Below are 283,073 nucleotides of genomic sequence, written 5' to 3'. Positions count from 1 at the left end.
AGACGCACGGCGATACGTGCACCAGAGACCAACGAGGAGGTGCAAACCGAGCTCTCCAAACCGAGCGAGGCAGACGGCGCAGGTGGCGCGGCCACTTGGGGGCGGGGCACAGGAAACGAGAGTACCCGAACCACATCCCAACCAAGTCACCTTCGCCCCCAAGCTACTCTCACAGATATTTTCTCCTGCTCATCCACATTTAGAAAGAGGAAAAGGTTCTGACCGCGCTCGCCCCACGAGACCCCACGGCCAGAGACGGCGGAGTGCGCCATAGAGAGAACACCTACCTCGTGCCGGCCGGGGACGCCTGGGCTCTCACCTCCAGCTGGCCTAGAGCGAACGGATCCAGCCGAGGCCGGCCTCCTGCCCCGCTCCCCAAAGCTGGGAGCATGGAAAAATTAATTTTCCTTCTTCCCTTCTACGTTCTTCAGTCTGGACTGAATGACCAAATTTATGACGTATGAACACACGGGGTCCTCTTAAGAATGAGACCTGAGGACAGAACGGGCAGTTAAGGCCTCGACGCCATCCTGGCGCTAAGGAGAAGGGGTGGGGGATGGGTCTGGGACTTCAAAGGGCGGCGAGGAAATTCGTGGGGAGCTGTTTGGTAAATAAATTTCAGGGGGACACAGAGAGTACTGACTAAGTCTCACGAGGTTCGTCCCCATCACACCTAGTTCACGTTAAACTAGTCGTGTGTGATAACGGCTCCTTCCTGGAGCAGGTCCTCTGGTTAAATTCTTGTAGGCAGTTGGGGGAGGGTCAAAGGTTTTTCTTGAGTCTTTTGTTTCTTAAAAATAACCAGCTAAAATAATCGACATCTAAAAAAGGGCAGACTTTGGGTGGCATGCTCCTCAAAGCCTCGGGGCCGAGGCAGAGGTCCCAATTTTCTCTGAGAAATGAGTAACAGTGTCCCGTGAGTTTAATGCTGCATACCGTTTCCTTCTCTCGGTTTTCCTTGGGATAAATGTCATGGTAACCACGGCGTGAGGACTTAAAGGCTGGCTGCCCAGCATGCCCCCCTGCAGAGCCTCGGGATTTCGGCCAGGTCTGGCTCCCCACCTCCCGTGCAGTCCCGAGTGGCCATGTGGCTGCTTCCTAAGCGTAAGATGCCAACGGAAGCAGCGTCTCCCTCTGGCCCGTGCCCTAAAGCGAAGCGGCCTGTCCCCGCTCCCCACCCCAGGGTGAAATGCAGCTGGGGTGGCAGGAGAGGCCACGGGGTGGGGGAGGCGCAATCCGGGAGCCCAGCCACCAGCACGGAGGAGCCACCACGCCAGCCGGGGCCGGCCTGCGTGGGCCTGCGTGCGGAGAAACGTCCCCCGCGACGCGGGGAGGCTCGGCTCCGCCGCAGTGGCCTAGCCTGCATCCTCACTGCGGCTTGAGACCCTCACGGTCTAGCGTCACTCTTCTGACCGAAGCCGGAGCAGCAACACATGCAGAATGCACTCCACGTGGCCTCACCCAAGTTCCTCCCGGTCAGGTGCGTGGCCCCGTGAAGTCCTTTTCCCAACGAGACCAGGCGGCTGCATTGTCACTAGTGGCCGGCTTCCCGCTGTGGTTACTAACAGTAAAGCACCAGGGGCACACACTGGACTTCGGCCCTTCCAGAGCCTCCCCTGTGCGCAGCTCTCCTGGGACGTTTGGTGACAAACGCCCTCCTCGTAGCACGTAGGGCTTCCCTCCCCTCACTGGAAGCCAGCGTGCACACCCCGGACGGGTGGCTCAGAGGGTGGGCCCCACGAGAGTGCAGTCACTGAGCCCGCTTTCCCAGGGTCCGCTGACCTGAGAACTGGAATGGCTGGCTAGGAAGAACACCGCGTGGGGGGCTCCGGGGGCAGGTGTCAGGGAGGGACCATGCGGGCTAACAGGACGACTTCCAGTGCCACCGCCCTGTGCTATTAAGTGTCGCTATGAGGGCCCAACAGCCAGCACCCTTTTCCCGTTCAAGTGCTGAGCCACGCGTCCAGATGGCCAGCGAAGTGGCCGTGGCGCAGACTTTACAAGTAAAGGCCCGCTTCCCTGAGTGTCGTTTGCTCTGGTCTTTTTATCAGCTGGGCCAATGAAGTCTCCACTTTGTTTAAACCAGTTTAATTTGATGTTTGGTGACTTGGCGGTGTAAAGAGTGGGGGGCACTCTCCCAACACGTGGGGACTTGGGAGGGGGACATGCCGCCACCCCGCCACGTGCAGTGTGCTCCCCGAGTAGGTCGGATGGGCGGTGATGCTCCCAGAGGCTTCACTGGCACTTTTTATTCATCAACACAGACAGACCAAACAAGCCCCCGTTAGGTTCAGGTGTGAGGGCCAACGAGACAGCGTGAGGTGTCAGCAATGGCTGGTCTTCGGGGCGGACAGCAGCCTGCGACAGCGAGTAGCCAGAGGGCAGCCCCTGGAGGCATCTGCTGTCCAACCCCGAATCGGGAGGCAGACATGGGACCAGGATGCGCCCAGGCTTCTGTTTAGCCCAAGTGGACGGCGACCAGAACTTTATATGGAATAACTCACGCTGTTAGGCGGTGCCTATTCTGGGGACACAGCCATTTAGGGTCACCTGTAAGCCCCCGGGGCTGAGCGTGTGCGACTGCCTGCTGGACACAGCCCCCCGGGGACAGGTGGGTGTCCCCGAGTCCACTCTGGAAAGTCTGTGCGTGGCCTGACGGGAGGGGACGGGGCAGCCGCTGCCTTCCTGAGCGACCGGAAGAGGGCGGGGGAGGGCGGGGCTCCTCGGTGGCGCCCCCGGACACGGGGCCCTCAGTCCTTCAGCTGAGACACTTCGTACAGGTACGCAGCCAGCATTTTCGTTCCTTCTACGTAGTTATGCCTAATGGAGAGAGACAAGTCATCGTGCTGCCTGGTGTCCGAGGTCCAGGCACACGCATGGCATTCTGGGAGCACCCCACCATCCCAGCTGGCTGGTCCTGAACTCTGCTGGCTGTTAGAATCCGGGCACCTGGTTCCCAAGTGCAGGTCAGTCCGACTGCCCCACAAGGACCGGCCCCAGTCCCCATCCAACAGAATAGATGCTCTCGGCCAGTGCCTGGTTACGAAAAGCCCTCCCATCATTCGGATCTGAAGCCTCCACCTCATGCCCTAGGATGCAAGTCTCCGTCCTGTCCCTCGGCCCCCCACACGGCGTCCCTGCCTCTATCTTAGGCCCTGACTGGCCCACCCATGACCCTGGGGTGGCCCCTGCTTCCTGTCCTCCACAGCTCTGCATCAACTGCCTCTGGTCCTCCCTGCCTGCGTGGGCCTCTCTCCACTGCTGCCAACTCAGAGGTCCCCACCACGTCTGCACAAACCAGGGACGCATAAAGGTGACTTGAGAAGCCAGCGATGATGCTGTAATTTTTCGAGCAGGGAGGTGCAGAGGCCCTTACGGGAGTCATGGGCGGAACGCAGAGCTAAACACGGCCCGCCGTTTGGACCTGGTTTTGAAGAGCTGCCACCGCCCCCAGGCCCCATCTCCTGCCTCTAATCAGTTGTCACCACACCAAGGACAGACGGTGGAGAGCACTGGGGAAGGGGGGTGCGGGCGGAAGCCGCCCCTCCTGCTCTCCTCTCTTCCCAGCCGGACAGGCTGCGGTGTGGAGAAGGGACTCAAGGGAACTTGGGGACACCCTGGGCTGTCACGGGGTTTCTCACTGGCCCCTACAAGGAAACTGGCCCGGATTCAGGACCAAGGGCCCGGAGCCTCACCTGTTGAGCTTTTCATTCTGGGAGTGGGCGCCGTCATCAGCTGACCCTACAGGCAACAGCATGACATTCTTGCCTGTGGCCTCCTGAAAGGTCAGAGTCACAGGAATACTGCCACCTTCCCTGGTTAAGTCCGGCTCCACACCAAACACTGGGGCGGAAACGAAGTAAGAGTAACGGTGAGCCCTGGGCTGTGAGGCTGGGCTCCGTCGCGGACCCCCCGCCCTGTAGGCCTGGGGACGACCACCTGCGAGGTCGGCTGGGGGTGCCGCCTAGCCTGCAAGCCGACTCTGCTCTGAGTGTCACCCCGTAGCCACATGCCCGTACGACAAGGCAGAGCCCCGGCAGACACGCCAAGGGCCCTGGCACCCGTCCCCAAGGAGGACGGCTACCTGTTTTCAGGGCTTTCCTCCCGGCCATGTAGTGGGGGTGGTTGAAGTCAGACACCCAGGGCTTCCCGCCGTGGCCCATGTACACCCGGAACTTGTTGGGGCTACACAGCTCGGCGAACTTCTTCGTCAGGTAGTTTGTAACCTGAACCACACACAGAGGAGACAGTGTCATAAGGCCCGGCACCTGATCCAGTGCTGGGGATCTGTTCCATGAGGGTCTACAGGGAGCCCACGACTCATCTACACCTACCACGGGTCTATGACAGGCCTACAGCGAACGCAGACTGAGTCTGCAGCGCACCTACAACGGGCCTATCGTGGGCCTACAGCCAGTCTACGAACCTACAGGGGCTCTCATTCTCTGCTGCTAAACACTGAACTGCATACTGTGATAACAGCAAAAGGGATTTTAAGAAACAAAATCCAGTCATTTCGAAGAAAAAGGTCATGTTTTCATCTCAAGCAATTCACCCTTAACAGAGATGTTCCCAAATGATGATAATATTTGAACCAAGTTTTAAAAATTTTCTTCGACTAGCTTTATAAAAACGATCACATCCAAACCTAAAATTGAGCCTGGTACCAACCCAGCGACACGTCCTGATGACAGAATCCTGGTCCTCGGCTTCTCTGCAACAGGCGAGGCCTTGACCCCCCTGCCCCAGGAAACCTGCCCATCCAGGTGGCTGCTCCCCGAAAGCCTTGCTGACCTGTGGCCTCAGGATGAGGTCAGGTCAGGATACGGCACGCCTCAACAGTGACAAAGGTCACTTATATGTGACACTTTTTATATGGCCTTTATCTTTAATCAGTTTCTGAACTGCTTACTCTAGTCCTTATCTAAACTAGCTGGCCAGGGCCAGGAAGTGGGGATGGGTGGGTTTGGGGCTGGCATCTCTGCAGCTGTATGCAGCCCTAGGAGAAGTCTTCTGCACCCCGAGCCTCTGCTGGTTCCCCATGCCCCTGCCCACACCCCCGCGCCCCACGTGCCTGCTCGTTGACGGCCTCCGGAGTCATGTTCGGCACGAGCCTGATGGAGAACTTGCCCACCACCTTCCTCGGAATGACGGTCTTGGCTCCCGCCCCGGAGAAGGCGCCTTCGATCCCGTGGAGGGACAGGGACGGGTACCGCCACCTGTGCATCAGGATGTCCTTCTGCAGGAAATGGCAGAGTGGGTCAGGGGACAAGAGCATCTGCTGCTGGAGAGGATGGGAGTGCCATCTGGGAGGTCCCTCCATGTCACCAGCCATCACCAGGTGGCCAGGGGCCACACGAGCATGGGAGGAGAACAGAGCCTGCAGCGCTGGCAGAGGAGCCAGCCACCCCCCCCCCCACCCCACAAAGGGGGCTCCGCACTCTGGTCGGCCCCTTGGGTGGCACGTCTGTGCCCTACCGCAGCTCCCTACTGCGGGTGATTCCTGCCAGCTCTGTGGAGCTGGGGGCGGCGGGCCACAGACATGGCGCTCCTGTGCGGCCAGAGGCACCAGGAGGAAGAGGCAGGTGCAGTAGGCCATCTGTGAACCCCTTGCTAGGCCCACAGGGCCCGGGACAGGGGGAGTTCCCATGCAGCAAGGAGAGCGAGGGGAGCCCCCTGCGTCCTGGGCCCAGTGGCCATGGATAAGCAACATCACCTTCTACCGAGGGGCCTGGCACAGAGCGGCCTTCTGTCTCCTGAGCACATAAACGATACTACTGCCTCTTGTGCCGTGTGCCCCAGCAGCGGCACAAGACGCGTCAGGAGAGGACTCACGGCCACCTGAACAGCTGGCCAGCACAGAGAAACTGACGGGGCTCCCGGGGCTGCTCAGTGACATGGCCACTTGATTCGTGGACTTGGTGCTTGTGGACCAGACAGCTCAGTAATACCTGGAAGGGCACACGTGGCCCCAACACGACACCTTACGTAACAGCAAATGTCACTCTGAACGCAGTAGCGCAGAAGGTGACAGACGCTGGTTCGGACCCTCCTTTCCCAGACTAGTCCCTCCCACACTGCCCTCCTGGTCTGCGGCTTCAGGACCCACCGACCGCCACAGGCCAGGAGCGTCTCCCCGCTCCACCCACAAAGCTCCCACGCCACTCGGTTGCCCAAGGCGACCCTCTCCCACCTGCTCATCCCCATGCCAGCCCAGCGTCCCCTCCCTTGACGGCCTAACGGTGAGGCCCTGGCAGGCCTGCCGGCCTCGGCCCCCACCCGAACCCCACCGCTGTCCTGGGGTCTGGGAGCCTCACAGCTGGCCACACCACCTCCTGGGAGGGCACAGAGCGCCTCGGCGTATCTCGGCCTTTACCGGGCATCTTCAACCCTCACGCATGTCCTCCCCCTGCTCCCAGCTTGGCCACCTGTCTCCCGCAGGCCTTGCCGTCCCCTGCGGGCCTCGCTGCCCCTATAGGCACACAGCTCCGGACCACCCGTGCGGCCTCCACACACCCTCTCGAGGTCTTTGCCCACCCGTCTCTCGGAGAGACGAAAGCCAAGAGCCGAGCCGGCTGGCTGTGTTCCCCTCGGCCCCCCAGAGCCTGTCACTGGAGTTCGAGCAATGCTGGCTATGCAGAGTGCGCTTCCGTCCAGACCTGGAGACCAGGAACTGGAGACGGTCCAGATCCAACTTCCCCCCAGCAGGGAGGCAAACATTCGTGCCAACAGGTGCCACTCCAGCGCCGGCTCCGTCAGGCAGGAAGTCGCCGCCAGCCCAGTGCTGAGCACAGTGTCCTCCCCACGCGAACGGGCCGGCGCCGCCTCCAGCGGACTTCTCGGCCCGCGTCCTCCAGTCCCATGTCATCGAAACCAACTCTGGACATTCCCGAAAAGCCACCAGCTCCGGCCCGGGAGCGTCCCGCACCAGCTGACGGCCAGGCACACGACACACCCGTGTCTCCGCCAGCCCCTCCGGCTCCCGCCCACGGGCGTCCCCACACAGGGCACCTTGCAGCTGTGCAGCAGGGTCTCCGCCCCCACATCCTTGGCGTACTCCTCCAGGTCGAAGTCGATGTCGTCATACAGCTGCAGCTCCTCCGCCGTCACGGGCGCCACGGCCTCGCTGAGGCCGGGGACGAGGATCTTCCCCGTCCTGTCCAGCAAGGAACCTGGGGAGAGCGGGCGAGTGCGCTCGGCACGCAGGCGGCAGGGTGAGCGGTGCCCACCGCAGGACCAGGGCCCACAGGGCCAGCCGTCCTGGCAAGGCCCCGCGGCGGCCTCTCCTGGGCACACGTATTTCTTACGGCATTTAACTGCCACAAGGCCCCAGCGAGGCAAGCAGCACCCCCACTTTTGAGGCAACCCCACTTTTGAGGTACGGAGACTGAGACACGGAAGGGCAGGCAGACTGTCCCTTGTCACAGACCAGGGCACGCTGAGCAGAGTGGCTCCAGGCTTCCTCTGAAAACCACAACACTATCCGAAAGTTCCTTTTCAGTGCATTTCCCACAAGAAACCAGCTGCTCCCAGCTAAGGAGGGGACGCTGAGCGGGCAGAGCAGCCTCCTGACTCCACACACGCGGCAGTCGTCGTCTGCCCGGGGAGGGAAACGGCGCCAAATCACGGCGTGCCCAGCCTCACGTGGGAGGGCGCCAGGGACGGTGAGCTGGGCCCCCCCTCAGAGAGCAGGCCACACAGGAGGCCTCCCTGTGGCCAGTCACCACATACTGCAGACCGGAGCAGATGTGCTCTGAGGAACAGGACACACACTGTGTCCAGAGCTCAGACAGTCATGTGTTCCAGGGGACACGCCCTGTCTGGGGGGAGGAGCCAGGGGCGCCAAGCTGGTCTTGGAGGCGGGGCAGGGTTTGGGGACACAGGGAAGGGAGGGTGTGAGGAAGATGGAGGCAGAAGTGACGTGTCAGCATCTAGTCTTTACAGGGAGCAGTGACCGGGGAAGGAGAAAGACAGTGACAAAAAGTGGCTCATAAAAAATGCTTAGATGCCCCAGTGCTGACGGCAGCCTGGAAAAAGGCCCACTCCAACCTCGCCCCCAAACCGCCTGCACCCACTGAACCCCGGCTCACCCATCAGCGCAATGAGGTCTGTCATGGCCTCGTGCACCGAGCCCCCGTACACGCCAGAGTGCAGGTCTCTGTCACTGCATTCCACCTGGACGGAAACAAAGGCCACTCCGTTTGGCTGCTTAGCGGGAGCTTATTATCATCATGTGACAGTAAATTGAACAAAGAACATACACAAGACCTGACAGGCAACTATTAAAATCAAGATTTGCCCTGAATAATCAAAGCGAAGTATTCCCTAAATTACAAAGCTTTGGAGCAACTCCCTTGCAAACGCCAACCACGGGAAAACTAGGAGCGCTGCCCGCAGGAGGCGCGCTGTGGGGGACTCGTCAAGCTCTCAGGTCCTTCCTGGAGGTTTTGTGAAGACCCTGCACCCAGGGCTCGAAGGATGAAAGAGACTATGAGAAAGAGCCAGCAGGGGCCTGGAGCCCGGCAGGGGCTGGGACCTGGCCGCCACTGACTGGCTGTGTGACCGGCTCCTCCCCGCGACATGGCACGGCAGGGGGCTCCCTCCAGCTGCTGAGTCCTGGGGTTGTGTGCAGCAGGCAGAAGGGTGTCTGGCCCAGAGTGAGCGCTGAGTGCAGCAACTGCGATCATTTCGAGCACTTTCAGGTCTGTAAGCCGCCTTCGCGCACCGGAGCTAATGCGCTCACGGTCACCCGCGTGGCAGGTACCCCCACTCTCCTCTAAAGACGAGAGCCCGAGGCCCGGCTGACCCGACAGTGAGTGCAGGCCTGTCCTCCTCGGCTTCTGTGCCGAGGGCAACGTCCCCACGTCCTCCGATAGTCAGTCAGGGGACAAAGCTCACGGGCGGAGGTACCAGCATTCTAACTTTTAAAAGGAAGTCCTAAAAGCGCGCTGCACGCGTTGCGTTCTCTCCTCTAAATGGACTCGCATCTTGTCTTTTCTCCAGCGCTCCAAGACAAGACTGTGAAGAGCGCCCTAGCTGGAAGCTGGCGACGCTGCCTCCTGCCGGCCTCCGGACCTGCAGGGTCACGAGGGCTTACGCCACGGGAGGGGGCTAGGACTGTGTTCCTCCCTCACGCCTGTGGAGCGTCCTGGTACCCACCCACACGCGAGGCAGCGGGGAACAAGCTGACTATGGCGTGGGGACTCCCCCGCCGAGCGCGGCGGCACGGTACCTCGATGAAGAAGTAGCAAATGCCCCTGAGGCCGTACGTGATGCACGGCTTCTTCTTCCCCAGCCAGTAATTGTCAGAGATGCAGATGTAGTCCACGTCTTTAAAGAATGTGTCTTTTCGGGCAAAGATCAGGTCATCCAGGCCTTCGGAGCCCGACTCCTCCATGCCTTCCAGACAGAAGCGAATGTTGACAGGAACTTCCTGCGAAAGGAAGAGCGTTGGCAGGCGCTTAGCGCTCACAAACCTTTACTTCTTAGAAACAACACACAGGAAGTCACCGAGGACTCTGAAATCACGTTTCAAAACCACGACTTCCTCCAGACGAGCCACTGCAGCTGTGTGCGTACTACGGTGACCTAGTCCCCAGGCGCTGGGCTGTCAGGGGACAAGCCTCGTTCCAGCCACAGTGACATCCGGAGAACTCCTTCCAAGGAGTTCCTGTGTCACCAGGCCTCCTAGTCACGGGTCTCTGCATGCACCCAGCATGCCTGTGTGGCTGTAACATGGGCCGTGACACAAAGAAAGCCGCCCTGGTCCCCGCTCCGCCCTGAGGGAGGGAGAGCCTCTTCCTAGCTCAGCAGGTGCTTCTGCACGATGGCCTCCACCCTCTCGCACCAAGGCCCGAGGTCCTGAAGCGCCGACAACTCTGATACACCACTGTCCACCTGCCCCTGCTCTGCGGTGTCCCGGGCTGCACGGCGTGGCACAGGCCTCGCTCGGACCCCAGCCTGCAGAGCCCTGGCCAGCACTGGCCCAGGCGGCACCACTCCCGGCACGGCCTGCCTTCCTCCCTCGGGCCCACGACGGAATCCTTCTCGGGACCTCGGTGTGCGGGACAGATGTAAGTGGAGCCACTCTGGGCAGCTCTGCCCTGCACACAGCCGCCCCTCCCCTCGACTGCCCCAGGCCCTGAGGGCCCTGAAGGATGGGGAGCCATCCCAGCTCCTGTGTCCAGCACATGGTAGCCACGTGAGCCCCGCCGCCCAGAGACACTGGGCCTTGGCTCCCTCCTGTGCAGAATGGACGCCTGGACCAGAGGTTCCACAGCCCTGTTCGAATCTGCCACTTCATACTGACAAAAATGTTTGTCTTATAACTGATCTTGTCACAATATAAGATAAAAGATGCAAAAACCATCTATATACTATCACAATTGGGTTAAAAACAGTTGAAAAGATTGGCAAGTAACAAAATACTGATATTCTAGGCAACTTTTTCCTTTCTGCTTCTCTTTAATTTATAGGCAACTTTCAACAAGGAATGGATACTAAATATTTTTTAAATGTCTTTTTAAAATAAAGTGTGTATTTAGGAAGCTGATAACTGTGCAGAGCAAGAGGCCAGTCCACTATCACAGAGCCCACGGGAGGGGGCGAGGACGCTCCCTGGCGGGCCACTCGTGTGTGGCCTGGGTCCCCACTGCACCATCAGCAGTGCAGCCGCTGAACACCAACACCTGCAGCGTTTCTGAAGCCAGACCGCGACTCATAACCGTGACTCCGCTGACAGCACGGGCCAGGGCGCTGTCTCACAGTCCGGCGACCTCTGAGCTTCTCGCGCTGTCTTGGGGCCAGCAGGGCCAGCTTGGTGGCACTCGGAGGGAATCGGGTGACTCGGGCACAGCTCGCCGTGGGGGACATACCTGACTTGTTTTCTGGAAGGCCTCCAGGGCGTTCATCCAGCCAGCCACTGGCCCCTTATCATCTGTTGCGCCTCTCCCGTACAACTTGCCTGGAACAGCGATGAGCAAATTCATGAAGTTATGACGACAACGACGGTGAATATCTGCTAACACCTTAGAAAACCACACACGGCTGTCCTAACGGTTCCTCCAGAATCAGAAGTCCCCTTTGCACCCCACCAGGAGCCCCAATTCTCCATCCACCGCCCTGCCAGAACTGCCGGCGCCCAAGAGCAAGCTGCGTGGTGTGCCCGGCCCCTCCTGCCCGCTGGCACTGTGGGCAGGCCGTCCACGCGTCCTGCGGACCCCGGGCATGGACGCCAGACACAGCTCCAGGACGCAACTCAGCGAGTGAGAGGAGTGGTGGCTGAGGGAGAAGGTGAGACAGGCTGAGGCCTGGGGGAGCTGCTGGGGCGTGCGGAGGGAGGCCTGGCAGAGCTGGAGGCGGGCCTAGGGGAGCTGGGGGACCTGGAGGGGCGCCTGGGGGACTGAGAGAAGCTACCGGCCTCAGTTCTGACTATGTTCTGAGACCTGCCAGCAGCGGAGGGAAGCGTAGCTGACCCAGGGCCACGAGACCTCGTTTCCTCAAGCACAGGGGTCTTTGTGACGTTTCCAGGACCGGAGCACCTGCCAGAACCTGTGGAAACCGGACTTCTACATCACGTAAAGGCCATCTGTTGTGGGAAGCGGGCGCCCAGGAGACCACCGCAAGCGACGTGGCGTCAGCAAAGCCGCAGGGGTGCTCCTGAGAAGGGGCCTCACCGTCTCGCTCCACCAGGGTGAAGGGCTCGCTGTCCCAGCCGTCCTCCAGGGCTGCCGGCTGCACGTCCAGATGTCCATACACGCACACCGTCTTCTTCTGGGGGTTGGAGCCCAGTTTGCCCAGCAAAATGGGAGGGAGCGGTATCTCTGAGCCATCGGGGAGCTAGGAGGCGAGAGGGGAAGTGAGGGTGGTCTTTCTTCAAACACTCTGGCGTTCGCTGCAGGCGCAGTTAAAATACCGGGAGCGTTATCTGTTCTCGTTAATCACCCCCTATTATACAGTTTAAGGTCACATTCTTCAACTGAGTCATGGATTAACAAGAATTTACTTTCCTACAATTCAGAGCATATACACTGAATTATGTTTACCAATTGCAGGCGATTTGTTAAATTTTTAAAGTCAGATAAGGTACGTTTTTGAAATTCTGCACTTAGATCACTATCAGGCACAGAAAGGGCCTTCGGCCAGGACACGGTGAACGTAAGTCACTGGGAGCCGCGCCCAGTCAGGCAGTGGGAGCTGGTCCTCCCTCCCTGCTCTCTCCCACCGCCCTGTATCTTAACCAAGGCAGCCTCTCTGCCTAGACTAGAAACCCGGGTACATGGAGGCAAATCAATGTCAACCCCCACATCGAAGTGGCTTCCGCCACTTCGGCATCAGCTAGACCCCTCCGCCTTTCACCTAGACCAGAGGTTCCCAACCTCCAGGCCATGAACCAGTACCGGCTATGACCTGTTAGGAACCAGGCTGCACTGCAGGAGGTGAGCGGCAGCAAGCAAGAGAGGCTTCGTCTGTATTTGCAGCCGCTCCCCAGCACCAGCATCACCGACTCAGCTCCACCTCGGGTCATCATAAGAGCATTGGTTCCTGGTGCCAGAAAGGTTGGGGACCACTGCCCTAGACCACTGCCGTCTCAGGCTGTGGGGCAACCCCGTACCCATACTTGCTCTTCCAGCTCCCACAGCCTAACAGGAAAAGACCATCACCATCACGAAATGCCACGAGCCCACAGCTGGGCAGGGCAACTCTGAAAACAGATGGCATGAAACGTGTAACTCACATGGGGCTGAGTCAGCTAGGAGAGGGACCAGCTCGATGTAAAACAAGATTACTCACGTAATTTAGGAGGGAAACGACCAACAGCATCTGTTAGAACCCTGCCTTACAATAGCCTCCAGCCCCACACTCAAAGCTCTTTTTCCTGCCCGGTGGGATGCTGAGGGACACTGCAGGGCAGGGGGGTGGGGGAGTTCCCAGCCTTTTTCTAAGAATGGCCATGATGCTAAAACTATTAGTAAGTAATGCTCCACAGTTCTCCTTCCTGGAGAAAAATACTGAGCATGACAAAACTTCTGGCCCAGCCCAACAGGCAGAATTCACGCAGAGATGAGCATCTAAATCAGGTGTTTGTTTTAACCAGCAGGTGATCTCGGGTGCCCAACGGTTTGAGAGCTCAGAGTCCTCTCAGCTCCTCCGGGCCACCTGCGCACTGCGGCTCTGCCTTGCCAAGAACCGCACTCTACCTTCTGTTTCCCAATATCCACCAGTTCCACAGAGCCGCCCAGCTGCTTGATGTCCCCAGCGGCGACCTCCATCATCCTTCTGATCTCCCCTCTCTTCTCGGGCCATGCAGACACACTCTGGATGGCCACCCAGTCCGCAAGTTTCTGTGTGTGGATGGAAAGCACAAAGGGGTTCTCACGAGGGGCTCCTTCAGGAGGAAAGGCAGCCACTCCGCCGTGTCTCGGGCATCCAAAGCTGACGCCATGGGAACATGCTGACTAGGTGCAGAAGAAGAGATCTAGCTCATGTGCTTTTTGCTGAAGACTTAAAAACACCCAACATTTTCACAGTCCAACTTAGCTTAGTCATCATCCCGACAATGGCCAAGTTCTCTTAAGTTTTAGAATGAGACCGACAATTTCATCTAAAATGCGTCTAAAGAAAAACTTTAAAGTATAATTCTTTATGTTAATCTCAAGAAACGTATTAACATGTAACATTACCAAATTATTAAAACCTGCTAAGTGCATCACAGTTCTTTATGTCTGCCACAAAAAAATTATAGGTGGAGATTAATCAAAAACCTGGGATTACCTCTGCTATTTCTAGAAACATATATTAAGACTTTCTGTCAAAAGCCAAAAGTGTAACTTCTGTAATGTATGTATTATACACATACATATATGTATTTTTTTGTTAATTTGTGTGTGTGTGGCGAGGACACTTAAGATCTACTCTCTTGGCAAAGTTCAAATACACAGCACGGTACATTGATGTCAGCCACCATGCTACACGGTAGGTCCCCAGGACTCGTTCATTTTATAACTGGAAGTCTGTGCCCTTTGACCATGTCCACCTGTTCCCCCTCCAGGCCCTGGCAACCGCCCTTCCACTCTGCTGCTCTGAGTTCACCTTCTTTAGACTGCACACATAAGAGAGGTCACGTAGTGTTTGTCTACTTTTAATACTGGATTTAAACAGCATAATTCATACTAGTTTCTCTGAGCCCCATAGAATTAAAGAGAATTTTAAGTTTACTAAAATAAATGTTCCCTTACCTTAATGTAGCGATCCTGATTTTCATCAACATACTTAAACAGGGTAGTGAGGGCCGACATCTTTCAACCAGACCGCAGACCTTGGAATCTTAGAAGGAAGAACAAGTTGTCGATACTGCCTCTACCCAGGGCCCGACTGGCGAAGGGTCAGGAAGGCAGTTCAGGGCCATAAACTCCTACCCCACCCTCCCAGCCATTACGAGGACATTGGGTGACCACAGAGGCAGAAATGAAAGCTCTGGGAGCAGTCAGAGGCTCAGGTTGATCTCCCATTCTTTTTCAGAAGGAGATGGTACCCTAAAATGTGTCAAAATGGCAGCTAACTGAAGAAAGGGTCTGAGCTGAAGACAATCTGATGAAAATTAGAGGTAGGTAGCACTGATTTATTGGCACTTAATTTCTTTTCAATTTTACTCTCTAAAGCACAGAGAAGTCTCCACTTCCTATGACTACAGAGGAAATAATCACTTCAAAGATCCCAACAAAAGTGTCACAGTCTGTCTCTGATAGCTACCAACCCAGGACACAGCAAAAAAGTGCAAGGAGAGGCAGATACTCTTTAAGGTTGATAATCTGAACCCTGAAACTGCCGAGGGCAACAAGTGAACCTCCATAAAGGCCCAATTAAGACAGAGCCGCACCTATCCAACTCACAGCTTCCCTCCTAAGGGCATTTCCTAACACCTAGTTTCTCCTGTGAGAAATGCAGCACACTTGGCTCCACCTCACAAATGCAGAGGAAAAGAAATCATTTAACGTGATCGTCTTTAAAATTTGGAATGTACGTGAAACAAAAATCGACTCCGGTATTGGGACTTTCAAAATTGGTTCTGTCCCCTTCCTTCAATTGACAAGTCGGATTCCATCAAGTGGCAAGACTCAGACTTAAGTGGTGGTTGAACAGAGCTCAGCTGTGGCTCAGTGACATGACGTATGTCAGAGCTGCAGCTGAAGTCACAAGATCTCATCACGTCTAGAAGTTCTGATGCCTGCGTACCCACGCACTGCAGTCAAAGAGCATTTTTTCTTGGTATAGGATTCCAAAGCCATTTCTAAACAGAGGGGTGACTGTTCCCACTGTGACATGAAGCGTGGCAGCTGCTCAGCAGATTAAAGCAGTTACCTGAGCTGTGCAGTGAGTTGAGTAAGGGCAGGAGGTCAAACTACTTATTCTCAGTGCCTCCTTCCTCTGCAAACACCAGCGACCAAGCATAAACATTTACAAACTTCCTAGCCAACTCAGACTGTTTCCGCTGAGGGGCTCATCTGAAAAAGCCCAGTAAGACAGTCTGTGAATGCTGTAGAGAAACTTCCTGGGTGTTACTAGCCAAATTTTCACCCATCACTGAAAATGCAAACGGGGATGTTACCTATGACATGCTATACTGGGCACTTTTATTTGGGTTATCGGTCACTAAATACCATGGATCCCAAGCTCACTGTGGTATAGTCTCATTAACATCATGTTCTTTGCAGCCAAATGAACCAATGGTCCTCCAGGAGGATCACTCAAAGATGTAACCACTCTGCAGAGTCAACAGACCGGACTGGGAAAGTGCTCCGTGCCAACTTCCCAGGGCTGGACAAAAAGCAACATCTCTGAACTACTGATCCGGTCAAGGCTTAGAGCTAAGGACAAGCTAAGCCAAGTCCATTTCCTCCCTCCCACTCACAGTTTTGGGTTATTCTTTGCCTCTCCCCTACCCCCAATTAAATGGGACCACTTCTATATGCCCCTTCGAACCCAATTTGTTAAGGTAAAAGCACTGTGTTGCAGTGAATATCCTTTCAAAGGAAGTACCATCTTGACTCTCCTCTTAAAATCTAATTTCCTGGGGAATAACGAAACTCAAATAGTGAAACTATTGGGAGGGGAAGGAGAAACGAAACTGGTAGCACCGAGAACCACCAAGTAATGTCCACAAACGATTCTTCGAGTTCTCAGTTTCCCAATCTTGTCCCCCATTTACTCAAGGTATATACGAAATACATGCCTGAATTATGGGTTGGAATCTCTGTAAAAAGCCATAAAACTGGGGCAAGAACCTCTATTTTGCCCAATTTAGAGCTTTATTGTTAGCGCCAGACGACCCTGAACCAAGGGCCATTTCCATTTTACACACGATGGGACGGCTGCCCGGGCCCGGACCGGCGAGGGAAGGTTTGTCTCCTGCAGGCCTCGCCAGACGGAGGGCGCGACCGGCCGGAGCTCCGGGCGCTCCTCCCGCCGCCCGCAACGCCCCTGGTCCCCGTGCCCGTTCCATTTTAACGAGACAGCCGCTCTTCCTGTCACTGCCGGCGACGCGGACCGGGGGGTGGGCGCCGCCCCTCCGGAGCCGGGCTCCCGGGCGCGACCCCCCTCAGGGCCTGCGACCGCGGCCCGCTGCGCACGCCCGGCCTCCGCCGCCCGCCCCTCGGCCTCCGCCCCACTTCCACCCGCCGAGGCGGGACTCCTACCGCCCGCGGGCCTTCCCCGCGGAAACCACCACTCACCCGGCCGCCACCGACGCCACCGCCGCCACCGCGCGGGTTCCGCATCACGCGGTCGTCAAGGGGCCCCGCCCACCAACCCCGCCGCGTCGGACGGCGTGCGTCGCCCCGCCCCTCCCACCTTCCCAACAGGCGTCGCCCCGCCCCTCCGTCCCGCCCACCAATGCCCGCCCTCGTCCGGGGAGCTGCGCCCCGCCCCTCCGTCCCGCCCACCAATTCCCGCCCTCGTCCGGGGAGCTGCGCCCCGCCCCTCCGTCCCGCCCACCAATGCCCGCCCTCGTCAGGGGAGCTGCGCCCCGCCCCTCCGTCCCGCCCACCAATGCCCGCCCTAGTCCGGGAGCTGGCGTCGCCCCGCCCGCCCCGCGGGGAGAGACGCCACACTGAGAACCCGGAGAGGCTCGGTCCTCTGAGCCTTCGCCCTGGGGAGCTGATCTTCCTCCGTGCCTCTCGCTAGTTTTGACCTGGTGCCATCTGCCTAGTGTCTCAACGTTGGGGTGATTGATGGCCATTAATGAGGCCCTGAGATCCAAAGTGCGGACGGAGCCCGTACCCTCTGGTTTCGGGTGTGGGTCCCGTGACCCCCATTGAGAGTCCCTGTTTTCCTGGGCACAGTTTGCCCGTCACACACATTTCCATTGCACAGAGCTTTGACACTTCATTCCCAAAGCCTTCATCGGTAGCATTATTGATAGAGGAATTATTTTAGAACTTAAATTCAGTAATCCTAGGATTACTGAAGAAGGCAGCTGGTCAACCGATGGGCATTGGCACAAGTCAATGCCAACAGGAATCTACAACTTGCGGTGCAGTGAAGGAAACTTTATTTAGTAAAAACAACTCAATTGTGATTCAGCTCAATTATGGAGCAGCTATGAGGTGACCCTAGGGCCACGTACCGTGGGGCAGCACTCTCTGGCTAGACAGCCTGCTCTTCTCCACTGTGAGCCTTCCAGACTGGGAAACTAAGGCAATCTTCAGTCTCCCATGGACAAGAAAAGGGGGTCTCTTCTCTAGCCATCCATTAAGAGGGGAGCTGACGTATAACCAGAAGTCCTCACTCCTGGTTCCTGATTGGTCCATCTTCATGCATATGAGGACTCCAAATTCTCACTGTCCGATTGGTCCCAAAAAGCGTTTTCTCGATTGGTGTGAATGGAACTGCTCTGATACATTGAAGATGCTACTGGTGGTATATCACTGCACAGCTCCTATTAGATTGGGAGGTCTCAGCCTCTTGGTTACAATAGGATTCCAGGGACTCCTTTATAAGGGCTGGCTCTGATGGCAGAAGGACAGTCAGGCTGGCAGGTCAGAGCAAGAGGCAGGCAGTTCCTGTAGGGTTCCCCTTGAAGCATGGCTTGAGTGAGAGGTCCCTGTTTAGAAATGCCTGCTAGACTTTGTTTTTTAAAATCTGAGCCCAGTTAGCCACCAGGACCCCTTCTTGGTAGGTGTCTTCTTTCTCAGGGTCCACAAGACTCACCACGTATTTATTGAGCATTTACTACTTATCTTTTTAATCCTTACAATTTGGGGGCTTAACAGCTATCTCCATTAGCATAGTCCCAAAAAGAATTTGGCAAAACTTGTACGCCTCCCACATTCTTTAATTTTTAAAAAAAATAAAAGTTTAACAGTTGCAACAGATGTAATTTTCCACATCCTGTAAATATTTTAAACTAAAATTACCTCCCCATTTAAATTTTACATGGTTCATTTTCCTTTTGAAATTCTATTTCCATTTATATCCCTTGCAGAATTTTGTCATATTGTGACATTTTTATACATTTGATAGTTTTTTTTATTGATTAGCCTACCATACTTCTTTGCAATAAACCACACATACATATAAGTTTAAATTAATATTTACTTTCTTACAGCTAGAAAGTTCTAAGTGTTAAAATTTTCTTACGGATTAAATTATCATTACAATTATTAGTAGTACACGATTGATAAAAACCACCTAAATACAGTATATATTTTGGTAAAGACTTTTAGATATTAAAAGTAATTCATTGAAAACATATTTTTAAATCATATCTATTGTGCTTTTTAAAAAATTAGTTCAGGTATCTCTAAATGTAATTCTTACTGGAATGAGATAGGGTTCAGTTAAAACCACAGCAAAAAAAAAAAAAAAGTGATTTTGAGTAGAATTCATAACATATTACCCATTAAGTTTATGAAAATTTTATAAGTTTTTGGTGGTAATAAATAAATTAGCAACGAAGCTGTTGAAACACAAGAGTAAGGAGAAGGCTAGGGTTCAGGTAAAAAGTGAATATGCATTTACAATACCTGCATTCATTTGACCAAAGGTAGTGATAATGTTTCTCCTAAAAATCTGAATAAAAGATAAGAGACTACAAAATTTTCTCTTGATACAGAATTCATTGACTTGGAATTATAATGTTAATTGTCACGAGGTAGAACTTTCTACCTGCTACCCCTTGAAATAATGCAAAATATGTAACTGACATGTCCTTGATTAAGGAGGCATTCTCCAATAATATACTGTTTGGAGCATTTGAGGCTTTTAAAGAGTAAGTAGCTTATAAACAACAGAATTTTATTCCTCCTGGTTCTGGAGCTGAAAGTCCGTGATCAAGGTTCAAAGACAGTCAGCTGTCTTCTCCCTGCGTCCCACGGGGTGGAAGGGATCAGGGAGCTCCCTGAGGCCACCCTCAGGACCCAATCACCTCTCGAAGGCCACCTCTCCAAATACCATCACCTCGGGGGTCAGTTCTCGACCTATGAATTCTGGGGACACAGACGTTCAGTCTGGAGCACTGAGCATGCTGGCCAGGAGAGCAGGAAGGCCTGAGGGAGGACAGCAGGTAGCTCCACTGCCCGCCTGTCCCCAGGCCTAGTCGCTCTGGAGAGAGTACACAGGGAATTTGAGCAGCCAGGAACCGGTGCCCTTAGAACTGTCTGAGCCCTCCTTTAAGTCTTCTCCTACCCCCAGTCATCTCAGTCCTATGACCGCACTGCCTGACACCACTACTAAGTCAATGGGCAAATGCTTAAACCTAAGTGTGCACTACTCAGCATCTCCAGCAGGTGGCCCTGCAATCCGTTTCTTTTCGAGTAAAGGATGTTTTGAGTAGGGACAATCCTAATTTTAGCCTTAGGAGCTAAATAAATAGGTTTGTTTCTCTTCTTCTCTGCTGAATTTTCAAGGAACAGGGACACCGTGAGAGAAAACGAGGAAAGAACAATAAACATGGCTGACCAGAGAGAGGTTGGTTGCTTCAGAAGAAGTGATGTGATCTATTCTGAGAATTTAGGGAATATAAGCACTATGAAAGTTACTACTGATTACAGGTCCACTCATAAAACATTAGATCATGCTTCCAAATACCACGACTTCCAGCTTGGTCTCCAGCATCTGAGGCAGCTCGGTCTAACTAAGCAGCTTCCTCACGGAACCCACGCCTCCTTTGTTCCGTCTGCTCATCAGCCCTTCGCCCGGCCCACCTCACTCCAGGCGAGGTTCTAGGAGGGTCCCCCGCTTCCAGCGCCTGGGGGGCCCCGGGTGTCCCCCGCCAGCGGCCACTCCAGCCTCAGGCTCCGTCTTCCCACGGCCTCTTCCTCATGTGTGTCTCTGTGTGTCCTCGTCTCTTCTCAAACACGCTCTGGTCGTTGGGTTCGGGGTTCCCCCTAATTCAGTACAGCCTCGTCCTAATTAATTACCTCTGAAAATACTCTTTTCAAGTAAGTCTCTACTTGGAGAATCCAGGTGGACACGAATTTGGGGCGGCACTACTCAACCCCGTGAACAGGTGTTTCACAAAGACCTACTGTGTGCACAGCACAAAAACGCATGACATGTGTGCCTGCCTTTGAGGGAGTCACGGTTAGCACTGAAAGGGACTGACCTCTGAGAACTGCCATGGGTGTCAGGAGCCAGGACCACTGAAAACACTACGTGTTGGGGCGTGTGTGTGTGTGTGTGTGTGTGTGTGTGTGTGCGTGAGAAAACCAGAAATCTGTTCCCTGATTGCACCCCGACCAGACAGGCTAACTCGCCATGCTGACGGGATGCTCGCCTTCTGAGAAGACAGCAGCAGCCAGCCTGGGCGAGGGCACGGCCTGCCGCGGACCACCGCTCAGCCTGGGTCCTCCATCACATTCACAGGTCCTCCCAAGCTTAGGAGACACAGGCAGGTCCCTAACTCCAGGCCAGGGAAGCCAGGACCTCCCTGCCCTCTGGGCATTTGCAGCCTGAAGACAGCAGTGAGTAGAGGCTCCCTGCTGTGTCAGACAACTGAGCGACTCTTTCCATTAAAAGTGCAATGCGTAAAAGAAAAGGGGTGAGTGCTTTTGGCAGGAGCGCGTGAATAAGGGGAAAAATTACACAGTGGAGTGAGAACTTGGCAGGAGGCTGGAGAGGGCGCGCAGGGCTGCGGGAGGCCGGCAGTGAGGCCTTTAGGCGCAGACGGCCCTCGGGTAATTGGTCTGCACAGATGTACGGCGACTTCTTTTTTGGCTCCCGTTACTTGGTTGCTGGTGTTGACTGGCATTTATGGTATAAGATCTTCTTCCTGAGTAATCCTGCACCTTGGCCAACATGTAAAATAATAATTTTCATAACTTTTTAACACAGACATTGCCGGTGCGTGTTAGTTGCGATCAGAGAAGCCACACTCTGTGTTTTCTAGAGAACCCGCTTTCCGAGTTCACAGAGGTGACCTTGCTTTATCGAAAGACTCTCTTCCATTATTGCTTCATCACCCACGCTAGCAGGGACCCACCCACGTTCACAGCGGCATTCTTCATAGTCACCAAAAGACGGACTCAGTCCAGGTGCCCACCCACGGGTGAACGTGTGTGTGGTCTATACATGCAACAGAATATGACTCGGCCTCGAAAAGGATGGACATTCCGACACTTCCAACAACAGGGGTGACGGGTGGGGACATTATGCTGACTGAAATAAGCCAGTCTCAAAAGGACATGTGCTGTGTGGTTCCAGTTATGAGGTACCAGGAGTAGCCAAGCTTGCAGAGACAGGAAGTGGGACGGTGGGCGCCGGGGGCTGGGGGCGGAGGGTGCTCAGCACGGACAGAGTTTCAGTTGGGAAGATAAATAGTTCTGAAGACGATGGTGGTGATGGTTATACAACAATGCAAATGTAAATGCCATGAAAATGGTTAACATGGTAAATTTTATGATATGTATTTTACCACAATAAAACAAATCATGTTTTCTAGTGGAGAAGTATATCTTTCGAGCGCTTGTTTTATTATTAAAACTAATATCATCAACGAAAAATATATAGTAGCATCTATCTACTTAGGCACCACTTTCGTAGCTTATACTGAACTATTTTTCTTTTTGGCTCATTGTTTCAGTGCTGAAATTATCTAGAAAACTTATTAAAGTGCATCTCGATTTCGGAAGTTGCCTCGTAGCTCCCTTTACTGCCCTCTGTCACGTTCCATTTAGTTCTGTAAAAATCGTAACCAGGGCGGGATGTGAAGAGGAGGCCGCAAGAAAGAGAATGTTCCTTGTTTCTGCGTCATGTTTGCAGCAGAAGTATCCATGGAAACATTACAGGAACAATGTTGTAAGTCTTTGGCCAACTTTTCCTGAAACTGCTTCCCTTCCCTTATTGTCTTTTGGGGTGCCGTCTGCCACAGGTTTATTTTCTGCATTCTTCGGAAGGACTGTTTACTGATTCTGAATCTCGAGTCTGGGGTGAGTGAGGGGAGCTGGTGGGACCCTCTTCCCGCTGATGGCTGAGGAATGGCTCAGAGCAGTAGCTGATGGTACAGAATCCAGGTTGAACAGGACACTGCTTTTCCCGCAGGAAGTCCCCGGTTTTGCGACAGAGCCGGGTCCATAGAACATGCACACAACCAGATACGTGCTGCCGCGGGCAGGGGAGGAGAGGGGAGTCAGGTGAGACCCCCGAGGAGTTGGTGTTGCAGGTGGGGCTCGAGGCGTGAGCCAGGGGTTCCACGCAACATCGGGGTGCACGTGGGGAGGATGGGGAGTGGCTTGTGCAGGAGATGGTGGGGCTGGCGCCAGCAGGGAGCACGTCGCAGATCGATCCAATGGCCCTTGGGCTGGAGCCTGCCGTCGGCTTCCTCGTCCCAGAAAATAACTCATAGCTCAGTAGAGGTGGGACTGGAGCCACCTTTTGGGGAGAGGAAGAGACATCGTCGTGGAGGCTTACACAGGCCTCGCTAACTGGACATGAGAACTGAGTCAGGACCTTTGGTGGCCCAAAACACTGAAAGGATGGTGGTGCCCCGCCAAAACTAAGTCGCCATTTATAGAATCCTCAACCATAAGTCAATTGCATGGAAGGCTAACGAAAGTAGCTTTCCGCATGATGATTATTTCCTTGCTTTTCATGAAATAGCCAAAATAAAATTATTTTAAGTACTTCCAAGAAATAGTTCGCGTTTTCGTGCCACCCATGTGCCCTTAGCATGGCTTACGATGCCCATCGAAAAATCCACGCAACATCGTATGCCAGTCATCATGGAAATGCAAATTGAAGCCACAACGAGATGTCACTATACACCTATCGGAATGGCCAGAATCCAGAACGCCAAGACCACCACACGCTGGCGAGGCTGTGGAGGAATGAGGACTCTCCACGGCTGGTGGGAACGCAACACGGCGTAGCCACTTCGGAAGACAGTTTGTCGCTTTCTTATGAAACTAAGCATACTCTAACCATACGCTCCAACAATCACATTTCTTGGGATTTACTCAAAGGAGTTATGTCCACCCAAAAAACCGCACGTGGATATTTACAGCAGCTTTATTCATGATCACCAACACTTGGGAGCCACCAAGGTGTCCTTCAGTAGGCGACTGAATAAATAAACTGTGGTAGATCTGGACGGTGGAATAGTGTGCAGTGCTGAGAAGAATTGAGCTATCAAGCCGTAGAAAGACATGGAGGAATTATAAATGCGTCATAGTAAGTAAAAGGAGTCAATATGAAAAAGCTACGGTCTGCATAATCCCAACCGTATGACATTCTGGAAAAGGCAAACCTACATAGACGCCGGCAAGGCCAGTGGTCGCCAGGGTGTGGGGACGGGAAGGATGAGCCAGCGCAGCAGGGAGGACGTTCGGGGCAGTGGAACTGCTCCACAGGCTGTTACAATGCTGGGCACACGTATTTGTCCAAACCCACGGAATGTGCCACACCAAATGGGAATCCTAATGAAAACTATGGACGTTGGGTGACGATGATGTAGAGTCATCCGTTATGACAAACGTGCCTCTCTGGTGGGGGATGCGGGCGACAGGGGAGGCTTTGCGCACGCCGGCAGGGGGGGCTCATGGGTAATCCCTGAACCTTCCTCTCAGTTTTGCTTTGAGTAGAAAACGCCTCTAAAACCTACGGTTTGGTTTCAAAAACCCCAGCGTGGGGCGTGAGAGGGGTCGGAGCACGCCGCGCTCTGGGTTCTGGGCCTGGGAGCTGTGACGGAGGGCTCCCACGGGAGAGTCGGGTGCAGAGGTGAGAGCCATCGGAGCCTGGAGGAGGTCACGTGACGCTCTCTGGGGAGCAGGGCTCAGGTGGCACAGCCTTTTGTGTGTAATTATGCGATCTCTTCCCTCACAAAGCCACCGCTATATTTCGGCCGCACTCAGAGAGCAAGATTAATGGGGACGGGGCACATGGGGGTGACCCGACTCTGTGGCTTCTCATCCGTTGACGGTTAACACGCCCTCGGTAAGGAGAGTCTCATTCCAGAGCTATCAGTGTTTTCAGGGCGTTTATTTGGCAGAGCAGCTGCAGCCGAGCCTTTGAGGCTTTTGGGTTTTAACAGCCTACACCCGCCGGGGGGCTGAAGACACCCCTCGGTGGCAGCCAGCTCCAGGTGCCGGGAGCTGTCGGGCTGCGGGCGGCGGAGGGCTGCTCTCTGCAGAGCTGCGTGTCCCGGGCCACAGCGGAGATACCGGGTTCCGGAATGTCACCTTTCCCGAGGGCCCTCGTGTGAGGGTTTCGGGGCCGAATAACGTGATGCATTCTCCCCGGTGAGGCGCCTTCGCGGGAACGGGGTGGCCGTGCTGGGACGGGGCGGTGTCGCTGCGTGGGCGTGTGGCCTGGGGAAGGAGGGTGCAGGGCCCGCGACAGGGCGGTCCGCGTCCGCGCGCGTGGCCTTCGAGAACGCATAATTCTCCTACATCGGGGTAAAACGGTGGCTGAGCTTTATAAGCTCAGTGCTCTGGGGACTCGGAGCAAAACTGCCGAGGAAGCCGGGGGTTCTGCCGTTCCAGGCTCCTGTCTCCTGGCCTCTCGGCACCCTGGCCTCCGGTTATGAAGACCTCCCAGAGGGACGCACCCCCGGGCGCCCGACCAGGCCGGCCCCGGGCTATGAGGGAACCACCCCCTCCTCTCCGAACAAAACTCTCTTTGTAAAAATAGGGCCGACCTCACTAAGACAAAAGTAAGGTAAGCACCTGGCTAAGGTAAACCCGGACGACGGCGCGGCTCAGCTTCCTGAAGTGTGGGCCACGCCTGAGAAGACACGTGTTTTGGATGCGGAGGGCAGCTTGGCTTTTCCTCAGTTTCTTCCAGCTTACCCTCCCGCATAATGGGGCATCGGACACGTGCCTCTCTCCGCAAGGTGGCCGCCCCTTTCCCGAACCTTCGCCAAGGCCCGGATATGGCCGCAGAGCCCTGTGGCCCGAAGGCGCAGCGAGCGTTAACATCTCGTTCTCGGCCACGTTTGCAAACGACGGGCAAAGCAAAGCCCAGAACTTTTGAAACCGTCTTGGCCTGTGGCCGAGTATTTCAATAAACGATTGTGACGTGTAGAGAACACGTCACGCCCTCTCTTCTAGAGCGGGCAATTCCAACATCGAAACAGAAATTAGGAAGCGGCTGCGTGGGCCCTGCCACCGCCGCCGACATCACATAAGGGCCATGTCCTTTCCTTTGAAGTGTTAGACAGCGACATGCACGCAATGCACCTGGCCGGGAAGCTGGGAGAACGAGGCGCGCTGACGCATGCGCACATGTCGGGTACTGCGCACGCACGGCTTTGCGCGTCGTTGTCAAAGTCCTTTTAGGAAGAAAAATATTGTTATGAGCTCAATGTGTGTAGAGATGTGGCAGAATCAAGCACTGAAAAACCTATTTGTAAAGTATAATCAGTCGGAAAACTAGAATTGTACTTTTTCTTCCAATAATGGTCTATAAGCAAAATATTCATGTTCTGTTCTCAGTGACAAGTTCAACTGTCACTAGATGCGTTCAGAACCCAAAGGATATGTTCAAACATATCCCTACCCCAGCGATGTGTCTGCATGTTCCGTTTAGCCTCAGGAAATCAGAAATATTTGCGTTAGAGCGCTCTCTCAAGAGAGACTCCGCGGGGCGCTCGAAGTTCTGCCTCTCAGCATAATGCCTAGAACTCATATTCCTTTCCTTTCTTCGGTAGATATTTAAGAACGTCCTTTGGATCAGGAACCTGATTAGGGATCACAACACGAAATAAGACAGAGTCTGTAACCTCTAGTCTGAAGCAAGACATAAATGAATAAACACCGCCTAGGCTGCCCGCTTAACTGACACAGACAAACCCGACTGCACATCTCCTTCGCTCTGCCTGAGACCTGGGCATGGGGCATAGTCCTGACTCTAGAACACAGGGTGTCTTTTATGTGCTCACAGGACGTTTGCCCCATGTGGTCCTACAGAGCCAAGTTCCCATCTCCTTCAGGACAAAGGAAAACGGCCTTATGAAGTTCTGCGTGAATGAAGCATGATCGAAGAGATCGTTGGACGCAGCCATTTCCGGGATCATGACTGCAGTTTTCATAGTTTGGGTAAGGGAGCAGGGAAAGTCGTTCTTGGATTTCAGACAGTGTTTTTTTTTAAGGATTCGAAGCCTGTTCAGATCAACTTAATGGGAAACCAGCAAGGGGTCAGGCCACCCTTCCAGCTCTGCCCGCACCCTGAGTCCCAAGCTGCAGACCCACTACCCAGCCCCAGGAAGGCTGCCGGCCACGAGGAGTTACCCAGAGCATCCTGGGGGTGGCATCGACCTGTGGCAAGCAGGGCTCCGCAAGATGAACCCGAACTTCTGTCTCCTCGTTCCTTAAGGCAAAGCTTTGCATGTCGTTGTTAATGCAATGATTTTTTAATTTTATATTTTGCTCCTCTAGGGAAATATCTTTCATGTCGTGGGTACAGCTAGCCTATAAGACACCTTCGTGTGAATACCCCTTTGGACTGGTGACTAAAAGAGGTATCCCCCTGATGGGGCCGGGCCCCCTAGGACAAGGGCTTGGTGAGCGGAGCTATGGTGGGCTTCTGCTTCAGTTGTCGAGCATGGAAACTCACAATAGGAGGGCTCCCCGCACGCATCCCGCCTTCTCAGGATTTTATTTTGGCTCTAGAGAGAGCTGTAGCTTCTGGACTAAGACCGCACTGAGTAGTCAAAGGATCTCTCTGTTGTGGGATCACGATTTTATTTTTTTCTGTGTCCTTTTCTCTATAAAATGCCTAAAGTGGTGTGATTCCTACAAAAGTACGGGTTACCTTGCAAATCCTGACGCCGACTTTGATTTTAAGTCCTGCTTTTCCCCCTCTGCAGTTTCATTCCTAGGTCTGCGAGGATAACTGCTCACTCTTCTGTCCTCCCTTTTCCCATTCCTGCCCTTCCCCCCAGGAACATGTTTGGGAAAGGGCACGGACTTCACACCATCAAGTCAGGCTTTCAGAGCAGTGTCCTAGATGCCTTCTGTGCCCCACGACTATTTTGAAATGAGAGGACCAACTGCCCATACAGCCGGACTACGAAAATACTCGCGGGCCCTGCTGGGGGTCGGGGCTGAGTGTGCCTGGAGGTGGGCGAGCAGCTCACAGTGAAGGAACAGGCGTTCCTGCGGTTAACTGACTGACTGACTCCCAAATCCCAAATGTCATCTCCTTGGGGCTGGGCGTTTGGTTCATTTGCTGATTCACAGGTCCTGGAGTCTTCTACCACTGAGCCATGGCACCTGAGGCCAAACCGGTGAGTTGCAGAAGAGACTGGATAGGAAGCCAGGTCCGAGAGGGAATTAGAGGGTGCTGCACCAGGGAGAGTCGCCCTGCTGCCCCCACACTCCGAGATGGGAGTGGGAGATTCTGCACGGCACAGCGAGAAGGGCTGGCAGGCAACAGGCGTCCAGCGAGCTTTTGCAGAGTGAACGCAGGAGCCCCGGGGCGGGGCGCGCTCAGAGGCCTCAGCTGCGACAGCTCCCCCTCTGGCGCGCCGCCCAGCAAGGACTCTGCTTGGGAGAAAGGGTTGGGGGGCGTGGGGCAGCTCGGGTGGGGAAGGGAGGGGAGGGCTGGCAGGAACCAGGGACAGCCCTGCTGGCAGTGGCGCCCGCCTGTTCCGTGCGACTGGGACTGGACACTGCAGCACGCTCCCGCAGCCGACGACGTTAGGGACGGACTTGAGTGCGGATTCGGACACGTTAGGGGGCGCTTTCTCCCCGCAGCGGGGAAGCGGACGCGGTTCACCAGCGGCGCTTTTTGCCCAGGAGAGGACGCCCTGGAGTTTGGGGCAGCCAGAGCGGGCGGCTGGGTTCAGCAGGCCGCCTGGAAAAAGGGGGAGGGGTGGCCACGACGTTTCCAGACCGTCCCGGACCCCGGACTCACCTGGGGAGGGCCTCCCAAGTCAGGGCAGACGCGGAGGAGGCAGGAATCTCGGCGAATGGGGGTGGGGACAGAGGGCTACCCGGGGCCTGGGGTGTCTGTGCAGAGATAAGGTTTGGGGCCCTGGGCCGCCGCCCCGAGAAGGCGGGAGGCTCCTGTCTGCAGATGCGTTGACAGGAGAGCCTGGGGTCTAGCCCGGGGGAGTTTGAATTAGAGCGGATTCTGTTTAAAGGGGGAGCTGGTCTTCGGGGGGAAAAGGTGCATAGAAAGTGGAAAGCGTGTCGGGGTGCGGTGGAGCAGGGCGTCCAGCGCGGACCCGGGAGTGGCCAGCGCACGGCCCGTCCCCTGGGAGCTCGGGCGGGTGCGCGGGCTGTGGCCGCGGGACACCGCGCCCACCCCGGGCGGGCGGTCCGGCCGTGGGGCCGCCCCTCCCTCCCCTCCCCTCGCGCGGCCTCTCCCCGCGCCCCCTCCCCCGCCGGGACGCCAGGGACGCGGGCGCGGCGCGGGCGCGGGCGGCGGAGCCGGCGGCGGCCGGGCTGACCATGGCGCGGGGCCGGCTCGGGCGCTGCGGGCGGCGCGGGCGGTGCGCGCGGGGCGCGCTGCTCGCCTGCGCCGCCTGGGCCGCGGGCTGGGCGCTGGCGGCCGCGCTGCTGCTCCGCGCGCACCCGGGCGCCGTCCCCGAGCGCTGCACCGACGAGGGGAGCCGGCGCATCCTGGCCGCGCTGGTAGGTCCCGCCGCAGCGCTGCCCGCGGACGCGCGCCCGGGGACGGGGTGGGACAGCGGCGCGCAGTGCCCGGCGCGCACGACCGGGGCCCGGGACGGGGCGCGTGCTGGGGAGTCCTCCGTGGGTGCGCGGGGTGTCTCTCCCGCTCCTGCCCAAATTGGTTCTTTGTCCCACGAGCCTCCCCGCCGGACCGCTCCCCCTGCGCCCGCGCTCCTCGGGAAAGTTGGCGGGTCTGCTCCAGGCTCCCGCAGCCCCCGTGCCCGCGGCCTCCGGGGTCCCCGCTCGCTCGCTCAGCCTCCGTCCCGGGCTGCACCGCGCCGAGCCCGAGGCGGACCGACGGCCGCTAAGGCCCTGCCCAGCGCCCCGAAGCCAAGCTCGCCGCGTTAGGTCGGCGGCAGCCAAGGCAGAGCGCGCTCGGGGAGGGGAGCGCACCGAGGCGGCGGCTCGGACCCGCGGGAGCCCTGTCCTGGGGACGCGACAAGTCTCCTCTCCAGCGCGGGAGGGCTGCGTGCTCCGCGGCTGGGCGCCGCGGACGCCGGGCTGCTGCGCCCCGGGGCCCAGACGCTCCTCGGGCCCTTCCACGATGATGCGCGTGGAGACCCCCCAACAAAGGTGGGGCGTCCCAAGAGGAAAGCCAAGAAAGGTGAAGGTAGAAGCTACTGCGGTGGCATCATTACCCCGCGCAGTGGCCGTGTCTGCGCTTGGCGTGAAAAGTACCGTTTTTAAAGAAATCTTCAAGAAAGACTTCGTGAGGAGTTTTCGATCTGATCGCTTACAGATGGGCGGGCTTTTGAGACTGTAGGGGTTCAAAACGTGGTAGAGTAAAGGTTTTCAAGTAAATTATTATTACTTATAAAAAGTGAGATGGGAAAATTTAAGAAATGAGTGAAATGTACAAGGTAAAACAAAGCATATACCCTAATCGAGTCTGACGTGTCTCATCATGAATTGATCAGCAATGCAAGCGAGACACTCATCGCTGATTCCTTCCATCCATCCATCATGATACTGAAGTCCCATCAAATTTTAAGTTGCAGTTCATTGATTTTCTCAGTAACCCATCTAAAAATTCCTTTCACTTTATTATTATTATTATTATTATATTATTTGCTCTGTTTTGGGAGGACTGATTGACAAATCACAGTAAACCCAGATTAAAAGTTTGGCCAGGATGGAATACCTGTTTACGAAAATAACATATTTTAAGTGAAAATAAAAAAAACGAATGTCATTTTTCATGTATTAACCTTTGGCTAAATGGGAAAAGGCCTAACAGAAATGAAATAACCTAATATAATTAAGTAAGTACTAATCATAACTTTTCCAGCATTGCAGCTCATAAATTAAAACCATTTCTGATTAGAGGATCCCCAATGGCAGCCATATGGGGGTGTTTTTTGGCCGACTTAAAGCTGAAGGGGTTGGGTCTGCCTTTGAAGTCTCCCAGCCTTTCCCGTTCGTTACCCAGAGGATGGTCTGAAACCCCAGCTTTGCCGTTTGGGCCGTCATTTCTCACACTCGGAGCTTGGCTTTCTCTCCCTCGCTTCCCGCTGTCTGCTCTCCTCCCGTCTCCATCCTGGACTCGCTGGTGCAAGCCCCACACAGCACGCAGCACCCTGGCTCGCTTTTATCCAGGACACTCTGCGCTAGAACGAGGTTTGAATCTGACCCCAGTGTCCGCAGCCCATTGTGCTGGGCCCTGGCTGTGAAGCAGGGGCTGGCGCTGGGGCCTCCCAGGCCTCCAGCTGAATCGAGGCACTGTCCTCGGGCTCCCCAAGCACTTTCAATTCATTCTGCCTGGCTTTTATCCTTAATAATAAAACTGGCTGTTATTTTTTGACTGGCCTCCAGATTCTCATTAGCTTTCCCTGTGAATACCAGAGCACAGAAGGAGTAACTGAGCTGAGCCAAAGGAAGCCCTCTCTCTCTCTCTGGCAGCAGCAAGGGACTTGGGGACAGCCCCTGCTGAGTTCCCAGGGCCCTCAGCTCGGGCAGGGGCTCCGCTGGCCTGTGAGGGAGTCTGTCTGTAAAGCTGAGGAGCGGGTTAGGAGGGGGCAGTCGGGTCTGCTGCACCCCAAGCCCGCCCCACCTGCTGTGGGAGCCAGCCACACTCCACGGCCCTGCAGGAGGGAGGGTGGGAGAGCCAACTGGAGCGGCTCCCCAGCGGGTGCAGCCCTGCGGGGACTTGGCGTTCCTCGTGAGCCCGCAGTGCCCCTCTGCTGTGGCCTGCCGGCCCTTCCCATGACCGGGGCGTGGTGCGCCCGCCCCGACTCCTGGGGGCGGCTTCTAGGGCGCTGCCACCCCAGGAAACCACGCAGGAGGCGATGCCCAGCCGACGAGCTGACGCCCGATCATTTCCAAGCCTGGCTGCTGTGGTGCAGGCTGAGCGCGTCCCACGGTGGCCGAGAGGGCCTTCCCGTGAGTTTGCGCTGGCCGGCGCCATGCCAAGCAGTTCCACGGGTATTATGTCCTTGCGTCCCCTCAGCAACCTGTGGGAGGCCTGAGCCCTTAGTCTCCCGCCTCACGGGTGGCCCCCGAGAAGCAGAGTGGCTGGCCCTGCGTCACGCGGCCAGTGTGTGTGGAGCTCGGATGTGACCCTGTGCAGTCTCAGGAAGAGAGACCACGTGACAGTAAGCGGCTTCTCCAGTAATGAAAACCCTCAGCAAAAACTGGGCACACTTACCCTCCACGGCATCACTTTCAGAGCACCCCGAAAGCACTGTTGCTCAGAGGCGGGACTCCCCATAGGCCGGTTATGCTCGATGTTGTTGAATTTAGTTGCCTACAGTCGGGGTTCCTTTTCAATGGGGCAGGCTTGTCTTTGTGCGATAGAGGACCAGGGCCCCAGTGGGACGGGGGCACCCAGGGCGCACACCCAGGAAGACCTAGCAGAGAATGACCATTCTGAGTGCTGTCGCCACATTCGGGAGGTGCTCCTTCCGGGCCCTCCGGGCCCTGAGAGGCTGCGATGCAGAGCGGTCCTGGGCGGGAGGCACTCCCTCGTGCGACAGGCACATGGCTGACCGCGTGGGAACTTAACGCTCCCCAAAAAATAAAGAACACCCAGCCATTAGGCGTGACCTCTGAGACCTTGCCCACAGTTCCCCAAGCTGGAGGGACAGGCTGTTTCTGCCTGAGAACCATGATACAGGCTGGAGGGCCTCTTAGCAGAGAGGCTAAGAAGGGTTCGTTCCTACAAGAGCTGGGAGGGACTGCAATGTCTCTTCGCGGACGCACAGTCTGTGAGAGACACAAACTCCCTGTGAGTTTAATTAATTTAGAAATGCCAGTTAACTACAATGAGACTTTATTAACTTGGGGTTGTTTGTTTGTTTGTTGTTAGTTTAGTTTGAAACCTGTAGCCTGGATTCTGCACACACATTTGGGGACAGAAATGTAGCCGTCTCTAAGCTGACGGTTAGGACTATCTCATGTTCAGAGAAAACTATTTACAAATTTTATTTAAGGCAAATAAACCACCTTTGTCAAGTTAAAAAAAAAAAGCTACTTCAATAGGACATGCTGCTAAGAACATTTCACGATTGTCTCTAACACGGTGACAAGTACTAGTTTGTGAACTAGTAATTTGTGCTTTAAGTTCACCGCGTTGTAAATGCCGAAGTAGGTCTCTCCCTGTGTTCAGGAGGCACAGGTTTGGGGGAGACCCTGGGGGCTCGCAGAGCAGCCAGGGCAGGCGCAGCGCACACCGCACCTGAGAGAAGCAGAAACCGAAGGCAGAAACACTGCGCCGTACAGGAGGGTGACAAAGAACAGCCATCATGGCTGCACCTGTGCATACTTTGCACTAATGTGAACTGTCTCCTGTGACACACGTGTCACCGAGCACTGAAACTCCGGTCACAGACCTGAGACCAGCCTGCGGCAGCCGGCGGCCAAGGCTCTGGGCACCTCATGCCGATTCCCGTCCATGCCCACGCCCAACGCTGCGTCCCTCAAACCGCGAGGTGCCGACCTTCAGAACACAGCCAACGTGCCTGTCCCCTTCCACAAGCGACAGGCCGCGTGCCACATCCAACGACTGTACCATTGTTCAAATAACTTGCAACTCCTGTTCGGAATTGCCTCCCAGATCTGCAGGGGCGAATCTCGTATGGATTCCAATTTGATTTGAATTTGATTTCAGCGCTGCAGTGCCGTTTTGTAGGACATGCTGTGCTGTGGGGAGCCGGCAGGAGGTGGGGGGGGGGGTGGCACAAGCGACTCAGGAGGAAGGCGTGGTGACAGCAGGGGACAGGCATTCTCACCAGCAGGTGGGCTGCCTCAGGGGAGGGCCCATCTGACCCTTGCAGGGCAGCACGCTTTTCTGTCAGGTGGAGACAGAGGAATGGCAGTTTCGGTGGGACTCCCTGGCCCGTCGCACGCAGGTGCGCGGCTTTGCTCTGCTTCCCCGAGCCACGTCTGGTCACGCGTGGCTTTGCATGCTGGGTCTCCGCGGGGGCCCTCGCCTCCTTCCTGCCAGGCAGACGTGCAGTTCCTCTTTCAAAACTGAGCTCAGACGCGGCTCTCTGGGAAGAAGCGTCCCTGGCTCCCCGCTCCCGAGGCCCAGGGCTGGCGAGGGCGGCGGGAGGGAGCTAGTGCTCCCCGAGACGCGGTCCCCTGCACACGCGACCTGGGTTGACCTTCACGGGTCTCCCCTGACACGGTGCCGTCATCTCGTGTTAGACTCGGGGACAAGCCACGCACCTGGTGAGGGGCAGAGCCCAGAGGCAGACCCAGGTGCCCCCGAAGCCAGCCGTGTCCCCGTCTCACCCCGTCACACGCTGCTGTCACTAGGGGTCTCGAAGGGCAGCCGCCACTGTCGTGTGAACTCGTGAGCCCGGTGCCCGCAGCCGGACTGTGGCTCGCTGAGCTGAGCGCGGCGGGTGACACCGTCCGTGGCCGGGGGTGGCGGAGGCAGGCAGGCCTGGCTGCCCTGGCGGCACTGGTCACGCAGTGCAGCGGGACTGCAGAGTGATGTTGGTGGCGTCACCAGGTGCCCGTGTGTAGGTCCGTCAAAAACGCCCCTGACGTTTAGGAGAAGCGCCCCATCCGAGGGGTCCCGAGCGGGGCCCCCTCCTGGAGGGCGTCCCGGGTGCCTTCTCCCCTCTAGTCCTGTGACACCCCCAGCCCAGGGGCCTGTTCTAACTCCCGTTTCCGGCACGCAGTTCCCCGAACCCCTGCTGGCCTTCAGGCCACAGCGGTTCACGTGGGAAGCGGTGGGCTCAGGGCACAGTCCTGCAGGAAGGGCCGTGACTGTGGTCTGGGGCCCCGCCTCCCGAGAGCTGGCTCCGCTGTCCTTGGGCGGGGCTTCAAAGCTCTCGGGTGACTCTAACGGCCTGCCGCGCATGCTCAGTGACAGGTGACAACTGAAACCCAGAAGGCGAAGCGGCTTTTGCCGGCATCACGCAGATGGGTGGTGGGGCCCTGCTCCTCACGTCCCGGGTCCTGACTCCGCGGACCGAGCCCCACGCCTGCCACCCGAGATGCCCGTAGGGTCCGGCGTCAGGACTCGCCGGCGTGAGCGGCCGGGGCTCGCGGCCCCCGGGGGTCTCTCGGTGCTGGTGGGAAGCGTCCCGGGTGCGGCCCCGGCCCCTGGCTGCCCGCGTGACCGCCTGTCCCTCCCCCCCAGTGCCAGGACTACCGGGGCGGCGTGCTGGCGGGCGACCTGTGCGAGGACCTGTGCGAGGCGCGGAGGCTGCTGTACCGGCGCTGCCTGCACTACGAGGGGGGCAAGAAGGTGCTGCAGGCGGACTGGCGCGGCCGGCCCGTCGTTCTCAAGTCCAAGGCCGAGGCCTTCGCCAGCTTCCGGCCGCCCGGCCTGCCGGGGGACGCGGACGGGGACCAGGACGTCCCGGAGGCGGAGCTGCTCCTGCTGGTGGCCGGGGAGGTCAGGAGCGCCCTGGGCCTGGAGCTGTCCAACAGCAGCCTGGGGCCGCTGTGGCCGGGGCCGCGGGGCCGGGGCCGGCTGGCCAGCCTGTGGTCCCTGCTGCAGCAGGAGGAGTTCGTGCTGCTCAGCCTGCTGCAGGGCCTGAGCCGGCACGCGCTGCCCGTGCTGGGCTCCTGCGGCCACTTCTACGCCGTGGAGTCCCTGGCGGCCGGCAGCCCGCGCCACCGCGCCCTCTTCCCGCTGCACGGGGCGCCCCGCAGCCAGGCCCAGGCCGTCAGCGCCGTGGCGCTCAGCTTCCTGGACCTGGTGAGCCACTTCGACAACGACTTCTCCCACCGCCTCCACCTCTGCGACGTCAAGCCCGAGAACTTCGCCATCAGAAGGGACTTCACGGTGAGTGGCCCCGGGAGGGGGGCGTTTACCCCGCGGGCCCGCGAGGCGGTGGGCGAGACGGCCTCCGAGGTCCCGGGAAGCACGGCGCCCGCCTGCCGGCCTGGACCACTCCGCGGGCCCGGCCCCGCTTCACGAGAGACAATTCGAGAACACAGGTGCCTCGCCGCACCCCAGGAAGGGGACTGTGACGCAAGGCCCGCGGGGCGAGGCGTGTGCTCCCCGAGGGCTGTTCTGGATCCTTCTGCGCGCAGCCCCGGGGGACGAGGAGGAGTGGCCTTGGGGGCTTCGTCCGGCAGCCCAGCTGGGGGAGGCGCCAGGCCCGGTGATGATGCGCAGCTTCTCCTACCCCTTCCTCGCCGCAGAGGTTTAGTCAACGTCCCTTCCCAGATGAGACCTCTCGAGGGCTGGCGGGAGTCGGGTGCCTTCCCAGGGGAAATGCCCGCCTGGTGGGAACGTCTCCCGCAGGGCTCTGTACCTGGCAGGTGCACATTGGCTCTGACCCAGGAATGAAACCAGGGGGAGCAGGAGCCGGAGCATCTTCCACGTCTCATTACGAGATGACCCCTCCCCCCACTATGTGACAGTGATCCGGGTGCCCTAACACAGTGTCATCGACCAGGCCCCCCCCACCCCAACAGTGTTTAGCTCGTACACTGCAGGCGCTGGCAGGTGACGGGCCAGGCCAGCCTAACTCTGGCCACCTCGGCGGGCCGGTCGTGGTGGAACAATGCTCTTTGTCCCAGTTAAACACACAGGGACAGAGAGAAGGTACCATTACTGACAGCCAAGGGCTTGCATGGCAGATGGCATAGGAAGGCCTCCTTAAAACAGCCTAAAATTGGTGTAAATCCCTTCTCATTCAAGTCTGTCACTGCGAAGGGCGTAGTAGCCTCTTGCCCAAACTGCTTTGTCCTAATGCCCTGTCCCTGGCTGCCGCGGGAGGGGGTGGTGTGACAAGCGGCGGTGGCTCCAAGTGCGGAAGGGAAGGAGCTGGGATGGGAGGTTCTGAGAGGTTCCAGAAGGTTCTGGGAAGTTCCAGGAGGAGACGAACCCTATGTGCAATAATTTGAGCTCCAAGAGACTCTTCCAGATGAGTTGTCAAGGCAGGTACACCCTAGACTCATCGTCTTATTTCTCAGAACGGGGATCCTGGCCAAGGAGCCTCTAGTTCTGAGCAGGATGATTATGTAATGGGTACAAGGGCCACTGTCCTCAGAGAAGTCGGAGGGAAGCAGCCACTCCGAGGCCTTTGGAGAGGAGGCCTCCACAGGACCCCTGGCTTTGGGCAGTTATGGGGCCGGCTCTTCTCGTCATGAGGTCCTCAGTTATTCACCTGGCAAGCATTATGGGGTGTCGATGAGGGGAGCTCAGCGGGTGAGACAGACGAGGAGGGGCCTGAGACGCTGTCTGGGCTGGGTTCCCAGGACGGGTGTCAGAAGGGGGTGGGGCTGGGGGTCCTCCCGAGAGGGTGGGCAAGGCGGGGTGTTACTGGCCTTCAGTTGTGCCGTCCAGCAGTTCACGCGTAATGGGCACAGAATCGTTGCCCAGTGAACTAACGGCCGCACTCGCTACCTGCCCGGACTTGCCGTGTGGGCCGGTGCCGGAGCCCTGGGCCCTTGCCCTTGTCCGAGCACCTGCTGGAACCCTGGCATTACTGACACTCCTTATGAGGCTGAGGTTCGAGAAGTTGATTTTCCCTATGATTTGACAGCTTTTGAGTGGAAACCAGCAGTATCAGCAGTACCAGTGAACTCATTAGAACCGCAGATTCTCTGAACGTTACCACAGACCTACGGAGTCTGAAATTCTGGGGGGGAGGGTGGCAACCCGTGTTACACAAACAAGCCCCCGGGCGATTCTGATGCGCTGGGGTTTGAGAACCAGCCCGCTTAGTGACCTGCAGGTGGGTCCTCCCTTTGGCGCAGCTGGAAGGGGGCGGTGTCCTTCAGATGATGTGGAGGAAGTGTCCACTCGCGGTCATGCAGCTTCTCCAGGTCCCCAGCACAGGACTTGGGAGCTTATCTGCTGGTCGGAAGCGCAGGGTGGGGGACGTCGTCAATCCTGCTCCCACACCGCTGCCAGCAGGAGCTATCTGCAAACCCCTGGCGACCCCGGACACCCCCCCCGGCCCCGCCCAGAGCCACACTCTTCCAGTGAAGGAAGTGGTGCTCATCCGTCCTCTCTAGTCTGACGCCGGCATGAAGTCTGAAGAAGATGGTGCGGCTTAGGTCACTCCATGTGCGAAGAATTTTACAATTGAGTTTTCCTGGTTCCGGTCGGCACTGTGCTTGTTTTAGGTGCATAGTTATGCTCACAATAGCTGTGATCCGTTCTACGCCATAGACTAAAAATTGAAAAATAAATCTGGCTTTCCAGGGAGGTGAGAAGAAACCATCGGAAATGGTAGAGAGACAAGTTGTAAGGAGCCAAAATTCCAGCTAGAGGCCCAGGGGAAGCTGGGGGATTGCCAGAAACTATAGGAAAAAAGAAAGTTATTGTAGCCGCAGTATAAACTATAAAGGCAATAGATTCATTAGCAGAGCCTAATACATTTTTAGTCTATTAACTAGTGTAAATGATGAAATGACCTATTTCTTTTGGCTAAATAATGAGATAGGAAAAAACTGATTAAAATGATAATTTCTGTTTGCTGTGCCTGAATTAGTAATTAGGCGAAGCTCTTAAAGAGGGAAACATTCCCTGTTATTTATTTTAATTATTCTCCACATATTTTGAAGTACATTGTTTTCCCTCCTCTGTTTCCCTGAATAATCCCCAAACAACTTTATTGTCTTCCGGCATTAATCCTGAACGAGCAACAGAAACGGAAGCAGCCTCCGGAGATGCTGGGGAGGCGGCGGGCCGATCCCGTGCTGTTTACCTGTGAAGGCTTGCGAAATGCCACAGACTCCGAGCTCCTCAAGTCTTCTAATAGCTTTTTAATTCCTTGAAGCTATAAACTGCTTTATTTGGGTAGACTCCAGGTTTTCTCAGGTTTGAGTTTTTTTTTTTTTTTTTTTTTTTTTAAATTCAGGTGGTGGAGAGAAATCTGCTTAATTTCAATGTTATTCTTTCTCTGGCTTTGAAGCCTACTTGGTTTGAAGCCAAGAAGATAAATCTGAAGTTCCAAGGGTGTCTTCACGTTCTCGTGCTGATAAGATTTAGTGTCTGGTGCTGTTGGACGAGTCCACAAGCACCAGCCCTAATCTGAGCACTCCCACGCTCTCGTTTCCCCCACTCGTCCACCCGACCAATTACAAGCCGGCAGGGTAGCAGCGAAGCCATAAATAACGCGGGCACCGCCCACCGCGTTTTCACCGTCTCACCCGCGGACCTGCCTCTTGAATGTCGTTTCCTTTTATTGCTCATATTTCTGGGGGTCGATTTTCTGTATCTCACTGCTTCTCTAACCTGGCCCTTGAAGGTCAGAGCCCAGAGTGATAAAGCAACAGAGGGGAGGGGGGGTGTCTACTCCTTCTTAAGATATCTCAGATATTGTTTCTAAAGCTGAGGGACGTTTGAAACGAGAAGTGGTCCTTCCAGTCGTGGCTCCAAATCCCAGGCTTTCACTAGTGACGCAAAGGTCCTTTTTGCAGGTGAAGCCTTGCAGTATAACCGACGCCAGTCGCTCGTGAAAGTGCAGCCAGCAGCCCCCGGGCACGCCTGGCCCATCCTGCTGGCTGGCAGGGCCGTGGTCCCTGCCGGCTGCGACGCCTGCACCCGCGAAGCGGAAACAGGCGCTCACAGGTGCCCCTTCTGATGACCCGCTGCTGTTTTGGTTACAGGTGGTGGCTATTGATGTGGACATGGCCTTCTTTGAACCTAAAATGAGGGAAATTCTCGGGCAGAATTGCACGGGAGATGAAGACTGCAATTTTTTTGACTGTTTTTCAAAGTGTGATTTGCGAGTCAACAAGTGTGGAGCCCAGCGAGTCAACAGCAACCTGCAGGTAGCAATGGGGAGACCGTGCCCACCGGCCGCCTCTGCCCACGAGTGCCGTGCTGCCCCGCCAGTGCAGAAGGCCGCCCCTTCTGTGCCGGCGGGCCCCCACGTGTCCTATAAAGCCTGGGACGGTGGTTAGCAGGGGGAAGAACGCGTGTCGCGGGTCTAGCAGTCAGCGGTAAGGGAGACTCACTCGGTCCTAGGTCCCACCCCCAGGTGGGGTCTCACGTCTGGGAGGCGCCAGTTCAGGCCTCACTTCCCCTTCTGTGGGGACGCGGCTTCAGGCAGAAGCTGTCTGTTCCCGGCCCTCACCTGACGCTCTCGAGTGGGATGAGCTTGCGCCCACAGGTGATGACTACAACCGGGAGGGGGTCGTGGCGGAGAGGTCAGGCTCGCCTCCCCCACCGCCTGGTGCCCGCGACCTCGCGCCTATGCGCGTACCCCGACTTTCCTGCTTTGTCACCGTCCCGTCCAACCCACCCCAGGGTCTCAGCTTTCTGTAGCCTGTCCCTCCCCAGAGTCCTCCAGTCCCAAAGGCCAGTGTGACCACGATACAGACCTGGTGATGTGGCCCCGGATCGGAGGAGACCGGAGCTCGGTGCTGTGTCACGCCAGAAGGGAGGCGGGTCCAGGGGGACCGGGACAGGCCTGACCGGGCTGCAGGTCGGAAGGCCGGCAGTGGCGGGGCCTTCGGAGGCCTCTCCATCCCATGTGGGCTCACATTATTGGTGGGTCTGCGACGAAATCATTCTGCTTCAGCTGCGGGAACAAGATGCCTTTCGCTGGAGCACCAGCCACCTGTGACCTCATCCCACAAAGCGGAAACACGAACACCTGCCCCTTGCGGAATGAGACAGTTTCCTATCCTGAATATAAGAAGGGCTCTTACAGATCTATTGACAAGCAAGGTGGGGCCCTTTCCTCCAGCCTCTGGGGCTCCAGGAGGGTCCCCAGGATTGTCCTTGGCCCACCAGAGCTGCTTTGCCACTGTTGCCCCAGATGCCTGGGGCGGTGTCTCATGATTGGCTGGTGGGGGCGGAGCATATGCTGAGCTTGGCCCCACTCCCCCTCAGTGCGAGGACTCTGCAGGGCCATGCCTGCGAGTTTACCTTCTCTCTCACTTCCATGGAGGTGTGGCTCCCAAGAACGCCCCTCAATAAATCCCTACATGTAAACCTGCATCTTAGGGTCTGCTCCTGAGGAAAGCAAGCTACGCAAGAGGCTGATGTCCTTAAGATATAAAGAGCATCTACAAATTAATATGAAAATGGCCAACGTCAGATAGAAATGTGGGCAGAGGAAAACAACTCAGCCATTTACTGGAAAGGAAGCACGACTAGCTTACAACCTAACTGAAAGAACAATGTAAATTAACCATTTCCCCCATCAGCTGGTAACCATGAAAGCGTGTGCCGGCAAGGGCATGGGGAAACAAGCGTCCATCCTCATTGCACACTGCTGTGGGCGTGCAACTCAGTGCAGCTTTTAGGAGGGCGATTTGGCAGTAGCGATCAAAACAAAAATCGCACATACCCCTTGGCCCGGGAGGCCCATTTCTAGAAGTTTGGTCACACGTGCAAAAGGAAAATGACACGTAAGCAAGCTGCCTATTGCAGCATTGTTCGTAATAGCGGAAGTTCGCAAATAACCTGAATTTCCATCGATAGGGAGCTAGTTGAATAATTTATGATACACCCGCACCGTTGAGGTGCAGCCATTAACGCAAATGGAAGGGCCTCAGACAGTCTGATTCAGAAGGCTCTCCCCGGCGTTCGGGTGAACGGGGATGGCAGCTGCAGAGCAGCGTGTGTGACGCGCTGCCCTTTGTGGAAGTGGAAGAGGCTTGTGTTTGTCTAGACTCGAGAAGGGCGTCGGAGGACGCGTTGCCTCAGAGCCGCAGCGAGCCTGAGTGTCAGGAGCAGGATGGAGACTAAGACGGCTTTGGGGACATTTTTTTGCACATGAAAATGTTTTATCAAATTCAAAAAAGAAGATGATTTGTTTCTACAAAGAACCTTTGCCCCGTGCAGGCACAGGGGAGCAAAAGTTATTTTTCTGTCCTCTCTAACGGTAGCTCTATAAAGCTGAAGCGTTTGTTACATGGGGCTAATACAAAGCGTGATGTAGGAAAAATAAAGCGCCAATTAATGATGCGGCCCCGGGGCCAGTTCTCCGGGGGCGGGGCATAGGGTGTAAAACAAACCGTTCAGGAGGGGCATTAAAGGCCCTGGAGCATCAGGGACCCTCACCCCGATAGGGCCAGGGCTGCGGGAGGGGCTGGGTTTTTACCTTGGCTCCTGAAAGCCAGCATTGTGAAGCTCCTTCCTTATGTTGGCCTTTCCCTTCCAAAGGACCTTTTCTGCGAGCCTCAAAGTGCTGTCACATGTGCACATCACTTCTCATGTCCCCTAACACGCTGCCACCTGACCATCGGGACGATCCGTCCCATATTATCACTGTCACCAGGCCTGATTTATGGCCCAGAGTGCCCAGCCTTGGCTTGGCACTGTGGCCGCAGCCAGGTGGCTGTCTCAGGGGTGCTGTGGCTTTCTGTGCAGAATGTGCCCGGCCCTGTCGGAAGTGTCACCCAGACTGTTCCCATCTGCTCTGAGGCTGGAAGTGGGATTTTCTAGTCCTGGGCGGTAGCCTTCTCTCTGCCACGAAGTTTGTCCCCAGCTGAGCAATTGACAGTCCGGAGGGGAAGGCCCTGGTCAGCCTGGCGGCCTGCTGGGGACCCCGAGGGACCCCGGGCGGTGGCGGCCAGCGTGGAACCGGCTGCAGGCTCGAGGGTTTCCACTGCTGTGTCGCCCTGCACTAACGCCCCCTCTCCTGTCCCTCAGGTCGTCTGTGACAAAATATTCCGCCACTGGTTTTCCTCGGCTCGCACGAGCCCGGCCATCTCCCCGCGGCTCCGGCGGCAGCTCCGGCGGGCGGTGCAGGAATGCGCGGACCCCGGCCCCGCCGGGAGCCCCCCGCGAGCCACGCCCGCGTTCTGGAAGCTTCGGAGCCTGCTCCAGGCCACGCTGCGGGAGCTGCGGGCGGCGAACTAGCACGCGCTGCCTGGGACGTGCTGCCGCCCCGCCACTGCGTCCTCGGAACTGAAGTCCCCCGGTGCTGTCCCGCGTCCCCGCTCTTGTCCGAAGACCCCGTCCTCACCCTGACCGTTCGCCACTTTTCAAATGACTTGGGATGGGGGGGACGCGCAGAGCGTTTGCCTTTTGGCGGGTCCTCGGTGGGAAACAGCACAAATCCCAACGTGCAGTTAGTTACACACTCGAAGTGCTGGCGCCGGCGGTCAGGACGGGACGGGGGCGTGCGCGAGCAGCGTGCGTGGCGGGGCGCAGGCGCGCGCACGTGGGCACGCACGCCGACGTGGGCACGCACTCCGACGTGGGCACGCACGCCGACGTGCGCACGAGGGGCGCGCGGGTGCATGTGCGCGGCGCGTGAGGCTCTGCGGTGTCCTCTGGGACCGCCAGCTGAGAAGAGTCGCCTTTCTTTTGCAATTAAACACAATAAACAAACAAAAGGCCGCTTGTGGGACATGAAAATGTGCGGGAGAGGACGTGCGGGGACAGTGTGGGAGCCGGCGGGCTGCGGGGTACACCACGTCCGGGGAGCGTGTTTCAGGGCGCCTGTGCCCCCCCCCCCCGGGCAGCGCGCCTCCTCGGTGGCAGGGCGCAGGCGTGGTGACGAGCGCCGGGCCGGGCCGTCGTGCCCCGGGCAGAGCGATACCCGGGCTGGCGCCTTCGCCTCGGTTGAAGGAAGACGCAGTCACAGGCCTTGGTCACACTTTGGCATAAGTACTTGCCATGGACTTCTCAACAGAGCTCTTCAGCAGAGAGGAACACAAAAGAAACCACATTGTGGACGCTGCCCCCAGGGCAGGCAGATGGGGGTCCGGGGTACCCAGCCAGGCGTCCTCTTGGAGGGAATCATTGCTACTGCACTTCCCGCCCCAGGGAAATTCAATAGATACTCAGCTGCTAACGCTGCAGGTAAATCAGGATGCTGAGGTCAAGGGGATTCTGCTGATGGTTTACAAATCAGAGAAGACAAATCAGGATGCAGCTTTAAAAAGTTGCACATTGACAACTTCCAAGCTATTTCTCTTTTCCTTGCCCACTGCTTTCTGATGCACACGGAGGGGACTTGCCTATGGTCACCTCCCCAGGCCACACGCTGGGTCTGCCCATCGGCTCACCCAGCTCACCCGGTGGCCTGACGTGTGAGGATGAGAGCCACCTAGCACCCACCAGTCCTAAATTCTACAACTCCCAGACACGTGCTTGAAGGTCCATGGTTACCGCTACGCCCACCCCTCATCCACCACCACTGCAGTTTTTCGAATGACTGAGCTTCATGAAGGCTCCTCTCTTGTCATAATATGAACGGCTCCCTCTGCATTTATACTCTTTGGCAGGCAGCAGAAAACCATGCCAGTCACTTTTGTGGCAAAAATAAATTAAAACTGAAGTCTGACGCACGGGCCTTGGGCTAGTAGAGTCTAAGGAAAAGCGCATGGGCTTTGGTGTGCTGAGCAGCGTTCCCCCAGAGCTGCGCATGGGGCGGTGGTCTGAGGTGCCTCGACTCTCGCCAGCCCGTTGACCAGATTCCCAGGTGTGAGTTCCAATTGATCTTGCTCTCCCTCCTGGGCCAGGGGTGTGGGAACCGACAGGTGGTCCGGGAGCGTTGTTCTGCCTGAGCCTTCCGCTGCCTGTCCTAGCGGAGAAGGAGCCGTTTTGTCCCCATTTCGTTGGGGAGCCGCCCCTCCAACAGCTCCTTGCTCCTTCCCTCTCGCAGTCCAAAGAGAACGCCCTTAGCTCAGGCGAGGGCAGAGCACAGGCAGTCACCCACTAAGTGTGTGACTTAACTGGGAAAGGTCCCCGGCAGCTCCATGAAGATAATCGAACTCATTTACTCTCCCCGCACCGGCAGTGCCGAAGCTCCGTGTACCCCACAGGGAGTCTCCGGTGTGGGCCGGCGGATTTTGAGGACATGGACCAGCTGTCACATATAAAAACAAACACAGCTCAACAAAACTGCACGACGTTTTCAGGAGCGACGGAGGAGTTTTCCCCCGGACCCTATCGCTCCCCTTTCCGTGAGCACGACCACCTGTCTGCCCTCGTTTTTGGTGACTCTTGGTTTGGTCTGGCTTCCAGCTGGTGGTGATGAGAAGCTCAAGCCACCCAGGTCCTCTTGTCTGGTTCTGCCTCTGAGCAGGGCACACCCATTGGTGCTCAAGAAATGTCTGCACCTCTGGAGAGAGGCCCCGGCCGGCCCTCATGCCGGGATCCAGGCCATGCCCTCACCCTCCTGGAAACCACGTGGTCCAAGCAGCATGCTCCGGGGCCGAGGGGCGGGAAGGGCCCGCGGCCCCGCGCAGCACCAGCGTCCCGGAGGCGGCGTATCAGCCCCAGGCCTCCCGTCCCCCGGCTGCCTCAGCTTTTCAACCCTTCATTCTTTGCTCTGATTTCCCTTCTCTTTAGTCGCGTTTCCGTTTCTGCTCTGCAGCCCCCCGCGAGCCTTCGAAGGCAGGGAGATGAAACGGGGGACTCTGGTCTCATGAGAAGCTGTGTAATTCGGAGGCGGCCACGGAGCTCTCCACATCAGCGCTCTGAGCCAACGCCTCTGCTTAGTGTAAAAATTCCTGCTGAACTTCTTCTCCTGCCGCATTTGCAATCTTGCCACTTCCTCTGAAAATATCTGGCTGACGCCCTTGCCAGCCGATCCTTCTCCAGACCCCGCCGCAGTCCTGATGCGATGCACTCCGCCCGGCTGCACGTGCTCTCGGGGGCGGTGGGCGTGCGGGGACCGTGGAGGCCACCACCAGGTGCAGCCCCTCTGTGTGAGCGGGGTGGTGGCCGTGTGTGTCCTCGGGTGGACAGCGGCTCTCTCACGTGCTCAGTGTTCCTCACAGAATCACCGCCGGAATCGCCATGCCCCCGACGGCTGAGGGCTTGACGGTCCTCCGGAGCCTCTCCTGTCCTCGAGTGCGTCAATGTCATCGGCGTTCGGTGCGAGGAAAGCAAACTGTGAAGCTCTTAAAGGCAATTCTGACTTGTCGTGTTTCTTTAACGGTCGTTTTATGGTGCTCTGTGCCCCTGGGACCAGCCTCACACCCACGTGGTTCTCTCAAAAAGTCTAATTTCTACAGCAACGGTTGAGAACAAGAAAGACGCAAAGCACAGAAAGAGATGTCGTAGTTTGTTCTTGAAGAGTAAAGTCAATGCACTCCATCTTTTAATTCTTGTGGTAAAATACATGCAGCATAAACGTCACCGTTTTGAGCGAACAATGCGGCGCGTTACGTACATTCACCGCGTCGTGGGCATCACCGCTGTCCTTTCCCAGAGGCTTCATCTTCCTAAACCGAATCTCTGGCCACATTAAACAACAACGCCCCAGCCCCCGGCACCCACCCTCCTGCTTCCTGTCTCAGTGGATTTGATGACTCCAGGGACCTTGCATAAGTGGAATCCTACAGTGCGAGGACTTCCCGCCAGGTGGACCCGCCATACATCTCCACGTGGGGTCCTCTAGGGCCCCTCCAGAACCCAAACCCAGTATCTGTCCTGGTTCCCCTCACTGTCCTCAGCCTTGGGTGGAATGAGGAGATGTGGGTAAAGCTCGTTTTAAGCAACAATTCCCACGTGTTAGGACACTCAATGAGTCACCTTCCTCCCTGGTGTTCTCGGCAAGTCCAGCAAGGCTGGTGGGGCTACAGGAGGAGCCGACCTTGGGCCTGGGGGCCTGAAGGGATGAGGACCCTCCGACCCACGTGAGGAAGGACCAGAGAGGATGTCGGACACAGGCGACTTCTGAGGGCCTGGACCTGGTGGTGGCCTTGCAGGTAGAGAAGGTGCTTACACTGGGCACGGCAGGGCTGGGGCTGGACTCTCCCAGAAGCGTCCCATTAGGCGCTTCCTCAGGCCCCTGCCTGCTCCGACTCTGCCACCTGGAGAGATGACCTGGATCCATCGGTAAGTGACAACTGTACGCTGCAGAACAGTTGGTGTATTACAATTCAACGTCTTTTTTTACATTTTTAAGAACTGGAACGTAATCGGCACACGGCACTGCGAGTTTAAGCGTACAGCATGGTGCTGTGATAATTTATATATTGCAATATAATTACCACCACGGAGTTAGCTAGCTAACACCGTTACCATGTTTTATAATGATAACTTCTGCAGTGGGAATGATTAAGATCTAGTCTCTTAACACACAATTCAATTTTTGTTAAAAAAACACGTTTGCTTATGTGCGCACACACACAGGTAAATGTAAGTATTTAAACTACTGATTGGGACACCTCTGAAGAGGGTGGGGAGGATGGGTATTTTCTTCCGCAGTGTATGTTTCTGACTTTTTTGTAACAATCGTTTTCGGTAATTGAAAATTAATGACAACATATATTTTAAAAGTTACAATGTTTTCAAGGTTTTCCAAGAGTCAGTTTTCAAAGTTTCCCAGGGAAACTTATTTTGAACGATTACATTTAATAAGATTACGGGCCAGGGCCTTGGGAAGAAAAACACGAGTCTATAAAAATCAAGGTTATTTTTGCTCGAATCCTCAGTACAGAACTGCTCTGTGAGTTGGTAGGCAAAGCGACTCTGCTCTCACACTCAAAATACGCGCCACCTACATTCGTGTAGCTCTGGAGGTTCAACTGGGACTGGTTGTCAGGTAACAGGCTTGATGTCATGTTTTCTGAAACTGAGGATTTATACTGGTGAACATGACCCTACATAAAAACAGCTCCGAGTTAGGCTATGTTCATTTTGAGAGAAAAACAACATTATCTGAACCTACTGCTCGTTCTTGAAATGCTTTAAAATTCAAAGCACTATTTACTTAAATATCTTGACTGGATGGAATTTGACTTTACTACTGATATCGCCTTTTTTTGTTGTTGTTTTGCAGTTTGCTGAAGTCATCTATTTATTTATTTTTTTAATAAGTAGGCTATATACCTAAACATGGAGACAAATGACGTGTCTTTAAGATCCCCCTTTCTCTGCACGAAGACGGGCAAGTTGCTGGTTGCCGTCACGGCAGAACCAATCAGGGACCCTGGAACCTGGAAGCCTTTTCTCACAGGCGGAACACGCAGGGCCCGCAAAGCGAGCAGGCTGTCGATGGGATGGTAACTCGCCAGAGGTCTCTGTGGGGTCTTTGATACTGTGTCTTGCTTTAGTTTGGTGTTTTACTTTCCTGCTGGGGGATACTTGAGAAAACGCTTCCTCCCGAAGCGTGAGCAGAGGCGGCGGCCCCAGCGACCTCTCTGAGCGCCCTGGCGGGAGGCGAGGGGCGCGAAGCCCGTGAGCCTTAGCTGGTGCGCAGCAGCCTGCCGGGCACACGCACATCTGCGTCCTGGCCGCGCTTCGCTCCTCATCCGTCTTCGCAGCTCTGTTCCCAGAGCTTCCTGGGACGGTAACCAACCCACAGAGGGGCCCTGACGGGAGGGCTCACAGGAGGACAGGAAGCGCCAGATGGTGACTTGGAAAGTCCGGGGCAGTTTGGTGAAGAGCTTTGTACTTGAGGCCAAAGGTGCAGTGGATTTTCAGGTCCGTTGGCCAGGGGCGCAGGAGGCAGCTGCTCCTTCTCCTCCCCGGGTCCGCGCGGGCTCATCATAAATTCTAACGTGGTTGTCCTTGGAACACGCAGGCCTGAGATCCCTGGAGAAGTCCTCCGTGCAGCCCTTCCCGCCCCAGCTGGAGTCCGAAGATTAGAACAGGGGGCCCATTTTTAACTACTAAACAGCCAGAAGGTTTAGGTGCCTGCTCTGAAGAAATAGCTGGAATATGTTAGCTTCGGAGAGAAAAGCTGTTCTCTTGGCTACTCACCAATCCCCAGCCATCCATCCATAGATCGACCTATCATTATCACCATCGTCTATATCTATTTACCTATCATGATATTTTCTTAAAAAAGAAATGGATTGCACAGAAGTTAGAAAGAGAATGTTCAATGAGATGTTACTATTTTGGGGAAATCACACCCACAGAGATGTTGAAAGTATAAACGACACAGACTGGCATGGGAATCTGACACCTTTCGCACTTCGGGTGCCGAGTTTTAATCAACGCGCTGGTGGAGCCGGTCAGGCCCAAAGCATGCAGGACACTCTGTTTCTGGGAGACAGACTGAGGAGATGGGAGGAGGGGAGAGATGTCTTCTCCGCCACAGACGGTTCCTTTTAAAATGCAAGCCCTCATGAGTGAGTGCAATACTGGATCACGCTTCCCCCTAATTTGCCACCTCCCTCCCCCCGCCCCCAGCGGAAGAGGTCCCGGCCTCCCGGGCCTTTGCATGCAGGTGTTGTAAAGCTCCACACGGGTCTCTATGAGGTCGAGGCAGCTGTCCTTAAGAGAAGGGCCCATTCCTCATTCTCAGCAGGCCCACGGAAACACGGTGTGAAAGGTCTGGGTGGTGGGGGGGAGCGGGGCCCAAGGCGCGGTGCTGACGAGCTCACTGTCGCACGCACCGTGGCCGTGCAGAGCTGTGCGCTTTCTAGGAAAACGTTTGCGTTCCTCCGTAGGGTTCTGCCTTTTCTGCTCCTCCCTGAGGTGGACGGTGTGTGTGTGCATGCACGTGTGCATGTGTGTGCTTGTGTGTGTGTATGCGTGTACTTGAGTGTGCATGCATGTGTGCTGCACCAGTTGGCACCGGCTCATTGTTTGGAAGGACAAGATAAGACCTCACAGGGGCCTATACTGTTCTTCCTGTGCCCTCAGGGTGTCTTCTGAAGGCAGACTCTAGCGGGGGACAGGGACCTGGGGTAAGGACCGAAGTCTGCTGCAGCTGGCTGGGCGAGAGAAGGCGGGGAGACCTCTTTTGGCACCTGTCCCCTTGGGCCAGTGCGGGTGGCGCTGTCTCGTACTGTTGAAAAATCTTCCTCTTCAGCCTTGCAGTTCCCCTTGGTTGTGTTTTAAACCCTTTGGGAGAGTTTTCTTCACCTTCTTGTGGTGGCGACATGGAGAATGGGGGGCTGAGGTGGGAAGGTGGGGGAGGAGGCCAGTGTCGCCCTCTGCTGAGCCTGGGAAAGGAGCACATTGTGTCCCCAAGGCTGGGGCTGGCATTCTGGGGAGGAAACCTGCGAGGAGGGGTCCCCACAGAGGAGCGCCTGCAGAGGGCCCGTGGCAGCCTCTGGAGCAGTCACTGAATTTCACATTTAAAGCAGCATTGCCCAAAAACCTTTTTATTGACTGCGAATAACTTACAATGCCGAGTAAATTGCTGAATTGGCTGGCAAAGTCCTCCATTTGAAATCACAGGGAGGAAACTGTTGGCAGAACAAGTCACCGAAGGGCTTTGCCAAATGGACCCAGTTCCTGGTGATGTGACAATCAGCTTAGCGGATATGGGGATGCGGGGATCTTCCTCCTCCTCAGGGCGCCTGCGGCCCGCCATGGGCCCTTCCCAGAGAGAACCGGTGGGCGGACATCTGCGTGCTGTAATCCTACACGGCGCGGCTGCTAAGAGCTCGGCGTCCAGTCCGGAGGGAGAATGGATCGGAAGAAGGTACCTGCCCCCACTGCCGCCAGCTTTGGAAGTGGACGCTGACGTTGCGCCCCCGAGGCCTCGGAGGAGATAAGTGGGAATCGATGAAAGAAGGCCGGGGCCGAGACGAAGGCGCTGGCTGGGAAAGCAAAGCCGAACCACGCGGAGAGGCGCCGGGCAGGCCGGACTGACAGGTGCCCGGCGTGCGGCAGCGGGGTCTTCGGGGTGGGGGCAGAGTCCCCGTCGCGAGGGGGCTGCTGCCGGCCCAAAGCCTCCAGGGGCAGGTTCCCCTCGCCCGCGGGCTCGTCCCCGTGGACAGCCCAGCCCTGGCAGCCACCTCCTCCACTGTCACGGCGCCTGGCGGGATGGTCAGGGGAAGGCGCGTCTAGGTGCAGCTCCGTGCGTGACTGTGTGGCTCCGAGGGAGGACGGCCGTGACCGCTTCTGGAACAGAGACACTCGGCCACAGCGGGTTACTGTACTCCAGGACCGGTTCCGGAATGAGCTCTTAGGCTCTGAAAAGAACATGCTCGATTGCGCTCTGTTTATTTTGTCCTTTTAACCTAAAGCCACGGTGTCCTGAGAAACCTCATTCTTCTGCAAAGCAGGAGTTCACCGCAGCAGATGGCTGGCAAGCGCTTCGGAGCGTCACCGCCGCGGAGCTTAGACGGAGACGAGCAGATTTCGAATCACCGGGAGCCTTTCCACGAGGCCTTTCTGGAGAGGCTGAAAAGCCGGGAATGTTTTTAAAAACCAACTCAAGATTATGAATAGAAAGTCGCGGAATTCAAATAAGTGTTTTTTTTTTTTTTTATGAGACATTCTTTTCCTTAAAGCAATAAGTGAATAATAATGTTTTTGTCTTTGACACCAAAAAAAAAAAAAAAGCCACTTAAGATGAAAAACTCCTTTGAGCTGCTAATGCTTGGACCGGATGTAAACTCGAATGTCTGCCCCCTGATGAGTGTGTGGGAACATGTTCTTTGGTGAGCTCTCCAAAGAGAAATGAGCTGTGGGACCCGCTAGGAGCCGAGACCCGAACCCCAGGGGGTCATGGCCATTGGGGCCCCAGGAGACCTCAACAAAGGAAAAGGCCCTAATGACGTGGTTAAGCGCGTCCCTGGAAAGCCCCTGACGGGTCCTCCACCTCTCCGCGTCCGTCCTGGCTCGGTCTCGTCCTGGGTGCCTTCACCCAGCCTTTCCTGGGGCCCTGGGTTCCGTCCCTCCCCGGCCCCCAGCACCTGCCCTCACCAGCACCACCCTGGGCCCCGTGGAACAGGTTCAGGGAGGGCCACACCGGCTTGCGGGTGGGCCGGGTGCCGTGTGCTGGAAGACCCACAGGCTGCCTGTGCCTTTTTCTTTAGGAAAACCTGTGGCTAAGAAATGATTTCTGTGGAGATCATGCACCGCGCCCCCGCCCCCTGCTCCCACCCCCAGAGCGGACAGACGCCTTTGGTTCTGAGATTGAAGAATACTGAAGAATGCTGTTTCGCTCTCTCCCCGCAAAGCCACCGGAGTCAGTGTCCAATTCGTGCCAGCCGCTCCCATCTCCGGAGCTGTGTGGGCCACCGCACCCACGGGTCACTTCTTCCCAGGCCGTGCCAGCCTTGTGGGCCCCGGGGCAAGGAGATAACTGCGCTTGGGCTGGGGGTCAACGGGCACTGACTGGCAGCTGAGCCCGAGTCCGCGCATGTGCCACGAGCTTCTGCAGTGCTGGAGTGGAAGGGAACCAAAATCGATTGCTGAAATAAAGCTCGCTCTCAGTCGCGTCCCCAGCCCAGCCCCTCACCCCTCCTCTCTTTTCTTCTCCTCCTCGGGTCCACTCCTCTCGGCTCCCTGGCGAGGTCCCGAGGCTGTCCTGTGGGAACAGACTGGGGCCCTACCAGCCGAATATCTCCTTTGTCCTGAGCCTGGGGCCTTTTGTCCTGAGCCTGGGGCCTCCAAGCAGGGCCGGAGAGAAAACACACCGCCTGCCCAGCCTGCCCAGCCACATAGCAGCTCCAGGACCTGGATTCTTTGCACAATAGATGGGCCACCCGCTGAGAGCTACTTAAAGCTATTTGGGTCATCAATTAGATCAAAGGAGGCATTTTAGTCCAGCCGGTGGCAGGCCCTGAATAGATGTGAAAACAGCTTTTGCTAGAGTCCCAGACCCCAGGGGTGGGGAGGACCTAAAGCCACCCAGTCCCCCGGGCTCAGCTCATGGAATTGCTGGCATTCTTTCCCTCTGGCGACTTCCCAGCCAGGTTATCCAGGCACTGGGGGACCACGACCAGCCAAGGAGGCCGCTCAGATGTTTTAATGGGTATAAAAAGCCCTCATCAGTCAAAATCAGTCTCCACTTAGCTTCTACCCATTAATCTTATTTGACCACCAAGGCTGAGCAGACACAGTCTCCTTCCTTCTAAACTGACTTGTTCAGCGAGTGTTTGGGAGGCTCCAGAGTGCAGCTGGGGTCAAAAAAGGTGGACACGGGACTCAACGGCCCTCAGGGAGAATTCCCAGCTTGGCCAGTTTCTAGCCAAGTGACCCTGGCTGGGCAAATGACTTAATCTCACTGTATTTTTAAGTGGGGGTTAAAAACATACTTACTTTTAGAAGTTCTGAGAATTCGAAGAGATATCTGTGAAGCATAAACAAAGAGCAACGGCCTATGATCTGGGCACTCAGGCTGGCAAGGCACGGGGCTGGACGCCAAAACACAGGGACACAGAAGCTGCCCTTCCTCGTGGCCCAGGGGAGCCCTGGCAGTGTCCGGGCTTGAGGAGGGACCGGCTGGCCCTAGGACAGGAGCCTGTGGTGTGTATTGAGCTGAACTGATCGTTGTACTAACTGCGCATTCTGCTTCTGCCGCATGATCTCACATTTCTGGTCAGCATGGCGTGGTGGACGGATGGCGCTGATATGGGAGACCTCGGCCCTGCTCCAAACATAAAAAAAGCTCGTAAAATAACAAGGCATTTGGAAATTCAGATCCAGGTTGAAAATCGCCCAGTGCTAGAGCTAGACGAGATCAAAGCCATGGCTGAGAACCAGGATGGAAATGCAGTGGCCTGTGGGGCTCTCAGAACTCTGCCTCTACCTGCAAGAAGAAGGGAACTGAGACCACAGGTGACCTCCCTCCCCCTCCCCACGCCCACACTCAGTGGAGAACTGGAATTCGACATTTTTCAGGGAGCTAGGGAGGGCTGCCCCATCTGTGATCAGGGGTAAGAAATTCTGCCCATCTGACTGTGGGGGGTGGGGCACGGGTCGCAAGCACGCCCCTCCCTCTAAGCCATGGTTGGAAAAAGAGTCAGCAGACTTCTCAGTCACTTGCAGATGTAGGATGTGAGTCACATCACCTATGAGGTGCAGAAACCCTGAACTGAGAAATTAACATGTGAACCTGGCTCCAGAAATGGTAAAACCCAGGGAGCCCTGGGGGATGCCCCCACATCCCAGGGCAGGGCCGGGACGACACGTGGAGACAGCCGACTTCGTCCCCAACTGCATGCATCATGCGAAGAAACAGACGACCTCATGCGGGTGATCAGGTGTGGCAGCTGGGATTTAAAAGCTCCCCGGGAAGCACGAGCGACGGAGCATTCTGGAAGGGTCGTCGACGTAAATGTGCTCGAAATCTCGAGAGAGAGGGGGACGATGAAACAAGGGCAGAAAGGTTCAGAAAGAGGTGAGTAGAAATCCTAGGAATCAGAAGTACGGCTGGTATAACGAAGAACTCTACAGATGGTAACACAATAAGCCGGACGCCACTGACGAGGTCACTAATGGATTGGGAGGCAGATCCGAAGAAGTCACCTTACAGCACAGAGAGCTGAAGAGAAGGAAAGCACGCAAGAGAGCCTAAGCGACATGGAAGACAGAATGAAAACTCGCAACACGTGTCTACGGGACACGACAACTGGCTCAGAAACCATAGAATCCACAAAGTTTCCCTGAGAGAGAAGAAAAGCAGAGAATGGGGAAGGTGAGCTATTTGAAGAAATAAAGGCTGAGAATTTTTAGAATTTAAGGCAGACATAATCTTCGAGTTGAAGAAGCAGTCTCCAGAATAGGAAGAATAAAAACAATTCCTTGCGTAGACTCATCGTAATGAAACTATGGTATATTGAAAATAAAGAAAAATAAACTTCAGAGAAAAATAATATATCCTTTACAAAGGAATGAATTAGACTAAAGACATATTTCTCATCAGCAATAACAAGTACTGAGGAATAATCTTGAGAGAAAATAACTGTCAGCCTAGAATTCTATATGCAGTGACCTTATCATTGAAGAAAGAGGGTTAGATAACATTTGTAGTCTAAGACATTTGTCAGGCCAAGCCCTCTCTGAAAGAATCACTAACAGGTGCATCCAATGAGAAGTGAATGGAACCCCTGAAAGAGTGGGTGATGTAAGACCCAATTCATTAAAACTGACGAACTTGGAGAAACTTAAAAATAGGGTGGAACTAAAATAATAGAAAAAAAAATGTGGAAAATGGGAGAGAATTGGAAATGAAGATATGCTAAGAGCGTTATTTTGTTACAGAAAATGATAAAAATTGTAATGAAATTTAATTTTGAGTGGGAAGAACGAATCACAAAAAGATTTGATGGAGAAACCTACTGTGTGCAGGGAGAGAAAGGCATTTAGCATAGCTACCAAAATTTAAAGGCATTAAATTAGAAAATACAAGTCAACCAGACCTTGTGGGGAGGAAAGCCAAACTGTCGCTGTTACTAGAATCAGAAATCTAGTCTTCTGTCTCCACGATAAACATGCGAACGGATTCCGACCACTTGGATGAGACTCTAGGAACATGCGAGCTGTGTTTCTTCAGTTTAACTAAGGAGAATGTCAACATTCGTGTTCGCGCTCCCCAGCAGTTTAGTGGGGGATTAGGGGGGTGCATCACAGACTCTCTGTGAGGACATCTGGAACTGGGAGTTCAGGGCGACTCACCAGAGGCCAAGCCCTGCCACCGCTTTTCTTTGGGTATCGTGACCATTAAGCAGTAACTGGAGAGGCAGCTGCCAGATACTGATCAGTGCTTTCAAAAGAATCTGCTTTTTAAGGACACATGCTAAACAGAATAGAAATAGAAACTATAGCTTTCCAATCAGGAGTGGAAAAAAGAGGGAAACTATAGAAAATCTGATAGATCCAGTAGAAAATGGACATGAAGAAGAAAGGAGGCAAATGAAAAGGCAAACTGAAAACAAAATGACATGGCAGAAAGGAATCTACACTGTGAGCCAACATGGTAATATAAAAAAGAAAGAAAGAAAAAAAAGTTATAAAAAATAGAAAGAAATAAAGCTGTTATTATTTTTTAGATTATATAGTTGCACATGTAGAAAACTGGAAAGAACTTATCATACAGAAAACTCAAAAGAATTAAAGAATAAAAAGTATCAATTAAGAACTAATGATAAGGAATTTACCCATTTTTTTTATGAGCAACAAATGGTTAGAAAATATAATCAGTAGATACTAGTTCCAACAGCAAAACCAGCAATGAATAAAGTATTCAGAAATAAATCTAACACCTTTATGAAGAAAATCACATAATTTTAAGGAAGGACATAAAGGGACCCACCCAAGTGCAGAGACCTACAAAGTTCACGTGTGTGAGCACATAAACACAGTAGTTTTTCCTCACAATTGCTGCTACTGCTGTGTAAAAGTTACCCTGAACTCAGTGGCATAAAAATCAGCCTTCTTTTTTTTATGCTCACAGATCCTGCGGGTTAGGATTCGGACGGCCCTCCTACGAGGCAGGAAGGTCCATTTCCGAGATGGCTCCCTCGCTTACCGGCTGGCCCCTGGGCTGAGTGTGTTCTCGCCCGGTGCTTGGTCTTCTCAGCATGGTGCTGAGCAGGACTGTGCAGATGGTATTTGGCTCGAGGTAGAAAGTTCTTGGTCTTCATGGTGCGAGAACTATCTTGTTACCAGTTCTGCATCTGTATTGTTCAAAGAGAATGAAGCGGTCCTAGGAAGCAAAAGAGAAGGTCTTAGTACAGCGCTCAGTGTACTCGGGGGGTGGCGGGGGAGGCGCTGGTTCACTGGTGGTCGGGAACATGCAGTGCCTGACCTGGTTTTCGCTTCTCTCTCTCCCTCTGCCCGCATGAATAGACGCCTGTGCATTGTAAACCTAGGTAGCACGGTATGTTTCTGATTCGCTCAATTATTTCAGCTGAAATGGTATATTTATTGCCTTCTGTGGGAAGCAGAGGATGTGCATGGCGTGAGCGGCTGGAGAGAAGATGACACTGGGGTTCTAGGGTGACGGTGCTGAACGCCCTGCACGCTGGTGACGGCTGTACGGGCACCCTGGCCGCCTCCCTCGGAGGGGCGGCGCCACGCAGAGCCAGGCTGGGGCGCATGCAGCCGGGAGTGGGCTGCTCGGGGGCCAGCTGCACACACCCATGTCCTCTGAGCCGTCGTTAGTTTGCGTTTTTTCATGTGCAGCCACGCTGAATGTTAACGATACACGTGCACATCCCTGCATCCCAAAGCCACCCCCGCTGGCCAGCGAACTCCAGAAGCACGGACCAGGAATGTTGATCCTGTGAATGGTGGAGAAGGATGTTCTAGACAAATCGCATGAATTCCTAAATCCCCTTAAAAATAGTTCTGTTGTTTCTCCAAGATTCTTTTCCCAGTGGCAGCTGTTTCATCCCCAATCTTTCCCTGCCAGCCCCTCCAAACCTCCTCTGAAGCTTAACCAACACTCTCTTCCCCGACCCACCCTCAAGGTTTTGTGGGCCTGCGCACGGCAGCCCGGCCTTTCCACTGAGCAAGACCAGACCAGCGGCCGCTCAAGTGCTGGACTGCGTTTCATTATCGACACCTTCCCGGCCACCCCATCTCCTCCCCCCGCCCCCCATGCTGGGGTTCAGGAGCGCACAGAACTGCCGCGTGCACCTGTGCATCCCCGCCGCCAGCACGGCGCCCGGCGCACGTGCGGAACGGGTCCCACAGCACCCGGCCCTGTTGCCACACTGCCGCTGCAGCCTCCGAAGCGGATGATGGGTGGCAGCTCTTTGGCACATGGAGACTCTGGCGGAACCGAAGCCACGTTCAGAGCCGCTGGGGGTTCTTCACTCCTCTTGACCTGCACTTGGGGGCTGCACATCACCTCCTTTCTGGGATTCTTTCTAAACAGGGTGCAGGATGGGGAGGACCAACTTCGACTGGTCTGTAAGCTGCAGAGCTGAAAGCAAGTGCACATGCGGGCTGCCCGTGTTCCTTGCGGGCTGTGCTCTGTGCTTGCGTTGGCTTTATGCCAAGCCTCTGGGGCAATTATTTTTGGCTTATCCGGTGAGTGGCTTTAAATCAATTTCTTCTGTTCTGAATGCTTAATATAGGGCTTGTGTTCCCGCAGTATTCACAGCGTTATTGGAAAGTGTCTCTTGTTCATAAATCTCTCTGTCCCTAACCCAGGTCCCTGCTGTACACAGCCTGTTCGCCTTGCCCCTTGGGGGTTCTAGGCGGTTCTCCACTGGAGCGGCTCTCCCTCAGATCCCATGTCCATAGAGGGGGAAGGGTCTGAAAAACACCGCACTAGAATTTCCTCAATATAAACCTACCCGGATTGGCATGAGGCTTTCACAGCCCCTAGAGATTTGTGGTCACACCAGTGGTGAAGGTACCGACTATAATTTTAGAAGAACCCTTGGGCAGGGCTGCAAATGGAAGCCCGGTCCCCTGCTGCAGGGCGGGACAGACTACTGTGCCCAAGTCCTGCTCCGGGGCTGGGTGTGGGGGACTCAGGCAGTTTTGTGTTTTCTCTCTAATTCCCTTTCCCTCCGTATCAATTTCCAATTGCCGCAGCAGCAAATTACCACAAACGTAATGACTTGAAACAACACAGATTAATTATCTTACGGTTCTGGAAGAGTCTGAAATGGGCCCTACATGCCAAAGTCAAGGTGTTGGGAGGACGGTGTTCCTCCCGGAGGCCGAGGGGAGGCCCTGTTCCTGTGCTGTCTCCAGCACCCGGGGCACCCACGTTTCCTGGCCCGCGGCTCTCCGCTCCGCCTCAAAGCCAGCAGCATCCAATCTCCCTTCTCGCTCACCTCTGCTCCAAACTCACGCCCGACTCTCCTGCCTTTCTCTCTCCCTTAAAAGGACACTTGTGATCACCCAGATAGTCCAAGGTAATGCTCCCTTCTCGAGACCCTTAATCACACCTGCGAAGGACCTTATGCCATACAGGGTAACGTATTCGTCGTTTCTGGGGATTAGGATTGGCATCTGTGTGAGGCCACCTCTCCCTGTGTCCTTCGGAACCCTGAAGGCAAGGCCTGTGCTGACCCTTCTAGTTCCTGCCCCTCCCGCCCCCGAGTCCAGAGCAGGCCCTGCTTCCAATGACTGGCTGGCTGGCCAGGCGTTAACGGGCCGAGGTGATGAGAAGCTTCTCTTCCCCACTGATTCTCCCCGCACAGCCATGGCTGCCGGTCCTCAGAGAGCCCACCTCCCCTCGGCGCCTTCGTGGTCGACCCTGATGTCTCTGTTATCAACCGCCACCTTGTATTTGCATTGCTTTGACTGCACGAGAACACTTCCAGCACTTTCGAGAGGAAAGGGAGGGGAGACCCAGTCCCAAGCGGAAGTGTTTCTCCTGCCCCTGTTCCCCCAAAGGCCGCTGTGGCAGAGGCAGGTGGGGCCGTCTGGAACCGGCTTATTTTAAGCGCAGAAATGTGCCAGAAGGCCACATGGCCCTGCGCCTGCACTTTCCTTTTTTAGGCTGAATCCTCACACCTTCCTCTACTCGTCTCGTAAAAAGCAACAGCCCTCACGTACCTCTGTGGCTGCAAAGACAAGATGAACTCGGCGGCTGTCTGGGAAGTGTGACTTTAGACAGTAGGAAGCAGAAAAAGAACACGCGGCTTGGGCAGCTCGAGACCGTCCGCAGGAATGTATGGGTGCCACTCCGTCTTAAAGGCAGAAGTTCCAAAGCCTAGGAATTCTCTTTCAAAGCAAAACCCAAAGCAGTTCTTAGTCTCTCTTTTTACCCTGTAGGTTTCTTTTGTCCCTTAAATGATTTCGCTTAAGCACCTTACAGACAGCGCGCAGAAACCCTGGGGGTGGGGTGGGCACTGCCGCTCGTGCCTGCCGGGCGGGCGGCCCAGTGAGCAGAGAGAAGCGGTGTAGATGCTGCGGTGGCCCCTGGAGGTCACCTGGGACAGGTGCGCCCACCCCGCGAGTCCCAGGCAGGCGGGCGAGCTTGACACACACCCTGCTGCAGGGCAACCAGGAGTCTGCGGGAGCCGGCCTCGTCTTGGGGTCAACTTCCAGGCTGAGACAGTCCGGAACAGGGGCTCTCTTTCCACCTCCCCCCACCCCTGCGGGTACAAGAAATCCCACAATTAGCAAGGCATTCCTTTAAGTTACGCATTAGCCCCCCTTTAAAGTGTGTGGGGGGTGCTGAGAAACACTACGCCTCTAAGAGCTCTTTCTGGGCCACCAGGGCACCCCACGCTCACAGCCATCTTCCCTGCACAGCAGAGGAGGGTCACAGCCCTGTGACGGACGCTCTCAACCACTTAGCAGAACACGGCCCTCTACGCGGCACCACGTGGCGGCTGTGGAGCGAGACGAAAAAGCGCGAGGAAGCTGGGACGCGCCACGCCGCACGGAAACGACACGAGCGCTTCGCACATTCCACTCGCGACGTCCGCCAGGGCCCGGGGGCCCCTCGGGTCGCTAACGGAGTGCAAAGCGGCAGAGGGCAACCCCGACACTGGCTTACACCCCACATTGTGCCGAGGATGTGCCCTCCTCAGTTCTGCACAAGGACCACAGAGGAATCCGGACCGAAAACCGAGCAAGTTCCCACCCCCATTACATGATCTGTGCAGCGTGACCGCGGCAGTCTCCCAGGGGACGCTCCTGGAGCAGGGCCACCGTCTGGGGGAGAGCGGCTAAAAATAAAATACCTTCGCAGCATTTCTAAGTGCTTTTCCCATTGCTGGGCGCCCTAAGGCCCACGTGCCTGCTAATCGTTACTCGCCCCGGGCTCCTCGCTTCTCCAAGTGCTGGAGAAATAAAGGTGAGAGCCAATGAAACGTTAGCGAACACCTTGGCCGCGGCGCTGGGGCCGTTGCCACCTTAGCTGTGGTGTTTCGCGTTGGGGAGCACGAGGCCGCCACTCATAAACAGGAATCCCGAGTACCCCACGGCTCCCTGGACGCTCCCACAAGAGACGCGAGCAGCAGGGCACCTGGGAAGGTGCCCAGAGAACAAGGAACTGGGCAAACGTTTGGCGAGTCTAAAAAAGAAGAAAATACCGTGTTGGAGTCTTGAAGCCTTTCTCTTTCCTTCTTTTTTCTCCCGGGTCGGCCCTGTCCCTCATCATTTCCCAGCACGTCTGGAGCCCCAGCTGGTCTAGAGGGAGTGCACGGTGCTCCTAGAATTCAGCTGGGTCTGGGCGGCTGACGGGGTGGGGGCACCCCAGGACCCACAGCTGGGAGAACTATTTTCTAGTTTGCTTTCCCAGGGCCTCCCAGACTGGTCTTGGGCAGGTCCCTGCTTGTGATGTGGCCCTCGAGACCTCTGCGCACTGAGGACTGGACATGACATCTCGGGCCTCAGCTGTACCATCCCTGCCCCCAGTCTCTGGTGGCCCCCAGGTGCAAGGTCCCCACCTCCTTAAGGGGCGATGCAAGCTGCACACAGGCCAGGGGCTGCCAGACCACTGGCTCCGCGGGGAAGACCCACATGGGCCTTCCTGTCACTGTGTACCAGAGCTTGTCACATGACAAGATGCCCAACCAACATGTCCGGGATGTGTGACTAGCCTCCCCGAGCTGCGCCTCTCACCTGTGTTAGGTTCAGGAAGGCAGATGGACTGCCAGGTTAGGTGACACCTTGGTTGGCAGCGTCCCTGCAGAAATTCTCTTGGCAGCTGTTTCTGGCAAGCACTGCTCCCTTCCTGCCCTTTTCCGCGACAGTCCGAATCCTGGAAGGGAATGACAGACGTAGGATTTTCACAATTCTCAGGATTAACTGGTGTCACCGTCTGTTTTCACAGTAAAACAGGGTCTTCTTTTCAAGCAGTGTTTGCTCAGCCTCTTTCAGGAAACTCAGTTCGCGTTAAGCCTCTCTTGGCAGCTGCTTCTGATGAACATGGCCTTGGGACCTCATTCAAGAAGTCGTCCCTGCCCGAAACGGCCCTGAGGAAGGGGACTCGCACTTGCACCTGCTGCCAAGATAAACGGACTCTCAGTCAGGGGTGACACGCGGTCTGTTTTGATTTCTCCTGTGCTGATCGCTCTCCAATCAAAAGCAATTGTCATGGACCTACAGGGATGCAGACGGGCTGGGCTGAGGCTCAGGTGTGGAATTACCTGTCTCCAGTGATGGAACGAACACCATCAGTACCGCCGAGTGCTGTTTCTGGGGACTGAGAACCTGGAGGAAACCGACCACGCTGGATAGCGACCATCTTCCCTCCCCAGTAACCCCGGCACGGGCACACACCTTTAACGTGCTCCCCAGTGGCCCAGAGCCCCTGTCCACTGGTTTGTTTCCCAGCTACAGGAAGAAAAATTTACCTTTTCTTCTTGTGGTTCTGGGAGCTCACTCACGTCATAGGTTTATTTGTTCTCGGGATTACTGAGGGCCTTTAAGGCCCTGGATTCCATTCCATCTTAATTTTCACCTACGATCATGATTCCATAATGACCCAATGTTCAAAGGCCCTTGTACACACAGGCCTTCAGTGAACATTTGTTGAATGAGTGAATATAGACTATTATGGATACACGATTCTCTTTTTTATTTAAAATATTTGCCAAATGCTCACTAATTATCATAGAATCGTGATGTATAAAGTCCAAAGCCCCTTTAAGGGCCTAATTAGACCGCACCCCCCTCTGCAACCTTGACTCCTACGACTTCACCAGCCCTCACCTGGACAGCCTGGCCTGCTCACAAACACACCTGTAACTTTCCAACCTCGGTTTTGCAAACGTCCTTCTTTACTCCTCACAGCCACTTCCCAAGGCTCTTCAGTCTCGAGTCCACAGAGGAGCATTCTCTAATTGCCGCAGACAGAAGCAGGTCACAGGAGGGAGGCCCGGTGCAGTGACTGTTTGCAGCACTCGTTAGCCATTATTAGGTGCGCTGCGTGTGGAAGATGTCTTTGTCCCATGAAAATATTTCCTGTGGAAGACGCCTCATTTTTCTGTAACTCTGGGTGGGAGGAAATGTCATTTTTGCAATGTTGTAGCCCCTGGGCGATGAGGGCAGAAAGGACGCCTTCGTGTCCTCAGCTCGAAGTCCTTTGACCTCGGCCCCATTGGCATTTTGGGCGGATGACTGTTGTCACGGCTGAGGATGCACCCTCAGTGGCCTGCCTTGCTGGATCCCCGTGTCTAGCCAGTCATTTCCACCACTGCTTTCTTGAAAACATGTTCTCTTCTGGATTTCTGCTACAAAATCATCTTAGACTAGACCGTCCAGTTCCTACAGCATCTCACCTTGTACCAACAGAAACTCCCGAACCCACCTGGAGAGTAAACGGGATGGCTCAGCAGAAAGGGAGTAGAAACTTTAAGGTACCAATGCAGACCAAAATGGAGAATGCTGAACTGTGAGCGTGGCTGACAGTGACCTTTAGATAATGATCTACTGTTAGAAAACTTGAGTATCAGTGCTCGGTGATTGCAGCTGGGGCCATGGCGACTGTTGGCTGCTGGTGACTGCTGGGTGACATTACATGAACTGGCCGGTCATCTGAGGAGAGGGACAGGGGGTCGTCTGGAGAGAAGCCAGGTCATTGCCCTGGCTTGGCAGCTACTCTGCACATGGAGGTTCCCAGGGCTCATCAGAGAGACTGGAGCATGGAGGACATCGCCCCACCGGGCTGTGGTTGATCAGAACTTGTGGCATCCAAAACTGCAGCCTGATGAAGAAACGGAATCAACGGAGAGGACGAGGGCCGGAACTTCTCAAGATGTCGACAGTGGCCCAAACGCGAGCTTCTCAGATGTGAGGCAGATGAGGCCGAGATGTCTGGCGTAGGAGTGTGGGCAGACACTGTGGTTTCACCTAGTCAAAGGAAAAACCACCTTTGAAAGAGAACAAAAGGTCCCCTCAGGCTGCTTTGTAACAAAGTTGCTGCAGGTGACCATGTGACTTCTTAACCCATTTTACAGTGCTTTCTTTAGCCCACTTCCTCTTTCAAAGTACAAAATTGTGAATGACAGGAAAACATGATTCTTTGCTTGTTTTCTTTCCTTTAGATACTACCCAGAATTTGTGACCTTAAGGACGTACAGGAATTCAGACTACCAACTCCAGAATCTCCTCTCGTTTTTATCAACTGCTCCTTCCATCGTCAGTTCTCAGGGACTCGTACCATGTCTCCCACAGGAATCTATGATCTGACTAACGGTCCAATGCTCTGTAACAAGAGAAAGGACAAGGGTCTCAAAACCCACCAGAATTCCAATGCTGTAAGAACTTGAACCACTTTCCAGACGCCATTATAATTAGAAAAGGGGCAGAGGTTACAGGGAGGAGGAGCTGGCATTAGAATGAGCCCGCATCCACAGGGATTCAGAGGTTATTTTTATGCCCTAACTTATGGAAAGCGAGTGGAATCCACGATTCCCAGCTCAGGACATGTTTCCCTACCTCACCGAACAACAGCAATAACACACAACGACTCTCGGTAAGACCAGACACCAAGATTTTACATATATAAATTATGTAAATTATACGGGTATGTATATCCTTAATGAAGGGAAAAAAGTTGTAATTTTCAAGTTCCTGCACTTTCCTCCTCTTAATTGACAAGAGGTTAAATTTGCCTTTGAGGTCGAATGTCTTTTTTTTTCCTGGGAAGCCACCCAATGGGGAAAGACCCTCTTCTGGGAAGGAGATATTTGAAACCATGTGGCTCTGGCTCCAAGGAGCTAAACTCCTTTCTGTAACAACATAAAGGTTGTGATTATTATGGCTGGAGTCACATATCTGAAGATCATGATTCTTTAGAGTAATTTCCTTTTCCAAATATGGATTTAGAGCTCACCATGCCAATATTTTATAGCTTATTTTTCTAAGCGGGTGCAGAGTTCCCCACAAGCAGTGTTGAGAACAGATCCCCAGACAGAAACCTATGTAGGCCTGACTTTCTCTTCACTTCTTTGCACTGGAGGAGAATGCACTGAGAAAGAAAAGAGAAAGAAGAAGGAGATAGATAAAGGAAGGTAAGGTCAGACAGGAAAGGGAAACCAGTCAACTGGGCTGAGGATGGCCCAAGCATTAAACCGTATACTGCGTTAGCAAACAAGCCTCAGTGAGTTTAAAATGAATGACCAAGTAGAATTAAACTAGAAAGTGATCACAGAAAGATATCTGGAAAAGCCACAAATATTTGGAAATTAAACAAGCTTCTAAATAGAAATATGAAAGTATTTTAAACTGAATGAAGATAAAAACATGTCAAAATGTGAGATACGGCTAAAGCAGTATTTTGAGGGACATTTATAGCACTACGCGCTTAGAAAAGAGAATGAGCTGACGTCAGTGATCTAAGCTTCTATCAGTTCTCCTTCCTACATATTTCTTACTCTACTTCTCTCCCTCACTATCACAGCCTAACTAAACCTGCCTCCACCCAGTCTTGCCTTCTTCCAATACCTCCACGTCTAGCCACGTTGCTCACTACTTTCTCCTTGCATTCCAGCCCTACTGACGTCTCTCATTCCTTAGAGTTATCACGCCTTCCTCTGGCGCTGCTCACGGTTTCCTCTGCCCAGACCACTCTTCTCCCTCTAGCCTACACTGCTCAGTCCCGCCCACAGAAATATCTCAGCTTACACGTCTCTCCTTTCCGTCAGCTCTGCTTCTGCTATAGCTTCATTTCTCATTGTACTTCCTTTGTTGTAGCAGTTAACATCTTGTCACAATTTGCTTAACAGTCCCACTGGATAGGAGGAGCATGACTGGGCCTTTAAAACTGGTCAAGTCTATCTAGGTCCTGGCACAGTTCCTGGCACATAGTAGGTGCTAAATGAACATTTGACAAATGAATGAAACCCCATTTTAGTGGAAATATGGCCACTGGGTTAGTGGTTATAGGTCGATGAGGTCAGGAGCTTTGGATTACAGTTTGTGGTCAGCACTGGCTATTTCCTGGCATTCGCTTGCTCTTCCAACTTAGCAACGGCCCCGCATTCTATCTGGGGACCCACGTGGTTCCTGCGAAGCCTATACTTACCCTGGCTCCAGGAGTTACTTAAATACTCACCATCGAGTAAGCTGATCTGCTGTGGCTTCATCTGCTTGAAACTGCAATTTCACAATTAAATGAGTGCCCGGGATTCCCTATAAGGCTCCAGGGCCTCCCATGTCATCATCTTCCTCCCAAGGAAGGTCCAGGGTGAAGTACTCCGGCAGTGTTCCTGCTACGTTTTTTAGCGAGACTATTTAAAAGCATCTGTGTGATCGCCCAGCGCCCTACAAAGAGCATCAGCAATAACTTGGCACATGTCCGAGTGAAACATACCTGACGTCATAAAGGAGATAAAACAGGTAAGAATTAAAAAAAAAAAAATGGAATTAATCTAAATCTAAATGGTGTCACTCCTGTGATGGTTCTGCCTACATCAAGCAAAAGGAAAGGCTGTCTGATTGAGATGATGTTGTTCTGTTCCACCTATTTAAAAAAAATAACATTATTTGCCTTTTTTCTGATAATACAAATAATTCATGTTCACTGTGGGAAATTTAGAGATTTAAAAAGAGTATACAGAAGGAAGGGATCACCCCCAACCACACGGCAAGTAACCGTCAGTAAGGCTCTAACACATTTCCTTTCAGAAGTTTCTGAACATGTAAAACATGTATGTTTTCTTTTTCAAAATTCAAACATGTGCTTTGTTCTAGCCAGCCACTCGGGCCTTCTTGCCTTTTTTCCTGGTCCGCCAAGGTCCCTCACCCCACAGCCTCTGTGTTTGCTGTTCCTTTTCTTTGGAACATTCTGCTCCCAATCTTCACACGACCGCCTCCGCCTCACTTGGCTCAAACGTTCCGTTTCCAATTTAAAGCTGGCTCTCTCTTCACGTATCAACTCTACAGTCTGAGAAACCTGCACATGTGCAAAATCACATGCAAAACAAGTCAAAACGAATAAACAAAAATGCCAACTGTAAATGATCCAAAGTCCATCTACGGTAGAAAAACTAAATCATGGTATATTCGCACAATGGGGTAGTATCTGGAAAGAAAAATGAATCGGCTACAACTAGGGAATCAACGTAGTCAAACCTCAAAACGTGTTGGCTGAAAGCAAAAAGTCAAAGGAGAATCCATATGAGTTTGAGTCACTATACAATGTACGAATCTACTGTATAAGGATATATGTGTATGTGTGTACATACACACATGGTAAAACTATAAAGAAAAGCATGAGAATGGTTAATAAAACATTCAAGAGAGTGGCGCTTCCGTGGGGGCCAAAAGGGAACGGGCTCAGGACGAGGCGCCCCGGGAGCTCCGAGGTGCTGGTGGAGCTGCCCCTCCCTCCACCCGGACGCCTGCGGGAGGTCTCTGCCTCACTGCTGTTCTTTGCAGTGCATGCAGATACTTTATAACTCGTTTGTAGTCATGATATGTTTTTAAGAACAAGATGGGACTAAAAGCAATATAATTATTTTTTCCCTCTTAATTGTAATACGAGTGTGAACTGAGTTTATTCCACGTACCTCAGTTTCTTCCTAAGTGAAGGAACCGGACTCGCTGGCCAAGATCTCTTTCCATTCCTACATTCTGTCATTCAGCAAGGAGCAGCCAGGTCTGAAGGAACCTTGACAGAACATCTGGTCTATTTCCATACTCTCCAGCAGAATTGGTGGTTAATTAAAACCAGTCCAGGCAAAATGGACCAATTCGATTTGGAAATTCTATTCTCCCTCGCCCCAGGAAGAAATTACACAGCCTTGTTAGATAATCAACTTTAAATGTATGAAATTTTCTCTTCTGACTTACCTAGATGCTCCACATTCTGGAGGCTCTTTCCAAACAATGAGGCAGTACATCCAAAGCTTAAGTTTGGGGAGGCTCAGTCTAAATGAAGCTGCCTGTCAGAAGCATCGTGGCACCCAACATCCAGGTGGAACTGTATTTCCTTCCCTCGAGTGCGACAGGCAGAGATGCTGCAGGTCGCCTGTGACTGTGGACAGGGGAGCAGCAGGGGGTGCTGGGCTAATGCTCCCATGGGCCAGAGAAAACCTTTGTCAAGTTGATAGAACACACAGCATCCAGGGATCTGTCAAAGGGGAATCTGCCTGTTGTGGGTTTACGTCCCCACATGGCAGGGAAACTCAAAACCATATGTTTCAATATAAATATTTTCTGATAATGCAGAACAAGCATGCTGTCTCTCAGAGGCCCCTGAGCTTGAAATCAGGTTAACTAGAGCTAAATTCAATCACTGTGTGACCCGACCGCTCCGTGCAACCTGCAGTATTGAATGTCCCACTGTGTGTTGTTTTAATTCTCCACTTCATCTCATTGTTTCCTTAGAGACCACAGAGCAATAGTGGGCAGCGAAGTAATGAAAGGCGGTAAACCTGCTTAGAGAGAAACAGGACGAAAAGCCCTTTCCTTTGCTTCATCTCAGCAGCCCCACACAGAGTGGCCCACTCCAGCTTCCAGAGGACCGAACCTAGCTCTTCGGAGCCTCTGCTCTGGGAGACACCGGGCTTGCTCGGTTCTACGCCGTTAAAGAGGTGCTTGGCTTTACCGCTGCGCTGGAGGGTCTTGGCCATGACCACTAACTGCCTCTAGACTGGGCGCCGAAGCAGCAAGCGTGCTGGGCCTCGTGGGAGTCTTGTGAGGGGGGAGACCACGTGGGCTGAGCGGGGGCGGGGGGCGGCCCAGAGGGCTCTGCCGGCCTGTGGCTTTGTCTGCAAAGCACTGCATGGCCTGGGTGCTGTTAGCAGGGGCCATGAGCGCCAGGCTCTGGAACACTTGGTCATGACCTCTGTCTGAGAGGGCAGGCCTTGCTGCTGGCAGCTGAGAGACTTGACACTGGTTTCCCGGCTAGTTCTCGGCGCTGTGAGCCCCGGAGAGCTGCAGGCACGTGCCGGCCCACACGGATGAGGAGCGATGCTCAAGGGAAAGAGGACGGAGAGGACCCCCCTGCCACACACCTTCGTTCTCGACGGGCGTTTCCTAACGTGTAAGCTCCGCGTACCACCACCACTCCCTTGCTCTCTACCCCAAGATTCCCTGAGCGAAATGGGAACATAAGGGAAAGACTCCTAGTCCGAAGTGGTTGTACACATCCGCAGACTCCTGATACCCGTGAAAATCATCACGCAGATGTGTCCTGAAAAGCCTTCTTTCACGGCACACATTAAAGAGTCCTTGAAAACACGAAGCGATGTACTTTAGCAGAAAGAATGCTGCACTAAGTGTCACGAGACCTAAGGCTTCGTCCTGTCTGTGTGTCTCTTCACGCCTCTGCTCATGTTCTTTCTTCTCTTTGGACGCCCTGCTGCCCACTCCTCCTGTGACCCAAATGTGTCTGCCATGGCTACTGTTTAGCTTTCAAAATCTCTGGCGTACTCAGTGCCAACCGGCAAGGGAAACAGAAATGAGTCCGGAGAAGGACGAGAACAGCGTTTCAAGAAGGGGGCGGTCAAAGGACGATGCCGTTAGGGGTGAATGCGAAGTCCACCGACGGCCCTCCTCAAAGGAGCTGTCTCCGCTCGTGACCTCCGCCCCTCCCTTGACCCGGCAGGCTTTGGCTTCACAGCTCCAAGGGACCTGCTCCTCTGGCCAAATCCACTGGCGCCACCAGCCCTCCCCTAAGCCTGATCCTTTCCACCCCGCTGAAACAACTCTGCTAAGCCGAACACCGGAGTCCCGTCGACACCTCTCTTTCTCTCAGTTCCCTAACTGGGGGCTCTGCCCTTCACAACATATCCCGAATCAGCTACTTCTCATTGCCTTGAATACATCTATTTGAAATACCTTTATTTCTTTTATTTAAAATAAGACACTACGTAGGATACAACATGAACAACTGAAGCATCAGTATATAGTGATCATGACATCGTTGAACATTTATAAATACTGACCCTTCTTAAATATCAATAGCCACCCAATATATTGTCAATTATCGAGCAATGCCAGATGATGACCGATTTGAAAAACAGCAAAATCTGGTTAGTGAACTGATTAGACAAACTCAAAATTTTTAAACTTATTTTTATAGTAACAAATACAGATAATATATGTCTAATATAATTATTATAATGTATAATATAAAAATACAAATATAGTAAGTAACAAATACTGTGAAATTTGAAACGTGAGTAGTACATGACTGGCATTTTTACATTCCTATGAAGATGATTTGTAGCATTAATTTTGGCTTATTGCCACAGGTTTTTAAATGCAGTGGCTGATCTGAGATTCTGGATAACATAAAATCATTTATTTATGGTTTTAAAATTATAATGGTTATAAAAACTAACATAATTGGAATGTGAATGATTTTGGGGCAGGGCAGCAGGGTGCCCACAATGCATATAAATCGTCAAAAATTTAAACAAGGAACTACAATTTGTTTTCCTTGATTGGACTCGGAATTATTGTGGCTTTCAAAAATATAATCTTTAAAATGAACCAAAATCTTCCTGAATTTCTCCAGTGAATCTGACCACAGTAATTTGGTCTAGAATCTTTTCTCTGAGCATGGATAGGAAATAAACCACCAATCAATCTGTCCATGTGTCTCTATAATTAATTACACATATATACATATGTATGTGTGTATATATGTATATATGTATGTGTGTGTTTCCTGGGGGATTAACTTTCATTAGGATAAATATTATAAGATGGAAAATAAACCTTCTTTTACACTGGAAAACAGACTGCTCCTAACATGAGCAGGCTTTGCCACGTAGGTGAATGTTTATCTAAATGATATACTACATTGTAAATTCAGTTTTAGACACTCACGAAGTGGAGGAGGAGCTATCGAGATTACTTATATAGAGAACTGGGAGACACTCCACACCACTCAAGCAGTGGACTCACCTTTTAACCACTGTGCCTAGTGTAACAATGTAAGTCTTCATGACCTAAGACATGATGCCTGGTGAGTGGCAGGAAGGCAGCCTCGGGATACATGGAGCGGAGGACGAGCACCTGCTGTGGGTGACTGAGTGACCAAACACATATACTTATCAACTGTTCTTTCACAAACAAATGTTTGCACCACCGCTTCAGAAACAAACACCTTCCGTTCTTTACTGCATGCTACTGATTATCACAGCGGTTTTAGAATGTCAAAGGCACACTCAAAATGGGCTTTAAATGATGTATTTCCCTGTGAAAATGGTAAAATAATCATAAAATAAGAGATAATTCTGGAAAACAGAAATGCTTACAGGAAGGTATAAAGTAAATTAACTAACCAGGCATAATTTCAAGAGCAAGAATTATATTTACAGTTTTGAAGTTGAGTTCATGTTCATTTTTGCCTTTAATTGCAATGGTTTAGTGAAAGAGCAAAACAGGAAATCACATTAAAAAATCAAAGTTCAACTATTACATGGCTCTCTGGTGTGTGTTTTTTTAAGTTAATGAAGGATTATTTCAGTGGAATATTAATGAGGATTTTCGGTTTCTTTTAAATATCTTACCACAAAAATTACATCACAGTTTGCAAATTAAACATCCAAAATGTTTGAAAGCCGGAATAATACTAGTGAGAAGCTCTATTTCTGGTTCTTTCTTCTTCTACGTTAGATAATTTATTTGTAATATGGACGAAAAGGCCATTCTCGATGTTTGCTTCAATACATATATGTTCCTACACCTTTGCCAGGAACCCAGAATGGGTTTGCTGGAGAGCACACTACACGGCCAAAGGCAGTCTTATTATTTCAGTAACCCAAAGTTTCAACCACTGCCTGGCGCATGGCATATGCTTAATGAAGATGTCTAAACAAATAAATCTCCATGTCAACATGTTAGTTATGTGACTTAAGGCTCTAGTTCTTCTGTGAAATAGGTTGTTGTTTACTGAGGGCTTCCTGTTAGTTTGTTAAACTAAAGCAATATTTAGTGAGTCAATAAAGACCTGGTAGATACCCTCTAAATGTAACGTATATACATATATATACATTCTTTTTTTCCTTTCCTTTATGTGCTAAAGATACACACGCACACACACTCTCTCTCTCTCTCTCTAAAGCATTTGCAGGTAAAATTGAATTTACTTTAAAATAGTGAGAGGTAGATGGAACAGAGTGGCAAAATGTTAATGATGGTTGAAGCTGGATGACAGGTACTCAGAGGTTTTCTTTACGTTATTATCAGTACTTTGCATGGTTTGAAAATTTCAATAATAAAAATAATAAATTCAAATAAATTTCAATAAAAATATCAAGGGCAAAATGAAGATATTTTCAACAAAACTATTACATAATTGGATACTTTGCAAACATCTCTACAAGACTATATAACATTATTACCAAAGTGAAAAGTTAGGAAGAACTTAAGTGTCAATCAGTAGTTAAATATTCTCATGCGACGAACTATGTAACCATGGAGAAGAAAAAGGCAGTCCCACGGCAGCTTGTGGAGCCTAATCCCACTTCACGGGAGTGTGTGGGAGTGTCCGGCCACTGTTCAGAGTGGCTATCTCTGCAAAGAGGAATTATAGGTAGTTTTTAAAATGTTTTTTCTTAAAACTGTTTTGCATCTCTCAAATTTTTTACAGGGCTTTATATTAATTTATATTTAAGGGAAATTAGTTTCTACAATATCTTATAATTTTTCCCATGTCATTTGGTGATGGGAATGCCTTTTATTTTTAGGTCTTAAGTAATTCGAAGCAGGAAAGTGCTATACATCTAAAAATTATAAAATCTGGAATAATTTTAAAAATGAAGATGAAAAGTTTTAAGGCATTCTAGTATACAGATTTTCCTTAACCTACTGAGTACATTAAAATGTAAGATTGAAAAACTGCGTGAAACACAACACTATAAAATATATAGAAATAGACTTAAGTAACTTTTGGTTAAATCAAATCAAATTCTATCAATTATAGAAAGAAATAGTATTTGGAAGAGAAAAGAAGACAATGTTTTCTAGTTTTCTAATTTGAATTCTAAGTGTTTCCATAGTTCTATGCAAAAAGTGTTTGTGGATATTTTAGTGATATGTTTGTTCTTAGAACAGATGACAGAATGGAATAAAATGTAATTTCCAGATATATGGTTTTATGTATTTAGTACCATGGACTCAGCATTATCAGCTAAATCTTAACTTTAGCCAGCACTGCAACATTCTGGAGTAAATTTTTTAACTTAATGATTACATTAAGTTAAACATCTTTAAAGTTAATTATCTTGAGTGAGATTCCCCAAAGGTGCGTGTCCCAGTGGATGTGGACTCTTTTAGCTTTCGGCATCTGCTGCTGCTCCCGTGCCCTCTTGAGTCTGCAAAGACCCCGGAACACAGTGGGAGGGAGCCGGCAGTGGGACCTCTCCCCACCTTCGCCCCTCTGTGGGGTCTCTGCTGCATGCAACAGCTGCTGCAGGCAGTCCTTATACAGGGCTGTGCTGTTCCCAACATTTCCTACTTCCTTGCTGAGTTTAGGTTTCAAGGAATTTAAGTGTAACTCCTTCTTATCAAGAGGTTGGAGGTCCCTAAGCTGGGAAATTTCGATTCAGATATGTAATTAAAAATAAAAGACATCACCTAAGTTACCTGATGGGCATTGCCTTCTTTCGTGTCCACGTTGTAAACTTTAGGAATGATGGGAGATTTTTTTAGGTTTTGATTTGGCCAAGTCATATATCTATAATCAGATTAAAAATAACATTTTTTAATAAAGAATAATATACTTGCACTATATACTTGCAGTTGCATTAAGGCAAACTCTGTTTCTTAATGTGTTCCTAGAGATCTTGGGTGAATCTTTTCGATCTTTATTTAGGGGGTTTTAAAGGTCTATTATCTGATAAATATCCTCAGATTAAAATCGTTTTCTCTTTACCTGGTTCCTAGAAGAGGTGGACTGCCCACAACAGGTATTACTGGAATGAGGCTTCTTTGAAGATTTTGAAGTGTCCCGACATAATTTTCTGTTAGACCTGTGAGCCGTTCTGCTTACAATCAGTCTGTGGTAACTGACATCAGCTTCTTCTGTCTGATTTACTGGCTGCTGCTGTAGCAGTGGGGCATTTTCCATTTCTGTGTCTGATTCAAAAATGTATGGTTGTCTTTCCACTTTTAGTGACTCGTGTCTGTTCCCTAACATTTGTGTTATATATTTGCTTGTTAAATTTTCTTTTCCATTCACTTGGAAGTCAATGGCACTTTTAATTACGCCTAAATTATTATTTGATATCTGAAATCCTAAACTATCAGACAGCTGTTTACTTTCATTTATATTCACAGTTGATGATTTTCCATTAAGAGGAGGAGATTTCGTCATATTTTCACAGGATTCAGTGTTTTTCTCTTGCTGACGTCTAGAAGGTTTCTGGTTTAAATTTCTAGCATTCATCTGAGTGTTACGATTAGATCTTTTTTTTTTAGCGGGATTTAAATTCAGTTTGTCATTCTGGATCACACTGGTTTTAAGTGAAAACAATTTAGATTCTGTAACATATTGTTTTCTTTTCAGGTTGCCAGTTTCCAAGGTATTTTTGTTCATCTGTAAAGACTGATTTTTGAAAACCGGGATGAACTTAGGGGCAACACTACTTTGGGAGCTGAAATTCGCGTCTTGGCCTTGAGGATCTCCTCTGTGAGGCGTGGGCACTTCCGAGTGCGCTTGTGGTGCCCTGTGACACAGGGACTCAGTTCTGCTCTGAGTGGACGGCAGCTGGAGGGTCAGAGCTGAGGACACGCTGGGCTTCTGCTGGCTGCCCGAAAGCTCCACCTGGCGGTACACGGCCACTGAGCTCGGCAGATGTTGAGCCAGGGAAGGTCGTGTGGAAGGGGCCTGGGTCAGACAGGACCTGAGCATTTGTTTAGAGGTCAGATTGGGTGCCTTTACTTTGTTTTCCTGAAAGGACAGAGATGAAAATCTTTAAAAAATGTAATAATGACAAGGGAATAGAAATGATTTAAAATAGCATCAAAATAAGAACATAAAGTAACACTACCATACATAAAAAAAGAAAAAACAAACAAGCCTTCTTGAGGACATGTGTGTAGTTCTTCTGGGTTGTATCCTTCTTTAGATATCATCTTTCCATGATAATAGTTTAAGATGAAGAAATATTCTAAGTTTTATATAAATCAACTACAGAAACTACAATGAGCTACCCGCTGTCCTCCAAACGTGCTCATGCTGCTGTCTTGCTCAGAACCCCGTTCCCTCTACTCCCATCGCCTCCACGATGCAGCTGTGACTGTGATGGACATGGTGAACTGGTGTTCAACACCCATCCCGCCCTCCTACTAATGTTCCTTGTAGAGTCTGGAAATCCCCTTTGCAGCCAGGGTTCAGGATGAGACTTAGGATCAAGCAGCCAGATGTACTCACACAATATTCGGAAGAACTAAGGCAAAGCCGCACTTCTGTGGTTTCTGCTGAAAAGTTTAATCATGAATACCTCTGGTTTTTAGGTGCAGAGTCAGCAGAAACCCGAGTGTCTACACACCAGCTTTGTAGGCGCCCACAAACGGAGCTCGGGCCTTCATTCCCAACGCGGACCACGTTAAGCAAGCGCACCAAACACGCTTCATTCAGCACACACCACGGCCCCCGCCCTCCACACACTCCCCCTGCAGATGCTGTTGCGGGGAGGAAAGCAGTTCTGAACTCTGCATGAAATTCCACCTCAAAGAAATGTTTTGTCAGAAGTGACTGAGTCATCTTAAAGTGTCTAACTGGAATTTTTTTCCATTAGATAAGAAAAAGGTTTAAGAACTAAGCTGAAATCAATCATAGAAAACCAAAGAACAGCCATCTTTTTGGACTCTGGGGTTTCATAAATCATAATAACTTTTAAACAACATACCTACTACTTGAGATACCAAAAAAGAAAACCCCACCTCATTCTATGCAGATTTATATAATAGATTACTTGTATTATGACATAAAACTTATCTAGAATATGTACCCCAAATATGCTTATATTCATACCCTGTTTCACCTTCATTATCCTATACCTGATGGAAATAATCTCCAGGAGCCTGCTCTGGCCCCTAGCCTATCGATGTATTATTTACTCATTCTTTCAATTTCTAAAATACAGTAAATAGCCCAAAGGAGGAACCTCTATGGTTATATTCAAATTTATAAGACTACAAAAAGAGCCCTGGTAAACAGCAGATGAGATCATAAATAATTTACAGAACTTAAAATACCTAAATGGCCAATGAATTAAAGTTTTGTGAAGTCATAACCCAACAACAAAAAACATGCCTTACCACATTATTACCATTATTCTGCCAGGTGTTACTGGCAAATGTGGCTTAGTTGATTTTTAATTTCTAGAACTTTATATACAATTTATATAACTTTGTACATTAACACAAACTTATAGAGGGAAACCTATATTTAGATCTGAATGGATATCTAATGGAGGACTAGAATTAAGGTAATGATTAAATGAAACTTGAGGATTGACCAAAATGACCAATCGGATATGTTTTATCTATTACAATCTGGTCCTGTATGTTGCATAACCCGAGTGTTTCTTTATGAAAATTAAACCAGAATTCAATTAAACTTGATCTCACCACAGGTTTGTAGGAAATATGGGGTTTAGAAGAATATATTAACTTTAAATGACATGATATGAAGAAGCAATCAATCAAATCTGTAATATAGGACATTTTCCAGGGCGAATGATCCAATTTTCCCAGCAAATAACTGACATAAATAAAGGGATGTGGGTTTGGAATGTTGTAGAATAAAAGAGACTCAAGAGGTACAACCACCAACAAAATGAAGTGGCCCTTGCTTGGATTCTGATTTACACAAAACCTCTACAAAAAATCTCTCAAACAATGGGGAATTTGGGTATGATATGGTATCAGATATCAAGTAATTATTGTTAAATACATTTTTAAAAAGCTCTAAGGCAGAAACACATACTAAAGTCTTTACAGATGAAATATCTGGGATTTGTTTAAAATACTCATTACCTCCACTCAAAAATATGTCAAGGAGGAACTAGACGATAGGCATGAGTTCATTATACTAATTATACTAATTTAAGTCTTTGAGAACTTCCCTAAAAAAAAAAACTAATTTGGCTAAGTTCATCTGCTAATTTTTTTTAAGTAAGCTGAGTTTTTATCAAGCAAGCTTGTCAATTTGTTTTTCACTTTTTAAACTTAGGGTTTTTAATACTGCATGCATCTGAGAGCTCACATGGTGTGGCGACCATGGGAACCGACAGTTACTGAGTGCTAAGCGTAGGGCCTGTCTCCTTACACAAATAAAATCCCCATGAAGGACATGGTGGCATGCTGCCCGATCCCCTTCAAGGAAGGGCTGCTGCCCAGTGCCCAGAGTGCTGGCAGCAGACACCTGAGGCACCTTTCGCATTGTCCCCTACAAGGACTCCCTCAGTTGAAGACATCCTTCGTCCCAGGACACGCCTGTCTCAGGGTGGCCCAAATCTAATGACAGACGGAAGAGCGGGTATAAGGCCTGGCTACTTCAGCCGATGCAGACGCACCATGAAGGGGTGTTTTAGCCTCGGAAATCCTTAGAAGGTCGGCCAAGGCTATCTGGCACCTGCTTTGCGTTTAACTTCTCCCTTCACCCGATCTCTTTTCCTTCCTTCCCCTCTGCAGGTATTAATTCTAAGGGCACTCCCCAATACCACATGCACTTGACTCCATTTCAGAGTCAGTCCTCAGAGAGCCTAATTGGTGACAAGTGCCATTGTTACCCCCACTACCCCACTCCATTAACAACTGGAATAACCAAGGCACAGGGAGCTCGAACACCCTGCCCACGATTACACAAGCAGGAAAGGGTTCCAATCCAGACAGCCTGTCGCTGGAGTCTGGGGTCTCAACCACACACCTACGCTTTTTTCCAGCTTCAGACTAAGAGTCTGACTCTGGGTTTCAGTCCTCGTTCTGCAATGTATTTAACAGTGTGGCCACAGTTCAATTATTTGGATCTTCTTCTGCAAAATTGAGAAAACAATTCTTTGTTTCAAGAGTTTATTTTGATGATTAAATGAGTTAATACACATAAAAGCAGCTGGCACAGAGAAGACACTCGATAAAACTGAGTGGAAGAAATTCTTACTGTCAGGGTTCCAACTGTCAGGAGCAATGTAAAGACAAGAATCTCTAAGTGTTATTTTAGATTTAAGGAGCAAATTTTCACAAGTACTTGTCTGGATTCACTATTTCTGAAATAGACATAGGCTGGAAATATTTAGTAGTCAATAAATATGTTCGATAAAAATGCATGATGTAATGACACATCTTCTAAATTCCTCAGGCTTGGACTTGGCCAGCAATTAAACGTTTAAAAATGATATTTCTGGGCAAAATTTTAAGATTCATTACCATAAAGATATAGTTGGGATTCGTTCACCTGCACTCCCTTCTAAAGAAATGGCCTTGCCCGTAGTCTCTGACATCGAGGCTTTCGTATTTTTACGAAACATATACATGGTGCTGGTGCCCCACCCAAGAATACCAAATCTACACCGTGACTAGTGGCAGATGACATGGCCTGGCCTGAGGAGATGAACACGGTCTATCACGCTGGCTCTGGTGGGTTATAGCTGGGGATTGCAGAGAGTGAAACAATTAGCACGGCAGCGAAAGCTAAAAGAGTGCCAGGAGGCACAGTGTTTGAGCCACGGCTAGTCAACACCATGTGAAAGCTGACATGGCTGGAGCAGTGGAAACGACAACCAACACCAGACACTGATACGTCAAAGACAGGAGAGCGAGCGGACGCAGAGACAGTCTCTTAATTCGATTGTATCTCAAACTGTACGAATTGTTCAAACTTTTGACTTTGATTAAAACACAATTATCTGTCATTTCAAAGCTATAATATTGTTGAAAATTTTACATTTTAAATTTCCTTAGATTTGTTCTTCAAAAATTTTCTTTTAAATCATTTTCTTTTGACAAAGAAATCTTATTTGAGTGTGAAGATAGGATGTCTTATTTTCTTTATCAGTATTGCTTAATTGTTACTTGTTTTTCATAAATAAGATTTCACTTAGCACATCGTCTTACAATAAAAATGTTACTGAGTTAATAATGTCTATAAATGGAACTATTCAAAGCCTTTTTCAATCAATGAGGCTCAAACGAAGTGGCAGAAGTTCAGTCAATCTGGATTTATATGAGGTGATGTTTCTAAACTATCTTTCACTGAAAAGATATTTAACGAACACCTATTATGTACCAGGCACTTGGGATAAGACGACGAACATGATCTCTAGCCTCCGGGAGCACACATTAAATTAGAAGAAACAGACTAGTAACAATTACTACAAAAGCACTTTGGACACAAGTCTCTTACCTGTACACGTGGTTTAGTCAGCTCTTGAGTGTAGTAGCAGGGTTTCGTTGTCATTTTTATGGGAAATCCACATACGTGGGGCAGTTTAGATTTTAAATCTGAAAGAAAACTTTTCAACACGCCTTCCAAATCTACCCTTGGAAAGAACTGTATGGGCTGGCTTCTGATGCAGCTGAGAGGGTATGTGAGTGGCGTTAAAGGACAATGGAGCACTTTTGTACTCAAGAGTCAGCAATCTTTGTGAAAGGAACAAGCACTATGACATAACTGTTAAAAAGGCACACATAACTAAATCCTGTTTGATTTGTTGCTTATTTATCCCAAACCGAATCACTCCGAGATTATACTGCAAAGCTAAAGAGCACGTTTTCCCACAGGGATCATGATTCTAGTTTAATACACGCAACCAAGAGGACTCATTGTTTCCCTATTATACTGCTTTCTATATAAACAGACAAATTCGGGCATCCCCAAAATTATTTTTAAGAAAGATGCTATGACCTTTATAGTTTATTAAAAAATGTGTGTAGTAAATAGAGACTTTGCACCTCCAGAAAGCAGTAAAAACTCAGTATAGAGAAATAATACATATAGCTTTTATTTACACTCCAAAAACAGTTCTTTGAAGAAAGTCATTACTTTTTGATGAAAAATATTCTGAAGATTGGGAATAATGACTAGACATCTAATGAAAGGGAATAACTGATATCTGTCAACTTCGGTTTCATATTAAGGTCTGGGTTAGGAAACGCGGACTACTATGTGGAAACTCCAGCTGGTCATGAGAGAGACAGGAAAGGTGAAAACGGCAGGAAGACCGAAGAGTTTCGCCTGAGCATCTGTGCTCTTTTCATGTGTAGATTTTAAAAATAACCTTAAGATATTTTCTTAAATCAATGGGGTGCATTAGGTGCAAGCCAAATCCTCAAAATGTTGCCTATAAAATAAAATAACCTTCTAAAAAGAAAAATCTTTGTTAAACAACAAATTCTTTTACTTCTTCCCTAAGTGCCACTGGAGGGAGCCCTTGGCTAAGGAGAGTCCTAAGATTATTTTCTCCCTTCTAGGAATCACGAACTTTTTTTCTCATTTATTGTACAGGTTTTTGTTTTTTTGTTTTTTTGGCCATCTAAGTTGTTACAGTAGTGTTAAGGAGCGGAATATCACTATTAGACTTACCCTCAAATAAAAACAGGAAAATTCTAAGGGAAACAAAAACACACAGGTAAAAAGAAGTAGAAAGGAAAGTAGTTTCATTTAGACACAGAGAGGATCCAACATGGCAACATCAGGGTCAAGAGAAAAACTGATCAGAAGGTAGGCAGAGCGTGCCTGCCGCAAACGGTGCGTAAAGGATATGTAAAGCTCCGTCCTTCTATCATTTTGAAGTAGATGCTGCAGTATATTTTAATATTTCCACAATCTTCTGGAAGTTTATAGCCATACTAAAAATTAAGAACAAAGTTAAAATTCTCTTGAGGAAAAGCTAAACTTAGGTTAAATTATATGAAACAAAATCAAATAACTTCTAACAGAATATGTTTCTCTTTCTTACCAGGTTGTCCCAGTGCATCTGGAAATCTCCATATGAGCGAAAAGGGCAGTCAGGGGGTGCCGTATGAAGAATACTTAGTATCTTACCCATTTTCATACTATGAAAAAGAAGAGTGGTAAAATATTGTGAGCAGATGCTTAGACATAGTTTAACTCTGTGATTTAGAAAGTAGTCAAAAAGATTCAGCAACTATCTACACATAATAAAATAATCATTTGCTCCTAGTTCCAAATACATTTGTATTAAATTTTAAGCACCAGAATTGTTATGAAAACTAAACTGAATTGATGCAAACAATATGCCAGTTACAAACATAAAATAATGACTAATAAAATGTTACTACACAGAAGGATGCCTGGTAATTGCTAAACTAGGGAAAAGTTTGAGTTGAATGATTCAGAGTCAAATCTATGTTTCCCAACTACCTCTTTCCTGCTTCAATGATTAAATTATTGTGTGCATGCTTACTAGTTAAAGTTCTTTTTTGTAAAGCAAGTTAAAATTTCATCCCAATAGTCCTACTTCTATTAATAATAAGCCATTTTCCCCTGAAGATAGCACCTACTTAAAACTTAGCTCATATCAAATGATGATTCATTAATTAAATCTAAAAGTTTACAAGGTTTTACTGAGAATATTATATTTAGCTGTAATTTCATAAGATATCCAGAAATTTTACTTTTTAAAAACTAGATCTAATAAAAATATAAATGTAAATAAAGTTATTTTAGTAATCTGATAAAGGAAATTGACGGCTTCTATGACAATATTGTTTCGATCCTTTTGTAAGCTGCAATTCAGTTTCAAAAATTCACAAAAATGGTTTGCAGTTTTGCACAAATCCATGTTGAAGGAACGTAAGAGAAAACTAGTATACTTTGGACCTCCCCTAGACACTACACATTGAAATCTCACCTTGGCAAAACGTAGCACCAGTTGTTTAAAATTGAATGTCCCTCAATGACAGCATTCTTGTGAGTATCAAAATCCTTTATGATACTCTGAGAAATATCAAATTCTCTTAGCTTTTAATAGAAATAAGATTTTGATGCATAAATCAAGGGAACTTGGCAAACAAAAAGAAACATTAAAAAACACAGTTTTTGTTGCACACGCACAATTATAAAGTAATTTTCAAGTCTTAGGTTACGTGAGATCATGAATGGCCACTGACGTAACGCACTCACTGCTTCGGCTCACCCTGTTTCTCCTCCATGCAGTGTATGAAGTATTTCATACTTTCCTTATCTTCCAAATGAAGACTCCTATTTTGTAGTTTCATAGACGCGCATCGACTAATTTTTATAGCAGTCACAATGGATGTGAAAAATGTCATAGCAAAAATGTTAAGTAAAGTGAGGTTTAGAGGCGCTGATGACAATCTGTAACTTAGGGAATCAATTTCAGTGAACTGAACGAGTACGTATTCAGTGCATCATGGTGAGTAGAAAAGAGAAGTGCATCTTCCTCATTCCTGGTGTTTGTGTCCATGTTGCAAAAAGCTCTAATGTCATGATGCTGCTGTGCTCTCATTCATTCCTCCCTAGGACAGACGAGGTGACTTATCTCATTGGTAAAATTGGGACAAACCCTCCTCTTTCTCTTGGGAGCCTGCTGGCAAAAAATGGTATTCTGCATTTTCTCTGCCACACTGGGAATGGTCCCTGATCTCTTGGAAGGAGCCTGTGGGTTCCATTACAGTCATATGTGGGTCAATCTACCTGATTCTAGGGTTCAGATAGCCACATTCTCCAACAGCTGTTTATCTTTTTCTGTAATAAATAGTGTGACTACGTATCTATTAAAATAAACAAAATGGAGATCAAATTTGAAAATTCTTTAAGCACACAAAACCAGTTAAACCATGTAAGTGAAGCCTAATCTAGCTTATTTTGCAATGCAAGCAAAATTTAGATTATTTTTTATAAATGCCTCTATGAAATCATAAGTAAACAAGCTGTTTTCCAAAATGGTATAAGATAATCACTTTTAATCAATCCTCTGTCATTTGGAAAACCCCATTGCTATAACCAATCATTATAAAGCTAAATCGCTTCTGCATTTCCCTATATAAACAAAACAAACCTGTAACAACAACACAACTCTAAGCTTCACTGCACTATTGGTTTGAAGACTCCTGGTTCACGAACATTTTTTATGTACAATAGACTCAATGATTTTAATTGATCTGATTTTATTTTTAACATATCTTGGTTCATACATGCTAGACCAGTGTTCCATTAAGTTAGTGTCCCTTTCCCGCTCAAAAGTGTCCATTCTGGGTGATAGATTATATTTTCATCCTATTAATAACGGTGGCATTCTGATCTCCATATGTCTTACTCTTCTTAATCTCTAATTGGTTCTAAGCTCAGTTATGTAAAACAGAACTACCTGTAAAAAAATCAAAGGGCAGTAAGGTACATTAATTAGTCTTTAAGAAGCGTCATGTAAACTGGGGATATAAAAACGAGGTGTCTAACTCTAAAAATACTGGTAAGTATGTGAGCATGGTGCAGGGGAGCGTGAAGGTTTAAAAGCGGTTGGGCACTGCACTGGGTTTGGAGCCCTGGGGAGGCAGGTACCTCATCAGGATGAGGTTTTCACGTCATGCCACCCGCTCCAGTTATCTACAAGCAGCTCAGCTTCCCTACTGGCTAGAAAGTAGATCTGATTCATCTTTGATTCGTCTATGGCTTCAACATAACATGTCATCAAAAAATTAAAGTTAAGAGAAAAATGAATGGAGTAGCATTGGAGCTGGCTCTTTAAAGATGACAGGATGAATGGCCAGTCAGGGGTGCTCCAAGCAAAGGCAGAGTCATCTGTCCTATGCCTGGACTTTCTCAGTCTAGAGGCTGTTAACACTCTGGGCGGGATGACTCTTTGTTGGGGTGGGGATGGGGCTAGGGTGGTGTCCTGGGAGTCTAGTGTATGCAGCCGCATCCCCGGCCTCTATTCACTCAATGCCAGCAGCAACACACCCCTCCCCCTCTGTGCTAACCAACATTTTCTCCAGACAATACAAAATGTCTCATGGGGAGAAAAAGCACCCATCTTCCCTTACCCGACTCTGTTGAGAACCACTGGCATAGGAGAAGAAAAATAACACTTATTGAGTTATCATTGAAGTGTAAGGTTCTATGCTGGCTGCTATGAGAATTAGCACAATAGAAGATATAAATCCTTCTACTACATAGACAGAAAGTGTTAAACATAAAAAGCAGATGCAAAAAAAAAAAAAAAAAATCCAACCAGAATGCCAATGGGCTGAGATTGTGCTTTAATATTTACAAGTGAAAGAAGAGGCAAGAAGTGGGTGCTGAGGTAGGAAAGGGTTGTGGAGAGTATTGAATGCCACTTAAAAAGATTTTTGAGGAAGAGGATAATATGATTAGATATGTGTGAAATCTGTGTTAGAATATTTTCTCTGGGTAAATAGGTTCAGAACAATATGAACGTGCCAATAATTTAATATGGATTTTGAAAATAAAAAAATCTTATCACTCTTCTTGTTAAAAATTAAAACCTACTAGCATGTTTGTAATAATAATAAATACATTACAGTAAATACAGTAAAGTTAATTACAGAAATCAAAATATGTGGTACCTCAGGTGGTGGCAGTCTGATCGTATAAGCTTCTATACTTAGACAAACTTGCGTTTCTGTTACATTGATGTTTAATACTGAAAATACAATAATTAATTATTACTCGATCCTATCAAATTAAGCATTTTAGTAACAAAAGAATTAATTTATTCAAATTCGAAACTCAGTTAAGAATGGATATTTTTTCCACACATGGTCAAATTCAATCACCATATAATATCTGACAGCCTTCAGATGAGACATCTAAAAGACAAAGGCATGAAATGACATGGATATGTAAGTGTGTGTTTTGGGAGGAATGTCATAGGACAGGGTTACAACAAGAAAAAAGAGACATCCTACAGTTGAGAGGAAAACTCAGCAAGTTTCTTTTATAAGCCTGACATCTGCTACATGTGAAAAATGGAGACCATCTTCTTAACTCAGGAGAGGTACCATGCCATGATTCTGACTTAGGCAGTCACTAACAATGCCCTCAAATATACTTGCAGACATACTCTGGATCCTGAAGACCCTGAAGAAGGGATAATACCTGGAAGAAAGCAGGAAGGGGCTCTTCAGGCATTGGTAATGTTGTGTCTTCATCTGAGAACTGGTTTTAAGGATATGTTTAGTTTGTGAAAATCCAATGAGCTATACACTTTCAATTTCTCGGTTTTGCTGTAGCATATACATACAGTGAAATGAAAAGAAAAAAATACATAACACAGAAGTGAGGAATTTTGCTCTCAACTGTCATCTATAGTCTCTGACAGCTGTAGTCTCCTGACAGTGTCTGGACAAAGCTAATTTAGGTAATGAAGTCATTCATTCAGAGCTAAGTTACAGTGACTGCCACCATCCAACTACACGTAAGACAGTGCAAAGAGGGCAATTCAGGTCGAAGAGTCGTGGGTCACAGAGGCTAGCCTGGAATTTAAGGCTATGCCCTGGTGGTGGGACAAGCCGCCATGACTAGTGACGTGTACTTGTGTTTAGGATTCCCACCTATCTGCTATCTCTGAACTACTGCGTTAAGAACTTCACCTGCAACACAGTCATGCACAACACTGAAAGACAAATCAAATCACATCATAAACTGTGTATTTTAGATCATCTGTGTTGCTTTAGGTTTTTTAAGGAGAAAAAGAATGATGTTCTCATAAGAAATAAAGCTTTTACTTACAATAGTACTAAAGAATTTTTGATGATAAACTATACATTATAAATGTGTATAAACTACACATTATAAATGACTAAAGAATTAAACTCCTTCATAGTCAAAATTTTCTTTAAGTGGAAAAACAAAAAAATAGAGCTTTTATTACAATTAACAGAAATGAATTTTTCTCATACGGGTAGAATATATATTTTGAACCAGATATAATCTCTGTGGTGAAACTGTGATTATAATAATTAAATAAATACTTAAAAAATAATTAAATTCTGATATAACCTTATCAAGATTATAATAATCCAACAATGTGTAACGGTTTTTTAAACAACTGTTGATTATACTAATGTTTTATCTATTGACTTACACATTTTTACTTACCAACAGCACTTTGCTTTCCCATCTCAGAAAGAAACTCTCTTCCTTAAAAAATTGATAGGACATGGGATATTATTATAACTCATACATTATACTTAATAAATATAACCTTTTCTGTGAAATTATCAGTTAAGGAAAATGCTTTAAATGAGGTTTTACACAAAGGAATATCTGAAGATAGCTCAGAGAAAAAATATAATCACTCGAAAAGTCTCTCGCCAATTAAAAAGACAGAAATACCCAATCATTCTTTCAATTATTTACTTCCTGGTATAATTAGAAAATGGTCAGACCTCAAAACAAAACTCAGAATAGCCTTTTGATTCCAAAAATATTGGTGATTTGTGTTTGTTTTATTATAATGCTCCATAACATATTCATTTCTAAATGTCAAGTATTACATAATAAACAAATTTTCTTTAAAAAAACATCAGCAGGTCTCTGGATATCATCCCAAAGTAAGGAGACGACACTTATGTTGTTCTGGACTTGAGAAGGTTTGATTGGGGCTGTGCTTTAAAAACTATCCCCTAAAAATAACATCTTGAAATTAAAAACGGATGTGCATTAATAGAAATAATCTAGTTCAGAAAGCCACAATAACTGAAAGAGAGAGTCACCTTGAACCAAGAGATGGCCAGTTTTATTCCAGGCTGGAGCGAGTCTAGCTGTGAGTGAATATAAAAGGCAGTTTTGAAGAATCACAGGAATTACTCTTTGTGGTGCCTCCACCTAAAAATATTAAGGGACAAAATATGGGCAAATTTACAGTAATCAGTATGGCCCTATAAACTCACAGAAAATGTCTGTATGGTCAGATCACCACTCAACAAATGGGGCTATTCTACATATAAGTTTCCATCATCAATACAGCTAACCCTATCTGGTTCCAAAACTAAAGAAGTGTTAAAATACAGTCACTGTGAAACCATGACTACGGTCATGCAGCCAAATTCCTCCTGCTCCTCCTGGCCAATAAACCTAAACTGTTTGAGCCCCTGTGCCAGAACCTTAAACTTTACTTTGTATTCTGATCTACACAGAGGAAACCAGACCAGAACTATATTGTAATACTTTTCATTATTGTTTTCTCTAGTTCAATGTCAGAAAACAATGGAAATACTTACATGGGAATACATGCAACCAGCAAACTACTTGTAGGGAATTTGTAAAATTAGGATTTTTGCTTCTGACCAATGAGAGTGATAAGATGCAGATTTATTCTCCCACTTGAAACAACTGAAAGACGGGGCGAGTTACATGAAACGATGGTTCACAAGACACTGGACATTAAGTAACAAAGGAGAGCAATCCCTAAGAGACGGGAACCTATGATTACCCCAGCATGCTGACTGAAGAAGGTTTCTGGGCTGTAGTGCAGGATGGGGGGTCCTGGAAGAGCCTGATTTTTATACCATTCTGGCTTATGGTAAATTTTTCCAGGATGCAAGTAATTAATCTGTTGGCAGGGGACAGATCAAATCTGTTCAATTTGTCTCACAGATATTTAATTAAGGCTACTATCGACAGAGCTCTTAAGCAGCAGGATGAAGCCAGCCTACAATGTGGACCTCAAACATGCCCCAACACAAGCAGCTGAATAAATTCCATAATCTCTCGAGATCTACCTTAGAAAGCCAAGTGGCTTTCGCCTTGATTCTGTACTTACTTTCCTCTTGGCCCGAGGTAGTAACCAGACACAGTAGGATATCAAAGTCCACACTCAGCCTTGGTACGCAAGGAGGAAGTCGGGGGCAATTCTATAACTCATTAACAGGGGTCATAAACATGACTGGTAACCTGTATGCCTTCCAGAAAAAAGATGGCATCACTGATCGCTTCAGCTAAAATTGGGGGAAAATTCTGTACCAGATTTCCTCAATAATTGATACAATAGGTAAACAAGATAAACTGAGAATATAGTAGCTTAACACCACCACCAACCAATGTGACCCAAGTAACATTTGTAGACTTCTTGACAAAACGGTAGCAGAATGCACATTCTTCTCAAGCAGACAAGAAACATTTACTAAGATAGATCATATTCTAGGCCACAAAACAAGCCTCAATAAATTTTAAAAGATTTAAGTTATACAAAACATGTTCTCTAGCCACAATTAAATTAGAAAGCAGTAACAGAAAGGCCCCTGGAAAATCCTCACATATGTGGAAACAACATAACACACTTCTAACCCACAGATTACAGCAAAAATCGAAGGGGAATTTGAAAGTATTTTAAGCTGAAGAAAACCAAAACAAAACATAGGCTTGGGAGGAAATTTATAGCACTAAAAACATCTATATTGGGAAAGAAGAAAGTTCTCAAATCAATGACCCCAGCTTCCACCTTAAGAAACTAGAAAGAAAGTAACCTAAATCCCAAATAAGCATATGGAAGGAAATAATAAAAACAAAAATGAAAATCAAGGAAATACAAAACAGTAAAACAACAGAGAAAATCAAGGAAATCAAAAGCTTTTTCTTTGAGATCAATAAGATTGTTAAGCTTCTAGCAGGACTCATCAGAGAGAGAGAAAAAAAAGACACACATGACCAATATCTGAAATGAGAGAAGCAACATTACTACAGATTCTATAGCAAAGGAAAATAAGGGACTATTACAGGTAACTTTATGCCAATAAATTAGACAACTTAGATGAAATGGCCATTTCTTTGAAAAAGATAACTTTATCTATTAAAGAAATTGAAATTTTAGATAAAAATCTTACGTTAAGGAAAACTTCAGGCCCAGATAACTTTATGGGTAAATTTTACCAAACACTTATAGAAGAAATAATAAAAATTCTACACAAAGACTCCAAAAACTTGAGAAAATTTTTTCCTAGTATAAGATTCCTGAGGACAGGGAGTTTATCTGGTTCACAGCTTTAACTCCAGAATCAAGAGAATGCTCAGCATATTATAAATGTTCAGTACATATCTGCTGACTATGGTGGCTATTATGTAGGAAGTATCCCTGAAAAGAAAGACTGAGCATCATCGTGAAGGCTCCTTAAGGGAAGAAAGTCAGGCTGGAAGAAAGCTCATGAACAATATGACATTTGAGATCTGGAAGACTAGTGAGGGTACAAAGCAAGTTTACTTATAAAAATGAGGAACTGGGTAAGTGCAAAAAGTATAAGAGCATAAACAAAAAGATATTAAATATTTTGGACATGAGATAACTTGCCATGATAAAGTCAAAGGTGTAAATTAAAAGACTGGAAGTAAATAGATCACAAATTGTGTTTTTGTTAGTGTATAAGTACTATGGGATATATGTTTCTTAATTTTTCTTTTTTTCTTATAATTTTAAGAGATATTAAAATGATGGTACTTGGCATAAACTTTGATTAACTTGATACTGAAATGCTATTTATTTTTATGCTTAAAAGACATTTTGATTTTTAGAATTCAACTTCAAAATTATATCTATTTTTTGTAACACATTTGTCAAAAAAACAATACAATTTTGACATTTAAGTCAATATATTAACAAGAAGATTAAATTTTCCAAGAGCCAACCAGTAAGACAGTACAAGGGTCTCCACTAAACCAGGAAACACTTTTCACAATAAAGAACATAATTTTGTAGGTATTTCTAGGAGACCTAGTTTCTAGTTCTAGGTGAATGATATACTGTAAACTGGGTTCTCATAGTTCATACATTGTTATACACTGTTATACATTGTTCTTAGCTGTCCCAAAGATTGTGACTAACGGCTGAAACCAGCTTTCGGGTTATTAAGAGATTTCTCAGGAAACTGAAAAAGCACCTCTGGGTATTGTTGGAGATGACCAGAAACCTCATTAGCCCAAACCCCACTAGATCTAGGAATAGAGGCCAGCAGTGATGCCTAGACAGCATATTATAAATGTTCAGTACATAGCTGCTGACTATGGTGACTATTATGTAGGAGTATCCCTGAAAAGAAAGACTGAGCATCAATCCTTTGGAATAACAAAGGATGCGTTGCCTCAGAGAAACATGCAGAGCCAAGTCTCCATGGCCTAAGTAACAGAGACACTAGAGGTGCTCAACTCAGGTACTCATATTTTCCTTGTGAAGATCCAGAAACTCATCACCATGTAGAACAGAACCTATACTGTTTTGCTCCTATACTATATTGTTACAGACAATATTTTTATCTCTCTGGGTTTTATTTTCTTCATTTGTAAAAATGAAAATATTCACCTCTTGGAAGGTAAATAACCCTATGGTATGTAAAATTACTGTAAGAAAGTACCCCCCAAAATTAAGCCTCTTCTCCTTTGTCTTCGCTAAATGTGCACAAAATAACTGCTTGGGCAAAAATTGTTGGGTTCTTTCGCATGCGTAGCAACAACTTATGAGAAAGATGCTCCAATTTCTGTTTGCTGACAAAAGCTGAATACAAAAATCAATATAAACAGCATCTGGAATTATTATCTTTTAAAAAACTTACCTTAGCTTCATGTTTTTCAATATATGCACTAAGTTTTCCAGCTTTATAAAATGGTATCTATAACAAAAATCCACATTTATAAAAATTACTTAACATGAATATATTAAATAAATCAATACCTAAAAGATGTTAATCATACAGCAGAGGGCACAGAATCAGGCTATAATCCTAACAGCTTCTAAGGCTTGGAGAAGCAAGTGATGATTATTCTCTCCCTGACATAGAATCTGTGGGTATATCCTCACAGTGAGGAAAGCCTTTCTGAATTGAAAAGCCATATGAAGGAAGAGACTAATAACTTTCATTTAATAAATATTTAACACCTTTAACACCTTTCTTAATATACAATAAGTTCATAAAGAAGGAAAATGGACATAAGTGGAAGATCAAAAGAAAATTCAAAAGGCCAAGATGCTCCAACTCACCAATGAAAGAAATAAAAGACACCATTTTCAACCTAAAGGATTGGCAGATATGTAAAGACTGTGAATATCCAGTGTGAGAATGTGGAAATATATGTTCTTTCATACACTATTTGTTAAAATGTAACCTAGTACAGCTTTTCAAAGAGCAATTTCGCAGTATCTATAGTTAGAATGTGCTGCAATACCACTTCTACGAATTTAATCCACACAAACTACCACATAAATGAAATTGTGCTTTTACAAATGTAATAGCACAAAATAAGAAAATCAGATATGCATCAGACAGTGATAATTAAATTATTTTATATCCATACAATGAAATATTTCACAGCCTTTAAAACAAGGAAGTACATGTACTGACACAGAAAAATATCCAGGACAGACTGTTAAAGGTGAAATGAAAGGCAAGTTCAAACAGTATTTATAATAATCCCAATTTCCTACTTTAAATATTTTTGTAATTTTCTTACAGCAGGTAATATCTTTGTAAACAACCAAAACATATTTTTAGATGACTATTCTCCTCTTATTGTTCTTGCTAAGATTAGGATGCTTGAATTTCTAGGACTCTAAAACAATCTCCTTCTTGTTCTACAAATTTTTCAGGTAGAAAAGAACACAAAAAAGAGGTATGAGTATCTACTTGTTCACCAACAGCTTGTCTTTCTTAGAAACTATATTAAGGATAAGAAAAAAAAGTTGGACAGGTAACCATATAACCTAGAAGAAAAATAAAAGACCTGAAGATTTTGAAGGCTTATCAGCACTGTTCATAAATACTGATTTTACTGGATTCCAGGGTATTAAAATCTCAGAGTAGGAGGTTTTTCAGAAAGCTTTTTGACAAAAAGAAAAAAAAAAAGGAAAAAAAGAAAAAGAAAAAAGAAAAAAAAAGAAAGAAAAGAAAAAAATCTCAGGATAGTATTTTTATGAAGATTTTTGACAATTCATTATCATTCTCAGTTACAGCACTGGAAAACATGTTTCTTGTTCTAATTTCACTAGTGTAAAAATTTTTTTAAATAAAATTTCCAGGTTAAAAAAAAATTGATCTATGTTCTTTAAAAACAATTGGAGATTTGCTGGAATGAGAAACTTCTTCCTTTACATTAAGTGTAAATCTTAAGAATAAAATATGAGAAAAGAATTAATCCTTGCATCTTAAAATGCAATGCTGTAACATTTATTTACTAGTAGCCTTTATCTTAACATTTACGATAGAGAAAATTAATAAGAAATTAAAACTACAAAAATGGATTTTAAGTATCAAGCATATCAAAGTTAAAGTCTGTTAATGGTTCAATCGCACTACAACACAGTGTAATCTGTCTTCGTAAACCATCTTCAATTTGAGCTATAATTAATACCTGAATTACTGTTTATCAATACTGTCCCAAATAATTAGTAATACTTTATAAAATGTTAAAATACTAACCGCCATTACCACCCAAATTTGGTTAAATATTCCAGGCACAGGTGATGTAAGGATATCTTGGTGCAAAAACAGCAATTGTCTGTGAAGATGAAATGTATTAATTTTAAGTGGATTTGCCTACTTTGTTTTTACTTTATTGGGACATTTAAAAATCTCTTAGTTCCAATCAAAAGTTTAAGTTTCTCCCAGGCAAAGACTGTGTTATAGATTTCTGTATCTCTCCCCATACTTAGCATGGTACTTTGAACACTGTAGACACTCAGGCAAGGTATGAATGAATAGAATTATTAAGTTTTAGATACTGATATTTATATGAAAACTTGTCCTTGCATCTAAGTTTCCTAACCTCTTTCATCTGTGAACCTAAATTCCTCTATTAAAACTCCATTTCTGTTCTCCTTATAGAAGTCATGGAAGAACCCAGATCTTTTAACTCCTGTTTCTTCCATTTTCTTTTTCTTTTTTTTTTTTTTTTTTTTAAGTGGTGGTCAGGGGGAATTGGAGGCAACAGCCTAATGTTCAACTACAGTGGAGTTATCACCAGCTTCAATGTTAGAACTAATGACTAGGTTTTTTCTTTCAAAAATGAATTTTTTCCAAGCCAGAATGAGTAGTGATTTTAATTTAGTACTCAAGAGCTAAAAGAACTAAAACAAAAATCATCACAATTCAAATTACCATCAATAATTTTATGTTAAAGGTCGAGGAAAAGGTGGGAAAAACACAGAAGATAACAAAGTTGGAAATATAAAAATTTTCAGTTACTAATCATCAAGGAAACAAATCTAAAAAAACCGTGTGTGTGTGTGTGTATGTGTGTGTGTGTGTGTGACCTCAAAAAAGTGAGGTGAGATTACCTGTTTCCGGTGGCCCTATCTTTGTCAGAACCCTGGTGTAGCAGGTGCTTGCTTTTGCAAGACCTGCCTTTGTCTGACATTGCCAGTTCTCTGCTCTCTCTGTTCCAGCCTCTGTGCCAATTACTGGGACAATGAGTCAAAACATCCCACTCTGTGGGCATGGATGGCCCCATTCAATTTGAGGGCAAACGGCAGAAAATCTCGCATACAGTTTTCTACCTATTTATTTCACAAAGGATCACAGGTAAATGCTCAGTAAGTATCAAATTATACCTAAGCAGGAAGCATAGAGGTTCCTGGATGCACTTAGGTGGGAAAATATATAGCAGAGAAAAGGAAAGTTTTGTGAATAAGCACAAAATGGAGGACATCCCAGGAGTGTCTTTCTTATTTCTGGCTCCTAGCTATCTTCTAAGTGTTTGCATCTCTCCAAAATATTTCAGTTACAGATATAATCTTGCCCTGTATTTTTAGAGTCTTTATTTGAGTGCCTCAAACTATTTAAGTGACTAATGCATGTTGAGTCCTTAGTAGTCATACTTTAGGGTTCAACAAAACTGTTTTTCAGACTATCTTGGGTCAGATATTTAAAGATAATTGTTGGAAAAATACTCTTCAGAAATATTCTTATATTGATGTGAAAATTAAGAAATTTTATTAATCCAAAATGTTTATATATCTGTTAAAGTGCCTCATAAACAACAGGTACTCAGTAAATATTTGTTAATGCCTATCTTTAAGTTTTGGGGAACCTGATTTATTTCATCAATGACTACACAAAATTTAAATTAAAAAGATCACTCAAGAAGTCACAAATAGATAAAAACTCAACAGTGAGATATTCTATCTCAAGTATTTTAAATCCTTCCCTAAATGCAATCTTATATACCTGGTCAGAACAAAATTGAATTTATTTAGAAATTATATATACAGATTAAGTCAATGAGTTTTATGCTTTAAAGGAGATACTTCTGAAACAGCTCTTACAGGTCTCAAGAAGTATAGAAAGCATTATTTATAAAATGTTTCTTTTACCTGCACATCTTCATTTGTGTACTCCTAACCTCGGTATCTGCCATCCCATTGCTCAATACTATCCTGACAGCACAGAGTTTGTGTAAATCCGGAAGGGTGATGAAAAAAAGTGACGGCTGCCTAGAATCATTCATATTTTCCTGTTGACTGGATGTCTCAACAATCAGGCCTTTAAAAACAAACAAACAAACAAACAAACAGCCATAAAAAGGCAGTCGACTATCTTACCAATAGGATTTTAGTATTAACTCATCACAAAAATTTAAGTGTTGACATAATAAAAAAAATTAGCAAATCTCAGCAAATACCACTGACATTTTCTTTTTTCAGATTTTTCTAATGATAATCTAGAATTATTTTGATACGTGTTTTATTAAGCTATGATTCACATAACATACAATTCATTCTTTTAAAGTGTACAATTCAATGGTTTTTACTATAGTCACAATTATGCGACCATCATAATACACTTCGGAACACTTCTGTCACCCCTCTCCCCAAATAATTTAGAACTTCAGACCTGCAGTTTTATATCATGAAAAGAATGATTTGAGTTTCATTAATACAAAAACCCAAGCACTGTTTTTTGAAATGCCTACTCTGCTCTAGGTCCTAGTACATTTCTACCATATTGTCTTTATTTAACAAATTCCTTCTAAAGTCCTGGCTGTTCTTAAGTTTGATTTTGGTTTTAGGAAAACAAAAGCTTTCCTATGACAATAATTTTTTAAAAGCCAAAATATATAGCAAAATTTTCTGTTTCAGGTTATCTCTATAAAGTAATTAAAGGTTAAGGAATATATTTTTCGTCATTTTACACAATAGAAAATGCTTACTGAGATATCTAAATTGGTATCTAGCTTCCTTTTCCACTAATTATATGGCTTTAACACTTCTATTTGAGACACATTTTACAGCTGATACTTACAGAGCATACCTTTGAAGTCTGTTTTATCTATTACTTAAAAAAAAACTAGAATGTAAAAGTAAAACAACCGATTTAAGCTCAACTTGTCTAAAGTGCACAAATACACCAGGGGAATGAAACAGATTCTAGTATTTTAAACTTTTTAACATCAACATATTTTCAGGAAGTAATCACACGACAGCCCAGGAATCTGGAGTATGACCAATCTTAAGTCTGATCTCGGTAACCAAAAGCCTTTATGGTGCCATTTGTGGAATGCTGACCATGCCCTTTCGGCCTCCATGCCTTTACCTCACTTAAGAACCACATTGTTTAAAATTTTCATCTTTAGAACACACTTGGTTCTTTCAAAAGTGGAAGTACTCTTAGAATGGTTAACGAATTCACACAAGGTGTTAATGACCTAATCAGGATGATTTCTGATATTGTTAAAGATAAAGATATTCCTTCCCTCTCTAGCTGCGTTTTCACTCCCTCTCCTATGTGACTGCTTACTGTTGTGAAAGTTAAAAAAATATGAGGTACAAAGGAATGTTTCCAAGGCAAACACAACTGACTTCACGATTTCGTCTAAAGTTCACTTTTCTGAAGCATTTTAGTAAAGGGTATCAATAATGAATGCGATAAAATTTACAGCACAGAACTGATTATGGTTGTGTCCAGAAGTAATATTGTGTGTATTTTAAAGAAAACAGGTCAAAGACATGGGCGAAGATTTGTGAGGCTACTTTCATTTCTAAAACACATTTCTCACTAAAATTACTTTCTCACTTTTCCTTTAAATATCTTGTAACAGACTTACTTAGAAATTCCTATAAGCAGTTCCCACCCCCTCCTTCTTTAGTTAATCTTCAAAGACTGATGAGAAAAGTATGAAAACACCACTGATCTGTTCAGGAAAAGGCAAGAATTTGGTTTACTTTTATTACTTTATTATTCACATTTGAATTTTTTTAGGTTCCTAATTAGCAAAGCTTGCAGATTAAGCTTCCCCCCCCCCCAGGTTACACAAAATATTATAAAGCTCAAAACATGGCAAAAGCCTAATTAATAAATATGGAGGACTGTTAACACTTTGTTCTGGGAACAGCTCCACCACACTTCTGTCCTGGTGGCGGTACCAACAAACCACAGGCATCTACCAGATTCTACATTTGAGGACTCGAAGAACCCACAGAGACCCCAACTGTGAGCCCCCGGGCCCCGGAGTCACGAAGTCCACGCAACTGTCAGCCCATCTGGCGCGGCCTTTATTCCCGCCTCCGCGAGGGCCCTGGGTCAGAAAAGCAGCGGCCGGAGGTCGCGGCTCGCGCTGGCTCCGCAGGGGCTGCCGCGGGCAGCGGGCCAGCCTTCGCCCTCTCTCCCAGCCTTTTTTCTCCCCTGCAGTGCTGGAATCAGGCGGAAACATCCCCGAGGGCTAGATTTAGCTTCCGTAGTGTTCAGAGGGCGATTCTGTCAATCGCTGATACAGTAAGATGCCCCGACACTGGAACCTCCCGAATGTCCCCGTTCGGACGGCTCGGGGCAGCTCTCATCGCACAGACGCCTCCATGCCCCGCCCCTGGCCACCCCGCACGTCTCTCACAGACACAGGCCCGAGCTGTCGGCGTGCGGGCAAGGGGGCCTGCTGCCTCCTTCCCTACACAAACCACCTCCCAATGGTGGTGAAAGGACCCGTAAGATGTTCTGTAAAACTCCAAAGCCTTCGGAGCTGTCGCTCCTGAGGCGGAAGCGCGGGCTTTCTCCCTCGTGGGGGGGAGGATGCGGGACGGGCGGCAGGGCCTGTAGCGGCCCTCCTCGCTCCTTTCCTGGCTCCCTCAAGCCCATGACACCAGGCCCGCCTGACCTCTGTGGGACTGTCGCCCGCTGGTTTTCGCTCCTGAGCCACCTCTTCACCACCACCCGGCAGTCCCAGCAGGAACAGCACACCACGTTCCCGGCATGCCCTGCAATCCCAGCAGAACTCCGAAGCTCCCAGCATGCCCCGCGCATGCCACGTTCTCCCGGCATGCCTTGCTATCCTGGCCGACTCCGAACACTCCCAGCAGTCTCTGCGTGCCAGTTTTCTTTGCAGACACTGCTGACGCTGCAGTTCCCTGAGAGGAATTGGGGTTCACGCCAGTGGGGCCAGGCCAGGAGGCTTTGTGGTCTCCGAGGGTGAGGGAAACTGCATCTGCGCAGTACAGCCCCTGCAGAGCTGCGGTCACCAAAATCCTGCACCGACATTGTTGGCCTCAGGTGCGGAAGTCCACTTTTTGTGTTCCCCTGAAAACTCTGCCAAGTTGTCCATGACTGGAACGTGCAGCAGCGTGGCACGGAAGGAAAGCCTGATGCAAGTGGGTACAGGCGCCGTGCTTTCGTTTGTCAAATATTTATTGGGCGCCTATTGCGTGCCGGGAGCTTGTCCAGGATTTAGTCATGAAGTGCGAAGCAAACGACCTTCCCTGCTCTCGTGGGGCTTACAGTTTACTGGGGAGGAGGGGAGGCAAATGATAAGATAAATGAGCAAAGTATTAGTTGATGGAGTCTTGGGAGAGGTTATTACAAGGTCGGGAGGCAGCATGGAGCAGGTGACATGGTGATGGGAGTAAGACATGGAGGAGGCGGGAGGGGGCGACCATGCGGATATAGAGGGAGAACATTGCAAGGAGGAATAGAGGGCATAAAGGCCCGAGGCAGAAGGGTGATCAGCTGGCTGCAGTGCAGCAGAGCAGAGAAGTAGCAATCACTTAAGGAGATTTCAGAATCAGACAGACAGGGGGCCAGATAGGTTAAAGCAGACTGGGCAGTGTTAGGCCTGATAAGTCGTGTTATGTTGTAACAGGTACACCCAGGCTGCTATGCTGCGAATGGTCTGAAGGGGACAGGACAGGAAGGAGAGCAGTTAGGCCGCAATGGCAATTATTCAGGGGAGAGGCGATGTGGGATAGATCAGGGTAGTGACATGGAGGCCTAAGGCGGAATGAGATTATTGAGATATTTTGAAATTAGATTTAGTAGGCTTTGAATGTGGCTTAATGTGGGGTCAGAGAGGAGTCAAGTGTAAAGGTTTTTGTACTAAGGACTTGGAAGGATGGAGTTGCTCCTAACCGAGAATAACCGAGAAGGAGAAGACTGTGGGAGGGGTGTGCTTGGGAATGAAGATCAGAAGGATTCAGTTTTGGACATGTCGACACTGAGTTGTTCTGGGGAAAGATCTGTATGTCATAGTTGATGTTTAAAACCATGAGACCAGGTCAGATTTCCAAGAGAGTGAGTAGAAAGAAAAGAGTCCTTACTCAGAATCCTGGGAGACTCCCGTACAGGTTTGGGTGCCGGAGCCAGCCGGCTGAGATCGAACAGCACCTGAAAGAGGGGGGTGAAGCCTAAGAGAAAAAAGAGAAGACAGAAAAGATCTTTCCGGGAGGGCATACAGTCAGAGCTGCAGCCCCGAGTTTATTTAGCATAGCCTTTTTATGTGATTTTGAATACCATAATCAATCACATTACCATAGCAAAGCACACTGTACATATCTAAAACAATGCTTGTCAATTACATAAGATCATACACATTCTTGTTTCCATGGTAGTATAACATTCCATTACCTTAAAAGGTGGTTTTCTGAGGCTTACCAAGGTAACTCAACATCCTGTTTCCTAGAACCATTGTTTTAAACTCATCAGCCATACTAGGACTTTTAGCTACGAGACTTCTTCAGTGCCTCATGACGGTTTCTCAAAATGGCTCCTGATGTTTGGGAAGGTGAGGATGAACCGCTAGGTGAACTGTCAAGAAATTCCTATTAAGAGATTTGCCACTTTCCAACTTTACAGCTATCCAGGTTCCGGAAGTTATGTGTTGAAAGTATGAGATTTCATAGTGTGTTTAATGTTTCATTTACAGTATTCAAGTAATTATTTGCAAAGTTTTGGCAAAGAGAAGTGTTTTTAGATAGCCCCCTAACTCAGTAAGAAAGTGCTAGATACTTACATGTAGTTTGGTTACTTAGAACCACAGCTGTGAAATCATAATAAGTGATTAATTGTCACAAGGTTGGTGAGCAAAATCAGCCTCCTATGACAAAAATAATTTCCAACTTAAGGAACAAAATGCTATCTTCTGAAACTACCATTCTAACAAATATGACATCCCGAACTTAACATTCATAGTCTGAAGGTTTTGTCAGTAGTCATTGGAATTATTAAAACAAACTCTGAAAGTTATAGAAAAGCTCTTTATCCCACTTTGTATATACACATAGGGAAAAGCCGTATGAAGACAGGATACAAATATAGATTCAATTTAAATTTTTTAACTGCAGATATTTGCTAGTCTTTTTTTTTTTTTTTAAATCTATTCAGATAAGGGTAACGCCAGCTGCCTTTCATTCTGAAAAGCACCTGTGTCATTACCTCATGTTCTTAATATCTGTGGTGTTGAGCTGATGGCCTCTGGCTTCAACAGTAATTTTAACAAGGCAGAATTAAAAATATTTGAAGTTTTTAATTATACCACAGCACCAAACACCCAAGTATTAAATAGTTCAGTTCTAGTCACATGCAAGGTAAAACATATGGACCTTATTTTGATCTTTTCTTGAATAAACAAACAATAAAAGAACTGAAAGATTTGCATATTAACTGTATACTTAATTGTACTAATAAGTTATTTTTTAGATGGGAATATTACTTTGATAATATAAAATTCTTATAGACATTGAAATAGTTACTGGTAAAATAATATATCTGAGATTTGCTTTAGAGTAATATGTGAGACGAGGAAGGTGATAAAGAAGAAATAAAATTGGCCATATTTTGAGAAATATTGACAGTGAAGAGTCATATTTTTATTTGTGCTTTTATGCATTGTATCCACTCTACTTTCATATGTGTTTGAATTTTTCTATAAGAAAAAGTGTTTTGAAAAAACTTGTATTTCAAAAGTAAAGAAAGTGAAGATACAGGCTATAAATTGGAGAATATATTTTCACATATATAATCTACAAATGTTTAGTTTCCAGATTATATAAAGAACTTTTACAAGTCAATTAGAGTAAGACAGTCACAGAAAAAGCACAAAAGGCCTCTTCCAGCCAGTTAACAACTTGCTCCAAGGTAGCTAATTGCTAACACGTTAATTTTGCTTATTTTGAAAATTCATATTAATGGAGTCATACATACATTGTGAACTCTTTTGTGTCTAGCTTTTTTGTAAATATTATGTTTATGAGATTCATCCCGTTGTTGAGGGAGGCAGTGTTTTCATTACCAGAAGTATTCTATTGTGTGTATATACTTCAATTTACTTATCTTTTGTAAGGTTGATGGGCAATTAGATTGCTTCCAGTTTGGGATAATTAGGAAGAATGCTGCTAAGAGTATCCTTGTTCATTTATTTTGCATTTCCTTTTATTCAACATGGATGAATTTTAAAAACATAATTTTGAATTTTTGGAGAGACTACATACACTATATCTCTTTTTTATAACACTCAGTCATTTTCCATGAAAAGCCGAACAAGAAATTGTTGATATAGTCACATGTGCAAAATAATTTTTTCACAGACAAGGAAATGATAAGCATTTCAGAATAATGATTTTGGGGAGGCAGAGGGATGGCAGATGAGACGAGTCCATAGTCTCTGGGTCAAGTAAAGAATTCATTGACGTTCACTTATATTATACTTTAAAACATGTGCATTCATGTATGTGTATATTACATCATAATTTTTAGTTAACAAAAAAACTCACTCTGTGTTCTTCCAGGGAAACTCTTTCCACACAGGTTACATTTTGCTGATGAGCTTGTGGGTGGTCTTATTCAGTCACCAGGTCTTTGAGTTATTTGCATTTCCCTTTCACTCAAGGGCATTCAAGATTCAAAGAATCTTCTTAAGGATTCCACCCACCAGTTTGACTCTGTATATCCCTTTTATGAAGAATAGGATTGTTGCATTGTGTTAAATCATATTTAAACTGTTGAGACATGCAAAGGTTAGGCCATATTCTGTGTTTAGGCAAGAACCATACGAAAATGAAGGTTCTTTTTGAGAAAGATGACCTAAGGAAGAGTCAGATCTTTAGATAGGAAATTGGAACAATGATGACAAGACTTCAGTGGGGGTTGTGGCTGGCTTCAGCCTGCATCTTGGCCTAGAAGTTGAAGAGTTTAGATGTCTAAGGTTGTATGTATAAGTGGAGCATGATCAGCTGTCCTCAACTGTGCAAAGGGAGCCTGGGACTTAGAGGGACAGTCCCTCGCTGAGTGTGCACCTCACAATCACTTAAGGAGATTTGAGAATCAGACTTATTGAATTGGATGGTATCGCTGCTTCATTTATGAAAGGTGAATAAACTATGTCAGGCTCTAGAATAATTACTTGGTGGAAATTTTATTTTATTTTTTGCTATTCTTCAGCAAAGTCCATTTGAATTTTCTGGTTCTGCTGTAAGAAAACAAAGTGGTATTTATCCACACTTCTGCCGGAGTGTTGAAGGAGAGCAGGGTGATGGTGGGTGGTGGGAGTGAGATCAGTGATCAGGGAAAGAAGGATGTGGGGGGTGAAGTCGTAGCCCAGAAACTAAAGTTATTTCCTTCTAGTGTCAACGTTAGAGGTCCTTGATGGTATTTTGTATAGATGTAGATGTGAACAAAACTTGACTTCCATCGCTGTGTCTCAGATTTCATTTTCCGACCTTTTACCAACGTCATTGTCCTTAGCAAGCATACCAAAGCCTTTTGGTTGATGATTATCAGGGTCCCTTAAAATGTAGCCAGAAATATTTCTGTAAGTATATGCTGGAATAGCATGACAACTGAAATAAATACCAAACTGGTTATAATTATACTATAAGCAATCATCTATCACAAGACCCAGGAGGTATGGCCCCTGGTGCTACGGTATTCTTTGTCCCTTTGTCTTGTCAATCATTAGTACCTGAATTATGCTAATAAAAAACTATGGCCACAGCAGTCTGTAGCTGAGAATAATTTTCACAGAACTGCTGGGTCATGTGTCTACTCCTACATCCCTGTTAAGTATGTTATCCTACATAAATTCTATTATATTTGTTGGAGTTCCAGGCTTTGTTTTTCTTCTGAAGCTATCTTCTCACTGTGGTGACCTTCCGATTACACCTTTGGCCCTCCATCAGACGTAGATTTATTCAAGTAGGTAGCTGTGTTTCCTACATAGGTCTTTGAGCTCCCCAGCTTGCAAGAACTCTACTGTCTGCACCATCATCTGGGTCACTTGTACTCATATGTGCATGCATTGAGCATCTTGGATTGGGCCTAGATCTACACACTTGTTCATTTTAAACAATTTTCATGCCACTGCTGCATTTATCTTGTTACTTCCCTCTGATTCCTAGAGTGGGAAAGAAAAGTTTAGCCATTAGTAGATATCTCTGGAAAAGTTAAAAAAACTTGTCTAGTACTTTTGCTAGTGACAAATGAATAAAATCCACATTGCTAGGTATGGTTATAGTATAATTATGATCTTCCATGCCATCTTCTATATCACATACTCTTACTTGGTTAAAGCATTTATTAAGCATGCACTGAGTGCCAGGCACTGTGACTGGCTATCCCAGCCCTTAAGGAATTTTAGGCCCAGGGAGAAAGATCAAGCACGTGGACCAAAGATGTAGGAGTGTGTGACAGTGAGGGTCAGGGAAGCAAGGACTACTGAGAGGGCACTGGTGGGAGGGGAAAGGTGTGGTGAGCATGTGCTTCTTCCAGAGTTGACTCCTGGGTCAGAAAGGTCCTGAATCCTTGGCCAGGGCAAAGGAAGTGGGAGAGAGGAGGTAAGGAAGTCCTCTGACAGAGGAGAGCGCTTGAGCGAGGGTGTGGAAGTGAGGGAAGGCAGCTCGGTCTCCAGAGATCTAAAATTAGGCTATAAGGTTTGCTGTGTTAATGACAAAGTGTGAAAGTAGAAGGAGGGGCAGATTTTGAATAATATGGTATGCTCTGGTGAGGAATTTGAACTTTAGTTATTGGAAGACATTGGATGGTCTTAGGCAAGTAGCGATGCGATCAGATGTTAATTTTAGATCCATTTCTCTATGGAAGATGGGTCTGAGAGGTTCGAGAACAGAGGCAAGAAGAACCCTCTGGGAAGTTACTGTGAGCAGGCAGATGGTCAGGAAAGCACACCTGGGGCAGTAGTGGTAGGGATGAGAGGAAAGCACTGCTCAGAGATTTAGGAGGAAAAATCCGTAGGACTCGGTGATGGATTCAATTTTGAGGGTGACCTGGTTGGTTCCCAAACTTCTGACTTGAGCAACCTAATGACGATAACATCATCGACTATGTTTCATGGAACTGTCTTTAACCTCGACCCTTAACAGAGTTAAGTAGGGTATCTGGAATTTTCTTTATCTACACCATTTCAATCTTGTTCTATTTACTTGTGCTAGAGACAAAATGAGGTTTTAAAAACTAAATTTAATATTGCAACCATGTCCAATAATCAAACATCTACTCTCTTTATTTGCCTGTTCCTACTTAAAGAAGGACATAAAAGGAAAATGTCCCTAAGAATGTATTTACAATAAGATGTCCTACATATAATTAACTTATTAGAAGTTAACTGAGGAAAATTACCCTACTTCAGCAATGAACTTAAGACATTCGTTTTAGCTTTGTGACCAGATAATATCCATTGCTCTGTGTCCCTCATTTCTTCCTCTGCAATACAATTGATCAGAGATTCTCAACTGACATTCTGGTGTATTGTAAATATGCATGGGTAAAAGCAACTTTGTCATACTTGATTTACTTGATTTATTTTTATTTTTTCCAAAGGACAATCCTTTATTATTCAATTTAGGTAAGTCCAGAATCAGTCAGTGTAGACAGGTAAAAAACTAAACTAAAACAGCAAAAAATGCAGTTTCATTTGGCAAAGACCCAAACATAACACCAGTCTGGCACCTCATCAAGGGATCTGCCAACAACACGGTTGGAGACCCCCATCCCACCCTCAGATCTGCCAGCTCACTTTTAAAAAATCAAACATGAATTCTTCAGTGAAAAAGTAAAATATTTATTCTCTTTCACAAGCAATAAAATCACCAAATCAGCTAAGATTTGGAAGTTACGGCCAGCTAGTACAATTTCCTGCTTTTAATGTGTACATATTTTAGATTTAGTAATCTTTTCCACACATAGACAGGCTTGAGAAAAATTTCAAAAATCAAAGAAGCTGTTAATTCATGCATTTTATGACTTTGGTTAGTTCTTCAAGTGTTTAGACTTCAGAGCTGCTAATGACACTAAATTCAATGCCACATTGGTTGAGTCAATCAGCTTGTTTCTGGAGAAAGAGGCTCCAGATGTGAAGACCCTACCCACCTTAGGAAGGTCAGAGGCATTCAGAAGGGTCATGGCTGCTGGGACCATGGCTATGGGGATGGCTAAGTAGCCAGCCTCTGGTCCTTTCACTCGAGTACAAATTCTGTTCTTGTCAGTATCAAAGCCTTGATTGTATCTTTGACCTCAGAATGTCATCGTAAATGATGAGGCATCAGTCTGTTTTTGTGTTAGACCTTGTTTTGAAAAATAACCAAAGGAGAAGAGCCACTGGAATTTTATGAGAAGTTACCTTCCAATGCCAAACATCACAAAGAATAAAGTGTCACGAACATCAGCTCGATAATAGTGGTAGTGCCTCCCGCAGTCCTGTCAGCAGCATATTGAACAGGTGATTACTCTTAACTTTTTGTGCAGTTAATGCTGAGCCTGCTTCACAACAGACAGATCCACCCCCAAGAAAGGACTGGAATAATTGCCGAGTTCTCTGCAGTAAGAAAGTGGTCGCCCTCTTTTCAATTTTGGAACAATAATTGGGACAGGTTTCAGGTTTGACTCATTTCGTAGTTATTTCAAATTACTGTGACCTCCAAAACCATAAACTGCTGACTTCCAGGTACCTTCAGGAGTGCACAATCCCTCGGGTCCTGAATGTACAGTCATGAAACTCTGCATAGCCAAGGGGCACTCATTTTATTTCTGGCATGTGTTACTCCCAGATCTGCTGGAATGGAGTCAAAGCCACCACTTGCAGTGATATAAACCTCCTTTTCTGCAGCTCTCTCATGATACTTTCAACACGTTAGTTCCAGAAACTGAGGTTCTCCAGAGGTGTCAATACAGGTCATTTCATTTTCAGTACGTGCTTTTACTGTACATTCTCCATGGAATCGATATGGCCCTACACGACTGAGGACGACTGTTGCCTGTTTAGCCATTTCGTGAAGTGAGGCTGCAGTGGTGATACCACGAATCATCATTCCTACTTCAGGTGCGAGTGTCCATCTTTCCTGCCTCAGGCAGCCCTCTGCGGCACTCGCTACAGCTTCTCCCAGGACCAGCCTGCACCACCCAGAGCAGGTGAGAGTTCCCCTCCACCTGCTCCCAGGCCACTTCCTCAATCACAGACTGGCCAGCGAAGCCAGAGGTGCTGAACAGTACCAGCTGGAAAGGCCTTGGCGCGGTCTCCAGGACAAGCCCACAGTGAGCAGAGGCTCAGGAAGGCTGAGGCCTGGGGTGGCTCATGCGTGATTTATTTTAAAATGAATTAACATTTTAAGAAATTAGAAAAATTTGGAAATTATTGCTAATAGATGGACTTGTTTAGAAATTAACTAGGTTATATATGCTGGAAGTATAGGTATTTTTGGAAGGGAAAAGATAACCTATGGTAACATATTTAGAAGGCATTGATATGCAAATTATCCATGTAGATATTTGAATTTTAGTCCATCTTTGAGAAATACTCATTTGTTGAGGGAACCAGCTCTGTGGTTATAACTATATAATGGAAAATACAACTATCAGTGGGCAGGAAAGAGCTGCTCAAGTGAGTCTTTGGCACAAGTGGCAGAAGGAATTAGAAAAGAAATTGAAAAACCTAATGTTTGCTTCTTTCTGTCTTATAATGGAAGAGAAGACCAAATTCTTTTTATGGTGTGTTTTTACCTGAGGAACTTTAGGAGTAGAGTTGGTTTTCTAAATCAGGAGTCCCCAACCCCTGGGCCTGGGACCAGTATTGGTCCATGGCCTGTTAGGAGCCAGGCCACACAGCAGGAGATGAGCAACAGTGAGCAGCAAAACATCTGTATTTGCAGCTGCTCTCCAGTGCTAACATCAGTGCCTCAGCACCACCTCAGATCATCAGGTGTTAGATTCTCAAAGGAGCCACTGTTCCTTTGAGACTACTGTTCTGAATGTTGATAAAAATTTTTTGCTGGAGGAGAAGTCAGGAGGAGTTTGCGTTTGTGTTCCTTTCTCAGGTTTGTTTGTTTCTAAATTTACCTACGTTTACTTTGCTTTGGAGCATCTGCCAAATAGGGTATTTCCTTATACCAGTGTTTTAGAACAAGGAAATCTTGTTAAATAATCATCATCATAACACGAGCTAAAATCTGTTGTTTGCTTTCTATGTGCCAGCCCCTTTGCTAATAAGCATTTTCTAAGCAGTGGCTTAGAACAGTTAACTGACTAGCTCATAGTCATACATCTGATACCTCACACCTGATAGGATTTAGGAACTGGCACCGAAGTTTTGTTTTTAACCACTTCTAGAGTTATTTGGAACTGAGAGCAACATCTGAGGGAGAGACATCTGAAATAGTCTTGACACTGGATTATAGAGGTAGCTGTCTGTTCAAGAAGAGTCTAATCGCTCTGCCAGAGGTCACGTCGGGAGAGTCAGCAGTCCTGAAACCATTAGGGAAATGGTACAATTTGGTTTAACATTTTTAAGATGTATAGGAAAATTATAACACTGAATGCATATATCTGAAAAGAGGGAAAGTCTCAGATCAATAAACCCCCCCCCTCAAGAAACTAGGGGAAAAAAAGCAAAAAATAAACCAAGACAAGTAAAAAGAGGGAACTAATAGAGAGCGGGAATCAATAACATTGAATAAAAGAAAAACAAAAGAGAAAAGCTTGTTCTTTGAAAAGATCAATATAACTGACAAACCTCTAGCAAGGCTGACAACAAAATATGAGAGAACTCACAAATTATAAGTATCAGGCATTAAACAGGATATCACTACAGACCCTGCATACATCAAAAGGACAGTAATGTGCTACTGTGAACAACTATATACACATAGATTTGACAATTTACATGAAATTTCAAAATGCAATTTCGAAAAATGCAAAATTCTACAACTCAGTATCAAACATAATTTGAGTAGTCCTATAACTGTTATGGAAGTTAAATTAATAATTTAAAAACTCTTGAAAAAGAAATCTGCTGGCCCAGATCGTTTCACTGGAGAATTCTCCAAACTTTCAAAGAATAAAGCTAATTCTACATGATCCCTTCCAGAAACAGAAGATAAGGGAATACTTCCCAACTCATTCTATGAAGCAGTGTTACTCTGATACACAAACCAGACCAATAAATGCATAAACAGAAATCTACACATCAATCTCTCATAGAAAAGCTCAACATATTTATGAATGTGTAAAAAATATTATGTACAACTGAGTTTATTCCAGAGATGCAGGGCTGGTTCAATATTTGACTGTCCATGTATTCCATCATATGAAAAGGCTAAAGAATATTTGGAATGCTTGGGAAAATGTTTTCTTCTCATCGGCCATTCCTACAGAGGACAGAGGGAGGAGAGGGAATGTTGGTGACTAACATTCACTACGTTAAAATGGAAGAACCGTGCTCAGCTTGTGGGAGGATGACCCACACGCGCAGCATGTCCTGTAGCTCTTTTTGGAATTGACTAGCGTTGCTGAAAAAGGCCTTACTACATATCAGATGACTTTTTAATATGCTGGAATTTTTCCATTTTTTCCCCTCGAATAATTGTAAACCTTCGCATGAGTACCCACTGGGGAGGTACTCTTCTAGATTGTTCCGAGTGCTACCAAACATTTAGGATTTACCTTAATGATATACACAAGACAGAAGACACTAATACAAGTACTCGTTTAGACAGTGGTCAACAGCGAAGACAGCGAAGTACACCAGTTACAAAAATAATTAGAACGTTTATTTCTTTATAAAGAAATAATTCCCCTGGGTTGGTTTTTCCTGAGAAATGGGCTGTCCTGGGGATTGTGCGGGGGCGGGGGCAGTCAAGCAAAGTTAGAGTGACAGTTTGTTCTGGGCAGCACTTTTGTTTCACCGAGGCTACTTGATAGCATTGCGTGTTTTAACGTCCACGAAGCTCATTTCTGTCTCATGTCACGCTAACAGTTTACTCCTGAGATTTGCAGCGGAAAGGGCTCGTTACAAATTAATGTCCAGGTCTGGCTGATCTGACTTGATTGTAAATAGTGGTAATTTTGATGTGAGGTCGCTGCTCCGCACAGAGTGGGCGCTGCACTGGCCCCTTCGAATCCCTTTGACAGCCACGCCGCCGCGTTCCGGCTTTGCGCTGCGGGGTCTCCCAGATCGCCCCGCCCCACCTTCTGCGCAGGTGCAAGGGAAGCCCCGCCTCGCCCCCTCCCCGCGCGCTCCAAAAGTCAGAATCGTGGAGGGCATCTTCCACAGCCAATCAACAGCCGCTTTGGGCGGGGCGCTTTAGGAGTAGGTCGGTGAGGGCGGGCCGGTTGAGTGACACGGATTCTGACCAATCATCGGAGGCTGTGCGCTGGCCTTCCCCCTCTGTGGCTCCGGCCGCCCTGCCCCTGGCGCCGGTCCCGGGAGCGGGGACTGTGCCCGGCCTGGCTCATTTTAAGCGCCCGCTCTCCTCCGTCCGGTTCCGCTGGTGTCTGCAGGGCCTGAGGCTCGCCGCTTTCCGAAATGGCCATGGCGTCGGACAAGACTGTCAAGTACTACACCCTGGAGGAGATCCGGAAACACAACCACAGCAAGAGTACCTGGTTGATCCTGCACCATAAAGTGTATGATTTGACCAAATTTATGGAGGAGGTGAGTTGGCGAGGCGCGACGCGGACCCAGGCTTGGAGGTATCCTGCAGCGATGTTTCGCATCGCTGTGAGATTGACGTGCGCGGCTCTGTGTGCGCGCCCGACGCTGCTCACCCAGCTCTGCACACCTGGGCTTGGTCCCCGTGCTGGCACCCCTGTGTGTGCGCCCCCAAGTCTCCACATTTCTCTGTGCATACCTGTCTCAGCACATCGGGGTCAATCCCAGTTTCTTAGCCCCGTTTCCGCACACCTGGGAGTTCTCTCCGCGTCTGCGCCTCTGGAGTCCGCACACCTGTGCGAGTCCACCTGGGAGCCACCGGAGGCGCCTAGGCCAGCACCACTCAGCCCTTGGTGGGAAGCAAAATCGCGGCTGGAGCAGCTTGTCTAGCTACGCGGACGGGTTTTGAACGATCCCTTTTATCCTTGAGTTTGCGTAGATTGCGGCCTCCATGTGGGTGGGACAGGGGTCATTCCACTTCAGTTATGCCCGGAGTGGATTCCTAACAGCCGGTTGGAGACTAGCCACCTCGCAAGCTGTGGGATCCCGCAGGAGGGGACCCTGAGTCCCTTCTGCGGTGGGAGTATGTGGGCGGCACGCGCTCTCTCCCAGCCCCCAGAGGCCCACCCCACCACCCACCTGCTTTCATCTAGAAGGCAATCAATGATTGTTAACGAATCTGATGGGGACTTTACAGCGAGGTGAATAAAGTGCAGAGCTCCTGGGGCTGTGGGAGTGGGTGTGTGGCTGGCCTTGAAGATGGAAGAGCGACAGAGTAGTAAAAACGCTGACAGTGGGGCTCCATCCTTCCTTAAGCAACTTTGGAAGTTGTAAAACAACTTCTGCTTAACTTAAAGGAAAACATTCGTTTTATAAGATCCTATGCTGTAGGGTAGGACTTTTGCAGTAAATTCCAAGGGGATTTTCTTTGCCACCTCTGGATGTATTTTATCACTATGGGGGAGTCTCAGTCATAAATCTTAATACTTAAACTTTCCCTCAGACAATAAAGGAGAATGTTATGGGAATTCTTTACATAATTTGCCAGGATAACTAAGATAAAGAGGCCTAAGCTTAGCTGAATCAATTGAGACTTTTGTTTTGCAGAGATTTTTTTTTTTTTGAACTGCTTTTAAAAATGTCGAAGTTTATTACCAAGATATTTTATTATAAACTTGTTACTTGGTGGAGTGCCAGAAGATAAAATAGTGTCCCAGTTCAGTTAGGAGTGGTTTCTGGCTGGGAGTCACATTTGAACTGTCCCTTCTTCTGAACTTCAGTTTATTTGCCATTAGAGTTTCTTGAACTAAAGACCCTGACTGTAATGTCGGATGTGATTGACTCTAAATGTCTGCTTGCGGCTGTCCCTTGCGCCCTGCCCCGTGTGAGTCATTCTGGGTTTCTGAGATCCCGTGTACACTTTCTTTCTTTATGTCTATTGAAAAGAGTAGCGTTTATAAAGAATGATAGGCTATTATTCTGTCCTAAACATTGTGCTGTACAGGAGGACTTCCAGACCTCCTTCCACCAGATGTCAGTAGTACCCCCCTGCCACTTGTGACAACCAAAAATGTCTCCAGTTTTTGCCAAAAGTTCCCTTGGGGACAAAAATCATTCCTAATCTGGACTCCCCACCTTAAAATTCGTTTTATATAACTTTTAAGGGTAAATTTCTCAGAAGGAGATAGAGAAGATCATTAAACCCCACCATAAACCCTTTACCTTTCCTTCTTCTGAGGCAGGAAAGGGGCAAGAGATGCAGACAGGTCATTCAGTGGCTAAGTTAGCTGACAACGGATTCCTTTGTTCTTTCTCACTCAGTTTTCAGTACTGTTTTTGAAAGTAGCTTGGGGAGAATGCCTCTCAAGTAAAATGTGATGAAATGAGTTTATCACTAATATTTGATAACTAATACTTACAGTGTGGTAGCAAAAAACTGCCGTTTATAATGAGATAGATGAAAACCAGTTTGCAGCAGTTCCTAGACGCTTTGCTTTTCTCAGTTGGTACTGGGCACAGCCCCCCTTGCAGTCACCCCACTGGGCCTGGAATTCGGCTCACACGCCCTCTCTGTTCCTCACGCCCTTCCTTTTGATTAGTTGATGGGGTATCTGCTGAGCTCTGAGAGCCTCCCTCTCCCTCGCCAGACTGGAAGCTTCCAATCCAGGAAGAGGAATGACAAAGCAGTGCTGCGGACCGGAACAGCGACACAGAAAGCCGGCCAGCAGTCCCAGAGGGCAGGGGGAGCCTCAGGCTGGGCTCCGTAGTGAGTAGGGCCTCCAGTCAGCAGGGGCAGGAGTGGAGAGGACGAGGCTGGTGCACAGCCTGGTGTGGACTAAGGCAGAAGAGGAAGGCGGCTGGCGCCAGGGCTGTGGACCAGCGAGGGTGACGGCGTGCTTGCCACCTGCTCCAGCCGGCCACCGTAGGTGCCAGCCTTCCCACAGTACCCTGTTTCCACTTGTGGGGACACATGTTCAGCGTGCTGTCTCTACTGTCTGTTCTCACTTTCTGTGACCATCTCTGCGTAATGCAGTGTCCTAGGCTTCGGCTTCCCGCCCCAGCATGGCCGTCCTGGGACCCCTGCCCCTGCCTTCTTGCATCTTAAACCTCAACACTCCTCCTTCAGAGACCTACAGGATGCTCTGCCAGGAATCTTCCTTCTTCCGGGGACTTCCTGTTCCGTAACTTTATGAGGCGGGTGCTGTGTGTCTCATCCCTACTTATGAAGCAGAGGAAGGCACCCCGAAGACCCGTCTCTTCCACCAACCACCCCCGCCCTCTTTCTTTCATCGTTTAAAAGCTCCAGAAATGTATGAAGCCTTTGTATGTTGACTAAAGAATATTGTTTTCTCTAATTTACCTAAATATGAAAGGTTTTTTTTTTTTTTGGGGGGGGGGTTGGGCCTCTAAAGTGAACTCTCAGTCATGGGCTAGTCCTCCTCATCCTATGAACTCACCCATTGGTACGGACAACATGACTTTTTGTGACTTCTTTCAGACGTCTGCATTCATGTCAAGAAGATATGGAATAGGGTGGGAGGAAGGGGTCCTGTTTTTCCCGTCTCCGGTCCGTGCACACAGTAGGCCAAATGCTTTACGTGCATGAGACCCTCCTTTGCATTTGTCCCGTAATCCTCAAAGCAGTCCCCTCAGGTCGGAGCAGTGGTGGCCTCCTCGTCACAGGTAAGGCACCTGTGGCTCAGGGGGTTCCGTGACCTGCTCAAGGAGCGCGGCCAGGAGGAGCGCGGCCGGGACGCGGAGTCCCCGCCTGAGCTGCCTGCTGACCCTGTGCCTCGGCAGCCCAGAGCCCTTGGGCGGTGTGAAGAGGAGCGGAGCTTTCACGGACAGCGGCCACCCCGTCGCTCGCTGCGCGCTTCCCCGTGTCTGGGATTCCCCGCAGGACCCGGGGAGGGAGCCCGGGAAGCTGTGGACGGAAAGGTGCAGCGAGCGGAGAACCCTCGGGAGGGAAGAGGGCAGAACCGCCGTTCTCCCCGCCCGTCCTCATGTCCCTGTGCCACCGCCCAGGAGGTGGAGGAGGCAGCCGGTCCGGTTCTCCACGGCGGAGCCTTCAGGGACTGTTCCTGACGCACAGGGCCTCCAGGGGCCTCGAGAGTCAGTGTCGTGTTGTTTAAGATCATTTGCCCGTGTGTGAGGCGTGTGTGAGGGGGTTAAATGTTGTTTTCAGAAGACTGCTGAAGAGGCTGGCCTGGGAGGGATTGTTTTGAATGGAAATCTGATGTGGTCGCTGCTCTGACAAAACTCACCCCCGGGTCCAGCCAGTGCCCTGCCCGACCTTCCCCGCCCCTGGCTGGGCCCGTGGGTCCTTGTCCTCTGCGGGTTCAGCCGATGTCTTGTCCGACCCTGCCTGCCCCTCGCTGGACCTGTGGGTCCTTGTCCTCTGCGGGTTCAGCCGATGTCTTGCCCAACCCTGCCTGCCCCTCGCTGGACCTGTGGGTTCTTGTCCTCTGCGGGTTCGGTCACTGCCCTGCCCGCCTCCCTGCTGACCATGGGTTCTTGTCCTCCGCGAGTGACACCTTCTTTCCTTGTCTGCCAGCGTCCCCATCCCACTTAAACATCGCGCCCTGGGGACCATCGTGGGAAGAGCCTTCCCTCTGGCCACTGTGTCTCTGCGTGGTCCTTCCCCGTGGTCCTTCCCTCCGGCCACCGTCCCTCTGCGTGGTCCTTCCCCGTGGTCCTTCCCTCCGGCCACCGTCCCTCTGCGTGGTCCTTCCCCGTTGTACGTGTCGCACACCTGAACACCAGCGGTGGTGAGGTTATGACCTCTGTCCCGCGCCCTTCGGAGCACGTGTCCTGACAGGGCCTTCAAGGTTTCTTCGCTTCCAGCAGACCGAGGGTCGGTTGCTCAGAGTTTTTAGTTTGAGTAATGTTTGTTGTTATTCCATTAAAAATGTAATTTCTGGAAAAAAATCAAAAAACTTCATCTCGTGGAAAGTCGTTTCTCTGCTCGTTCCTCCACACGGCCTCCCTTGGCACATGGAGTAAAGTCTCAGCCCCTCCGGGCTTAAGGCACCCGCACTACCTGTCCCGCACCTCCCCGCCTGTGCGGTCTCCGCCCAGCGCCTGGGCCCCCTGCTTCTCAAACCAGTCTGGCTGGTTTCTGCCCTACCGCCTCTGTGTTTCCGCCCTCTTCGAGTCACAGCTCAGTGTCTTTTCCTGGAAATAGGACTTTTCTGTCACATCGCCCTGGTTCTCGTCCCCGCACTTACTTACTTCCGTGGGCAGCAGGTCTTTCCCCACCTGACGGCGGGCCCGCGCCCTCCCCCCCCCGCGCCTGCCTGCCTGCCTGGGCGCGCGGTGGTCCTGAGCATCCCTTCGGCGGGCGGCCGGAGGGCACGGGCACGGCCGTCCTCTGTCACTGTCTTCGCTCTTCACGCACGGCACACGCTTGTATTAGTACGACGCGAAGTAGTCTTGGTCCATAGCCGTTTGCCTGGAATTCTGTCCTGGGTGGTCGACCGCTGAGAAGTGAGTAGGACTTTATTGTGACAGCTCACCTGGTGACGTAGCCTCAGCATGGAACTCGAATGACACAGGAAGTGAGTAGGAAGGAAGCGAGGAGGTAGGCGTGAGGGCGGGGTCTCGCGTGCCTTTCCCGCCGGGGACCCCGGGAGCCCCCGCGGGTTGCTATGTGTGCCGTGTGCGTTTGAGTCCTGGGGCTGTGGCACTGCAGGACCTTCCGCCGGCACAAGGGCGACCCGCCTCTCCCCACCCCTGTCAGCGCTTACCCGCCGTTCAGCTCTAGAGTCTTGTCATTTGAGGTTGTCTTTTCTCAGCGAGCACGGCGCCCTGGAGACCCGTTCAGGCTGCTCGTTCCTCTTCCCACGCGTGCGCCCGCCCCGGAGGAGCGCCGAGGCCTCTCCAGCCGGGGCCGCTGCGCATGGGCTGCAGCCCAGTCACCCTTCTGTAGCGACTGACCTCTCGTTGACACTCACAAGCTTAGCCATTCCGTCACTACCGAGTCCCCTCCGGGGGCTGCCGGGCTCGCGTGCAGGCTTTCATGTGGACGGCAGCCCTTATTCCCTGGGACCAGGACTCACGAGGGCGACCGCCGGACCATCTTGTGAGTGGATGTTTCCCTTTTTAGGACAGACGAGGTGCTTCCCCGAGTGCCTGTACGTCGTGCACCCCACCAGCTGTGTGTAGCGGGGTCAGCGTTCCACGCTTTCACCAGCTTTCACCAGCGTTTGAGCGTTCACCGGTCGTTCTTAGTGATTTTTTTTTTTCCCAATTATAGTTGGTATACAAGCTGCAGTCTGTGTGTGTGTGTGTGTGTGTGTGTGGTGTTAATCATAGCCATTCTAATGGGCGTGCGGTGCTATTTCCCCGTGGTTTTAATTCACGTTTCCTTACTGGCTAGTGCGGTCGGACTTTTTTTTCATATGTTTCTTTGCCATCCATACATCTTTTGGGAAGAACCGCCCGCTCAAGTCTTCTGCCCATTCATTATCTGTGTGGATCGTTTGATTCCTTGTTGAGTGTAGAGAGTGCTTTCTGTATTCTGGATATAAGTCCTTTGTCAGGTATATTAGCAAAAATTTTCTCGCAGTCTGTGGCTTGTCTTTTCGCTCTCTTAAGAAAGCGAGGAACAAAAGTTCTTAATTTTTAGGAAGTCCAGTTTATCCATTTATTCCTGTGCGTGTCATGCTTTTGCTATCATGTCTCTGAACTCTTCGCCTAATCCTAAGTCTCTTCGAAAAATTTTGCATTTTATATTTCGATCCGTGATGTATTTTGGGTTAATTTTTGTATAAAGCGTGAGGTTCAGGTCAAGATCCAGGCAGTGGCTGAAGGACTGCCTGGCTGGCTAGTTGTGTTCCAGTTAAGTGACTCGCTGTGTGCCAGCCAGCGAGACGTGTTCAGGCATGGCAGAATGAATCGTGTCGGTGGCCAATCGTTTATTATCTCACCTCTAAAAGTAGCCAAGAATTCTGCTTCTCTTTTCAGAGAGGGAATCGTCACAGCATCCTGGAGGCGAACTGCCAGCCCGTGCTCACAGCTGCTTACCTGCCGGTTCTCGTCCCAGCGACGTCTGGGACCCTTTCCCCTAGACGTTCATTGTCGTTACGCTATCTTGTTTCTGTTGACGCCTGTAACTTGGTTCTGCTGTGGCTTAGAGTCAGGCTACTTGATTTAATCCGGGGAAATCAGTTGAAGATGAAGTTGGAGGTCGGAGAAAGGCAGTCCCTTGGGGTTTGGTGCCGGACGCAGCCTTCAGCGGTTTAAAGGGTTATATTGCCTGAATGCGTAGGATAGGCCAGGCATTCTCTGGTGATATCACTCACTCTTCTCCGCAGTTTAAGATGGTGGGGTATTCGATGGAAGCTCAGGACGTCCAGCACCTTCCTGGGTCGCCTGCTAAGGCATGACAGGCCGGACCTTGATTCAGGCTCCGGCATGTCCAGGCCTGTGCCTTTCCCACCGCTCAGTGCCGCCTAGACACAGAAGCTGTGCCAACCGGAGGACACTCCGTAAGTTCTAGAACGTGACGTGGCCACCTGGGGAGTGTGAGAAGGGAGCCGTCAGAGCCCGCGAAGGGGTCAGGTGGGCGTCTCAGAGGCAGAGGGGCTCCAGTGAGCAAGGGCCAAACGTGCGACTCACGGGGGTTCAATTTGGCATTTAGATAAATGACATGGGAAAGGGCTGTTTACAGAGCAGTCGGGAAGCGATCCACGCTTAATGCTCCCTTTGAATCGCTTCCGCACAATCCAGTAACAAACGAAAAATCAAACAGGGCACTCCTGTACCCGTAAAACCGGGTTATGTGCACGGCCTGCCGCTGCTCTGGGCCTGTGTGATGGCCCTCGTCCTTAGCTTGGAACCGCCCGCTTGCTCGCCTCGTGAGCAACTGCTGAACCCTTCCCACCAGCGTCCCCAGGGTCCCCGCCCTGGCCCCTCTCAGCTTCGGCTCTCGCAGGCGGCCCGTCCATCCGTCGTGCTGCCTCCTGGACCTGGGCTGCCGGTGCTTAGCCGTCACCCGTCTGCAGGTCCGTTTGCTCCCGAGACGGGAACTCCCTGAGGCCAGGGCCGCGGCTGCCCGTCATGGCAACGAATGAGCTGAGCGTGGCACTTGGCAGATGTGAGAGGGGCAAACGGGTCTCGTCAGCGGGCTGGCCAGCGCATGGACAGGCCTCATAGTGAGCCTCATCATGTGCTCTTCAAAGTGAAACAGGAAGAAGCAATGCAGAGGATGCTCGTCAGCCTGTCCTGGCCTCCAGGATCCGGTGGGGGCACGTGCAGCCCAGGGCAGTGCAGGTGCAGAGGTGGCTCCTCCACGGTGCCCACGGGGGCCATGCGAAAGGGAGGCTGAGGAACCCCACCAGCCCCCGGGCTGTCACGCGCTGCCTCCTCAGAAAACTGGCATCTGGAAGTGAGAGAGAACATGGGGCGGGCGCCCCTGTGGTTCTACTTTGAATCCTGTGCAGATCGTTTGGCGTGCAAGCTTCTCTGAGTTCTCATCTTTCATGTGACTATTGCAGATAATCCCTTTTTTTTTTTTGTTGCTTAATCATTGTTTACAGACACCCTTCACTCCACCTTTTTTGGCAGTGTTGAATGTTTAGATTAAAAGATTGTGTTTAAAACTCTAAAACCTGTGGACTTTGGGTCCCACTCATCACATTGAAGTGGAAAGCGTTTTTTTTTGTTGTTTTTGTTTTTCGCTTGGTTTAAGTGAACACTCAGAGGGACTGGACTTTGGTGCATATTTTGACATCGTAGTACAGTGAGTTTCTTTACAGGGACAACTTTCTAGCCACATAGATCTCTGAGATAGCAAGGGGGGAGGGGGGAGGGGGAGAGAATGTGTGTGTCTGTGTCTGTCTGTCCTTTGAGTCTTTCTTAGTGGGGCGAAGAAGGTCGGGCCATGACAGTTTCTTAGGGTCTAGAAGAAGTGAGAGAGACCTCCTCTAAATCTCAAAAGGGAAATAAGTCTATGAAAAAACTTTATTTTTAAGGGATCTTCTCTAAAGTCATTTTGTTCAGAAACAGAAAAATAGTCATTTCATTTGTGTGTTCTAAAAAAAGGAGAGGCTGGACTAAGTCAGACACTGGGGTTCTGGTCCTATTTCCTTCATGAAATGTCAGTGTGACTTCGGGCTTAATTTCTCTGAGTCCCTGTTTCTCCATCTGTGGATTTAAGGGTGCTGGGTCTCAGAAGGTGCTTTTAAACCCTGAACTTCGGGGGTTTTCACCTTCGGGCTGCCCTCCTGAGTCTAGATCTCCAACCGAGTTTGAGGGTTTCGATGCCAGGCCCAGAGAACAGGTGGAGGGCGGCAGAACTTTGGGGAATTGGAAAGTGCCTTATTAGTAAGGTCGCAATCTGTGCCGGATGTGGGTGGCGGGGCAGTGAGGGGCTGGCGAGGTTCTGTGCGGCCCACGCGGAGCAGGTGGCTGCAGGCCTGTGGCGTGCGCCGCCTGTTCAGACTTGTTGCCCATCGGCACTCTGGTGGCCGGCCCCTCGGGAGCTCCTTCCTGCCTGCCATTCCACCCCGGCTCCCAAGCCCTTCCATCCGTCATCCGGTCCATGCTCGCCGTCCGGCCGTGTCAGTCAGTGCTCCCCAGAGAAACAGTCCCAGCCGGGGACGTTGCACGTCACCCCACGTGGAGATGGGGAGAGGTTTGTTCTGAGGAGGGCCCAGGAGTCCGCAGGCGTGCATCCACAGGCTGACCCCGGGGAGCTGGCGGTGTAATTCAGTTCGAGTCTGCAGGCCTGAGCGCAGGGGGCCCGCGGTGGAAGTCCGAGTTCCAGGGCAGGAGGAAAAGAGGTAGCCGGTCACAGCACGTCAGTGAGGTGACAACGAGGCGTCAGGCTGAGAAAGGCCAACTCTCCTTCCTCTGCCCTGTGTTCTCTCCAGGCCCTTCCTGGGTGGGGCCGCCCACTCCAGGAGCCCCTCTCCTCTCCCAGGCCGCCCGACTCGTGGGGAAGCTGTCCCCCGGATGCACCCAGGGTCCGTCCGGTGGGCACGCACGACGAGCCCTCGCACGCCGCACGGGGTTCGCGGCGTCTGTGTCCTCTCTGACCTCCCGCTCCCCGGCACGTTCCGGCCGGCCGGCCGCCTCCGTGCCCCGGGCCTCGAGCGCGCCGTCCTCATCCGCTCTGCGGGTCCAGTTTCTAGCCTAATGGGGCCCGATTGTTGTTTAAGATGTTTATTAAAATGGCCCAATTGTTTAAACATAAGATAAATGAAGATGATCCCTTAACGCTTCTCTAACTGTTTGATGTCTCTGGAGACCATGATCCCGTTGATGATGAGGGGAAGATCCGAGCTTTTCCTGTTTGTTAGCATTGTCCAAAGGACTGTCGATATTGTGTAATTCATTATGGCTGCTTGGTGTCCAGTCAAGAAAAATCGATCAGGTTTGTAATATTTTTTTCCTTTTTCGACCTCTCACTCTTTTTTTTTTTTGAACACAGAGTATACCTTTAGATCGCTGAGCGCCAGAGGCTCAGTGCGTGCCATTCGTTGGAATGACCAATGGCCGAGGCGGGCGGCCTCAGCTCCCTCGGGACCAGGCGGGCGCATGTCAGTGAACACAGGCCATCTTCCTCAGTCACCTTCCTGTGGAAGGGCCGAGCCTGTCGCTGAGTTCATCGATACCCATTTAACACTGTTTTCTGACTTACCTACATTTCCCTCCTTTCCGTATGTATTTGGCAGATGCTTGACTTCGGTAAATCCTCAAATTCTCAAGTACGTTTACGACTATAATTCTCTCACTGATGGTGTAACTGACAGCCGATGAGACCGCTTCAGACCTTTCGTGGCTGTAAAAGGAGGACTAAGCCGTGCAACGATTCATTTATGTCGTTCGCATAAGCAGACGTGGGAGCTACTGGCCCGGCACGCGACGCGCTCCGGCGGCCGCCTCCCCCACCCCGGTCCCACCCCGGACCCGGTTCCCAGCCTTTGGCACCGCCGTCCATTCGATTGTGCACGCCAGATGCTGAGTCAGCATGAGGCATCTCGTCGCACACCCACCATCTTCCCTTGGCGAGAAGCGTCCTCTGCCGCGTGCTCTGTCGCCCTCTTCGTCCGCGGCTGCTCCCGTCCTCCTTAGGCCACTGACACCTCTGGCCTGGATGGGAGGAGCCTCATGGCCTCAGCAGTGGGCTTTTAAACTAGATCTGATTTTGTCGCCCTTTCTTTAGAGCCTCTTGGTGGCCTCTCATTGCTCACAGGATAGAGATCGGTGTCACCGAAGAGGCCCTGGGCCCCGTGTGGCTGCCCCTCCTCCCTGGTCTCGCACGCCCCCTCCTCTGCAGGCCGTTCCGACGTTCGGTCCCGCCCTGGGCTACTCCGACTCCCGCTCTGCCCCTCAGCCCAGCGAAGCCACTCGTGAGCCGTCAGGGCCATGTTCTTCATGGCCCTGCTCTGCCATTTCGGAGCCCTGGGGCTCCCTCGGGCTGTGCAGTCGTGAGCTTTTCCTGCGGGGTCCCTGCGGGACTGTGAGAGCCCTGACCTTGGCTCGCCGGAGGCTTGCCCTTCGCCGCGTGGCACCTGGCAGCACACGGGGCATGTTTGCCAAGCGAGTCGACTTGGGCACATAGTAACCCAAGCGGAAAAGCAGGTCTTCCTCTGGGAAGGTGGGAGCCTTTGTGCGAGGAGGACGACGCCCGGAGACACACGCGTTTCCTCGCCGCCCTCCCTCCCCCCCAGCACGCCCTCCCGTCCTTCCGGCTGCTACAGCTGCTGCCTGTGCGCGGGCCCGAGGGACACCCCAGGGCAGGTTCCTGGCCCAGACGCCCACGTTTGGCTCAGAGTCCTCAGAGGGGTTCAACTCTTGTGTTTCTTCCAGTCGCGCCCCCACGCGACCAGGCGTCTCGGGCTTTTCCTAATCCGTCCGCAGACCCTCAGATGATTGAGCTCACCTGCTGCTCCACCACTTTTCGAAGACTTGCCTTTTCCTTGGCCCACCCGCAAGGCCGTAACCTGCCTGGGAGAGAGAGTCGTACGTTCTCTGAGCGTTTCTGGACAGAAGCCACAGGCAAGCCGTGGTCCCTCTCTGGCAACAGCCAAGATGGCACCGGCACCAGCATTCCCACTTTTTCTTTGTCACTCGCTAGCGCTGACAGGTAAGGAGGAACACGCCCTTTAGTCGTAAGCAAAGCAGCAGGAGAAGAGACAGATGAGTTGCCAGGTTTCACGCCGTGGCGATCTCGACTTGCTGTACCCGGCAGCGTGTCTCTCTCGGGCTCTCCCCTCACGGCATGAGCGTCTCTCAGGGATGACATCAGGAGCTGCAACGAGCCGTTCCCATTCCTTATGGAATCAGGACTTGAGTTACTGTGTTCCAAAAATCAACTTTTAGGCTTCGTTGTCCTAACTAATTATTTTAAAAATCCCAGAGGTAGGGCAAAAGTATCTTAGCATCAGTTCATTTAGTCTATACTATATTTTTTCTCAAATAGTGGTCAGTGAAACCAACATAGGGCAAAATATTCGTCTCTTTCATTCTCTTTTCCTTAGGACACCACCTCACAAATGGCTTAGGCAGGTTTTAAGTCATAGATAGATAGGTAGATATTTACTTTCTCCATTTTAGCACTCGAAAGATCAAATGCTATATTTTTAAAACTTGCCTAATTTTATGATTTTTTTTTTTTAAATAAAAGGCCAACCTATGTTTCTAATCTCATTTGAAATATTCCTTTGAAGATAGGCTGTAACTGGAAAACAGCGATGTACTTTGGGGGTTTTGTCTGTACTCACGTATCCTTGACAGGAACTCAAAGTTAAGGATGTGAGTTAGGCCGCCACATGGAAGGAACAGTCTGTGCTTTTACGCGGTGTGCGGCCAAGTGAGGCATTTCACATCTCCCACGTGGGCTGTGTGCACCTCAGTTCATGGCCAGCCGTAAACCGCCCGTTCCTTGCCGCGGCCTTGCGGGGCGTCAGGAAGCTCTCCCTAGCTTTGCAGGTCAGTCTGCCGCCTGCCGAGGCCACCAGGTGCCTCCCAGGCGTGTTTAAGTGGACTTCCACTGTTCTGAAGGCCCCCAGAAAAGACATTTAAATATGTTTGGAAACGCCTACAGGGCATAACATTTTATACCCCTGTAAAAAGCCATATTGAGGAGTAATGATTTTGGAAAATATTTAATAAAAATGCGGGATAATATTTACCGGTCGTGTGTCATGTGGCGTACATATGTCAACACATGTAACTCTCAGAAACTATGTGATAAGCATCGTTATTTTCCCAGTTTCTTGTGGTAGTACCCCCTAGCCATACTGTCTGAACCGTGTATTGTCTTCTGCTTTTCAGCGAACAAATGTTTTTTTTTTCGAAAATCATTCACACATACACATACGTCTATTCAGGTTTCTCTGGATGGCAAGATTATGGGTGATTTTTATTTTCTTTTTTGTGCTTTTCAATTTTTTTATAATGTAGACAGATGACTTTTACAAATAGCAGAAAAAATAAATAAGTAAATCTTTTAGCGCTAGATAGGTTTAAACAAAGGAGGAAGAGAAACAGCTTTCAAGAAAACCGTCGTCCGCCTTTCTAAAATGCGACGTGCCTGTACGTCTTCTGTTATTGGGAGGAAGTAAGAAGAGGCTGCAGAGGGAATGGTTGGCTCAGGCGTGGGACACTTGTAGGTCGCTCGCTCAAGGGCGGGGTGACTTTGATCTAAGGTGACACTGCAAGCTCAACTTAAGAAGGTTTGTTTTCGTCCTCCCCCTACAAAAGCATTTGGGGCGATGTAACCAAGCACTTTTTAAATCGACTGAGAACCCCTTCCTTTCCTGCAAATGTCTACACTCCTTCACCCACATCCGCGACCGGGCCTCACTTGTCACCCTCCTCCGTCTGCATTGTGGCCCGCCCTGGTTTTGCCAGTTACAGCAGCCAAGAGCACCCAGATCCCTTGGTTGCCCGAAAAGCTCTTCGCACCCCTCCCCTCATGTGCAAGTGAACGCTTTCCTTCTTGGCTATCAGCGAAGTGCCCTTGGGTGGCATTTTGATTTAGTCACTACCGCACCTGCTCTTTTCCTCCTTGCCAGAAGGTGAGTTTTGCAAGGTGCAGGGGACTTGCTTACCCGCCCGCAGGCTGCCGTCTTCTTGTGCAGGCAGGCTCAGAGTGCTTGCCAAAGGTGGATTCCCATCTAAGGGGTGATGGCGCTTGTCCCCACTCAGCCCCGAGAAGTCAAAGAGATGAGACGCAAGAAAAAACAGATCGGGTAAAGATGAAGGAGAGCAGTTTTGAGAGCTTTATGAAAAAGCAAACGATTAAAAAGGTCTGCCCCGTGAGTGATCTGGAGAAGCAGACGCCTTGCTCTTGGGAAGAGTTCCGTCGTACGTTCTAGAAGGAGTTTGAGTACACAGGAGTATGCCGTCGTTACCTCCATCGTGGATGAGTTCTGCGCACGTTGTCACCCCTGACTCCTGGAGCATCCTGTTCGGTTAACCAAACTCGCCACTTCCTTTGCCTCATTTGCTTGGGAAAAAAAGTTTTTTTTTATGTCTGTCTGTCTTTTGAACAGCATCCCGGTGGGGAAGAGGTCTTAAGGGAACATGCTGGGGATGACGCTACTGAGAACTTCGAGGACATCGGGCATTCTTCAGACGCGAGAGAGCTGTCCAAAACGTTTGTCATTGGGGAGGTTCACCCAGTGAGTACCTTGGGGGAGCGGGGGGAGCCTTTAGCTATTTCTTTTTAAGGCTACAGCTTGGCCTTACCCAGGTCTGTAGACATGCAAATTTAATATAAAGGAAAAACAATTCCTCCTGATTTCAGAACACCGTTTTTGCCCAGAAATTTCTTTGCATTTGCCTGATCGCATTTTTCACTGGCATTTAGAGTCAGATTCCTCTAACCCCAAAGCCACGTCCCATGGACAGTGTTTCAAACTCTTAAGTGTCACGGCGTAGCAAATTTTAGATAATTTAGTAGCAAATCTTAAACCCAGCATAATTTTCTTTTTTCTCTTTTTGACCAAAATATTTTTCTCAAATAAACTAACTTTTGTTAGTTTGAAACTCTTTTATTCTGAAAAAATGATTTTAATTTTGTAAGAAAGGCCGGCTCCATTAAATAAGTAAACTCTCCCTTCTGTAAAACCCACATGTCCGGTTCTTCCCGCATCAGCCCAGACCTTAGTGGACGTCGCCGTCGGTGCCAGCTCGTGGACTGACTTTAGGAGGACATGGACCTCACTTAGCTTCGATAAGAGCCGGGATCCGAGCCTGATGCTTGCACGTGCTCTGGCCCGTGTCCATGTGGCGGTCCTGGGTGCTGTGCCCGGGCTGCAACTCCACTTCGAAATCCCACTCAGCACTTAATCTGTCACTAATATTGCAGTCAAGCCCAATGGATCCAACGTTGTGCCTAACAACCCGGATGGTTGAACCTAAAATGCTAATTACTGAACAGTAATGTTTTTTTAAAACTCTCAGTAAAAGTGACTACTGCCATAGATGTTTTTTCATTCCACAATGTGCCTTATTTTTTATTGTAGGACGACAGAGCAAAGATGAGCAAGCCTTCGGTAAGTGTGACCATCTCGGGTGTCTCGGTGGCTGTGGTTTTTGTCACTGCATGTCATACTTGCAAACTGGACGGCGAGGTCCTTTACCGGCCCCATGAGGCCAGCATGGCCATTTCCAGGTTAGGTGGCTATGTGACCTGGTGGCTCAGCAAGTTTTATTCATATGGACTGGTCACTGTGTTTCTCTAGGTAGTCGCGTGTTCTCGATACTTAACGTTTGCATCCTATTTGGCAAAGGATACCTGGTAAAGAGCTCCTTTTTGTAACAAACCGAAAGATTTGACACACCACTTATTTTCAGAGAACTCAAAACCTGATTGAGCAGAGGTCTTACCACGTAAAGCTGCAAGGACACCGCCCTCATCTCTGGGGATGTGCTAGACGTCCAGTAAATAACCTGCTGGATGAATCTAATGCTACTTCATAACTTTTCGATGCATTTCTCCTTAGGAGAGGAAAATACTTCCAGTCATACTAATCGCATGCCCTGGTTCTCTGGCCCTTCTCTCTGAGCCGATCATCTCACTTGCACTTGCCGATAGGTCTAGAGTCAGAATGGGTGACAAAGTTCCTGAAACGCACAGTAGGCAGAGTAGTTCCCGGCCAGTATTAAAGGACTGCTCGAGAAGTTTCTCTGTTTGCTTCGAGAACCCATGTGACTTGTCACGTCAGAGCAGAATGTGGGACAAGAACTTGCTCTTTTTCTTAGAGGTCATAAGCAACTACAGTAAAAGAGAAAACACATGGCCACTTTTCTAGGTCTCTTTTACCCCCGTGGACCGTGGGGGAAGCAGAGACAGTGGTGCTGGGGCCTTGTTCGGGGTCACGCGCGGCCGCGCCACGGCTGGCTCGCATTTCGGGCTCGGTGGTGGCGGCGCGAAAGCTCATGTAGGTGCACGGAAGACGTCACGCTGGCCGCGGTATTTCTGGGTAAGCCCTTCAACTCAGGAGTGAGCCGAGTTAGGGGAACTTATGAATAAGGTGACTCTGATATGCAAAAGCTTGATGGACTTTGTGGACTTTTATAGGGCTTATCACGTACTGAGTTAATGGTTATCCTACTTGAACTCGAACCAGGTGGCAAAGCCTGTAACGAGGACCTCGTCTCTGCCCTGCTCCTTGCTGACATGTTGTTTAGTTACATGCCAAAGCCTAGGTCAGGCCCCGCAGAGCATCGAACAGGGGACAGCATTTCCTTTTTCGTCCCGGTGCCAAGTGGTATTTAAAACAAGCATCCCTGGGTTAAACGCCTCACAGATAACAAGTGGTCAGACACATATACGATCTCTTAAGTCCAGCTCCTTGGAAGATCACCGTCAGCACGCAGGAGGCGTGGCGGGGGGAGGAAGGACAGGCCCGCTGAGCATCCATGCTCGGTGAAATGCACGCGCACGTGCTCAGCATAACCAAACAACCAGTGCAGTTGCCTGCTGGGCACTATTTCAGGCTTAACTTTCCAGCGTGACAATAAGAGTTTACCTCGAACGGTTGTGTTTCAGTTTATGTCTAACAGCTAAATGATATGTTTGCATTTTCCGGTTGCTTCTAAGAATTGTTGTTCATTTTATTTATAAGATACAAAATTTGAAAAATCATCTTGCAGTAGCTGTGAATACGTTGTGCAGTCTCTGAGAATTCATGTTGCTTTAGAAGATGACAACTGTGAAGTTCGCTTTTTAAATGACTGTTTTTCCCCCCTACTGTGTCAGGAATCGTAAAGGCCTGTCTGCAGGTTGGTGGGTCTCAGGACCGCTCCGCTTGCTCTGCCCTCAGAGGCTCCGGCCTTGGTGGGGCTGCTTCAATGCCTCGCCGTGTGGAGCTTTGCCTCTCTGCAGGCCCTGACGCGCTGCTTGTCGCGCTAACGATTTGTTATCCTGTGCTTTGGGAGACGGCAGAGATAAAGCTCAGATCCCGCTGGCTTATTCCTGGCTAGCTTCCTTTGAGGCACTAATACTTCTGCTGGTGTGGAATTTCAAAGACTGCTTCTTAACACATCTTCAAGCCTGGGAAAGTTAATATTTCACGAGGCCTCAGTTATTGAGCCGCTCGGGGAAGTGCGCCTGTTTCCAGAGCCATCGTTGCTTCCTGGCACTGGAGGACGAGCAGGTCTCAGGAGTTCCCGGGAGGTGGAGCAGCCGTAGCTGCGAGAGACCCTAGCGCAGGGCGGGCATCCTCGTTGGAGCTTTCTTGGCCGAGACAATATGAAGCCAGTCTCCGAGGCCCCCACCGTCTTTCCAGAACCATCTGGTCATAGTTCAAGTCCAGGACAGGTCGTCCAGAGTGCTGTGTCATTTAAATGGCAGGGCTTGATTTTTCCTCTTTAGTTGAAATATCTTTTAATATAATCCGGGTAGACGTTTACTTCATATAAGATTTGAATGAAATAACCTGATGTCTTGATTGAACGTTTCATTCAGTCTTGAAGTAAACAGCTCTTCCTAAAGGTAGTGCTGGGGTCGTGTATATGATAAGTCACACCTGTTCTTACTCTCTATGCTGAAGTATTTAGGTGCCTGCCGTGTGCAGGGTATTTTAGGTAGCCTATTCGGTTTTAGCATTTTCTTTCAAATTATCTAGATTATGTTCGAAAAGTTTCAGTGTTTTTTCGAAGCCTGCGTTGAATAGACTGTCGTGGTCGCCTTTCAAAGCAGGCTTTTGCTCAGGTGCTCCCTTCACCTCACCTCCTCTCTTGTGTTGCAGGAATCTCTGCTCACTACCGTTGACTCGAACCCCAGGTAGGTGGTAGTTTTCATTCACAGCGTTGTTGTGGGTGGAAGGCTGATAGGGTCAGGGTTGGACAAGGGGCCTGACCCGAGGGCCCCTCGCAGTGACATCCAGGGTCATCGCCACGGGGCGCCCAGACTGCTCAGGGCATTCCCTCCTCAGCTGTCAGGCAGCTAAGAGGTGGCCAGCTCAGGCGACGCTGGATCTCGCCCTTCAGCCGCATCTGTCCTGGGGAGCAGAAGAAGGCGTCCCCGTCCTCGGTCCTCAGAGCAGCAGGGCAGGCAGATGCCCTGCCCGACCTTCCAGTCTCCAAGCAAACACTTCACTTGTTCCCTTGTGTCATACACGGTCCGTTTTCCGGGGGAAGAGATTGTGTCCGCAAGCCTAGCTTGTCTTTCCTCGGCCCTGAAATGGAGCCCAGTAATCCAGGGGTAGCGTGAACCACCTGTTCTAGGAATTTATTTATTTTTTTAGTCCAAGACCGTATGCACGTGTTTGGCTGTATCACAGGGCAAAATACCTTGCCGTGTGACTCGTATAATTGCCGTCGTATGTACCTGTGTTTTGGACTCACGCTCCGCACCACGCAGGTCCGCCTGTTTCGTTTCTCCCTGGCAGGTGGAGCCGTGCGTCTGTCAGCGTTCTGGTTCGTTCCACCTCACTGTTCACTGTCATGTCAGTTTTCTGAACGGGAACTGAAAACCCACCGAGAGAGCATTACAGCGAGAGAGAATTACCATTTAAATCTCTGCATTAAACTTGATTTCAAGTGGGTCGGTGTGTGCAGAGTGTAAAGGATGGAAAGTTTATGACAGGAAATGGATACGTGTGTATAGGTGTCGTCTGGCTTTATTCAGAGTCTAAAAACCTATAATTTTTTTTTTTTAAAGAAATTAGAGGTTCAGATCTAAATTGAAGACCTACCTAGCTCTGTCCTCAATTCGACCCATGATCTATCATTGATAGTAGATCAAAAATTCTGTGCCTCAGCACAGAACAACATGTCACTTAGGGATTTTTGTGAATTGACCCCAATGGGCCGGAGCTCAGGTGGTTTGGACATGCTGTTTCTTCACGTGGCAAATCTACCACGCACACGTGAAGCTTCGATTTTTCAGAGCGGAATCACAGTACGTCGAGCTGTGCTGCTGGTAGCAATGTTTGTCACTGCAGCGCTCCACGTTCAGGGGACGGGATTCAGCCTCGGCTGGGGAGCTTGTCCGTAGCTCTCCCCAGACAGAAGGGAAGGCCCGAGGTCTTTCGTGCTGTCGTAAATTCTTAACGGACGTGTGGAGCTGGAATAAAACCTGTGAGGAATGCTCTTTTTTGTGAACTTGTGACATGTAACCCAGAGTTGGCGTCCTTTCGCTAAGTCACTAGTCTGAGGTGGCATCTTCTGGGGTTGATTCATAGCTCTTCATGTAAGTTTAGAGAAGTAGGTTCGAGCGGGACAGGAAGGGGCATCAGTTTTCTCACGAGGCCGGAAGGATAGAGCAGTGGCCAGCAGGCCAGCTCAGCTTGCCCTCAGCCACGCGGAGTTGTCTTTCCATCCGAAGGGGTTAGAGAGGTGATTGACACGTGCCGTGGCGATTCTCGCGGGCGTTAGGAGGAGCAGAGACTTGGAGGCCCCTCATCGAACCCTGTGCGAGCATCATTGCTGTTCCTTTCCAGCTGGTGGACCAACTGGGTGATCCCGGCCATCTCGGTGCTGGTCGTAGCCCTGATGTACCACATCTACATGGCGGACAACTAGCTACGTCCTCAGAAGCCAACGAGAGAAAAGACTGCTTCAGACCGGGGAGAATGAAGCCCGTGTCAACCGTTTTAACTGACAGAAACCTTCACCTGCAAAGTAATCGTCAATCACCTCTTTTCCTTTCCTCCTGCGTTAGAAACAAACCAAAAAGAACTGTTTTGTTCTCTCTGCTCGTGCACTTTTGCAGTGTGCCTTTTTATTCATCAACTTCATTTTGATGATCCATGACTACGTAATTTACTTGCTGTTAGCACGGTCTTTTAAAAATATATCTGACTTTTAAAAGATACTACTATGTGTGCCTGTCTTATTTGGTATATAACTGTCTTTAACATTTAAAATCTCAGATTGTTCAGCGGTGTTTCAAAATGCTGATCATTCAGGCCCATGTGGTCTGAATGACGTGAGGAAGGGGAGACCCAGCTGGACGGCCCATATTGCATGTTTCCAGTGCAATCTCTTTTTCAAGGAAATTAAGAAAGGCCCAGAAATTAATAGTGTGAAGATTTGTAATCAGTGTTCTATCCGAAGTGCATGGTAAGAGGAGAATGTGGCCTATCGCACGTAGAAAAGAGACCCCTCTCTCCTTTGATTAAAAAGCACCAGCAACAAAAAAAGCCAGCCCGCGAGCCAGGAGAGGACCCTACCGCTGTCCCATCTCTTGGCTTAAAACCATCATTCCAAAGCAGTTCTCAGGCACATAGGTTCGAAAATTTTAAAAATTCCTCCTTCAGAAGCGAAGACTGTTTCTGCATTGTCATAAGGAAATGTCGATTTCCTAACCTGTCAAAACACAAACTTGAAAGCAATTGTGAGACACTTGGGGTCTAACTTTTGAAGAGATGGAGCCGTTGGTGAGGAGCCGTGAGGGATTCTGGCGAGGCTCTCTGGCCAGCCGGTTCGCTCACCTCGGCTTATTTTCTGTGCCCCGCGCTTTCTGTCTTTCAGACGTGGGAGCCTGGGGTGTGGGGCGGTGAGGGCAGAGCCACCAAGCGCTCGGCGGGTAGCTACTTCCGTGCAAGTTCCCGCTGGCATGCTAGGCGACAGACGAGCAGAGAAGTTCTTCAGAAATAAGCAAGACACATCGGAGAGGAATTGTTTTGTTTTTACAGAGTGTACATTTTTATAACCATTGACAGGTATCACCATTTGCCTTTTTTTTTTTTTTGTCATGGAAAAGTCAAGTTAGGGTGGATGTCGGGGGTGGGTAAGGGCGGCTGTATCACATGGCAAAATATCTTGTGCAGGAATACTACTTAAATTTTAATAAACATGTTTCTGGAACAAAATTGTGCCTGCTGTGAGGGATTCGAGTGCTCAGAAACATACACCTCTGAGTTCTGGTTCATTCAGCGATGTCACATGCCAGCAGGCTCTGATCCGCACCTGCGCTCATGTCTGTTTAATCCCGAAGAGCTCAGAAGCGAACTCAAAACGACTTCGAAGACCTTCATTCTGCTTTTTGATGCTTTTGTGTCCAGGATTTCCATGCCAAGTTCCTCAGTTTTCTTTCTGGGGTGGGAGAGCAGTCGGGGAACTGCTCAGGAGGCGTTCCTCAGGTGTGTCTGGGAAAGGTGGTAGAACCAGAGGCATCAAAGCAAGAACTCTGCTTTAGTTCCGTCACCTAAAGCATTGCTCACGGAGACCATGTGACATTGCACAGTTGAGACGCAAAACAGGCCGGGTGCTTGAAAAAGTGTTCTTGGGCATATTCAAGGTTTAACATTATGCCAGGTGAGACAGTTTTTCTTTTGGTTAGTTTACCATTTTATTTAAATCTAGACAAAGTTTAGTTGTGAAGTTGGATTAGTTCGCTGAAGTGTATACTTCATTAATACTAGAGAATATAATGGTCATTTTGTCATGAATCTTATATTACTCTTACTGGCAATTTAGATGACAATGAGTTTCTGTAATTACCACTTACATGGCGATTGTGTTTATACGTAATATTGCTGTCACGTGAATGAACATTTTGGAGCACTCACTGGGTCCCAGACACCGACCGTCTCTAGTAATTTCCGTGAGTCACGTTGATACGTAGTCAGGGAGCCGTGAGTGACAGGGGCGAAGGCCCAGTGCTGTGACCACAGAAATGACGGCACCGACAGGCCACGCCATGGACCTCCCACAAGGAAGCTCACTCTTCAAGGGGCAGGACCCCTGCCTGCACGAGGGGTCCCCCACCTCCGGCCACGGACTGCGTGGCTCCCCATTTCCTTTGGTCATAAGAACCGCGGTGGGTTTGCACACACGTCACTGACCTGCGAGGGCAGGTCCTGTGCCCGGAGCTCCCATGCCATCGCGGATGAAGCGTGTGCCTGAGTCACTCGGGCGGTATAACGGGGCAGCCACAAACCGGGTCCGTGCACACTGCAGTCCCAGAGGAGGGGTCCCCGCTGCCAGGTCCCACCAGGCCCGCAGGCAGGGACGGCCTGTCTGAGGGAGCCGGGTGACGGCAGGACTTCCTGCGCCCTCGACTGCCCGTCCACCTCGCTGCTCCCCCTTCCCTCGCTGCTCTGGGCCTGCAGCTAGAGTGACGCGTCCAAGACCGAAGAGCGAAGAGCTGTAACCTGGAGTTGCTAAGGCAGTTCGTATTTCACAATTAATTATAATACTTATTAGGGGTCCTGCGTAAGGGCTTCCATTTTTAGGGTGGTGATCTTCAGTGCTAAAGCTTGCCATTTTAGTGCCTTTCAAAACGTTGCTCCTAAATCGGCTTTGAAATGAAGTGGATGTATCCTATCCTATCCTACTGACAATTGAAAGGGTTGATTTGTAACTGTTTTTTAAGGCTTGGGCTGATTACGTCTGTTTGATTTTAAGAACCATAAACAGCTGTGCTTTGACACTTTTATCGCTGATTCCGTACTTTGCTGCTTTGTCAATTTTTCTTCATTTGCTGGGGAACAGTGTGGTATAAAGGAGAAAGGCATGGTTCATGGCCTATCTTGAACTGATTTTGTGCGGCCAGAATCCAAAGGAAAGGTTTGATGCTACTGCTTTCCATTAGGAGAGGTTAAAGACTGCACAAAGCCGAAGCCGTCATTTCGGAGAGTCGGCCAGAAGCGTGAGCCACCGTGTTCCTGGGACCAAGTCCTTTGCCTGAGCGGATGCAGCAGGTGGCCACATCCCCTCCCTGCATGCGTCCGTGGTAGCGGCTGTCCTGGGGGCAGTGACCAGCTGCCTTCCCTCGGTGGCTAGGCAACGCCTGGCGGGGGGCCCGCCAGCCGACTCTCTCAAGGCGGGTGGACTTCGGACGCGGTCTGTGGACTTGGCTGCCGTCAGCGGGTGGAATCGACTTCCGCACCCTCGGTTCCGACTCGGAGTTCTGGTACCACCGGAACAAAGCACCAGAGTGAGTGGCTTCAGACGGACAGTTTTATGTCACAGTTCCGGAGCCAGGAGTCCAAACTCAAGGTGTGCACAGGGCCGCACTCCCTCTGAGGCCCTGGATGGGCTCCTCCCTTGCCGCCTCTTCCGGGGGTGCCTGTCGGCCCCTGGAGTCCCTCGGCGTGCAGCTGCGTCACTCCGTCCTCCGCCTCTGTTGTCACATCACGGTTTTCTCCCTGTGGACACCAGTCGTCCTGGGTTAGGGGTCCGCTCCAGTGTGACCTCATCCTAGGTAATGGCGTGTTCAGCGATGTGTCTCCAAATGCGGCCACGTTCCAAGGTGCTGAAGGTCGAGACTGCATATCCTTTTGGGGAGCTTAACTCTAGCACGTTCTTTCCTAAAGTCAGCCTGAAGGACAGTGGGCCCGGGGCCGTGCGGGCCCTCCTCAACTCCCCTTTTAACTCACAACTGCGCTTCTTTTCAGAAAAAAAAAAAGGCATTTATCTCTCCTCCTGTAGTTTAACATGGCGCATTGCCCCAGGGCGTGAAAACTTCTTTCAGAATCTGGCTGGACTCTTTGGTTCTGTGAGGTGTCCTTTGGTTGAGAGGCGTCCCCTGGTCACCAGGCTTAGTGCCTGCCTCTTCTGACCTGTGTCTCAGTGACAGCCAGGCGTGGCCGAGGAGCTGGGCGCCGAGGAGCCTGGGTCCTGCCTTCCAAGCCAGCCCAGGCACCCTGCCTGCGAGCAGCCCGCACAGTGGACCAGCCCGTGGTCTTCAGGGACGTAGACAGCCGAGGCGAGCAGGCTGAGGCCGCGGGCGGTGTCCACGTGCACGCGGGCTCCTCGGCAGCGCAGGGTGGAGCCAGCACCATGCAGGGCAGGCGGGCCTGGGGCCGGCTCTCCCCGTATCCACTTCTGCCGCAGGACTTCGAGGAATCGAGAAGTCCGAAATTCACACCTGGCCTTTCAGGCCATTTGTTGAGATAGGAGGATGACACATTCTATTCGGCAGACTCGTTAGCGGATATATGTCCTTAAAACATGCAGACCCACAGTGTGCGCTCCCTCATTCATGGCCGCCCCTGCCCCACAGCGGTGAGGGGCCGCGGCCCTCAGGGACTGCGACAGAACGACCAGCATGCGCGCCCTCCTCTGTCCGCCTGGCCCACACGTGGGGTGCGCGTCCCCACCTGGCTCTGGTAGAGACGAGGCTGCTTTAAATCAGGATGAGCTTTTCGGGGTGACGTGTGGCCAAAAGGAACGGCGTTTGCAGTCTTTACAGCTAAGCCGCGCCGTGTCCAGGCACCGGTCTGCGAGGCGGGGCCGCCCCGTCTCCCAGCTCCCCTCTGCCTGCATGTGTCCCTGCCCCGCCACCTTATCCGGAGGCGCCGCAGGGTTTGGCCCCTATCAGGGCGGGGAGCTGGGCTGCTCGGGAGAGCAGTCAGGGGCCACCTCTGTGTTCCTGGGGCAGTGGGCAGGGAAGTAGTCAGGGGCCACCTCTGTGTTCCTGGGGCAGTGGGCAGGGAAGTCTGGACACATGGCCTCCACGGGTAGCTGGACTTCCGTATGTGCCGTGTCCGCTGCTCAGAGGCCAGAACAGACTGTGGGCGGGGCGACAGGCCAGGGAGGTGTTTTGTGCCCGGAGCCCGCATGCCAATCTCAGAAGCAAGGGCGAAGCGTACATGGTGTCCTGTAGTGATGGGTGAGGAGGGCCCTGTCAGGAGCCGAGCTTGGCAACCGATCAACAAATGTTCTGAGGACTTGAGAGATTGCAACATCGTTATGTAAATTCTAAAACATGAATCGCAGTCTTATTTGTTTTTGATGGTCCAAGGTGAGTGTTTCCATCAAAACAGAAAGCCAGCCGCAGGCAGGCCGTTGGCTGATCGATGCACCTGTCGGGGAAAGTCCTAAAAGGTGGAGAGAGGGGTATCACTTCTTTTCTTGCTTCTCTCCGCTCTCCTCGCAGGCTAGGGGGTCTTCCCGGTCGCTCCTCCTTCCTGCCGAGGCTGACGACAAAGGATGCGATACGTCATGGCAGTCAGTGTGAACAGCAGCCCGCGTGAGGCTTGGACGCGGGTGCGCTGACGTCACGGGCAGCCGTGCTGAGGGCAGTGGGCAGCCGGGCTCCTGGGATCTGGTGGTGGTGGAGTCTCCGGGGCCAGGCTGAACTTGGCTCAAGGGCTGGGCTAGAAACAGCCACATCCCGAGGGACGGGGCCGTGGTGTACCCCAGTCCCTCTAAAGAAGAAAGAAGCGAAGCAAGTTGCTCTGTCGACAGCTTAGGTCCTCCAGAAGTCCAGTGCAAAATGTGCGATGGCAGAAATGCCACCTCCAGGCCAGGTCACTCAAGAGGCTATTCATTAAAACGGCGTGCTGTCATTTTTAGATAAGAACATTTGATTTGTTTTAATATTCTTGGAGCCCTGAGGGTACTCCGGAAATAACCATATTCTTGGAGCGTTTTTTAATCCGTGTGACATAGCAGGTGTTTGTTGACTGAGTAACTAGACTGAAACGTGCCCAAAGGCCCTCGTTTGGTCTCCCACCTCCCATCTCTCTTTCTAATCTCTCATCAGCAACATCATTATCAGGTGGTTTTCACTAAGATTCGGCTTTGACCTCGCTCGAGGCACGAAGTCCGAGGCCGTGCTGAGGGCACGCAGCGAGCATCTCCTCGGGCCTTTCGGATGGAGTTTCAAGAGCTGCAGCCAGGAGGCCGACGTGCGTTTCATACACTGGAGCCCAGGTCTGCGGGGACTCCTGTGGTTTCTCGGCCCGGCTGGAGGCCGAGCGAGATCCTCGCTGACGAAGCCTTGATCGTCACTCTGGCCCTGTTGGCTGCGAGGCCCTGTGGGAGCCTGTCCAAGAGCCGGGGTGAGGGCGGGCAGAGGTTATCAGGAGCACACAGATGGAAGGGCAGGGCGGCCCCGTGCCCGAAGGCCAGGGCAGTTCTGTGCTCTTGGACCCGAGTTTGATGGATTTCTGCTGAGTTACTCTTTATCTCCACCGCACTGCTCAGGTCTGAGCCTGAACCCCCTCCCTGCCGGTGAAGCTCACTCGGCAGCCAGCCCAGCCCCCACAAGCCTGTGTTGTAACTTACACGCGTTGATTGGGGTGGGGTCGGGCGGCAAGTGACACTTTTTTTTCTCCTGGGAAAATGGTGATCATTTCAGCTTTCAAGGCTAGCCACGGAGACCTGGCCAAAACTAGAGAAAGCATTTCCCCTTTTCCTCTCTGTGTGAGCTGGGTTGCTTGTTTACCACTAGACACTGAGAAACTCACCCAATTCCCAGCAGATATGATTTAGAGCAGCGTTTTTGGTTGACGTTTTCATCCATTAGAGAAAATTGTGCTTTTAGGGAAGTCACAGAGTAGAGTTACTTTTCGGACTCATCACTACGGAGTGTCACCTCCTTTCTGGGCTGCTTCCCCGTGCGTTTCAGGTTCAGACCGGACCCCACACCCTTTCGCCCCTCCCCTCCCCCAGCTCTCCCCGCGGCCCTCCCCCACGCCCCTCCCCCACGTCCCTCCCCCGCTGGGGCGGGGGGGGGGGCGGGGCTGGTGCACCACGTCATCTTGAAAATGGGTTCCGCAAGGCTTGATGCTTATGGGGCTTCCCTTACCCTTGAGACTTCAGGTGGGCTCTCGCCTCTCTCCCTGTTTTCAGAAGGTACTAGAAGCCCTCTTAACAGTATGGTTGAATGGTTGATTACTTAAAGTAGGTGAGACAGAAAAATCATCATTTTCTTTAAACTTATTTTGTTCATTCAATGTTCATTCGTCAAGAGCCTTTCTTTGTAAGTCAACAAGGCGTCATTTAAAATGCCTTTCTCTTGCTTCGAGGTGGAATGTGAACCTGGAGAAGCTTCTAGCATCCCTAGGGTTTCAGAACTTTCCGCCTGGTCTCGTATGGCTGTCTCGTCCACCCCTAAGCGGTCCTTCTGACCACCCCTTTATCTGAGCTTTCGGAGGCATCCAGCCAGTCCTTTACCATCGTTCCGGGGACATCTCAACCTTTTGCACGATGTATTTTTTTCAAGTTATGTAATATTCAATTAAATAGTGCAAATGCAATGACAGGTAAAGGTAAAACCAACAGGCTGGGAACAAACACGTGTTGAACACCCACGCGTTTGCGCAGGGGCGTGCGGGCACCCGAGGGGGCGATCCTGACGTATTTCGGAGGACGCGAGAGAGGCGTGTAGTCCGGTGACTGGGTTGGGCAGAGATGGGGTGACAGGTCCCCCGGGATGATTTGTACTGTCGGGTCCAGCCTGCCGGCTCGTTCTCGCCCATCCCCCGCTCAGCTTGGGGGTCTCCGTTCACAGTCCGAGTTGGGGTCACGTGCATTCTCTCCTCAACGCGTGTCAGGGAGCCGCCGGGTCTCTGGATGAGAGGGGCCCAGAGGAAGGCTCTTCCTGGTGACTCCCGGCCCTGCGGAAGTGGGGCCCAGGTCAGCAGTGGGAGCGGGTTAACGCTGGGGGACCCCTTTGCGGGGAGAAGGTCGGCGTGCACAGGGAGCTGGGGGGCGGAGAGTTGGCCGTCTCTGCCGAGGATGCTCTTCCATGGTCACCGTGGTCATGGCCAACGACCGCCTTTCCACAGACGCGTTGAGAAAGGGGACCTCACGATCCACGCAGCTGCGTGCGATTTTTCCTTTAAGCGACTATTCGGGACTCGCCAGAGGGATTTCGGCGGGGCGACGAAGTCAGACCGTGCGGTGTTGCGGGCTGGAGGAGGGTCCCAGGGTGGAGCTCGCCGGTCGCGAGTGCCCAGTCCTCCTGCTCACGTCGCCCGGGGGCGCAGAGCAAACCGGGGCTGCGGCTGCGGGCTGAGCCCGCCCCGTGTCATCAGGGGTCTCCTGGGGCATTTGCTCGTCCAGGGAAGAGAAATCATCCGGTTCCGTGCACAGGCTGTTTGTTTCCTCATCCGTCCCCGGGGGGAGTTCGTGGGCGGGTGGGAGAGCAGGCCCGGGAGAGCAGGCCCCCCGCCCCCCTGCTCCCCCCACCCGCGCCCGCCCCCCACCGCCCCCCCCCACAGTCCCCCCGCAGCCGCCCGCCATGCCGGGGTGGGGGCGGCCCCAGGGGGGGCGCGCGAAGGAGGCGCAGCCGGGCTCGCCCCGGCCCCCGAGGGTGGCGCCCCGCTCCGGTGCTTCCCCCGCCCCAGGCGACTCTCGCGGGACCGCGCGCTGCGGCTCGGCTTCGGAGCGCGGACCCCGCATGTCCGTCAGGCGGGGGCTTCGACGGGACGCCGCGTGTCCGCGACACGTGGTCGCCTTTCTGTCGCCCTCACTGGCCTCTGTTTCTAAACTCTGCCCCCCCCCCCCCGAAAGTTCCCGCGCTCCGCGCCGAGCTCGGACCCGCGGGGGCGGCCCGCCGGCTGGCACGGGCCCGCGAAGCAGCCGCCGCGCGCCGGGCCGGAGCTCGGGTCGTCTGGGGTCGTCTCGGGTCGTCCTCCTCCTGCGGGCGCGCGGCCAGGGTCGCGTATCAGGATTTTGGCAGTGGGCGTCGGCTTCCGGCTTCCGGGGCATGCGCCTTGAGTTTGGGGGTTCGGGGCCTCGGGATGTGGGGCGTGGTAACGTTTGCTGTGCAGGTGAGAAAAACGTTCTCGCTGCAGCCGCTTCCCCGTGGAGGCTGCAGGCTGCATGGCCGACGCCGCGCCTCACCTGCCCGAGGCCCCTAGGGTGACATGTGGGCAGGAGAAAAGGAAGACGATGCTTTGAGTGCCAGGTGCGCCTGCTTTTGAGAGTTGGTTCTAATAACAGCCAAACCCTTAGATTATACACGAGATTCACATTGTAATTTTCTGCATAACGCCCTCAAAATGGTATTATAATTTCCTATGATGTAAACACCTCACCTGTTGCTGGCTGGACGTAATTGCCTGGAATCTTTTTCGAGAAAATGTGCTAGAAAGCGCTTTTGGAAAACCTTCTCTGCAACCACGCAAGCTGGAATGGCAACCTGAAAACTTCTTATCCAATAGCCATGAGTCTGCAGTATAACAAAGCACGCAATAATCGCATAACTAATGGGTTATGAAATCTGTGTTGCAAGCCCAAAGCGTTCGGAGTGAGACGCTTTGGGGCTGTTGCGAGGTTGACCCGTGTCCCAGTCAACTTTTTCGGAAAAGTCTGAGGACAGAGGACGAGCGAGAGCGAGGCCCCTGACGTGCTGGTGGCCTCGGGCGCAAGGAGGCATCGGGGGTTGTACTGGGCCGGGGCGGGCGGGTATTTCCCGCAGCTGGACCGCGTCCCCCCCTCTGCTGGGGGCGTGCCTGGGCAAGCCAGGTGAGCCGAGGGCAGGGCAGGTGGGAAGTGCGGAAGGGGAAACGACGCTCGGCCGTGGCAGAACATAGGCGCCAGGCACGAGCAAGGGGGGCCCAGCGCGGAACCCGCCCCTCTGCGTCGCGGGCCCCTTCCTGGGCGGTTCAGGCGCCGGCGCCGGGCACTTCCTCAGGCTTTGCTGTCCCTTCCCAGTGGAAACCCTCTCTTACCTGCTTGGCAGTCCCATGCAGGTGGCTCAGCACCGAGCTGGGAGCAGAGCTTTGCCAAGAGGCAGCATCGAGGCCGTCCTACCCAGTGCGCCTGCTGCACAGAGGTGTGTGTCAGGCGGCTCCTCCCCTACGGTTACCACCGGTTAGCTGGGATCGGATTGCCAGCCTCGAGTGGGAAGGAGCGGCCTTGGAATGCACGCAGTCTTAAACATTTTGCCCAAAGCCCAGCTTTGAGTTTTCATGACTGACGACAACCTGACAGCGACAGCCCCTCGCGGCTGGTGCCCACCTCTGCGGTTGGCTTTGCTTCTCACGCCGGCCGCAGAGGGGGCTTTCTGGTCGCCTTCAGAAAACCTCAACACTTCCTGTGGCTGCAGATTTCGAACCATGCTGATTTCTGAGCACAGGCGATGAGCCAGGATGTCGTGAAGCAAAGGTAGGAGAGTGTCTGGCGGCTCGGGTGGAGCTGGACCTGGAGACCAGCCGGACCAGAGTCACCTCCAGGGACGACTGTGTCCCCGTTTCTCCCTTGCGACGCCGCCCGCCCAGCGAGTTTGCTCTCTGGCTCCTCCCTGTGCGTCTGGCTGGCCAGTGCGGGTGCCGGAGGCGCTGGCCCTCTTGGCTTGGCTAACTGTTGGCTGGAGTTTCTGCAGCTAACATTCGCCTGTCAGGAAGGCTCCATGGACCTGAGTTTCTGTAGGTGCTCCGGGGTGCCCAGGTCTGCCTGGGGCAGAGCAGACACAGAGGCGTCCTCCCAGCAAATGCAGGAAGTCACTTTGGGTCAGTTCTGGTTGGAGCTGCTGGCTCCTTGCGTCTCTGCCTGGAGGCCTTGTCCTGCTCTGCCCGGGGACCATGGCTGGCTCGCTAGTGGGTGGGGCGGAGGCGTCCTAGGAGCAGGCGTGAGTGGCTTCCTCCCTCTCTGGGGACTGTGCCGAGGCACGCTCTGCAGTCCCCGGCTCCCGCTGAGCCCCAGCCGCCCGCGACCATGTCCCCGCCTCACGATCACAGACTTCACGGCCCCTCCTCCTTTCCCGGCCTCTTTTCCCCACTCCAGGTCACCTCCCGCATAACTGTTCACACTCGGAGCCTTGCCCCAGGGTCGACTGCGGAAGACCCCGGTCTGTGGCTTCTCTAGCAGCCGCTCAGCTCATGGACTTGGGCTCCGTCAGGTCATGTGAGTGCTGATGCTCACAGGGTTCATCTTTTCATTTTCCCACTTGGAAATAATATTCTCAATAAGCAACTCTTAATAAAATCTTAAACTGAAAACAAGATATCGAAGGGTATATTAACCCACTTAAGAAAATTTCTGCATTAAAAACAAGTGTTCGTATTAGCACTTTATATAGTGCTAATGTATAATAGTACACTTAATTATATAATCCATCTATAAAGATTCTTCCAACAGATATTTTAGGAATTATACTTGTCAGCTCTTCATTTATTATAATTCTGCATTAAGGACTGTTGATCCAATTTGTTACTGATGAACAGATATTGCCTATTCGATGGGTAATATCAGCAAAGTGTGTCCGTCACATGACACACCATCTTTAAAGCTAGAGAAACTGTCAATCTCTACAAAGTGGTAATTGGTCATTATTTTTCACTCACTCATGCTTTCATTTACGAAGCAAACATGTTTCAGGCGCTGCCGTGTGTTGGGACCGTTGGTCACTGGAGAGACAGAGCTACCGGCACCTGGCACAGGTGGGGGCCGTGCAGGGCGCAAGGCGACGGCGTGGGGTGTGCGCGTTGACAGTGGCGTGCCCATGTCCCGGGGGAGCCCGCACAGAGAGGCGGACGGAAGATCCACATGCCCGACGTGTAGAACCCGAACGTCGCATGCCTTTTCCCCGAAATGAGAGCTAAAGGGATCCAAAGTCTGGCCTTCTCTCAAACGCCATTTTCATCTGAAGTCCAGTGTGTTGCAATTTTAATCGCTATTTCAAGACGTCTTGTGACACAGGCTGGACCGGTGCAGTGATTGGCAGGACTGACCGCCCCCCGGGGACGGCGTGGAAGGGGGGTGCTGTTGCTCCACTCACGGTCGCCTCCGGGCTGCCCGGGGCGGGGAGCACATCGGCCCTTCTTGGCAGGTGCCGCTGGTTGAAACGGAGCCCTGGATTAGATGCCGGGAGAAGCAGGTTATTAATTTGGCTTTCGCCTTAAACCGACTGTGTGACCTTGGGCAACAAGTCATGTCACATCTTTGGGTCGAAATTTCTTCGATCGTAAAATAGTGGACCAGTGATGAGCAACATTTTGTTGTGCAAAAGCCAGTTTAAGAAAAACATGGTTGACAAGCGTCCTCTAGGAAAGGGAAGAAGTGGTAAATTTATAATCAGGAATGGCAATACCACCTCTGCCTTAGAATGTCATATTCGCGAATTCATTACCCTGAAATTAGCTGGTGTGTTGCATGGAGGCAGCTCATTGGACCAGTTGGTTCCTCTTAAGACCTCTTGAGCTTCCTAAGTTTGGCCACCACCATTCCAGCCTCAGGGAGTAGCTAGGGTTTAATGTGACGTCTTTTGAAATACTCGATCTGTCTTGAAATGATACACATAGGTTACAGAAGAGGCATTTTACGACCTGTGCTGCGACCTGTGCTGACCTTCGTATCGTTCTGAGTCTACCCATGAACTCGGAGGCCTGTGGGGCGGGCGGGGCGCACGCAAGGGTGGGGATGGCCCCTGCCTGCTCCAGCCCCACCCAGAGTGAGTCCATGCTCAGCTCCCTGCGTCGCGCTGGGGTTCACGGACACCGCGCCTGACGTCCGCTTGTTCGATGGTTCCTGCGACATTCCGAAGAGCTACACACGAGTCTCACGAGCCCGTGCGAAGCCGTCGCCCAAGTGCTGAGCTCTGCGCGCACCCGAGCCGAGCTTCCGAGCACAGCCTGTGCTGCCCGCGCGGATTCTGGCGCCAGGGGGCTGGTCCGTGGCAGTTTTTCCTATTGGGTCTGTTCCTTACCTGTTCCCTGTCTGGCTCTGTATCACTCGAGGGTGACTCTTGCAGGCTCCATACTGGCTGTGCTGCTCTGGCCAAGTTCAGTTAGCAGGAAGCACTGGGCAGGAGAGCAGGGGACAAGCAGGGGACAAGCAGGGTGGGCGGCTGTGACAGCCCCAGAAGGTATCACTGTGGCCCTAACTCCCCTCCTCCCCCTGAGGCCTGCGGGGAGTCCAGTTGGGCCTCTAGTTCCACCCACCGCCCTTCCTTCTCCCCCCGTCCTTCCCTCTGTCTCCTTGCAGGCTCTGGCTGGCCTCCTGGACCCCCGCGTGGCTTCTGAGTTTATCCCCTGCTTGGCAAAACCCCTCGCTTTGAATTCCCTCTCTCCAGCACTCCGCGTGGCCTCTGTTCTCCTGATCGGACCTTGGCTGACACTCGGTCTCATGGCTCTCTCCCATAGTTAGGAAGTGGAGGTAGAGGCCACGGTGCTAATTCCAGGTGTGAGGAGGGCCCAGGTCTTCAGACCCTCGCGCCAGAGACATCCATAAACCAGTTCACCTCGAGTCCAGTAGATTGAAAGCCGGACAAGACCCATTCAAGGCTCACCTTGTCCCCATAACACTGAAATTCCAAATGTATTGGTTGGGACACAGAGCACGATCTTTTGAAAAATCAAGTTGAGAGGAATGTAGAAAGCGAATTGTTTTAGCTAGATTTTCAAACCCACCGTTCTTTATCGGTCAAGGCCAACTTTGATGCCTGTTTCTGAAAGGGTGGAAAGGCTCCGTGACGTGACTCTGCGCCGTGAGACGTGATAACTTCCTGGTGAGGGAATTTAGCCTCTGAACATTTCATCCCATCCCATTTTCCATTCCTGGGGCAAGGCCGTTCTTGCCCCAACCCCACGCCCCAACAGCCACTTGTCCAGGGCTGTCCCACCATCTGGTGGCCAGTGCGAGGACAGTCCCCTCCCGGCCACCTTCCCTGGGGAAGCCCCGTGGCCTTGACCTCACACCAGCGTTTCCTGGCTGGACTTCAGATGCTCCCTCCGTCCCTCTCTCCACCAACCCTGGTAGGAAAACTGCTCACGCGCTAGATTTTCATCTCTCGTTTCTTTTGAGAGAGAACACTGTCACGCTTGTGAGAAGGCTGCAATCTCTTTATCGAGGACGCGGTGTGGCCGCGAGTCAAGGGGCCTTGAGGATGCCCGCGGTCCCCTGCCCTCTTCCAAGTCTGCAGCTTCCTCATCAGGGAAATCTGGCTCTCCTCAAAATCCGCTTTCAAGAATCTTTATAAAAAAAATTCTATTTTATTATTCACCGATTCTGTAACCACGCTAAAGTAGCTTCCCAATTAGAATTAGGTGGTTTTCACCTACAGTGACTTGGAAAACTTTTGTTGAATTATCTCCCAAGTCTAACTTGCAAGTATCATCTTGTTGGCTTGTAAAAATATATTTTCAGCTCAAAAAAAGTTTTTTGTGTGTGCTTTATGAATCTTACATATACGAGTATTTAGTGTTCAAGGTTATTAGTAGTACTTTTGACCTGTCAAGAATGTTTTGTGACAAAACAAAAACAATCTACAGTTTTTAGATTCAGCAAGTGAAAATACAGCATTCCCAGTTAATTGAAACTGCAGGTAATTAATGAATAAATTATTTTAGTACGAGTACTTCTCAGGCAATATTTGTATAGTATACAATATTTGAGACTTTTACTAAAATGTTCCCTGTTGTCTATCTGAAATTCAAATTAAGCAGGGCATCTTGTGTTTTATTCCGACTTCGATCAAACCAAAATCATCCCAAACTACGTGTTTTTAAAAATTATTATTTCTTCACTGAACAGATTTCACATCAATGTCACTGATAAGAATGGCCATAGTCCTTGGAAATTTATCTTTTTCTGTTTGGTGAAGATACTGGAGACTTTAATGGCCAAAGAGTATTTGCAAGTTAAATATTTACAGCTGCATCACTATGGATGTAAGTGAAAGGGCTTTGTACTAAATTAAAGTTCAGAGCAAGAGGTGCGGGGTCTATCCAGGAGGAGAGAGGGCGTGTGCGTGTGTGGTGTGTGCGCGCGTGCGTGGTGTGTGTGCATGCATGTGTGTGTGGTGCGTGTGTGCATGTGCGTGCGTGTGCGTGTGTGCATGTGCGTGCATGTGCGTGCGTGTGTATGGTGTGTGTGCATGCATGTGCGCGTGTGTGTGGTGTGTGTTTTAAACACACTCCGTAGACGTGGCAGATGACGTGCACCTCGTTCACGTCCGCCGGCCTGAGAGCCCGCCTTGCCCCGGTCCTTGCGGCAGGCGCAGCCTGCGGCGGCGGCGATGACGTGGCTTCCGTGTGGGGACAAGGTGACAGGCGCAGCGCAGGTGCCGGAGCCCCGGCTGTGGAAGTTTGTTCACCGCTCACCGTACCTTTCTCAGAGCGCGGTGTTTCACACTTCGCTTACTGACCTCAGCAACCAGGAAGCTTGGGGGGTGCTGCCATGTTTGCCCACCTGGGGGGGCATCGAAGTTGGGTAAACTGTTAATAAATCATCGCCCGAGGAGGGTCGGATGGGAATGGGGAAGCAGCAGCCAGGCCGGGCAGCCGGGCATTCAGCGCGGAGCGGGAAGGAGCAGGTGGTTTATGCGGTTTGACGTTACAATTTTGAAGGAGGGTCAGGGCTGGTTAGGGCTCTTTCCCACTAAACATTGGTCTATCTTTCGGGGTCCAGGCGAGTGACCTCTCTAGGGAAAGCTTTCACCCACCACAGCGCCGGGCAGCAGGACTGTGTGGATCACTCGGGTTGTTGGGGAGGAGGAGAGTGCAGAGATGCTTCTTGAATTCGCTCTCTGGGGTCCAGGAAGGGGAGGAGACAGGCCCTGCCTCCATCCACCGGGCCCCAGGGGAGTGTCTGGCGTGGGCGGTAAGGATTCAGCCTGTGGAGGGGCCAGTCCAGCACCAGGCCACCTGCCCGTCGGGCCGTCCTGCCTTGCAGCACGTTGCCTCCAGGGTCCCCGGTCCGGCTGCAGACCTGGGGGGAAGGGAGTCCGCGGAGTCCCCAGGGCCGGAGGGGCCTGCGGTGGTGGCGCTGCGAGGTGTCCCTGCCGGCCAGTGCCGGTGTCTCACGGTGACTTTCTTCCAGGGCCCCTCACTCTGACCTCAGTTCAGCACCTTTCCACGGCATCTGTATGTGGACATTTGAAAGGACGCGCAGGTGTGTAGGAATGTGGTCACAGGTCCCCCGAGGGGCCTCCCGGTGGGCTCCGATCGGGCAGTAGCAAGCTCAGGCATGTGATATCTGGCCCTCGGGGCTGTCCTAACCTAGACTGGCACCAGGCACACGCACTTGCAGCCACACGGCCTGAGCTCAGATGCTGGCTCTGTCCCTCGACTGCTGGCTGACCTTGGGCAATCTGTACGAGCTCCTGCGTCTTGGTCTCCTCTTTCGTAAGATAGAGAACGAATGGCATCTGCTCCTTAAAGTCATCGTGAGCATTCGGTGAGTCACCCAGTGTACAAGGTTTGAAGCATTCCATGGTGTTCAATGAGCGTTCAGTAAATGTCCGCTATTCCCAGGGTTTTGGCAGTAAGGTGATGTTTATCTAGGTACGTATTCTGTGCTGGAGTTTTAGCATGTTTCGACCGATGAGACCTAAATAATGAGCCATGGTTTAGGGAACACTTCTTGAAGGTGCGTCTGCTTTATCTGCAATTGTCAATGCCCTGTTTAGTTTTCTGACAGCCCTGTTGAGATGTAGTTCACACAGCAATACATGCTCTATTTTGAGAGTGGAAAGTATTCTAAATCTGGATTACTGACCAAGATTGAAATAATAAGACCATTACTGGACATTCAAATCTAAAAATAACATCATTTCCCACAGTTAGAGCTATGTCTGGTTATTTTGATGCACAATTGCCTTTTCAAAAGTAACGTGAATTACGCAGAAGGCACTAGCTCAAATTAAACATTTTGGCAATGATTCTATTCTTTTACTTATGTGTCCTGTAAAGATCTTTAATTCCGAACGCATGCAGCATAATACAGTTCAGTCGCCTTGCTGATGAATGCTTGTAAGGAACTAGGTAACGTCATTGTTGAATACTCAGCATTTTTATCGTCGAATGTAGGTATTTGTTTTCCTATGCCGCCTTCGCTTCCAGCACTGGGATGAACTGAGCGAAACGAACAAGACCAATCTCACTATCCACTATTTACCGAACCGAACACTCGCGCCTTTTCTGGGCTTTTTCGTGTCTACCATTAGAATGACATGGTACACCCCCTTTCGATTATGTGTCCTGGGCTTAGAAGTAATATTCCTATGTCACGCAAATAGTATAGTTTTTTTTCTGGTAAAACGCCATTTCTCATTCTTCCATACTGGCTTATTTTTGGTCGACAGCACTCAAGATCGTAGAACATTTGGTCCTTGGAAAGAAAAACTAAATGTCCCACAGCTTGGTCCCTGCCGGTGGTGTACTGGGTCTAAACGTCTGCAGGAAACCCTACTATCCACTGCCTCCGACTCCCATCCCCCATCACCGCCATCTTTCTTGATACAGTAGAATTTTCTAGAAGCGGTTCCTGGGTGCTCAGTCTTAGCCCATGAACAACAAAATTCCTACTAATCTCCTGGCTCTGACAGAAAATGAGTCGCTTACTCTCGGGTGACTTAACTAGTGCAGATTTTTAATTCCCGGGAAGTTCAAAAGTGCTCTTAAAACACGAAGACCATGACCAATCATTTCTTACTAAGTTTTGACCAAAAAAATACAATATCAACAAGGTCAAAATCTGCCCCGTTGCACCTCGCATAGAGTTCGGTATACTGAGTGACCTTGTTCACATGAAAAAACTTGAAAATATTTTAAACCGCTCCTTTTTTAACACTTCTGTTCCAAAGGCTTAATTGTTCTGGTCCCGCTATTATTACTCTAAACCTCTATTCAGAATAACTGAGGCATGATATCGCTGGTTAACTATTAACTAATTCAACGAGATAAACTGTCCCAACTGTCAGTCACATTTAAAATATTATTTGAGTTTATAACAATTATTACAAATTTAAGATTGTGGAAAACTGCAGGTAAACAAGATTTACCATAATTGAACTTCCAAAACAAAAATAAATCAGAGCGATCACATATTTAACATACAAAAGTTAATCGAATTGAACCAAGCTTGGATGTTTTCAAGAGTGGTGGGAAGTAGGCTAGATGTCTCATTACGGCAGGGAAGGTGAGTGTTAATTATCTCGATTATTCCAATGAGGAAGCCGAGGTTGTGAGAGGCTACCTCACACAGCGACTGAGCCTCCCTAAGAAGGACCTGGCCTCTCTGGTCCCTGGGTCCTCAGCACTTGTCGTGACAGCTGACGATGCTGGATGTGCCTTTGGTAACCGTTGAGGGGATGCTGATTCTGGGTAGCGGGTCTCAGCATCCAGCATTCTTGATTGAAAAGGGAGAGAAGACTGAGCTATGTTTGTTCTGACCCCAGGAAGTTGTCTTAAAAAACAAAACAAAACAAAACAAAACAAAACAAAACAAAACAAAACAAAACAAAACCTTCTAGGGGAGCTTACTTATCATGCGGATACCAAACAAAAAACGAGCTTCTCATGTTTTGGTGCGGAGGTGAAACTGGTCCAGTCTGGTTGAAACTTGACAAGATGCAAAGCTGCTTCAGACGGGCTTCGTGGTACGAGTCCCTGTCGGTTTCATGCTTCTCTGGGGTCTGCGTTTTTGGTCCTTAAGACCGGTGGCCTCACTAATCGGCTTCTTGGGAAGCGACTGGCCTTGGGGAGTGATGGGTGCCGCTCCGCCAGCCACCCGCGCCATGGAGGGGGTGATGGGCGTCCGGGTGTTGCCTGCCACTCTTTTGGGGTCCCCTCCCCCGCCACTCCTGGTGCCAACCACGTGGTTCTGCTGGAATTGTCCGGCCCCTACTAAGAGCACAGTTGGTGGTCTGTCCGGGTGCTGGCGTCCTAGACCCTTCTGCAGTGGGGCCGAGGAGGGGCCAGGCCCCAGCAGGAGCCTGGAGGGGGCCGTGCAGCTGTTCTCAGGCAGCCGAGGAAGCCAGCCGCACTCAGGGAGAGCAGGGCCGACCTTCAGGGACGCTTCCTGCCGGTGTCAAGGCCTGGCCCAGGTGTCCTTGAGGCCCAGGTGTGTCTGTGACCGCCCAGCCCTGGGCTGTTCAAGCCTGTTTCGGGTCCCAGGGCCTCTTGAATTTCGTCTACACGTAAATTTGCTAGAGCTGGTTTCCAACACTTAAGGTGAAAAAGCCTCTTTACACAAGATTTGTTAGGTGCTGCGTTGAGTTATTGCTGATCAGCACACAGACACGCGTATCTGCTGTGTGTGACTCGAAACTGGAGGAGCAATGAGAAGGTGAGCAGGTGTCGGTGTGAAGGGGCCTGGGCGCTCCGAGGGCACGGCCGTGCGTGCCCCTGAGGCACTTCTAGTCACTGCGACACTCGCGTTTGGCCAAACAATTTCAGAGCTTAAAGGGATCTAAAGCTTCAACTTATTTGGGTGTATTCTTTATTTTCTTTTATTCTTTTTAATAAAAACTCAACACGAAAACTCTTTCCCTTCGGCAGTCGGATCTGTAAGGGACGTGCCCTCTGCCTAAATTTCAGCCACTTAACTGTGTGCATCGTGCTCATGACTCTTGTTCATGAGACACTTTCTTCCTGGGAGACTTTCACTGCTGTAAGTTAAACTGCTCAATCATAAGAAACTATAATTACTCACTGATACATTCATTTGCTTTCACTAGTGCCTTTTATGTTTGGATATGTTTGCATTTTAAAATAAGTTAGACATTTTTGTCTTAAAACCCGGAGGACAACACAGACGACTCTTAAATGGTTTCGAGCTGTTCTTGTCAGAATTGTGTGACTTGTAAGGTGCCACCATCTTGCGGCTGGCCTTTGGGGTTCCTGGGTCCCCAAATCTTGGACTCATACTGCCTCGGAAGCCAGAGATGGGAGGAGACTTGGGGATCATCTGGCCAGCGTCTCTCACAGACCTATTACTGGAGGCAGGAGGCGACTGGCTGCAGGTCCCTCTGCCATCCCAGATCCAGACATTTAGCTTGGTAGCTTTTCTCTACTCATCACCAAACTTCCCGTGCCACCCTGGCCAGGACGTGGGCCGATGGAAGCCGCCAGGGACCAGCTCAGACCACGAACTCGTCCTGGGTGGCCGGATGTCAGGAGAAGCAGGCCGCAGCTGTGTGGACTGTGAGCATTTTAAATCAGATTAATCAAAGCCGGGAGCTCTCATGCTTGAGTTCTTAGGTGATGGCAGGGCTGTCAGAGGCCCTGCTCCTCAAATCCACTTATGTGCTCAGTCCCTGGGGAAGAGGAAAGAAAGGGAAGCTATCTAATACTTCATAAGCCTTTCCTTACATAATCTCACTGAATCCTCACGAGCTGCCTGTGAACTACGATTATTACTGAGTGTGTTTCTCGGGCTAACGCACAAGGCCACAAGGCGGGGTGGCTAAAAATAAACAGAGCTTCCTGGCTGCTGGTTCTGGAGGCCAGAGGTCCCAGGTCGGCCCCGTGGGGTCATGGGAGGGCCCTCAGAGGGCAGACACACCCCTCCAGTCCCTCCCTGAGTTTCCTCTTATAAGGACCCAGGTTATTGGATTTAAGGCCCACCCTAGTCCAGTAGACCTACCTTAATTTACGTGTTGATTACATCTGCAAACACTCCTTCTGCACCCAAATCCCCAAATCCCATCCCAGGAACGGGGGCGGGTGTGGGGGTATAGCCCCGTGGGGCACGCCCCCTCAGCCCTCTGGCTTTGACTGCTGACAGCAAGAATGGGATGGGTGTCAGGTGTTTCTTTACTGGCTTGGTTTCTACATCCTGCTGACTTGCACCTCCAGTTTCCTGCCCCCGGGGCTTCTGGGCACAGAGGTGGCTGGATTGCTTCCAAGGACTCCAGGAGGCCCTTGACTGCTCTCTGATCTGAGCTGGCTTGAAACCTGAGCCAGAGGAAAGTGGGGACAAAGGGCAGACCTTTGGACTGGCAGGGATTTCAGGGCTCATGCTCTGATCCCATTGTTTATACAAAGCAGAAGAGAAGACACACCCCGCTTTGCCAGGTGGGCACACGGTGACAACCAGGCATGTTTCGAGGCGGGAAGGGAGGGATGGTCCCTGACCAGGGGACATGGCATGACTTTTGGAGAAAATGCATTTTGTTTTTAGCATTCCTAAAATTAAAAAGTGTCTTCTCTGACCCTCAGCATCCAGTATTGCCGTGAACTAGTTATGCTTCTAATTCACCGATTCTCGGAGACGAGGATCCGGTCTTTCTCCGTCCTGTGGCCCTGCCGTCCAGCTCAGACGCGTGCAGAATGCAGAAGGCAGCTCATACCTGTTTGCGGACCACGGGGAGGCTGTGGAAGTGACTTCTGAGTTTACCTGCACTTACTGGGGGATCTTAGAATTTAAATGAACACTGTTTAATATGAATACTAAAGAAATGAGTATCTTTAAAAGACTATGCTAAAGAAATGACCGTCTTAAAACAATACCTTTATGGAGTAAATAATTACTGGTTTACTAAATTCCATGAATCTGAAATTCATGGCAGTGAGTGACAAGGGCCCTCTGTGGCCCTGACGGGGTAAAGCTCCCAGGCTCAGGAGGCGGAGCGCCTTCAGGGGGCTGCTAAAGGGGCCTGCCCTCCGCATGGAGACCGGCAGAACCAGGCGGCAGACAAAGGCTGCAGGCGGCGCCCGTGGCGTCAGCTTGCCCGGGAACGCGGCCTGGCAGCCGGGAGTCCTGAGTACGGCTCCTCTGGCTCCTCTGCTCGCGCAGATCGGAACGAAGGCCCCCGACCTGCACCTGCGACGGCCGAAGCGCAGGCCAGAGCACCCGCGTCCGACGGGCCACTCCGCGGCGTCGGAACCTCGGGGGCGGCGCGGGGCTCAGGCCTCGGTTTCTGTCCGGCGGGGTCGCGTTATGACTCGGAGCCGCACAGAAGCCCGGACCTGGGCAGGTCGTTTGTGTGCCTGGCCTGAGGGGCGCAAGGCCCTCGCCTCAGGCACACGCTCTGATCGCTGCGCCCAAAACACAAAAACACGGCAGCTCTGTCAGAAACAGTAATCGAGATAAAGAAAATATTTTAGACATATTTTAAAAAATAAGAATTAGTGCGGAATATCCATGACAAACAAAATGCCAACATTTTAGGTAAGCGGGAGCAGCAGTGCCGAGTCTCGCCCGCCGCCAGCGGCTCCGCAAGGCGGAGTTTCCTGTCGCCCGGATGCAGGTCCTTCCCTAGGGAAGCGGTGCCCCGGGGTGGCTGCAGGCGCAGCCTCGGAGGCCCGAGTGCCTGGGTTTCAAACCAGAAGCCGCTACTTCCCGGACACTGGGCGGAGGTCACCACGTGACCCCTTCGCGGGAGACCCACTCCTGACTGGGTCCGAGAGAGGAGAACGGGTTCCGGGTGTGCGAGGACTGCACCCACCCACCCACACACCCACCCACTGTTGTGAGCTGTGCAGATGGAGGGAGGGGGCCCTAGCGTGGGAGTGGCCCCCACGTGACAGCTGGCAAGAGAACGGTGACCTTGTCCTGCAGCTGCAGCCGAGACGGACAAGGAAACCGACCTTCCCTGCAGGGACGGCGTTCCCGCCCACGCCGCGGCCTTAGCCTGGTGGCCGTTCGTGTCCTTTTCGGCCGTCGAGTTGATAGCAGTTTGTCACGGCAGCCGTAGGAAATGGACCCCGCTTCCCAGTGGCAGAAGCCGGGACCACGCTCGGCACCCGCAGGTGCCAGCAGCCGGCACCAGGTGACGGTGCCGAAGGCGCGACCACGCGGGCTTGTGGGTGGGCCCCAGCATGTCAGCCACGGTTTTCAGCGACCAGAATGGAAGCACACACGCACGCACGCGCGCACACACACACGCGCGCACACACGGAGTGGGGAGGGACCTGGCAGCAGCCGTCAGGCATTCTTCATTTTGGGGACCAACTAGGGATGAGTGCGACATTTGCAGGTGGATCCCAGCGGATGAAGTTATTGTCCACACCCCGGGACGTGTTATGAGGGCTGTTTCTGTGGACCCAGCCCTGCGTCTTTGCTTGACGGGACCAGATTTCGAAGAGTCGCTTTGCGAGAACATGTGTGGAGAGGGTGAGGAAGTTCACGCCGATTTCTTCCGTGCCGTCTTGAGGCGCGGAGTGGAGTGACAGGGCCGAGGTAGAGGTGAGAGCGGGCCGCGACCAGAACTCTGGGACAGGCGGGGCCCGACCGCCTTCTTGGGAAGAGGCCCTCCGATGGCCCTCGGGCGGCCCAGGCAGGTGTTCCCTGAGCCCGGAAGCTGCAGGTGAGGGAGCGCCTCATGCCAGGTACGTGCCGTGCCTCCTCCGCCCTGTCTTTTTGACCTTTTTTCCTCTTTTCATTTCTCTCAGCCGCTCCTACGCTGCTAATATTTACGTGCCGTTTCGAAATCATTTTGGAAGAAAAGATTTCCCAAATCTTTATTCAATCTAAATATTATTCTCTTCCCTATTTATTCAGCTTGGCGACTTGAAGCACTAGATCTTCATTCGCTCTCGGCCCTGGACTCCAGGCGTCCCGTGGCCCTTTCTCGCTGCGAGTCCGTGTGTCCTTGCCTCCTCTTACAAGGACACCGGTCGTATTTGGTGCAAGGCCCACCCTGGTCCCGTATGATCTCCTCGTAACTAATCACATCTGCAGGGACCTTAGTTGTGAATAAGATCGGATGCTGAGGTTCCGGGGGGACGTGCGTTTTTAGAGGGCACCAACCCTCCCCCAGCACCACATCAAGCTTTGCGTGGTCGCCAACGTCCTTTTCCTCTGGCCGGCACAGGCAGGACCAAAGCCTACGGTCCTGCATGCCACGTGTGTTCGGGGGGAAGATAGCTGGATGGGAAACTTGGCAAACTGTGCTCGCCTCCCTGAGACCCCCTTTCCCCTCCCTACGACGTAGCGACCATGCTGTTTGAGTTCACGTAGGCTCAATCCCAGCTCTAGTTGTGGGCAGAATGACAGTCGTTGGTCCAGGGGTCGACGAGAATCTCCTTCTGAACCGTTCGGCCCCAGGTTTTCCCGGGGCTCAGTGAGCACACGCGAGGATGGTCCCAGCAGGTGCGGAGAGAGCGAAGGTCTAGTCGCTGGGGAAGGTGTTCCTTGTCCTCCCATCTGCACACGGGAGGCCGGCATCTCCGGTGCTGTTGGCAGGTGTCTTTCGGGCCGGGAAAGACCAGACCTGGGGTCAAGCCGACCTCTCGGCAGGCCCAGTGGAGGGACTGGAGAAACGCGGTCTCTGCTGAGGCTGGACTCTTGGATTTCACCCCACCCAAAGCCCGACTCACTCCTGGGCTTCTCGGTTAAGTCAGCCAAGAATCTCCCTTTATTAAGGCAGTTTGATTCAAACTTTAAGTTACATTAAAAAGCATCCTAGCGGACACACTGTGCAAGCAAATTTGGGGGAACATTCTGGATATATCTGCTTCAGCAATTAGGGCCCCACGGCAGGGGACTTGGGGAAACTGGGCTCTCGTCCTTTGGTTTGAGGTGCGAGTTCCGCAAACGCAGGTTTGGTAGGTTTCGTGACAGGCGCTGCCAATGAGCTGACTGCAGAGCGGTCGCTGCCAAGTCGCGTAGGGCGGGTTAAGGCGGGGGGGGGGGGGCATGACTGTAGGTTTGGAAAAAGGCTTGCAATGAAAATACGTAGGTTGTAGAGGAAATAGAAGCTCAGAAAAGGTTCTGAAAATTTAAAAATAATCATTTAAACAATTTCAATTTTAATGAAGTGAAATTTAATTTAATGTAATCTAAAATTATGACCTCGACAACAAATATTTTCTTCAGTTTTATTTTGAAAAGTGGCCCAATAAGGGCAGCAGGTGCATCACTTCTGCTCACTCGACTTCCGTGTGCCCACTCGGTGCCCAGGTGAGTGTCTCTGGCGTGATCCCCCCCGGCCAGTGCTCCGGGCCAGGTGACGTGTTCTGTGTTTGGAGTTCTCAGTGGGATCGGGACAAAGGGCCCAGCACGAAGGGCTTTCTGCTAATCTAATTACAACAGTTTTCGGCATCGAAAAGGCCACGATGCTCTTAATCCAAATGAGATCGGTGTTTGAAGGTCCGCAGGTTCGTAACGATGCTCAGGAAGGAGACGTTTCGATCAAAATCACCAAAAAGCAGTGCGAATGCAGGCGGGCACGCTTGATTTTTGCTGGCCTTAGGACGCCGGGCGCAGCTGGCGGACGTGTGCCCGCGTGCGGTGATTCTTTTAGGGCCGTGTCCGTTTACGAAGCCCGGATGCGTTCTCGGTGCACAGTCTTGCCGAGGTGCACGGATCGACGAAGGCCCACGCGTAGCTCAGAACGTGACGGTGGAACTCCGACGGCAGGTTCCAAGTACGATGACAGTGTCCCGGTGGCCTCCGGTGGGCCCGACGGAAGTGAGAGGGCATCGGTCGCAGTGTGGGGGCTGCCGGCAATTTCCAGAAGAACGAAGCTGAGCGAAGAAGGCGACTGCCTTTTGGACGGATCGTTCGTAACGGGGATGCACATATGGTCCCTTCATTAGAGTCGGCTGTCCTGCGGGGGGGAGCGGGGTCGCGGTGCCTCAGTGGAACGATAACGTTCATGCGCCCTCAGACACCTTCCCTGGGTAAGAACTCACCTTTTAGGGGACGGGGGTGGGGGTGGGGCGAGATTTATATAAAATTAAGAGGAATAACGGACAGAGTCTGATGGACTAAAACTGCAATTCCAGGTCATGCTCTTTATCTCAAGAGCGTAAAGGCACTTGCTCCCCATGAAAAATGGCTTCTCTCTGCTGGGCATCGTGCTCGATTCCTGCCTCTAATTTTTCTGTCTTTTTATTAGTCTCCACCATCTGTTCCCAAACGCTGAGGAGCAGGTGTGTACAGAGTTCTCCTCGAGTGAGGCAGCGGGCTATAAATATTTTATACTTTCCAGGATCATTTTCTTTCAGAATATTAAGAATTCATGCCAACATTTGATAATGGGGTATCTGAAGGATGTTTCGCTGAGTGCGACATTTTTCTTGGTGAAGGATAGGAAGAAAGAGCTGGAATAAATTCAGAGCTGAGATTTCAAAGTGCCGTGGCATCGTGTAGCTCATTCGGGTAGACCCACCAAGTATTAACAAAGTTTTAAATGCCCCTCACTCACTATTTTTCTTCACCAATTTTTTTGAAAAAATCTCCAACTGACAGAAAAGTTGCAAATAAGTGCAGTACAGAGAATGAATGTTTTTCTGACGTCGTCTGAGAATAAGCAGCTGACGCAATGTCACATTATTTCCAAATCCTTTAGTGTTATCTTTCCTACAAACGAGGATATTCTCCTACTTTTAGGGGCTGGACTGTAGCCCCTCGAAATTCCTCTGTTGAAGTCCTGACCCCCAGGACGTCAGTCCTCAGAACGAGGTTGTGTTTGGAGACAGGGTCTTGAAAGACATAGCTGAGTTAAAACGAAGTCGCAGTGGGCGCTGGGGACTGGGCCCCTCAGCCTGGTGTTCGTGCAAGACGAGGGGGTCAGGGCAAGGACCCGCACGAGGCAGACCACGCGAAGGCGGCAACTACGAGCCCAGGAGAGAGGCCTCGGAAGACCCCGGCCCTGGTGGCCCCTCGACCGCGGGCTGCCGGGCCCAGGGACGATGAGAAGTTACGGTTTTGTCTTCTAGGCCACGCGGTCCGCGGAGCTTTGTCCTGGCGGCCCCGGCAAGCTGTGCCCCGCCACGCCCGCGACGCACAGCCACCACGTCCACGCCGGGTGGCCCCGACTCGCTCCCGCCGCTGGCCCTCAGCCCCCCTCGCCTTCCGCCGGGGCCCCAGCGCCACCTGGCGTGACGGACCGACCGTCAGGGTCGCGTGGTGCGTCTGGCCGTCACAGTCTGGCACGGCTTCTCAGGGTTTTATTTTTCCTGACTCTTATGGGTTCGGTGCTTTCGAATGTCGCAGGCCAGTTCTTTAGTGTCCCTGAATCTGGGCGTGTCCAACGCCCGCCACCTGCGGCAGGAGCGTCACAGGAGTGGTGCCGTGACCTCGCGGCCGTCCATTCGTGCCCTCGCTGACACTGTCCCCTGCAGCGCTTGACGAAGGTGGGGTCTGCCGGCTTCTCCCCTGCAAGGTCACTCCTGCCCCCCGTGCCGCTGGGAAACCCTGGCTTTTTGGGCGGGTCGTTCAGACTTTACAAACCCCGCTTCCCACGACGCCGTCGGCGTCTCCGCTGCCTCAGCGCGGCTTCCCGTCCAATCCGGCAGGCGGCGCGCCACTGCCGCGCACAGCCGTGCAGGTTCGGGGTGCAGGGGGAGCCCCTGCGGGCTGCCTTCCGCGCTCTTCCGATGCGTCGCCATCCTTCCTGGCGCACTTCCCTGTGTTTGGGCAGAAGGCGCTTCAGGCTCATCCCGCATCCCGCCTGCCCCAGGCCTGGGATTCCCGTTCCGGGAGCTGGCCTAGGGCCTCCTGGCTGCTTGTAGTGGCACTTGGTGGTTAGAGGCCATTTTCACACTGCATTCTTGGGTACGTGTGTTAGACTGGCCCTGGAAAACAAAGTCGAGTTTCCATGGTTATGCATTTCCACTGTATAGGAAAGCTTGGCATCAAGTTCCGAAACGTCTAGTCTTAGTTGGCGTGAACAGCTGTTTTCAAGCAAAGGCAAGTGGATGTTAGCGGTAGTTTTGGATGACGTCGTGAGCTGCCTGTACCCCTGACTCACGCCCAGCTGGAAATGCATGTTCGCCTCTGACCCTCACACTTCTTGGTCCCCATGCCACCTGGGGAGAAACCGAGACTCAGAGAGGCAACGTGAAATTGCCCTCGTCACTCAGCCAAGTCAGTGGCAGAATGCGGATTTCAGTCCTGGGTTCACCCAGCTCTAAAGCTGTACCCGTAACTACCGGGCCATAAGAAATTTAATAATTTTACAATTACAGTTTAATACTCTTGATTTTTACTGTACTGTCCAGAGTTTTCAGAAGATTTCTCTCCCTTAAGAATGGAAAGGCATGTTATCTGATAATTTCTAATTTCTACAACGTGTGCGCAGCCCCACGTGGAAGGGAAGCCTCGCCGAGGAGCCAGCCGACGGCCTCGGCCTCGTCCAGAACGCTGAGTGGGCGCGCGCCACGGGACGTCGCCTCCCGGGGGACGTGGAGCTCACCCCCCTCCTCCTGGAGCTTCTGTGATTGGGCGGCTGACATCCTTCCTCCCCAGAAAATAATCCCAAGGCAGGACAAAACGGGACTCCCGCAGCCGAATCGTGACAACGAGCATGGGCGCTGGGAGGAGGCAGCGATGATGAGGGAGACGGCTCTGTGCCGAGTGGCGCGCGGGAGACGGGGTCTCTTGGCGCGAAGAAGTCACTGCTCCTTTCCAGGGGTAATTCCAGACCGTAGTTTCACACTGTAGTCAAACTCTGTGACAAGGTTTTAAAACACACGTAAAATCGCTTTTATAGTTTTCCCAAACGGTTCTGCTCGGTATAATTTCAAATAAGGTTGTTCGAATGGCAGATTAAAAATGCTTCTGAGCGAAGGGTTTATTTCCTTTTTTGCTTTGTAAGTTTTTGACCCAAAGATAGAATTTGATGAAGCTAAACCCTTTAAGCATGTTTTACAGTTCAATCTCCTTTTGCAAATATGCTCGGATCGGAAGGCTGGTCTCCCGTGAATTGTAACATGCTGTTGGTTTCTATGAAAACGACTTCGTAATGTCATAATTTCCATAAAAGGCCAATGAGTACTTGTACAGTCTGTCACAGGTAAGCAGAAGAATCGTGCGTGATCTTCCCCTCCGGCAGTCATGCCACAAGGACTTCATGGGGACGTCTGTAAAAAGACCTGAATTACTTTTTTGAACTCCAGAAATGACTGCAGTTTTACCCTTGAACAGATGGGTGACTGTGGTGTTTTATAACCAAGGCCCTTAACCTCTGATTGGCCATATTACACAGCATCTGTGTTTTTATGTTTTTTTTTTTTTTTTGGGGGGGGGGAGGCGGGGAAGAGCACTATCACAGTCGAGATTTGTTGTAGTGCTTTGTTAGGTGTAGCTGACTGTCTTTTACTTCCTGACACTCGGCCCCGAACGGCTTTTTCTCCGCCTGGAGCACCAGGAAGTCTCAGGCGGGGGACAGGTGGCGTGGAGACCGTGCCAGACCCTCCGCTTCCCGCTTCCCTGTGGGCACCTGGGCAGCCCGATGGAAGCTGCCTCCAGGGCCACGTTCTCCGCTCTCCCCAGGCATAGTCACATGACTAACCGGTGCAGCGCATTAAATCACCTTCAGAGAGGGAGTCACCTTCTGGGTGCCGGGTTTTATTAAATTTCCAGAGCTGTCACGTGAGCAGATGGGCGCAGGCCCCTGAGAGGCAGAGCCGAGGAACAGAATGGCCATGCCTGGGTCCTGGGGACAACGGTCAGAGGACAGCCCTATGCGACTTCACGATTGTACGTTGCCGGATCCTCGCTACAGCTCCTGGCCCCAGGAGCAAGGACAGCCTGATGAGAGAGGCCACGGGAACTTACTCGGGAAACTCGGAGGAGGAGGAGTTTGCTAAGTAGTTAGAGCCGTGCGTGGGTAGCTCCCAATGCATCCGTATGACTTCGGGAATCCATTTACAAATTATAGATTCTTGGGCCCCATTGTGGATTGAACGGTGCCCGTCCCCTGAAAGATATGTCCGCATCCTAATATCTGCGCCCTGTGAATGTGGCCTCATTTGGAAAGAGTCACTTGCAGATGTAGATAAATTAAGGATCTCGAGATAGGACTGTCCTGGATTATAAGGTGGGTTCTAAATCTGATGACAGGGTCCAGAGCAGAGGAGGGGAGGGGAGGGAAGGGGGGAGACAGAGCAGGAGGCCGCGTGACGAGGGAGGCGGAGATCGGCGTGATGTGGCCACGAGCCAAGGAGCACCGAGGGCCCCGTGGGGCAGGGCCCGCTCGCCCCTCGACCTCGGACTTCTGGTCCCCTTTCCCGGTGTCGTAAGCCAGGCGGCGGCCATTCGTTTCAGCAGCCGCAGGAGAGGGGCCTGCGGGCAGAGGCTGTGCTGTGGCGAGGTCCGGTTTCACAGAGCCGCAGAGCGAGTCTGGTGAGCGCACGGGTCTGAGAAGTGCCGCCTGGGTCATTGGTCATTGGTTCTTGGCACCCCGTGTGCATCGAATTGCACAGAGAGCTTCCAAACACAGAGGCCCGGGCCACGTCCCCGGGTGCTGATTCGGGTCACCGGCGGCGGAGCCGAGCCCCTGAAGATTCTCGTGTGGCCTCCCGCCAGTTCTCCTTCCACCGGCTGCTCGGCAGCCGCGTCCCTCACAGTGCCCGGTCGGGCGTCGTCCAGGCTCTGACCGCTCTGCTCGGCTTGAGGACGTGTAGCTCACAGGCTTGTTTGCTGGCGGCCTGCCTTCTTTTCCGGTACTTTGTGTTTTTGTTTCTACCTGCTGGAGCTTGCGGCCGGCGTAGCTGGAACTCCGACTCTCCCATGCGAAGAGCTCGCTCTTGTTCCCCATATTTCTCTCACTTATCGAGTGTTTCGTGTCCGAAGGAACAGGAAGGTGATCTCTATAAGAAACTAAGCTATCTCCCCAAGAACGGAGTATGCCTTTTCCTTTATTCAAGTCTTTTTTGGGTCTCCCTCTGTAGGACGTTGAGTTGTCCTTTATGACGTTCTTACATGCTTCTTTATAATTTATTTCCTGGTCGTTCTATCTCCTAAGCACTTTACATGCAATTAAATCTCAGGAAAAAATGCCGAGGTTGGTACTATTATGATCCCATTTTACAGGAAGTGGAGTAAATCACTTATCCTGGTGGCAGGCAGGGTCGGACTTTAATTCCGCTAAGGCCGTCTGAGTCCTGAGTGAACATGCTTGATTCGAAAGCTGTATTCCTTCTTAAGAAAAACAGATCGCGTCCCCGGACCTCTTCATGGCAAAAAAAGAAGCCGAACGTTTGAGGAGCTGGCCTAAGAACGAGGGGTGGGGGCGGGGGCGGGGGGGTCCTGGTGTGAGCAGCGGCGAGGTCGGCGGGCTTCCCTGCGTCTTCAGCTGACTTGCTGGGATGGCTCGTTTCCAAGTCTATGGGGCTCATCGCTTCTGACCCACAGGGTTTATCCTGTCCGACTGAACTCGAGGAGGAGGAGCATGAAGGGGCATCGAGACGGCCTGTCGGTAGGCGTGAACCTTCTCACAGTCTGCGAAGGAGGGAAGAGGGAGATGAGGAGGCGGAGGAGGCGGGAAGGAGGCTGGAGAGAGCAGAGGCAGGAGCTGGGACGCAGCAGAGGAGAAACGCGCCAGGGCGGGGACCCGAGGGTCGGGGGATTTGAACCGAGAGGCAGAGATGGCGCCCTACCATTTGGGGGGGACGTGGCATGAGCTTCGGTGTGAGGCCGTCTGGACACCGAAGCGTTTGTCCCCTGTGCGCCTACTGTGCGGAGCTCCCCACACCCTGGAATCCCAAGTCTCTGTCAGACTCGAGGGGGCAGGTCCCTGTCGCGTAGGAGGAATGCCCGCGGCCCGCGTGGGAATGCCATCGGGGCTGCAGCCGCAGGCCCGCCTCGGCCCCACACAGGCACCCACAGAGCCCCGGGTGCCAGGGGGCGCCGGCGGCGAGAGCTTCCTCCAGCGCCCCGGCGCTCCTGGATTACATAAATCAGAAACGAGACCAATCGACATTAACAATCACACAAATAATGATGCGGTCACACTTGATAAGGACAAAAATGAGTATTTTTCCAACTCTGACACGAAAAATAATGAACCTATTACAATCCGATTATATTATTTGAAACCAGTTATTTTTATGCATTATGTCCATTTTATGTATCTATAGGCTAAATGCAAATTGATATCAATGACTGTGACATTTAGCTTAATAAGTTTATGGTTTTTGTCTAAATTGCCCCTAAACAAAATTGGCAGCATTTACCAGCGGTCTATCACACACAGCAGCCGGCAGCGTCCAGCAAAAACGTAGCTGACTTTCATCATCTGTGCCAAAGACAAGGTGTCCTGTTTGGTTCACTGAGAAATCAATACATATCCCTTTGGCGTCTCCTCTGTGGGCAGAGAGCCACACGGCTCACTCAGCATTTATTTGTTGATAGCATTTACTTCTCTCCAAAACAGTATTGGCAACTTTGCCTAAATAAATGAGCACCTCACTGCTGACCGCGCGTGCGGCGGGAGCAGTGGGCGGGTACGAGCCGCGGGGCCTCAGAGGTGAGACTCCCCTGTGGCCTCGCGCATGGTCATGGGCAGAGCCTTCTCGGCCCTTCTCTTCACTCATTGCCCTGCGGCCCCTCCCGCGAGTGAGGCAGTTGCTGCTGGGAGCCGCACACGCGGCTGCTGGTGCCGACTGCGGGGGTGACCCAGGATTCTCCACTCCATGGCTCTGGCCTTTTGGGTGAAGCGGTCACTCTGTGTGCTTTCTTTTACCATCTTTTTAATTCCTCGGACCCAGAGTAACCAATGGCGTCGATACACGTTCAACACCGAATAAGGTTTTAGCATTTCCGTTCGCTGTTTTTAACAGAAGTTCATCACGAAGTCCAGTACAAAGGGGAGAGAACAGAAGGAGAGGGCGAGGTGTTTACATTTCGTCAGAGATCTTTGTATGCCGAGAACCAGAGCAGCACTGATGAACCTTTCTCTGGGTTGGGCGGGGAATCCGGCGGGAAATGGGGCCGAGCACCTTACGCAGGTTGGCTCTTGGGGGAATTTGGGGAGTAAGTTTCTTACTGGCTACACATAAGTAACCGACTGCCAGGAGTGTCACATGTCACACGGTGAAAAGCTAGATGTGGTCAAGATGCCACTCCGGGTAGTCAATGAGTAATCGCAGAATGTCCATCGCATCTGATTACCGTGCATGGCCGCTCTGAGCTGCTAAGGCGAGAGGTTCCATGGCAACGGTCGCATTACATTTTCCTTGCATTTTTGTTTTGTCAGATGACGAAGTGGGACGTACAAGTTGGTTGTTCCGTAAACCGTTTTTGGTTCCCGACAAGCATATCCTGAGGACAGTGTATGTTTTCTTTCCACCAACCCTGCTCCCGGGGTCGTTTCGACCTTCTGCAGGCATCGGGTTTCTGTCGTTTGGCTGTTATTTTGGCTTGCTCATGTGGGACCGCTTTGGGATGCCACAGGACCGCGCCTATTATTTCGGCAGGCTTCTATTATCGCTGGCACACCAGGAACTTGGCAGCGTTTTAAGTCACTTTCTGCACAATGTGTTGCCTCTGTATTAGAACTGGAGATGTTTCGAAGGCTCAGTTTTAATAAACTTTTTTGAGAACTTGCTATCTTCCAAATACTCTAAGAACTGGAGGCCCAAAAATGAAACCGATACCTTCGCTAGCGACAGCCTAAACGGAAGGAAGAGATGCGCTGATGGTTGGACTATGGCTCGGTGCCCCTGTGGTCGAAAGGCGTTCACACTTCGTGTGAGCCTTCTAAAAACCGAGATGCAGAAACCGAGCTCTAGAGAGAGAGAGGAAGGCTGGAGGCAGCGTTAGGGATGGTTAAACACCGAGCATGTGAGGATCTGACAGGCCTGGGGTTGAATCCCTGGGTCCGAGGTCACGCGACGGGGACGACCTCGAGCCAGTCACTGCCCTAGCACACGCCCTTGTTTGCCTCCTGAATGGTGGGTTCTAGAAGGTATGTCCACGCTCTCATGCCCAGGCCCTGTGGCGTGACCTCCGAGGGCTACAATGTGAGTGAGTCGACGACCTTGAGAGGGCGAGTCCACCTGGGCTTCCGGTTCGGCCTGGCGCTGGCACCGCGGAGGACTCGGTTTCGGGAGAGGGACACCGTTCCGCGGCGGCCGTGTGCTCATGCTGCGACTTCGTCGCGCCTACGCTGTGGCTTTGTCGTGACGAGCCCAGCGCCCGCCAGCGCCGTGCCGCCCGAGCCGGAAGCAGCGGTGAGTGACTTCCCGAGGGGCCCCCCGCCGTCGGTCTCTCGTTTGACGTGCCGTGTCTGTACCATGACGGGGCGTGGTGGGAGGCGAGCCCGAGCGGGCGTCGGCAGGGCCTCCGGTGCCCTCGCGGGTGGCGGCCCCGTGCTCCTGGTCCTCACCAGGTGGACCCGGGAGGCGCTGAAAGGTGCCAAAGGGCAGAGCGGGGTGCGAGCCATCCCGTTTCCGGGTCCCAAGGACCGGGAAGTGCCACGTCCCCCGTCGGCAGTGCGGGAGCCCGGGGGCCGAGCGAGCATGTCCCGTGCGCTTTCGGTTTCGCAAGGACGAGGCCTGGGCTGCGGGTGAGTGGCGTCTCTCTTTTTATGCGCTGTGACTGTGCTGGGCCGTGGAAGATGTCTTGTGGCCCCAGTTTTTATGTGGGATTTTATGGAATTCTGTAGCTGGCTTTTGAAAATGCCGCTGAGAGAAGAAACCTTACACGGGAAAACTGTAGCTTCCACGACTGACTTGATGGGAAAGGAAGGTGCGCACGTGGCCTGACGTTAAGTATTAAGACCATGCCAAGTGGCTGAGAATGTTCCGGCAAAACATGCACGAGAGTTAACAACCCATCAGGGTAACTTTTTAACATGACGGGACGGAGGCCCAAGCCCTCGGTGTCAGAGCTTGCCCGGGTTGGCTGGGCTATGGTTGGGGAGGGGGAAACTGAGGCAGGACACGGGGATTTGACTCCGCAATCGGCGCTCTCCTGAGGGCGTTGAACCTTTTCAGGGCAGCGGGGAGCCACTGAAGGCCGCGGCAGGGTCAGATCTGCGTTTCGGAAGGGGCTCTGTGCTGGGCGGGACGAAGATGCAGAGAGACCGGGGGCAGAGACGTGGCTTAGGAGATGATTCTGACCTCCTAGGGACAGCCGCTGGGAGCAGCCGACACAGCGGGGGGCACTGGGGACCCGGGGTAGGACATGGCTTAACAACTAACTTAAAGAGAAAGGAGGACAAAAGTGTCGCCAAAACTGCAAAATTAGATGTAATTGAGGATACAGAAAAAACATCATCAGTAAGAGAAACACGTAACATAAGGATGTTACAGTGGAGAACAAAACCCAGGGTTTTCGTGTAGTATCCGCGGATGCAGAGTTTGGGGTGATGCGCGTGCAGCATTACCAAGGGGCTGAGGGATACACTCAGGCCTGGAACACAGCCGGGTAGGGTAAGTGGCCAGATTTTTCTCATTTTAAGATTGAGAGTACTTGGTGCATTTTAAAATTATCGCTGAATGCAAGGGGTGGGGATCCGAGATTTGAGGACCCCGAGGCTTCAGGGTTTGGGGTCTTCTGTAAGAAAGGGCATAGAAGATGATGAATACGAAATTAGGTGCTGGGCTTTGGGGCGTGGGGACGGGAGGAGCCCTGAACCATAGCTGCGTTACCTTCTGGGTCATCGGTCGCCCGTGAGTGGGTAGGATGGACAGCCACGGACCCTGCCGTCCAGCCGAGAACTTGCCCGTGATGAGCCCCGGGAAGCTCGCCCCCCACCAGTGTCACTCGCCAGGACGTGGGCTTCGCTTTCGCTGCGTCTTCGTGTTCGGTCACATTTGTACGCGTCTTCAAATGATACACGCGTGTGTACATGTGTATTTACTTTGGCACATTTCTGGACTCCATACAAATGTCGAAACGCACGTTTCGCCTTTTTTGCTCTAAGCATTTGAGGTTCCTCTGCACCGAAGGCTGCAGCTGGCGCCGGCCCCTTCCCTCCCATCGTCTCATTAGCGGAGGTCCCCGCTTTGCCCAGGACCGTGACGTGCATGCATGTGGGAACATTTCCTGCTGCTGGAACAGTCCTCTGGTACCTTAACCTGCTCTGGCTGCTGTCACGGGAGTTTTAGCACACACTGGGTGGCTTATGAACACCGGACCTTCGTCTCTCAGTTCTGGACACAGGCGTCTGAGATCAGGCCGCCAGCTCGGTCGGCGAGGGCCCTTTCGGGCTGCGGACTTCCTGCTGTGGTTGTGGCAGAAGGGGCAGGCAGCGTCTTTTCTAAGGACACTGGTCCCACTGAGTGCCACTCCCTTACAGCCCTGTCACCTCCCAGAGGGCCCACCTCCCAACCCTGTCACCGGGGGGGCCGGACTGCAGCATGCCGACCGAAGCTGTGCACTACCGAGTTTTGTATCAATCTCTCCCCCAGGTTTTTGTTCTCACGTACCTGGTACTTGGCTCCAGGTGCGTGTGCCAGGGAGACGCCTACGGGAGAAGTCCTGATTATGCAGGATCTGCGTTCTCCGCTTTTCCGAATGGGGCCAGGGTGGGTCCCCAGCAGGTTCCACGGCACCGCCAGTGCTGAGCGCGGGCTGCCCGGTGACGGCCTGTCCACAGTGGCTCACCACTGGGCCTTCAGCACCGTCCCGTGCTCCACGCCGGTAACCTGGTGCTTGGAGGGGCTTCTGGGCCTCAGCACCAGCTCTTCCTTTGGCGATGGAGACTGTCCCCTCCTCACACAGTGGCCTGGTAAACACCTACCACCCGCCGACCGCACCTCTAATGGCGCCCCCTCTCTGAAGCCACCGACTGCCGAGCGCCACGCTCCTCTGGGTCAGACCTAGAGTCACCGTGCTGTTCTACTTTGCCCCCCTGACATCCTGCTTTTTGTCTTAGGGTTCTGTGCACCTAGCACAGGGTCTGACATACTGCGTGTCCTCGAATGTTTGCTGAATGAATGAAATCTAACAGGTGGAACATGTCAATACTGTACTAAGTACATTAAACAGTAGTATATTACGTGTGACCCAAAGTGGAAAGCCAGGAAATAGGAGCTGTGGCCCCACATTTGGATGAGGAGAAACAGAAGAAATGTCACCCTACGTTTCTAAGCGGACGACGGTCACTGGCACGCCGCTGCGGGGCGGGGCACGCGGGCTGGGCGCCCGCTTTGCTAAAGGCAGGGCCTCTGACAAACCCTTGTCTTACCAACCATTTCTTCATTAAGGAGCTAGAGCCGAGATGCTGCTCTAGACTTACTCCCGACAGAAGAGACCACTGGGGATGATGAAGTGACATAAGCCTCGGAAGAAAATGACTATTATTTTCAAATTCACGTAAATGACAGACGGGGATACGGCACAGTTACGTGTGGACCCTGGACGGTGGAAAGGATTTCGAAGATGGGAGTAAACTCGTGAACAGGGGCCAGAACCAGAGGCGCCGAAGTTGACTGAAGCAGCTCGTTTTAGAAAAGGAATTCTAGCGTGCAGTATCAAGTGACATCAGAGGGAGGGAGAACGGAGCTCTCCAGAACACCGCACCGTTCCGTGTCCTCATGGTCGCGCAGAAGACCCTCGGGGACTGTTTTTCCTTTTGGAAAAAAATGATTGTTTGATTTCTGACTATAAAAGTGTCTTAATGATAAGCTCATATTTTAAAGCTGCATGGATATATTATAAAATGGGAAGTACGTAAAGATGAATATAAAAAAAGAAAACGGCCTTAACCCACAAAAACAGGGTCAGGAGGAAGGCTAAATGCCCCAGCAGCTTGGAGGCTGCACTGGGTCTGAGCGGGTCCTGAGCGTGACTGCTCTGAGCAGAGGGCAGCAGGCCGTCTCAGGCTGTCGGACGCTACGCTTCAGGCAAGGACGACCACACCGACATGGGGCAGCCTGCTGGACAGGGCAGGAAGTGACGGATGGGGACAGAGCCCAAGCAGAGCGTCCGCCTGGCCACGTGGAATGTGCTCGGCAGGGAGACAAGGGCGTCCGCTGCAGTATTTTTTCTACTCCCTAAATGTTTGAGGTTTTTGTAATTAAAATAAAAAACATTTAAAATAAGCAGGTAGACTAAAGCAGGAGCCAAACGCGCAGGGAGATGGACTGAAAAGGGGAGACAGCTCGCCCGGGGGTCCATCTCCCCCAAATATGCTAAGAAGTCAAGTACATATCAGAAAGTGCTCCGTAGAATGTTCTGGGGGAGAAGGAAATGTTTTCTGGGGGACACCGCCGAAGCTGCCACCGATAAGGGCGTTTCCAGAACTTTCCTGGCACGTACAGCACTTCAGACAGATAGGACAAAGCCATCACACTTTGTAACTTAAGGTCACTTTTCTCCAAATGCCCTGTAAATACTTCAGATATAACAGGGGGTCCAGAGCCAAAGGCGGCATCACGTACGCGCACGACTCATTCACGTCCACGCTGCGTGTGGGAGGAGGAGGGGCTGGGACCGGCCACGGGTGCCCCCGGGGTCCAGGCACTTGCGCCCGCACCTCATTCACCCGTCCTAACGAAGCCACAGCAGTAAGGCTGGATGGGGCTCCGGGGCCCCCGGCGCTAGCGCGTTCCCCTTCCCGCTGCGCACGACACCCCCGATTCGCCGGCAACAGGAGGAAAGCGAGGCCGTGGGCGCTCGCGCGACCGGCGCCCCCGGGGCCCTGCGGTTCCCCAGAGTTTTCACGCGATCGTCTCGCGTCAGATCCCAAGGTGTACGGAAGGGAGCTGCTTCTCACACCTTTCCGTTAGTTTTATTTCACTGATTTTGTACAGCTGTACAACATAAAAGGCGCAAAATACTGAACTCTACTTTCTTATTTGCACGGTGTAAAATTTTGAACGAAACTCCCGTGATGAAAGATGATGCTAAGTAGCGCAGAAATACTGCCAAGAGGGACGATTCCGTAAGATAACAAAACATGCTCTAGCTCCTGATTCTTCACACTGCAAGTCTGTAACCTGTCTGTCTCTGCGCAGCAGCCGCCAGGCTCGTTCGCTTTCACGAGCTTTCCCGTCTCACTCGGAATCGACCAGAAGAGCTGTGAGGCGCCGCGTGGAGGGCCGACCCCACGCGACAGCCTCAGGAGACGGCGTGCTTGCCGGCGAGTTCATTCCCTCAGGATCGATTATCTTCAATGACAATAGTTCTTCCAGGATAGGCGTCAAGTTCTACGAATATATAGCGAAATTCATATTCGCCACTTTCTGGGTTCTGGAAAAAAGAAAGTATTGCGCGGTGTCATCTTTCTTCCCGGTGTCTCCCGCGGCTGCGCACTGTCACCGGGCCCCCCGTGATGCTCACCTCCTTCACCTCGAGGTGCACCGTGCCTTGCTTCCCGGGCTCGGAGCCCTGGATGTAGAACTTCACACGCATGTGTTTCAGCCCATCTTTTACATATTCAATGAAACTGTCAAAAAAATGAGAGGACACAGGCCTAAATTCCTGTCATTTAAAAATTACCCCCGAGATTTCCAAATTCAGGCAACGTGCAGTACCTAACGTGCTGCCTTCGGCCACGCCTTGTCACCTCCCCAAAGCCTCGAACGGGCTCGCCAAAGACACCTATAACCTGTGGAATAAAGACGATGTCTTATTTAGTGACCGCCATTTTTAAAAAAATTTCCTAGGGAGATATTTTCTGACAAACCAAGTGATTTATTTTAGGAAAAAATCAATAAGCCTGGGACCTTTTCAAAATGACAATTCCAATGATGAAAAAAGAAAGCTATTATGGAAAAGTCATCCCAGAAATAACTGAAATATTTCTTGTGCAGGGACTGATCCGAGAACTTTATGGTACTACTTGTAGTTTTGGAACGGTGTAGGCTGAGTGAAGCTGGTCCCACTCCCGTTCCAATGAAAGAAAGCGTTCAATCAGTGAAACGTCTGAACGTTTTTAGTGGACTTTATCTAATGGGGGTGGGGGGGGTCTAACACTAAATGCTATGAAAAGAATTTAAAAACAAACTAGATCTAGAGTTGGAAATCAATTATTTCTAATGGTAAAACCTATAATGAAGTAGAAATGTAATTTTTATTGAATTGAAAATGCAAACACTTTGGAACCTTAAACAAAAAAATAAATTTAATATCAAACAAAAACACTGCCTAAAGTCTATACGATTCTTCTTATTTTGTGCGGGGCATCTTTAGTGTCACATTTTTCCGGCATAAATCAAAAAAATGTATAAGATGAGAGATATTTAAGAATGGTACAGCTGAAACGAATGGACCAACTTTTCAAACAACTTGACCGAGTGGGCGCGTCGGTATCAGAACCTCGGGGTTTTCTACCTTTGCACGGGGCCCAGTGCTGGGCAAAGAACAGGCCCTTTATAAAGTGGACGACACTGAGTTGTTAAAGGTCGATCATTCCTCACAGAGCTCCTCCAGACGGCAGGCTAAGTTAGGGCTTTAGTAACAGCCCGCTCTGCGTGTTTATTCTGTGTATTTCGTTTTGTTCAAAACGCTGATGGTCTAGAAGAGGCTGCGTTTGTGAACGACAGGGCACCTTTTCATCTCTTGGTAGACGCGCCCTGACATTTAATTGTGCTCCTACACGTTTACTTTAACCCCTTTAGTGCTGGTGTCCCCTTCTGTAAGTGGGATAACAGCAGGACCTGAGACAAACGGTTTCTGTGCAATTTAATAAAGACACTCCGCTCAAATGCTAAGCACGGGCCTCGGCTCCTGATACGCCCTCAGTAAGAATTACTATGTGACCATGAGGTCATGAATCTGGTTTTTAAAAAAAGACTAGACACTTATCACATGGGTTTAGTGCTCTGGCATAATCTAAGAACTTACTACCCATGACGACTAGTAAGACGACTCTCTTACACTTAGGATGAAAACACCCAGACAGGGGCCTTTGGGTGCTCCTAATCGAGGTGTTTTGAGTACAGAACACGGGGCCAATAACAATCACAATTCAAGCATTACGTAGCATTACATAAACTCACCTCAGGATGTGACCTGCATTTTTCTAAGGCTTTACCATATATCTTATTTGGACTGGATGAAGAAAAGAGTTCTTTGAAAATCACGTAAAACAAGCCACCTGAAAGTCAAAGAAAACGATCAAAGCGAGAGCGAGACCAGGGGTAAGTGAAAGGTGTTCAAGGCATCGTACTTGCTGTGTTTCTGACCTGTGATGCCGATTCCAATAAGCACCACTACCAAGTAGGTAAAATCCCTTCCAGCTTCTTTCACTGCAAAGAGAAAACACCACCGAGTCACGGGTGTGCGGGGCACAGGTGGGAACCTGCGGTATTTCTAGCAGGTGGGGTGTGGACTCAGGTCCCAGCGAGTGGGTCTGTGTGTGTTCTGGAGCATCTGTCCTCCAACCTCCTGGGACTCAGAACCCAATCAGAACTGTGCTGCATCTAGGAGCGGATGGCAGAGCTAGCGTGACTCAGCAGATTGCAAAAACTAGTTTTTTCTTTTTTTGTTAAAACTGGGAAAAAGTACATATGCTAAAGTGACATAAACCAAAATATTAACAATAGTCACCTTTGAGTGGTGTAATCATGGGTTTCTGAATTGCTTCCTTTTTACTTATTTTTTCTACAAATTATTTGTGAAATGAAGCATTAATAAATAAAAATGCTTTATCTCATCTGTGAAAACTTCTGATTGTCTCTGACATTACGTTTCACCTTTCCTATTTTACAGGCAAGTTCTTTATAATTGTTCTTATTATGCACGTGCCACAGGAAGGAATGTTTGGGACACCTTCAACCCTGTCGTATGTACAGTCCAACTCAGTATGTGCGCACAACAGCAGCCACTCAACAGAAGTGTTTACTGAATTATCTACATGAGTTCATCCTTATGGATGATGACTCTATAATTCTATTTAATCTATCATTTTTTTAAATCATATGCGCCCTAGTACCCTTTCTTTGTAGCACACCGTTTGTTTCACATTCTTTATCTGTTTTCTTCCCAATTTCCCGAAGAATTTAGGATTTCTTTGGCACACCTGTTACATCTGCTCAAGTGCTAAGAATAGAAAAAAATGGAAGCTCAAGAAATGCTTGCAAGTCATTGTCCAGAGAACAGTGGCCTGGATTTCAGAAGACTGAGATTAGGGAACTTTGTTTTTAACTTTCAGTTGTGTAGAACTGGGGAGGTGTGCCTCGCAGAGTTACTAACGTCTGAAAGCGTGAACAAGAGATTCAAATAGATGAAATAACATCTAGGCCATTTGCTTGACTATTTTAAAGTATTAAACAATGGTTAAATTTTATATAGCTGTCTCCACACCAGAATAAAAGTTGAGAAAATTTTTCTCGACACAATTCAACAGTTATATCAAAATCAACTTTCAAATTTCAGTTCAAATGTACAAAAATTGTAGATCTACATTCTCAGATTCTAAGTTCTTTAGCGGTTCTACCTTTTAATTTGTGTGAACTGTCTTCCCATCTTAAGCACTGAACTTCTTTAAAAGGGAACTGGCCACTCTTGCCACGTTTGTCGAAAGAGTGACCATCCCTGGAGAATTCCCTTTTACCTTTCTGTGACATGGAGACGGCAGTTTCCCCTCTCTGACTGTGCACAGACACTTGCTTGCTGCTGTCCTCCTTTGCTCTCTGGGGACTCTGTCCCCGCGTCGAGATGGTTTTCTGGGTGACTCCAAGGATACGCCTCGGTCGCACCGTTCTGCTGTGCTCGTACGGCCCCCATCTCAAACTGGGCTCAGTCTTCAAGCAAGCTTTGTTAAGTACAAAGGGTGGCCAAACCCACCGCTTTCCCGCGGATCTGTGCAGCTTCTCCGTATACTGTACAACTCGCAGAAAAGTACAAATCATGTTAACAGAAAATCGCTCCGCTTAGGGAAGATGGCAACGACGGTTAGTAAAGCTTTGCCACCCGCTACACACCCGGCCGGACGTGTACTCGTGGGCACATTCACGCTGGTAATTCAGCACGTCCTGCTCTGCAAGGACGCTAACTCCAACAGTTTATATTAACACGCAAAGTCTCCCGAAAGAAGTCGCCGTGCACGTCCCCTCCTCTTTGGTCTTTTCACTCAATTAAGGTGCTTTGATTACCTTCTACATTGACATCCACTCTCTGCCCGCCATGTCTTTGCAAAGCGAGCTGGGAAGCCCCGGGAGTCCAGGGAACAGTAGTTTGAAGACCTCACTTCTCACACATCTGTCGCAGCGGGGCGGGCATCAAGACTACCTCTCCCACAGTGCAAAGCGGCCAGAGCGACACCTCCCAGACGACCCTGCGCGGGCCGCCTGCGCACGCGCGGCACATTTGGCGCATGGCAAGGAGGCGGGGCCGCCTGCGAGGGCGGGCGCAAAGTAGTTCAAGAACTTGCAAAAGTCAAATCGGCAATCGCAAGCCGCGTGTTTTCCTGGCCCGCTAGAGAGGACTAGGTAAACTGGGAACTTCTCAGTTCTGACTGCGGCTCTGTTGTTCCTCACGGGCAAGTGATGTAGCCTTTGCGTTTGTTTCCTCCCGAGGAAACGAGACATAGCGCGAACTACCGTAGAGCCAGCATGTGGGGAGAGCCGCGGCTGCCAGAGCGCCCCAGGGGGTCGCTTGCCGCGGCGCGTCCTCGACTCCTGGCGTGAGAAAAGGCCGGCCCTGCAGGCCCTGAAACCACTCCCGGAGCGCGTGGACAGGCCCTCCGCCCGCCTCTGCGCACGCGTGTCGGGGAGCGCGCTGGCGTCAGGGGGCGTGGCCTGGTGCGGCGCGCTTTTCCCTCCCGACGTCCTGCCGCCCCGGCTTTCGCGTCGGGTCTCCATGGCGACCGGACGCGGCCGGCTCCTGCGGCAGCTCTGCCTCGGCCTTCAGGCGCTGCACCTGCCTCTCGGCGGCCTCGTAGCGGCCCCTGGGAGCGGCGGGTTCAGGTGAAGGTCGGGGGGCCGTAGGTGGGGTCCGCCCGGCGGGAGTGCGCGCCCGGGGAGCCCCCGTGATAAGAGCCCCTCGCTGCTCCGGCCTCACCGCCCTTTCCCCTTCACGTTCCCTGGTCCCGCTCAGGTGACCTGCTCGACGCGCTTTTCAGTGCAGGAAAGGTCTAGAAGGACGGCGGAGGTCTCTTCAACTTGGAAACGTGGGGTTACCCCAAGTCATGGTAGCAGGAGAGTAGCTCCCCGGGAAGCAGTCCTTCTCCTAAGGTTCATTCAGGCAGAAGGCACCATGAGGAGATGCGGACGTGGGGGGCCCCTCGCCCCTGGCGCAGCGCCTCGCGGAGGCCCTGCCGCGTGCACGAGTTTCACCTGCGGAGACAGGTGCCAATCGCGGTCGCCACCTTCAGGCCCCGAAGGGGCCCGGCTTCCGGGACGCGCACCCAAAGCTGCTCCCTCCCTCTGAGCCCAGGAGTCACCCTTGTTCTTGTAGGACGTTATCACTTAGAGCAGGAGAGTACTCAGCGGCGTGTCGTGGTTTTCGCACAGCCAATGGCCCGTGAGCGGGGGCCACAGCGCCCCTAAGCGGCCGCCCCGCAGGCGGCTGGTTCAGGGTGCGCCGGCGCCCGGGCCAAGGCTGCGCCCCGAGCAAACGCAGGCCGACCCTGGGACGGCCACCCCTCGGGCTGCACCGCGTCCCCATGCCCAAGCGCTGGTATCCTCGCTCCGGGATCCAGAGGCTCGGCTCCTGCGTGTCTCCTGGGGAGCACTGGGGTCGAGGGGCGCTCCGCGAGAGCCCGGGCAGGCCGCCGAGTGCGGCAGGGAGGGGCCGGGAAAGGGTCGTCAGCCCAACTCCCCACAAAGCGAAGGGTCTAGCATGTTCGAAGCATCCACGCTCATCACGGTACCGCATTAGGCCCCTTTCGTTGTATCACGAGCTGTTCCTAGCTCTGTACCCAGCATCCCAGGTAGTTCACCAGGCGACGGGATAACGCGAAGGGCAGTTTGCAGTCTTGAGGATTATCTTTTTGCTTGTAAGTCTTGATTTACAGGTGTAAAGGGTTATGCATATCATATGCGTTCTAATATATCAAACGCCTATGTTTAAGCATATGGGTTCTAATACCTACCACTTTAGTACTTTTTATTCTTGTTTTCCCAATCTCCAAGACTGTCCCGTGTCCATTCTAGGGTTCCATCACCGCACCCTGGTTTCAGAAGCAGGGCCCTGTCCTTTCGTGTTACCGTAGTAGTTGGTTCTTGAGTGAATATCTGTAATGCTAAACATACCATAAGCCTTGTGACAAAGTGTAGACAGTGCCTGCAGAAATTCTCTTAAGTAGGAGAGGAAGACTGGAATTTAAATAGGAAGCTTGAACTTTAAACTTATTTGCCACTACTACTAAAATTAGCCTTTACATATAGTCCTCTGTGAGTGAGAAGCAGAATGATTTTTGCAAGATGCGTCTTCTATTACTTCGTAAGTTGATTGTACTTCCTGGTGAAATGATGTAATTACAGGGCCTGTCATTACGCCTCCTCGCATGGGAGCCTGCATGTCAGCCTGTGATTTGGTGATATATACATTCTTTTTGGTAAAGAAAAGTCAGATGCTAAGAATGATCAATTATGGTCTAAGTAGGTGTTTATTTTTAATGTCTCAGTGCAGAAAAATTAGATTTTAATAAGGAATCAGGGGTTCCCTTTTTAGCACAGACTGTGAAAATATATAAATATCATATATGCTAAGAAATATAGCAGAAAGTATATCAATTTGGCTTGATTTCTACTTGGTCTTTTTTCTTTGACTTAGCGGGTATTAAAAGTCATGCCCAGGAAGTAGATTATTAAAATATCGAACTTATTTGAAGTGATCAGGCAAAATCTGTTGCTAGAAAAAAGAATTGTTCTTTCATGGAGTACTGTGGAATGCCTAAAGGATTGCGCTATGAAACTGATTTCGAACCGTTTTGTGCATGGGATTCTCAGCTTTGAAATTAAAACAACAAAACCCCCCACAAGTCAATATATTAAGTATTAGAAAATACATAGAATTCTGTCCTTTTAGTTCTCTAGCCCTCGTTCAGAAGCAACCACCATCCAAACCCCTAACCTTGTAATCACATGTAATTACTGGTTAACATCTCGTTATCTTTCCTTCTGGGCCTTTCTTTGTATGTATGTGTTCTTTTTCTCCTGAGAAATGCAAAAGTCAGGCTATATAAGATTGTATATGTTTCTACTGATTTGACCTGCTTTTTTCAGTTGCTATGTTATGAATTTAGCGGATAGTTACTGAATGCCGTCTGCATGCCAGGTGTGTTGTGGGTGCTGAGGAATCGGCAGTGAACAAAACCTACGCAGGATACCTGCCCATGTGGTGCTTACATGCCGTGGTAGTGAACCAGGCAGATAAGTAGAACGTGCAGTGTTGGATGGTGAGGTGTGCTAAGGAGAAAAATAGGGAAGGGGCTCAAAGTGCGTGGGCGTATGCATGTGATTGGAGTTTTAAAGCGTGGCCCAAAGTTCTCAGACGGTGGTGTTTGAGTGAACGCTCGAAGGAGGTGAGGCAGAACCTTATGCAGGCATCTGGGAAGCATCATGAACTCGTTTCTGTCTCAAACGCTTTCACCTGTGTTGAGACGACATTTTAACTGGCTGAACACTATTAACTACTCAGGCCAGGGAGCCCAACCTATCCTTACATTGCTTCTAGTATTTTTCCCCAAGGGACAACTTTGAGACGTATTCTTGAGTGAAGTCACAGGGCGCGCTTTCTCACCTTAAGCTATATTTCTAGAAGTGAAATCCCTGGCTTAAAAAATGTATGTGCCTTTTAAGGGTCTTGACATATACACTACCAGATTTGGCTTTCCATGCTTTTGCCCCAGATTTGCTCCCAGCCGTGAATGAGAGTGCCTCTTTATCTGCAGCAGCCTTCACTGGTCCTAATCAGCTATTTGCTCTTCGCTAATTTGCTAGATCAAAACCAGTTCCCCTGGAAAGGCCTGGGGTAATAGTTTTAATTTTTTTAATTTTTTATTTTTGACATCTTTTGACTAAATACATAATGGCAAAGAGCTGTTATTAATTTAGTAATGCTTATAAACTGATTTTTGATTAACCACAGCAGAGTTTATTAGTTAAAAATATTGTTTAAAAAACCTGTTAGTGAGAGACAGCCCCGAGGCTTCACACAGCGCATGGGTACAGACTCGTCGATGTGACCCTTCACACCGGCGGGATCGGGATCGACAGGGCGCTGGCTGGAACTCCTTAGTGATGCTGTGATTTGGTGGGGGAGCAATAGAGATTCCTTCGCATGTGAGTGTTAGGAGCCTCTGTCAACGGAAAGTATTTTGTCTTTGAATGTGCGACATATGTCAACTTAGAACTACAAGAATAATCACTTAAAATATGAAGTGCTTCTAATCATTTTAAAATGTACCATATGCTTTCACTTTTATGTGGACTCTAAAAAACCAGAATGAGCAAAACAAAAACATTCAGAAACGAACCAAAGGGATGGGCACCAGAAGGGAGGGGGAGGGGGCGGGGGAACCGGGGAAGGGGAATGCAGGCAGCGACATCGTGATGAGTTCGCACGGCGACAGATGATCACTGGAGTTAGTGGGGTGATCACATTGGAAGGTATAAAAATGTCGAATCACTATAGTGTACACTTGTATACCAACTGCGCTCAAATAAAAGTTAAAAAATATGTACTTACAAATTGCATATTGTGTTGAATGATGTACCCCATCCCCCCAAACTTTGTCCATCCAGAACCACAGGATGTGACTTTATTGGGAAATAGGGTCTTCGCAGATGTAATTAGGTAAGATGAGGTCATACGGGATCAGAGTTGGTCCTAAATTAATTATGACTGACGTCCTTGTAAGAAGAGATGCAGAGACGTGCATGCACCCAGGGAGTACGGCTGTGGAACGGTGGGGCAGGGTTGCATCGTGCTGGAGTTACGCAAAATCTGCACCTTGGTTTTAGACTTTGGGCCTCTGGGACTGTGAGGCCATACATTTCTGTTGTTTTAAGCAACCTAGTTTGAGGAACTTTGTTCCGGCAGCCCTAGGAAACTAATATGAGTCGGGAGTGGCGTTCACCTCCGATGACTGTCAGCGAGGTCAGTGGAGCTGCAGCTCCTCTGCTGTGGCAGTCTTTGCAGAAACATGTTTCTCAGCGGAAACACACAAATGTATGGCACAGGTGGAAGTCTCTGATCGAAGGAGCATTACTGACTTCCCGAATTGGCACCTTCCTGCCTTCTCTCCCTCTCCTTCCTGTGCTGCAGAGCACAGGCCGAAAACCACTGGGTCAGCCTGACTGCTTCGCATTTCCCAAGTACACATTGTTTAGGCGGAGAAGACAAAGGCATGTCGAGTACCCGTTGCTGAATCTGGAATGGAGAGGCATACGCAGTCAGCAGCTACCTTGGTGAATCCGCCACCCTTCAGCATCTGGAAAGGTTTTCAGTGTTCACCCTCCTGACTTGGGATGCCAGTGTGCTAATGCGCGAGGGCTTGCCCTGTGCCAGGCATTACGTTTGTCTCTGAAAAGAAAACCCTATCAAAGGAAGAGAAATTCATCGGCTGCTCGGCGGCACATGGGCAACGTCGGACAACGAGAACACCTTCTGACACGTGTGCACCGTGCCCACCTCCTCGGTAGGCGTCGGGCTGTGCTGAGTCCCGTGTGATACAGTCCCCGCTCCTGCTAAGTGCTGGTTGTGCAGGGTTTGAGGGCCATCCTGTGTGCAGATCTGCCTGTGCGGATTTCATTCTTCAGCTTCCAGAGAAATCACTGCCCTTCCTTCCACCTTCTTGGGGCCTCCCACTTTGGGGATCTCAATTATTGCCCATATCCTTCCTCTTTGAGTGTTAGTCCAAATGTGTCCAGGGAATCAGTGTGATGGAAAAAACGGATGTTGGTTAAACTCTTGTTGAACAAATTACACACTCATAGTGATGGCGCTGGCGAACTGAGCGTGCGCATAAGTGCACTCTGGATCTTAGTCCCTTAAACAGTGTGCTGGGTGGGAGGCGGGTCAGTAATTGATGTGTGTGTGGTAAAAACAAAGCCACTTCCAAACCTTTGCAAGGGGAAAAGCACATCCACCAGGAGCTGCCTCTGCAGGCTGCTGCCTAGAAGTGGAGGCCGTGGCCTCTGACTCCCTGGGTGCCTCAGAGCCCCACGTAGCCACCACTGAGTGCTACTGGTATTGAGGACTGATTTTAATGAAAAAATTATTTTAGAAACTTCTGAGAAGGACTAATTGCCTAAAATATTATATACCCTATTTCACCGAATCATAAAAGCCATTGATTATAAGATTCACTATTATGTATCACTAAAATAGAAAAAAGACGGACAATTAAAGCATATTCCATTGAATGTGAGGTGTTAAAATGAGGAGACACTTGTGGGCGTTTGGTACTTCTATGGCTATGACTGCCAAAGCTAGAGTTGGAACCAGTCATAACCCCTCAGAGGTCAGCAGGGTTGGTGATCGTGTTGGCAGTCTTAGCTCGCAATTTTTTTTTTTTTACTCTACATTAGGTTTCTGTTGTGTTATTGAAACTGGCCAATCACTGCACTCATCTTTTCACTTGTTTTCATTAAATGTATTTTACAGCTCCTCTTTGATGCTGATAGCCTATAATAAGAGTAAGTGTTAAGTTTTAGTTTCAGAGCACATCAGAGTGAAGTCCAGTTTTCAGGTTCACTGACTCAGGACAGTGAATATTTCCTAGTTCCTCCCACCCACCCACCCAACCAACCTCCTCCCCTCCCCTCCCCTCCCCTCCCCTCCCCTCCCCTCCCCTCCCCTCCCCTCCCCCTCCCTCCCTCCCTTCCTTCCTTCCTTCCTTTGCAGAGATGAGGTTCGCAGTGAATACTCTTTGGAATTAGGAAATCTTTTAAAATTTTGGAGCAGAATGGCCACTGTAGCGTTCATCATGCTAATTTGCATTTTCCATGTTTACTTTCAGAAAAGGGCCAGGTGACAAATTTGCTGCAGGCTGCACAACTCCGAAGCAGTCTACCAGGCACGAAAGGAACTGTGAGAGGTCCTCGGCTCACCGCTCCGTGTCTCTGGATGGGTCAGTAGCAGGAGTCTTCCGCCACTTCCCCGGGGGCTCTAGGGATGGAGCTGTCAGGGAAAGCTATGGTGCCGCATATGCCAGGCTGCCATTTCGAGCTCCCTAAGAATAGGACTGTGTAGGAAGGATGCACAACGCAGAGACTCTGCCGTGAGTCATCAGCCTGTCACCTCCATCGTTATTAGACTAGTTTTACGAAGCTAAAGTTCTAGGAGTAATAAGTAAATTTTTCCTTTTTTAAAAATGTTCTTCAAAATTATTCACTTTGCATTTGATAAAGACCCTTGAAAAAGGAGAAAGGAGATTAAATGTCTTCTTCTAAAAGCTCAGGAGGTCTCTGAATTTTTTAGCTTTCAGTATTTTGGGGACCCATTTTGTCATGGCGAGATTCTGTACTGTGGCCTCGCCAGCAAGACCTGTAGAATCTTTTCTTTTTTAAAATTACTATTTGAAATTGATGTCAGTGTGCCTATGGATCCATTCCGTGCAAATACTGACGGGGCACTAGCTCTGTGCTGAGCGCCGTGGGCAGCCTCGAAAGCTTGGCGTTGTCTAAGACACTTTTCAGTGGAGGAGGCGGGCTCATGTGGCCTACAGATTGCGAAATTCAGATTAAAACATAGATTGCCTGATTCCAAGTTTTGGGCTTTTAGTACTATAACATAACTAGCTCAGCTAACAGTGTACATGCTTTTAGTGGGATTTTAAAAAGAAATAAAAAGCTGAAAAAGGAATATCTAATTAAGGACCTCATTTAAGCTGTGCTGCTCATTGGGATGGAAAAGCACTGGGGTGGGGACAGGAAGGAGTCACCGCGGCCTGGGACACCTGACCCAGGGGGCCCAAAGGACAGTGGCTGTGTGAGTTTAGGTCAGGATAAGGTGTGGGCGGCGTCTGCAACCGAGGCCTGGGCCAGCTGTCTCGGGGAGTGGGCAGAGGCGAGAGCGACAGGGCTCAGGCGAGGCTCGAGGCTCGGAGGGGCTGGGACATTTGGAACCACCCAAGGAGCCTGGGAAAAGCAGTGAGGTCCAGGAAAGCCGGTGGGGCGTGGAGCGGCTGGAGAGATGGCTGCGAGGCTGTGGTCAGCCCCGCACTGCTGGGGGAGGGAGGGGGAGGGAGGGGGAGGCAGCCGCAGAGCTGGTCAGCCAAGCGGGAGGGCATGGGCCGGACACTTACTTTTATATCTTTCATGTGTCTTATTTCACGCCAAAGTGTGACAAACAGAAAGGAAGTGGGAGGCAGCAGGCTTTGTTTTCTCTCGTTCTCTTCTTCCCTGGAAGCTTAGCAGTAAAGGGAGCAGAGAAATCGTCCTGTGGTGGTTGGAGGGAGGTGGGGGATCAGGGTGGGTGTCATTTTAGGGTGAGGATTTGGAGGAGTGGTTTAGAGGCTGATGTGGAGGAGAGGGAGGCAGGAATGGAAGGACACTGGGGACCCGGAGCCCGGGCCCGACGGGGACCTGGCAGGGGGCATCGAGCTGTCTCCTGGAACAGGGAGCAGAAAGCTGCGAGTGCGGGAACGTCCCAGTGGACCCACAGCAGGGGACGGGACAGGGACCGTTTCACGCCTGACCCGCCATGCTGCCGAAACGAGCGCACGGATGACCGTCAGTGTTCTCAGGGAGGCACGTGCACCTGCAGCAGCTTTTCGTGCTCCGGCACCTCCCCTAGCCCGCCTGGTGCAGCGCGGGGTAATTAGACCCCAACAGGAAGTAGCCCGGCCTGCCCACGGGCGTTGACTGCTCCGGCTTCGAGGAAACCTTATGAAAAATCATTGAGAGCATCTTTGATCTCAGCTGTTTTGACTATAATGTGGAGGTTTTCTCCCTCTGCCAGAAGTACATAGAGAGGACCCCCCCCCCCAAACTTCTACAGCTTCCTCTTCATGGCTCCTTTCGCTTAAGGTCCATGCACCCCTTCCTGACTTCCTGTCACCACTAATGCTTTCTAGACACATTCAGATTATTACAGCATGTTATAAAATTCTGAGATCGTAGAAATACATGGGAGACTGAAAATGAATCTCAACATCACACTTACTTAGGCACATAAATTAAAAAGAAAAAGAAAGAGGTACTTCAGAAAACCTTGCAGGGCTCGGTGTCTGCTTGAAGCCAGAGGAAGGGCAAGTGGCAGCGGAAGATGAGCGGATACTTCCTCTTCCACTTACAATGTTTTTTTGTTTTTTGTTTCGAGGGAAGATTCTATTTTTCTTACTGATAGCTAAGAATGCATTCTGTCTCATTTCCGTTTATCTCATCAAATAATAATACTTTCATCAGGGAGGCAGTGAACTCCTGCCTGTTTGATTCAGTGTGAGAGCATGATTAAAATGCCAAGGAAGTTAGCGCCCTGTACCCCGGCGTGTCTGTGTTGGTTTGGGCTATGTCCTGAGAATCCTAATGAGCAGAGCTCGTCAGTCCGCATAGCCGAAGGGCAGGGTGCAGGTGGCCTCATACAGGAAGGCTCTGTCTGTCACCTTCTCTTTGGGGATGACCAGCTGCTTGTTTTCTGGCTTGCTTGTAGATTAAACTCACTCACTTTTCCGACTTCTCCCCTTCTCTCTCAGCTTGCCTTCAGAAATCTTGCTGAAGATACTGTCCTACCTGGATGCCATGACCCTGCTGTGCGCTGGATGTGTGAACAGGCGCTTTTATCACCTGGCCAATGACAAGTAAGGAGAAAACTGAACTTCTCTGTCTTGTTTTGATGAAAGTCGTGAAAATTAATGAGACCTTTTAACCATTTTTTTTTAAATTTAAAAGAATTTCAAGAGAATTTTTCGACATATAGTACGTCTGATACATTAATTAGTTATATATCATTTTCAAAGATGTGAATTTGTATGTTTAAAGGAAGGAACATTCTTTTCATGAACTGAAAAACATCCAACTTGTTATTGGTGTAGCTGTTGGGAAAGGTGGCTTTCGGTCTGTTGGCCAGGGGACTCGCTCTGTCCCTGAGAGCAGGCAGGCTTACCCCCATGGGCTCGGGGCACTGGGGGGCCCGCCCCTGGCTGAGCCTGGCCCTTGTTCGCAGAGCGCGACGTGTGCAGATCCCGAAGAGAGGAGAGGAGGAGGGGGCTCTGTCGGGGGCGTCTGGGGAGCCCCAGCCCGCCAGCCTGCACCTCGCTCCGGGGAGGCGTGAGGAGGGTAAGCGGTAGGCTGAGAGTGCGCTGTCACACAGGCATTGACTGCCCGGGGGGCAGGAGGCCACAGATGGGGGTCCCGTGGCCCCCCTGGGCCAGTCCGCAGCAGTGAGAAAAGGGACGAAAGCTTTGTTCTCGGTTGTCGCTCGCATTTTGTCCACAACTCAGAATTTTATCTCCGGGGCGAGCTGGTGGGCACCTCCTAACTCGTGGTGAGGATTTCGTGGCCTACAGCCGATCGACTTGGCGTTTAGGTCCCTCTCTCCTTTGGCACCAGAAGGTCAGACAGGTGCCGATCCCACACAGAACCCACATATCAGCCGGGGAAGAGCTCGCGCTGGTGGTTCGGTAGGTGAGGACTTGGGGAGTGACGGCCGGAGGGCGCGGATGCCGGTCAGTCCGGGACGCAGTGGGCGGGGGACGGCGTCTGGTGCCCGGTGCGGCCGTCCTCAGACGCCTGTCCCCGGGGCGGCAGCGCCAGGGCCAGCTGGGAAGGCGTAAAAAGGTGCAGCTCTCGTCTGCCTTTCCCGAGACTTCTGTGCTCTGGAATCTGGGTTTCAGAGTCTGTTTAGGTCAGGCATAGTGATCAGTCAAGTCTTAAAATCAGAAGGGGGTGTTAACCATTCTCTGGTTGGAAAGGGTGGTTTTTCTTTTAATTTGAAAAGATATTTTTTCTGTCTCTTTGTTTATGTCAGTAAATGCACACATCGAGTGAATCATGTTCTGCACAATAGTTCTGGAGTGAATGTAGAGCAATTTTTTTGTGTGTCTCTTAGTGTTTTGGAGTGTTCTTTAAGGCTAGAACTCAGGTTACTTAGATAAGCTGATAAATTCTAAATTCTCGGTTTCTTTAAATATCACCTGTCCAGACTCGACCTCAAGGCCTGTCCAGCTCAGGCACTGGGCCCTTCTGTGGACTTGGGCTCTGGTGGCTTTCCTTTCACCCTTTTATTATTAAATGTGTGTCCTTTAAAAGTATGAGGTTCTGATGAAATTTTCCTCACGTTTGTTTTTTTTTTCCAAAGGATACATCTTAATTGTATAAGTCGAATTGTGTTTTGAAGTGTCATAGTCTTCATTAAAAGGCTGTATTAACAACTGAATGGGGAGACGTGGTTTTGGAAAGTTAATGGTATCTTCTCAGCATTGCTTCTGAAGAGAGGACAGGAGCACGTATTGTGGCCAGTTACACTGCTGCCTCCCGGGGGACGCATCTGAAGGGCGGGCATGTCTCTGGCACCCGTTCCATCTGTGGGCACTGCCTCCCCGCGGTGCCCTGGGCCCTCAGCGTGAGCCGGGCTTTGTGTGTGTGTGGGGGGGCGGTGATGGAGGCCTGGACGGGCTGGGTCTGCATCAGCAGGGGGGCTTTTTGTTTCCCAGCACTCTGGGAAGCACTGTTTATCAGAACATTAAATTGGCCCCGTTTTCTGAACAAGTTGTTTGAAGTTTTCTGTGCCTGGCTGATAGATTAGATAAATAAGCTCTTGTCCTCAAAGCCACCTTAGTTTTTAAATGGGAAGGAGCATTCGTGATCAAGATTTGAGTGTGTTTGGGTTTTGGAGGCTGATAGAAACATCTTAAACTTGACATTTGTATTTTATAAATAATCAAGGGGAACAATCTACAGAGTGCTTCAGTTCTGTAACATGCTCTCATTCTCTCCAGGCTGCACGTCTGGTAAGTTAAGTAAGACACGTGTGCGAACGTGGTTCATCGTGGATGTCGGGCGCGGGCGCCGTCACCAGGGAGGCTGCACGCTCTGCTTCTTCTCTCCATGTGACGTGTACTTCTGTAGTTTGTGACTGCTAGGGCATGTACCCAGTAGTGTCAGATTTCTGAACTGAAAACAGAATCTTTAAGGCTCAAAGCTAGGCGTGAAACGACTTTGTGGGACGAGAAGTTACTTGAAAAGCCTATACTAGGATGAGCCGTTGGGAGGGGTCTGGCTGTGTGTGGGTCCGTGGGGAAGTCCATGTAAGGCCTGCATCAAGGAGACCGGTTTCCCAGTTGTGCCTCTGACAAGTGTCCCCTTTCTGCTGGGTTATCGCTGAGTGACCGAGACAGCCATGACCCTCAAGGCTCAGTGGTGTCTCCTGCAGATCTGCAGCTCAGGGTGTTCCCTGCTTGTGGCTGAGGGTAGCGAAGAGGAGTCATTCGCCTTCTGCTTGATGCCTCTTGGCCATCGTCTGTTTCGTCCCTTTCCGCACTGAAAAGAATATGGAGACATAAACCAGCAAATTATTTACGTAAACCTCACCTCTCACATTAGGAAATTGGTTTTAACGTCCACCTCCGTTTTCCCCAAGAGAAGCTCACCTGTCTCGCATGGCTGGGGAGAGGCGCCCTGGCTCAGCCTTGGCCCCAGGTGACTACGCTGCTCCCATCACTTGCTGGGGCCTCTTACTGCAGAGTGGGAGGCCTCCAGCCCCCGGGCCGGGACCACATTTAAATTCCATCGTTGTGGCTCTGTGTCTGGATAACCTATTCAATTTCTTGAGTCTGTTTCTGTCTTTATTGAAGAGGCATGGGCACTGGTTGAGGCCGGTGGCTATAGTCCAGGTGCTGCCACTTGCCCATTTTCACAGACCTGGGCACGGTCACGCCACACCTGGGCCTCGGTTCCGTCGTGTGTTCAGTGGGAACAGTAGTAGCTCTTTCATCAGTTTGTCGTAAGGATCGAGTGAACTAATGCATACAAAGTGCTGAACCAATGCTAACACGCATTGCTCGAAAAGTGGTAGTTATTAATACAGTTCGTGTTTTTGCTGTGAGAAGTGCATGTTCGTTGCTGAACTCTTAGAACACAGAAAGCAAAAAGAGCATATAGTTCAGTTCCTGTTGATATTTCTCTGTGTACATATCTACTTCCTGACTTTCTAAAAACGTAAATATATTCAAAGTGACAAGACAGGAATCACACTGCATACACTTGCTTTTTTTCTACACTAGATCTCCTGTTCAGTTATCGGGGGTGGAAGTCAGTGGTTTGGATGACTCCAGTCACATGAGATCACTCATGCTTACCTGACTCTGGGAGATAAGACTTTCCTTATAGTGTTCGTGAGGTCGGTGACCCAAAAACACTTGCCTCAGACTGCAGTTCACCTAAACAAGAAGAACCATGAGTGTTCAGCTTGACTTACTCCTGGAATTAGACTACTGAAAATTGTCACGCCTCACCAAATTAATATGTTGCAACTATAGGTACATGACAGTGTCTCAGACAGTTTACTTATTTATTCTTTCCCCCCAGTTTTATTTGGATCAGAATCTACTCAACTGCTTTTTCGCCTAAAAGATCTAATTGGAAAGTTAGTTCAGTAGAGAAGACAGCTGAGCCTATGAACTTACTGTCAGTTGAGGATAAAGAAGCTGGATATTGGAAGAAAGAATATATCACAAAGCAGATAGCCTCTGTAAAGGCAGCCCTTGCTCAAGTTCTCAAACCTGTTGACCCTTACACAGGCCTTCCAGCGAAGACCAAAGAGGCCCTCAGGTATGCACGTGTCCCTGGACAGTGGCCCCGTGGCTGCCTGAGTGCTCTTAACATTTAAATGTGGATCACCTTGAAAAGCACGATGGTGTCAGCTCAGACAGTTGTGTACCCAGGACATACATGCGCTCGCTACTACGAGGGCTCGTCTCTCGATATTTCTGTGTGTTTCTGCGCATGTGAAAGGTATATGGTATTTTCCTATTCCGTATAAATGGTCTAAAGTGTTTGTGAAAAGCAGAAGTAGCCTTGTAATCTGCTCTGGTGGAGAGGCAAGAGCACTCGAGGCATTTCTCCCCCTGGGTGTACCCTTCGTCTTCGTGTGCATGGCCGGGACCAAGAACTTGTAGATGTCAGTGCGTGCTTGTCAGCTGCGGGGAAACAGTCTAGAGAGGAAGCCATTGGTGACGTGGGAACGTACGCTGGGCACAGTCTGGGAACTTTGACTTGGGTTTTAGGGAACTAGATGCTTCAGAGATGATTGTGAAGCAGAGTTTAGTTTTTCTACCCCCGGCAATGTAAACATTTTCGGCTTGCTTTTCTTCTCCAGAGTATCTGGTCTAGGTTGGGTAATTATATTGAGAGAAAAAGGTGGAAAAGAACACATCATGGAGCACGTGGACCTTTCCATAAACGACTCATCAGTTACGGTCGTGTGGTACGGCAAAAACTGGCCGCGGCTCGCCACGTTGTCCGCCTTAGATTTGTGTGGTGTGACGCCCGTTTTTATGGGCCGGTCCAAAACCACCACCAAAAACGGGTAAGTACTAATTCGGCAGAACCTTTGGGTGAGAACATCTCATATGTAAATACTACTTGGCATTACTCTGTAATTTAAAAATATGACCAATGCATTCTCATTCGATTATGTCTTAAAGGCTTCTCTTTCATTCTGATCCCTACAGAATAAGAAAAGAATGGGCTCATCACATTTACGATGAGCTTTAAATTTAGGTTCCTTATAGCTTGGTTAACTGCATCGTTTAGGGAATGGTATTCTAGTTAACAGAATTCCTTGGATAATTGATGGCTAACCTTTTGAAGTTTTCAGTTTTAACCTTTTTAACACAAAGATACATGAAACTTGTATTTTCCTTCTTTAGTAAATGGTATGATTAAATATTAGATCATAAATTCATAATTATCAGCAATTTTTATGTGCTCTTCTGTTGACCTTATTCGGGTCTTATACAAGTAACTCTCTCTGTGCCTCCATTTCCTTATCTGTGACACGGAGAGAATGTGCCAGTGTTGTGCTGGGCACGCACGGCCGCGGTGAAGATCACGATTTCGTTGTCAGCTGCACAGCTCAGATACGTGTGCGTTACGCTGCTGGTGCTACCCAGTGCTCATTGTTCTGTCTTGAGGTGGCTGTGCACGGAGCCTGTGCTCATGAGGCTTGCGCCTTGCTCTTCCCAGCGCGTCTCCGTGCTCACCATTCTCACCGTTAGCGCTTTCCTGCGAGAAGCGGGAGTTCGGGCGCGGAGCACCCTGACCGGAGCGTGCCAGGTTCAGAGCTCCCGTCTCCAGCGCCGGTTTCCGGCCCTCGACCAACTCAGTGTCCTCCGCGTGCCGCTCGCCTGGCGTTGTTCTCGCTGGCCTTGCGGGCCGCAGTCCTCCCGGACCCCAGTTTCCGCCGGTCCTTGCTGTGGAGGGTGTTGGCGATCGCCCCGCCCAGGGCCTGCTGTCCTCATGCGGGGATGGCGTTCTTTCCTGGTTTCCCTGGGTACAGACACGTTTCTGTGTGTGTGTCGTGTGCCGCTTGAATTTCCCTGTCGCTTGTACCCGTCTGGTCAGACTCATCGCACTGTCTCCGTTGTCCGTTTCTGCCAGTGCTCCCCAGATGTGTGAGAATGCGGGGTAAATGCCAGCCTTACTTTCTGTGCCAGTAACCAGTGGGGACAAGGCGGGTGGGGCCTTGGCACATGGCCACCCCCCTCCTCTTCCAGGCAGTGCGGACCTCAGCGGAAGCGTCCTCTGAAAGTGGAACAGGTGCCCGGGGTCGTTGGCAGCCGCGGGTCTGGTTTCGATGCTCACAGCCCCTTCGCTTGGAGACAGTGCCACCGCGGACTCCTCGGTGTCTGAGCTCTCTTACTCGATGTCCATTTGAATACCTGTCGTCTGCTGGCTCGTCCCCCAGGTCCGGGAGGCGGACCCCTGGAGGCAGCTCGGCCCCGCTCCTGAGGGGTTCGCCCGATGCCGAACGGGGCTGCGGGACCGCTGGGGTCCGTCCTCCCTTGTAGTGTCCTGACCTTCCCCCAGGCTCCTGGGAGCGGCAGACACCTGCCCGCCACGCAGCGCTCACTGTGTCTCTCTCCGTTGACTTCGGGTCTGACGACGAGGAGCAGAGCGGGGTGGTTTTTCCCTGCACGACCGAATCACTTACTTTTAGTAACCGATTCTCACAGTGCGTCTCCTTCATGAAAGCACTCATGATTTGGGTTTGAATTTTCTAACGTTACAGTTTTTGCTATCTGAGTTATATCGATAATAACTTTAAAAGGTATGTTTACTTCCAGGTAGCCTACAGGGAGAACCTGCTTTTTCTGTCATGTAGAGCATTTCCTCTTTGCTTACGCGTTATTTCACCCAATTGGGAGCCCCGTCGAGCCCTTCCTGTGGTTGCAGTCTTGTGCTGGGCTCAGAGGGGAAGGGCGGAAGGTGGCTCCCCTCCCCGCCCCCGGTTCTTCAGCTTCTGCCCGGGCCTCGAGCCGGCAGTGCGCGCGGGCGGGCGGGCGGGCGGGCCGGGGGACGGCAGCGGGGCGAGAGGCCGGCTGTGCCCATTTGCCTGTGGTTTGTACAGGGTGGTCGTGCCCTCGTCCTCAGCCTGCGTGTGGTTAGCATGTTCTTCAAAAGTGTTTCTAGGTCAGCTGAAGAGAGCCGACAGCACCGCGGCCGTGAGCGCTCACCCCTCTCGTTCCTGTCTTTGACATGCGCCTTCAAAGACCTCGATGGCATTCTCTGATCGCCAAGTACAGCCTGGGGGACCTGCCCGGCTCCACCGTGATGGGCTGTGATGGGATCGTCCGGCTCCTCCGCCTGGACCCGGGCCTCCTGGTGGGGCTGTGGAAGGTAAGCCTTGGCCCGCGGGGACAGCGCCCCCTCCGCACTCAGCCCGCGTCCCGCGTCCCCGCCGTCCCGTTCCACCAGCACCGACCGTGGCGTCCGTGGCGGCTCGCCGCCGCCCCGCTGTTGCGGGTGGCAGACCACCTGTTCCGGCTGGCACCCTCGTCACGTCGTTCCTTTAACGTCGCAGGACTTTCCCTGCCCTCCTTCCATCGATCCACGTTTCGGTCCTATTCTTTCCACGTGCCTTCTCTGCCAGGCTCCGTCCTCACGTCCCACCCAGCGGTCTCTCACATGCGTTTCTGATCCTGTGGACGTGACAGCGAGCGTGGCCTGCCCTTCAGGGCAGAGTGTCCGAGGACTTATCCCTTCCCGCCAGACGAGGTTGCTGCTTTCATGGGGTCAGGCTGAGAGCCAGCTCCCTCCTCTGGGGTTGTTGTCTGCCCTGGCACTTCAGCGAAAAGCGTGATGTTCCCGTGTACTCCACAGGTTCCTCTGCGGCCTTGGCCCGTGGATGCTTTAGGATAGCAAATCACGAGTCTGGCTCTGAGAAGGCCGGCTCGTGTCTGCCGCCTGCGCTGGCAGGACCAGGATCGACCGCAGCGCGCGCTCGGGCCTCTCGCGGCCGGCCCGGCAGTCACTGTGTGAAGGTGACCAGTGGGCCTGGCAGCAGCCTGGCCGCCCCGCCCCGGTGGCTGCATAGGGACAAGGACTCTGGTAGATCTGATGGTCCTCTGTCTGGCCACTTGAGAGGTACCGTTCTGGTGACTGCACCAGGGTCAGGTGTGGAACTCGGGAGGAGAGGGCGGCAGCTCCCGCGCCGTCATGGTTTCGGTGTCCATCAAACCGGGGGACAGGCACAGAGCGGGACTCCAGTCGTTCCCTCTGGCTTCGCCACGGTGCGCAGGTACCCGGGAGAGGAACTCCGTGCCCTGGATGTTAAGTCTCTGTGGAGCTCTTCCAGAATTATCTTCGAAAAGAGTTTGAAACAACCTGGACCTACCAAGACATGTTTTCACAGTGACCGTGTACAGCTTGGCGTTCCGATAGCTCACAGGAACCAGGTGCTAGCCCGTCTGGCCCCGCACGCGCCGCGCACCTGGGCGGGTGGCGGCCCTGCTGCCAGTGGGCCACGCGCGCCTTAGGTCACAGCGACGTGCTGGTGTCCCCGGAGTTGGAGACTGCATCCGTCCGCGAGGCGAAATGCGCTGCCATCTTCCCGGCGACCGTGTGAACAGGGGAGATGTTTCACTTCAAAAACGTATTCTTTTATTCTTTTTACTTAACTTTGCAGAGGGAGGAAGAACTGGCTTTTGTCATGGCAACTCTTCATTTCCATCACCTTGTGGAGAGGAGCACGTTGGGCTCGGCCGCTGTGTATGTATTTGTGTGTTGTGTATTCGATTTTCGTAAAGTCTGTCTCAACAATCAGAACTTGGTACCATCTTGAGATCCTGAGAATGGCTACAGAGACATTCTGTGTTCAATCAGTAGGCACAAGCCAACAGGCGTGATTGCTTAGCCGTTGCTAAAGTAATTGGATTGTTTGCGAGTACATATTTGCTTTGTTTCTTCGGGGTTAAGGATTATGTGCCAGCAGAATATTATTCCTGGGGTCAGGAGTCCGTCACGCCTACAGGGTCCTGGTACATCACGGCACCCAAGTTCTTTGAGGAAGGCACGTGGGCGCAGGGCCTCTGGGCTGAGCCTGGCCCGCAGACGCGCGTTCGCCTGGTCTGTGCGGAGCATGTCTCTTCCTGGATTTGAGGGCCCTCGGGCGGTGGCGGTGCGAGGGGCTGGGAACAGGCTCGCCTTTCTACCGCAGCTCCCGCTCACTTTGTAAATACCCCGAGCGGCTCCCCAATGCTTTTGTTTGTTACCTCGTGTACTAAGGTGTTTCTTAGTGAGTAAAACATTGTTCATCGTGGCTTTTGGTCTTCTGCCCAGGTGCCTCACCTGTAGGTCTGTCGTAGCTGTAGCAGTGGGTCTGTAGGTGCCTTTTCCTGCCGGGCTCTCCTGTCCCATGGACACTGAGGCCACCGAGCAGCAGAGCTACCTTTGTAGAGCTGCTGTGCGGGGCGGACCTCAGAACCACACATGCCGTGTGGTCTCGTGGAAACCCGCGAAGCGCACACCTGTGCCTGTTTTAAAGGACGTTGACAAGGGAACACAGAGCAGCGGGTTCCTGGTGTCGAAGGTCACCGGGAGACCTTTAGACTAGGGTCGATAGCGGCTGGTGCTTCGAGTGGATGTGGCGTTTGTAAAGAGTATTTTCAATTCAAGCCCTTTCCCTCCAGTGCTGACCCATTGTGTGCGTGTTTTGTTTTGCTTTTCAGCCCCTCCGAGCCGCCCGCCCACACTCCCCCTTTGGATGACAGCCTGGAGCACGGCCTGCATGGCTTCCAGCTCCACGTGGACATGCACAGCGGCGGGACTTCCTACCTGTGCAGCACGTTTCACAATCTCTTTACCAAGAAAGGTGACACTAATTGAGTGTTTGTTTCAGCATGAAACCAAAAGGTTAGAGAGGACGGGGGACCAGTTTTCATCTCCGAGTTAAGTCTCCTGCACACTGGTCACTGTTGGGCGCCCCAGCTCCCAGGCGCCCGTGTCGCCCCAGGACTCCTGAAATCCCTCGGCCAGAGCTGACTCCTCCGCCACCACGTCTCTCCCATGGGCATGTTCTCCGCTCTCCTTTGCCACTGACTCTCGCCTTCTTGTTTTGCCCGTCACGCCCCCTCCCCAGCCTCTTCCCTTCTTTCCCAAAGGAATGTGGTGAATCTGGCAATAGGATAAGAGTACAAGCCAGCAGGGTGTGTCACCATCAGGAAAGCTGACACGGAGACCTGGGGGAAGGGAGGGGAACGCAGCCAAGTGCAGGGAGTCAAGGAAGGGATGTGGAGCACCCCCTCCGGCCCGTCTGACTGCTTGTTCTCGGCGCCATCCCTCTGGTCCCGCAGACGCCAGGCTTGGTGCGAGGCCTCGCATAGATTCCAGTTTAATGTTTTCGGTGATAATATTTTATAGGGGAAATTGTATACTTTATTTCCTAATATCCTGTTCCCCACACTTCTTTCATCTGATGGATTTGATATCCATTAACAATCTCTGTAAGTCAGTGTTTTGTTTGAACTTAGGAAATGGTTTCTAATTACTTCTACATTTATTAGCTGAACTTCTGTAAAAAACTTTTCCGCATCAACTGGGTGAACTTCTATAATGACAGTGTGAATGCTTTAACCCTTTAAGCACCGATTTTCAGATTAAGAAATCAACACGTCACCCCTTCTTGGTGGGAATGGTTTTGAGCGTGTGCTCTCGCTCTGCCCGCCCCGCTCACTTCTCTCCTGTTGAGTGTTACTTTGGACTCTTGGGTTTTTATCATCAATTTACCGTCAATGATTTACCGTCAATTACAGACATTCTTTTTGGAGTTGAAGTTGTCCCCAGTTCAGCCCGTGGGGTCTGCTTCAAGCTGGCTTTTGTGCCCTTTGATACACCTGAATTAGTCTTTGAACCTTCTTTGCTTTTTGGCTCAGGAACATTTCAGGCTTTTTCTGTGCTTGTTGGTATTTTTATTAGAATGTGTCAAATGTATATATTAACCTGGGGTGAGTTGACATCTTGTTGAATTGTCCTACCCAGGAATATGAATTGTCTTTCAATTTGTTTGAATGGTCCTAAAAAGAAAAAAAAAAGTCTTTTATGTCCTTTAGGATTGTTTCAGAATTTTCTTTATACTACTTTTGCAGTTTCTTAAGATTTTTTTAGTATCTCATCTTTGTTACTTTTCTTCCTTTGTATCTTCTAATTGTTTTGTAATGTCTTCGTATATTTTGGTCTTAGTCCACTGCTAATCTCAAAACGTGTGGCTTGATGAGATTCAGGTTTTACTTTTTTTTTGACAAGAATGCTTCATAGTCCTGTACTTACTCTTGTGTTTACCAGAATGATGTAGCATCTGCTTTTCTAAATATTAATTATATTAAGATTGATCAGGGATTTTTCAGCCTGCTTATTTTATTAACTTCTCCATGAATGTTTACCAAATGGTTCACCAAATGATGGGTGTTTATTTCCCTTATTTTTATTAGCGATTGTAAAATGTTGATTCCCTAGTTCTGTCATTCCCTCTACATCTATTAGTAGAACTCTTCTGTAAAGAAGATTTTTCTCCTATTAACTATTGATTTACCATGAAATATAGTTAGTACAGGAAAGTGGGTATATGCTTGATTCTTTCTCTTTATTAATTTCCAGACTAGCGAGTTAGTGCTCTAACAGTTTTTAGAGATGACTTGTAAGGTTTTTGGGAATGTTATGAAATCATTGATTAAAAATACAGCTTAAGAACTTTATTCTATTTGCAGTCATTCTTTTTATTGTTGTTGTGATACTCAGATTGTCATGTCACTGGTCACCTGCTCCTGTGTGCTTTTGGCTCTAGTCGTCTTTGGTAGCTTATTTGTGCTCTAGCATGGCGAGGCAGTTCAGGCTCGCCTTGCCTACTCGTGCCCAGCCCTGGGACTAAACATTTTCCCCAGGTTTGGTTCCTTGTAGTTCCCAGGGCTCTAGTGATGCACATTGTTCTTGGGTTTTCATTGTCTTTAGAGTTTTCAGAGGACAAAGCTTAGAGGTTTGTAGATTTTATGTGAAGAAATAAATCATGCATTCATTTAAATTAATGATCCTAGGGTTTTTAATTAACTTCTTTGATTATATATTTGTATATTTTTAGGCTGAAAGTCTTTGTTCTAAACATCACAATATGTAATAATTTCAAAATAACAAAACTGATATTAATAATGAACCTATTGAATACTCTCTTAATTAAGAATTTCCTTGTGTTTCTTTTTGTGCTAAAGACATCATGCTAGAGACATAAAATTAAGTCACCTAAAATAATCTTCCTCTGTGTGGTTATGCTACCACTCCGATGTACAATTATGATTTGCTTCAGCTGATTTTTTCGTTTTTCAAGATTGCTTTGCTTTTTTTGTACATTAAAAAACAACCACAGTTATGTGGTTCCAAAGTTGGAAATATAAGAAGGGAGTTGAGAAAGGTTTACTTCTAGCCTTGACCCTTGACCCTCCAGAAAGTCATTTGTGTTTTTTTAGGTTCATTTTGATCTTTTTTGATCTTTTTTTCTAGCTTTTCGACTGCTTAGACTGTTTAATTTTTGTATTTTCTAGTTTTGCTCATTGCCCTTTCTGCTGCACCCAGGGTCTTGGACTCTGCTCATTAGGAAGGAGCTGTAAGGTGATCTGGATGATGACCTCTCTTGGGCTTGGATTTGCACTGCAGCTTCTGACCGGGGCCTGCCCTGGGAGCAGCCCCCAAATTAGTTTCTCTGTACCTCAGTCCATTTACCTTTATTCTGGTATTTAAGTGAGAAAAATCTCATCCCTCTTCCTGGCACACACTGCTGAGGGTGCTCCTGGCGCACCCCGGCCTGTACCCAGGGTGCGATACCTGTGCCCTCTGCACTGGCGTCGGCAGAGATCTTGGTCTCTCGCTTCTCTAGGGCTCCGACCCTATGTCCTCAGGTGCCTCTCACCTCCAGTGTTTCTTATGATGCGATCTACAGTCTCGAGAGCCTGTCTTTCTGTTCTCTAAGGGGTTAGGTCTGTCTCAAGGGCATCTCGAACAGATGGCCTTGTCTCTCCTGGTTCTGAACAAACACAGCCTAATGTTGATTGAGCTCTGTGTGCATTCCTCATACTGAAGCTGTGCCCTTAATAATGACGGTTACAGCGACAGAGAACATTTATGGGCACTCATTACAGGTTCTTGCTGAATGTTTTATGTTTGTATTAATTATTTAACTTAATCTTCATAGCAAGCCTGTGAGTTGGGTAGTGTTATCTCTCCCACGGCGTCAGTGAAGAGGCGGCCTAAGCCGACCGAGTAGGTTGGCTCTGGTTCTGTACGGCTCACACACGGCCAGGCCCCGTCTGCACCCAGGCGGGCGGACCCCAGACCCGAGCGTCTTAGCACCTGGCTCTGTGATCTGTATATTTGTACTTTTCAGTGATATGCTTCTGGAGTGTATCTTCTCGAGTGCGTGAGTCTGTCTGTCTGTTTAAAGTTTAGGCATCAGAAGGGAGGTCAGGCAGGGCCCTTCTCTGCTGGCCTGCTGGAGCAGCCTTTAAAGCAATTTTCTGCCAGTGCCGGAAGCCCCCTGAGAAGGTTGCTACAATGTGCAAGAGGCTAAGGAAAATGGAGCGTAACAGGAACTGGACTGGGAATAAGTCACCTTGCGTCTGTTGTTTCACAATGAGAAAACAAATTTTCACCATGAGCAGGATGCACAACTCAGATGCAGGTCCTCTGCCTGCGGTTCCGTGGTTAGGATCAGCAGAGGGCGCTGTTGCCATCAGAGTCGTTCTCACATTTAAAAAAGTACAAACTCCAACGTCCTCTGCAGTTTTTGAGAAACTCTCTGTGGTCCACGCCGTGTGGTATATTTAGTAAATTCCAGCTGTGTCATTGCGGTCGAGCATGGTAGCACCTTGCCCCTGTTTTTAAAGAACACTTTCTCTGCATCAAGGGTAAGCCGTTTTATCATGTCCCTAGAACTGAGGTGGCTCTGTCTGCTGACGTCATCAGTGAGAAACTTGGCCTGACTGAAGGCGGGCAGTCTGTGGGGAGGGGTGTAGCATGTGCTGGACGGAAGCCACCTGAGACTGACCGAAGTTCCCGGGTGGACTCTGCAGGGGATGCAGGTAGGAGAGCCACGCTGTTCATCTTCAGACAGAGCAGCCCCAGCAAATCGTTCAGATGAGTGTGGCCGTTGATGCTCTCTGCCTCTTGGCCACAACATTTTCTCTGAACAAAATACCCGTTTTGTCCTGTCTTTTTAACTCTGTCATGTGCTTTGCTATAAGGTTCTTTGGATTTTTTAAAAAATACATATTATTGGAAACAAGCCAGGAGACCTGAGTTAGCCGTTGGTGCCTGGAGTGAGGTTCTCGAGTCCCAGAGGGGAGGATCATGCCTGAGCCGAAGGGTGGACACTTGGGGATACGCGTCCCTGCACCCGGCAGTGCCGTCCTTGTCCACTTGAGGCCACAGCTGAGGCTCTTGTCTTTGGACCCCAGCATCGATCTGGTGGGCTCAGTTCCCGGGCGTGACTGCCTGCAGTGCCCTTTAAGGTCACAGCAGGTCCGTGGGGTGTCATGAGTAGCCGAGGTCCGCATTCTATAGCAGATTGCTCGAGCTCCCGGCGTCATCCGGGCCAGCCAGCCGCTGTGTCGAGGACAGCACTGTCCGCCCTCAGCACCACCCGACAGTGAATTAGAAGCATCGCTGTCTTGTCTTCTCTTCCCTGAAGGTTCATTTGACTGTTTCTCCTTGGACCTTTGTCAGAGTCCTCCCCCAAGACCTGGGAAGTTCTCTGTCTCGCTGTTTTCGTGAGTCCTGCCACTGTGGCCAGAGTCTTCGTGAAAGGGTCCCAGTGATCTCTTTTCAAAGGAGAATTATGACTCCCTGAATGTGCACACGTTCACTACTGGCTCCTTTGTGTATTGCCACTAAAATTACGCTAAAAAGGAAGTTGGGATGAAGAAATATTTTGTCACCTGAACTGGATTTACGAGAGAGGAGGAGGGGAGGGTAAGCAGACAAGGGAATACTGAAAGGGTGATTCGCGAGTGGAAACCTGAGGAAAGCTTGTAGAGAGTGCATGGCGGGCTTTTCTGTCTCCATTTTGTTTCTCTTCTTTTGGAAATGTGAACAGACTGTTGGCATTGGGTCCCCAAGACCGACCCCAGGCTCAGCGATCCACTAGGATCCACACAGGACTCCGGACGGGGTTGTGTCAGTGGCTGAGATTTATTACGGAGAGGGCACAGGGCAACATCAGCAAAGGGAGGGGTGGGTGCAGGGGGCGATGCGGGAGGAGTCAGGAGCCAGCTCCCCAGAGCCCGCTCCCGGCGCGGTCACACAGAGCGCGCTGCTTCTCCCGGAAGGAGTTGTGAGGACCCGTGTGCCAAGCGTTCTCGGCTCGTCAGAGACGCAGCGCCCTGGGTTTGTACCGGGGCTGGTCACGTAGCACCCTCCGCCTGGCGCTGCGGAACGCCACACGGACGCCAGTGGTGCGGGCCGCCGAGCGGGCACGAACCGCGCAGGCGCCGTGCGAGCTCGCGCCAGTTAGCGGCCCCAGGGGCCCAGGCGCCAGCGGGTGGCCTTGCCAGCGGGGGTCCCAGGCCTGCTGCGCCGCCCCTCCGCCCAGTGTCCCTGAAGAACGTTGGTGGGAACCGTGCAGCCTAGAGAAAGAGCAGACAGGAGATAGCCCAGCCGTGTCTTTGAAGTGTAAATGCAGCTTGAAAAAGGGTGTGATCAGCAATGCAAAATACGAAGGAAGGTGTATTTTTTGATCTTTGTATCAAGCTAATTATTACTAATTTCAGCAGCGGAAGGAGAAAGTACTGCGCGTTTAGTCTTTTTATCAGGATTGAGAAGGAGAGTGATAGAGAAGCAAAGAGAAAGGATTTTTAAGTAAAAATGTGCTGCTTCTGCCTTTGACTTTTTATGTTATAAAAATGCATTTAAAAACTAATGTCTTTTTCTTATTACATGGTTTGAATCTGAATATATAGGAGTTTATAAAGAAGCAAATAAAAACCACCCGAGGACCACTGTTGCGCATCAGCTAGTCCCGTTCTGGGTCTGTGTGGACCAGTGTACGGGAACCGCGCCCGCTCGCCCTGCCCTTGCACTGCGAGCGTTTTCCTGTTCACCAAAGTGGCTTTCAAAATTCGATTCTGAAAGTCGTATATTTTGTTGTTTGGTTCGATCATGATTTATTGACCCTCTCTCCTAATGTTGGACTTGTGGGGTTCCATTTTTCATGGTTATAGCACTATTATCATGAGCATTACTTTGAAAAATCTTTGATGATGATTTCAGAGGCAAAAGTGTTTTAAATTTGCAGATGTCTTTGAATGTGAGGTTGACTATTTAAAAAACTGTTGACTGCAGCAGAGGTTTATGGTTATTTTAGCCACCATCAGGCCGGCTGTTCAAGGGGCATCTTCCTAGGGTCCAGCCTCAGTGTTGCCTCTCATGGGTGTGTGACGCTGGGCAGTTAGTGACCTCGCTTGCAGAATGCGGTAACCGCATGGCCTGTCTCCCGCGGTCCCTGGAGGATTCAGGCGAGGCAGTGAGGAGTGCCTCTGCGATGCTCGTCACCTGCTGCTGCTGTCGTCGTTATTTTTACCTTTCTTTTTGAACTGAATTTCTAGTTTCTGTTTGATGGGTTCCATTGTTTTAAACGTTTGCAGGATTTATATGCATTATAGTCTTTGCAAATATTTTCTCCATTTTATCTTTTGCCTTTTAATTTGGTACATATTGTTTTGGATCTTGCAAGGCTTTTTTGAATCGTGCATAAGCCCATTCTTCCTTTGATTAGTGTAAAAATTCTGCACAGCCTGGAGGGCCCCAGACCCTGCCCTCTGAGGGTCCGTTCTCTCTTTCGAGGCTCGGTGCTGCTTTTGCATGTCTCCACACCAGACCAGAGGTTTCAGGCTTTAGTTGTGTATTTTGTTATGAAAATGTATGTCCCTTCCCTAATATAAAATTTCTTACTCGTGAACTTTTATCAAAGATTTCTCAGTTATTGTCACCCACTTATTCTTTTAGATGTATTTAATAAGTTCTTGGCCAGATTTTAAAATATTTCATTTGGAGTTTGATCAGATTTGTATTAAATGCATGCATTCATTTAGAAGGACTCGCTACCTTTTTATTTAGGGTTTGGGACAATCTCTCCGTTTGTTCGTTTCCTCGCTGTCTTTGGGGGAAGCGGAGGATCCTGGAGCTTTCTCCACTCGTCGGTACTTCGCTTTCGAGTTGCCATAGTGAGTAGATTCTTTTAGATTGTTTCTATTATCTGTTAGATCTGTTCTATATACTGTAGAGTTTTTGCAATCTGTTTTCATTAAAATGTGGACTAAATAATAAACATTCAGCGCTTACTCTGTAAGGTATAATAGAAAATGTTGAGGGGATAAAAAGGAGTTATGGGCCTTAGAAACTTACTTCTTCCTACCAGAGATGTAGGGCTCACCTCGTCAGCAGCAGAGCCCGATGAGCCCAGACAACCTCTCTAAGAAATTCTTTTAAAGTTCTTATTGTTTGTTTTAGATATTTTCACTTATAGCTTATTATCTCATTTTTATTGTTGCGGTTCTGGAAATAGATGACTTTTTTCGTTCCTTGATACTAATTGCTTTCTGTGTTTCTGGGTCAGCTTATTCTCTCTAAGCATTTATCATAACAGGAAGACATTAGGAATAGTACAGTCCCATCTGGGTGGTGATTTCCTAGAAAAATTAGGACAGCTAATTCCTTGCAGCATCTTCATCAGTGGCTGTTAGCACATTTTCCTGCCCTGTGCCTCTGGTGACCCGTGAAAAGTTGGCATTACAAGTGACCGTTCGCAGGGCGGGAGGCCCCGCTCCGCCTGCAGGATGTCCTGGCAGAGCTCACCAGGAGTGGGTGGCACTTCACGCATAGGCAGGACAGCGACAAGACCGTGACGCGACGGGGGGGGGGGGGGGCTCGTGCGAACATCGTGTAGACCTTCACGGTGGTGGCAGCGGAGCGCTAGGCCGAGGCCCTTGCAGCCGCACAGGCCGTGCCCCGAAGCTGGCCCCGCCGTGGCACAGGACGCGTGAGGGGAGCCCCGCGGCTGCGGGCAGCGCTGGCTGGGCCCTCGGCATCTCTCTCGCCTCTCTGGACTCTGGCTTCCGTTTGAGATGTGACCTCACATTTCGATTGGTTCTTTCTCTTTGGTGATTTGAATTCTTTTAATCATTTAAAAGGGAGGATCTGAGTTCTTCATTTTGTTTAGATTTTTGTTTTCAAAGACATCATTTAAATAAGCTGTTGTGACTTTTTCAGAGGTATTAAGGCAATTGTGGAAGTAGAATCTCTTAAAACACGTAGCTTGAGGAAGATAAGTCTAATAAGAAACACAAGTAAGAGGTTTCCTAGTTTTCACTAAAAAAATGTGAGTTTCACTAAAAAAGCTTTGGTGTGAGTTTGCTGGTGTTTGGACTCCAGCTGTCTGTCCTGCACGTAGAGCTCAGATCCCCCGCCTCTCAGCAGCCAGGGGTCCCGCGCCTTCCTCCTGCCGAGCCGTTCGGGTTTCTTCGCGGTCTTCCGGCTCTTTGTTCCCTTCCCAGCTTGACTTGCTGGGTGCACAGCCTGCGCCGCACTGCCAGCCGCCTCGTCCTCCGTAGCCCCCCAGAATCCCTGTCCCTGTCCCCCCGCGGCCTCCCTCTCCTGGAAACTGGAACGCTGCTCACCCTGATGTTGCTCTTCTCACTGCTTGAAGGATCAGCAGGTCCTTGGTGGGGATTACAAACGCGCGTCCGCTGGGGCTGTCCTTTCCAAGTCAGCCCCCCCACCCCCATCCCACGCACGAGTCTCCTTGCGTCCCGTTGGCCCTGGCCGGGTCATGAACTCGTCCCTAACTCAGTCCTGTGGCCAGATGGATGGGTGATGCAGAGCTGAGCTCGGCTTCTACTACCTGAGGCACAGGGACTGACGTGGGTGTGTTTCTCAGAGTAATCCCAGAAAATACTGAGCAAGAGAAGCAGGCTGGGTGTTGGAGGGCCCAAAACAAATAGCCGCGTACTGTCTCCTTAAACTTCTTCGGAAGGACTGGTCTGGAAAAATAATTTATACTCAAATGGACTGGACTGATGGAAAGTCGGTGCAGAGGCATGCAAAGTAGCACTGGGTCTTGTGAAAACACCAGCCTGAACCTTTAAATGCATCAATGGAAAAGCTACTTTCAAACACTGTTGAATTAATGAACAGTGAATTTTTAAAGTCTAAGTACATACTTTATTCTTTTTAAAATCAAGTTAATTGTCGTCAATATCAGAAAAGGTGCCACCACAAAGGCAGCTCGTTCGGGTCCTGGTTAACGTGAGAAAAGTAGAGACCCAGCGGCTCCAAAGATTATAGGAGATTTTAGCGATGTCATCACATCCTGAACTGGGGACGGACGCTTCCATTTTCCAGTCTCTTACGTACAACTCCAGCTCGTGTGACTTTTGCAACCTATATAACAAACAAAAATGGGGGAGAGAATTCTGATCCTTATCGTGTTCAGAGACCTTCTCTCTTTTGATATTCCGTGATCTATGTCTATATATAGCTACTTAAGTTGCATGTAGGTCAGAGATTTGGAAAATAACAGATATCTGAAAATAATTAGCTGAGAAAAAGAGAAAAGCCATGTATATGCCTTGAGATTCGTGTTAGATACCTAAGAGAGAATGGGAAATACTAAAGATTTTCTGTCCTTAAGAGTTAGTGCCAATTCTGTTTGATCATTAGAGTCTAATGATTATACCATCTTTTTATTAATTATTCCTCTGTAGTATCAGGTCTCTGCAGCTTTAAAATATTAATACTCTGTGGCAAATATTGTCGAGTTCATTGGGTCTCCCTGCCACTTTACTGAAGATTTACACATCCACCTGGGGTCGCTGCTCTGGCCGCCCCATTTCTTCATTAGGTTACTGAGCTGGTCTCTCAGACGCGATCCAGGGCTCTGTCCCAACCCTCATCAGGTTGTGGTGTTTTTCCTGCTTCAGGCACTTGTGACCTGACTCGACACTCTTCACTCTTCTTTTTCTTTGCCTTGGGAAAGTCAGTCATTCACGCATTCAACCCGCCTCTCCTTCCTGCATTCCTTACCTCCCACCTTTTCTGTGTTCTCTTTATTAGGCCAAAAAAAACCAAAACAAAACAAAACAAAAGAAACCCAACTCTCATCGTAGCTGAGAAGTGAGAAATGCTGTCTTCAGTAGTGCTGTTGATACATTGCGGAAGACGTGACCTCGGTTCCCAAAGGCCACAGGTCACTCGGGGTCACAGCTCTAACAAGCAGGAACAACTCATGTGACTAAACGTGGAGGTGGTGCAAAGGGGTTCAGGAAAGGGAGAGGTTAGTGGAGGTAGAAGCGTGCTGTCAGCCACGAAGGTGACAGAGTGCGAGGACACGGACTGGGGCTCGCCCAGAGTTACGGGGCGCATAGGAGGGAGCAGCTGGCGCGGGAAGCAGAGGGGGCTTCGGAGGGAGGTCGCCACTGCCACCTGCTCACCTTTATTGAGTGCTGCTGCTTCTGTAACCTTTTATTTTGATGTAGTTTCCAACTTAGACAAAATTCACGAATGGTACAAGAACTTCTGCATACATTTTCCTGCTTTTTTCACCCTGGATTAGTGTCACTTGTCCTAGAACATCACACACATGGGATCATGCAGCGTGTACTCTTGTTTCTGGATTCTTCCCTGCACTCTTTGGTGTCCAGATTCTTTCAGCAAACTGCCCTTGAGTTTCATCTGTACTGTTGCAGGTATTGTCAGTCGTTCCTCATTATTGAGGAGTTGGTTCCATCAACTGAACGTGCTATACTTTGCTCACTCATTTTCCTGTTGATGGACAGGAAATTTGGGTTGTTTTCTGTTTCAGACTATTGTGAATAAAGCTGCTTTGGAATTCTTTTGAAGTCCATTTTGTGGACACATGTTTTCATTTCTCTTGGCTAAATACCTAGGATGAAGTGTTGGGTCTTAGGGTAGGTCTGTGTATTAAAAATTGCCAATGTTTTTTCATGTATAAGAAAAATTTATGCATAAGAAATTGCCAAACTGTTTTTAGAGGGGTTGTGACATTTTATACTCCCATCAGCACTGTGTGAGTGTTCTGGTCGCCCCATTTCCTGACCAGCGTTCGATGTGATTAGCCTTTTACATTCTAAATGATCTCCCGTGTGGCGGTTGTGGTAGCTCATGGTGGCTTTGATTCGCTTCCCTGATGGGCATTAATATTAAACACTTAATGTGCTTATTACCAGTCATTTGCATATCTTTTTAAAGCATCTCTTAATTCTTTTGCCTTTGTAAAAAGAAGTTGTTTGTCTCTCTATTCCTGAACTGTAGGAGTTCTTTACGTTCCTTCTGGATACCGGTCCTGTGGCAGATACATGCTTTGCAAATATTTTTTCCTGGTCTAGGGCTTGCTTACTCACGTTCTTAGTGGCATCTTTTAATGATCAGAAGTTTCTCATTTTGATGAAATCTAATTTATCAGTTTTTTTTATTTCATGGTTATTTTCTCTTTTTATGTCTTAAAAACTTTCCACGTGCCAGGTTACAGAGCAGAGATATTCTCTTTTCCAGCTGTTTATGATTTTAGCTTTTACATTGTAGGTCTACGATCCATCCTTAATTAATTTTGTGTAAAGTATGAGGTAAGGGTTGAGGTTCATTTTATTTTCCCATGTGGATAGTGAAGACTTTCTGTTCTCGTTGAGTTATTCCGATGTCTGTGTCAAAAGTCACTTGTAAGCGTCGGTGTCTTCCTGGATCCCGTCGTTCCACTGTTGATCTATTTGTGTGTCTTTACAGCAATACCATTGCGGTAGCTCTATTGTAAGTCTTTTAAAAAAATATTCTTTTATTCTTCAGTTACAGTTAACATACAATATTATATTAGTTTCAGGTGCACACCATGGTGATTAGACATTTATATAACTGGAAGTGATCACCCTGATAAATCCAGTGCCCATCTGATACCACACATAGTTCCTACAATACTACTGACTATATTCTCCATGCCATACTCTACATTCCCATGACTATTTGGTAACTACCCATTTGTACCTCTTAATCCCCTCCCCCATCCCCCCAACTCCTCCATCTGGCAGTCATCAAAATGCTCTTTGTATCTAAGAGCTTGTTTTTGTTTTGTTTATCCTGTTCTCTAGATTCGCATGTAAGTGAAATCATGTGACATTTGTCTTTCTCTGCCTGACTTACTCCACTCAGCACAGTACCCTCTAGGTCCACCCACGTTGTTGCAGATGGCAAGATTTCAACCTTTTTTCTTTTTTTTTTCAGATGGCTGAGTAATAGTCCGTCGTATGTATGTGCCACCTCTTTATCTGTTCAGCCGTTGCTGGACACCCAGGCGGCCTCCATATCTTGGCTACTGTAAATAATGCCGCAGTGAACATATGGACGCACACGTCCCTTTGACGCAGTGTTTCTTTGGATAAATACCCAGAAGTGGGATTGCTGGGTCCTTCTTTGTCTCTTGTTAGAGCCATTGTTTAAAGTCTATTTTGTCTGGTATAAGTATTGCTACCCCAGATTTTTTTTATTCCCATTTTCATAAAATATCTTTCCATCCCTTTACTTTCAGTCTGTGTGTGTCTTTCGATCTGAAGTGATTCTCTCTCAGGCAGCATATGTAAGGGTTTTGTTTGCTTAGCTATTCAGCCACCCTATCTTTTGATTGGAGCATTTAATCCATTTACATTTAAAGTAATTATTGATAGATATGTAGTTACCGTCAATTTATTATTCATATTTCGACCTGTTTTTCTTCTTCATAAAGAAACCCCTTTAACATTTCTTGTAATACTGGTTTGATGGTCATGAACTCCTTTATCTTTTCTTGCCTTGGAAGCTCTTTATCTGTCCTTTGATTCTAAATGTTAGCCTTGCTGAGTAAAGTCATCTTGGTTGTAGGTCCTGGCTTTTCATCACTTTGAATATTTTGTGCCAAGCCCTTCTGGCCTGCATGGTTTCTGTTGAGGAGTCAGCTGACAGTCTGTGGGAGCTCCCTTGTAGGTAACTCATTGCTTTTCTCTTGCTGCTTCTAAGATTCTCTTTGTCTTTAACCTTTGGCATTTTAATTATGACGTGTCTTGGTGCGGGCCTCTTTGGTTCATATCGTTTGGGATTTTCTATGCTTCCTGGGCATGTATGTCTGTTTCCTTCACTAGGTTAGGGAAGTTTCCCATCATTATTTCTTTAAATAGGCTTTCAATTCCTTATTCTCTCTCCTCTCCTATCGATACCCCTATGCTGTGAATATTGGTATTCTTGATGTTGTCCCACAGGCCCTTTAAATTATCCTCATTGTTTTATTTTTTTTTCTCATTGCTATTCTGATTGGGTGATTTTTGCTACCTTCTCTTCTAAATCGCTGATGTGTAGTAAGTCGAAGTCAACTTTTTTCTTCAAGATCATGTAGCTGTTTCAGGTTCTTAGCATAGAATCATCATGCCAAACTTTAATATTTATTCATTAATACTGATTATAAATTATTTAAATGCCTGCTGGGGTTATGCTTGCGATTGCATTCAATCTGTGGTTCAGTTTTGGTAAGTGGCCATCTTAACAATGTTGAGCCTTGCAGTCCATGGACATAGCCTGTCTCCTTTCTGCCTGGCAGTGGATGGCTCTTTCGATAAAATGTGATTGTTGAGATGATGCATGTAAGATGCTTAACACACTTAGCCCGACATACATAATAACCTGCCCTGTCATGTTAATATTTATTACTAATTCCATTAATCTTCACAAAGCCTTATAAAGTACCTTCTATTTGTATCCTTATTTTACTCAGCTTGGAGTTTGACTATGGCTACACAGCTAGTTGAATGGCCAGCAGGATTGGTATGAGATCCTTATGACTCTCAAGGCTGTGCTTGTAAGTGCATGTCCCTGGAGCCTTGAATGGCATTTCCCTGCGTTTTGGGGATGGTCTTACGCGTTGGGTTAAGGTTAGGATTTATTCCGAATGGTTTAAGAAGCACAGGAATTCAATAAGGGTATGCTAGCTCATGGTGAAGGAACCCAGGTCACTCATGACCTGGTCATAGAGCAGGTTGGAATGGGCGATCCTGAGCATGGGACCCCCAGGTGGAGGAATCACCAAGCACTTTGGGGAGCTATAAATGGTTCGCCAGCACATTTTGCCTGCTAACATCTGGATTTTTCTCTGTTGGCAGTGAAACGAAAGTGCAGCCTCATGAGAATAGAAGGCCACATGGTAAACTCCCGGCTCGTGGTCAAACTAGCAGGCGATTGCGCTGCCCCTTCTGTATGTTTTTGTCTGTTGTGACACGGAGTCTAGATGCAGAACAAGGTTTCCATTGTGTCTTTGCCACTTACTTACCTGCAGTGTGGCTTTGGGCAAGGAGCTGTCAACCTCTCTGTGCATAGTTTTCTCACCTGCGGATTCAGAAAGCCGTAATACCTAATTAGCAGGGCTATTTTAAGGTGTTTTTTTAAAGTAGTTTTTTTAGCTACCGTGCATAAAGTGCTTCACACAATGCTTCGTGTACAATAAGTACTCAAAGAAATTATATATTTTATACACACACATTTCCACACATACGTTCGGCGCGCACATTGTTTACGTGTGGGAAGGGCTCTTTTGTCTCGGGGAAACAAGCGGTTACAAAAGGTTGGCGGAAAGGCTGACCTTTTAAGATGCTGCAAATGCTACAGAACTTGTTGTAAAGGGGATGATTTCCAGCGATGACAGAATAGCGGCAGCCCTTGCTTCCTGCAGAGCCGCCGTGTTTATTAGCCCGGACCGCTGCCACTGAGATGCTATTGGCTGTTGTACTTCGGGATCCATTTCCCGCGGCGCCCGGAGGACAGCCACATGGAGAATGTTCTGTCTGGCGCCGTCGCCGCCAGCACGCACGCAGGCGGCCGGTCGGAGGCCTGGCTGCTGCACGTGGCTGCGCCGTGAAGGGGAGCAGGGCAGAGCTGTGCCGGTGCCGGCACCATTACCTGCCATTGCCGCGCCTCCTCCCTCCCCGGCTCAGCCCCTCCCGCCTCTGGCGAGCCCCGCCCCGCTGCCTGGGAAGGGTCAGTGTCACTGGCACTGGCTCCCACACCTGGAGGGCGGGGGCAGCTGCACAGTTCTTGCTAATGACTCAGCAGCCTCTGTCCTTGGAACGAAAGTCAGACTGTGGGCATCCGGCCGCGTGCAGCCCGGGCCAGCGGCGCCCTGGCTTCCCCCTCGGCTGCACGCGCGAACACCGCCCGGTTCGGAACGGGGCTCCGGCTCCCACGGCCGCGCGGCCTCGGTGTTACCTCGGCCCGTGAATGTGCCACCCTGGGGTCAAAGGACGCTGGCTCTTCTCCTTTCTCCTTCTGTCTGCCCAGCCTGGGACTCACGCCTGACTTCTGTCCGGGTGCCGCTCTCCGAAGGCTTCCGAACCAGTGGAGGTGCGGTTACGCTGCCGCGCGATGGTGGGCACGTGGAGCTCTGCTGCACGAAGGCCCCTCCCGGGCGCCGGGCGCTCACTGCGGGCTCGGCTGGCCGCTGGTGGCCAGGCCGCCCTCAGCTCGAGCTGCTCCGACGAGGGGCCGGCCTCCGGTCTCAAGCACGTGCAAGGGCTTTGACTTGTTTACACACGTGTGCAGAAGTGTTTACTTTAGGTGTGCGTCCGTGTGCAGCGGCCCTCACACCCCTGTCGCTCCCTCACACTCATTGTCCTTTCTGGGCCATCTCTGCGGTCCGCTTTCTTAGGTTCCACAGTTGTGGTTTCCCGTGTTCACTGAGGTCAGCTTCAGCAGATCAGAGGACCCCCTGCCCCTGTGACGGGGTGGGTACAGCTCACCCCCACAGCTCCCGGCTCACCTTTAAGGTCACTTTCCCGGAGCACCGGCTCACTCCTCTGTCTCTGGACTGCAGACACACTGCCCCAGCCTCCCCGCCGGCCCTGTTAGCTGTGGCAGCTCGTTCCTCCATCCGAGACTAGTAGTTGCCATGTGAGGCATTCTTCATGGTACAGCAAACTTGAGGAATCTTGACTTGTTGCCCAGCATTGGTATATAGTAATCTAAAAAATATTAAATCTTTTCAGGATGTATTGAAAATGGATATGTGAAGCTCATTGCGATAAGGTTTAATAATAACACAGAACACCTACCTCTTATTGGAAAAGTTGGCTTCTCCTGGAGAACTGATATTTTTGACGGCTATGTAAAGGTAACTTGTTTTCTTTTCTTAAAGTAACCTGGTCTTTGTATAATAATAATTTTAAAAAACATGCCTGTCGATGTATATGTATGTACTGTTTTTAAAGTCCTGGAATTATTAGTCTGGTGTCTGAAGAGTTAAGCACGTCCTCAGCCATCGGCAGCCAGTCGATTCATTCGTCAGATGCTTCGTGAGCACCTTCTGTTTGTGGCGGGGCGTAGTGGAGAGGACAGGCAGGTGGCACGCAGCAGCATTCTGAACAGTGTTGGCGGCACCCCTGCACTCCCTCGAAGCCCCCCCATTGTCTGGTTTGTGGAGAAAGAGAGGGCCTGTAGGTGGACCAGGCAAGTAGCGTTTGCTCAAAGCGTCTTAATTACTCGTCCACCCATTTAAAATTTATTGCAGTTATGACTTCAGGACACAGACGTTTCCTTGGACAGTTAAATCAATTTATGTCTCTATCAGAAATTAGCTGCATGGGTGGGGAGTTGAATTCGCGGTTGGGAGCGGGCAGGGAAGGCGGGCGGAGGGGCGTCCTCACGGTTTCATGTCCTTCTCGGGCCCCTGTGCCTGTGGGCGCCTGGGCTCGCATGACTCTCCCGCTTTGTTCTGTGGGATGAGCAGGATTCTCATGTTCAGTGGGCTCGAGCTCCCATGGGCCTCCCGCGTTGTGGCTTTGTCATGACATGAGTGCATGGGCACCGCGTCAGAACTACTAACGATGACGGCTGCGCCCAAGAGCGGTGTTAACACTGAGCGTCAAGAGGGCTTAATCAGCATTCAGTGCAGTTGACCCTTGAACAACGCAGAGGTTAGGGGCTCTGACCGCAGTGTAGTTGAAAATCCATGTTTAACTTTTGAGTCTCCAAAAACTTAACTGCTAATAGCGTGCTGTTGACGGAAGCCTCGTTGATACCAGAAAGTCGATTAACACATATTTTGCATATTGTATGTACACATACTGCAGTCTTACACTAAAGTAAGCTGGAGAAAAGAACGGGCTATGAAGAAAATCATAAGGAAGAGAAAACACATTTACAGTATGTACTGATAAAACCCGCCTGTAAGTGTACTTGTGCAGTTCAAACCTGTTGTTCGGGGGTCAGCTGCATCATCTCTAGGGTCACTTGCTAATTGGTATGATGAGATACTTTATTAATTCTATTTGTAAACAGATATTTAAACTTTGGTAAAGATTATGTTTATCACGCACAAAAGAATGTTAAGACCACAGGCCTGACTTTTTAAAAATGGATTCAGATGGGTCTTATAAAAATATGTACTAAAATAAAATATTGAAATGAAAATAGACTTTGAGGACCAGGAAATGCAGAATAGAAATATGGCAGACGTAGAGAGTCGGCATCATTTTGAAAATACTTGTCCGGTCTCTCTGGGAGTTGAGCGCAGGACGAGAGCCGTTACTGAGTTCTCAAAGGGCAGTGCAGTCACTGCGCCGAGAAGCGAGCTTCATCCGGGCTCTGCTCATTAAACACGGTCCCCCGTGGGCGGACTCTGGGGCGGACGCGGCGCTGTCTGGGCAGTCCTGTAGCATGTTAGCGGAAATGCAGCGACAGATTTCTCGCAGCAGCTCTTGGAGAAGCTGCGGGTATGGCTTCAGAATGAGCTCCAGGCACTGGGTCTTTGGTCAGCGGTCCCCACCCTTGTCGGCACCGGGGACCTGTGCTCCTATCAGACTCTAAGGCCTGATGACCTGAGGTGGAGCTGAGGTGGTGATGCTGGCGCCGGGGAGTGGCTGCAGATACAGATGAAGCTCCACTGGCCGGCCCGCTGCTCACCTCCTGCTGTGTGGCCTGGTTCCTAACAGGCCAGGGCCTGGGACTGGTCCACAGCCCCAGGCTTGGGGACCCCTCTGTAGGCCACCTAACCAGTGTGACTGTGACTAATGCGTGCAGGCTTCGAGCAGAAAGGCTTGATCTCAACACGGGATTTTGAGTCCCGAAAGTCGGGAATGGACTGCGTGTCCCCTGGACAGCTTTCCGCGCAGTTCGTCCTCACAGGGGGGCCTTGAGAGAAGCCTGGCGGTGCCGCGGGGCTCGCCCCGCCCCCGGGCCTGCAGGTGGCCGCGGTCGGTTTGCACTGTGCTCCTTGTTTGGGTTCAGCATCAGGACCAAAGCGTGTTCAGTGTTTGCAGAGAACAGAGGTCGGGCTGGGTGTCAAATCTTGTCTCTGCCCTGCGGATCATGAATTTCCCCCAGGCTCCTCAAGCCCTAACCATACTGAGACCATAAAACGGACTTTGAGAAATCAGGTTCAAGGAGTTAAAAATTCTTTGTAAGCAAGGACACATGATAGAAAATTTTCTTAGGAACATATAATTATTAAAAACCAGCAACCCCCCTGCTTTTCCTGGAAACTGTAGCAGCAGCCTCCCCAGAAGGAGCCTCCTGACACTGTCATTTACAGTGCTCAGCAGAGCCCAGGCCAGGAAGACAGTGTGTCATCCAGACCTGCGGTTCTGGTGACAAGGACAGAAAACGAAACAGGAATATTGACGATGACAGATGGAGAGGAACTTCCTGCAGCACCGCATTGTCGGAAGGGACATGAGCTCGCGGAGGGCGTCTCAGAGGCCCACCTAGCTCACTGCCCCAGAAGACGCTCGTCAGGGGTGCACACGAGTGTGGGGCCCTCGAGCCGACGTGCGGGCGCGGGGCCGTTCACGTACAAGGCAGCCGTAGCTGGAGCACCCGGACTTCAGTTTCAGCAGCGCGTAGTTTTTTATATGAGACGTCATTCAGCTTTAAAAACGTCATTGTAAGCAGATCAGATTCTTCCTTTTTTTCCTAAGCCAGATTATGATATCAAACACATTCAGAGACGCTTACGGTGGCTGGCGCGTCGTCAGGAACCCGCACGGGACGGTTGCCGCGTGACTGGTCGCCGCGCCGTCTGACAGGGTGGTCGGGAGTGGCCGGGCGCCCGTGGGAGGCGCGCGCCGCAGTCTCCACGCTGACTCAGGGCAGAGCGCGCTCCCGCCGTGTCCCCTCCCGACCGGGCACAAGCGCCGGCTGCTGCTCCCCCCTTCGGTCAGCCTTTCTTGTCCTCGTGCCTTTTACTTTTTTCTCTCAGGCCTTGGCATTTCTTAGTTGCAGCAGAGAAGGGACCTCGCGTTACTTTAATGTTACTTCTAAGTCCATGTGGAGTTTGGCGTCCATTTTAGTTTAAGCTGGATATTTCAGTGCAGACGACTCTGGTTCCGCTTTGCGCTGGAGTGGCTGAGTTCAGCAGGACCCACCTGTGGGCGCAGCTCAGGGTTGACGGGCTGTGAGGCCCCCACACCCAGGAAAGGTGCTTTGGCGAACTCGCTGGCGAGCAGGGCAGTGGGGTGGGTGACTGAAGCCGATGGCGCCTTCAGGAGCCTGGCAGGCCCGTGCGCACGTGGTGGGCACTGCCCGGACGCCGAGCCGTGGACCCGGAGAGGGGGCGCAGGTAAGGACCCCCCGCCCCCCCTGCCCCCCACTAGTGTAGGGCGCAGGCCAGGGCAGTAACAGCCGTGTCTGGAAAGGTAAGCGTTGGAGGTTGGCCTTGTCAGCCTGCTTGGCGTGTGTGACATGTTGAGAAGCACAGGTCGCAGCATCTTTCCACAGCACGAGAAGGTGGAGCCGGCAAGGTGTCCATCAGCGAGCGGGTGGGCAGGCGAGCACGGTGGGGGCACCCAGACAGCGGACTAGTGTTCCTCCTTGAGAAGGGACGATGTTCCGACGCAGGCTGTACCACGGTGAGCCGCGAGGACACGTTCTCTGAAATGAGCCAGGCACAGGAGGACACACCCTGTCAGATTCCCCTCGCAGGGGGGGGGGGGTGTCTCTGGAGGAATCAGATTCAGAGACAAGAGGTAGGAGGACGGGCGCCGGGGCCTGTGGACGGGGGCGAGGTGCTGTTCTTCAGTGAGTCAGGAATTTCAGGTTTGTGAGAGAGAGAGAGTTCTGGAGATGACAGTGGTGACAGCTGCACAGCAGCGTGAACGTGCTTAATGCCACCGAACTGTCCCCTAAAAATGCGCGAGATGGTAAGTTTTAGGTTATGTGTATTTTGCCAAAATTAAAAATAAATTCTAAAATATAGCTCAGTAGTAGTATTAATAATTATTAGTATGTCAGACTGTCTCCCCCACCCCGAGTCAAGTCGCATACAGCAGTGTCTGAACCTGACACGCTGCTTCTCCCCAGATGGTCTCCTGTGACGGGGAGGGAGGAGGTTGGACCCTCGGCCCTGCCTGCTGCCCCCAGGCTCTGGCTTCTGCTCCGCTTTCTTCCCTCGCTCCCTTCCTGTGAGCTGGTAGCACTGACCATTGAAGGCTGTACCATCTCTTCACCAGTGGGCAACAGTCACCGATATGCCACGCGCCTCTGCTGGTACCGGTCACCGCGCGGGGCTGGCGGAGACGCGGGGACGGACCGGGCCGACCGATCTGCGCAGGACGCGTCCTGCCCTCCGTTCCTGGCGGTGACGGACCGTGCCGCGCTCCTCTGGCCCTCTTGGTGTGTGTTCCCTTTCCCGTTCCCTCTCCTCTGCCCTCTTACTCATCGTCATGACAGGCTTCGTTTATACATTCGCGCATGTGTTAGCTAGACTCGAAAGCCAGGTCGAATCGGCCGTCCTGTCCTGACACTCATGAATGTCTGTGCTTATTTTGTAGAGTTGTTCTATAATGGACATAACTCTTTTGGATGAACATGGGAAACCCCGTTGGTGTTTCAGTTCCCCGGTTTCCATGAGCTCTTCTCCCAGCCCCTCTGACGGTCCTAATTTCTTGGGACAGACATACTGTGTTGACTACATGGACTCGACAGGACAAGTGCACATGGAGCTGGTGTGGATCGAAGAGACAGAAGAATACTTCATTGTCAGCCTGGTCCTTTACCTCAGCACAGCAAGGATACACCACCGGTTTGGGACTCGATACTAACCGTTAGCCGTAGGTGGAATGTTACTGTCGCCATTTGTTTATTTTGGACTTACCAGTTTTGTTGTTGGTGTTGGAAGTTAAAATAAAGCAGTAGTCTGTCCGTTGCCTTATTTCACATTAGAAATTATGATTCTTGAGTTATTTTAAAGTTAATGTTTAGAGGGTTAAGTTACATTTAAAAAACATGAACATAGCACATCCTGATGAAAAGTCGTATAAAATGAAAAGGAAAAAGGTACTTACTTCTGCCCTTAAAATTGAAAAGAAAACAAGAAATTCTGCTTTAAGCATGTGATCATCGTGTGTCTGTATAGATAGGTTCTTTTTTCCTTTATTGGTTAGGACCCCAAATGAGAAAATATATTTGAATATGAACTTCATGGTATTCATTTAGTATTTAATAAAACAAAGTAAAGAGACATATGTCTTGCTTCAGAAGGAAATATGTACCTGAAATCATCAGAAGGCATGTTGCTGCTTTGACGAGAGTGGTACAAATGCGGCCGAGGCACCGCGTCTGCGTTAATGGGGACAGATGGGTGAGTACCGGGCGCGTCCTCTGCAGAAGCGCTTGAGGGAGCTGACAGACGCGAGGGGTTCACGTAGAGGGAGCACATATCCGAGTGCACGCTTCTTTAGGGATCTGGGTTTTAGATTGTACCGATTAGGTTTTTATTATATTTTTATCTCCCACTCTAAGTTATTCTCGGAGGCGCGTTTCGAAGTCGCTCCAGCTGGGCGCCCACACTTGAGACTCCCCTCCTCTCTGGTCCTCATTCTTCTCACGTCGAATGAGCCGTCAGTTTTCTCTTCTGAGCTGTGCGTGTGGCGTGAGTGTAGAATGAGGAACTCGAAGACAGCAATAAAAGATTTGGGACAGATACTAGGTTCTTGGCCAAGAAATTGGAGAATAAAAGGTATTCCTGCCACTGTCCTCGCCCTCCCAACGCCCAGGGCTTGGGCAGAGCCCAAGGGAGACACAGGGTGATGCTATTTTCATGATGTCACCGGAGGGGGCTGTGGGGCACCTGCCCCGCCTGGCGAGAGTCGGGAGATGCAGAGCCAGTGAGTGCCTTGAGCAGCAGGCCGAGATGGAAGAGAACACGGTTCAGGAGGCAGCTGGCAGTCACTACTTGTCACCTGCGAGACTGGGTTGAATGTGTAGTGACTCGTTGCACTCAGCGGGCGAGCTCGTGGAGGGACTAGGTGTCCCGAAAATCCAGGAAGCAAGGCAGAGCCGGAGAAAGCGTGCTGTTCTCTTGCCCCCAGTTTAACAACGTTCGGATGGCATGGGGAGCCTGGCGCTTCTGTGACGGCCGTCGACGGGGATGCATAGGCCGGGCTTTCTGTCCTGATGCCTGTCCATGCCCAGGCCGGTGTGGGCCTAGCATCCACGGTCCTGTCGGACTGCAAGGCCCGCGAGTGGCACCGTGGTGTCCTGCCGAGTGCTCTGCCCAGCGCCCGGCGGGGCTCCCGGCTCATCCATACACATAGCTATCTGTTGAATTGGTGGAAACTACAGAAAGGAATTCCCCACGCTGCGGGAGTCTGCGGGAGGTGGGGCTGTGCTCTGTGCGGCTGAGCTGGCTTTGGAGCAGGGGGTGCTGGGCAGTGCCGGGGGAGGGGAGAGGCATGCACAGGCCTGGCATGCCTGGGTCGGCAGAGCTGGAAGACTCTCCCGCCCCCACGCACCTTCCCCAGGTCTGGGATGGCGTTCGGCTTTTTAAAGGCTCTTCTCGTGTTTGCCTTCACGTTCCTAAATAACGTTCTATGTTTCTTGACTCACTGATTTTAGACGTCTGCCCACGTACGGCAGATAAGCTGCTGTAGGCCATTCACCTCCCCTACTGCACACGCCGAGTGATTGTTGCAGTCTTAAATATGTTGCTGTGGATATTATGATGACTAATATCGTCCCCTGCAGGGTTACATAGAGTGGTGTGGTGCTTTTCTCTTCTACAACTTTTATATTTTCTGAGATGAAGAATTGCCTTCCCTTTTTACTTGTATGATTTTCAAGGAAACCTAAAAATTTCCTTACAGTTCTGTTCGATCTTTCTTATATGTTAAAGTTAGTATCCCCCTCCCCCCGCCCAATGCTTATACATACCCCATAAGGTATGAATTCTGTTTTCATTCCCAGAGTTCTGCCTCTATTTTTGTTTTTTAAAGGTCCCCTCTCTAGCCCTGCCGGACACCTGTCACCCTTGGGAACTTTCTTTTGCCAATAGCCTGTCTCATGGCATCTTGTTTTACTCCTTCTCGATTTACAGCCTTTTCGCAGTGACACACCTTCTCCTGGAGCTTCTGCGAGAGTGACAGAGTGACATAGGAGACAGACTTTGGAGCCATGAATTTCTGGAAATGTCTGACGGATAGTTTAGTTGGCTGCAGATTGTAGGATGAAAGCATTTCCTCTTAGGCTTCGAACACTCTCTTGGCGAGTGTTCACCCCATTGCTGTTGATGTGCATGATGCCGTTTCGATGGTTCTCCTGTGTGCGACCTGTTCTCGTCCTTTCTCTCTCTGGAAGCTCTTAGATTTACTCTTTCTTGATGTTCGGAAATTTCAAAACGATGTGCATTGCAGGAGGTTTTTATCATTCATTATAGGTTATTTTAATTTAAGAACTTGAGTACTTCAGTTCTGGACTTTTAAAAAATCTGTCAGTATTTTCTGCTTTTTTTTTTTCTTCCTGTTCTGTTTATTAATCTACTGTCATTCTTTCTAGATTGATCCTCAAGTCTCTATCTTTTCTGTCATTAGATGCTGCGCCACAGGGACCTCCCCCTCCCCGCCTCGGTGCCCCGGCTCCTGCTAGTGCGGCCTCCTCGCTCGGGCCTGGAAGCATCCCACTAGGCCACCGTTTCATGTGACTGAAAGATGCTCTCGATGCCACATGCAGCGCCCTGACACGCGGATGGGTGACAGGCAGCTCTGAAGGGGAGAGGGCCCCCAGGCAAGGCCACGCAGGGGTTGTGCCCAGGGGAGGGGCAACAGCCAGCCGGCGCTGTCGGGGGCACTTGTGTGTGCATTAGCTAGGTTTCGGGAGCTCCCTGTGGATTGGAAAGCTTGAATAACTCCCTGGGCCCATGGCATAGGGGCTGTCCCCCGTTTGGGGGCACCTGGGCCTGGGGCCATTAGAGCAAGCGCTTAGTGACTCCTAAGGGTGAGAGCCCACCCAGCGGGCTGGTGGCGTGTGGACTTAGCTGGCTAAGGAGGAGGACTGAGCTGCCTCCAGCCGGCTCAACACAGCATTTAAAACTCCCCAACCAAAACAAACCTCATCACATGACAGCCACCTCTGTGCGTCCTCACCCCCCTCCTGGGCCCTGCCTGTCACACCAGGCTGTGGGAAACCGGGAGCCCCCCTCACCCCACCCTCACTGCTCCTCCCACTTCGCGGTCGTGGGGGTCAACAGTAGGGGAACGGAGGCACTTCTCAAGGGTGAAATACAAATAATATTCTGTGCATCATAAATCTTCACATATACTCAACACAAAGGCCCTTTGGGGGACACTGACCATCTTAGTATTGTTTGCACTGAAATTAAGTTGTCAGACATATGAAGTAACAGCATTTCTAATCACAGTCCTTGGTCCGAAGGAAGCCTATTATCTGCCAAGCAAGAGGAAAGATTGTGCTGGGGTTTCTTAAATAATACGTCTGGAGGATTGAGAAGCAGGGCTCATTGAGTTGAATCCATTCAAGAAAAGTAACAGGTGCAAACTTGTAATTATGCAGTTGGCAAAGAAACTGTGAATTACAGAAAAATGTACCTACCGCTAGTGTAGGATAAAGGCACATTTTTTATTTCATGCGTACTCCAGATGTAATATCTTGTCTGATTTAAAACCAGACCTCAGATCTGACCAGCCTTCGCAAGGGGGGTTTTTCTGTGTGACCTGATAATTGTCTCTCACTGTCATTGACGCCTCCTTATAAGTCTAACGATTGTAACAGGAAAATGATCTCGTGAGAAAACCACTCTGCAGAATGTTTTTCCAACGCTTGTAAAGAAACACGCCTTTAGAGCCCCGCCGTAAACGCGTGGGCGCGCTTTCCGCGTGGAAGACCGCGGCGCCCAGCTTCAGCGTGGGAGGTCCTTCGTGGTGTCCTCTGCTGCCAAGACTAACGCGGATTGTCTGTGAGCTCCTACCAGACCAGGCCCAGGCTGCGGGAGCCAGGGGCGCTGGAAGCCACGCTCACGGAGCTCAGAAGAATCAGCAAAGGGGAGAAGGGGACAGCAGGGGGTCCGGAGAAACAGGAGCTGCAGCGGAGAAACAGGACACACGTTTCGGGGCGCTGAATGGTACGAGGTCCACCAGGCCGCTGGGGAAGAAAAAGCTGATCTGAGGCCCAAGTGGATTACAAGGACAGCCCAGCCCCAAACAGCGACAGGACCCACCTTCAGCGAAACGTGGGAAACAAGAAACTGAGGCAGCGACTCGGGGTCGCACATCCATCATTTCAGGTGGGCCTGAAATTATGTTCCTGAGAATGAGCAGGCTGAGTGCCTCCCTTGAGGAAGCATGAAGGAATGTCAGGTTTTAGGGTCTCATCGAGCTGCTCAGCCTCAGCCTGGGCAGCTGCTGGCTGTAGCTCACCTCCACTGCACCTCCTGGCCTCTGGGGGCTTATAAAGGGATTCTGAGAATTGTCCCAAAGGCCGCTGGGTTTACGATTGAGTCACAGTGAAGAGAGTGTAAAAAATACATTTCTTTTTATGGGTCTAATTCAGAAGAGTGCCCAGGGACTCCTGTGGCCTCTCTGACTTCATGTTGGCTGGAGAGAAACTGAGAAGTTCGCCATGAAATAAGAATTTCAGTTTTTCAAAATTGGGAGCTTATCGAGTGCCGGGCTCTGTGCAACGAGCTCTCCCTGTATCCCTTAGAACCCTTCGCTGCCCCCGCGGGCTGCACGGTGTGGTGGTGACAGTTTACGGTGAGGGGCGCGGCTCAGAGACGCACACCTGGCTACAGTCAGCCAGGCTCGCCTGCTTCCGAAGCCCGCGCCTAACGTGCATCCTGCCACATGCTCTGTGGTCCCGGGAGGCCGAAGGACCCTCACGAGAGAAAATGTCATCAAGTGGGTGTATAGCACAGTGTAAATAGACACAGGTAAGAAGTGTGATGAAGCCGGTTCTGCCTGACAGAGCTCAAACCGCTCAAAAGAATTATGCCTCAAATCAACGAAACCGGGATGTACCAACGCAGGGAGCTGAGACTCACCGAGCTACTTTGCCGGAAGCACAGGGAGGCCGGGCCGGCCCTGCCACATGGGAAGACTTGCCATCCAAGCGCAGGAACTACGGCAGTGCCTTACGTGAGGAGACCGCACAGACGCGGAGCAGCATGCAGAGCTCGGAAGCAGGCCCGTGTTTTGTGCACACGCGTTATGATTAAGGCGGCGTCAGAGCGTGGGGGAGAATGGGCGTTAATGGGCGCCGTTGGCACGATCGGCCGTGTGGAAGGAGGAGCGACGGGCCTGCTCACCACGCCCGGAAACGCCGTCCCGGTGGGGAGACCTAAATGTGAGAAGCAAAAGCAGGAAGCGTTTGGGAGACAGAATGGTGTCCTGTAGCTCCACAGCAAAAAAACAAGTACTCTGATTAAAAAAAATGGGCGAAAGACTTGATGGACTTTCTTCAAAAGAGACCTACAGGTGGCCTATAGGTATGTGAAAAAGATGCCCGATGTCACTAATCAGGGAAATGCAAATCGAACCCAATGAGGGACCACTTCACAGCTCTTTGGATGGCCGTTATAAAAAACCAAACGATGGCGAGTGTCGGCGAGGATGTGGAGAAATTGTACTCTTTCTGCGGTGTTGGTGAGAATGTGAAATAGTGCAGCCACCGTGGAAAACAGCATGGAGGTTCCTCAAAGGATGAAAAACTACAGTGCGACCCAGCAGTCCCGCTGCTGGGTATTTATCCAAAAGAACTGAAAGCGGGATCTGGAAGAGGTACCTGCATCCCTACATCACTGCAGCGCTCTTCACGTAGCCGAGGTGTGGAGACAATCCCATCTCCGTGGGCAGACAGGTGAGCAGGACAAGAAAATGAGACGCACATGCCCGGCGAAGTGCTGTTCGCCCTGGAGGAGGAGGGGGCCGGCGACAGCTTCACTCAGCCGCGGGCAGCTATCCCAGTCACAAAGAGGAAGTCCTGTTACATGCCGCATGCAAAGCAGACGTTTGGGACTCAAGTGTTTCAGCTACAGCGGTGTTTTGACTGTGTCGAGACTGGTGGGAATGATGAGTCCCCAATACAACGAATAGTAGCTACGACTTCACATAAGAGCATTAGGCGTGGAAGACCCAATGGGCACCCAGGAAAACGCTTGGTGGCAAAAATGTTAATTTGTGAAATTTGATAGGGACTAAAAAAAAAACAATCAAATTTGTGTTGTGAAATTTACACGGAAAGGGCTTGGTCCTCGTGAAAATGAAAAAAAAAAGATGCCGTTTACTTATGTGGTCTAGAAAACTACACAAAGAATGGCATATAATGTTGTTACGATTTGGAGGAAAATGTTATTGATAAATAGAGTAAGCATCCTTGGGGTCAAAATGTTGGGGTTAAAATCCTCTGTATTGACTTTAAACGTCGAGGACTTTTTAACTGTGGTATGCTTTAAGCTGAGCAAAACTTAGATACTTTTAAAACAGGGATGAGAAGGAAGAAAGGACGAATAGGCGCAGTTCGATTTGCCGTCATGGGATTAAGAGTACGTGTTGTTTGTAGTTCTCTTAATGCGGCTATAATGCAATTAAAATGTTTAACGATCTGAAATTTGGTTTGCGATAGAATTAGCTGTGTCGGTCAGTTCTGACGGGACTAGCATGGAGCCCGCAATGAAAATGACTGGATGTTGTATTTACGTACGAAGCACCGCAGCCCCGTCTCCCGCAGCCCTCTGTGGTCCTCGGTTCTTGTCCTTTTCCAACTCATACTGATTCCTGGCCGTCGGGGCGTGAGATCGCAGAAGTCACGGAGTCAGGTACTAAGTGGTTGGTGTCTAGGTTTGTAAAACCCAGCCACCGATTTTCCCAGGAACAAAATTCTTTCTGCAGTAAGATCGTTGGCCACCGTTCCACAGCTAAGTCGCTGACTTGCCCTGTTATTAGTTCTGCCGAAGTGGAACGAATGGTCACACGAGAGGCGGACGCGCGTTCCCACGCGCGCCTGTGCGGCTCCGACGCGCCTGTGCGCTTCTCTCCCGCCCAAGGAGCCTAATGAGACCTTAACAACTATTTTTAAAGACGAGCTTCTCAAAGCTCTCTGCAGGAAAAAGTCCCCAGATGGCCAAACGGTTTCACGGAGGGACAAAACCGGAAAAGCTGCCCTGGCGATGGGGAAAGGTCGCAGGGCCCCCGTGGAGGCAGGGGCCGCGGAATCCCGCGGGGTCAGGTCCGCGTTCACCCCTTGGGGTGCTGGGGAGTGGGGGCGTCCGGTACGACCACGCGTGGCTGCCGAGCGCTGCGTCCGCGCGATCTCGGTGACCGCTCGGGCCGGTGTCCGGAGCTGGCCGCGGCCTCGGGGACCGGGGACCGCCGGTGGCCTTCGGTGCGCGGAGCTGCTCGAGTTTCTGCGGGGGCGGCGTGGTTCGCGCGTGGCGGGCGAGGTTCGGTTCTTGACCCGGCTTCGGCCCGCGCTCTGGGGCTTACGCGTGGGGCATTGTCCAGGAGCTGCGGCCACGACTTGACACTGAGGCTGCCAGTTCCTCCGTGGCACGAACGGCGGGCAGCGCGCGATAACGGGACCCGCGCTCACCGTGCGCCGCTGCGGGGCGCGGGGTGCTGCGCGCGCACGGACAGGGTGCGCCCCGCAGCGACACGCTTGACGCGAAGCCTGGGCGCAGGGACGAGGCAGACCCCTCACCCTCCAGCTGGGCACAGACACCTCTAATGCCATGTATGCGTCCAGTCGTAGTTTCTGGCAGTTCAGCCCGCTAATAAAACTGAGCGAGAAGTCCCTGTCCTGTTTTTCAGGTTTTTCCCCGAATGCTGGGAAAGATTATGCCCCCAACTGTAATTCTTCAGCTATTTTTTTTAGAGGGGAGGGATTAAAGTAATTAATTGGCCGAAGTAGGCCATATGCTAAATGAGGAATGCAGTGTATTAATATTCGTCAAACTCAGGTTTTTAAATTACGATAACGACTCTCGGTGGCCTTCCAGTTGGGGACTCTGCCTTACGCGTTGCGCATCCCAGCGTCTGATTTCATGTCTCTAAGTAGCTGCGCATCACCCGTTCGCTGGCGTCTTGCTGGAGGTCGTCCCTGGAGGGAGTTCGTGGGAGGTGGAGGTCGGCGTGAATTTGGGGGCTTTCGGTGACAAGCACGATGCCACTCAGTGCGCAAGCGCATGTCGCGCCTGCGCGTTCCCGCCCCGCCTTCTTTCCTGCAGCAACTTAACAGGGTTAGTTTTCTGGACAAAGACTCCCTGGAGGTTCCGAACCGTAAATCAGGGCCGCCAGAACTCCACCCTCGGGCAGATGATTGTGTTCTCAGTGTCGCGAGCATACGGCGTGACAGGGCGCGCGGCAGTGAGCGCGGCAACCCCCCGGGCAGCTCGTGTCCGCGCGTGGGCGCTCGGGTGGAGGACGGGGCCCCAGATTCAGAGGCCAGAGAGAGAGAGCGCCGCCTTTATCGGGCCCCTCCCAAGTCACTAAATTTAATGCAACAGATGTTTCGTGAGTGCGAAGTAGGTGCACGTTATTAGCTGTCTCTTTATAGCATTCACTCCGCCACGGCCTGTGGTGACACGGATCTGGGATTCAGCAGTAACTTTCCTGTTTTCAACGTCCGATGTCTATTTAACGCAAAGATGTGCCTGAATTTTCAGCGCTCAGATTCAAGCTCCTGGACAACTTGCACTGATGAAATTGAAACTCCCTACGCATTGAAAACAGGTTTCCAGCTCTGCTTTCCGCGGGCTGAATTGGATCTCAGCGAAGTTGTTCCACATGAGTGGAAGTCAGCTCTGCCCATCCTGGAATCAGAACTCTGATATATATAACGCGCAGCTGCACGTGTCGCTGAGCGCTGGGCGTGATCCTCCCTCCTCGGCAGCTACACTGAGTCCCTCTAAAGGAAGACATGAGGGGTGCGGGTGAGGCTGGCGGGGCGCTGCTGAAAACGTTGTCTTGGAAAGTGAAGGGTCCTGCGGTTGTGTGGAGGTCACAGCGTCTACTGTGACTGTCCAGGCACTGAGGCGGGACTTGGGGATGTGGCACGCTGGTTCTGATTTATAGGGTCGCTTTCGGAATGACCTCTAGGGTGCCATTTAGAAGAGAGAGTCTTACTGACCAAAATCGTGTGCTCAATAGAGCCCACAGAGAGAATGTGCCGAATCCATAAAGCTTCATCCTTCCTTAAAGTTTGCCTGCGGGAAGAAATTACAGGTGCGAGCTGATGTGCCCCTTCACACAGGAGGCAACAACGCAAGTCCACCCCAAGTGCTTCTGTTGACCTGGGTATAACTACAAGTCTTTTCCTGACTTGAATAATTCAAGTGCCGCTATCCATTAGAAAGTGGTCTTCTGCTTAGGTGATTAGGCAGGTTGTTTTAGAGGCAAATGGAGACGAGAAATTGTGCCCAAGGCTCTGCTCACAGCAGCTGTTAGGGCTGTTTGTGTCCGGAGAAGTTAATAGCTTCATTTTGGGAACGTAGCTTTTGTGAAATTCCTCAGCCAGAGCCAATCTCTGGCAGATGTATTCAACTGGGATGAAGTTTAGCTAAGAAACATTGAGATGCATCTTTTAGCATCTGTGAACCTTGCGGGTGATAAATCACCACTCCTGTCGCTCGGAGAATTACCTCCACACTCCCTACTCTGGGGAGCACATGGAGTAGGGAAGGGGAGATGGAGAGCCGGAGAGCCTCTCTGTCTCCCAGAAGAAGAAAAGAACCTGGCAGTTAAATACTGACCTGTGAGGGCAACATTGTCGCTTATTAGCTCTATAGCTTAAAAAACAAGATGAAGATACATTGAGAGCACATGGTAATTCTGTTTAAAATGAAAACTGAGATGCAGCTAAGGGGTGTGACAAACACGAATTCAAGTCACTGGTAAGTGACTCCTGCTGAAAGCACATGGAATAATTTTTCTGCGCCTGTGCATTCCCACAGCCTCAGAATATTAGGGTTTAGTGAAAACGGTTTAATCGATTCCTTTCCATTGAGGGAAGTTGACCTTTCTGTGTCTTGCCAAAAATTTCATTTAATACCCAGATGGTGCCAGAGCCAGTGGTCATGGAAACAAAGAAACACAGTGTCCTCGAGAAGATGCAGGCAAGATGCAGGCGTAGAGGCGAATCTGTCTCCTTCCACGAGCATCCCGACAGGCATTGTTTTTACTTAAAGAAGTACCATGCGGCAGGCTCTTTCATGTACAGCAGTACATTTTAAACAAATTTGATTCATGAAATGTTTCATTGGTCATTAGATGCAGTAAGGTGAGATTTTTTATTGTTTTCTGAGAGCCTTTTCACATTATGAAAGAATTTCCAGAGGCTTTTTTTTCCCCTCTAAAAATTGAGGTAGAATTCTGAGATTGTTATGGGTTATAAAAAGAACGCACGCTTCTTGTAATAAATTTAAAAAATGCAAAACAAGGTACAAAAGAAAATAAAAATCACCCTCAAAAGGGTAGATGTAAATAACATTAGCAGTTAAAAATGGACAGAAGTACTTATTCGATACTTAAAAATATGAGAACATTATGAACTAATCTATTTCAATAGAAAACAGAAAACAATATTTTAGAAAAATATAACAAAAATGGAGTCAAGAAATGGAACAATTGAATGAAATATATTCATTAAAGAAATTCGCTTAATAATAAAAAACCCATATATTAGAAAACCCATAAGTTCAAAGAATTTAAAGCTTATTTTTTACATTGTATTCAAGGACCAGATATACCATTATTTTACCAACTGATCTAGGGCATATGAAAAAAACATCTCCAATTCATTTTAAACAATTTAAAAATCTTTTTAAAATTGTAAATTATGTAAGTAGAAAATTGCATGAAGGAAAATGCACAGATTAATGAGTTACTATGATTCCAAACCCTGCATACCCCTCTCCCAATATCGCCATAACCCCGTGAGTACTCAGGTGCCTTTCAATGAAAATTCTCTCCCTTTTCTCTAAAGATAACCATTATCCTGACTTCGAGGGTATTACATTCTTATTTTTCTTCATACTTTAATAATCTAGGTGTGCTTTCCTAAATGCTATAGTTTTGTCTGTGAACTTTGCAAATGTTTTGGATGGAGGTCCGAGGCAGTGCGTTAAGACTAGAAAAAGGGTAGAAAATGAATAAGGATTAGAAAGAAGTAATCAAACTGTTGTTTGCAAGTGATCTGATTTTCTACATCAAAACCCCAAACTAACCCACTGGAAAAATTTTAAAATCAGAGACTACAGCAAAGCTTCTTCATAAAGCATCTTTGTGAAAAGTCAATTTAATTCCTTTTAAAAAGCAACAATCAATAAGTTTGATTAAATAAAGTATTATTTGTAACTGCCCAAAAAACCCACCCAAAATGAAAAAAAAAATTATGGAGAAAACTTACAACTTTCTCAAAGACATTAATGAAAATGAAAATAAGTGGAGTTATTTTTATAGGTAGAAAGACTAACAATTTCAGTTCTCAATAAATTAAACTACAAACTCAATACCATTGCAGTCAAATGCAAAAAAAAGAGTTTTACAGTTATACTAATAAAAAACCCATGTGGAAAACTACAAGACTAAGAATGAGAAGACAATTTTGAAGAAGAAGGTAGAGGGACTTTTTTGTACCTATGGTAATTAAAGCAGTGAGAAATGAGCTCAAGGGTAAAACAGTGATTTACAAACAATTGAGAATTGAAAATCATGCATAATGGAAACAGTTTGTGGCAAGGTAGCATCATAAATGAGATGGGAAATGGGATATTTAACAAATGATGCTGGGGCAATTGGAGACCCGCATGCAAAATATAAAATTAGATTCCCTATTTCACATTATGGACAAAAATGCATTCTAGTTAGGCTAAAGACATAAATTTCAAATTTGATATGAAAACATCGGAGAACATCTAACCTCCATATATGGAAGGATTCTGAAATAAAAAGACAACACAAATGATAGAAGAAAATGCGGATCAAATTGATTATATATGAATGACACTTCCATTCATAAACAAACGATAAGACGAACCACAGATGGAGAGATTTGTAAAACATAACCGACAATGATTGGTATCCAGAATATACCACAACGCCCGTGGAGCAGTAAACCGAAGCTCAGAAACTTGGCAGGAAAAGGACAAAGGATGTGGACAGACAGGTCGCAGGAGAGGAGCCGCGGGTGGGCACCGCGCGTACGAACGACAATCCCCATCACTCGTCATCAGAGCCATTCAAGGGGAAGCCTGCCCGAGGAACCATTTCACACTCTCCCGTAGGCAAAAATGCAAAGATCTGACAATTCCAACTATTGGCCAGGATGTGGAGCCTAGAAACTCATATGCCTTGCTTGTGGGGGTGCGCTTGGTACAAACATTTTGGGAAATAATTTGCGTTCTCTAATAAGCTGAAAATTTCATACTCTATAATCCAGCAATTCCATTTCTAAGTATTTATCAGTGGCAGATTCGTGCATGTATGTACAAGGAGAGATGTCAATTCAAGTGGGTGGTTAAACTTGGTTGGAGGGGCAGGGAGGCAAGGCGAAGGGACTGAGAATACTTCACAAGACGTGTTACGATGCCAGCGGGGGAAAATATTAAGTGACTGAGTGACCACGTTTGAAATATTTTGTATGGAAGTTAAAATCGTCATCGACATGTGTTCTCCTTTCCCCGTCCATTCACCTCCCCATCCATGTGTCCGTCCGTCTGCCCGTCTGTTCATCTATCCATCCACCCATTCATCCATCCATCCGCCCGCCCACCCCTCTATCCATCTACCCACTCATTCGTCCATCTGTCCTTTCGTCAGTCTATCCATCCAACCATCTATCCATCCATCTTTCCATGTCTATCAGTGTTAACTTTGAAGATCTCCAGTGGTCCTTGGTAAGGACCTGCCAGATTTCATAGACTTATATTAGTAATTTCTTGGTTGTACTTTAACATATACAAAGTTTGGGTTTCTTTACATTTTTAGAAACCCTGGCAACCTAGAAATACACGTACATCTATAACCTCATTTACTGCATCAATTGGTAATTCTCAAGAACACAGTGAAAGAAGAAAATGCGGATGAAAGTGGCTCCCTCTGACCTTCACACGATCCCCTCCTTGCTTGCCGGTCTCACACCCGAGGGTCCAAACACGTGAGCACAAGTGAAGCCTTCAACATGGAAACCAGATTTAAGGAGAGCCTGCGGTCTGAGTTTTAAGACGCACATTCATTCGGCCGACAAGAGAATAACGTGATCGCGAGCACGTCCGTCACGCACTCTGATGTGTTCTCCCTTGTGCGTCAGGGGACGACAAGTCAGACCGTGCTAGTCACGGCCCCTGATTCTTCGGTTTGAGGAGAGTGCTCTCTATGGCTTTAGAACGGGGGCTGCCGAGGAGTGCCCTTCGTTGTGAGGAAGACCGGGGATGCCAGCTCTGTGCTCGGTTCTCGTCCTCAGAGCTCTCTGCTGTCACTTCCGGATGTGACTGGGAACTACAAAACCCCGTTAAGGCAGTTGCTGCCCTCTGGCCACGCTGGGCCCCCTCGTTACTATGCACCAGTTCGCAAGGTCCTTTCAGCCGATGGGTGAATCAAAGGGACGTGTTGCGAGCGCGGCCCCCTGGCTCACCTGCTGCCTTCCTGTGCCATTATCTGATGCTAGATAACCAAACACCCGCAAAGTTCGCCTTGAAACAACTGTTTTACTTGCGCATGATTCTGTGGGACAGTAGCCGGAAAGCCGAGCTCCTGGTGTGGCCACGGTCGTCTGGTTGCTCGTCTGGCCTGCATGACCTGCGATGCTCGCTCCCTGCTGGCTGTCCACCGGGCCGCAGTCAGAGCATCTAGCAGGACGTTTAAACCCGGATGCTCCTTGGGGCCTCAGGTTTCCTGTTGCCAGGAAGTTATCATCATGATAATTGTGTAGTAGAATCACCAGAGGCAAAAACTTAGAATTTCCTGTAAAAGAGAACTGCAAAATCACTTATTTTTGTTGTTGAAATGGCTCATGATTACACCCAGCACATCATTTTCTGAATTGTCACCAAAATGGTCACTCTTGGTAAAAAGAAATTATTCTCACTTTCAGAACGTCTGTGGTGACTGCTTATTATCCAACTGCACAAGGAGTGATGAATGTATCTATATCAGACTTATTATAAACATGACATCAGCAGTTGAAGTAGATAAATATGAAAAAAGTTTGGAACGCTTCATTTTTACTTGCTGGGTCATTTGTTTATTCACCAAACTCATTCATTTAGCAACCATTCATTGGATACTGTTTTGTACTGGACTACAGGAAAAAACAGTTGAATAAAACAATTTGTTCCCCCAAAGAAATAATAACCCAGATGGAGGATGTGACATGTTCCTAAAAATGATAGCACGAGGCAGAGCCATAAGGGAGTTTTGGACCAAGTGCTCCGAGACCTGGAGGAGCAGACGTTTTCTTCTAGCTGGGACGGATGGAACTGATATTTATTAAGCAGACAACATGTACCAAAGACCTGTCATCCATGTGGTCTTGAAAGATGGACTCTATGCTGCCAGGTGGAAATGACGGTCAGAGCAAGTCGGAAGGGACTTCTCAGGGGCGTGGAGTGAGCCAAGTCCTGGGGTCGAGTGGGGGGTGTAGCGTATTTATGAATCAGAAAGCGGGCAGGCACATCTAACGGTTCAACGGAAAGGCGTGGACAGGTTTAGACCCCACTGCACGGGGTCTCGGAGGCCAGGAAGTTTTTTGTACATTATGTTGCAGGGAAAAGGGAGATCGAGGCAGATTTTTAACATGAGAATCATGATCATAATCCTATTTTAGGGCAATTAATTTGAATGAATTCAGAGTTTGCTTAAAGCTCCTCCTCGAGGTGGGAGAAACTGAAAATGAGCTAAGAAGATACTGGAAAAACACACAAGAAAAGAGATCTCTCAGCGGGGAAGATGGCGCAATTAAAGCAACCCCTGCACCCGGATGACTGCGCTGCCTTCTTCCTGGCCCTCGTCCTCAGTGGCGAGCATCTCGCTTGTTTACACGTTTACTTCCTTAAAGTCAGCCCCGCCCACTGGAATAGGGGGTTCGGGGACCTCGTCTATATTATTTGCCCTCAGACCCAAGAATGATGCTGCACACGTGAGGGACGATGATTCTATTTTGAGTGAATCAAGATTAGTGGAAAACAGAGAGGTTAGACATATTCGAGTCCTAATTTGATTTGGTTTTCTGCAGTAAGACTGGAGTTCGGGACTGAGACGGAGGAATGTCTGTCTCTGTATAGAGCTGTGCTGTTTTCGAAGTGCTCGCACGTGTTTTATTTACCCCTCCCAACAGCCGCCACGCCCGTCTGAAAGGTGGCCATCCGTGCGTTCGATGTGCATTGAGCACTCACATTGGGCCAGATGCTGCGCTACGTTATGCTTACACAGACGCATTGGAACTAACTCCTGCATAGTCCGATGGAAAAAAACAGTGTACCCAGGGAATTGTAATGCGATTCTCTGTATCAGGCTTTTTCAGAGAAATGGAATGGGCGTGCATATATAGAGAAAGAGATTTATATATATATATATATATATGGAATTGACTCAGTTGATTGTGAAGGCGGAGATGGCCCGAGATCTGTGGTTGGCAGGCTGGAGACTGAGGTGAGCTGAGGTCCCTTCGGCTGCCCCGGGCTCATCGGCACGGCCCCTGTGGTCGTGGTGGCCAGAGTGGCCCGTGGCGCTGGCGGTCGTGTCCGCAGTGGCGCTGGCCTCGAGGAGGGTGAGGAGGTGCAGCGCCAGTGTAACCATCTCGGAGCTCCTAGCTCGGGACGTGGACCTCGGGCTTGTCGCCGAGTGTCCCGTGCGCTCTGTCCCCGTTTGTCAGGTGCCTTTATGCGACCTTCGTGGGCTGGTTTCCCTGCGGCTTTTCAGCTCTTGCCCCGTCACAGCCTCAGCCAACGGCTGGGTTTGGGGCGCAATGTGTGTCCTCACCTCTGCCCTTACGTAGCCAGTACCCAGCGCTAGCTCATCTCGGTGGACCTTCAGTTTGTTTGTTTGTTTTAACTTTTAATTCAAACTCTTACTGTGCAAACAACCCTCTGGGCCCCCCTTGGTGCAAGTGCCCACTCTGGCACGCTGCTGGGCATCCCCCAGGGCCACCCCCATGCAGAATGCGGAGGCGATCTGAAGAGGCCGTGTCCTGCAGGAGTGCTTCTGCTGACTTCCGCCCGCGCCTCCAGGCGGCTGGTCCCCTCGGTGACTGTCCAGGAGTTCATGTCCTCCGCCTGGGAGCACGGCAGTGACCCTTCGCCACGCCACTCCATGGGTCCTCGAAAAACCACAGCGGCCTGTAGGATAGCAGATGTACCCTGCCGAAGCCTTGCCGAACAATACGGAAAAGTACAGAACCACCGCTCTCCTCGAATCTGCAGGCGAATCACTTCCAAGGCTGTTCCTGCCCTGGATGTTCAACTGCCGTCTGAAAGGAGCGTTAGTCATCTTAATAACCCGAATTCATCATGCACCCAGCCCGGGGGACAATGTCGCAATCAGCAGCAGCGAGCGCGGTGTTCCAGCCGGAAGGAGAGTGTGAGAACGTAGCTTCGCGCGGACGTGGGCAGCTGCCGTCAGCGGCTCCCAATCAAGACGCTTCCGAGCCAGATCCAAAACTTTCTGGCTGTCGAAAGGGCTTTTGTCACTTCAAGGGATGTCAGCGGTGTAATTTCAGACTCAAACAAGGAAGAGAATTACAGTAATTAAGGACATTTTGTGACCAGAACATTTCCAACCAAATGATACAGTCGAAGTTGGATCTTTTTGAACCAATTGAATTCTGCCTTACACATCAATTTCTGAAGAATGCAATTGTTATTAAGAAGACATTAACAGGATATCATTTCTGTGATGATAACTTGATTGCTCCATAAAAGCGAGTGATTAGAACAATTAGAAATTGCATCAGAGTCTGCGATCGAGAGATGATTCAGTTTTCCCCCATTTCTGACACAGTCGATGCTTTTGAAAACGCGCCCACTCCGTCGTAAATGACGTGGGAGTCAGACACTGCCCCTTTGTTCTCTCTGAAGCCTGTACAGCAACTTGCTATTTGGAACGACTGTGCGACTTTTGAAAGCTGTATTTTTTATTAGCGCAACGTAGAGCTTAGTGGAAAGGAGCAGAAGCCCCCACCGATTGCGGGCAGACGCCTCCAAACCACGCGATTACTTCGGCTTTCCTCACCACGTCCCTGGAAAGTGGATATCGCTTTGTCCCCTTTTACAAATGAGACAGCCGATGAAAACAGAGGCTGTGCGTGACACTCAGGTCCTCCGACTCCAAAGGCCATCGTCTGTCCGTTCTGGAACATTCCTCTCCCTCTGCTTCCTGCATTATATTAGTCACTAAGCAACCGACGTCTCACTTGGGTTAAAACTTGGTCTTGAGCTGGCACCGTGAAGCACACCATGCTGCAGACCAGGTGGGAGGACCCGGCATTCCGCCCTGTCCCTGACCGGACGCTCTCCTCTGGGTCCCCGCCACAGAAAGACTTCGCTGGCATCTGGCATCACGTCTTGGAACGAGCCGAAGCACCTAGCCTGTGGTGTGACTCAAGGAGACAGTATTTTTGTGACTCGGGGACGTTTCTTAACCTCTTTCACTTTCGGCTTCCTCATTTGTCAGCTGGGGCGAAAGATGGCCGCCTCCGGCTGTCGCGATTATGACACATCTGTCCAGACCGATGTCTACAGGGAGCTCGGCCTGACAACCAGCACGGAGTACACAAATTATAAATGGTAGCGGAGGAAGGGGCGGCGGTGGAACCCAGAGGAAACAGTGAATTGCTGGGGGTATGAGAAAAGAAACAGGGGCCAGGGAAGTGAGCAAAACGCAGTCGCTCTTCTTCTTAATAATAATGTGAAAATGCGACTTAAATCTAAAATTATATTTATGACGTTCTCCTAAACAATAACTTCAAGTCGAATTCAAGTATTTTAATCTTTTAAACCATTTTCTTATTCTCAGTTTATTATATTTCAAATGAGGTAAAGTTAAAGAAATATTTTTTATGGAGTTGTAATTTTAAAAATTCTGTTTGTACAGCACGTCACACTGTAAATGATGTTCGTTCACATCTGCTTTTTATTTTATGACATTGCTTGCTTTGGAGCCAAGAGCAACTTTTCGCCTCTAATATCTGTTGAGAGCTAGAGATATTTTATTTAATTAAAGATTAACTTGTACAGAAGAGGAATTTGAGAATTAGTTCCTATTATTAAAAGTTCATGGTATAAAATAATTGTTTTACAAGTTCGATCAGGTTGAAATTTATTTTCCCAACTAACAGTTTGCTCAGGAAATGATTCACTATTTCCTGTAAACATCGGTAACAAATGTAAGTGGCAGGTACAAATGCTCTAGAAATTTCCTCATCCATCCGCGTGATTTTAAATCGATGGTTCGTGAAGCTCTTCTGTCAGGAAAATTGATCGTGACTCTTTAGGGCCCATTACAAAGTTATTCCCGTCGTCCTCGTGTTAAAAAATGTCCATTCCACGTAATTTTCCTCGTGGCACCGTCCACTTAACCTTGTCTGTCAGACGACATTGTGTACGACATTGTCACATGGCGGAGGCAGCAAAGCAACATGACCATGAGCCTGTCCCACTCACAAGAAAGGTTTAACTGTGAGTGAAAACGATTAGAAACCGTTTCTCATCCCCCTAAATGGGGGTGAGTAAGATCAGCACCTGGAGGTGGTGGTCGCAGGTGCGGAGGTCGGCTTCCCCCTCCCACAGCTGGGCAACAGGGACGGCTTTTCTGCGCGGCACCTGGACCGGAACCGCAGAAAGCGACCCTCGGATGTCCTAATTACGTGTTCACGACTCAGCCAAAGAGTGTGGAGAGAGATTCGTGGACGGATTCGTGAATGCGAATGCTCGCTGGCTGTTAAGTGTGATGGTGACTCGTGGGGGGTCTCGTGGGGGTCCCCCGACCACCCCGCGCCACAGGAACCACCACAAGAACCGCGACGCAGCCACGTGGGGAGATGCCGTGTGGCCGACGGAAACCACGCTGCGGAAGAATGTGACCAGCGAGTGAAGATGAAAAGTGCTTCTACGCAGAGCACAACATAGGTTCGGTCAGGTGTGCAGACACACGCCCACGCAGACAGTGCGTCTGAGGACGGGGTCTTCGTTGAGGTCTCAGTTATTTATCTATCCCGGAAAGACAACAGCAGTTTGTTATTTCCCATGACTCTCTAGCTTGACTGGGCTTCGCTGGTGGTCGGGCGTGGGCTTCTCTGCTCGCGGGTTTCTTTGCCCAACCAGAAAAAAATGTGTCTGGTAATATATTTCTTCCCAAAGAGAAATTCTTCAATCTCACCATTTAAGTTGTGGTTACTCAGGTGTATGTGGACCTGCCCGGAGACCTGGGGTTTTCTCTTATAGGTGTTACCTGTCGATGTCGGGCTGCTCTGTCCCTGGAGGGAACCGTACAGGTGGCCCAGGCCTCGGAGTCACGGTCTGGGTCCTTCCTTTAGTCCTGTAGCAGACAGCTCTGTGGCTTTAGGAACGCCATTTCCTCTGCTTCGTTTTTCACATATTTAAGATGAGAGAGATTGGCCTAGAGTGTTTTCTAAAGCTTCCTACGAGCTCTAACATGTTGATTCTTCAAGTTTAAGTTCATGTCAAGAAGCGCAGATGAAGTGCATAAAAGCCGTTTCTTTTGAGCAAGAATCGAAGGCTAATGGTGACCAAGGGAGCTGGCATCATCTAACAGAGGGGCCGGCCTCGGGGCGCCGGGCGCCGGTCTCTGTTCTAAACGTCCCCACTGACCCGCACGCCGCCTGCTTGTCACCCTGGTCTCGCGCTCAGAGCCTGTCCCGGCCCTGCTCCGTCTGGGCCGGGCCCCGACTCCCCTCTCGCCGTCCTCTCCTCTCACGCCTGTGCTTGGAGGATGACGTCGGCCTGTAGAAAAGCAGGGACGAGGCGAAGCGGGGACGAAGGGGCCGTACCCCACTTCTCTAGTTTGGTCTACGTTGCCATGTGCAACAACACGCATGGACCTCGAGATAATCGTGCTAAGCGAAATAAACCAGACAGAAAAAGTCAAAAATCACATGGTATCACTTATACGTGGGATATAAACCTAAATGCAACAAATGAGCAGGACAAACAGCGACTCAGGGACATGGACAATGGACTAGTGGTCACCAGAGGGTGGGGAGGGAGGGGGGAGGTAGACAGGGTAACGGGGGCCAAACATGTGGTAGCTGAAGGAAACTGGACTTTGGGTGGTAAACACAATGGAATACACAGATGTCAAATGATAATGTGCGCCTGAAAATTATGTGATCGTATTAACCAATGTTACCCCAGTAAACGTAATAAAATAATAATAATTCACCTCTCAGCTTTACCTACGCAGATGACTCTTCGCATTCTCGTTCCGTTTTTGGAAGGTCTCTCGTGTGCCTGGTCATGTACATTCTCACACAGTATAGTTAAAGAGTAAATTTACTTGCTTTATGGAGACGGAAGTTGTATTCCAGGTGGGAAAGCTCTTTCTCAGCGGTGGAGGAGAAGAACAATCTAAGAACTACTGTCGAAGAAAAGGAAGAGATTGTATTCTTCGTTTTAGGCTGAAGGCGAAAACTGGATGTTTTAAACATATGCAGTACTGAAAATCACTGTGTTTTAAAATAGATCTCGGTGTGGTTTAATCATTGCCGATCTAGAATAGAATGAATTCGAGGCTCCCTGCCGCTGAGTTTGTTTATTCGAGGATTTACCACCTTTTATTATCCTCAGAGAGTGTGAAGTCTGAATAAATTACCGCTAGATCCGAGCCCTCTGCCTTCAGACGTGTTTTGTTTCCTTGTAACGGCTCTTAGAAGTCGGATGAATGACTCACTTAGACGTTCTGTACACTGCGTGCAAGTGGTTTCATTCACAGAACGCGGGTCCAGCGTGGGATCTTGAAATTCACCACGAACTTCGGTGGATTCCACGTTCAGGCCACTCGTCAAAAACCACGTCTGGTAACGCCTGCGTCACAGAGCGAGCGGGTGGTCAGTAGAGGTGCCCGACCAGCTGAACCTGCTGGCCCGCTGACTGACACACGTCAGAAAAGACTTCAGACTTCAGACGAATGCCCCGTGAGAGGCCGGGAAGCAGGGGACCGGGATTCACAGAGAGCCCCTGCGGGGGACGGCTTCTGCGGCAGGAGGGGGATGTTTCACAGGGCGTTTGGAGCAGCAGCAGGAGCCCACGAGCCCACGAGCCCACACCAGGAGCCCGGAGCCCGACGTAATGCTCTTTGAGAACCTTCCTTAGTATTAATGCAAACACGGCTACGTGGTAAGTTGCTTTGCCGTTAGCAGCACTAACGCCTTGGTGTGAATTAGTTGTCAAATCCTTGCTTTTTTTTTTTCTTTAAATTTCCCTTTATTTGGGTAAGAACACGTTTATCCGTTACTGTTGACGATAGGGACAGTCTCGAGGGGCACCTGGTGGAGCGGAGACGTCAGGCCTGCTAAGCAGTGTAGACCCCTCGCGTGAGCGGAATCTGGCTTCTGCGGAAGGTTAAAGCTTGGACCGTCCCGCGGTCCAGCCATCCCGCTCTGGGTATTTATCTGGCCCCTGACACTTCCTCTTCATCCTGGAAAGACGATGCCCGCCTCCGTCTGCTTCTGTTAATGGAAAGTCCTTAACGTCCCTGAAGCAAAGGACGGCCCTGCGAGGCCGGCCCCGCGGGGCCTCCGGCCCAGAGTGGCCCTGGACCAAGGGGAGAGGCGGCCCCTGGGGAGGGGCGGCCATGGGGGCACGGGAAGTGCCGCCGGCTGGGACGTGAGCCTCGTGGAGACGGGGGGCAGGGTGCGGCCTGCACCCCGTGATCGATGCCTCTGTGCCTGCTCTCGGGAGACAGCTCCAGCTCCCTACGGGGAGGCGGGAGTCTATTTAAGGGGACACCTTATTTTTGGAAATGTTTTTTTTTTTTCCTAAAAGGGTAAGAGATTTTAGTGACTTTTTTTTGTTGTTGTTGTTCCTGGAGAACTTTGTCAGCTTGATGGTGGCTTGACAAGAAATTTCAGCAAGTCCAGACTGCAGGCCGTCGTCGCGTTTGGGGGCCGGAAGGGGTGGTGCAGTCATCCATTCCAGCTGCCGTTATTTTACAGATGGGAAAAGACGAGGTGCTGGGAAGTGAGGTGGCCGCCCCGGGGCCCCCCTGCGTGCCTGGGCAGGGCGAGGGCGAGAGGCGCTGGTTCGTCACCCCCGGCCGCCCCGCTTCTCACGCCTTCGTTCCCCCGGGTCTCGGACCGACCCCCCGGTCCCTCTGTCCTGTGCTTCATCTGGGCTTCGAGTTCTGAAACGGGGTTCGAGGAGCCGTGGGGGCTCCGGGACTCCGCTTAGATTCGCCTCGACAGGAGGAAGGGCCGGCGCGTTCATCGTGTGCCCTCGAGGGCGCCTGTGATGAAAGGGACTTAATTAAGGTCCCCGGGTGGGCAGAGCTGGGTAAACTCTGGGCTTTTCGTCATTCCTCAAGGAGCCTTTTATCAACACTGACCGGCGGTCCGGCTCGGCGCTGGTTCACTGGTTGCCTAGTTCTGGTAGAAGACTTGAGTGTTGTCCCCAGTTGGGGGGAACTTGAGCTTCGATAATCTCTGTCATTCTCATTTCCGATGGCCTCCAGGAGGTAGCATGCTCTCTTTCACCTGATTGAAGCATCCTTGCGGTGTGGTTCTAAACCTGCCAGTCTTCTGGGTGAACATCAGCATGGAAAGTGCTGGAAAAGCTGGGGGGCAGGGGCATGTGAGGCCAGTGTGCCTGGACACACAGGCGGCCCCCCATCCATCCTGGTCCCGCTCTTCCCGAGATGCCACTCAGAGGGTGACGGTGATCGGGAGCAGAGGCGCCCGGAGCCTGGCTGTGTGGGGATTCAGCTATTTTCCCCGAGAAAGGACGTCGCACGCAGAGCGCTGTCCTGGGGGCCTGGCGGGGCGTGTGGTGTGTGACCGGCCGGTACTCGCGGGGGGTGGGGCGACCCCCCAGCCGCCACGTTCGTAGTGCGAGCCGGACGCTTCTGGCCTGCCTTCGCGTGGACGAGTCACAGGTCTGTAGCTTCGGGCTCGGCATCAGTTTCTCCGCCATCTCAAAACTCGTCCAAAACTTTTTCTTTTTTTTAAATCTTATTTTCTCCAGAATTTAAATATAAACGTGTGTCTTTCTTTTTAAAAATCTCCCTGCATATGTTAAGGACTATACGGGAATATATAAAATACGAAATATTTCTGTTCATAAGAGACTCAGACTCACTTCATCCAGCGAGTTGTACTGCGCACCGCGGTCACACTGGTGAAGAAGACACGCCGTCCGTCCCCGTGTGTACCTTTTAGAGGGGAAGAGAGGTAATAAACATGTAAACGAACAGGACGACGGAGGTGCCGGCAGGTGGGGGGGTTCACAGGGGAGCACGGTGTCAGGCCAGCCGGGAGGGGCAGGTTCCTTCTGCATGGCTAGAGCACCACTTTCGAAATAAGGAATCCAATTTTGTTTGAATTTTTTGCAAACAGGCATTGCAGAACATTTTGTATTCTTTTTTATATCACGAAGTTGTTTTCCATCAGTTAATTTTATTTTTTTTTAATATTTATATTACATTGGCTTCCAAAAAAGGATTTGAGGCAATTTGGTATAAAGCGCTATTTGGGGGAAACCATTAAAATAGAAAATCAGAACGACGTGGGAAGCAGAGGAAGCTCTTCACCCTGAGCTGACGTGTGGTACCTGGTTACCACGACTGAGCACAGGTGAGTTCCGTAACTTCGGCTGGTGTGAAGAATGCCCAAGTTCAAAGGAGACAAACTATTTCCTGTTACCAAATGTGAAAGAGTACGTTTGTTTTGGGTCAGCCCATCCATAAGTGATAAATAACATGCCCCCCAAATAACTGGCTGTGACTGTTTTATTCTCACGAAAGCTCTCGGAGGGATAGTCCACTCTCGCCCCCGTTTTACAGACGAGGAAGCCGAGGTGGTGAGCTCGGTTTTGAACTCAGTCCAGTCTGAGGCCAGGACCTGTGCTTCCGGTTCGCCTGCCACACAAAACCCTGCAGGACATGGTGCCAGCGATGGTTCTCATGCCAGCGGCCCCCCTGGACCCCCACGGGGCCCCCCGGAGCTCTTAGCGCATTCGCCGTGAGCTCTGGGCTCATTCGCTGTGGCCGTTCATTCAGCTTTGGAGTCATCAGAACAGAATTCTGCATTATTGTCTGTTTGTTCACCACCCGGCGCGGTTCCTGGCACAGGGTGTCGGACCTCAACACGTCTTGCATGCAGGAAGGCAAAACGAATTATGCTTAGAACATTCAGTAGAGTGAGGGAGTATTTAATCGTAGAATATCAATGTCACATGTCAGCGCTAAAGGAATGCCACCAAAACAGTACTCAGAAAAGTATATTTATCATAAATACTTGCATTTGCTAAAAAACAAAAACAAAGAGAAGTAAATCAGGTTAAAAAAGGATAGCAGAAGTGAATAACAAGAAATAAACAACTGGTGAACAAAATCTATCTATTTTAGGAAAAATTAATGAAAGTGATAAGATTTTATTAGACTAATAAAAGAGTAAACATAAAATTAGGAATGAGAAGAGCATGATGGTGGGATAATTAATTCGATTACTAGCTGGCATCATAAATACAATTTACTTAAAAAAATCTTTTAATATTGACATGATGAGAAATGCAGATATTCATGAATTAGCAACTAAAGCAAAATAAAAAAAGTCACAAGAATAACAAGAATACTGTACAGACTTGATAAATTCACTGGAAAATTTAGTTATTATTAAAATAATCATTTGAAACATCTTTGGGAAAGTTGGTAATTGCTCATGTCGTTTATGACCTAAACATACAGGTGTCCGGGGTGGTCATAACCAGGAAACCACTTTAAAAATTTTGGTTACCAACCAAGACACCGTTTCAAGGATTCACAGTAGAGGAGACCTAACGGGATGAACTTGTTGCCGAGGAAACGGAGATGCTGCTACCTGGACCAGGAGGTGGTGGGGCATCCCAGAAATGAGCCGTGGCGGAACGCCACTACGTTTCCAGGCTGGAGAGATGGGGGAGGAAATGGAGTTGCAGGCCCCACGGCTGAACTCGGCAGCCCCGGGAGCGGGGAAGAGCGGTGCTCAGGGCCCGGCTGGCACGGTGCCTGGCTGGGCAGGACCAGGCTGTCCCCTTGGCTCCAGCACGGGCACATCTGGAGAACAGCTCGCCCCCCGAGCTTGCAGAGTCTTGCTATATGCGCATGGCTCACTGGGTCAGGCATGTTAAAGTTCACACAAGTCGGCGATGCCTGGACATTTGGCGACAAGCTCTTCCAGGAAGCCAGTGGGTCATGAACCTCCGGGCTCTGTTCCTCTCTGTCTTCTAAGAAAGGATGTGGGCAGCCAGGCCAGGATCAGAGAGGTCTGACCCACAGCTGAACCTTGAGTGCGCCCCAGCAGGGCGGTACGAGGCAGGTGTGCTGGACGCTCTGGCCAAGGTGAAGACCTGAGCCCCGTAGCCGAGGTCCTAACTGCAGAGACTTCGGTCCCTGATTCAAGGGCCTTTAACTGCGTCTCTGGCCCCTTTCCTGGTCAGAAGATCGTGGTGAGCAGAGGGCCATGGTCTCGCCTTGTGGCGCAGTGTTCCATGGACCGGGGCGGTGTGTTGCAGCCCCCAGTCCTCTCGTGAGTTGGGGCCTTTGCAGAGAGTCCGCCTCTCCCGTCAGAGAGTGTGGGCCACAGTGCGAGGGTCAGACCAGGAACCCGCTCACTAGGCTGACGGAGCTTCCATGACCCAAAGTCAGTGCCATGGGACGAGGGGCTGCATGGGGCCGCTGAAGGGTCACCATCACGTGGGCTCGGTGAGGCCAGTAGCTGACCTTGGGTGACAAAGGATGGCAGCTCATTGGGAAGGGGACATTCTCCCTAGTTCCAGAAGGAGCACCCCGACGATGGTGCAGTTTGGGGACTGCTGGGGGCAAGTTCTGGGCTGGCAGCATTGTCTCGGAAGGTGCTGGAAGCAGCATTTCCGGTCGGGGCACCCTTTTCTGCCATGGCCCATGCGGGCGAGGGCCCTTCCCAAGGATTCCCAGAAACAGCCGAGAGAGTTCAGTGGGGGAAATTGTACTGATAGAGGCCAAGGGTCCAATGTTTCTGGATATTAATGACAAATGTCACCTTATTATGCTCATAGCCTGGGCAGGTTTGGTGAAATTTAGTTTTTTAAATAATTTGGACCCTAAAACATGACAGGAAGAAATAAAAAGCAATCAAAGGAAAATCCTATGTCCAATATACATAGGAACACAGAGGTAACAATTCTCAATAAAATTTTAGCGTATACCCTCCACATTGACAGAGTAACACGCTGCCCCAGTACCTAGAACTAGTGTGTCACGCGAGGACTGACTGCTAACGCTTGCAAAAATAACACAGTGTAACAGCTGCTGACGCCTGCTGACCTTTCACAAGTCAAAGGCGCGCGAGAGCGAGGAAGTTGCCCCACGCGTGTGAGGGACGCGCCCGGCCGAGTCTTTGGGTACAGCGATGGAGAGGGCCGGCTCGCCCAGGAAAAGCGATTCTATTGACGCGGTCTCTGCAGTCTGAGAACCTGAAAGAGAGAGAGAGAAAATGTGATCATCTGGACATTGAACCGTCATCTGCAGGTGACTCTCCGGAGGCAGAAGGAAGAGCCAGAATGTGTGTCGTCGCCATGCGGCAAGCCTCGTCGGTTACGCTCACACTTGCCGTGCATGCGGCTTCCTACGAATGCGAGAGAATAATGGGTATCGTCGTCGAAGTGACACGTCCCGCTGGTGGTGGGCTAATGGCATCATCCTTTCAGAAGAAATTTGAATAGCCACATTATGTATACTGTGTGGTCTATGAATAATCGATGTGTCATGTTAATAGAGACTCAGCCTCCCCACAAATCTGACATTTAATAAATTTCCCTCCTCACATAACGAGCAGCTAGAACAAAAACATGCTGTTCTAAAAATGAGAAAGGGATCTATAAATACCAACAAGGTCGCTGGTCTGCGGACTTCTCAATGTTTTCTGTGTGTGACTTTTAAGTTTTAAGTCAGATCGTGGGCAAGCCAAAGATCATCAATCAAACCTGCAAAATACAAAAGTGCTATAGCAATTTTTATTTTTAGTGTAAGTGTGATTTGTACATAACAGAACACACAGATTCTTCAACATATAAAATATTTCCATCACCCAGAAAGTTCTCTTATGTTTCTTTCCAGCCAATTGACACCTCACCCCGAAGCAACTACTGTTTAGATTTTTATCACGATAGCTTAGTTTGTCTAATTCTGAAGTTTCATATAAATGGAATCATAAAGTATATGTGATTTTGCTTAACAGTGTAACACTTGCGTATGACTCTGCTTACTGTCTGTGAATAATGTATTATAACTAGTTATTAACGTTATAATACAAGGCTGCTTCATCTGTGTCCGGAGCTGGTCCCCGAGGGGCCGGAGGTGACCACAGTGTCACTTGCTCCGCAGGGGCGGGCGACAGGCTCGTTTGTTGTCTGTTCGGAAAGTGCTGGGCCTTGGGCCTTCTCGCCTGTGATGCAGCTGCTCTAGGGACAGGCGTTTGTCTCGGCCTGCTGTGTCACCTGCGTGGGACACGGGGACCTGAGGAAACAATGGGAACAGGAAGCCCTGGCTGCCGCACTGAGCAATGAAGTCCCCTCTCTCTGACCCAGGGGTCTTGTGTCTCTCTCGGCCTCCATGAGATAGCGACGAGTCAGCTTCTCGTTTCCCAGACCCTTCCGTTTTCCGTTAAGTGACTTGTCCTCGTTAGAACCGCGGCGATGCTGCGCTCCTGTGGCGGTCCGCGTTAACAGTATCGGGATCCCCAGCGAAGATGTGCGTCCAGCACTCACCTCCTCTCCTGATGGGGCACGGCGGGCGCTGTGCTGGAAACTTCCGTGGCAGTGTAAGTGAGGTCACTGGGCTGTGTGCAACGGGAAGCGATCGGCCAGACGAGAGTTTACTTTTCTTGCATGAACAAGGAGTCTGGGGCCAGCAGCTGACGGCTCCGGCGGTTCCTCTCATGCCCTGTCCTTCCTCCTCGGACTCCTGACGCCTGCGACCCTGCCTGCTCTTAGATCAGGACGTTGCTTCTTAATTCACGTGGAAAGCAAAGAACTGCGAAGACGAGCCCTCAGACACAGCCGAACACCGTCTTCTGATCTACTGCTGTGTGTGCTTCTCCGGTGGGGGGTCCGTGGACACGCTGCAGCTCCATCACCTAAAGCTTGTTTGAAATGCAAAGCCGAGGGCCCCACCCCAGAATGAATGAATCGGAGACTCGGGAGGCGGGGCCAGCGTCAGGGCTGCCGCTCGCCCTCTGGTGGGGGACAGCTGGGGGACCACGGCTGCCCCTGGACTGTCGATGCTCTTAGCGAAGTCTGTTCTGCCCCCCGCAGGGAGTCCGCCCTCCCGGCTACCGGAATGTGTCCCCCCCGAATTCTCTGCTCTGTCCAACTTATCAGGCTCCTTCCGTAATTGATCATGGCCATCGACAGACAAACGTGATATTCCTCCCTTCTTAACACCACAAACACCCGCGGAACCCTTGACCGAGCTCCCCCGCCAGCTGCGGGCCCTCCTTCTCTCCTTTGCAGGGAAACTCCGCGAAAGCGTCGCCGGCCTCGCCGTGGGCACTTCCTCTCCTCGCCTCTCTCCCCCGCCCGTGACTCCATCAGAGCTGCGCCTGGCGGGGGCGATGGTGGACGGCGCCGGTGGTGGACGGAGCCCGTGGTGGACGGTGCCCGTGGTGGACGGAGCCGGTGGTGGACGGAGCCCGTGGTGGACGGTGCCCGTGGTGGACGGAGCCGGTGGTGGACGGAGCCAGTGGTGGACGGAGCCCGTGGTGGACGGTGCCCGTGGTGGACGGAGCCCGTGGTGGACGGAGCCCGTGGTGGACGGAGCCCGTGGTGGACGGTGCCCGTGGTGGACGGAGCCCGTGGTGGACGGCGCCGGTGGTGGACGGAGCCGGTGGTGGACGGAGCCCGTGGTGGACGGAGCCCGTGGTGGACGGAGCCGGTGGTGGACGGAGCCCGTGGTGGACGGAGCCCGTGGTGGACGGAGCCCGTGGTGGACGGAGCCGGTGGTGGACGGAGCCCGTGGTGGACGGAGCCCGTGGTGGACGGAGCCTGTAGTGGACGGAGCCCGTGGTGGACGGCGCCGCTGGTGGACGGTGCCCATGGTGGACGGAGCTGCCGCGGCGGGAAGCGCTGTGCCCGGTCTGAGCCCCGCCCTCCCCGACGCCGCAGGGCTTTGCAGGTGCTGGCGAGCCCCGATGCCCCTCTGAGGGCCAGGAAGCCGCGCGCTCCCAATGTTCATAAAGCCACCTTATCTTCACCTCATCGTCACGGCTTTCAGGGCCGCGGCGTCAGGACAGTTGTCCTTGAGTTCCCGCTCGCTGCGCGCACCTGTCTCCCTGCGAAGCCTGTCCACTTGGTTTTCAAAATCGACCTGGTGTCCAGTCACGCCTCGGCTTCCCCGTTGGCTCCACCACGCGCCATCCAGTCCACCGGCGTTTTTGTCCGAATATCGCAAGAGCCTTTCCCCCCTGCTCTCGCCTCATGACAGGTCATTCGAAACGCAGTCGCCGAAAGGATCTTTCGGAAACGTACGTCGCATATGCCACTGCCTGGCTCAGGAACCTTCAGAGGTGCCTCGATTCGCGCCGAGCGAAAACCGAAGTCACGTCTGTGGCCCCCCACCCCTGCGGGATCCGGTCCTCACCCCCCTCCGACCCCGTCTCCTCCCCCTCCCCGAGCCTCCCCGATGTTCTCGGGGAGCATCCGCCTTCTCCCGCCCCGGGCCGTGCCTGGCTCTCGTGTGGCCCCCTCTCCTCCTCCAGAGCTGCCCTCAAGTCACCTTCTCCGCGAGGCCCACTTTATCGCACCAGTTGTAACTGCTGCTGTCACTGCCCAAACTTGCGGTCTCTTTTCCTGCCCCCACCACAGCGTTTAGCGGTTATGATTCGTGTTTGTTCACCGTTGCCGCCCCCGCCCCCCACGGCGTGGCTGCATGCGGGGGGCCTGTGCTCCCCGAGGCATGAGGACAGTACCTCTCAGACGTGCCTGCTGGATCCGCGGTCACGTTTCTCTCATGGCCACAGAACAGCTCCACCTCCTTCGACTTCAGGCAGGCAAAGAAAGATGGTGAAAACGAAACGATGAAGCATGAGAGGGTTGGAGGAGACCAGGAGGGGCCGGGAGAGGAGGGAGAAGAAACAAGAAAGTGTGTTTATTTCAGGGGAAAAAAAAAAAAAAAACCTGGGATACCCACAGACCTCTGCCTGTGTGTCACTGGCCAGACCGAGTCTGGGAGGGTGGGCATTTTAACCGAGTGTCTTGCGACATTGAACAAAATTGGGATTTAACCAGCAGGAAAGAAGGAGAGGATGAACCCCGAGTGGGTTACTGCTGGCGCCCTCAAACGTGGCAGCCTCTGCGCGGCCTTCAAAACCGCCCCTTACGTAGACACTGCCGCATCCTCGCAGCAGACGTGGGTCGGGGGGTTGAGCTGCCCAGGTCACAGCCGGGACGGGCTCTGACGCCCTCAGCTCTGCCCTGTTATCGCTGACAGTCACGCACACTCGCTCATGGCCCTCGACACCTCTTAATTAATTAATTCAGTCCCCTGAGAGCTCTCTCTCCGAGTACCCTGTTCCAGTCTCTTGGGCTCTTATGACGAAATACGTAGACCGTGCGGCTTAAGCAACGGGAATTGATTTCTCACTGTTGAAGAGGAAATTGAGTTGAGGGTACCAGCATGGTCACATTCTGGCGAGAACCCTCTTCCGGGCTGGCAGAGGGTGCCGGGGTGGGATGGGGTAGGCAGGTGGGGTGGGGCTGGGAGAGAAGCTTTCTGGCCTCTTGTACGGGCACCGATCCCGTGATGGGGCCAACCTCAGCACCTCGGCACCTCGGCACCTCATCGAAGGTCCCACGTCCTAACACCATCACATTGGGGGCGGGGCTTCCACGCGTGGAGTTTTTCAGGGAACGAATGTTCAGCCCGTAAAATATCGTAGTAGGTCCTGTGGATGGATGTATTTGACGCTTTCTGCATTAAGAATTTTATACTCTAATAGGTGTGGTAAGATATAATCACATGACTAGTAAATTAATTACCAAAAAAAAAACCTAGGTTATTAGAGTTTGGAGAGAAAGACCATCTGGACTGGTCTGAGGCAGCTTCGGAGAAGAGGTGGCGTTTGGGCCTTGGAGAATGGGCCCTCACAGAGGAACAGGGAGGGACGTGCGGGTAGCCGGAAACTGTGTCGTGGTAGAAACGATTACATGTCCTTTCTTAGGACGAATTCTGAGAAATAATACTGAGGAGATTAATTATAACTTTAATGGATGCTGGCACAAACGGAGACAGATGGTTTTAATAAGCATGCCGTTGGTACATCTACGAGTTAGGAATGCGGATGAATGTGCATTTATAGCCGACTCATCTCATTAATAAATGGAAAATTACTTGGTTGGTAAGCTCAGGGGTGCAGAGCCCCCCAAGGGCAGGGCCCTTGCTCTCCGCAGTCCTCTTCCGGGCCGCCTGGCACAGCACCCCAGTTTGCCAGGTGGACCAAGGTTGGGCGCATCAAGCTTCGGAACCGCCACACACACACAGTGACTTTTCCGCAATGCCTATTTCTTAGTTTTTGTTTTGTTTTGTTTTGCTAATTTTGTAATTATCGCTTCGTTATATGAGCAAACCCAGCTGCTACGTGGTGTGGTTGCTTGGCTCAGGCGGCCCATGAGCCAGAAGAACCGGCCACGGGCGGGTCGGAGGCGCCCCGCGCCCCGCAGTGGCTTCTCGAACCCGGCCGGACGTGCCGTGGTGCAGTGGCCCCGGCCAGCGCCGCCCTGGGCAGCTGCCCGCCGTCCTCGCTGCTCGTGCCCGGCGGGAGCCCCCATGCCGAGGGGGAAACTCCTGTTTTCGTCCTCGCACGCCTCGGCAGGCAGAGGCCGGCCGGCTTTCGCGCGCTCGGGCGGCCGTGTTTGAAGGCGTGGTTGAAGGAAGCCCGTGCGGCTCCCGGACGTCGTCTCCCGCTGTCCGGCTCTGGTCCCTGGTCATCTGGAGGCCGCCGTAAGAACCCCCTCGCTCCCCTTCGGGAAGGAGAGGCAGGGGACAGACTCGTGCTGGGCACTGCCCAGAGCGCAGTGCGCCGGGCGGGCACACCCGCCGTTGATGGCAAGGTGGACCCGAGCTGGCGGCCAGCAACGGCGGTTCATTTAAAATTTAGACTTTGTTTATGCTCTTTTAGTCCTACACGCTGACTTTTGGGGTCAGATAACGATCATTTTTATTCTAGGAACTTCACTTGTTGATTGTGAGAGAGGGGACAGGAGGGGCGGACATGGCCGTGAGTCAAACACCGCACGGAAAACCCTGGCGCCTGACGTTAGGTCGATGGTGATGACTTTGGCTCGAGCTGGAGAACACTGAATGATCAACTAATAAATCCGCAATAACACAGTTTATACCCGATGACCATCGAAGTAGCAAGAGAACCTCAAGGAGTTAATATTTTACAGAACGAATTAACCCCGTAGAGTTCATTCGTGAGTGTTAATTAGGGCCCTGAGGTTAAATTCCCGCCCGTTATGAAGTCCGTTTATGCCAAGTGATCAAACGGATAAAGAGCGATGACTCAGTGTTTGTGTTTTAACTTACCGAGGTCTCTTCCAACGAAGGAAGGATGTGAGCTCACTCGTAGCCGTCAGACAAGCAGCTCTGCCCTCCCTTCCGCCCCTAAGAGGAAACCGCTTGCGGCCCCTCTGTGATGACGAGTGACAGAAGTCCCAAGGCTCCTGCGGTATCGGGTCAGGGACCATCGGCCGGCAGCACCGGCCTGGAGACGGTGGGTCGCAGATCCCCCACGAACGCGAAGTCGCACGAGGCCAGGTGCGGCAGGCAGAGTGATGTCCCCTCGATCACGTCCGCGCCCTGACCTCTGAACCCGCGAATATGGCGCTCGGCGTGGGGAAGGGGATTCTGCTGCTGCGATTAGGTCAGGGATTCTGAGATGACATTGCCCTGGCTTATCGGGCTGGGACCAGTGTCGTCACAAGAGTTGTTAAAACTGGGAAAGGGAGGCGGGAGGGGTGCGCGCGGAGGACTCAGGCTGCTGCTGGCTTTGGGGACGGAGGGGACCGTGAGCCCCAAGGAACGCAGGTGGCTTCGGGACGCTGGCGAAGACAAGGGCACGGATTGTCCCTGGGAGCCCCCGGGGAGGAATGCAGACTTGCAGACACTTCGATTTTGTCCAGTGAGATCTCTTTTGGACGTATGACCTACAGAACGGCAAGATAATAAATTTATGTCACTTTAGCCACCACCGACTTTATGATCATTTTTTACAGCAGCAACGGGAAATGACTACACCAAGAACTAAGTCCGAGCTGCTTGCCACAGGGCCCCTGCCGCCTGCCGCATGAGTGCTCGCTGAACGACGAACGAACGAATGAATGAATGAATGAATGAAAGAAACTACTTGTTATTCAGACTCACATCGGTTAGACTCCTGGAAGAGTGGCTGGCCTGGGGGCCGGGTCCTTGAAGGCCACGGCCTCCGGAGAGGGCGGGGCCCAGGCCGCGCTCCAAACCCGCCGTGCGGCCTGCCGGGCGGAACCCGTGTGACCGCCTGCGGACAGGCCGCGGGCCAGGAGCTGGACTGCGCATGCGCAGTGGTCTCCCCCGGGGAAGACGCGGTGGGGACCCGGCTGTCCTCGAACCTGTTCAACCACGACACGTTCTTTATTGCACGTTCCTTGTGATTGGCTTTCTGCTTATAGAATTCCCGGTCTTCCACCTGCAGCTGTTCCAAGTTTAGTCTTTAAGTTATGGAGCATTTCCCCCCTAAAATACACAGATTTCATCAGTGGCATTTCTTCTGGTCTGGCTAGCAGTTCGCCCAGCTGTGCCTTTTTTTCAGCATTGTCATGCTTTTCTTAGACCACCTGCAAAATGCTCTGTCAGGCCGGACATCCCCAGGGCCTACAGGTCACCTCCTCGGGCTGAGGGCAAAGGCCAGACCCTGCTCTGGGCCAGGAAAAAATATTTCCTATGTAGGAAGCTACTATAATTATTTCCCATGTTACAGATGAGGAAACTACAGCTTCGGGCAGCTGAGTAACATGTCGTCGTTGGTGAAGCCGGGTCTTGAAGCCATGGATGTGACTCTAGAGGCCGAATCTTAACTGCAGTTTCTTACGAAGGTATTTGCTTAAAAGGATCATCTCTCCTTGACAGTTAATTTAGACATAACCATGCACGGTGTCAAATGAATCATAGACAAGCCTGCAGCAATGTTCCAGTATGAACGAGCAGCCCTGTGGTCCCTGGAGTAGCTAGGGAAGCCTGGTTCTCGTTCTTGTCCATTTGGCCAAGGTCGTTCCTTGTCACCCCCATGGATCATCGGAATTGCCAGTCTGCGACTCCATGCTGCTTGTGTCTGCCCTCGCTCAGCGTTCAGCCTTGAAATCTTCATTAACTTCGCTGTCTAAATGCTTTAGCTAGTTCTGTTTTTTTTTTTTTAATTGCTAATTCCACAATGCCAGGGTGAGACTTCTCTCTAATGCAAATGTAGTGGAAAAGGCTTGCTGCAAAACATCTTTCTGGAAAACGCCTGTGACTGCTTCCAATTGTTCCTTTTCTGCACTGCTGTAGTTGTAAAGTTTATAAAACATAATGTTGGCTCCTCCGCGTCATGTGCTCATTGCGAGAGTCTCTGTCCTTCCTCCCCGGAGTGGCTGCCAGAGCCGCGCTCTCCAGCAACACACTGGGCCGCGGCAACCGTAGCCACTCCTCACTTGTTCCGTTGCTTGGGTTTTGCGCTGACTGTGTAAGTAAGCTATCGTGGCCATGTTTTCTCAGCCCAAACTGGGGACACATGGTCCAGCCGGGACGACTATACATATGGGTACACAGGACATAATATTTCTGTCCCAGAAAAACTGAGGCATATGGTCTCCATATGTACAGAATCTCTGGCCTCTCGCACATCTATTTATTGATGCGTTTCTCGTCACATGCATATGTAACAATAGTAATGTAGCTTTTATAGCCTCTCTGTTGGGGCCTTTCCATTTGGAAAAGATATTCGTGATTTCTGTTTATGGCCAAATTACTTCTCGATTTAGTGGCCAGCCTTACATTATAAGTTATATATTTTGGTTTTGATGTTCTCTAGTGAATATATTTTCTTACTTCTATTTAGGAATCTGTGCTCAGTCTAGGACAAAAAAAAAAAAAAGGTAAAAGGAAGAAAAAGGAAAAGGAGGCCATGTTTTAGTTCTGAAGATGTCGGTGGAGGAAGTTGCGTTTCTGGGTGGGGAGAGATTTCAGGGCAGGTGTGTGGGGAGGAGGCTTTAGAAAATAGATTAAGGTTTATGAAGTTATTTCTCTTTTGCGGTAAACAGACACGGGTATTTTGAAAGGCAGAATAAGTGACGAATGAAGGGAGGACAAGAAAATGGCAGAGAAACGGAGACCGTAATGTGCAGAAGGAATTTGTTTTCTTCCGGGTGGGTGTCTACGCTTCCGCCCGCTCTCAGGTGGCTAACGGAGAAAGCAAACAAAGAGGCGGCCTTAATCCACAGGACGGCGCGCAGCGGCCATTGGAAGTGGACCAAACGCCGATGGTGCCTGGGAGTGTTAATTAAATGTGTCTGAGTGAAGAAGCAATAAGCATAGTGAGCGTTTATCAGTAAGAATCCTGCGAGCAGTAGCTGACGACATTCTGGGAGAGAAAGCCCCCAAAGTAAGCCTGACGCATTTCACTGGAATAACCGGATTAACAAGAGTCTCCTAAAAGAAAAATGTCCCCTTTACAGCAGTTACGCTAAGGGGACACAATGCAGCTCGCTCGGTGATGCGCGGGGCAGGACCGGCAGGCCTCGCCCGTTGCTCTGAGTGTCAGTCAGCCGTGAGAGGCCCCGCGAGGTGCTTGGCGACAGCCGGCTCGCCTCTGGGCTCCCCGGTGTCCACGCACGGGTCCTTGTTTCCCTCAGTGCGACCTGGGGGTGACAAACATGCACCCTAGAAAGTCGTGCCGAGTGTGGACCAGATGTGACCATGTCTGCCAAACTGTAGGACAGCGTTTGGCTCCAGAGGCGCTCGCGAAGGCCGGCACGGTGGGCCGCCACACGCCTGGGCTCGGCCCTGGGCTGCCTGGCTGTCTGCCCCAGATCCGGCATTTGCTGGCCATGTGGCCCTGACCTTAGGGAGTCGCCTCTCTGTGCCTCAGGACTTCCTGCCAAGTGTTGTGCGGCTGCCGTGGCAGTACTGGGAACGCCCCCTGCTGCCCTGATGGTCCCCCTGGGAGCAAAATTTGGCTTTAGCAAAATCGACTTGTGGACCCAGCATCCGGATCTAGAAAACCTAATCCTGTGAATTTTTTTTTTTTCAGTTTGATGATTTTTGAGTCTTTTTTTTCTGAACACAGATAATTTCTGTGTATTTCATTTACATAGCACCCGTCATTTTATGACTGGGGTGCTGAGGCAGTGAGCTATTTTAGTTCTAAAACAGTATTTTTGTTCTAAAGCAGTGGAGAGGGAGGAGAGGCCTGCCCCGGCAGTTAAACTGGATTGGTTGTGCGGGTTCACGCTGGCCCGCTTCTCTCCGCGGGGCCCCCAGCTGCTCTTCCCGACTCCAGGGGCCGTGAGCCTGGCCTCCTCGCTTGTCCAAACCCGCCTCCTCCTCCTTAATCTAAGAAGAGCACTCAACAGCATCACAGCCAAGTGGCCAGACCCAAGCCCTGTGTTCCTTGTGGCCATGGCACTTCTGAAGGAGGCGCAGGGGCGGGGTGGGTGCTTCGGGGACAGGCGAGCTGGCCGGGCACAGGTGCACGGAGTCTGCCTCCCAGGTGCAGGGCCGTGACGACATGATGTCTGCCACCTGAGGGCCTGTTTAAAGTATTCCTTGTTAGCTTCGGCTGTGATGAAAGAATATACCTTTGGAAGCTGACTTCAGCTGCAGCATCATTTAGAAAAGGCTGGGGCGCAGACCACACAAGCTGGAGCTAGTTGAAATGGCATCTGGCACCCAGGATGGAGGGAGATGTCTTTTGTAAGGCTTTGAAGTGAAGCCTTACGCTTTTAACTTCCTTTTGATTACGTAATTGTTTCTCTCCCACATGGGGCATAAATATGGGTCGTTCAACGACTTGTGGAGAGAGATCCAGTTTGATCTCTTTCTGTGCACCATGTTCATTTTCATGGGAATGTTCCGCTGTCCCCCACTCGCGTGGCTATGTGTGAGTTTGCTGGGCCGTCCCGACGGCAGCCCCCTGCCCCCCAGCATTCAGCCTGGTTCCCTCTCTAAACCGGCCTTCTGCTTGCTGCTGCTGGAGACAGGCCAGCCTCTTGGAAGATGAAATAATCCTCTCGCAACTGCCTACATGTTGTGCTATTTTGTTCTCTCCCAAATGTCATCCTCTCCTCACTGCGCCCTTCCCCCGGGTGTCTCGGTGGCTAGTGCGCCAGTGCCCGACCGGGCTGGGGTGGGGGGGGGGTGGGCCGGGCCGGGCTGGCTGACCGTCTGCCTGTGGGTGCTGCACTTGGGCCTGGGCCTGGGGCTGTTTCAGCCGGGGCGGGGGAGCGAAGTCACTGCTTACCCATAGATAGGTTCCCTTCCGCTTTGGCAGATGCAGAGGCAGCAAGAATCAGTGGGAATAAACTCCCAGGCCAGAGGGACAGTGTGAGGGCCCCGGGCGCTGAGAGCTGGCGGCGCGGCCCGCTGTGGGGCCCTTGTGCGTGAGCGTCTCTGGGCCCGTGCCTCCCTTCCCTGCGGGCGAGGGGCTCGCCCTAAAGCACTCGGGGACGCCACCAGAGCACCTCGAAGGCTGAGAACAACGTAGCCTCTCGAGGCTTAGTGTGCAGTGCACTTCGCACACCCTGCACGCCCTGCAGGCCGATCCGGAGAAGCGTGAGATCTAAGGAGATCCGATTTCTCCGCCTGGCTCGAGGGCACGTCCAGGCCAATCCCAGCCCTCAGAGGCTTAGCAGCATCTGCAGCCCGCTCGCCCTCCAGCGCTGCCAGATCGCGGGGACTGAGAGGTCGTTGCTCACCTGGTGCGCGAGGGCGGGTGTCCTCCTGCTTCTTCCCCTCGCTCGGCTCACATTTTCTAAGTTCCTCTTCAGCGGAAGAAGCCCTGCCAGTGAGTCCCTGCTTCCCACGCTGGTTCTTGGCTCCAGTGGCACTTTGTCACCGCCTGGGGAGCTTCAGGGTCCTCTCTGAGTCGCGTCTTGCCCACCAGTGGAGCCCGAATCTCTGTGGCTGGGACGGGGAGATGCCCCGTCAGGGTGCGTTTCAGACATGTCCCAGTGGCTCCAGTGTGTGGCCAACGCATGGCTAAAGGCTTGGCTCCTCTCCTCCTAAGGACTCAGGGAAGGGGCCGGGATTTTCACAAATACGGACAACCAAAGCAGTTGCAAAACACTGTGACAAAAGTGACAACAGACCTGTGAGCATTGCCTGTGGTGCCCAGAGATAGGACCACGTGACTCACCTGGGGTGGGAGTGGGGGGCGGGCAGGAATAACAGCAAGAACAATTACTCTTTCTTCAAAACTCGGCATGAAAATCTCACACTAATCAAGGCCTTTTTCGCCACTCCTACAGCGTTACAGTGTCTTCTACTTGTCCTCCTGGTCTCTAACGTCACATCGTCAGAATGACAGATTGCGTTCATGAGAATGCTTCTTGCATTTTATAAAGCCGTTGCTCAGAAATCTTCGGCAGTAGCCTAAACCTGGTATTCACGGCAAGTTACAATCTGGTTCCCAACTCACTTTCCAAATTTAGCTCCCGGTGCTCCCAGTGTGAATCCTGTGCCACGCCGTCTTCTCCATCTGCACCCTGAGTTATGTTTGCTGAGCGAAGCTCCCGTGCCGTGCACCACGTCCTCTTGTCCTTCCATTGCCTTTCCAGCGCCGGCTTTTCCTGAAAGGTCCCGACAGCACCTCTAAGAAGTCTCACTTCAGCCCTTTCTGATTTCTCTGCACTGATGGCCATACTGTCTACACCCTGAGTGCAGACTTTCTTACTTTGCTGTGTCCTTTTCCTTGTGCAAATGTACTTCCACACTCCTAAGGGTAGGCAGCCAGGTCCCCCTTGACTGAAAGAAAAAGCAAATTCTGTCTACCACGTGCCCCTCTGGGAATGAATCGCACAAATAATAAGTAGATGCCCAGTGTTCAAACCTGGAAGAAAAACCTGATGAAAGTTAAAAAGATGCATGGTGAATATAAGTTAAATACCTTAACTTTATTGGAAGTTGTATCTGTGCTGAAGGACAAATGGTTTGAATGTAGAAGCAAAAATGGTCAACTTGTAATGCAGTGCTGTGGTCTGAATGTCTGTGTCCTCTCTAAATTCATATGTTGAAATCCTGACCCCCAATGTGATAGTGTTTGGAAAGGGGACCTGAGGGAGGTGATTAGGTCCTGAGGATGGAGCCCATATCGATGCGACAAGTGCCCTTGCAAAAGAGAGCCCACTAACTCCTGGCCTTGTGACAGTCACAGCAAAAAGCCAACAGTCTATGACTCAGGCCCTTAGCAGATACGGGATCTGCCGATGGCACCTTGATCTCAGACTTCCAGCTCCAGAACTGTGAGAAATTCCTATTGTTTTTAAGCTACCTGACCTATAATATTTGTCAGAGCAGTACAAACGGACTGAGGTCTATAGTGAATTGTAATTATTTTAACCCTGTAAGAGCCTTTAAAACAGTAAGTATGGCTAGGGATTCTCTATCGGGGTGAATCTTTGTAGTGGGGCTCTGTGTCCCAATACGGCCAGTTGGGGACACAGGGGCCATGATGAGGCGCCAGCCTGGCGTCAGCCTACCATTGCACACAACGGCTTCCTCCCAGGAGCACCACGGGCCTGGATTCGCGCCCCAGCCCTCCTCACCGAAGCGTGGACGGCTGCGGCCTGGACCCGGGGCCCCGGCCAGGGCGAGGCGAGGCCGCACTCTGCCCGCTCTGCAGCCCTGCTGGCCACCTGGTCCTGGAGTGTGGCGGGCCCCGTGGAGGGACGTGTCTGCCCAACGGCGCACTCCCAAGTTGGGGGCATGGAGTTTAGGCACGGTCACCTGCTCTTCCGCAGGTGAACGCGGGCGTCGGTGAGGACAGGGAAGGACCGACATGAGCTCACTACACCAACGGACTCAGAAAAATCACTCGTCCGCCTCGGCTTCCCGGGCGGGGCTTCCGGGCTTCTGGGGCGGGGCTTCTGGCTTCTGGGGCGGGGCTTCTGGGCTTCTGGGGCGGGGCTTCTGGGCTTCTGGGCGGGGCTTCCGGGCTTCTGGGGCGGGGCTTCTGGGCTTCTGGGGCGGGGCTTCTGGGCTTCTGGGGCGGGGCCTCCGGGCTTCCTAGGCGGGGCGACCCGGGGGCCGGAAGCCCGTGGCCGGACTTCCGGGCGGGAACGCACAGGTGTGTCTTCGAAGTTTGGCCCGGTGACTCGGTGGCGGGGTGACGCGGGAGAAGCCAGGGGACGCCCCGGGGAAGGCAAGTACGGTGAGTAACTGGCTTACATTGGTCGCTGAGTCCCTGAGTCTGTTTCCTCAGAGTGACGGTGCGTCCCCCCGCCGGAGACGTGAGCGTGGGGACGGCGGTCTGGGAGGGCCGCAGAGGTGCTGCCACGGGTTCGCTCCTCTGTGCACGCGGGGCACGCGGGCAGGGACAGGCGGGAGACCGCGAGGGCGGCGGCCGGACGGAGCCGAGGCGGGGAGTGTGGAACTTCTGCGCCCCAGAGCGCCTGGCCCTGCGGGCCTTGCTCGGTGGCGGGGCCAGCGGTGGGGAGAGGACGGCCCGGGCCTCCAGGGCCTCTGCACACGGCCAGACTGTGGTGGGCAGGGCAGGGCCTTGCTGATAGCACAGTTCAGCGTGCTCTTGGTCCATTTGCATCCTGGCAGTTTTGAGTTGGGCCGGTGAGGATAGCTCGGCCTGATTAGCTGACCGTGCTGTTGTCTCTGGCATTTAGGTCAAGGAAGGCAAAGACCTTTGCCCAGTCAGAACGTCACAGCCAGAAACCACAGAGGTGCCATTAAAGCTCAGAGAGAGGCTTGCCTTGATCCTCAGTGGCTCTTAAATTTGGGCCCAGTGTCCTCGTAACTGACTGCTGCATGTCAGGAGAGCCTGATGGGGATCCCCTGGAGGAAACAGGCTTCAGACAGTTCTTCATGTCACGGTCACCACCATGTAGACGGTGGCCTCCCTGCCCTGCACACAGCTGGCTATGGACAGAGTAGGAGGCCCCAGGGTGAAGAGTAGCCCGAACGCCTGGTGACTGATCCAGTCAAGGGGAGGGGAGATGGCGTGGAGAGCAACACAGACTTGGAGACATGGCAGACACAGTACCAGGGAGGAAGTAGAGTCACAGAGGCCGAAAAGGCAAGGGCGACAGGAGAATGCCGCGTGTCCATACTAATCCTGTGTCTCCAGGGCCTCCTTATCCACCGGGGGCAGATTGCCCATGCGTCCTTATTTTTATGTATTTTTCAAATAAATTCCATTTTCCATTGAGAACTCTGCGCCTTGGCCCTGCAGACTGAAGGAGCATAACTAATGCATACGTATGCAGTGCACACACACGACTGGACATGTGTCCCCGTGTTGGAGCGTGTGTGCTTGCCAGGGCTGGAGTCGGCAAGCCCGCCGTGCGCACTGCCTGACACCTCAGCCCTGACTCACACGCGCTCTTGGCAACTTCTCTTTGCTCCCATCAATTATGTAGATACTTGTTTCATTTTCAGGCTGTAAGCTTACACAATACACACTGAATGAGGAAGCATAAAACTCCTATAAATTTAGGCTGTAGACAGTGCCAAACTGGTTAATAAAAATAAACTCACAGAAATCTTTCCAGGGGTTGACTTAGTAAATCTGGGCTGTTGCTTTCTGTTATTTCTGGCCCATGACAGGGCATATGTAAATAAGATGTGATGGATTTGGTTATTCGTGCAAAATAACTGATAATCCTGTATGATTTTGTCCCAAAGCACTGGGAAAAATGGCATCTTTCTTCCCACTCCCTTTTAAATGGATGGCCCAGAGATCGAGGACTGGATTAGTCACGCCATAAAGATGTGACTGGGGTTTGTTGTCCAGCGCCGCAGTCTGCTGGCGATGTAGGGTCCTGCGTGCCCTGCTGGGGACGTCCCGAGATGGTGGCTCATTCTACACACCTTCTCAGCCCCAGAGGGCGCAGCGGGCTAAGGCTTTTGTGTACGTGGGGCCGTTACTTTGTTAACGGATTCACTGAACTGTTCCTTCTCCACGTAGGTCAGAATTCACCCTCCACTACATCCGCAGTGGGGGGTGACGCCCGACCCAGGTTCTGGGGCAGAAGCTCGTTTCTGCTGTTGATTAGCTGTGTGTCCTGGACAGATGTGGAACCCCCCTGTCTGCTCAGTGCCCATGATTCCGAACTGTTTGTAGGAATACCCGTTGAATGGATAGCGTGAGGAAATTTCAGAAGGTGGAAAGATATGTATTTCTGGGCTACAGTGCTGTCTTTATTCAGTTTCTCCACTGAATAATGAGGGCAGAGGGAATTCATGGACACCTTAGAGGTGACCGTCTGCCTTTCATGCCAGAGCTTCATTTGGGTCACGACTCCCTTCAGAGTGTCCTTGGATAGCAGCAAGAGAGGCCCTCTCAGCTCTCAGCATATTCTTAAAATACACTCCAGACGTGTACGAGTCACCGACCAAGTGATTTCAGGAAATGCTGTCGTGATCTCTTTTAGAGACTCTGTGATATTCTTTCTATTATTGGAACTGTAGGGGTTCACAACAGGCCTCCCCAGGATGTGACACTTTGGTGTGTGGATTATTTTGAGCTGAAGGCAGTTGAGACTTTGTGGGCTTATGAAAGCTTTTACCTCTCCCTTAAAGAATTTAAATTTGGCACTTTGCTCATAAGAAGAGTTATCAGCAAAGATAACTTTTCACGGCCTATCTACATGACAAGACAAACTTCTGATAACTGTGTATCTGTTCTTATCAACCTGCGAATGACCTTCCTCCCCTCTGAAGCCCCAGGGTGCTCCACCTAATCCTTAGCTCAGAATGTCCTATAGACCTCATTTTAACTGTCTCTGAGTGGCTCATGTTTGTGGGGTCCCCATACTTACGTATGTAATTAAATTTGGTTATTTTCTCTCATTAATCTGTCTCATGTAAATTTAATCATTAGACCAGCCGAAAGAACCTAGGTTGAGGAAAGTTTGTTCCTCCCCCACAGAACCAAACACAGCTTCTCATTTGGCCAAGAGACTCAGCCCTGGGGGTGTTGGTGTGTCCCGCACCCCACCCGCTCCTTCATGGTGGCTTCGCTTTGGGGAATTGGTGCTGCCTGATTAGGGAGTGGCTCCGCTTCAGCCAGCCTTTTACCTCGTTGTTTGGACTGAATTAATTTTACAAATAACTGGATCTCCCCAATCCAGATACAAATTAAATGTCTCTTTCACTTAGGTTGATTCATGGCCATTTCATTCCGGGTCTGACCAGAATGGGCCGGCAATGAAACTGACTCCCCAGGTGTGCAGTAAACAGCATAGTAAACTATCTAGTGTGAAGTTTGTATCTTTTTCTACAAAAATGTGTTTGAATTTACAACAGCTGCTATTATTCTATCCAGCTGGTCTCCTAACTCAAATTCCAGCTCTAACTAGGCACTGAAGAATTTGGATCAGGTGGGTAGTTCATTCTATTACATAAGTGTGAAGGCAGTTTGGAAGAATATAAATAATAGAGGCCATAAAAATGTATTAAAATTCAAAAGGTTTACATGGCTTTCTGTTTATTGAAATGTAATAAATGATAGATTGAAGTCATAGTTTTTTTTGAAATAGACATTCCCTTTCATATATTTGCAGTTAGCAAGTCACAGAGCATTAAGGAAACAAAGAAAATATAAATTTAAAACCAGATAACTTGTTCCTCTTTTGGCCTTTTGTGTATTGCCTATAGAATGTGTGTTTGCATGCATGTGCATTTTAAATCCACTTAATTCTTCTGCATGGTTGGGCAAAGTATATTAGCAGAAAACTGTTCCTTGCATCTTTCTGTCTTTTGTGGTAGACCTGGAGAACGGGGCCGATACTGAGTGAGGACGTGCTCCCTCCTCTGGCCCAGGTACTAGAGATCCTCCCTTTCCATCTCTCCCTCTCCCTCTCTCAGAACTACACACATTTGGCAAAACGGCAAGCTCTCTGCAGGCAGGAAGTATGCCTTAGACTAGTGCCAGGAGGAGTTTAATAGACATTTTCCATTTCATGTTGCCAGAAGTCAGCTTTTTGCGATTTTTCCTTTATTTCTCTCGGTTTGGTCCTCCCATTGTGATGTTCACTGGTTTTAAGTGAGGCTGGTGTCTCTCGAACCCATAGGATCACAAGCAAGGGGTGAAAGGTGCTTAAAAAAATGAGACATGGCCTGTTACGGGGCTGGCTTTAGGTCAGCATACCGTGTAGTGGGGTGCCTAGCTTTATGTTTTCGGTCCCCGATGAGGGCAGGAGCTGGAGCGGCCACCTCCTCACTGGCTTCTGCACGGGGGCCTCCTGAGGGCCTTCTTCAGACACAGCATTTGCTCACTTCACTAACGCTAGAATGCAGTATCCTTAATTCTTGCTGTTCACTGATTATCCAGTTAATCCTTATGAAGCAGGAAAGATGTGGAGATGGTTTTCCCTGTTTTTCAGATTGAACAGACGTAAAGGAGAATTCTCTAACACATGACTCATTTCAGTAACTTAATGGCAAGTTTAAGTTTTTTGAGGCATCGGGTCAATGAGTTCTCAACATTGTGTCTAATTAGAAATAAAGGCCAAAATATCCCCAGATGGATTATTTGCAGTCTTAGAAAGACAGCCATTTTATGATACTAAGACATTACTGATATTAAAAATGTGAATTTTATTTAGTTTTGATTAAGTTCCTTGCAAAGGAAAATAGGTCAGCGAGACCCTGTTGCCTTTCGTATGGATCGTGTTCTGAAACCCAGCCTATACCTCCAAGGAGCATTTGGAGAGAGAGCAATGCATAATAGCAAATTTTTGTTTCTGCCATGAAGAAACACTTGGAAGTTGTGCCTCTCAGCCTTGGTACTATTGGCATTTGGGGCCAGATGGTTCTTTGTGGTTGGAGGACTGTCCTGCGAGTCGTAGGGTACTTAATAACATTCTTGGTCTCTGTCCACTGGATGCCAGTAGCACCCGCCTCCCTAGTTGTGATAAACAGAAACATCCCCAGATGTCACCAACTGTACCCTATGGGCAAAGTTGCTTTGGTCGAGAACAACTGCCTTAAAGATTTGTGGTAGATTAAATATGGTCACACGTTCTTTCATGCTCCATTCTGTTGCGACGTGAGACCGTGTGACACATCGGGTGGGCTCTCTGGTCATTTTAACCGAAAGCACACAGTAGGAGTCACGCCCTGCCAGCCTTCAAGCCCAGGGCCACGAGCACACTCGACCTTGGGAACTCTTGGCCCGCATGTAAGAAAGTGACCTGCGGGTGCCATGTCATGAGGACCCAAGGCATGTGGAGAGACCCTGGAAGGGGTGTGTGTGTGTGTGAGTGTGAGAGAGAGAGAGAGGGAGGAGAGGGAGGAGGGAGAGTGAGGGGAGAGACGGACAGACGGAGAGACAGACACCAAGGAACAGTAAGATGCCGTCTAAGAAGTGGCCTCTCCAGTCCCAGTTGTCCCAGATGAAGCTGAGTTGACCAGAGATGAGTGCCCGGCCCCCAAAGTCATGAGCAAAAGAAAATGGTTGTTTTAAGTCCCTCAGTTTGGGGATAGTTTGTACATGGCAATAAACAACTGGAACAAAATTGTTTTTGAAGGTAAAGCAATTCACTCATTGATTATTTACCCTCTTACGTCACTAATTTAGGTCATTAGCATGATTTCTGTAAGCAGAGAAAATGCAAACGTCAGGAACCCTTTGTGACATCGCCATTGCTCCTGTTTCTAGCATGTAATCGTCATGCTATTTTTTCGCCTATTGTCCTCCTCTTTGGTTGACAATATGAAATGGAGAATTGTTAAAGTTCTTTCTTCTTCCTACTCACATTATTTAGTTTTTAAATTCAAAAGTACTTAATCGTTACCTAATTCATTTAACAGCCTTCTAAAATATGCAAATTATATCTTTCTCAATTAGCATTTGATAATAATAGAATAAATTGGAAGAGAACTTTTATTTTTATTCTAGTCTCATTACATACAGATATAGTTAGAGAAAAAATTCTATTTGTCAAGGAAATTATTTTGCTCTAAGTCACTAAGTGAATATAATTAGGGAGAAATGAAACATACCAAATGACAGTATGAAACTGTTTTTTTAAATGCCGCTTTCGTCTTTGTTTTTCCAACTTGAGTAATTATATTGTAAAACCCCATCATGTTACACTTTAGGGACCTGTGACGATAAGTAAATGATAAAAACTCAAGACGAAAGTCTCCTTAGGACTGTGTTGTGAGTGATGCTGGGTAGAGGAAGGTTGCCTGGCTGAGGGGCATCTCTCTGTCCCTGGACCTCACCTCCTTTCCCTGGAGAACGGTGATTTGGTCCCTGATTCACAGAACTTCAAAATTATAGGTTGATGTAGTCTCAGTTTTCAGAAAATATAAATTACATTGAAATCGGCTTCAATTATAATGAAAACATACAGGTATGGAAGAGCTTACTAGAAAAACGATCTCTCATGATTTACTTACTAGATGCCAAGTGAGTTTATTCACATAGTTGCATTTAATCCTCATAAGCCAATACTGTAGTTTTCATCATCTTGTTTTATAAATGAAGTAGGCCCTGAGAAGTTAAGTAATTTGGTCAAAGGTACCGTAACTAAACTATGTTTGGACCTGGTTCTCTGGACACAGGCCCACGCCTTTCCAGTGGTCCCCTTGTCCAGGCTGCTTAGAGCAGGATGCTTTCTTATTCGGCTAATGTGCCAGGGGCCGAGTCCTGCGCTGTCACTGGCACGGCGAAGGTGGGAGGAGTTAACTCGTTGGGCTGGTCCTACTCAGACAGGCACCACGGCCACTAGCCGGTTGCTGGGTTATGCTGGGTTAAATGCTGGCGCTACCCAGAGGGCCGGTTGGCTCCTGTGGCATCCTGGCCCTCGGCGCCTCTGAACTGAAAGCCTTGCAGACAGTGGGCGGGCGGAGCTGATGTTAGGGCTCGGCCTGACTTCCTGGGAGCTGCGAGGCGGGAGAGGCCGGGCTCCATTCCCGGTCAGCCGCGCTGCGGCCGTGACCAGACGGCGGGGGTTTCAGACGCCGGCTTTGAAAAGGAAAACCGCTCCCTTGGGGTGAGGACCCTGCCCTCCTTGCAGTGGGGACACTTGACGCAGTCACTGTCTTTGTTGCCAGGCTGTGTCCTCCGCCCTCTGCAATTACTTCTCAACAATTACGTGTGCTACAGTTGTCTGTCCTGCGCTGACACGACGCTTTGGTGACTTTCCACTTGGTGTTTCAGTTGCATTTATGATGGTTTCCCCTCGTATGAATGTGCGAGGGGTTGGCCGTCCTGATGAACGCAGAATTAGTCGTGGAAGAATCCAGCCCAGGGGGCACCTGCCCGTCTCTGTCTCCGTTCTGCCCCCTTCCTTACCCGTGCGGGCTGCGGTCGGTCGCCACGGCGCTGTGGCTCCGGTGTGCGCCGTGGGGGCGGAGGGGGTGGCGTGGGGACGCAGCCCCAGCCGATGTCGCGCCTGCCACTCGCCTGCTCACGGGGCCGTCCCAGCCCTTTGCACACTGCGGTGTCCGTGTGACGTGCCTCAGGCAGCTGTCGTGTCCCCACGGGCAGCTTTGGGTCCGGCCTCGCACTTCCAGGAAAGCAGCGCCGGCCCCGCCAGCTGATCGCAGACAGGCGAGGCCGGTTCTGGTCTGTGCGCCGGGCCCTCAGGGTGATGTTGCTTCTAAACGCACGAAACACTGCGTTTACAAGGGAAGCGCATCATGCTAACCCGCAATTATCTAACTATTAAAAATAAACGCATGTGCTTTATTAATGAATTAATTGCCATCCGGCCAAGCATCGGCGCCCAAGGCCACCTGCAGGTGGGGGCGAACGTGGACACTCCGCACCAGTCGTACCGCCAAGTGAGGGTGCGATGGGTCCCTCCGGCGACAAGGGCGCAGGCGCCGCTCGCCCCGTGCGGCGCGCTGCCCGCGTCGCGATGGAGGGAGCGTCCGTCTCAGCACTGCGTGAAGGGGACGACGCGGTTTCTCCCTGCCAGGGCCCGATGCGCTCCGTCTGCGGCCTCCCGGAGGTTTCCAGAACGGGCGTGCTGTGGGCTGCCGGGAGGCCTTCGCATGTCACCGAGCTCTGCCGTTAAAGACACGTGGGACACGCTCCGAACCAGCTGAAACCAGCTGTCGACGCGGAGCTCTGACATCCAGATCCGCTCTGCGTCTCCAGGGGGCTGCTCCCTGACGGCGGTGCCCAGTGCCACCTGCCTCCTTTCAGAGGGAACACCGTGAAGCCAGGGCGCCCTTTGGGAAATGCTCTCTCAGGTGGCCCCTTGAGGGGGACAGCTCGGAGTTCTCGATGTGGCACAGCAGAGCTGGTGAGGCATGTTGCCTGTGGCATCCTCTCAGAGGACGCGGTCTGTGAAGGCTCCCTGGACCCCCGGCGAGGGACTTCTACACACATTTCTAGAGGATTCGGTGCATCTCGTGGGGGTGGCCGTGCTCACAGCTGGTCACCCAGGACCGCAGCTGTCAAGTCTGCCCTTTAGGTTTCTTCTTCTCTTTCTTAAGTTTACTGGTGTGACAGCGGTTAGGAAGGTTGCACAGTTTCAGGCGTACACTTTTATAACGCGTCGTCTGGGTAGTGCACCGTGTGCCACCACCCAGAGTTCCGTCTCCTCCCGTCGCCGTGTCTGAGCCGGTTCCCTCCTCGTCCTCCCCCGGCCCTTCCCCTCTGGCAACTGTTTTCTGTGCCTGCGAGGTTTCGTTCGTTGTGTTCATTTGTTGCTTTCCGTTTTAGGTCACACGTAACAGTGAAATCATGTGGTTCTTGCCTTTCCTGTCTGACTGATTTTGCTCAGCGTGGTCTTCTCAGGATCCATCCATGTCGTCCCCTACGACAGTGTTTTGTCCTTTCTTAAGGCTGAGTAGCGTTCCACTGGGCAGAGCTGGCCGCGGCCCCCCACCTGCTGCTGACCTCGCTCCGGCCGTCAGGCCTGGCTGCCTGCCTCGTCGCCAGCACTTCTCTCAGAGACGCCAGTGAGATGAGGATGCAGCCTTCTCCCGGGTGGACGTGCTGTCCCTTTCTTTCTCAGGGACAACCGTGGTGCTGTCTTGCCCACATCGGGGACACAGGTTAGATACCAGCCGCCACTTGCTGAGCATACATTTCCTGCCAGGCGCTGTGCCAGGAGGTTCATACCTGTCTGGCGCCATCACGGTTTGGCTACAATTTTCGAATGTCTCCGTGGAGGAAAGCAGGTGACAGGCTGGCTTTGGTGGGTCCTGGCCAGGCTGGTGGGCGTGGACCACATGGCTCCGAGGTTGACGGCTGCCGCGAGGTCAGGGGGAAGGTGTGACAGCTGCGCTGCACTGTGTGTCCTCTGCGGAGGGCATGGGATGGAGCGAGGAGGCGTGGGGATGCGGGGTCCGGGGCGGCCCTGGGGGGGCTCTCCGTCTCCTCGAGAGGAGCCGCCGCCCTCTCCTGGAACACGTCATCTTTTTTGTGGGTGACCAGTGACATCATTCCAGAGTGAAGTGAAAGGGTCATCATCTTTCAGGATCTGAGCTCAGCAGTGTGAGAGGGAGGACAGGTTGACCAGTCACACACTTCAGTGAAGAAACCGGGCCTCAGCGACCACCAGCACTTTCACGCCGTAGTTGACAGTAAAAGCTGCTTTTGAAAATGCCCCTGCGACGCACACTTAGCCACAGCAGCCCAGACCTGGAGCGCCAGCGCGCTGCGTGCTGCGGCCTCTGGGGTGGGACAAGGTCACTGTTAGGGCCAGTGTTCCCGGAAGTTTCCTGTTCCTCTCTACCGGGGGGAGAGACCACTGTGCCGTCCCGCGACTGGGAGGAAAAAGCGTGTGCATATCCCTCTTCGTGGACAAACGTTACAATACAAAAGCCAGACCGTGTAAGGACAGCCTTCACTTCCAAAGCTCAGTGCTGCTGTTGTTTTCTGGGATTGCGTTTTTATTTCAGAAAGAGCAGTTTTCTTTGTGATCACCACACATCCACTCCGCAAGCGCGATGTTTCAGATAATGCAGATTCTCCATCTCCATGCACTGCTTTTGCTTGTTTGAAGTTTGCAGATTTTGAAGTTTGAGGCAAAATATTTAATACTCAAAAGACATTTTCTTATTTATAGGTATATACAAATATGTAAGATAGAGAAGTTGGCATATGTTTCATATCTAAATATTTCACGTTAAGGATGTAGCGTCCCATGTATATGCATCAGGAAAATGAGTTGATGCTTTTTTATTGTATAGTTTTGGTTGAAAGAGCTTCTTATTTTCTCAAAACAAAACAAAACAGCGTTTTAAAATTGTTTATTCAACTCTCAAACGTTTATTTATTGAACTCAAAGCTGGGCAGCTTTAGGTGATTGGATACAGAGAGGTGCTTAATACAGTCCTGCTTTTGAGAACAGAAAAAATGGAATAATTTCTTTGTCATCAAAGAAATAGTTTAAGCCAGATGCCTAGGAATAAAAGAAGATTAAATTACAAGATGAAATAATGTAGTTATCCTAGAGATTATCTGAGGAAAGAAACATTCCATTCTCGTAAATTGTTTTATAATCTTATTATGACAGGGATGACCGAAACTAAAGTTAAAGCAGTATTTCTTGCCCACACTTGAATGTGTGCCAAATTATATACTACATTTAAGAATATTGAATGTGTACACAAATACAGTAGAATTAAGGCCCAGATTTTTTATTAAAACTGTGAGCTAAACATTTGAACACAGTTCTGGACTCCTCTGTGCGTTTGTGTGTGTGTGTATTTGTTGGAGAATTATGTACAAGTTTCAGTAAATTTGAATTTAAGTTTTAGGCTTTTATCCAGTGAATGTATTACAAAGATAATTTACTGAAAACTTTGGAAGATTTACTGAAAAGTAAGCATAAGCTATGTGCTGCCAGAGGTTTTTCTAAATTCTTCAGAGCTTATTTTAGCTGCAGGTATTTAGAAGTCAACAGAGTTTTGATGTAAAGGTTTAGACAGCTTAGCACATTCTAACAGAGCTTTAAAGAATTTGAGAGGGAGCAGTTGAATCACTTGGTTCAGATTTTAAAAAAATCAGAATATTTGGCAGAAGTTGAAAGCATTATATTCATGTTATCTGCCTTTGGTGTTTAAATTGATCTTCAAATGCTCTTTTGGAGCTCAGAGGCAAAGGTTGACAACTGAGGTCGGCACCTCTGCTGATCACAGTAGAACAGTGCACGCACCTCCGTGGTCCCGTGCCGGCCTCCGGGCGCATCTCACACCCCTGCCAGCTTGCTGCTCCGAGGCGAGTCTGTGTAACGCAGCGACATCCCGGACAGGCCTGGGTCCGCCGTGTTAGGGGACTGGCGGCCGAGCTCTGGCGAACGGGGACGTGCGCAGCGAGAGACGGTGCGTCAGGACCCTGCAGAGGGAATGCTCAGAGCCGGCCCTGGGGAGCACCCGTTACCGGGTACGGGCGGATGTGGTCTGGAATATCCGCTTTTGGCATCTAGAATTTAAACCCAGCTCAGAAGGGAGGGCAACCCGTAGGGTCTTCTGTGTGATGAAAGAGCCATGGACAGACAGGTCTGGGAGGCTGGGCTGGTCCCAGTGCAGACCCGTACAGGGCCGTAGACTGGAAGGGCCAGGGGCCTCTCGGAGATCATGGCTCTGGTCTCCCCGCTTCCCTCTCAGCAGCCCCGGTGGGAATACCACCGGTCCCCACTCCACACTGCTGGTTGCACTGTTCTTGACCACGTCACCGGTCTTTTAGCCTCAGAGTCCTGTGCTCTGCGTGGGAATAGTGCCACGTGCCTTGTCCAGTACACGGTGAGCAAGTAGTATACTTCTGGAGACTGAAACACATTTTGGGCATGTGTGCGCATGAAAGCTTTTCCAGTCTCTTCTATTTGCTTACTTTTAATCTCGATTTTCTTATTACAGAAATATCTGTCCATTCTCCTTTTTTATTTTATTTTAAAAATAAAGATTGTATATGTTTGAGGCATACAACGTGACGATTTAATATACATGCACATAGTGAAATGATTACAAGCAAGTGAATTAAACCATCTTTCCAGATAGTTACCATTTCTTTTCAGTGCGTGTGGTGAGAACACCTGAAATCCCCCCTTTTAGCAGACGTCCAGTGTTCGATGCTGGATTATGAACCGTAGCTGTAGTCGTCGCACTGTGCGTCGTTCTCTAGAAGAGCTCATCCTGCGTAGCTGCGACTTCGGGCACGCCGACTGACACCTCCCCCTTGACCGAAATCAGTCTGAAAAGTACCAAAACATAGTGAGGGCAGACAAGGCTGGGTCTTATCACTTACTGAGACTCTAAGCATAAAGGAAGCCTCACAAAGAACGGTGGTTGTTTTTACAAGTAGCAGAGTTCATTTACAGGAAGCAAAGTCATTATCATGCTGAGGCTCTTTTTCCCAGAATCTGAGAAAATAGGGCCTTGAGTTATGCCCATATAAATGTCCATGTCCATGTAAACGAGTGTCATTTTAAACAAATTCATTCGATTTCACCTCATCTTGGACTTGTGTTTATGGCAAGGACAATTCTAAATAAAGCCTGTACCTATAACTGTCCGCGCTCTGACCATTTACTAAAGATAAAGCCGCTTGCTGTGAACCCTCTTCTCTCTCACCTCGAGTCCTGGCTTTCCAGGGTGTCCCCACTTGTGATGCAAAGAAAGTCTGCGGCAGATTCGGCATCTACGATGTGTCATTTGCTTTTCTCTGTTTAACACCCATGTGTCGACCAGTCCGGGAGAGTTTATTAGGCTCTGAAGATGGCAGTGACAGGTGATCCAGGGATTTGTCACGTGTGAGTCACAGTTTCTCCAGAAAGCTCTGTCCACCTGAAGGCGGGTCAAAGGTCGGAGTGAACGTGGGATGAGCGAGGGGGCGCGGTGCATCTCGGAGGGTCACGCCGAACCATTTAGCCTGGCAGTGCGCCTCAGGCGACAGAATCCCGCAGACGCCTGGCAGGTGTTACTGGAGACAATAAATCTGTGTCACACTTACCTGAAATGAAAGTTTACTTGTATTAAAAAACACTTGAGTACATGAAACATCACCTTTCCAAAGTCAGAGCTTCTCGAAAGATCCATCGTATTTAGAGATTGTCTTGGCTTTGCTCATGGTGTGTAATCCTCCAGAGACGTGTGGGACAGCTCAGAGGGGCCGAGGTGACGCGCAGACCGGATGTGGGACGGGAGTTTTTACAGCGGTGGCACGTGCCAGGCGGAGAGCTCCTCATGATGGCGCCTGGCGGCCGTGGCGACCGATTCACTTCGCCTGCAGAATGGACTTTGCATCGCTGTCACATGTGCAGTAGTGCCATTATTAGTTACTCCCCCAGACCCCACTTGGACTCTAAGACACATTTACTGGTGTTTTCTGCCTATGGCGTACTGATGGGGTCTGAAAAGTAAAGAGATTATGTTTACACTAAAAAGGAAGGCTACCCTTGGTATACAGAAAGGTGCCTTCCATCAATAAATGTAAACACCTGTTGGCCAGGTACAGTGGAAGGTGCTTGGAAGAGAGCAGTGAACGAGGTGTAATTCTTTCAAGGAGTGTACAGTCGAATGGGGGAGATTGACCAGTCAAAGAGCGATTGCATATTATGCATAATGCATGCCACCTGTGCTCAGAGGCGGAGTGCAGAACAGGGCCACCTGGGGTGGTGGCTCCTACGCCGGTAAGACTCTGCCCAGGACGGTGGGGAGTTCGCTGAGGAAGGAAGGGTGACTCATGCAGCGGCAGCACTGCATGCAAACACTTGGAGTCTGATGCTGTCTGGGAAGCGATAGCCACTCGTCTGGGCCACAAAATAAAGGGCCCAGGGCAGGACCCCTCTGGAGGCGCAGGCTCCTACATGCGCCCGGGTGAGTCATGGCTGGCTTTTGCTCTTGTGCCAGATGGGAGGAGGCAAACAAGGCCTCAGGATTGCGGCACTGCAGAGTGACAACGGGGCAGCCCCTGGGTCCCCTCTGCCCTTGACCTTAAAAAGGCCTTGGATCATGATGAATGAGAAGAGAGCGCCCTGTTGCCTCAGAGACCTGATTTTAAAGGAGGAGAAAGGCTTGGTATATATTTTTTCTTCCCGGCTTCCTTTATTGTCTGTCATTCACAGTTTTGATTCCTTCAATTTCCTATCGCTTCTGCAGTTTTTCAGAATTTGCTGTGCATTCCTTATTTGGAGAACCGCCTTTGTTACTCAAGTGAAGAACAGAGAGCAGGGCCTCACTCAGAGACCCATGCTGTAGGGTAGACAGGGACGGAGCCAAGGGCATCAGCTCTTGGGCCTGAAAATCAGCCACCCAGTTTGTCCACTGAGGACTCCTCGTGGACTAGGAGCAGGCCCTTCATTGTGGACCGGTGCTTGCTGCTGAGAGACTTGAACTAATTCTCTCTGCAGCTTTGCTGTTGAGGACGGAGCAGCAGGCTTGGGAGGCTGGCTCGTTGGAGCTGTCCATGGTGCTCAGCCCGTGACTGCCTGGTCAGCTCTTCCCTCTTGGGTTTCGCGCTCCACCTAGCTGCAAGCCACCTTGCTTTCACCTTGATCAGGAGCACGGCTCCACCCCCATCACTCTGGTCAGCCACTGATGATGTTGGCTAAGTCATCATCTTGATCTTTGCAGCTCCTTGCTTTGCTGCCCACACACACTTTCTCTCTCTGACTGAATCTTGCTGCCCTGTGAGTTCAGGAGGCCACATTTTTCTGCTTGGGCCCCCATCAAATGCCCTAGGTCTTCCTTTCCAGTAAAAAGAGAGCCCCGTGCTATTGAGAACAAAGAAAACGTCTTCAGTTTTTTCTACTGTAAATGAAGATCTGAAAAAAGCTTTCTGGCTTTTGATTGCCAGCTCTCATCATCATCACCATGGATGCTGAAACAGGTCACTTTAGCAACCTGTTGTCTTTTAAGGTTGTACATTCGATTCTGAGTCATAAAGTATTTGCAACCAGTATGTCTAGGGTTTTATTCCGTAGATGTGCAGGAAAAGTGTCAGCTAAACCTTAACAATGTGAGGGATCGCAAGTTGATTAAATTTCACTTATTCTTCATGACAAATGACTTCTTCGATTCCAGAAGAAAATTGCAGGCTGTGAGTCAGTTCTAGGTAAGTGTTGACTCTCCCATCTCATGAAGAAGCACTTGGACATGATGCATGGAACTAAAGGGGAAGTAAGATCTCTTAGCAAAAACAAGCTCTCTGACAATATTTCTGATTTTTCTGTTTTCTTACAAATAGGTAACTTAGAATGTTGTGCTAGCAATTATTAGCCACGTGTTAGCCTTCGCAGAAATTAAGTGACTTTGTAGATCTAAATTGGAAACCACACGCAGCATAAAAACACTAAACCGAGGCATGACATATAGGCAATAGTTCTGTCATAGTCAGATTATAAATGACTTATTGGAACCTGTACAGATGTGACAATAATGCAAAGTCTGCATTGTTTAAGATGAACATTTTCTCCATAGTTGCTCTGGGTAAGTCATGAGGGGTTTATCTTTATCTTTACTCTCTCTTTTTAAAGAGTCTCTTTTTAGTCCAACATTTATAGATTCTGTTCCTGGAATCCGCCATGTTGGTTTACATTCTCTGTCTGTCTCTGACTGTGGAGTACACAACTATTTTCAGAAGCATGCACCTAGAGGATTCTGGGAAGATGGGAGTTTGAATGTATCTGTAATGCCCTCTTTTCTCTTCACAATTCAGCACCGTTTCCAAGTCACATAGGAGCTGTGTCTATCTGAAGGAGTGGCCCAAAAGATATACGTGAGGCTTTGGCTGCTAGGGCCCAGATGTCCCCACACTGGGTCTGGAGGTTGGAAAACAGCTTGCTGGAATGGGGCTTTGGTGGCTTATGGGAGCCTTTGCTTTTGAGGATTGTGAATATCTCACAGAATAGCTAGAACTTTCCCATATGCAAGAATCCCTAGAAGGATCTGCTACACTTCTAGAAAGCAGAATTTCTGTATATGGGCTGAATCTCTTCATCCACTCTGCAGGCTCGCTCTCTCTCTCTCTCTCTCTCTCTCTCTCTCCTCTCTCCTCTCTCTCCCCTCTCTCTCTCCTCTCTCTCTCTCTCGTGATTGTTCCGGCTTGAAGTCCCTTGACAGCTTTATATGAACCCTAATGATTAGAGAAAAAATGACTAAAAAATAAGTAGGGAAAAGAAACAGAGATGACAAGTGAAATAATTGGAATGTGTAAGGAGATTTATGATAGCACAAAAGACTTTTGTAACTAAAAGCATTACTGGTAAAGATAAACTGTTGAGAATGGAATTAATACTGGGAAGATTAAGAGGAAGAAATATCTCAAAACACAGAACACAAATACAGAGAGAGGTGAGGAGGGCAGATCCTGGAAATACAACACACAAATAATGTCAGTTGTAGCAGGACCTTCTGGAGGAAATGAAGTATCAATTGAGGAGTATTTCAGCTGAAGTAAGACTTGAGCCTGCAGAGTGAAATGTGTTACTGGAGTTCAGTCAAGACTAATAAAAAGGACACACACCTGGACATATTCTAGTTAATTTCTGATGCCCAATAATAGAGGAAATGAAATTTTTATATTTTAAGACAATGAACAGGTTACTTACAAGGGGGACAAAAAAGACAAGGAACTGCTTATCTGCAGCTCTGGAAGCTCATCAGATATGTATAGATTTGCAAGAAAAAGCTCCTGTTCCAAGAATCCTGTCTGCGGCCAGTATATCATCACCTGCCAGGGTGAAAGAAATGTCCAGATATTCAGGATTCAGAGATTGTATCATCCGCAAACCCCATCTGTAGACACTACTCAAAAATAGACTCTAATTAAACAATGGATGAGTCACTGTAGAGAATTCATGTGGGAGGGGACTCAAAGGACGAGGAGCAGAAGGAGTCAGCAAGAAGCCCTTCAGCAGTTACATCCGGTCTGTGAGAGCTCAGTGGATTACAGAGGGTGACTGGGTCCTGACGTTTGAAGCAGGGGTTCTGAAACAGAAGGAACAGTCTAATTTTAAAAAAATCCAATAACACTTCAGAAACAAAAGCATTACAAATATTAAATTATATCATCAAAACTTAGGAGTTGGTGTTGGGAGCGATGGGGTAGGAAGAAAGAATATCTAAAAGTTCTCCGTTAAGAAGGAAGTGATAATATTCCAAAGACTTTGTCTGATACAACAGTAGGGGAAGGGGCAGAAGAAAGTGGAGAGTAAAATGTCGGGCAAAGGGAAGTGTTTGATGGCTGGTTTTTACGTAATGCACAACCAGCGTGTGTTTGATGATGAGCTTTGAGAGAGGTTACTAGTAAGAAAGTGGCAGAAGACAGAACTTTTTAAGTTAACAGTAGATACCACATGAGTATTTGGTCACGCCAGTGACAGAAGAAAAAAAGAAAAAGAGAAAACCAGAAAGTAAAATGAATATAAGACAGAAAGAATAAAGTGGAAATTAGAAATAAAAGGATGGGAAAAGAATTCTAGGAATACGATGGAAACAAATCAAGAGTGATGGTATTTATATCAGACCGGGTGAAAGTTAGGGATAAAAGTACAAACCATGACAAAGGGCGGCACTTACAGTGACAAAATACCCATTCATTAGAAATAAATGTTATGAACTTATACACACCAATCAGCATAATAGTTAAATAATGAAAACTTCCAGAAATGAAACAAGAACTTGATTAAAATAGTGGGAAATTTTAATGTACTTCTTAGAGAATCAGGTTTAATAAGTCAAGATTAAGTAAGGACAGAGAAATTGAATAATGTAATGAACAAATTTGAGTATGTAATATGTATCTTTGGATTAAGAATATAGTTTTCCTTATGTCAAGAGAAATATTAAAAAATTGGTCATGCGTTGACCACAAGGAAAACCTTACTAATATAGATAAGATGCTTTATAGGGCACATTATTTATTAATAATCAAATGTATTTATAAATTGATAACAAAATGTGAAACACTCTTAAATGACACAGATGGAAGATGTGAAAAAGAATGAGAAGAACATATCACACAAAAATATTTGGGGTGCAGCCAAAGTATTTTCCCTAAATGCCTTGTTTAATAAAAGAATATAGACTAAGAACATACGAATTAATGTTTGTTTGAGAGATTATAATAGAACAGAGTTAACAAGAAAGTAGGAAAACAAAATTAGCAAAAATAAAAGTTGGAATATATGAAAAAGATTGTACTAAAGATAAATATATGAAAAATGTCTTATATTTTGAAAAGCCCAATAAAACATAAGCCCTTTAAGGAAAAATACCAAAATTATGCAGGATTAAGAAAAAGGAAGGAGAAACAAGAGATGAAGATAATTATAAGAGATTACTATATGTACTCCTTGGCAAAAAAATTTGAAAACCTAGAGGGAAGTGATTGTTTTATAGTAAATGATAAATTATCAAAGTTGGAATGAAGCATAGGAAATTTGAATAGACTGTAGAAGATATTAGAAATGGAATTAAAACCTATTATTAAAAAAGGCCCAAGAATTGATAATTTTAAATCTGAGTTTTACATAATACTTAAAGGTAATTCCTAAGTCATTTGCATTAACCCAGATTGTCTGTAAAGATGGAAATATCCCCAATTTATTTTTCGAAGCCCATAAAAGTTAAATTTAAAAACATGTAGAGGTAGTACAAAGAAAATAATGTAGATTGATCTCACTTATGAATAGATACGAACATTTTAAATAAAATATTAACAAATAGAATAAAAAGAATAACATACCAACCAAGTTAGGTTTATTAAAGGAATGCAAGAAAGGTTCAATAGCAGGAATTATATCAATGTAATACATTGAAAACCAAGATATTCCTATCAGGAGGCATCAAAATATTTGATACAACACAATAAAAATACATTTTATTGTATTGATAGAATAAAAACAGCAAGTTACAAGTAAATAGAAACTACTTGCATATATTAAAAATCTCCAAAAATAATTGTTAATAACTAAGATGTAAATTCGAGATTTATAATCAGAGACAAAATTATTCATTTTTCAACGAATAATTGAAAATAAATGAACATATTAAAATATTATTAAAATTCTTTTGCTAATTCTATTAAATTTCACAAGAGAAAAGAATTAATTGGTACAGGTTGGAAAGTAAAGCATCTTTACAGCAGGACCCCTCTGGGCCGCCTCCTGTCATGGAGGAAGTCAGGGTGAATTCCACAGTGTCACACGGCATTAAATAAGGAATTGGTTTTGCTGATAAAAGAGCAAACTCAAAGACCAGAGTCTGTGAGAGGGAGATGTGTGCACGCCCGAGTGAGCGCAGCTCCTCAGGCCAGGGAGCAGGTGACACCCCGGAGTGAGCCTCGGGGTCCATTTTGGACACGCTTACTTCTTGAATAATGGAAAGTAAAGCAAAATATTTCACCAGGCCAGAGATATGATATTATAAAAGGAAAACCCAGAAAGCTTGACTTTAAAAGACAATTATAAGGTTAACATATAAAAATCAATAGTTTCTTAACTGTTAGCAATTACCACTTAAACATGGACACATGGAAAATTTAATTCACAGTAATAACAAAAGCTATGAAGTATTCAGAAATTGCTTTAATAAGGAATCCACATGATAAATAATTATAAACATGTTTTTGAGTGTTGAAAAAAATTTTAAGGAGCATAAAGATATACTTGACTGTGCATGGAAATGTTTAATTATTAAAATTGTGAATTAAATCTTCTAAAATTTATTTATTATAGATAACAAAATCCTAAATAGGATTACATTTTTATTAGATAAAACTCCCTATAGCAGATAAATATCTGAGAATAAGAAAATAATGTTACTAAAATGTACTACACAGCCTCAAATTGAATAAAAGTTATAGAGAACCATATATAGATTCCAGATGTATGGGAATTTAATATGTGACAAGGTTAGTTTTTAAATTCAGTTGTTATATATGGTATTTCTTTAATGTTGCTAGCACAAATAGAAATTCAAGAAGAAAATAAAACCAGACTCTTACCTTATGTACAAAAATTTTAGATAAATTCAAAACCTAAATGAAAATAAAAAATACTTAAATATTAAAAGGTAATTTAGATAACTGGGAATTGAGGACCCCTCTGTACAGAAGACAAATCTAGAAGCTGCGAAAGAGAGATCCCATGTAAACAGCACAAGTGGACAGATCATGGCTTAGAAAGACATCCGCAAAGCACGTTCTTTCTTTAAAATACAAACAACTGAGTTTTAGGGGAAAAGAGCAAGATAGAAATAAAGTTGTTATATGTGACGTAATTCCATTGTTTTTTCTGTATATGCCCGTGCATCTCTAGAGCAGTGTATGAAATATATTCAACAACTTTAATGATGGTTCTTTTAGGGTAGTAGTATTTTAGGTGACTTGTCCTATTTAAACTTTTATGTATTGCTTAAAAATTTTTCCATGATTAGGTTCAACTTATATATCCAGTAAGAAAATTTTTATACCGAGAGAATAAACAAGAACCCATGTCCTGCTTGGAAGACGATTGTGGTCATTAGACCACCAAGATCTCCGGCATTCCAGTGTTTGCATGAGACCGGCTCTGCTTAAAAAATAACCCGTCCCTTCTGCCGTGTTATCGATATTGAACTAAGGTTTCAGACAGAAGCCCGGGGTCCGGCAGCATCACGAATATGGCAGTGTGCTATGTCTTCGGGCTCTGACGTGTGTATTTGTATCTTTCATTCTCTCCTCGCTGATGGCAGCAACATCTCCCCAGTTGCTGCTCGTGGACGTCTTGGGGCTCCTGGCTTACGAATACATGCGTCACAGGACAAAGGGACAGATTGCAGGGATGGCATCCAAGGTACTCTGTCATTTTTTTTTAGGGTGCTGAAAGGCACTAGCTGCCCTCCAGAAAACCAGTAACCCCTCAGGAAGACGATGGTATATTGTGTGTTTTCCCTGCTTTAGTTAAAATTGTGATAGCAATTCCATCATTTTCTATAATTTCAGGTTATTAGGCTGAGGGGGAACTTCGATCAAATATTTCCTATCCAGGACATTAGGGGATTGTAATGTCGTAAGTCTTCATTGATATTTGCTTCCCAGATTTGGCAGGGAGGCTTCCTGAGCTCGCAAAGGTGCCATGGAGAGTTGGTGAGGGACAGGGACAGGAACCCTCAGCAGTTGTAAGATGAACGGGGCTTGAAGGCAGCCTCGGGTCCGACTTCCCGACTCCAGACAGACAGGAGCCCACACCTTGGGGTTTTCAGTCCCATCTTTGTGAACCCGCGTGATTGCGGTTGTCCTGTCCTCGGGCCGGTACAGCAGGATGCTCAGAGGTGGAACATCTTTGCGTTCACACCTGTGAAGGTGCCACTGTTTGTGAGAACCATTGTTACTGATGTTCATCTGTCTGTGAAGTTCACAGAAAGGGCTAAAGCAGAGACTGACCGCGATTCCTTACGTTGGGATGTTGTGGAGGTGGCCAGGACGTTGTTTACTGTGATTGACTGAAACCCCACCGTGGATCTGGGGAGACGTGCACGTATCGCTCAGTTAAGCGGGTGCGATGCATCTGTGTGGGTATCTAAGGATGCACGGACTTGTCTCTTAGGAAAGCACTGGCGTGTGGTGCGCTAGAAAGGGCTTGACCTGCCCTGCGGCTCTGATGCTGATTCCTCCTCCTCCCAGCACAAACTGGGGAAAACCGTCCATCTGAGTCCAGAACCAGTTGATTTCTCTTCGTCCTCTGGGCTCCATGGTCTGCATTAATCTCTCTCCTGTGCAGAGCAATTTTATTCCTGAGTAATTCCTTGCTCGAATTCGGGCATTGGCAACCAGTTGGCCTCTAATTGCTTATTCCAGAGAGTGAGTCTCCATCTGTGCGGGGTGGTATCTCTGTCCCTGGGGGTCCTTTCTCCAGCTTCAGGGGATGGAGGAGCTCACGTGTCTGCTCTGATTTTTACCAGGAGGGTGCTGTGGCGTGGGAATAGGTTTTCTACAACGCAGAAGTCACTGAGGCCCTTGATACCCCTGGTACCTGTATTAAACAGGCCCTTTGGCCATTGGCAGTTGGAATTTGTTAGAAATTCGTAGCAATAAAAAAAATTTCTATTACATGATAGCCATCACATTTTTATTGTACCTGATTGTTTATGTCCTTTTTTCCTGCTTGAGTATAAACTCCTTGCTGGTTCTCGCTCTGCCTGTCTCAGTGCAAGGCGTGGTCCATGTTGGGACGCAGTGAATTTTAACTCCTGCATGTCTCCTGCTGGTGGCCTCTGCCATCATTTCCTTGAACAAGGGACTCCCATTAACAAGCTTGTTTCTATTCCCTGTTCGTTAATTAAAGCAGCAGATTCTGAGTATTGAAATCAAAGACCGTCATTCAGAAAAATTAGGATATTTGTATTAGTGATCAGGTCCCAGATTAAAGATAGTTTTGAAAAATGTATTCGGTTTTAAGGAAAACAGGAGTAGTAGAAAACACTTTAAAAACTACTACAGTATAAATTTATAATATTGTCATCATTTTGCAAAGAACAAAGAAGATTATGTATAATTTTCTTTATCATCAAACGATACTCGAATAGTAAGAACAGCAGTGGAGTAAAATGCAAAGGCATAAGAATGTTTGCTTGTTTTCTGCTTCCCAACTCAGTTATGAAAATTGGTGATAAATAGAAATACCATCACTTAGTCTTCTGAATTCTTTATAGCATCATACTACCATTTATGGAATTTTAGTACCAGAAAGGAAGGAAAATGGATGGCTCTGTTGAGACAGCTGTGTCTCAGCTTATGAAATGGTTCTGTTTTCCTCAGATTTGTGGGGAAACAAATGGACGGTACCTGGGATTCTTTCCTTTTCTTAGTCGAAGGGTTGGCTAAACAGTAGAGCCACTTGGATGAGCCTGTAGTTTTATTATTGCTGTGGCATCCTTTATACGCAAAGTATATAATTGTTTCTGCGAGTGATAAATCCACATCTATTGATCCTGTGTCAAGAAAATGTTCTGAAAAAGATAGATAAAACTACATATTTACTGAAGTTAAAAAAAGAACGTTCAGGCTTTTGTAAAACTGCCATATTTTATAAAATTTCTTTGAGAATGAGTCCTTTAAATACAGAAATTAGCTATACGTGTAGTTTCTCCTCCATGGGGCTCGCCTGAACTGTTCCCACACCAGGTACTGATAACTGCAGTCCTGGGTCCCGCGCAGCAGTGTCCTGGCTGGTGTGGTCCCCGATGCCCCCGATGCCACGTCGAGCGCCCCCGGTGTCCCTGATGCCAGCAGGGCTGACCTGTTGCTGGGGTCCGTGACTCTGAGCTGCCGCTTCTACTTCAGAGGTTTGACTGGATGCCCCCCGGCCCCGGGAAGAAGCCTGAGGAGACGCGCAGGCTGCGGGCGTGTTCCGGGTGGGGGTGTTACTGGCCTTGGGCTTCCACTCTGCAGGGGGCACCTTGCCACAGTGCCGCCGCCACCGCTCGACCTTCGCACGCCGTCTGACCCGTCTCAGCTGCCTCTTTGTCCCCGCGCCTTCGTTTCTCCGCCCCGGGCGGACGCGGGGTCGCAGGCTCGGAGTGCTACTGGCAGAGCACGCGGGGCGACGTTTGTTAGCCCGCCTGGCTCATTTTAACGAAGAACTCGTTTATGCAGGCGAGGGGTTTTTCCAGGTCCCTGTCCAGTGTACAGCAGGACACCTCCTGTGCCTGCATGTCCTTCCCTCACTGCTCACTGCCGCTCCCTAACAGGAATGAAATAACGGGGTGATTGAAAGGCCTGTGCGATTTTTTTTTAATCCTCAACTTCCATTATTTTTCTAAGACTGAATTGTGAGATCCGATTCTTTATCACCTACAAAGCATAATTTCTCTCTTCCCAACCCCCAACTTTTTAACTAAATGATAGCAATATAGTTTTGTCCCTCTGTCATGAATAATTTACACCGGGACTTCAGATGCCTGAGGACGGACGGGAAGAAAGAAGCTTGAGAAATTACTGGAAGGATATTTATAATGAAAAACTCGCCCTGAAGTTGTTAACTGAAAGGAAGGCACTGAAAACTTGTGTCCCGACTGACACTGACCCCTGGTGCGACCCCGCTCACTGCTTACGAGGATCCTGGCCCAGCTTCTCCGTGGGAGCCGACGCAAGGGCGGGCGTGCCGGAGGCTTCCTGGGGGAGTGATGCCTGGGAACAGACGCAGAGTCTGGAAGAGGGGACGGGGAAGGCGGGAAAGACCGTCCAGGTGTCCCTACCAAGCTGGTCGCCGTGGGCACCTGCAGATCGAGTCCTCTGGGAGCCTCGAAAGATGTGTGAGAATTAATCCACCTGAGATTAATTATATAGAAGAGGGGACCACGTGATGTCCTGGCCCCCGTCGGCCACTGGGCAGGTGACACAGCCGTCCTTCCTGTCTGTGCCGTGCAAGCGGGTTCCCAGCAAACCTGCCACTTGCAGAAGGTAAGGCCTGAACGCGAGCGCTGAGTTGCGGCACTGTCGCCATCCTCAGTCTCTACCTGCGAGAAGCCGCTTGCTGCGCCTCAGGTGGCAGAGAAAGCTGGGCTGTGGCCTTGGGAGGTGGCGCACCGGAGACAGCCAGCACGGTGAACTTGGAGGTGGCCGAGGAGCAACATGCAGCCGCAGACGGAGTCAGTGAACGCTCGGGAAGAGGAAGGTGGTTGGGAGAACGCAAAGTCGAAGTCAATCGCTTGGAAAATAAAGGAAAAAACTTTAGAGGGTAAATGACTCTTTAGATAGTAATCTTATAACCAATTTTTGGAAATTGCTTATTCAAATGATTTCATAGAATATAATTTTAAAGAACAAATGTTAAAAATAACCCTATAATAAGTTAAATTCTAAGGCTGGGGGAGCGGATGTGAGCACAAGGCCGTCATCCGCTCGCACACTGGCTCGCACACCCGGAGGGCGAGGCAGGACCCGCCGCGTGATTGGCTTCACGAGCTTCGGCGGGGCACTCAGCACAGCAGGGGTCCTGGCGGTTCCCGTTCTGCGTGGTGCCTTCAGGACGTAGGATGTTTTCAGCTCATCACAGCGCGACGAGGCAGGTGCTTCATCAGAGTCGGGGCTGGAGGCTTCCGGAGCAGGTGGGAAAGGCGAGAGGGGGTGGCCTGGGCGTGGCCGACGGGGAGGGGGGTCACGAGGTCAGCGATTTCCGCTGTCACCCACTGCTGACAGGATTTAGGCGCCTTTTCCGGGCCGGCTCCCCTCGCGCCCGCGTTCCGGGGCGGGGTGCGGGTCAGCGAGCGGCTCGCGCAGGGCCCCCCGCGGGGGCCGTGGGTGCTGGAGCGTCAGCAGAGGCCCGGGGGGAGGGAGCGCGGGCTCACGCGACCGCGACGTTCACCCCCTTCAGCGTCACTGTGCTGGAATGTTCGGGGGTGTCCTGGCTCCGCTCTTACGGGGTGCCCTTTAGGGCACTATTAGGGTACCATTTTCCAGTTCGCAATCACACAGCAGCGTGCGTTGCTGGGGGTGCTCCGTGCCGCTGCCTTTGATATGGCTGCGACTCGGCGAAGCGAGTCCGCGTCATCATCATCAAGGCTCTGTTGTAAGTACGGATAATGGGTATTCTCCTCTTGGAGTTCACTTATTTATTTTTAAAAACATGAACTGTGCCAGTCCTATGAATTTGAATTAGCTGAAGATAGTTCTGAATTTTTTATAAGTGGTTTTCCATGAGTAAAAAACGAATTCCATCGCTCAGCTGGTGATCTGCGCGCTCCTCAGAACGGCGTGTGACCTCGGCAGGAGAGGCGAGCCGCCGCCGCCGCCCAGGGGCCTCCTCAGACACGGCCCGACGCGGTCTTCGTTGCAGAAATGGCTCTCGTTTTTCTTCAGGTAGATAATTTTGAAGGAAGTCAGGCAATCCCTTGAAAACAGGACACAGCTTTTTGTTCCCAGGCACGTACTCTGTTCAGAGAGTTAAGGGGACGTGCCTTTGACTTATCACGGATGTGGCCATTTAGTGAGGGAGTGGAAGAGATGTGATTTATTTTATTTATTTTGATGGCTCATTAGGGACAGTGGAGTGAAACAGAGTAATTAATCACAGCGTCGTGATTTATATCAGTGGTTATGATTTTGGTACTAAACTTTTTAAAAGATCAGATGAAATTATATTGTTCGTTTTTAATGAAAAATGCTTCCAGCTGCTAAAACCATTGGCCTACCCGTTTTCAGCAGGTACTTATTGGATGCCTGCTGTGCGGCCCTGGTGTCTGGGGACCGGATGATGACTTTGGCACAGTCCTTGCTGCAGGCACCTTGTGTCTAATAGCAGTTGTCTTCATGGTCCTGTCCGAGCCCCTCGCAGGGTCTGCGAGGTCAGAACTTCCATCAGGATGGTGAGCACCGCGCCTGCTCGGGCAGCCCGTCCCGTCCCCGTCCTGGGGGCTCTCGGGCCCTGTGGCCGTGTGGCTAACCCCTGGTCCTGAGCTCCTGCTTGCTCCTGGGGGTCAGGGCCATTGGAGGGTGTGACCAGCCAGCTTCACCGTGATGCATTAGTGTGATCTTCACAGTGTGGCAGCCACATTTCTGCCATTTGATTTGCTTTGAAATGAAGATCTCTTTACTACAATAGTGAAGTAGAAATAATTATAAATTGCTGCTTATTGTACTATACATAAATTTTACAAAACTTAGATAGGGACTGGGAGAAATCCAGGTATCTGGCTATGTGACCCTCGTAAAAGAGTGTGTTTCTGGAAAACATGCTTATTGGAGTGCAGGTTATGGACTGTCACTGGAAGATCACCTGGCGGCTTTGGGACCGGATCATATGATGACTCCAGGGTAAGTCAGCACATTTTCTTGGAACAGGCTGACTATCACCAGCTGTGACTGGTTCGTTGTGTTGCTGGAATTTTCTTATTCTGCTTCATGGAGACAGTGGCCCGGGTACCAGCCTAGCTTCTCACGCGGTCTTTTCCACTGGGCACAATCTCCTGTCGCAGCCCCTGCCGGCTTGTTCCCGTGACCGCGTGGCCCGCGCAGTGTTGAACCAGCTGCTCATGACATCTGTCAGTGTGCCCTTCCTCAAGGCTCTCTTTGTCTCTTGCGTCATCGTGAGTGCCATTCTCTAGCCTTTAATAATGTCCAGTTGCTGATTCACTGCCTGTTCATCTTCATCGACTGTAACGGAGTGTGATTGCCCTTTAAGTTGATAGGATTTTTAATACCGACTTTTAAATACTCATATGCCAAGGTACTATATTTATATGTTACTTATTTACAGTGGAGCAGTTTAATAGACCAGAAAGCTTACCCTATGAGCTAACGTCTTTCCCTTTCATGTTAATGTCTTTGCTCAGAAAAACCTTTTGCTAGAGTTTTTCTCACAGATAAGTTCATAAAGACAGACTTTCCTGCGCTCATATTCCTAAGGCGCATTTTGATCTCATATTTGTGTTCTTCAGTCCTGTAATCACCTGGGCTGGCCGTGTGCATCAGGCTAAGGTGTTGGAAAACGGCCGGAAGCCCGCGTCTGTGCAGCAGGTGGTAAAGTGGGCGGGAAGGTAAACCCCGCGAGCCCTTCCTCGCGCGTGGGGGAAGCCGGAGCCGGCGTGTGAGAGGGGACACCGAGAGCCACTTACCGCGACACTGTCCACGTCCGCCGTATGACCTGGGCGTGTGGGATCAGCTCGGGGCACGATTTGGCGAAACTGCCCAGTTGGTTTGCCACTGGGACTGGTGTCCGAGCCAGCGCATGGCGGAAGCGGGGGCAGCCTCACCCACAGAGGCTCGATCTCTCCCCGGTTGTGCTTTGACCCTTCTCATGGTCACCCCTTCTTCCAGCCGCCATCAGGCCCCGGCCTGAGTGGGCTTCTGTGCCTTTTATATAGTCCAAGGACTTTACCAATTCACCAGTCCCTACTGCTGACTGGTCGTTACCGTTTTATTTTTCCCCACTGGCCATGTTCTCGAGGCTCCTTGGGCCGTGGTGATGACGTGCTTTTGAACGGCCGGCATGTTACCTCTGTTTTTTCATGGCAAGTGTGTTTTTACTTGCACGCCTTTCATTAACCAACATATGTCAGAACTGTTTGCCAGGAAACAAAGTAATTGCCAGCATGAGCGACCCTGGAAGAGAGACACATGTGACGTGCGTGCACACACACACCAGTTACTTCCCTGTTGAGTAAATGTGCACCAGCAGTCCGTTCCTGGAGCCGGGGACGCGGCCGTGGACCAGACAGGCTCTGTGCCCTCAGTGCTTGCACCCTGCAGCGTTTCTTAGGAGCGTTTTCCCCAAGCAGCAGCGGTTCGCGTCCCGTGTGTGACATTCCGTGCGTGCCACCTGCCTTGGGGAACACCGCTTCGAGCCAGTGGGCGCGACAGTGTGCGTTCTCCTTAGGACGCGCCCCGCCGTGGTTTGAGGTGCGTGGACTCAGACCGTGAACCTGCTAGATGGGGCAGGACGTGGGGTTGCTGGCCAGCTAGGCAGAGCAGGGGGTAAAGCGTCTTTCCAGGTCTCACTCCATCAGCTCATGCTTGGCCCGCATGAGGCCCTTGCGTGTGGCCCCTGGGGACCTCCAGGTCACACTCCCGTGCAATAGAAGACTGTCCTTTTTCCAGTGGAGAGCTGGAAAGGGAATAGACCACATGGCCCCTGGGAGAGGAATGTTTGTGGTCCACTCTTTCCTGATGGAGGTGAAGCTTTCACACTCTGGAGCATCCAGACGGACTTTTCCCCCAAGAGAACGTGTTCAGCTTCCATCGTAAGTAACACGAACATTCAGTCGAAAAAGTAAACGTCCAGAACAACTTACCGCGAACTGCCGAGCATCCTGTTGCATCTAAAGCATCGGTTAAGTTGCATTCCCCAGTATGAGCCGTGCAACGTGATGGCACCGAGAGACCTGAATTAGCTGTCCTCTCAACTCTGTTTCAAACAAGATTCTACTCCAGTTACGACATGATCTCGCTGCGTCTTTTTCCAGGCAATTATGAATCCCTGAGAATTTCCTTAAAATGGATGAGTGCCATCTGCTTGCAGTGGGAACACTCTCACACATTCTGATTCATTTTCGGTGTTATTAACCGTTATGGCGTGTCCTCTGATATTGCTGCATTATTCTGCTGGCAGGTAGCTTTAATCCATTGCTGTCTTTGCTGAGAGACCGTGGAAAGTTTTATTTATTTTTGTGCATTTGCGCAGCTGACACAGTGGAAGAGAGCCAGAGCCGATGGAGTTGGCTCTTCCAACAGGAAGTGAGCGAACGTTCTTTCAAGGCCGTGATCACCGCCACACCTGGAACGCCACACTGCGTTTTCGGAACAGCATTAAACTCTGCCAGCTGTCACAGTCACAGACATTCGTTCTTGCCTCACATCAGGATTTAGTGGACAGGCTCACTTCGGCCGTCGTGCTGGGGAGATGAGGCAAGAGGGGGAAGGGAAAACACTTACTTTTCGAGCTCTAAAGTGAGTGACTTAAAACTGGGCAGTTTGGGGATTTCTTTACATGGTTCCTGGAAAAAGCATGCCTCAAGTGATACAGACGTTATGGAGATTCTGCCAGTGGCCCGTCCCATCCTGCGCCGTGGGTGTAGTACAGGCTCTGCCACGGCCTCCGGGGACCCGTGCTCCGGGGTGCGGGTCCCCAGGGGCGTGCACAGGAGGCGGTTCCGCATCAGCAGTGCTCTCAGGCCTTGCACGAGAAGCTCCGCACCGGGGGCCCTGGCTCCAGGGGGAGCTCATGGCGTCGGCAAAATGGAGTGAGGGTGGGGCAGATGACGAGAGGGGCAGGTGCGGACTGAGAAGGGACAGGAAAGAAATTCACCCAAACAGATCCTGAAGGGGAATCCTGGAGGCGGACCCGCAAAGTCAACCAAAAGTCGTGTGTGTGCTTCTCTAAATCATTAAGTTCTGGACCCAATTCGCTATTAACGATTTTGAACGAAGGACATGAGACACATTTCTCTAGTCACAGCATTGGCTCGTTGTGACTTTGTGGCCTCGTTTGGTATCATTGTCTATTGCAGAAAACCACGTGGCCACCATAGGCCCAGGAAGGCCAAGTGCAGCGTCCCTTTCATGGGACACTGGGGGATTTAAGTTGCTCCCTGCGCCGATGTGTGGAAGCGCCACCTGCAGCCTCAAGCTCTTCCTAGTTTGGGGCCGTGCGAGGAGCGGGATGGGCGCTCGCCATCAGAAATGGCGCTTAAGGAAACTTCCTACCTTGGCTGTTCTCAGGAGAAGTCCAGGAAGTTTTAGGTTTTTCTTCCAGTAACTGTGACCTTTCACTTAACGTTGACTTGGAGGTGACATCGCTAACGTTTTGGAATTACAAGAAGTTTTAATGGTGACAAGCATGAATTCTAAAAGAAAAACGACAAGCTATTTACTTTTTTAAGAAGTGAAAATAATGTTAATTTTCTGCATGCACAACCAAAATGAATAAAAGAACATAAAGCCCCACGGTATGAGGAACCCCGTCCCCTCACACCTCGCGTGACCAATTCACTGCAGAATTCACGTTGCTGTCCACAGAGCCACCAGCTAGTGAAACCTGAGTCACAGTAGTTAGATGCAAATCACTCTTGGCCACATGACCCAAGTGTGGGGGGCAGAACCCTTCATTTCATAGATTTCTGTAAACAAGTTTCTTATAAAAAGATAAAAAAAAGGTTCGTGCTGCCGTCAGGGCTTTTGATGCAAGGCCTGTGGCAGAGGGAGAGCCAGGTGAAGCCGGGTTTAATGTTCCCGTTACAGTGTTTGAAATTTTTATTCGTGGAAGAAAAATGCTTTTGCTGAAAGATAGTTTGAGGCAACAAACAACAATATGGAGAAAACTGAATTTAAAGCAGTTTTTAAAGAGACGACTTTCCACAGGCAAGTTCGGCAGCATCTTGGAAGAACCCCTGAGAGTTCCATTTAAAATTTATGAACGTGCACTGGCTCCAAGCTCCCGAACTCGGCCAGTGCGCAAGGCTGGACCTCAGGGAGGAGGGGGAGCGTGGAGGAACAGTCACCCTGTGCGGCGGCTGAAATCTCACGTGTGCGCAGACCCTCGGAGCAAGGCAGACGCCCTGGGAACGCGGGAGGGCGCCTGCCACGTGAGGTGTGAGCGGGGAGAGGCAGTGGAGGTCCTAGGGGAAAGCAGAGACCGGGGAAGCAGGACAGCAGCAGCCGCGAGGGCGCCGGGACGTGGCCCCCAGACTGCCGGCTCCGGGCACTGTGGGGAGGGGCGGGAGTAGGATCATGATGAGGGGATCGAGGCACGAGAAAAGGGAACAAAGGAACGAAACAGACACTGTGTTGACATGAGAGAGAAGGCTCTCGACTGAAGGGTCCTTCTAATTTCATCGCGTGTGTGAGGCGCTGTCCAGCAAGACAGAATGTGCCTGTGCCCTGCATGAGTCCACGCTATAAATCCGAGACATGCGTCTGCCACTTCGAGTTTATGAAAAGATGTGTGTATTATGCTTTAGCTTATGTCTGAAGAACTAGCTGGAGAGCGGCTAGCCCTGCCGGAGGAAGCCAGTGGTGACCCCACCCAGTTGGCAAAGTGATGCTGGCCACTGCCTCCGAATGGGGGTGGTGGCCCCGGGAATGACGGCCTGTTGTGGAAATGCGTGCAAAGAGTCAACTGTCTTGCAAAGTGACTACAGAGTTGGGAATTTTGGAGCAGAAATGTGAACCCAAACCCTGGCAAGGGAAGGTGTGGTTAGCAACTATCAGTTGCATTTATTTTATTTAGAGGATAAAAGGTTGCAACTAATACAGAAAAAACAGCTCAAGAAATCATCTGAATATAATGGATGAGATGTTTCAGTGGTGGAGAGTAGATGACGCTGTCTGCGATAAAAAGGGAGTCGTGTGTGATCTTGGTGGCGAGGAAGACATCTTTGAGTCAATGATCCCAAGTCAAGACTCACAAATCCAAGTTGAAAATGTGATTCTTATTGAGCTGAAAAGAAATCTTATGGCGATTTGGGAATATCTTTGATAGCAGGTTTCAGTGGCACATGAGAAATAGCAGAAATGGGCTACTCAGGGACACAAGGAACGTTAATCACGATATTGTTAAGGGAAGATAAGTAAAACGTTAAGACCTCCTCCCTCCAGTACCATTGATGTTGCTTTTGAGAGCTGTGCGCACCCCTGCGCCCCTCCTC

At 50.1% G+C, this 283,073-nt stretch overlaps 7 protein-coding genes and 1 pseudogene across 21 annotated transcripts in view; 3 read left to right on the top strand and 5 right to left on the bottom strand.

The window, feature by feature from the left end:
• Window positions 1–383, bottom strand: part of CNDP1 (carnosine dipeptidase 1) — a 30,300-nt gene extending 29,917 nt beyond the window's left edge. The window contains exon 1 of the mRNA XM_016148411.2: window positions 288–383. The gene's annotated coding sequence lies outside the window, so the exon portion shown is untranslated. The remainder of the gene's footprint in view (window positions 1–287) is intronic.
• Window positions 384–2,072: 1,689 nt separating this feature from the next.
• CNDP2 (carnosine dipeptidase 2) lies at window positions 2,073–16,818 on the bottom strand. Its single transcript, XM_016148412.2, has 12 exons — window positions 16,731–16,818; window positions 14,238–14,325; window positions 13,200–13,343; window positions 11,676–11,838; window positions 10,875–10,963; window positions 9,233–9,433; window positions 8,091–8,175; window positions 7,012–7,172; window positions 5,075–5,239; window positions 4,085–4,226; window positions 3,696–3,843; window positions 2,073–2,820 (listed from the first exon to the last, which is right to left on the bottom strand). Exons 2-12 carry the CDS (start codon window positions 14,295–14,297, stop codon window positions 2,751–2,753), a joined length of 1,428 nt encoding a protein of 475 aa, XP_016003898.1. The 5' UTR covers window positions 14,298–14,325; window positions 16,731–16,818; the 3' UTR covers window positions 2,073–2,750.
• A 12,068-nt stretch (window positions 16,819–28,886) lies between these two features.
• On the top strand, window positions 28,887–42,602 carry DIPK1C (divergent protein kinase domain 1C). The gene is made up of 4 exons (XM_016148381.2): window positions 28,887–29,069; window positions 34,699–35,349; window positions 39,135–39,299; window positions 42,133–42,602. The coding sequence occupies exons 1-4, from the start codon at window positions 28,887–28,889 to the stop codon at window positions 42,340–42,342; spliced, it is 1,209 nt and encodes a 402-aa protein (XP_016003867.2). The 3' UTR covers window positions 42,343–42,602.
• Window positions 42,603–65,724: 23,122 nt separating this feature from the next.
• On the bottom strand, window positions 65,725–96,583 carry CUNH18orf63 (chromosome unknown C18orf63 homolog). 8 transcript variants are annotated; one of them, XR_001597354.2, is made up of 16 exons: window positions 95,978–96,581; window positions 93,204–93,372; window positions 91,312–91,390; window positions 89,452–89,508; window positions 85,627–85,738; window positions 85,010–85,051; window positions 83,476–83,552; window positions 80,781–80,890; window positions 79,866–79,962; window positions 79,670–79,755; window positions 78,311–78,494; window positions 72,836–73,852; window positions 72,547–72,637; window positions 69,862–70,153; window positions 66,513–66,710; window positions 65,725–65,896 (listed from the first exon to the last, which is right to left on the bottom strand). XR_001597354.2 is itself a non-coding variant. In XM_016148398.2 (14 exons), the coding sequence occupies exons 2-13, from the start codon at window positions 93,335–93,337 to the stop codon at window positions 72,587–72,589; spliced, it is 2,046 nt and encodes a 681-aa protein (XP_016003884.2). In that variant the 5' UTR covers window positions 93,338–93,372; window positions 95,978–96,581; the 3' UTR covers window positions 71,070–71,475; window positions 72,547–72,586. The 8 variants fall into 8 exon arrangements, 2 of the variants coding, with proteins under 2 accessions (XP_016003884.2, XP_016003886.1); XR_004953773.1 differs by lacking the exon at window positions 72,547–72,637 and having other exon boundaries at window positions 96,144–96,583; XR_004953772.1 differs by lacking the exon at window positions 72,547–72,637 and having other exon boundaries at window positions 95,978–96,582.
• A 6,780-nt stretch (window positions 96,584–103,363) lies between these two features.
• LOC107512631 lies at window positions 103,364–107,292 on the bottom strand (annotated as a pseudogene).
• A 490-nt stretch (window positions 107,293–107,782) lies between these two features.
• LOC107512641 (cytochrome b5) lies at window positions 107,783–127,799 on the top strand. Of its 2 annotated transcripts, XM_016148395.2 has the most exons (5): window positions 107,785–108,022; window positions 122,026–122,154; window positions 123,001–123,030; window positions 125,731–125,765; window positions 127,426–127,799. In XM_016148395.2, exons 1-5 carry the CDS (start codon window positions 107,894–107,896, stop codon window positions 127,505–127,507), a joined length of 405 nt encoding a protein of 134 aa, XP_016003881.1. In that variant the 5' UTR covers window positions 107,785–107,893; the 3' UTR covers window positions 127,508–127,799. The 2 variants fall into 2 exon arrangements, with proteins under 2 accessions (XP_016003882.1, XP_016003881.1); XM_016148396.2 differs by lacking the exons at window positions 125,731–125,765; window positions 127,426–127,799 and adding an exon at window positions 124,740–125,724 and having other exon boundaries at window positions 107,783–108,022.
• A 9,391-nt stretch (window positions 127,800–137,190) lies between these two features.
• On the top strand, window positions 137,191–210,555 carry FBXO15 (F-box protein 15). 6 transcript variants are annotated; one of them, XR_001597345.2, is made up of 11 exons: window positions 170,731–170,868; window positions 176,871–176,981; window positions 179,547–179,651; window positions 183,379–183,621; window positions 184,169–184,378; window positions 186,564–186,690; window positions 187,979–188,061; window positions 189,021–189,163; window positions 205,392–205,516; window positions 209,701–210,012; window positions 210,171–210,270. XR_001597345.2 is itself a non-coding variant. In XM_016148389.2 (10 exons), the coding sequence occupies exons 1-10, from the start codon at window positions 137,751–137,753 to the stop codon at window positions 210,438–210,440; spliced, it is 1,443 nt and encodes a 480-aa protein (XP_016003875.2). In that variant the 5' UTR covers window positions 137,191–137,750; the 3' UTR covers window positions 210,441–210,555. The 6 variants fall into 6 exon arrangements, 5 of the variants coding, with proteins under 5 accessions (XP_016003875.2, XP_016003876.2, XP_016003874.2 ...); XM_016148389.2 differs by lacking the exons at window positions 170,731–170,868; window positions 209,701–210,012 and adding an exon at window positions 137,191–137,776 and having other exon boundaries at window positions 210,171–210,555; XM_016148390.2 differs by lacking the exons at window positions 170,731–170,868; window positions 209,701–210,012 and adding an exon at window positions 170,282–170,391 and having other exon boundaries at window positions 210,171–210,555.
• On the bottom strand, window positions 165,728–170,173 carry TIMM21 (translocase of inner mitochondrial membrane 21). 2 transcript variants are annotated; one of them, XM_016148392.2, is made up of 6 exons: window positions 169,515–170,173; window positions 168,145–168,207; window positions 167,959–168,056; window positions 166,492–166,565; window positions 166,298–166,403; window positions 165,728–166,164 (listed from the first exon to the last, which is right to left on the bottom strand). In XM_016148392.2, the coding sequence occupies exons 1-6, from the start codon at window positions 169,810–169,812 to the stop codon at window positions 166,012–166,014; spliced, it is 792 nt and encodes a 263-aa protein (XP_016003878.2). In that variant the 5' UTR covers window positions 169,813–170,173; the 3' UTR covers window positions 165,728–166,011. The 2 variants fall into 2 exon arrangements, with proteins under 2 accessions (XP_016003878.2, XP_016003880.2); XM_016148394.2 differs by having other exon boundaries at window positions 165,728–166,207; window positions 169,515–170,163.
• Window positions 210,556–283,073: the final 72,518 nt, after the last annotated feature.

This window comes from Rousettus aegyptiacus, unplaced genomic scaffold, assembly GCF_014176215.1.
Source record: "Rousettus aegyptiacus isolate mRouAeg1 unplaced genomic scaffold, mRouAeg1.p scaffold_m13_p_12, whole genome shotgun sequence".
Lineage (NCBI taxonomy): Eukaryota > Metazoa > Chordata > Mammalia > Chiroptera > Pteropodidae > Rousettus > Rousettus aegyptiacus.
Note: the sequence above shows the minus strand (reverse complement) of the source record. Positions and strands in the feature narration are given on the sequence as shown.

Coding starts and splice junctions, on each gene's coding strand:
- DIPK1C (XM_016148381.2), top strand. CDS start 28,887: ATGGCGCGGGGCCGGCTCGGGCGCTGCGGGCGGCGCGGGCGGTGCGCG. Junction 35,350..39,134: donor CCATCAGAAGGGACTTCACG/GTGAGTGGCCCC, acceptor TTTTGGTTACAG/GTGGTGGCTATTGATGTGGA. Junction 39,300..42,132: donor GAGTCAACAGCAACCTGCAG/GTAGCAATGGGG, acceptor CCTGTCCCTCAG/GTCGTCTGTGACAAAATATT.
- TIMM21 (XM_016148392.2), bottom strand. CDS start 169,812: ATGATTTGTACTTTTCTGCGAGTTGTACAGTATACGGAGAAGCTGCAC. Junction 166,404..166,491: donor GGCCGAAGGCAGCACGTTAG/GTACTGCACGTT, acceptor TTTTTTTGACAG/TTTCATTGAATATGTAAAAG. Junction 166,165..166,297: donor TGCACCTCGAGGTGAAGGAG/GTGAGCATCACG, acceptor ATATATTCGTAG/AACTTGACGCCTATCCTGGA.
- CNDP2 (XM_016148412.2), bottom strand. CDS start 14,297: ATGTCGGCCCTCACTACCCTGTTTAAGTATGTTGATGAAAATCAGGAT. Junction 7,173..8,090: donor AGACCTCATTGCGCTGATGG/GTGAGCCGGGGT, acceptor CGCTCTCCCCAG/GTTCCTTGCTGGACAGGACG. Junction 2,821..3,695: donor CAGAATGAAAAGCTCAACAG/GTGAGGCTCCGG, acceptor TCTCTCCATTAG/GCATAACTACGTAGAAGGAA.
- FBXO15 (XM_016148388.2), top strand. CDS start 170,762: ATGGCGACCGGACGCGGCCGGCTCCTGCGGCAGCTCTGCCTCGGCCTT. Junction 183,622..184,168: donor AAGACCAAAGAGGCCCTCAG/GTATGCACGTGT, acceptor TTTCTTCTCCAG/AGTATCTGGTCTAGGTTGGG. Junction 189,164..205,391: donor CAATCTCTTTACCAAGAAAG/GTGACACTAATT, acceptor AAATCTTTTCAG/GATGTATTGAAAATGGATAT.
- LOC107512641 (XM_016148395.2), top strand. CDS start 107,894: ATGGCCATGGCGTCGGACAAGACTGTCAAGTACTACACCCTGGAGGAG. Junction 123,031..125,730: donor CAAAGATGAGCAAGCCTTCG/GTAAGTGTGACC, acceptor CTTGTGTTGCAG/GAATCTCTGCTCACTACCGT. Junction 125,766..127,425: donor ACCGTTGACTCGAACCCCAG/GTAGGTGGTAGT, acceptor GTTCCTTTCCAG/CTGGTGGACCAACTGGGTGA.
- CUNH18orf63 (XM_016148398.2), bottom strand. CDS start 93,337: ATGAATGATTCTAGGCAGCCGTCACTTTTTTTCATCACCCTTCCGGAT. Junction 85,052..85,626: donor TGGCCATCTCTTGGTTCAAG/GTGACTCTCTCT, acceptor CAATTTTTTAAG/GAAGAGAGTTTCTTTCTGAG. Junction 83,553..85,009: donor GGGAAAGCAAAGTGCTGTTG/GTAAGTAAAAAT, acceptor TTGTATTTTCAG/TATTAAACATCAATGTAACA.